This window comes from Canis lupus, chromosome 8 (assembly GCF_003254725.2).
Source record: "Canis lupus dingo isolate Sandy chromosome 8, ASM325472v2, whole genome shotgun sequence".
NCBI classification, from domain to species: domain Eukaryota; kingdom Metazoa; phylum Chordata; class Mammalia; order Carnivora; family Canidae; genus Canis; species Canis lupus.
The window spans coordinates 19,392,784-19,674,943 of record NC_064250.1 but is presented as its reverse complement, the minus strand read 5'-3'; the positions used below and the strand labels follow the sequence as shown (position 1 = coordinate 19,674,943).

The following is a 282,160-nucleotide window of genomic DNA, read 5'->3' as shown; positions in this document are numbered from 1 at the left end:
AAGGAAAGCACTCATGTTACACAGCCCTACATATGGCAAGGAAGGCAAAACAACAAAGGATAGGAATCCATCTTTTTTACGACCTCCATTGGAAAACCAAAGTAACATCATATGGTACAAGACTAAGTGACCCACCTTGGGAGAATGCAATTGTACCAATTCTTTGAAGCTTGAAAGCAGCTCTGTGGATCTTTGGTTGAATGATACATGGCTCCTAAGTACACTGTTGGGAGAAAAGTGTCTTACCCGCGTGAAATGTTTTGCACCATTATTTTCTAGGTTGGGTTGTAGAAACAAGACTGTTCTAATTTATTCTCTCTTGTTTTCAGTTTAAAGGTAATATATGCTGCTTTCCTAATGTTTGATATTCAGTTGATAATATGTCAGTATTCTTTCCAAAAGATACTGTCTTCATTTGAGAAATTCCATTTTCATAAAGGGATTGAGTGTATCTAATACTAAGCATTGAGTGAGCTTAGCTGAGGAATCGTTCATCTAAAATTCATCTTCTTATAGAGAATGACTGTTTCAAATGCACAGTATTAAGCAGGCGTGTATCCAGTCAAAGAATCAAACAAGTAAAAAATGAGTAAGATGAAAATGAATTTTATCTGAAATTGGTCCCAATTATTACATTTTGGATTTCATAACTACATTCTTTTTAAAAATAATAAATTCTCCTGTAATTGCATTAAAATCATTGCAACATGAAAACATGGGAGGGAAGCTGAAAGCCCAATAAAATCAGCAGAAAGATGATTTATCTCTCTTCCACTCAAAGCCATGATTGAGCCAAAAAGAATGTTAAAAAACTGTTCCATCCACTGAATCAGAGAGCTCTATATAGAATCCCAGGGAATTGAAGGGGCCAAGGCTCTTGGATAAGCAAAGTGCACTCCAACAACTTAACACAAAGCTTAGGACAGTAAATGGAGAATAGAAAGGGTAAGAATGATAGACATAATTTTCAGAGTAGTAGAAATATCTTCTGTACAAACATCTCTGGTATTTCAGGTCAATAAGTAACACAGTACTATTTTCTCAATTGTAACACATTATAATGACAAAGTGAATAACCATTAGGATAAAATCACAAAAGTATCTCATTTCTCTGCTGGGTGGGGTATTTCTACATTGTTGATAAAGAGGTAAGTTAAAGGAAGGGCTGATTTTATGGGTGTTCTTCAATTATTTTACAAAAACTTGGGGCAGCTTGATCTTTAAGAATAATACAGTCATTGCTACTAGATTTTCTGGCCTTGGAGACAGCTCTACTTAAGGAAGCTAAATTAGTAGCCTCTTGATTTACAACTCAGGTAAAATACTTCAGAGGGGATCCCAAACCCAGGATCATTCTTTTTTTTCTGAGCTTTACAACCAGACTTTATGTAATTCCATTTAAATTATTCAAAAATCAGCAATAAAATTCCAGTAAGGCAGCAAGCAGGTACTATATACTTCTCTTAAATACTAGAACATTAGACCTCAGGTTAATCTATGTGGTTTCAGAATAATGGAGTAGTCTGTTCCTGGTAACAATCCAATCAAAGATAATCTTAGTGTGCATAAAACTAAGAAGGTTAATACATCCTCTCCATCCACAGTCATAAGAAATATGTAACTATATAATATATATCATACATGTCATACATAGTATATGTATCAGGTGCCTCCATTTTGACCTCAAACTTTCCAGTTGGTTGAAAGCTTGTCTCTTGGCTAAGGTAAAAGACCCTAAGGGGAAAGCATCCCATGATGGAAACTGAAACTACCCCCTCAAGCAATAAGGACCACCCTGAGCCAACAAGACTCCATCCATAAGTGGCGGCAAGATGATGATCTCCTTAACTTTCATTGCCTATCTGCGTTTACCCACTCACTTTTGCCCCCACATTTTCCTGTGTAAAACTGGACGGATTTTTAGCATTTTGGAGATAATCTTTGAGATGCTAGTTCCTGGACTTCCTGGTGTCAGTCTCACTGAAATAAATTCCTTTCTTGTTTGACCACCACTCATTTATCTGCCTTTGCATTTTGTCATCAGCAAGTGGCTGAACCTGGTCTGTTTGAGATGACCAGAGCCAGGAGCTCTTGTATTCTTGTGCCCTGCCTATAGTAAGTGGATTCCATAGAAATATTTCAGAATCATTTTGAGGCATTGGAATCAGAAAAACATGCATGAGCTTAACTGTATTGGAATTAGTTTCACAGCTAGCATTTTGGTATCCACCCAGAGTTGAACAGTAACAAAAATTAGATCAGAAATATCAATTACAATATCTCTGAAGTACTTTAAAGGCTAAACATTCAGTCCCAGGGGGAAACCAAACCCTTTAGGATACATCTTCTTTGGATGGCAAAAGGAGAATGAGGAGCAGCAGGAGGGAGATAGGTAATGATATAACACTGATGTAATAATTATTAGCATTTATTTATTACTTATAATAATCCAGGTACTATTTTAATCACATCACATGTATTAACTCATTTTTAAATTTTTTATAAGATTTTATTTATTTATTTGAGAGAATGTGAGCACGAGCCAGGGTAGGGGCACAGCAAGAGGGAGAAGCAGACTCCCTGCCAAGCAGGGAACCTGATGCTTAGTTGCACTTAATCCCAGGACTCGATCCCAAGACCCTGGGATCAGAACCTGAGCCAAAGGCAGACACTTAACTGACTGAGCCACCCAGGCGCCCCTGTATTAGCTTCTTTAATTCTCTGTCTGGACTGTAGGAACTACTATTGCATTTTCCAAATAAAAAAAACTTGGGCAATGAGAATAAGTAACTTGCTCAATATGACACAGTCATGTAGTATCAGAATTGGAATCTGAACACTAGCATTCTGATAACAGTGCCTACATGAAAATGAATAATCTGACTCAGATGTGTCTAGATGAACATAGAATGAGGATTTCAAGGGAAGTAGAGATAGATCCCAAGATTTTGCATAACTGGCTGATAACCCAGTTATTAACAACAGTAAAGATAAACTAAAAGTTAACAGTAGATTCTTCTATAGTGATAGTTGTCAATGACTTCATGTTGCCACAAATAAGATGCCTATTTCTAAACTCTATAAACAGTTTATAGTTCACCCTTTGCTTAATCAAACCATGTTTTTCCTGCCATAACATTTAAAAATTTAAAAACCACATCGGGCAACAGATTAGATGATGTATGTGAATTTTTTTTGTTTAAGCCACATCTGTAATTTCTATTTTTATAATCAAAATTAGAAGTCAGAAAAGACACTTTTACACAATGATTTTGACCATGGCTTCTTAGTATAACCTGTATATACCTACCATTGTATTTGTTTACTATTCATTGCCACCATTCGCTCAACTTCTGAGCTTAAAAAAAAAAAAAACTAAAGGTTTACCAGATGTGATGTCACATGATGCTTTCATTTATATTATCACAAAAGGCTTATTGTACCCACTTAAAATATACTCTGTAAAGTATACTTTTAAACCATATTCTGAAATTCCAGCATTATAAATTTCATTGTCACTAATGGAAACTGCCCTGCTGAAACCCTACATGAAAGCTGCATAATGTACGCTGTAGTCTCCAGTGACTAATACGGCCTGTAACATATTGATTCACTCAGAAACAACTAATGCACTATTTTACCTAGTTTTATTATTATACTCCTTCAAAGTAAAAATATTTCTTCTGTTAAAATTAAAACTTATAGCTTAGGAAATAAAAATAAAAGCAGTTGCATTCCAACTAGTGTTTAAAGCCAATGTTGAATTTTTAAAAATAAATTATAATTTTATTTGTTAATTATACCTCAATAAATCTGGAGAAAATTATTTGAGACATATAAAGAAAAAAATGTAATAGCTATAGATTACCATCCAAGGTAATTTTTCAAGATATGGAGAACTCTGCTCTGGTTTATGGGATGTCTTATGTAGTATTCCTCAAATAGCTTCTAGATTAGAAGACATTATATTTTGTTTGACACAGAACAGTCCAGGCTATACCTGATATCCCACCATTTATAGTAATCCTTTACCTACTCAAAGGTGCCCTTGTGTGGACCAAAACTATGTGGTTACTTAAAAACAAGTAAATATCCACTCACCTTCCTGTTCATCAAGTTAGCGAATATTGAATTTGATCTTATTGAACAAAGTGCTGCAGCAACAAGGTTGAGGGTACCATGTATTAGCCACAATTCCATGGACATAGAGTAAATATTGTATTACTGCAGAAGAGAATTCTGAAATATAAAGCTACTGACTTGAAATGTTTCTTTGCAGGAGTACAGATCTAAGAAGCATTCCTTAAGTAATTCTACCTTGCTGAATAATTGCTCAGATTTCTGCACTGTTTTTTTTTTCTGTTTTTAATATTTGTAAAGTTGTATTCAATATAACACAAAATGACTTGCAATATGTGAACAATAATTCAAGAAATATATTTTACTGTGTTTTCTAGTCTATTCCACTTTTTAAAAAGTGATGTAATTAATTCTCTCTGAGGAATGTTAAATCAAATCTAAATACATATATGCAATTATCAAGAAACTCCTATTGCTGGTCTGGAACACCAACAAGCGTGTAAGTAAAATTTCTTAATTGAGAGAATTAAATGTGTTGGAGAGAGTTGGGTTAGGCATTTCATTAAATATAGTTCTAGAGAGAAAATTATTTTAATGTAAATACAATCTATATGAACCTTTAGGAGTTCTGTGAATATTAAGGGTGCTCAATCTATCTTGAGAAGAGATGCACAGAAGATACAAGAAGAGATGGAATTCAAACTGAGATGGATTCAAAATGCCAAACTTGAAAACACTAATTATTATATAATTTTAAATAATAAATCCAATAGTTGCCCATTGCATTGTTTTCAGAAATTCATTTACTTGTATTTGCATTAACCAAAAGATTCTTAGATGTACCCCCAAAAGAGGGAGTTTTCTAATGTTTTGGGGCTGGGACCATGGTGTTAAAAATGTATACTCTTATTCAATGAAAGATTTCAACCCTAAGGTAGCCCTGTTGTAGATCTGAAATGATTGGCTGAACTGACACATCATTCTGCTAATTGGATATGATTTGGATATCCACATAATGCAAAGAAGAAGGTAAAAGAGAAGGTAATATTTGCATAGTTCTTCCGTGGAGAGTCATAACTCCATAAGATTTGTTACCTCCTCCCATGTTTCTAGGAACTACTGCTAGTCTCAAAGGAAAAAAAAAAAAAGCGTCTTCTCTCTGGAACACAAAGTATCACAGACAAATCCAAATCACATCCAATTAAGAGAATGATGTGTCAGTTTTGACCAATTATTTCACTGTCTGTTTATTCCTCAGGTTAGCAAACCTGGTACCTGAATCTCTTTCCTTCCTAACTCTACTTCTATGCCTCTTTAGCTGTGTCTCTGTGCTCATTGGTTCATATATCATATTAAATTATTTTCTCATGTGTAGTAGAGCAATAATTACTTTTAAATAAAAGAAAACAAATGTTATGGATATAAACAGCTGCACAAAATTAATTTCTTAATCTTTAGGCTCTAAGTTATATTGTCTGAGAGTAATACCATCACATTTGGCTCCCAGAGTGGATCAATTTAATCAATTTACAATAACTATTTGAAGATATTTGGTGCATAGTAAGTGATTTTAGTAAGATAAGAAAAATGCCATAGAGTACCCAATCAGTGGTGTATGTCTGTAATCAGAGGGAAGATTGAGAGGGTTTGGGAAATAGGTAACACCTGGAAAGGAGAAGTTGCCTTAACTTTAATATTGTTAGGTCAAATACAGATGTTTCCTGGGTCATATGCAAACACTTGTCTTCCTTAACAGGGTTTTGCAAACATTTGACTTGGAGGAAGAATAGAGATTATTGGAAGTTAAAAGAAAACGCGTATTAAGTAAATTTGTGCGTCATGCTATATGGTGACTGAAATATACAATGCACTCTCATTTTAATCCAGTGAACTAATGAGGCAAATACTACTCACAATTGAAAATCTGATTTCTGGAAACTTTAATTGGCAGTCCTACACTCCTTTGCCAACCTCTCACTACTTAGAGGTCAGATCCCCCCCGCCCAACTCTTCAATTCAACGTTTAAAAAATAAAGTGATTTCTGAGTTTTCAACACAAAAGGTTCAAATGAAAGACATTTTATGATCCTGATGAGAGTGACCTAAGACTGAGGGAAGCTGATTTTCCCTGCGAATCACAGAAGTTCTTTTGGTACATAATAGCCACATTTGACAGTCTCAACATTTATTAATGATCTTTCACTCACAACTAAGAAATCATATATTTTCTAGCCCTTGTTTCTGGGATGCTCTTTTAACTAAAAATAAATAAATAAATAATAAAAGTACTGTTTCCACCTTTATAGTTTTTATGCTAAAAATCCTCTAAATCTTGTGGTTGAGGCTATTGCTTATTGGGTTTGAAAGGGAGGGATACTTTACCCAGTCCCCAAATTACGAGTTTGCAACCTTTCCTCAGTAGGCTCAAGTGGAAGTCACCATGTGAGTATAAGCTAAAGAATCTGGAGGCTTCCATGAGTTATAATCAGGAAACAACAAGTTGCTCTGCACTGATACAGTAGGAATTTGATGAAACTTCAAGCTTTCTCACAGAGAATTTCAGAGAGGTAAGATTCTGGAGTTGATAAACATAAAAGCTAGAGAATAACATAAAAGAAAAGAATGTGTCTTTCTGTTATCATAGTTTTCTAAATAGGAAACAAATGATGATAAATAAAATGTAAGGCAATCAATAGCAGGTTTATCCTGAAATATATTTTTTGACTGCTATACTTGGTTCTCCTATTACCCAGCACCACTATCACTCAAGAATCTCCTGGAGTTTACCATTCCCAACATGGAATTCACATTCAGGTTCATGAATCACTCATACTTTACTCTTTGTGACCATTCTGGCCTGGGAATCTCACCACCAAGAAGACCTTACTTTTGCATCTACTTAATCATCGCTTCAGGCAAATACTCAGCATCAACCAGAATAAAGGAAAATAGAAAAAAGTACAGAAAAAAGATGTACAGACTTATTTTTAAAGCATTTAATTTCATCTACAACACCTCAAAAGAATTTCCCTTTGAAGAGTCATGATTGGGACACCTGGGTGGCTCAGTGGTTGGACACCTGCCTTCAGCTCAGGTTGTGATCCTGGGATGCGGGATGGAGTCCTAAATCGGGTTCCCTGCGAGGAGCCTGCTTCTCCCTCTGCCTGTCTCTGCCTCTCTCTCTCTCTCTCAGTCTATGTCTCTCATGAATAAATAAACAAATCTTAAAAAAAAGAAGAGTCATGATTTACATCCCAAAGTATAAATTACCTAAAGCTTTAAACACTGCTTATAATATATGTTCTATTCGTGGGTCTTATTATTATGTTATTATTCTGAGACCTATAGTTGAAGTAACAAAATTAGTATGCTTCACTGTGCACCTTGTGGCTCAGTAAGTTAAGCATCCAATTCTTGATTTTGGTACAGGCACTATCTTATGGGTCATGTGATAGAGCCTGGCATCACCCAACACCTATGCTGGAATCCGGACAGAGCTGGAATCCAGAGTCTGTTTAAAGATTCTTTCCCTTTGCCCCTCCCCCAACTCTCTCTCTTTCTAGAATAAATAAACAAATCTTTTTAAAAAAATGCTTCTCTTTCTGATGATGAAAGATACTTGTGAAAAGATATAATCTGTATATGACATCTTCAACTTCACAGTTTGAATTATTAACATAATTGATTTTGTTATAATAATAAACTAGGAAGGTTGTTCAGCAAAATGAAAAAAAAAACTTAAATGTTCTGCTTATATACTTGAGGATGTATAGATCTAGAGATTTCTTAGATATATGTGCATTCACATGTATGAATGCAAATAGAAAGTCTCATAGAAAGAAAATATTTGTTTGAAAGCCTAAAAGGCAATAATCATGGAATTTCTATCATTATCACAAAAAGGAGCTGTAGGTAAGTTATGATTACCATAAGAAGCAACATTTTTGCATTTCTTGACTATAATGGTATTCCAATCTCCATCTGCCACACTGTAGACAACCTCAGCCCCTGTTGCCTTCCACAGTAAATCATGCCTGATTGCTCAGCACCAAGCTTTATAATTTGAATCTCTGGTCCAAAATATTTACTAATGATCACTGTTCCAAACAGGACTAATCAATAGAGCCTAAAATTGCAGCACTGGTCTTTCTGTTTAAAAAAAAAAAAAAAAAAATACTGCTTTTCTGCAGCTAATTATGTTCCACTGTAAGCAAATACAATATTTTCCTTTAAAAATTAATTTGTGCCCCTATTACGCAGTCACAATTAATTTATTTTTTAGAAAGACATGTTCCTGAAAGATACAAAGTGAACTGAAATACCACAGACAAGATGTTAATACTAAAAAGCTCAAAAGTAAAATCTTGAATACCACAAAAAGACAGGAGACTAGATTCTTTTGTGTATTGTTTCCATTCAATTAAATAATTTTCATCCTTTTATGTTTTCTCACTTTTTTGCTATTTTCTTGTATAAATTTTATCATATTTTCTTTAATAAAAATATCAGCTTTTTTGTATATACAATAAAACACCATCTAAAAGACTCTAAGATATATCTAAATTGAGGATTCTGTTCTATTTTAAAAGTCTTTTTATTTTATATTCAGTTAACTAAAATATAGTGTATTATTAGTTTCAGAGGTAGAGTTTAGTGATTCATCAGTTGCATATAACATTCAATGCTCATTACATCACATACCTATCTTAGTGCCCATCACCCAGTTACCCTATCCCTCCACCCCTTCCCCTCCAGCAACCTTCAGTTTGTTCCCTAGAGTTAAGTCTCTTATGGTTTGTCTCCCTCTCTGCTTTAGTCTTGTTTTATTGATTCTGTCCTATTTTTAAGGGTCCATTCAATTAAAAGATACCTGCTATCACTAAAATGATTTAAAGCTTGTCAAATGCGTGTTGATCTTGAAAAGATCAAAGTAGTTATGTCCTTCCTCTTTGTTCCCTGACTTGACCAAGGCTGCCACTAAATGTGCCTGTTGATTAGGGACTTGTCATTATAGGGACAATATACTAATCAGCTGATTGTTAATGGACATCATTAGATAATTCACTGACACATTTAACAGGAAAGTTCTATTCTCATCATTTCCTCTGGAAATTTACTTAATTCACCTCTATTTTTATGTGCTTTACAGCCTGAATATTGCCATACAAATACTAATTTGCTCACTTATGCCAATTTTCTTTCAATAAGAAATTTCAAAGGCATGAAGAGAGCAGTTAATGCTGTAGGCAACATTTTTGAGAAGCATACCATACCAGAATACCACTTAAAGGTAAATAAATCCATTTCAAACCAAAATGTGGTCCCATCTTCCAAAAAAAAAATTGGAGTGAAGATATGAAACCATGAAAATTTCTTTTTCTCAGGGAATTTCTGGTTTTCAAATTATAACTTGCCATTTAATTCACAAGAAGAACTATACTAGAACAATTAAAAGAAAAAAAAATTAAAAGACATTTTATACAATCATACAATTTTTTTCTCTAACCATGTATTTCCATCACAATCCCCTATTTTGTTCTCAAACCATTTCTACATTAATATTATAGATAATTCACAGTGAGATGTAAAAGTACAAATGAGTTAATGTACAAACAGACATCGTTTATACACATGAGATGCTTATATTTGAGCTGTTTAAAAGTTAGAACTAGTGGAAGGTTTTTCTCTTTTCTTTTTTTTTTTCTTTTCCTTTCTTTTCTTTATTAGTGAGTGAAAGAGAGAGAGCATAAGGGCTGGGGGCAGATGGAGAGGGAGAGAATCTTAAGTAGACTCCCTGTTGAGCAGAGCCTCACAGGAAGCTGGATCAGATGATCTGAGCTGAAATCAAGAGTAGGCTGCTTAACTGACCAAGCCACCCAGGCACCCCAAGAAAGGTTTATTTTAATTAGAGATTATCTCTCCCAACTATTAACTTGGTTTGTCTAATTTTTGGTGAGTGTAACAAGAATCATGCTTGAAAACTAAGATATTACATCTATGAATATTTTATATAACTAAGATAAAGGGAATATGCATTCTATTTTACATCCTTCTGAATGTTTCTCTCAGTCTACTTTGGAGACCAAGTAGTGAACAGTTTGGATTTCGTACAAGCATTCCCCCCACTTCAAAAATACATGTTAGCTTTACACATTGTCTTAGTTAATCCATATAATAATCTTTGAAATTAGTCATTCTTATGCACAGTTTACTTAATAAAAATAGGGTTCAGAGTTTAAATTACCTGTCAAAAGACACAGAATCAAAATACCAAATACTAGTCTTAAAGTTTGAACCCAGTGCTCTCCACAGTCCAGTATCTGCTCATTTCTAGGCCAGGCAGCATTTCCAATGTGAATAGTTGGACTGCATGGTATATGAAGTGATTACCCATTATAATAGCAAAGAGCAACCCAGTGAGAGGAGATAATAGCACTACATAAGCACATTTCCACCATCTACTACCTTCACCACAAACTAGCTCAGCAGGGCCCAGGTACGAAGGTTAGTTTAATCAGCTTAGTGATGGTAGAGGGAAGTGCATTGCTTTCATCCTCAGTGTTAGAATTACCTGCAAGAACTAGTGTAGCACCACTTGCCACTCTTCCTGCAGGTCTGAGTTGACTAGAGCTGTCTTAAAAATATCAAAATTCAGAGACTATTTTAGATTTTGTTTTTCATATCTGTAAGTACATGTATCTGTAGCCAAAAGGACAAAGACTTTTTAGAATCGCCTAGAATAGAGGGTTTGGAAAGGATTTTATATGACAAACAATATAAGGAAGGCTTGTTTTTGCAGACTATCATAGTCACTCTTACAGCAACAAATAAACATCAAACAGCCTGGCCAGAAAAATTCTAATACTTATTTTTAGGTTTTACTGCTGATGTAAAAGTGTAAATATTAATATAAACCTATATTTGGAAGACAAACAATATTCTCCCTAACCTAACATTATATCATTATATTTTGTAACTTGTACATTTGATACAACCTTATTTCTGAGGTAATATTTTTCATTTTTATTTATTGATGACATGATATGATATATTTCTTTATGTAGAGTTGTTGAGTCTATGAATATATTTAGATGAGATATTTTAAATAATATGTTATTCACATATATAATTTGCTGTTTGCCCATTTCACTGGAAAAAATGTAATCAAAGTAGTCTTCAAATCTAATGGAGGAGACTTTTTTTTTTAATGACATAAGCAAAGAAACATATTCAAAGAGGAACAGTAAGATGATTTCAGGATAGTCATAAATATATAAGCTTAATGAAGAAAAAAATAGACTCTAAGACTATAAAACTGATGAGATTTCATTACAAACAATGTGCCTGTAGTTAATACTACTCTTCTGTAGATAAGAAGATAAATTTTATATTATGTGGGGTTTTTTTTTCACTTTAAAGAAACTGATGAGATTTTAATGTTTTCAATTTATTTTAATGATGGAAAGAATGTAAGAATTTAAGGTTAACCCAGTTAAGAAATAAATGTTAGCTGAAGATTATTGGCATGCTTAATAAACAAAATTGTGACATTATCATGGAAAAATTTACAAGTATAAATATATTTGATAAAGAATCAATAACAAATGCTGCCAGTTTTCATGGTTTACTTAAAAAAATATACACTCTAGAGGGGTGGGGCAAGATGGTGGAGGAGTAGGGACCCAAGTCACCTGTCCCTACCTACTTACCTAGATAACTTTCAAATTATCCTGAAAACCTATGAATTCAGCCTGAGATTTAAAGAGAGAACAGCTGGAAAGCTACAGAGAGAAGAGCTTGCACTTCTAACAAGGTAGGAAGATGGGAGAAAGAAAGAAAGAAAGAGAGAGAGAGAGAGAGAGAGAGAGAGAGAGAAAGGAAGGAAGGAAGGAAGGAAGGAAGGAAGGAAGGAAGGAAGGAAGGAAGGAAGGAAGGAAGGAAGGAAGAAGGAAGGAAGGAAGGAAGGAAGGAAGGAAGGAAGGAAGGAAGAAAGAAAGAAAGAAAGAAAGAAAGAAAGAAAGAAAGAGAGAGAAAGGAAGGAAGGAAGGAAGGAAAGAAGGAAAAGAGAGAAAGAAAAGAAGAAAAAAAGAAAGAAAGAAAGAAAGAAAGAAAGAAAGAAAGAAAGAAAGAAAGAAAGAAAGAAAGAAAGAATCAAGTAGGGGAGGGGCCCCCGCAAGAAGATGGGCTAAGGCCAGTCAGTGAAAGCCTCCAGGACAGGAAAGCCTAGCTCTGAAGAAGCAGAAACTCTAAAAATCTGCACCAGATTCTTCCCAGATGGAAAGGCACTCAGCAGGGAACTCGGGCAGAACCGCAGGAGGGACAGGTTCCCAGGGTCACTAATAGAAGAGGTGTGCCCCGGGGAGATGGCACCGCACACCATGGCCAGGCACAGTAAAGGGCTGGAGCATGCCGGATGGGGCCCCGAGAGCAGCTCAGGCGGTGGCTCAGGCAGCGGCTCCCTGCAGAGGGGGCTGCCTGGCCCCGGGAGAGCGATTCCAGCAGCGCAGGCCCCAGATCCAAGGGCACCTGAGGACACAGCCCAGGATCCTGTGCTCCCCCTGAGACAGAAGGAGGCAAGGGAGGGCACAGGACGGCGAGGACTCTCCTGCCACTGGGTGCCCCTGAACTGTGCAGATCAGCACCTCCCACCCCAGAGCATCCAGGCCAGTGTGGACTGGGAGCTGCCGTAGTTACTGTGGGAGCTGACTACAGAGCTGTAGAGCTGGCCGCCGCCAGTGGGGTTGTTCCTCCTGGTGTCACCCTGTGCCTGGGACAGAGCAGCCGCCAGGGAACAGGGGCCTCACTGGGTATACAGCTCCCGCTGAGCCGTGCACCTAGCAGGAGGTGGGGCAGCTCTCCCAAGTACACACCCTGAGAATCAGCAAAGCAGGCCCCTTCCCCAGAAGACCAGCTGAAAGGACAGGGGAAGAGCAAGTCCTTGACCAGCACTGGAAAGCTCCAGGGGAAGTCAAGGGATTTATAGTATATAGAAACAGAGGATACCCCTCCTTGTTTGTTTTGTTGTTGTTGTCCGTTTTTTTCCTTTTTTTTTTCTTCCTTTTCTTTCCTTTATCCAGTACAATCGTTTTTAGCCACTCTGCACTGAGCAAAGTGACTAGAAAAAAGAACTTACCACAAAAAAATCAGAAACTACTCTCACAGAGTTACAGAATTTGGAATACAATTCGATGTCAGAAAGCCAATTCAGAAGCACAAGTATAAAGCTACGCGTGGCTCTGGAAAAAAAAGCATAAAGGATTCAAGAGACCTCATGACTGCAGAATTTAGATCTAATCAGGCCGAAGTTAAAAATCAATTACTTGAGATGCAATCCAAACTGGAGGTCTAACGACGAGGGTTAATGAGGTAGAAGAAAGAGTGAGTGACATAGAAGACAAGTTGATGGCAAGGAAGGAAGCTGAGGAAAAAAGAGAAAAATAATTAAAAGCTCATGAGGATAGGTTAAAGGAAATAAATGACAGCCTCAGAAGGAAAAATCTACATTTCATTGGGGTTCTAGAGGGCACAGAAATGGACAGAGGACCAGAAAGCATATTCGAACAAATCATAGCTGAGAACTTCCCTAACTTGGGGAGGGAAACAGGCATTCAGATCCAGGAGATAGAGAGAGCCCCCACCCCCCTAAAATCAATAAAAACCATTCAGCACCTTGACATTTAATAGTGAAACTTGCAAATTCCAAAGATAAAGAGAAAATCCTGAAAGCAGCAAGAGACAAGAGATCCCTAACTTATATGGGGAGAAATATTAGATTAACAGCAAACCTCTCCACAGAGATCTGGCAGGCCAGAAAGGGCTGGCAGGATATATTCAGGGTCCTAAATGAGAAGAACCTGAAGCCAAGAATACTTTACCCAGCAAGGCTCTCATTCAGAAGAGGAGAGAGAAAGACCTTCCAAGATAGGCAGATCCTGAAAGAATATGTGACCACCAAACCGGCTCTGCAAGAAATATTAAGGGGGACTCTGCAAAAGAAAGAGGAAGTCCAAAGAAATAACCCACAAAAACAGGGACTGAATAGGTATTATGATGACACTAAGTTCATATCTTTCAATAGTAACTCTGAACATGAATGGGCTTAATGATCCCATCAAAAGGTGCAGAGTTTCAGACTGGATAAAAAAGCAAGACCCATCTATTTGCTGTCTACAAGAGACTCATTTTATTTTATTTTATTTTTTAAGAGACTCATTTTAGATGTAAGGACACCTACAGCCTGAAAATAAAAGGTTGGAGAACAATTTACCATTCAGATGGTCCTCCAAAGAAAGCAGGGGTAGCTATCCTTATATCAGATAAATTAACGTTTATCCAAAAGACTGTAGTAAGAGATGAAGAGAGACACTATATCATATTTAAAGGATCTATCCAACAAGAGGACCTAACGATCATGAATATTTATGCCTCTAATGTGGGAGCTGCCAAGTATATCAATCAATTAATAACCAAAGTTAAGACATACTTAGATAATAATACACCTATACTGGGAGATTTCAACATGGCACTTTCTGAAAATGACAGGTATTTTAAGCACAACATCTCCAAAGAAACAAGAGCTTTAAATGATACACTGGACCAGATGGACTTCACTGATACTTGGAGAAGTTAAAAATCCGAACGCAACTGAATACACACTCTTCTCAAGTGCACATGGAACTTTCTCCAGAACAGACCACATACTTGGTCACAAATCAGGTCTTAACTGATACCAAGAGATTGGGATTGTCTCTTGCATATTTTCAGACCACAATGCTTTGAAACTAGAACCAATCACGAGAAGAGATTTGGAAGAAATTCAAACACGTGGAGGTTAAAGACTATCCTGCTAAAAGATGAAAGGGTCAACCAGGAAATTAGAGAAGAATTAAAGAGATTCATGGAAACTAGTAGAATGAAGATACAACCATTCAAAATCTTTGGCATACAGCAAAAGCAACCCTGAGAGGGAAATACATCCCAATACAAGCATCCCTCAAAAAACTGGAAAAAACTCAAATACACAAACTAACCTTGCACCTAAAGGAACTGGAGAAAGAACAGCAAATAAAATCTACACCCAGCAGAAGAAGAGAGTTAATAAAGATTCGAGCAGAACTCAATGAAATAGATGCCAGAAGAACTGTAAACATATCAACAAAACCAAGAGTTTGTTCTTCAAAAGAATTAATAAGATAGATAAACTATCAGCCAGCCTCTTAAAAAGAAAAAAAAAGATTCAAATTAATAAAATCACGTATGAAAAAGGAGAGATCACCACCAATACCGAGGAAATACAAACGATTTTAAAAACATATTATGAGCAGCTATACACCAATAAATTAGGCAATCTAGAAGAAATGGACACATTTCTGGAAAACCACAAACTACCATAACTGGAACTGGAAGAAATAGAAAACCTGAATAGGCCGATAACCAGGGAGGAAATGGAAGCAGTCATAAAAAACCTCCCAAGACACAAAAGTCCAAGGCCAGATGGCTTCCCTGGGAAATTCTATCAAACATTTAAGAAGAAACAATACCTATTCTACTAAAGGTGTTCAGAAAGATAGAAAGAGATGGAATACTTCCAAACTCGTTTTATGAGGCCAGCATCACCTAATTCCAAAACCAGACAAAGACCTAACCAAAAAGGAGAATTATAGACCAATATCCCTGATGAATACAGATACAAAAATTCTCAACAAGATACTAGCCAATAGGATCCAACAGTACATTAAGAAGATTATTCATCATGATCACGTGAAATTTATCCCCAGGATGCAAGGCCGGTTCAATGCTCATAAAGCAATCAACGTAAAAGATCATATCAACAAGAGAAAAAATGGAACCCTATGATCCTCTCAATAGATGCAGAGAAAGCATTTGACAAAATACAGCATTCATTCCTGATCAAAACTCTTCAGAGTGTAGGGATAGAGAGAACATTCCTGAGCATCTTAAAAGTCGTTTACGAAAAGCCCACAGCAAATATAATTCTCAATGGGGAAATACTAGGAGCCTTTCCCTAAGTTCAGGAGCACGACAGGGATGTCCACTCTCACCACTGCTATTCAATGTAGTACTGGAAGTCCTAGCCTCAGCTATCAGGCAACTAAGAGAAATAAAATTTATTCAAATTGGCAAAGAAGAAGCCAAACTCTCCCTCTTTGCAGATGGCATGATACTGTACATAGAAAACCCAAAAGACTCCACCCCAAGATTGCTAGAACTCATACAGCAGTTCAGCAATGTGGCAGGGTACAAAATCAATGCCCATAAATTAGTGGCATTTCTATACACTAACAATGAGACTAAAGAAACGGAAATTAAGGAATCAACCCTTTACAATTGCACCCAACAGCAAAAGATACCTAGGAATAAACCTAACCAAAGAGGTAAAGGATGTATCCCCTAAAAACTACAGAACACTTCTGAAAGAAATTGAGGAAGACACAAAGAGATGGAAAAATATTCCATGCTCATGGCTTGGAATAATTAATATTGTGAAATGTTAGTGCTACCCAGGGCAATTTACACATCTAATGCAATCCTTATTAGAATACCACGGACTTTCTTCAGAGAGTTGGAACAAATCATCTTAAGACTTGTGTGTAATCAGAAAAGACCCCGAATAGCCAGGGGAATATTAAAAAAGAAAACTGGAGCTGGGGGCATCACAATGCCAGATTTCAGGTTGTACTACAAAGCTGTGGTCATCAAGACAGTGTGATACTGGCACAAAAACAGACACATAGATCAATGGAACAGAATAGAGAACCCAGAAATGGAGCCTCAACTTTATGGTCAAGTAATATTTGACGAAGCAGGAAAGACTATCCAGTGGAAAAAGGACAGTCTCTTCAATAAATGGTGCTGGGAAAATTGGACATCCACATGCAGAAGAATGAAACTAGACCATTCTCTTACACCATACACAAAGATAAACCCAAAATGGATGAAAGATCTAAATGTGAGACAAGAATCCATCAAAATCCTAAAGGAGAACACAGGCAACACCCTTTTTGAACTTGGCCACAGCAACTTCTTGCAAGATACATCCATGAAGGCAAGAGAAACCAAAGCAAAAATGAACTATTGGGACTTCATCAAGATAAGAAGCTTCTGCACAGCTAAAGAAACAGTCAACAAAACTAAAAGACAATCTAAGAATGGGAGAAGATATTTGCAAATGACCTATTAGATAAAGGGCTAGTTTCCAAGATCTATAAAGAACTTATTAAACTCAACACCCAAGAAACAATCCAATCATGAAATGGGCAAAAGACATGAACAGAGATCTCACAGAGGAAGACATAGACATGGCCAATAAGGACATGAGAAAATGCTCCACATCACTTGCCATCAGGGAAATACAAATCAAAACTACCATGAGATACCACCTCACACAGTGAGGATGGTTAAAATTAACAAGGCAGGAAACCACAAACGTTGGAGAGGATGTGGAGAAAGGGGAACCCTCTTGCACTGTTGGTGGGAATGTCAACTGGTGCAGCCACTTGGAAAACTGTGTGGAATTTCCTCAAAGAGTTAAAAATAGACCTGCCCTACGACCCAGCAATTGCACTACTGAGGATTTACCCCAAAGATACAGATGCAGTGAAACACCAGGACACCTACACCCCGATGTTTATAGCAGCAATGTCCACAATAGCCAAACTGTGGAAGGAGCCTCGGTGTCCATCGAAAGATGAATGGGAAAGAAGATGTAGTCTATGTATACAATGGAATATTACTCAGCCATTAGAAACGACTAATACCCACCATTTGCTACCCACCATTTGCTTCAACGTGGATGGAACTGGAGGGTATTATGCTGAGTGAAATAAGTCAATCAGAGAAGGACAAACATTATATGGTCTCATTAATTTGGGGAATATAAAAAATAGTGAAAGGAATAAAGGGAAAAGGAGAGAAAATGAGTGGGAAATAATCAGTGAGGGTGACAGAACATGAGAGACCCCTAATTCTAGAAATGGAACAAGGCGTAGTAGAAGGGGAGGTGGGTTGGGGGTGGGGATGGGGTGAGTGGGTGACGGGCACTGAGGGGGACACTTGACAGGATGAGCACTGGGTGTTATGGTATATGTTGGTAAATTGCATTCCAATAAAAAAATACACACTTTAAGTTTTATTTTTCATGGCATTAAACAGAATATTTTGTTCGAAAAATGAGTGCATTACAATCTAAACAGAACAAGTAATGTCATAAATATTAATATGAAAATATAAAGAAAGATATTAACATAAATCACTGTTTACTTAACAACAACAGAATCCTTTCTTGGGATTTCCTTGCGACCCAATTACAGCATGGAACTTACCTTTTGAATGTATTTGATCACTTTCGCTTTGTTCAATTGTTCTTATAAGCAACAAACTTCCTGAGCATTATTATTAGTTGAAATACTGTGCCTATAGAATATGTTGAGTTTTCTAGATGGACATGTATGTTCATAAGTGTTTTTTTAATCGCTTTATTTTCCTTGACTTGGTGCTACTGACTGCCATGTCCAGCATATTGTTTAATACAAAAGGTAGGGCTGGGCAACTGTGTGTTTGCGTATGAGGTTTTATTTTAAGATGACATCTGTTTAGGTTTTTGTGATATTCATAGTTGAAATTGGCCTATAGTTTTCTTCCTGTACAGTTTTATTTTCCTTGTCTTTGTTATTAATATTATTCTTAACATAAAAGAAATGAATGAATTCCTTCTTGTCCTACCATTTGGAACTATTTGTATTGTATGGATTATCTGTTTCTGAGAAGTTTGGCAGAATTCTTGTAAAACATCATGTGTAGTTCATGTGTGTGAATACTTACTGGTCTGTTTTGTTTTTCTTTTGTTATCAAGTCAATTTAGTTAAATGCCTCTTTTTTGTAACAATTGTCTTTCCTTTAGGATTTTAACTTTCTTTTCTTTTTTTAAATGAGATATAAGTGACATATAACATATTATGTAACTAACATAACATGTAACTTAATATCTTACAATTGGCTTATAATATTACTTCATATTTTAAATTTCTAATATTCTATGTACTATTTGTAACTTCCTTTATCTTTCTTAATTAATCATCCCAGATGAGATTTTTCTAGTTAATTCCACTTATGAAGAAATGGTTTTGGCTTTCTTGTCACCTACATTTTCTTTAATTTTTACTTTAAGTTCAACAATCATATATATTAAATTGCCTCCATATCTATCAATTTATTATACTTTGCAGCTTTTTGAGTTGCTATACATTAGTATTTAATCTTTCTCCTTTTCTAATGTATGAATCTATATTTATAAGTTACCTTCTAAATGCCATTTTAGCTACATCCTAGAAGTACTGTGATGCTATGTTCATGTACTTATGTCTAATTTTTCATATGAATTTTTTCTTCATAAATTATTCTGGGATATGTTTTTAAATTCCTTAAGTAAGATATTAAGTCCTACCTCTTCGTTATTGATTTTTAATAATCCATTGAGAGAGATATCCTATGTAGTGTAAACTCATTTAGTCTGTGATGAGATTTCTTTTACAGTTCAATACAAGGCCAGTGTTTATGAATATTTCATGCATGATTAAAGTGTTTGCTTGATTTTTTAAACCAAAATTCTATACTGTACTTTAGATCAGATTTTTAAATTATATTATTAAAATATCTTGTATTTGGGCTCTTGGGTGGTTCAGGTGGTTAAGCACCCACCACTTGATGTTGGCTCAGGTCATGATCTCAGAGTTGTGAGATTGTGCCCCACACCAGGCTCTGTGCTCAGTGGGGAGTCTGCTCTGCTCTACTCTCCCTCTGCCTCTCCCCCTGCTTTCTATCTCTCTCTCAAAATTAATGTACATAATTCTTTTTTAAAAAGTACACAGGACGCCTGGGTGGCTTAGTGGTTGATCATGCCCAGGGAGTGGCATGATCCCTGGGTCCCAGGATGGAGTCCTGCATCGAGCTCCCTTAGGAGAGCCTGCTTCTCCCTCTGCCTATGTCTCTGCCTCTCTCTCTGTGTCCCTCATGAATAAATAAAATCTTTAAAAAAATTTTTTTTACATCATTGTTTAATTTTTGTCTATTTTATCCATTGTTGTAGACAGTTTCTATTATTTGTTTATTTATTTTTTAAGTAAGCTCCTTAGGCAGCATGGAGCCCAACACAAGGCTTGAACTCACAACCCTTAGATCAAGACCTGAGCTGAGATCAAGAGTCAGATGCTTAACTGACTGAGCCACCTAGGCACAATGTAGATAGTTTCTATCAAAATTTCCAAATCTGACTTTCAATTTCCATTTGTCAATGCTGAAAGCTTTGCTTTACGACATCAACATTTTATTTGTAGGGATATACAGTTTCAGTATAGTTTTTCTATGAAATCACAGAAATAATCTAAGTAATTTTCTTTGTCACCAATTTGCACACATATAAATATATACTGGTTTGTGTATACATGCACAAATTCACACACATAAATATAATTTTATGCATTGGTATTTTTGTTCTCTGTTCTATCCTTTATTTCTGAATATATGAACAATATACACTGCTATATATTATGATTATGTAAGTAATGTGTATTACTATATGTATTTATTTGCCTGTTATTTTATTTATTATATTTGCTTTATTTTTTTTATTATTTCCTCTCCTGCTTTGGCAATTTAACTTTGTGTTTATATTTGTAACAATATGTTTACATTTTCACAATTATTTTTTATTTTGGAAATTTCATAATTTAATTACTATCTCTTCTATTCTCTTTCCGAATAATGTAGAGTTTGAATGCTTTAATTTTAATCAACGCAATCCTATCTTATCTGTTACTATATTTATTTACTCCCAAATAGGAATTATTATCTTTAGTGTTTCCCACACTTTGTGTTTGCTCAGATTTACTCATAGATTTAGAAATTTATTCGGGCAATATCATTTCAAGCATTTCTCTTAATCATCTGGATTCAATCTCACTTTTCTATGGACATACAACTGTCAAAATTTTTTTCCTGAATAAAAGGTTTTTACTCTTATATTGCGTTTACAATGTTAACTCAATGAGATGTAGAAATATCGTTAGACATTTATTTTTACTGACTTTTTATTTTATTGCTATTTGATTCAACAAGTTTAGGCATTTTTCACTGAAAATTTATAAATTTTCTTACTCTATTATTTTCCCAAAATCAGGAATGATTATTTGTATCATTAATTTATGAATAAAATAATAAGTACCAGTTCACTTACTTTGAAGTTTAGCTGTTTGGTCACTATTCAAAAAATATTTCAATAGAATAAGATCTATGAAGGTAATTTAAAACACTGGTTATACTAAATTGATGTATTACCAAGAACTCATATAATTTGCATTAAATAATAACATAGAATAGTCAGAGTCATTATAATATTAATGAACAAACTTTTTTACCTGTACTAAAGTAATTGTAGCTAGAATTTGTGCTCCTTCATCTGTCATAGATCCTGGAAATCCAGGATTACAGATGTCTCCAGAATTAAATGACGCTCTTGCTTGTTTTGACAGGAGTGATACACTTCTGGATGGCTCATTGTATTTGATGTCTAGATGATTCAATTAATTAACTTGACTCAGCACATTGACAGCTTCTTTTTTTCATCATACTAATTTGCCAATCATATCAATATCCTCATTATATTTTAGTGGTAAAATATAATATTACAAATATTATCTAACATCTTAAACTTGAGTACTAAAAAAAGAGAGAGATCTGTAATTGAGTACTTCCAATTACTTGGCACTGTTATAAGTATCCTATTGTTATTAATTTATTTATATTTCACAAGAAGCCTAAAGAAATTTTTCTAATAAATATATGTGATAAGTAAGAAAACAGAAGTAAAAAGAGCTTAAGTGTCTTGCTCAAGGCCACACAGATAACAAGTGATAAAATGTGCTTACAAACATGCTGGATTTCTGAGATATCTGAAAAGCTCTGTGATACTGCTACACCATTCAGTGTCATGCAACTGAAAGGGACACTTGCAGAAATTACCTTGCAATTCAGATTGAGCTATCAAATTACAGAGAATACAGAAAAAAGAACAAAAATAATATCCTCTTCACTTTTGAAGGTTACTCTTAAATTCAATAAGAAATGTACAGAAACACAGGCCAAAAATTATAAATCTAACTCAAGGACAGAAGAGAAGACTTGAAAAAATCACATTATATTCTTGGTTTGGAAGGCTCACATGTATAAAAATGTTATTTCTCCCTTAATTTTTTTTGATTCATTAAGAAAAATTCAAGATACTTTTAGCAAATAAATGCATAAAGTAGAGTTCTAGAAAAACTTGCATTTAAACAAGTTAAAGTTAAATAATTTGCCCCCAAATAGGAAAATGGGCATGACAGTCAAATTGATACAACAGAATTAAATGTGTAAAAACACAGTGTGTGTGTGTGTGTGTCAGTGTGTATATACAGTATTTGGTTTCTGAAACCTAATGGGAAAAAAAAAGCACTAAAGAATGGAGGAAATACTAAACAAATGGTGCAAATGAGAAAAATTTAAAATTTGAAAAATTAAAAATACACTTCTCTAGCATATACCATACAACAAATACATATTTCAGACAGAAGTGAAAGTTGAAAAGTAAATTTCTAAAAATACAGCAATTTAAAAGAAATATTGATGAATATTTATTATCAAGATAGTGAAGAACTAAACATAAAAACAAAGAACTACCTAGAAATTAATTAATATATATAACTACATATAAATTTAAATTCTAATATTTGCAAATTATCATATGAAAGTATAAGGCAAATGATAAGCTCAAGAAATACATCAATATACATGATAAGGAACTACTATGTTTAAAGCCCTTAAAATCAATGCAAAAAATATCATCCCAGTAAAATTGTGGGAGTGTATATAGACTAATAAACATGTAAAAATAACCAAATTCATTATAACTTAAGGATTTGCCCAAATAATTACAATATTTTTTTCAAGGCTAGAATTCAAAGATTTTCTTTTCTTAAACCGTAATTCCTCATTTTAATGAGGGTTTAGTAAGAAACACGATTCCAGGCACTATTGGTGGATTAATAACTTAGTCCAACTCTTCTCAATGCCATTTTGTCATATGCATAAAGAATCTTCAAAGTAGCAATAACCTCTGACTGCTAGAAGTATTTGTAAGAATTTCTTACAGTTGTATTTATACTATACAAAAAAAGAAAGCACCTTAATACAAAAGATAAGGGTATAGTGTAATTAATTATGATCCATTTATTTTTAAAAGATAATTCTGCAGTATTTTATATCATTTTTTGAAGAGCATTCTAACAGAGAAAACAAAGAAATATCTGTGATTCACTGATCTATGAAGTAAAGTGAACAGGGTTTTACATTATATACAATAAAAGGAAAATGTGCTTTGTTGATATATATTAGTAGTAGTACATATAATATACATATGTATTATAGATATAGGTTTATCAAGGTGATAAAAATTATTTATGCTTCTCACAGCACCAGGAAAGGAGGAGATAATACTGAAGAGTGGGCCTGGTTTGGAACTATAGGAGCTGACATGAACTTCTTTCCAGTGGTGGAAAGGGTACTTGGTGGTGCTTAGGCTACTACCCTGCAGGTTCTGAAGGGTGAAAGTGGCTCTCAGGTGCAATATGTTAGCAAGGGCCCCAGAGAGACAGGTAGGATAGGATGCTTCCTTCATCCAGAATATTAATACTGTCTTATTTGGATAATATAGTGTTCACCTTTGGATACCTTTTTTCCCCTGCTGTAGGTTACTTTTTATTTTTCAGAGTAATTCTGGTTTTCTCATGTAGAATAGTGTTAATATAAGAATAAAATTGCAGGAAGAAAGAATGCTGGTGCTCGGAAAACAGATTTGATACATTCTTCTGTTTGCACTTGGTTTTAATATAAGAATGTGAAATTATAACCAAGTATATGGGTTCACATTTATAAATACAATGATGAAGATTTTCATTGCATAGATTAACTAATTCCACCAAGAATCTGATCAATTTACTTAAATAAAATCAGATTATCCCATTATATCCTGTAAGTTATAAAAAGCAACCCAGTAGTTGATTTGTTTTTCAAATTGTCCTTTAGGTAAACATCCAGTTAAGGTAAATTAGGTATTTAGGGAGAAAAATTATTTTAATGGTTAAAAAAACTACTGCAAACAAATGATATTATTCTAAAAAATGATATTATTCTCATATGATTTTGATGGTTTACATTAGAATATTGGAAAAATATTTTTCTGAATATTATTTTATTTATTCATTCAACAAATTTTTGTTGACTTTCTACTTCACGCCATCCACACAATTATATGGATTCTTATTCACATTTAATATAGTAAATCATCTGCACTCTTTTGAAAATGTAGTGATCACAAGCCCTCCAGATGGGAGAAAATACATGCTTTTTTTTAAAGAGAGTAAATTAATTAATTAAGCATTAAGATTTTCCTTTCCTCTTAGCTTTTAACTTAGCAACTTTGAACTTTCAAACACTTTCAGATACCTTTGCAATGTGATTTTCGGTTTGGATTTTTATTTGAAGTTTATTCAGTCTGAAAAATATTCTCTTAGAGGGTCCAGTAAGAGTACTGTACATGGGGGTCTACTTACCTCCATGTATTCTATATGTGGCTAATTAGTAGTTTAATACTTCTAAATTCACATAACAGTAGTTTACCTGAGCTGACTGCTTAATATTTGGAGACTAATGAATATGTTCAGCTCAGTTCAGCCTACCACTGAGATCTAATCTATATACAAGTTGCGTTAGAGCTAATTGAAAGCAATTTCTATAATGCCATGGAAGTTTACCTTTTACTGAATTTGCCAGGGATTTTCATATCTCAAAGGCAAAATTCATTCTTGTTGGTACATGCACTATCTCCAATTCCTGAGTGGATTTAGTCTTCAGCAGTGGTGAGAAAAGATGGCTTGATCTCCATTAGATCCATCTCCATTCTTGGAGATAGACAAAACAGTCTCAATCTCAGGTAAAGTGTTATGAAAAACACAGCTTCAATCTGTGCAGTTCCAACTGCATACTTTAAATAGAGTGTGACCATACTTTAAAGAATTTTTTGAGCTGCCACCAAGTATTGGCAAGAACCTTACAGATGTGCCACCTAGTCACATTGGAGGGATTATCCAAAGATGATGAAAAGACATTTAAAATAAACTTGCTTTCTCACCATTCCTATCAAGACCTGTGAGTACCAATGAGAATAAGGCTCACCACACTGTATCAGAAAGTATATAAATATATTATTGTGCCACATGAAGCAAATAAAGTATTAAAAAATTATGGCTGTAAGACTTTAAATATTTGTCCTCTAAAAAATGTTAGCTTCCTCATGCTAAATAAAGTTTTACAGCCAAACTAGGAAAAATAATGCTGTGTCAACTTCTCATTATGAACCTAGGCTTCCATCTTCTATACAATGATACATTCTATTTTTGAAGACAAAGGTTTCAACTGTAATTTAGTACTGAATACATTTATAAGTGATGCTTAAATAATTTAAGCTAAGTGAATTAGACCACACTTTAAACTAAAATCAATTTATATTTGTTGGATGAAATAGCTACCTCTCTAATATACTTGCATCCTGGCTCTAAAACCCAAATACTAGACTATGGTTTTTAAAACTTTATAAATTATTTCTATGGAGCCATTAAAAGGTCATCAGCATGTGCTCTAGTGGTTGCATTCAAGAGCCATAAGTCTTGAGTTATATTCTCACTATGTAAGTGATTTTTTTTAATACTCTGGAAAAAATCAATCAAATAACCAGTAGTTAAATATAATTAATTTTGAATAGATCCTGATGATACTACACTGGGGCTTCTAAATTAGGGGAATTTGATGCAGCCTAACTTTAATCTTCCTTATTCTAGGGCACCAGGCTTTGGCAGGTTAAGAAAGGAAATGTGAGTAAGATTTAACAAAATTAAAAAAAAAAAAAAGATTTAACAAAATTTGCAAGTAGAAAACATCTATTGTAATTGACTAAGCATGAGAAAAAACTCTAGAAGACACAAAGTTGCATGTAAAGTCCATGGCTATTTCAATTTTAGCATGTTCTCTGCTTATTGTCTCCACATCAAGGTATCCTGTACTATTATTTTGTTCCACTTTGGAAATTAAACCTATTTCTTTGTGTTCTTTCATACCTGATTTAGTCTCTAAACAATTCAAAAAGTGATTATGCTAAATACTCATGCACTGTTGATGGGAGTGCAAACTGGTGCAGCCACCATGGAAAACAGTAGGGAGGTTCCTTGAAAAGTTGAAAATGGAACTAGCTTATGATCCAGCAATTATAGCACTGGGTACCCAAAGAATGAGAAAGTACACTAATTCAAAGGGATACTTGCACTCCTCTGTTTATAGCAGCATTATTTACAATTGTCAAGATATGGAAGCAGCCTAAGTCTCCATGAATTGATGGATGAATAAAGATGTGGTATATATATATATACACACACCACACACACATACACACACACACACACACACACACACACACACATATATATATACTCAGTCATAAAAAGGAATGAAATCTTGCCATTTGCAACAACGTGGATGGAGCTAGAGAGTATAATGTTAAGCAAAACAAGTCAGAGAAAGACAAATATCATGATTTCACTCAGATGTGGAATTTAAGAAAAACAAACAAGCAAAGGGGAAAAAATGAGAGAGAGAGAGAGAGAGAGAAAGAGAGAGAGAGAGAGAGAGAAATCAAGAACAGACTCTTAATTATGAAGAATAAATTGATGGTTCCCAGAGGGGAAGGGATGTGGGGATAGATTGAATGGGTGATGAGGATTAAGATTAAGAGTGCGCTTGTTATTAGCACAGGGGGATGTATGGAAGTTCAAAGTCACTGTGTTGTACACCTGAAACTAATGTAGCACTGTATGTTGACTAACAGAAATTGAAGTAAAAACTTTAAAAAAAAAATAAAAAGAAACAAAAAACTGACTGTCTTATGGAAACTTAAGTGTATGTGTCTCATTTATTGAATGTGTCTTGGGTCTAGGAGAACTTTCCTAAGTTTATTATCATGCTCTTTTTCTTATTCGCTAATTTCCCCATTAAGAACTTTTGACAGTTTTCTACTCCACACCTGCCCTTAGATTCCATATAAGATCAGCAAATTCAGGACACCTGGGTGGTTCCGCGGTTGAGTGTCTGCCTTCGGCTCGGCTGTGATCCCGGGGTCCGGGATTGAGTCCCACATCAGGCTTCTTGTGGGGAGCCTGCTTCTCTCTCTGACTGTGTCTCTGCCTCCCTCTGTGTGGCTCTCTTGAATGAATGAATGAATGAATGAATGAATGAATGAATGAATGAATGAAATCTTTAAAAAAAATCAGCAAATCCATCCTATAGACCCAATCTTCTATTATTTTAATTTACCCCCTCTTCCTGTCCATACCTACTTCCTTGGTCTCTATATTTATATATTGTGCTTAACTTCATAGATCCAATTCCCTACCTGTTATCCCCACCTAGGGCTTCTCTTCTAATCCTATAAATAAGAAATTCTACTTTCATTTGCTATTTCTACATGACTTTTGCATATCTTTGTAAATAGTATTTTTTCATATACTATATATAATTTATGTTATCTTTCTCTTATGCATACAGTTTGTTTATTCTTAAATTGAATTATTATTACCAATAGTAAAATAATTTTAAAGACTGTAACAATTACAGAGTTATAGTCAACACCAAGAAAGAATCATGTAGCCAACTAAGAGAAGAAACAATCATGCGACTAGGTCATTGTAAAATATTTTGAGGTAAAAATGTAAGAATTAGTTGGATATGTAAATTATAACTCACAAATGAAGTAAATAGTAAAATTTAAAGATAATTTCATAGACTTTAGGGTAAAAACTTAATATGCTGAATATCACATTAAAATCTATACACTATAGAAAAGAGGCAGAAAATAAGTAAAAACAATGAAAAAACAAAAAATAATGATGGTAGAAATAAAATATTACTTAGAATTTAAATATCCAGAACTCTAGGGAAAGATAAAAATTTATCTTATTTACTTACCTGAAACAACTAGACATTGATTAATTATCCAGTATTTTATCTTGCTTCTAACTTTAAAGACTGTCTAGAGAGAACTCTCTTGTGTAGATTTCCCTGGATACTAATTAAATATATAAATACAATATACTGAGTGATTTAACATCTAGATGTTTCTTTTCAAACACAAGCATCTGGGACAGCTTTTATGGTTGTAAAAATAAAGAGCATTAAATGTTACATAATAAATAGAATTACTATTGATAATAGAGGCATCATATATCTTCACTGATTTGAAAGAAACTGAGAATAATTTGACCACTTTAATGAAGTAAATGTCATTATCGTCATTGAAATATCTTCTGAATTACTAATGTTGATTTGTTCTCTTCCTTTGTGTCAAAGACTCACATTTATCACCATTTTGACCACATTTTGAGAGCTGAGGAAATTTGAAATTCTGAGTGCAATAATGGTGACTAACTTGGTATTTTTTTCCTTTGGAAAATTTTAATGCTACCTACCTCCATATTCCTCTCTTGTGAGCCTATGCTCAAAATAATGCTGGAGGCGTTGCAATGAACATCTTTAGAGATAAAATAATTTATTTTTTTTGCATTTGGATTTTGTTTAGTCTATTAAAATATGACCTTTATATAATTAAAATTGCAACCAAATATTCAATAATTTACCATGAAAGAGTAAACTGTGGTGTAAGTGATGGGTAGACAATACAAACTATTGATATATATCTTCCCATTTCCTAAAGCAGGAGTAAAATCTCAAAATAGATTTATTTCTGATATAATTCTGATTTCCACTAAGCTTGAGAAATGTTGTAGAGACCAGTGTCATTTAAAAAAATGTTGAAAATACTCTTGAAAATAGGATTTATTTACACTGTGTTATTCATTCTTAAATAAAAGAGAGTAGGCAAAGTAATGGGGCAATTGGACCATAGAACCAGAATTTAGAATGATCAAATTGTACTGTTTCAAATAACCTGCCCAAAGCAAGAATACAGTGTTGGTATTTAGTTATTATGGATTTCATTTATCATGTAAACAAGTAAAATAGTTTTTGGATCACAATATCAGAGATCTAAATGATAGATCTATTTGCATCCAAATAAGAATCATTGCAAATTTTTAATTTCCCATATTTAAAAATAAAAATAAACAAAATAAAATTATCATTCTAGTTCTTGACTGCTATTTATTCAAGCATTTGTCAGTGAGTTAATAGAAAAAAACAGCGGAGCACTGAAAGGACACCAGCATAAAAATATTGGCAAAAATTTCTATTCTTGAGGCATTTAACGTAAAAGGATTTTAGATTTATTTACCTTTTACAATGGCAATTTATTTATTTCCTAATTTAATAAGGTGAAACACAAATTAATACTAACAAAAGCAATAAGTAAAAAGCATGATGAAAAAAACCCACAAAACATTGAAATATATAGAAATTATATACAGACAATTTTATCTATTCACAACTGCGAAGGATGCATGGTTTAATTTACTTGACTCAAACCATTTAGTTCAGTCAGGGTAGCCACCATTGAGAAGGGAGCATTAAGCAGTTTTTGAAAGGAGGATCTAGGAAGTAATTTGAGCAAATTAATCATAGAAAGGATAACAGAAATATTGTGTGAAGACTGCAGTGACTTTGGGAGAGAAAATAAGTTTCTTTTCCTAGAGAAGAGCAAGAGAAGGGTAATTTAGCACCCTAGAATGTGAGTTTAAATTTTATTTTATATTGTTTAGTTACATACATATCTTCAGTATCAAAACTAAATTTGTATTGCTACTATTATCAATCAAAATTTTACATGCTAAAATAGTTTCCAGTTACCAATTCCAATGCGGGTAGTTTCCCATACCAACAAGCAATTCTCTGGACACCCACTCTATATCACTACAACTCGACTCAATCTTAAACCAATCTACTTGAAGATAGCATCAGATTTCACGGGTTAAAGGTTCAGTCCTAGAAGACTGCCTCTCCCTGTGGACGTCAGGCACAATCCCTGAATGTCCCCTGTGTTTCTGACCTATAAATTGGAGGTTCCAAAAATTCCCTCAAACTCAAGATGCCAATCCCAAACCCAGGTTATAATCTGTACTTCTGGCCAAATTGCTATAGATCAAAGGTTTCCATCATCTCCTCCTTGGGTTTTATTAATTTGCTAGAGGAGCTCACAGAACTGAGGAAATCATTTTACTCATTAGACTACTGGTTTACAATGAAAGGATAGAACTCAACAACAGCCCGATAGAAGAGATGCGTAGGGCAAGATGGAGAAAGGACAAAGTTTCCATGCCTTTCTCAGCATATCACTCTCCCCCAAATCTTCATGTGTTCATCAACCTAGACATTCTCTGAATCCAATCCTTTTGGGTTTTTTATGAAGGCTTTATCACAGAGGCATGATTGATTAAATCATTGTTCATTGGCAATTGATTAACCTCCAGCCCCACTTCACTGCCCAAAGGTTGGGGAGCAAGGGGTGAGATGGGTAGGTGAGATCAAAAATTCCAACCCTCTAAATCACATGGTTTGTTCTCCTAGCAATCAGCCACCTATGTCAGGTATTGAGGGGAAGTCACCTCATTAACATAACAAAAACACCTTGATAACTCTCATCATGTAGGAAATGCCAAAAATTTTAGGAGCTGTGTACCAGAAATAAGACAAAGGACAAATAGATTTTTCTTATTATAGATCACAATATCATGCATGTCTAGAAAGTGGAAAAAAACATTTTATATCACTCTTTTCCATCATTCTCAGTGTTAATCATACTATACTTTGAGATACCAAATTCAGGAACACATAGTCTTTGTAATCATGTATTCCCTTTGTTTTTCACAGTGTGTCTATTACGCTTATAGTGCATACAGTATGTCTTGTTTTACAACTTGCTGTTGCTGCATCTGTCAACTATAAAAATGAACCATCTTAGCCCAGGAACAAATTTTGCTATATTTATTAAATTGATTTGATATAAGCACATAGATGTTCAAAGGTCACTTATTCTCCATCTTGATCACTTAAATAAGCACAAATTCTAACAGAAATGTGTTAAATAAAAGTAAATATGCTTATTTAATAAATAAGTGCAGATTCTATTGGTAATTTTTGTATCTTGTTTCAATTATTCTTTGTTAGGTATTATCCTAATCTCATCACAGACTTTTCCTCAGCCTCATAACTGACTCCAAATTTGCCATTTCTGTAGATAGCTACTATTGGAATATATTTATACAGAAAATATAAAGTACTTGACTTTTGTATTCAAAACACTATTTTGAGCATCATAGAAGATTCAAAAATGAATAGGGCATAGTACTTGAACTCAAGAGAATTTCAAGTCTAAAGAGGAAGGTACACATTTCAAGGAGACATTAAGCTGAAGGCTTGGTGAAGGTGGTTTAAGTTGATGTGGCAAACAAAGTACTGAAGGTAGTTTCAAAATAGGATAATAAAATCTTGTGGTTCCATAAGTAGAGTTATGATTTGGGGACATGATTCAATCCTCTTTATTTTAGGGTCATGAATTCTTTAGTTTTTGTTCATCTGGGAAACTTTATCTCTGTTTCTATTCGGAATGATAGCCTTGCTGGATAGAGTATTCTTGGCTACAGATTTTTCCCATTCAGCACTTTGAATATATAATGCCACTGTCTCCTGACCTGCAAAGCTTCTTTGAGAATAGTTTTACTAATTTTAAGTAGCATCATTGTGATGAACTACTTTTTTATTTTTTTACTTCTCTTTCTCAGGTGGTCATTGGGCTGCTTCTACTGTGCTTCTATACCACTGTGGATCTAAATCTAATGATGTGATTTCTTATGTAAACATATGTGTGCTATGGTCTTACATTTTGTGTTTATCCTCATATCCAATTAATATGTTGCAATCTCAATACTCAAGATAATACTATTAGGAATTGGTGGGCCTTTGGGTAGTTCTTAGATCATGTGGATGGAGACCTCTTGAATTGGATTAGTGCCTTATAAAAGAGGCTCTGGAGATATCTCTAATCCCTTCCACCATGTGGGAGTGGAGTGACAAGGCACCAGCTATGAATCAGGAAGAAGGCCTTCACCTGAATGCAACTGTATTCAAGACTTTGAACAATAAATTTCTGTTATATATAAGCTACCCAGTTTGTGGTATTTTGTTAGAGCAGCTTAAACAGACTAACACAAGATGTCTTCACATTTACCTAACACCTAACTATGAACATTTGTATCATTTGTTTTTTATACCTAGTGGATAGTATTAGACCAAGGACAAACTAAATGTTTAGCAAACTCTTGTGCAATTGAACAAGTTTGCTAAAGGTGGTTGGAGATTTTGAAATCTTCCCTTTGAAATAAAAGTGTTTCTAAGGATTGGAGATTCCCTATTAACATTGTCTAAGTCACTCCCCTCAGAAATTTTTTCAAATAGTTTCCAATCACATTCAACTAAATTTTCATATCTAAATTGTTAAATATGGTAACATATGACTCAAAGGACCAATTTTATTTTCTTAATTCAAGTTGGAAATTTGGGCCCACTTTATTGTTTTCTTATTCTAGATATTTGCACATCTCATACTTCCTAGGGGTCATGCAATGATATCTTATGCCCTATCATAATAGGCATTTCTGATTTCCTTTTCCTTATAAAGACACAACAACAAAAAGAAAGCTTAAAACCACTCTTTCAAAAAGACTTCATGAACTTCAATTGATTGGCATTTATACTACAATCATATACTTAGCGTACTTATTGTTGACCTTTATAGGTAGGTATTCACAAGTTATGCTACTAAAGATTGTAAATGATTTATGCACAGAGATAAACTATGCATTCTTTTGGAAAGCGTTATAGTGTTTTTGCCATCTCTTTTAATTTTTATGTCAGTATTCAAATAATAAGGGCAAATAAAATTGTTTAGGACCCACTTTACTAATGTATATATATAGAAAAAAAAACTTTGCTGGTGATTTGATGAGGTAGCATTTGAGAATGCTGCTTTTTGAGAGCAGTTTCCAAGAGGTTGGTAGATGTTATTGACAAAGAGACTAGCATATTGGTTAGTTGATAAGACTCAAGTCTTATCAATTTGAGTATTAAGCCTTAAAACTGAATTTCAATTAGGAGGACAGAGATGAAAGACTAGGGTTAGTATATGATATAAGAAAGAAACCAATGGTTATAAGCCAGTGAAATAAATGTGATAATGAACCTAGTGAACTCAAAATAAATTCATTCAGTTAATAATTAGGATAATCATATTTGTGACATTGAAAAAATTCTAAAACCAATCATATCATCAAGAGACTATTACAACTTTAACTTATATATACTAGCAAATTGTGGCCCAAAACATATGAAACAATACTGGATAGGACTGAAAAGATAGACAGTACTACAGTAACACTAGGAGACTTCAATAAGCCACTTTCAAAAATGGATAATAGTGACCTTACATAAAGAAAAAGAATTATAGGAGAATATGAAGCACAATTGTACATCAACAAATTAGATAGCTTAGATGAAATTGACAAGCTCCTAGAAACACATAAGTTACCTAGCCTGACTCAAGAGTAAAGAGAAAATCTCAACAGATCCATAAAAATAAAAAAAATTAAATCAATAATTCAAAATCTCCCAACAAAGATACTCCAGGACCAGATGGCTTCGCTAGCAAATTCTATCAAACACTGAAAGAATTCACACCAATTCTTCTCAAACTCTTCCAAAAAATAGAAGAGGAGGAAACACTTCCTAACTCATTCTGAAGGGCCAGCATTATCTGATACCAACATCAGATAAAGACTTCACAAAAAAGAATAAAAGTGCACAAAATATCCATTGTGTATAGAGATGCAAAAATCCTTAACAAAATACTAGCAAAACAAATACAATAGCATATTAAAAGGTTTATATACCTTGACCATGTGCAGTTTATCCTAGAGATGTTAGTTATTAAAAATAAGAAAATCAATATAATATATAACATTAACAGAATGAAGTTAATAAAACAAGGCACAAAATAATCTCAATGATACCAAAATCACTTGAAAAAAATTTAACACACTTTTATAATAAAAACACCAGAAACTAGGAATAGAAGGGTACACAATAAATTCAGTTTTAAAAAATCCACCACCTACATCATACTCATCTTGAAAGACTGAAAGCTTTCCTTTAAGCTAAAAAATAAGACAAGGATGTCTATTTTCCCCACTGCCCTTCAATATTGTACTGTATTTCTAGCAAGAGCAATTAGACAAGAAAATAAAAAGCACCGAAAATAGGAAAGGAAGAAGTAAATTATCTCTATTCACATATGGTATGATTCTATATGTAGATATCCCTAAAAAGTCATAAGAAAGCTACTAGAGCTAATAAATAAATTCAAACAAGTTTCAGGGTACAAGATTAACACTCAGAAATGATTTGTTTTTTAATACTTGCAATGAAGAATCCACAAAGGAAATTAAGAAAGTAATTCCATTTGTAAGAGCATCAAAGGAATCAAGTACCTAGGAATAAATTTATTTAAGGTGGTGAAAGATTTATGCATTGGACACTACAAAACATTGTTAAAGGAAATTAAAAAAGACACAAACAAAAGAAAAGACATTTCGTGGTCATGGATTGAAAGACTTAATATTGTTATGATCAGTACTACCCAATAGATCTATAGGTTCAATGCAATTCCTATCAAAATTCCAATTGCTGTTTTGCAAAAGTGGAAAAGCCAATCTCACAATTCATTTGGAATTAGAAGGAGCCCAGAGTAGCCAAACCATCTCAAAAAAGAACAAAAAGAACTCATACTTCTGGTTTCAAAACTTACAAAGAAAGCTACAGTGATCAAAACATTGTGGGTACTGACATAAAGATATACATATAGACCAATAGAATAGAAATAAACACATCTTTTTTCAATTGATTATTGACAAGGTTGTCAAATCCATTCAACAGGGAAAAAATAGTTTTTCTATAGATGGTGCGGGGACAAATGGATTTCTACATCTGTAGGAATAAAGTTGCAGTTTTACCTCAAAAAACATACAAAAATTTACTCAAAATGGATGAATACCCTAAATGTAAGAGGTAAAGCCATAAAGCTCTTAGGGAAATACATAGAGATAAATTTTGGTGACCTTGGATTGGGCAACGAATTCTTAGATAGGACACTAAAAGCACACACATAGAAAAATACATAATAGGACTTCATAAATATTAAATATTTTTGTTCATCAAAGGATATAAGATCAAGAAACTGGAAAGACCTACAGAATGGAAGACATTAATAGCAATATTGTATATCTGAGAAGGGTTTAATATCCAGAGATATTAAGAATGTCTTCAACTCAATATCAACAGGCAATCCAGTTTAAAAATGTGCAAAGAAGGGGGGCCTGGGTGGCTCAATCAGTTAATCATCTGACTATTTCAGTTCAGGTCACAAACCAGGGTACTGGAATCAAGTTCACAATGGGCTCCATACTCAGCAGGAAGTCCACTTAAGGATTCTTTCTCTTTCTCTCCCTCTGCCCCTCCCTCTACTCTCTCTCTAAGGGAAAAAAAAAAAAAAAAAAGGACAAAAAACTTGAGTTGATATTTCTCCAAAGAGGATATGCAAAAGGCTGATAAGCACATGAAAAGCTCTAGGGAAATGTAAATCAATATCAATGAGATAATCCACTCCTACTAAAATGACTCTTAAAAATTTGAGAATTATAAATATGGAGAAATTGGGACCCTTGCACACTTGTGCATTACTGGAATAAATGTAAACTGTCATGGCCACAATAGAAAATAGTCTGCAGTTCTTCAAAAGATTCAACATAAAATTACCCTATGACCCGCCTAGCAATTCCACTCCTAAGAATATAGTTTAAAGAATTGAAAACTGGGAACACCTGAGGGGCTTAGTGGTTGAGCAACTGCCTTTGGCTCAAGGCATGATTCCATGGTCCCAAGGATCGAGTCCCACATCAGGCTCCCTCCATGGAGCCTGCTTCTCCTTCTGCCTCTGTCTCTGCCTCTCTCTCTCTCTCTCTCTCTCTCTCTGTGTGTGTCTCTCATGAATAAGTAATAAAATCTTAAAAAAAAAAGAAAAGAATTGAAGACTGAAACTCAAATATTTACTTAAATACAATGTTCATTGTCGCAGTAATCACAGTGCCCAAAAGGTGGAAACAACACAAGTGTCTATCAAAAAATGAATTGATAAACAAAATGTGCTACATAAATTCCTGGAATATTATTCAGCCATAAAAATTTCTGATATACGCTTCAACATTGATAAACCTTGGAAACATGACAGTAAATGGAATAAGTCAGACACAAAAGGACAAATATTGTATGATCCCACTGGTATGAAATATCTAGAAAAAGCAAATTCATAGAGAAAGTTGATTATAGTTTACCAGGGACTGAGAGAAAGGAAATGGGTATTATTGCTTAATAGCTACAGATCCTGTATATGGGTAATAAGAATGTTTTTTAAATAGTGGGGATGATTACACGTAATTAATGTCATTGAATTCTACACTTAAAATGGTTAAAACGTCAAATTTCATGTCATATATATTTTCCACAATTAAAAAATGCTTTTATAAAAAATCTAACATGGTTAGTTTCCTTATATATTATATTTGTATGTTAAATAAAACAATCATGTGCTAGGGCCTTTTACTTTGGTTGTACATACTACATTCTGCATCACTTGCATTTTTAAGTAATTAAAAATTATGTACATATGCCTTGATAGACACATGTACACACACACGCACACACACTATTCATAAACAGATCTATGAGATGTCAGTATAAGTACATTTTGGAAATAAAAAAGGAATAAGTTTTAATGTATGGAAAGCAGAATAAAAGTAGAAATAATCTGAATATATTTTGGACAAAACCAAGAATTTGTTAGAAAATATTCTATAAATATGAAATGGGGAATTATACAATTGAGCAAAAAACAAAAACTTGTAATACTAATCTTAGAGCTATTAAATTATAAAGAGGAAAATTTAAATTATTTGAGTTTTCCTTTTCATGTGTAAGTTACTCTTTTCAAAACCAACAATAGTGCTTTATTACTAATCTTATGTTCTACAGATCATGGGTTTCAAAAATCATGACTGTAGATTTTCAAAATATAAACTACCGTTTTCAAGCCATTTTCATGTCTCACAAACTATCTGTGCTGCATTCAAACCTCTTTTGGTTTTCTTGTGTGTTTGATGTAATTTATATCCTGTATAATTTACATCACAAGTTGAACTGTAAATATTCATACTTATTACAATACATATTTTTAGCAGCTGGGTTACTTCTGATATTACTCAAGATAGTAGAATAACCGGAAAATGGAAGTGGTTTCCAGTTCATATTAATAACTTTATATTTGAGACATTTTACATCCATTAAATCACTGTACTGTGACAACATAAGCTCAGCTCAAGAAATCATTCTTATCTTCAAAATATTTCATTGCTTTTTTTGCAAAACTTATTTTATGATAAGCATTCCTATTTAGTTATAGGCACACACTTGTGTTCTTTCAATCTCATAGTATAAGAAATACAGATATTTATCTGTTCATAAACAACTGAGTAGTGCACACTTACAGAATCAGAGACTGCGCCTCAGTCTTCCTGATGAACAACATTTCAACAAGAGAAACTATGTACACTGTGAGTGCCTGATTAATGTTGTTTGAATGTGTGTATAAAGGGAAGTTTTAGATTTAGGGGATGCACAGTGAAGATTTGAATGATTAGGAGTGAAGATTTGAAATGATTAGGTGTAATCTTAATTCTAACACACTAGAATTACATGAAAAATTATGCTCCTTGTAACACAATAGTGTGAACATCCTAAAGAGGTGAAGATGTCAGGCCACATTATCATCAAGAAAAATTTCAAAACAGAAAAGAATCAGGCCCAAGGGAGTGGAAGAAATAAAACAGGAGAATGTTCTTAATGAAAAGTTAGCAGGTTTTCCCAAGACCTTAAAAAGTTACACTCTGCACTGAGATCCAGGAAAGTCGTTTGTGCTCCTGACACTTTATATTTGAGGAGAAAAGTTGTATACAACAAGAATAGATCTGCAGATGCACTGCTTAAGTTGTATCTTTGTCACCATAAACATTTATCCATGCATACATACATGTACACACACACACACACACACACACACACACACAGATTGCTCTAGGACATTAGAGTTGTCAGGAAACAGAGAATGAAGCCATTTGCTCATAGTCACAAATTAACTACATTTCAACTCAAAATTGTTTCTTCTGTTTCAAGCATGCATTGTGTGATTGTGTGTCTGGAAGTTGAGTGTGTGTGTGTGTGATACTCTTTAAATTGTTGTTTAGTTAGGCTCTGAGCAGATTCCAAGTGCTATCTAAAGGCTTAACATTCTATAAACTCTCTTTAGGATGGTTGGATATTTATAATAGTCTAAAAGACATGGAATGGCTAACATATAAGCTGAATTTCTTAAAAGACAGTTTCCTAGCTTTAAAAAAAATTAAACTACATACTGCTTTTAACGATCTAACAGAATTGTAAAGGAACAGAAATAAAATCTCTAATGTTTTACAGAATCTGAATTCAATTGCCAATGGCAATGCTGATACTATTTTTAACTTAAACTTATTGTTTACACCAAGTACAGAGGTAAGTTTACATACATTTTCAAATTGTATAATATTTCTCCTGTGAAAATATGGAAGAGTGGGTAACTGGCCAAATATGTTCAGATCTAGAACTCAGGCCTGCTTGTTACCAGGGCCAGCCTTAAATGTGAAGCTTGGATACTGTCTAACTATGGTTGTATTAACATTTATTAGCCACAAAAGATTTCTTACTCCTATTTATGCTGGTATTAAATCAGATGTCTGTTCTTCCTTATTTATCCTGGAATTGTGCAAAATTAGTAAAATGGGCACTTACAATAAAATAGAAGGCCTAAAATTATTAAAACCTCTTCATTCTGGCTCTCCAGAAAAGCAATGGATTTGGACTAATTACCATATATACCTACTTTGATGCTTTCTGAAGTTCTGAAGTGATGAGATCCCTCATCACTTTCTGTCTTACACTGAGCCACAAAATTGCTATAAAGCTTTTAAAATAGCTGCACTGCTGTCCCACAGATGTGGGTGCACTTCGGTAATGGCAGAAATAGTTCCAGCATTATAAAGCAAAGTTGATTCTTTAAGGTTTTGCATTACATAAATGTAAAATAGTATTATTAGTTCTTATAGTCATTATTTCACCATTCATACTTGAAGTAATTGATATTTCCACAAATCAGGCACTGTACAAATTCTGTCATAGTAAAACATTTATTTGTTAAAGTGATATAGATTATTCAAGATTCTACAGTCTTAAATCATGGATGGCAATGTAACATGGATTGATACAGAACTCGATGCCAATGTCGGCTTTTCTGTTTCCTTCTTTAAAAACAAACAAACAAACAAACAAAAAAAACCAAAAAACTTGTAGGCCAGACGGAAAAAAAAATTTTGGCTTTAAAAGGAGATGAACCATGGTCTGGTCTGAAAGAGCCAGTTCCACCAGCATCAGAGACTTCTGCTTCAGCTCCAGTGGACAATTTCTTCTAGGACACCAGTTCAACAATTAGCCTTTGTGAATTGAAACATTTTTTAAATTTTATCCAGTAAAAATATCAGTGGCAACTTTTTTCAGGAGAGAAAGTAGTGCTCTTCAGATTAACTCCAGCCTCTGAAATGGAAGGAAAAAAAAAAAAAAAGAAAGAAAGAAAGAAAAAGAAAAAGAAAAAGAAAAAAAGAAACAAAGAGAAAATACATAGGCAATAAGATCATTGTGCTAGTAATTTAGAGTCACTGAACTATAAGCACCCAGGCAGAGGTTTATTGCTATAAAATACAAAATACACACCTAAAAACTATCTAGACATGCACATAGGCTTTTAAAATATTGCTTAGTAATTTCAAATTGTGAATGTATGAAAGGATTTCATTTTAAAAAGGAATCTAAGTGCATTAAGCCTAAATAGTTATGTGCGTCAAAGCCAAATTGTGGAATGGCATTTTCCCTTGCTTTGTTTTTCACATTTATATTCTCAAGTTAAGAAAAAAGTAATGATTTTATTCATTAATGCATGCCATTTAAATTTTAACAAATAATCATAGTGGTTTTTAAAACTTTGAACATATTAGACTAAATTTGCTCATCATATCTAAAATCTAAGTGATCTCTAACTTCTAAATATAGTCTGTTGGGAATTCGGTATCATAATGAAATTTTTAAAAATTAATTATACATTAAACATCAGTAAGACTATTATTCCTCTTCATAAATTAGCTCCTCACCCACAGAACAAATAAATGTGTAAACCGACAATAACTCACAAGAAAGGTATTCCATAGTTAATGTGATTTTGAATTAAATGATATAAAAACCATTTAAAATTTTTAAATATCAAACAGTAAAAATACTCTTCTTCTAATGTGGATTCTCAGCATCATAGACTTAAGATATGTCTATAAATTCTATCTTGAATAGAGATGAAAAATAATTTTTGACAAATATATGATTTCATAAATTTGAAGAAATCATTTTTGTCTCTTCCCATTAAAAAGGAACTGTATTTACGAGTTGGCTGGCACAGTAAGTAGACTGTGTGACACTTGATCTCAGATTCTGGGTTTGAGCCCCACATTGGGTGTAGAGGTTACCTAAAAATAAAATATTTTAAAAAGCTGAGGGGGAATATTTCATCTGAATAGTTGAAGTTATTTTTGGTACAAACAATAGTTTTTAAAAATTATTGAACAAAAGGTTTATACAATGTTTGAAAACTGTTAATAGATAATAGATGTGTAACCTATTTATAAAAAAATAATTACCTTGGAAATGACTGAACTACAGATCTCACTATCATTCTTTACCTGGAGTGTTCTAAGAAAAAGTCACAAAATCACCTTAAATGACAATGAGGTATATCTAAATTCCTATCTACTGGGTTCAAAGCATAGCTGATCTTGGTGAAATTGGATTATAATGGTTTATTTCTGTTTGCATTTCCAATAATATGTTCCTTTTGATAAAAAAAAAAAGATAGTGTATTACACCAAACTTCAAGTTTCAGGAAACAATAATATATTGAAAAGATTAAATACACATAGAAGAAAAATATAGTGGACAGTATAACTAGTTTGATTTTAGAAATAATAAAATTTTCCTGAATAAAAAGCTATTTTAATATCGTTAACGAGGGGCACCTAGGTGGCTCAGTCAGCTGAGCATCTGCCTTCAGCTCAGGTCGGGCTCCCTCCTCAGCAGGAATCTGTTCCCTTTGCCCCTCTCTCTCTGCTCATGCTTTTTCTAGCTCTCTCATAAATTAAAAAAAAAAAATCAAGTTAATGATTGCATAAGCTTACATATTTTAAAGAGTTTTTGATTCATTTCCACATTACATAAAAAATCATTAACAAACTATGGGATTATGGCTTTTTTTTTGTATGGCTTTTATAAAAGCTGCTAATTTCAAAGATTAGACAATTAGCAATCAGCTTTAGAAATTACGGTTTGAATTTGCCTGCCCTGAAGATACTATTATTGAAATGATGACGTAATATGAAGCTGAATAAAAACTTAGAATGTAGGATACTGAAAATAACAAATTTACTTTACTTATCAAAGGACAAACTCTTACAATGATTCCATAAAGATCTAAATATGAACACAAAATTATAAGAGCATCACAAAGGAAAAAAAAGACTATAATAATTATGCTAAAATGTTTCAAGAACTAAAAATAATGAATTTGAGATAGGCTCAGGATGTTTTGATAATGGTCCTTACTTAAAAGTGAAAGGGTATCATGCAAAATACTGTGGGCAGACAGTCTTATTAACAGTACTACAAAGAAAAGAGGAAATTAAAACTACCCCAATATTAAAAGAAGAAAAAATGTCCCGATGTTGAATGGATTGTGGGAAAATGTTAGTGCCCTACTCTGAATGCAATTAAGAACTATGAATGTTTTTTATCTTGTATAATTAGGATATCTAAAAAAGAAGAAAATGATTCTGAAAGTCATTGCTGATACTAGGATGCTAGTTTTTTAATTTACTGTGATGGTCAAATAAATGTCAAAAATGAGCTTTAGTTATTATAAAAAGAGTTAAAAGTTTTCTACATATGTGCATATGTGCCTATTCTATCACTCTTAGTTTTAACAATTTCACTTGAAGGGAATATCATAGAAAAAAAAACCACTAAAGCTCTAGAACCAAATATTTTATGGTCATTTTTACTAGGAAATAATGTAAGAAAGATAATATTAGAAAGACACATTTGCTTTACTGTTTAGCTCTTATTTCATGTTTTTTTCCTAACCCTGTGTTAAATGCTGTTTCTTTCTAATCAGCTTACTTTTATTCATTTATACCTTAATTGTTTCTCTAAAAGAAGTTCTCTTTTTATGGTTATTGCACCTGTAGCAGAGATTTTATGACGAAGTTTAAATTTGTTAAATACCTTAATTGATACTAAACAGATATAATCGGAAGTCAGTTTATTAGAGTCAGGAAGCTACTATCTTAAAGGCTAGTGCAAGCAATTGCAGAATAAGGGATATTTCTTGAGCATACTTACGCACACACAGTACATATATTTTGTTGGTCTGAATATAAAAAATACTTTTTAAGAAACTTTACTTGAGGCATTTTTGGTATAAATGCAACTAGTCAGGGGCAGCTAGGTGGCTCTGTTGGTTAAGTGTCGAACTCTTAATTTTGGTTTAGATCATATTCTTAGGGTTGTGAGATTGAGGTCCTGTCAGGCTCTGTGCTCATCGTGGAGTCTGCTTAAGATTCTCTCCCTGTTCCTTTGCCCTTCTCTAATAAATAAAAAAATTCAACTAGTCAATTGTTCGTATTTTAACTTGTAAACATGGCATGTCAATTATTTTACCGGGTTTATTTTAAGTATAACAATCTTTTTGAACTTAAGATTTGCACTTATTTGTAAGTGCCCGTTTACATGTAATTACCACCAGTTTTATCAATGATTCCTCTTCTCTTTGCTCTGAATTCATCTGAGATTAGGATTTTATAATTTTATTATAAAAGGATCATATATGATATATTAAATATTTTAAGTTCACTCTATTCACATTTACGAAAGATCTTAAGGAAAAAATTGCCATATGGCATATTCTAGCTAATGGAAAATAAATAAATGTATTAATTCTTCATCCTTAGGAAAAAAATAATCTTAGTAGATACATCAATATGAGGAACACCTACGCCACTGATCGAAGGAAACCCTCTGTCTTCTGTGTATCTTCCTATTAGAGTTTGATGTTATATTAAGGACTATGGCACAATTAATTTAATAATGTTGCCATGGAAACATTTTTTATATTAAAAACAAAAATGTGTCGTAAGGTGTTCTGTGTTTTCTGCTTACTTTTTAAAAATTGTTTTATTTATTTATTTATTTATTTATTTATTTATTTATTTATTTATTTATTTAAGAGAGAGAGAGAGAGAGCAGGGGAAGGGCCAGAGAGGAATGGAGAGGGACAGGCAAATTCCCTGTGAGGCGGGGCTCCATCCAAAGACCCTGAGATCATGACCAGAGCCAAAACCAGGAGTAGGATGCTTAACTGACTGAGCCACCCCAGTGCCACGGTTTTTTCCTTACTTTTACTGTATGTATGCATAGGTAGCATTTTAATTTCAATTTAATGCAATGGGCAGTGTTCAAAATTTTGGAAAATATGTTTTGCCTTTGGGTAATAAACAACATTTGTTACCATCGTGCAGGAAATATAAACTTAAAATAAGGGGCGCCTGGGTGGCTCAATCCGTGGAGCGTCTGCCTTCGGCTCAGGTCAGGATCCTGGGCTCCTGAGATCAAGCCCCACATAGGAACTGAGCAGGGAGCCTGCTTCTCCCTCTCCCTCTGCATCCCACTCCTCCTGCTTGTGCTCGCTCTCTGTCAAATAAATAAATATAATCTTTAAAAAAGTAAACTTAGGATAAAAAATGTATATTCCTTCTTCCTCCTAAAATAGAGCCAGGAATTTGTGAGCACAAGAAATCTCTGCCAGCTCTTCCTCACTCCATTCTCTCGCAGGCAAAGTACTAGGACCGTGGGAGCGGCCACAAGACTAGGGGGCTTCCTCTCTTGGAAGGGGCTTCACTGGTTGCATTGACAGCTGTGGAAATGACAGGCCTATGAAGGCAGAAATCATTTACCAAGCACCAATAGTAGCTACACTGAAGTCTCAGGATACTTTAATTAATAATTGAAAAATGCCTTAGATTGACTCTCCTGCTTCTAATTCTTGATAAAACATTTAGCACAGTTCTGAACTGTGCTTCTTATAGATTAACCATTTACTTTCTAATGCCTTTCTAAAGCTACTCACTTTCAGAAGAACTAGAGGCCCAGAGTTACACGATAAATGAACTTTTAGAAATTAGAGAGAGAGGGAGAGAGGAAAGAAGGCAGAAGGAGAGAGAAGGAAACAGAGAGAGAGAAGTTCAGAGTGAGAAAGGGAATCACTGGGTGGTGATGAAACAATGCAGCCTCATGCAGGTCAGTTCTGCACACAAAACAGAACACAAAGTATGTGCCAGACACTGGGCTATTGATTGTTTCTAGTGAGCCATCTGTTCATTTTTTTGCAACGTGGGATTGAGATCCTGAAGTCAAAGATATGATGCATGAAAAACTCTAGGTTTAATTTGGGAGTGGAATTCATTAGGGGAAACCCTGAATGATTGTTCAAGTTATTATCTTTTAAATACAAAATGTTAAAAAAAAAAGAGACCTTATTTTTACCACTAAAAAATAAATCAGTGGCCTTTTTTAGAACTTTTAAAAGCAGAATATTTTTCTGTGCCAAACCTTAAGCAAATGGCTGATGCTTCCAGCTGTTTGAACAGATTGCTAAAGTGCTATTCTGCTCTGGAAACACACTTTCTGATCCAATTAAAATGCAGGAATCAAATACTCATTTGAAACTTCCAGAAAGGAAAAAAAAAAAAAAAGAGTAATCAGTTGCTGACAAAAGGAATAACATGAATATTTCATGTGTAGTCTTTTGCTTCATTTTATAATGGCTTCATTCATTTTGGATAACACTGAAACACTTCTGTTCCTTTACTTCCAGGGAGGTATAATGTATCATTTCAGCTCCTATTAGGATGTGGAGGTCAAGGATAGGAGTGAATACATTATTAACAAGCTACTGTCTTCACGTTGGGAAATACTTGGAAAAATGCACATTATATTGTGCATGGGTATGAGTGACTCCAAAGTCACATTAGTATTCCCCTTATTCTTATAGTATGAGTCAGAAATGTTCAGTTAACCAGAAACATGTCTAAATTTAGTAACTGGAATGTCATTTAACTAAACTGAACTACAGTTTGTATCCCTGAGCACTGAATAAGCTTTAACAGAAAATTTTGGCAAGTTACAGAAGCTTGCAAAAAATCTAAAAATTTATTATAAAAAAAATAGCCACTTAAGTGCTGAATTATGAGACATGTAACAAAAATCTCACCTGTGTTTCCTGGACAATCTGGTCAACATTAGTCAGCAAAGCATCTGGGAATAAAATTCTCAGTGTCACAAACAAATACACAAATTCCATTTTTAAAAGAAACAGACCCTAAAACACTTCTCAGTGAAATCTTGATAAGATTTCTCTTAACAAAGAATTATCTAGACTTTTTTTTTTTTAACTTACCTGTTCTTGGGCTAATTGCAATTGACTTTCGTAAATATTTTGTAGTTGTCTATGGCTACTTCCTGATATATGATATTATAATGGTATAAAATCTTAGTTGCTAAAAGAGTAATCATTATTATTGAATGCACTTTTCCTGAAAGAGTTCGAGAAGAGAATCAGGCTTCTACTCATTTCCCCCAATTGACTATCAATGTTAATATTTCAACTACAGAGTTGTATATGATTAACATGGAACCATGGACAAGAGAATCCAAAATAGGAAATAGCTTCACCATGTTCAACAGGCAGAGTATTCAATCATCATTTACAACGATCATTATTCAATAGCCCTCCAAATAACAGCATGTTTTATGAAGTACCCATTTATCCTCATTAAAACACTAATGTTCTATATGCAACCATTTTGCCTTTAAATGTCCTTATGTATGTTCCAGTGGGCTATAAATGTTTAAAACCATTATATAACCCTGCATAGCACACATTCTATTTCTTTCTGATACATCCTCTTAAGCAAATACTCCTAGTCCTTCAGAAGTGACACGATAAGAAAAAAAATAGAAAAAAGTTATTCTCTGGTTTGCAGGTAAGTGTGATGAGAAAAGTACAAAATACTTTTTTATAGAACCTCCTGCATAAATATTCGTAAAAATTTGTAATGGCCTCTGGAGATCAGGTTTTACATGAAAGCAATAATAATACATGTTCATATTATACAGAAAAAATGTTTAGGAAATTACATTATGGTAGAGCCAACATAGTATATTTCATAAGCCCTTCATATTATTTCAATAATTTATTGGACATACTCTGAGCAGAATCTCAATATCTATCTAGTTCATGTTTCAACCAAGATCAAATGTATATCCACTTCCAAACACAAAATGAAAAGGACTTCATGACTTTCCCTGAATGTATTTGAAAAAAATAATTTTTAGTTTTTAAAATTCATGAACATAACAGTCATCTATTTGAAAAGGGTGTATGAAATTAGACAAGTTGTAGAGATCACTATCATTAGGAAGTTCAGAAAAATAAATTTCTACTGGAGAGTTAATATCCCACTGTAATCTTACAAATAAGAGGTATAGTTTGTACAGTTGTTCTGGGAGAAGTTCCCTAGTAACCAGCCCATTTAAATATGATTTTGTTACATTAATTACAATCTATGTTGCAGGATACCAAATTCTAATTTTAACTGATTAATTTGATAAGCATATATATTAGTATATCTATATATTACATATATGGGTACATAAGAATATACTGTGTATGTATTTTATCAATGGTAACTTTAGATCCTAAATTTCACCTTTGAGAAATAGCTGACAAAATCAGAAGACAGTGATACACTATTTGTTACATTGACTACTTGTAATATTTGATAAAATTGCAAATGCGTTGACATTATTTAACATGGTGATTTCATACTTAAATAGAGTCCTAGGTAAAAACTGCTACTTTCTGTGCCCCACACTTCAACAATATCACATTTTTTGGATGACTCTGATCACAGAAATACTTTTACCATTCTTTCTATATTAAGTGATCTTCTGTATTACTACAAGAATTATTGTTTTTGTTGTGGAAACCAAACAATCTCCTCCCCCAAACTTGACAAAACTAAGTGTATTTGTTTATAGCATGCATTTATCTAGCATGGGAGGAAAGGAACTGAACAATCTGGAAAGACAGAGCTCTGAAACTATTACAAAATTCCAATTATTCCTTCTGGTTATTTTTCTCTTTTCTCTATGAAACTTTAAAACAAGGTATTTCTTATCCATACATTTCACCCCCAAAACACTTTACTCACAAACATTATAAGGTAAATAATGACTATATAATGATGATAATGATGATGATGATGATGATGATGATGTTAATTATCATCATAACTGAGGAGGATAAGAGAAATCTCCATTTCCCATCCAGCCCACCTCTGTACTGAAGTCTTTTCTCCAAACACCACCAACACTCAGACAGAAGCATCCACATTCAGTGTTAAGGAAGAAGACTGGATGCTTCCTGAAACACAAGCGTTGACTGAGCAAGGAAAAGAGAATAGACAGTCTTCATTCTATCTAGTATAAATGAACACTGCTTTCTTAGCATCATAAAATAGAAGTGGAATTTTGTCATACCAATAAGAAAATGCATTCAAATCTGCAGTCCTTGAAAAAAAATGCATTTACCTTTGCAATTCTATGTACAAGATACTCTATGTTTTCAGCATTTTTTAAACCATTGACATTTAAAGATTGTTGTTAAGTTCTTATTGTGAATAACAGGAAAATAGGAAAATTTCAGAACTAAGACACAATTGTTGTGGATCTTGTGATAATTGCTCTAGTTTGTTACCTTTAAGAATGAAGTATTTAGTTATTTAGTTTCCATTCAATAATACAAGCAAATAAAAGAGTTAAAATTTAGTTTGGAAGTAAGTACTTTCTGAGTGCTTTAAAGTGAAGTAGAAAATACTTCTCAAGGAAAGATAAAAAGAGATCCCTGTAGATAAATGGAACACATTTAATTTTCTTTTAATTTCTCAAATTCTTATGGAAAAGTATGAATCACTCAGATAATAAACTTGTTATGTCTATAAATGGTTTATAATAGTTCTATAACCTATATTCTAAAACATTTTTTAGTAAAATATATCTATAGAACAGCTAAAATCAACAGTCTGAAAGCTTAAAATAGCTTACCCCAACCTAACTACATTTAATGGTTTTTAAAAAAATTTAGGAAATAAATTAGCCACAGTGAGGGCGTTATGTATTTAATTTAAATTATTTACTTAATGTGACTCTGCTTCATTCTATTTGTAGAGTAAAAATAAATAGTATTTATCAAACCAAACTTTGTTTCCTCTTAGGATTCTAAGGCAGCTTTGGATGCTTCATTATCCCTTTATGATATTCAGATACTACATACATTAAATAAAAACTATTATTACTTTAATAATAGTTGGAACATTTTCGAATCGGGGGACAATTATCCAAAAGCAACAAAAAGTAACACAGGAAGACATATAATTAAAAAAATGTTTGGACCAAATATCTGTAAATATATTATTTGTTAGTTGTCCTATTTAATAATTGAAACCATAGTGTAGAATGACTAAAAATAAAGAAAAAGTAATTTAAGACATGGAAGCAAAAAACAATATATATATATATATATATATATATATATATATATATAACCTATACATAATCAGCAACTGCAAACCATATACTTTGGATCACATGTACATAGCTGGTTAAATGAGAAATGCAAGAAAAAAAACAGAAAGAAAAACAATAAAAGAATTTCTTGCTGATAGTAATAAAACAGCTGGATCACAAATCAGCTTCATATAATCAAAATACTTATTACTGTACCTTCCTCCCTGGCCCCATTCATTTATTTATTTATCAATCCATTCATTCATTGATTTGAGTAATTGCTGTGTTTCAGATTTTATGTTTTAGGTTTTATGTTTTATACCGGGTATCTGTAATAACCCTCAGCTTCCCCACAGATTTACTTTTCAGTCACTTCACATTGAAACTGCCCTGAGCAAAAAGTTTCTCATATAGTTGTAAACAAAAACAAAAACATTTGATCCTCTCTATAGGACAATCTTTTGTTGATCTCTCTAAATATAAACTTTTTAAAGACAGAAACATAAGCCTTATCACTTCTAAAAACAAGTGTTCATGCATTTGGTTAATATACCCTGAAAACAGCCTTATAAAACTAATACAAATGTAAATGGGTTTAATGACTTTAGTCAAACAGAATAAATTACAATTATTAGATATTATAGAGTTCTAAATGTTTATAAAAATAAAAGATATTCAATTAAAATTTCATTTGAAACAAGCAGAAAATTGATTTTTAAAAATACAGGCACGTGGAAAACATTAAATAAGCTGATCAGTGCAGCTTGGTGCAGATGTGCTAAATTTGTCCTTTATGCATGATTTCAGAGCCCCCTTGACCACAATCTTCATAAGGCCAGAGGTTTTTTCTCTGGGGATTCATCTATTTAAATCTCAAAAGCAGTTATACGTTTGGGACTTTTTAATACTATATAGGTAAAAACTAGGAAAGGGAAAAGCAACATGCTTTTGCCAATCAACACCTTTTGAAGAATTAAGTAATTGATGTTAACTAGAAATGTTTAATCGGGACTAGAGCATTATCACAGAAAATGTTGAAGATACACTTTACTCTGTGTAATGCGTTTGATTTAACAAAACATGACCCCACACGTGTAATTGCATTTATTCCTCAAGAGAACTATACATTTGACCTGTGAAAAGTAAACTTCAGAAAAGGAACCAGGGCAGAGAAGGCATTTATGAATCTAAGATAACATTAGCCCATTAGATCATTTGTTTCAAGATTGGCATGGAAAATAATCTTTAACTGCTTTAATTTTACCTGCTTCTGAATGTCATCATAAAAGTGTATATAAGATGTGTCTCTGTAAAGTTAAAATTAACTGAAATGTTTATATATGCCTCTAGTAGAAAAAAATTAAACTAATGACTACCATTCCTTATCTGTGTTTTAATGATATTTCAAGTGATCTTTAAGATAATAATAAACTTACTATGTGTTTAACTTACTCCCATGTGCTCACTTTGGCAGCATATATACTAAAACTTACTCCCATGGAGTATGTTATATATATAAAGTACATACCTTATTGTATTATGGCTAATTTTTTTGTGTGTACAAGACTCTCACTGGAAGCTTATTTTCAACATCCCTCCCCAAACACCAAAGAATGCCCTAATGTTAACCCCCATTTACCAGTCTTTAATAAAATACCATCAAGTTGCCATATAATATAAGATTTTCAATGAGTAGATAGGAACATTTATCTATATACCTTGATTTCAGTGGATGTCCAAGAATGCCATATATCAAAGAGCAATATTATTGTCTGACTAAATTAAAAAAAAATAATAGATTATCACTAAGCTGAATGATTTCTAATTAAATTTCATCACAGGTTTTGGTTAAAATAAACGCATTCAGTCTAACAAAGAAACATTCCAACTGAGAATTATGGAAAGGAAAGAAGGGAAAAATGAAATCACTACCTGGTTAATGAGCGATGACTTTATATTGCTTATAAACGTAGTAAGAATCCCACTAGAAGTAATCTTTTCATTTTACTTAGTGATAAAAATAAACATCCCTTTGATAATGTCTTGTATTTCTGTCTCCCTTTTTAATTTCCATAAAGAAAAATATAACATTCATTCATTCTGCAAATGTATACTGAATGAATGAAAACACCCTCACATGCCCAGGGTAGCAGGTAGCAGCTTATAATAACTAGATTTTTTTTTTGATAAATGCAAAATCACTTGAATATTCTTTTGCTTCCCATCAAAGAAGCTAAGTCATGGATGAGAAATACCATAAATCCATTAAGGCACCTGAACCAAGAATGTTCTTTAGAAGGGTACTTATTTTAACACTGTCTGGATATACTTACTGAATATTTCATTTTAAATACCATAAGAACACAAAGTTGTCCTTTTTGATATCTGCCTGAAAACAAACACTACTGTCCTTGAAAGAAAATATGCAATATACTCACTGAAAAATACTCATCAGTTTAGGTGGTCCTTTTTAAGACTGGAGGAAATAGCATGATTTATGCAAGACATTTTTACCTGGTGACAACCTTTATTTTGCATTTTGCTATTGTAGAACCTGGAAGCCAGCCCTAGAATGGGAAGAGGCACTGCTGCTATGTCATGCTTTTATCCCCAGACCATTTTATATATGTCACCTTCATATATTAAACTATACCTAGAAGGTTTATACACCTTGGCTCTATGAGGCATGTATCAGAGAAACAAAACTGGAATTTCAAATTCCAATTTCTTATATGAGTTTTCAAAGTAATTTCTTCATTAAAAAGAAATAATAGGTTACACAGTGCTTTCCAATATCCACTCAGAATCGGAAAGAGTTGCTTTTCCACTATGCCCATCAGAACTGTTGGATTGAATTAACATCGCATTCATAGACATGCTTCTTTTAGACCGTCCACATATGTTCAGTGAGTTAATATAACAATAGTATTCCTTTAATTCTCCATTCAGGGAGTACCTGTGCCTCGCTCTGGATCTCTCAGCAGGCAAAGTGAGAAACTTACTTGGCTTTGAGTGTGCTCTTTTAGATGTGGGCCCCTCTGTGACAGAATCAGGAGGTCGACTAGCTAACTGCAATGCAGTGGAGTTGTTCCTGTTAGTGTTTTGGGACTCAATATTTGTGACCGCTTCATTCTGTGGTTCAGCACTTGGCTTTGTGCCAGGCTTTCTTTTCTGCTTTTGGGACACAGAAGCATTTGAAGTCCAGGTAGGAGGCAAAGCAGAGGTAGTGGTAGAGGAGTCCTGACTTGAACAAGTTTCTGAAGATTGTATCACATTGTCATTGGCAACTTTACAACACTGGGCATTCTCTTCATGTCCCACAGCTTGTTTGGACATGGACTGGGGCAGCGTCACACTGCAGCCTTGTATCTGAGCCCCATTAGTTTGAGAGTAGACATTGCTGACCTTGGTGACCTTGTGTTGCCCATTATTGTTACAAACCTTATACCGGATCATTAGAATGATGATGAAAACGAGCACAGATGCTACAATTATTCCACCAATAATAATGATCATGGTGCCTCCCAAAAACTGGGACTGCATGAAATGGCATCGCACATAATCCTGTTCCGTCGTAAACTGGATGCAACCCACGACTCTGGTGGCAGTGAGGGAAGTGATGCCATCATCATATATTGCCAAGACACACAAGTCATACATAGTTCCAGCAGCCAGGTTATTGACAAGAAAAGTTTTGCTCGTAGGAGGTATCATTCTGAGGGACAATGGAGTTTGTGTTAATATTAAAAATAAGACATATATATACACACAGAGCCATTATGACTTCAGTTCTGTTTCATTTCAGTACTCATTAAGATAAGCACATTTATAACAGATACAAAATACGAGAAAATGATCTAATCTTATATTTACCTATGTAAAATGGCTAAAAGTCATTGTTGGATTCTACATTGTATTAATGGTGCCTGCACCAGGCCTTGACAAGCTTACTAATTACATTGCCTGGCAAAGCAGACCTCCTGATAAAAGCCATGGCTAAAAAATCATTTATGACAAATTGCTTTTGAAAGGTGTGACTGTGACATTATCTGACTACTAAACAAATCCATTTAGCACTTACAACACCTCTGTGACTAAAAGCCAATTTGAAGGAAGGGAAAACACTGACAATCACATTAGAAACCAGAATGGAAAGGCATCAGAGTATTTGTTTTCCAAGTCAGTTTTAAGCTGCTATGGAATGGTACCAGTTAACCTATCTTTAATAACTCCACTAATTACTACGATTAAAGTACTTTATTTACAGATCTCAGCCTTCTCTAATGTCTTCAACATGTGGCTTTCAGTATGTTACTATCTAAAAATGAGGTTGATGAAAATGCATGAGGAATATTATCCTAAAAACATGAACAGGGCAAGGCTGTTGACCAGAGCATAAATCCATCATCCTACCCATTGTGGGCTGATGAAATTACCTTCAGAATAGTTGCTAAAGTTTGATAAAAGTTTATAGATAACTCAGTCCATTATATCACAAAACTCTTCCACGGATGCTTTTTTTTCCATTTTTTTTTAAGTAGCAATCAAATATGACCTAAACTAAAATTTCATTTAGAAAAATAATTCTTGAAACTATATGCTTTCCCTGAAAGAATTTTTTAGGAAATTTTAAAATTTGGCAATGCTAATCCATTATACAACCTAGATGTGTTCTAAATAAACTAGGAAACAGGCTAGAGTATGTATTTGTGATTAAAATCACTATCATTTAGTGCATGATAAACAGCAGGCATTACTAAGCACATTATATATACTATAATTTTATCCTTTTTTTTGGAACACTATAATTTTATTCTTACAGTTACTGTAGGCATTACTATTTTATTGATGACAAACACTGAAGTCAGGAAATTCAAGCAATTTTCTGAAGGTCACATAGAATTTACTTATCATGGCAAGATGAGAATCGTATAATTTGGAAAGTAAAAGCTGACCTATTTACACATATATATAAAATAAAATAAAATAAAATAATAAAATAAAATAAAATAAAATAAAATAAAATAAAATAAAATAAATAAAATGTTAGTAGCTACGTGAAGGTGAGGGGTAGAAGCACATATTCTTCTTTGACAAAAGGTTAAATAATGGATAGCCCAGATAAAGAGCTGAGTATGAGAAGGACAAACTACTTTATGCTAATATGCATGCATCATAGTCTACATGATCATATGTTTAGTGATGAGAGGGATATTAGAAATAATTTACTTTAATCGCTTGCTTTTAAAGGGGAGGAAATTAAAACCCAGTCAGGTAGAACTTTGCCCAGGATGGATCATATGGCTAGCTGGGCCAGTTTTGTCTTTTCCACCAGCCCATGCTCATTTTTAAACAGTTCTCTCATTTCCATACATGAGTGAAAATCAAATTATCTTCAAGAATTCACCTGGGTATATAAAATTGAGTTAATCTTATTTCAGAAAAGCTTCAAGACAAAAAATATATATGTATATTTCAAAACCATGAGTTTGCATCATTTCCTAGGAGTAATAATAGTCTATCATGAGTGAAATTATATGGAGAGGTAAAAATGTATATTTCCAATTGAAAATTGGACAAGATGTGACTATAAATCAATGAGGCTGAACTTTAGAAAAACATACCAGAAAATCTATAATCAGAATGAAATTCTCCATCAAAGTCCTTATGAGAAGATTATGTACTTAACTCCAGTGATACTTTCACTGCTCAAAATATTTATCAACTTTCTCTTTGGAACTGTCTTAAGAACCAGTATATATGAAACAATACACATGCATATAACTCAATCACTCAAAAAAATCAGTCTCATTATTTTATAGTTACATCCTATTTTTGACCAAAAATGGCAATACCCATCTTGATCACCCACCTTATTCATAAGACTTGGCTCCATATGGCTTTTGCTTGTTTCCAAAATTCAAATTCACCCTCAAAAGACGAAGATTTGCCACCACTGAGGATATTCAAAATAGTATGACGAAGATTCTAAAGATAATTCCAAAAGTGCTTTGAGCAATGCCAGCATCATTGGGATAATGGAATAGCCTCCCAACGTGACTTCCTTGAAGGAAAGAACACTCATGTGGATGTGTAAATTCTGGTATGTTTTTGAGTTTTTAAAATAAATCAATCTTATTCTCTGATAGTCACATCTCTTAGATGAAGGGGAAAAAGGTAAGTAAGCATAATATTAAATATAAATTTGAACTCTCTAAAAATTCAAAATATTTCCCCACAGGTATTCACCTTTCACAAACCTTACATTGTACACTTTAACAAAAATGGAGTGCTGTAATTAGAACACAGAGTAGCACTGCCAATTAAAAAAAACAAGTCAGTAGTACATGAAGAAACCCTACATTAATATGCATGGTAAATATAAACATTTGGTTAATTTCTCTTACCTGTAAACAAGAGTGTCATCATAAGTACCATTGTACTGGATTTGGAACATACGTATCCCAGGAATATTCCTTTGAAAATTAAATTTAAGTAGTGCAGTAGATGATGTTGCTTCTGCTACTACAATTTTATCTTGGCTCATTTTAGTATCACCATTACTACTGCTTGCATTAGAACCTGACTTAGTAGAAGTTGAGATATCTGAAGAACCAGGATCAGGCTCATGGATATGGTTTGTACTGTTTAGTAAGTGAGGGAGCTTAATTATATGAAGATCCACTGTTTGTGTTGCTTCCCCAGCAGGATTGGAAGCAATGCAGGTAAAAGCACCTGTATCCTTTACAGTTGTTATAAGAATATCAAGTGTCCCGTTGTCATACACCAGAGATCTTGTTGCATTTGAAATCAGCTTTCCTTCCGGAGAAATCCAGTGAATTGCAGGTTCAGGGTCTCCCCTGGCTTTGCACCTCAGAGTTGCCCTTTGACCTTCCAGGACTCTCATTTCATGTGTATGACGAGTAATGAGAGGAGGCTCACATAAAAACTCTTCCTCAGGAATTGACCAAAAATAGCGGCCAGTTAAAAGTGCTGGAGAAGCGCAAGTCTCTAGGTCATCTTCTCTGGACAGACGCCTCAACCACAACAATTCACAATTGCAATGCAAAGGGTTTCCACCAAAACTTAATGCAAAAGTTGATGGGCTGATTATTCCTGAGGTTGCTAGTACCTGAGCTCGCTGAAAGAGAGGATCAGGTGGTAGCTTCTGCAATTTATTGGATGTTACATCTAGCCGAGTCATTTTGTGCAAGTGGGAGAATGTCCCCTTAGGAATGTTATCAATCATATTGTGATCCAAACTAAGGGTGTGCAAGCTAACCATCTTCTCAACAGCATCCCAGGGAATCGTTTCTAAATTATTGTAGGACAGATCCAGCTCCTCAAGGGCAAAGACATCATCAAATGCTGTAGAAGAAATTAAAGTCAGTTGATTGTTGTTCAGTATCAAATGATGGAGATTGGAAAGCCCACTGAACATATCATTTGTAATTTTAGTCAATCTGTTGCTATTCAAATGCAATGCCCTCAAATTTCGTAAGTCAGCAAAAGCATGAGGTGTAATAAAACTTATCGTATTCCTGGATAGCGTCAGGTCCACCAAGCTGGTCATATTTGCAAAATCTTTTCTTTTAATATTCGTAACAAAATTGTCTGCCAACCGCAGTTCCACAGTTCTTCTGTCAATGTTTGGTGGAACAAATAAAAGCCCTTTCTTGGCACAAAGGGTTGCGAGATTAGGAGACAAAATCTGACAGACACAACGCTTTGGACAGATCTGAGCTCTCACTGCTATGCCAATGAAAAACAGATAAAAAAGAAATTTTTCCATTGTAGATCAGATTTAAGAGCCTGTAAGAAAAGATACAAAATGTAGTGTTAGCATCCAGTCATTTCTCTAAAGTTCATATTCCTGCTGGAACAATCCTTTTTATTTTTTTATTTTATTTTTTTAATGATAAATTTATTTTTTATTGGTGTTCAATTTGCCAACATACAACTGCAATACAGAAATGATTTACTCATTTGTTTACTTAACAAACAAGTATAAAATATCCACTCTGTATTATAGGCTATAATTGACACTAGGATGAAAAATGTACCATTCATTGCCTCATGGGATTTTAAATCAAATGGAGAAAACAAAGAAGCCAATAGATTATTACAATTCTGTAAATTATGTGCTATTTTTGAAATATATCCAGGGTATTCCTTGATGTACAACAAAGTGACATTCAGCTCAGACTGGAGGGTAGGAGTTAAGAAACTTCCCCATAACCCTGAAAAACCATCTTATAAGTTTCAAAGATATATTTAAGGATTTGAAAAAAAAAAAAAAAAGGATTTGTAAGCATTTCAATTTACAGAATAGAAACAATAAAAGACAGCATTTGTTATTGTTAACTTTGTAACATATTTGAAAGTAATTAATCATTAATTAAACTTTACTCATCTTTACAAACCATCTTGAACATAGTATAACCTTCACAATCTAACTGCAAATAAAGGTTCTCAAAAATAAAAGGGCTAAAAATTTACCACAAATACTCTGAGCTCCTTAAATATTAGAATAGTTTATTCAATATAAAATTGGATTTTTGAAGATAATTTCTGAAAAGTAGTCATCAAAATTCTTGACAGTGAGTCCCAAAAGATGCTATAATTCCACTTTTTCTTTTAAAATCTTAATGTACGTAAATTTACCCAAATATAATTTTTAAAATATCTTGATACTCTCATTTCCCAGTTTGATCTGAAATATTTATTCTTGAAATTAATCATCAAAAATTAAAATACTGGGATCCCTGGGTGGCACAGCGGTTTGGCGCCTGCCTTTGGCCCAGGGCGCGATCCTGGAGACCCGGGATCGAATCCCACGTAGGGCTCCCAGTGCGTGGAGCCTGCTTCTCCCTCTGCCTATGTCTCTGCCTCTCTCTCTCTCTCTGTGACTATCATAAATAAATAAAAATTTAAAAAAAGAAAAATTAAAATACTAATACATATGCAATTAAAAGTTCTTATAAGTTACATGCGGTTTTAAATGCCAAGGAAAATAGCTAGAAAAAAATCAAATTTTTAACTGATGAAGACATAAAATATGGAATTATTCTGGAAATAATGTACCAACTTTTCTAAATAAAACATATTCATATAGGTTTGATTTATCTTATGCCTATTTTATGTCACATTCAATGTGGTTGTAATGTATAAGAACTGTCAAGCTCAACAAATGAAGTAGTCTTACTCTTCTCTTTATGATGGAATAACTGGCACTGAACTAGCCTGTCCGCAATAAGCAGCAATGTTAAGTACAAATATATATATATATATATATATATATATATATATATATATTTAGACATATATGTATTTAGACATATATATATATATATGAAAGAACTATATATATAGTTTTCACATACTGGAAAAAAAAAGAAGCGCAGAATGGTGATCTTTGAGAAAAGCAAATAAAAAAATTAATGAACCCTATCATTGCTCCTGGAGACCCTTTTCAAAGCATAGCACAGGAAGGAAGACAAGGAGACTTGTGGGTGGGCAAGAGGATGGGCAAGTGCAGAGAGTCTTCAGTGGCTTGAATTTATGAGACAGAACAGCAGAAAGAAGAGCGTTATCTGAAGAAAGAACTTCAGTAATCCTATAGGTAGAAACAGGGCAATACTGAAACACTGGGGAGGTAGGGGGAAGATGGAGGGATAAAATGAACAAAAACTCGGTGATCTGTGAAAGAATATTAAGAAGTCAAAAATATTAATAAGCATATAATTGGAACATCAGAAGAAGGCTTTAAAGTAGACATAAAGGCAAATATTTTTCACATTTCTAATAAAAAGCAATCAATAAATCCAAGTTCAAAACAAGGAAAATCATACCAGGACACATTATAATCAAATTGCAGATAACCAAAGAAAAAAGCAATGATCTTAAAAGCAGCACAGAAATAAGGCACATTACAAGAAAATAAACTGAACAAAATAAAAATAATGGCTGACTCTTCATTGATTTCTTTTTGGAAATTGCAAGCACTTCAAGAAAAGAGTCAGTCTGGGTGGGAACTTACATATTCACAAGAAACGAAGGTAAAATAAAAACATTTTGAGACAAACAAACTGAAAATTCCATTACCATAAGAACTGCACTATAAGAAAATATAAAGGAAATCTCTTCAGGTTGATGGAAAATCGTATCAGTTGGAAACTTGAATCTTTACAAAACGATGAAAAACAACAGAAATGGTATATCTGTGGGTAGATATTTTTATAAAACATTTCTGTTGTGTTTTAATCTGTTTATAAATAGTGCTTCTGGTATGGATACTAAAAGCTACAAAAGAATCAAACAAAAACCAACCCTACATCATTTGCACCCTAGCAATCAAATAAGCTAGATGAGCTGGACACTCACTACTTGCTTTTTTTTTTTTTAATAACAACATCAAAATGAGGATATAAACTTTCAGTAACTATATTCCAGAAAGTAATAGTCTTTGATGAAAGGGAAGAGCTCCATAGATGTCCTCTAACGTCCCCACCCAAACAGAAAAGTAAATAAGAGGACCTATCTGGCATAAATTGGGGTAGAGAGAAACCAGTCTATCTTTGAAAAGTTTAACAAACTTTTCAGTGCTTCATTTTTTAGAACTGTTTCAGGTTTACAACAAAAATGAGAGGGAAGTAAAGAGATTTCCTCTAAACCAAATCCTCCCACACATACACAGGCTTCTCCATTAACAACATTCCCACAAGAATGGAACATTTGCTGCAATCAGTGCATCAACTTTGACACATCATAATCGCCCAAAGTTCATAGTCTACATCGGGTTCACTCTTGGTGTCGTACATTCATTCTACAGGTTTGGACAAACGTACAATGACAAATGTCCACAATTGCAGTATATACAGAGCATTTTCACTGCCCTGAAAGGCGTCTGCACTCTGGCTATTCATCTTCCCCTGGCTCATCCCTGGCAGCCACTGACTTTCTTTTTTCTTTTTTTTACTGTCTCCATAATTCTGCCTTTTCTTGAATTCATATAGTTGGAATTATATAGTATGTAGCTTTTTCAGATTGACTTCTTTCACTTAATAATAAGCTTCAGTAATACGTTCCTCCATATCTTTTCATGGCTTACTAGTTCACTTAATTTTAGCAGTGAATATTATACCATTTTCTGTATGTACTAAAGTTCATTTATCCATCCATCTACTAAAGGACACCTGGTTGCTTCCAAGTTTTGGTAATTCTGAATTAAGCTGCTCTTCAAAACTGTGTATAGCCTCTCGTGTGGATATATGTTTTTAACTCCTTTGGGTAAATACCAGAGAGTATGGTTGCTGCACTGTATGGTAAGAATATATTTGGTTTTGTAAGGAAGTGCCAAACTGTCTTCCAAAGTGGCTCCACCATAATTCCCAGCAGCAATGTGAGACTTTCTGTTGCACCATAGCCTTCCCAGCACGTGATGTCAGTGTTCCAGATTTTGGTCATTCTAATAGGTGTGTACTAGCATCTCTTTTAATTTGCATTTCCTGAATGACTTACAATGTAGGGTATCTTTCAATATTTGATTTGCCCTCTGTATATCTTCTTTGTTGAAGTGTCTATCAAGGTCTTTAGCCTGTTTTTAAATTATGTTTTTTTTTTTTTATCATTGAGTTTTAAGACTTCTTTGTATATTTTGGATAACAGTCTTTTATCAGATGTGTCTTGTGCAAATACTTTTCCCTGTCTCTGGCTTGTCTTTGCATTCACTTGACATTGTCCTTTGTGGAGGTGAAGTTTTGAATATCAATGAAATCCAGCTTATCAATCATTTCTTTCATGGATCATATCTTAGATGTTGTATATTAAAAAAGCACCACCATACCTGAGATCATTTAGGGTTTCTCTTATGTTATCTTTTCAGAGTTTTACAGTCTTGCTTTCTATGCTGTGCAGTTAACTCTGTCATTTGTTATGGTATTATCATAATTCAGTTCACTACAGTCTCAACTGTTTTGAGACCAAGCTTGGGAATTTGCTATTCAAGAAGACATGGGATCTTAGTACTAGGATGGTTTTGGAGATCTGTTCTATAGATGGACTATGTGATTTCCAAATATTTGGAGACCTCAGCCAAGTTTACATCTCTGCTTCCAGCTTTTTTTTTTTTTTTTTTGGTGGCCAATGAGAGCTCTTTGATCTTTGATCTCATCCCTGCATTTCATTGTTTTTGGCTGCAGTTGAACTGCCTTAGATTCTATGAAGGTAGAGGTTTCATCTAAGAAGTTTCTTGTATCCTACCAATTCAACCCTAGACACTCTGTGGTTTAAAATCAAACACACCTGTCTAGGAAGAAAAGGACTGAGCTCTCCATCCCCTCTCTAAGTCCTTTTATAGCTGAAACCCCTAAGCGACTTATTTTTCCTTGTGCTCTTCTACTTCTTACCCATCATTCTTCTAAAACTGAAAGTCTGGATTTCCTGGAAGATTCATTTCAATTTTCTTTTCCTCCCCAATTCTTCCCCATTCTTATCTGAAAATACAGAGTACCTAAGGAAATTATCTCAAAGACAAAATGTACAATGGTAGTAACCAGGGGGCTGGGAGGTTGGGGCATTGGGGAGATGTCGAATAAAGGTACATACATACTTACAACCAATAGATAAATGAGTCCTGGAAATCTAGTGCATGGTGTAGTAATTACAGAAAACAACATTGCATTATAGACATCAAAGTTGCTAAGAGACTAGATCTTCAATGTTCCCACCACACAAAAAGAAATACGTATGTGACATGATAAGGGTGTTAGCTAATGCTACAGCAGAAGTCTTATTGCAATATATAAATGTATCAAATCAACATGTTTTAAACATTGAATTTATACAATGTTATATCCCAGTTATATCTCCATTAAAAAGAAAAAGCTGCAGTCCTAATCTCCAGTACCATTGAATGTGAGTCTAATTGGAAATAGGGTCTTTGCAGATTATCAAGTTAAGGTGAGGTGATTAGTGCAAGCCCTAATCCAATATAATTGATTGTGTGCTTATAAACAAAGGAAATCTGGACGCAAAGGTAGACATGTGTAAAGGGAAGACAGCATGAAGCACAATAAGAATAATATCTATAAGCCAAGGAATGCCTAAGGCTACCAGAATCTAGAGGGTAGGAAGAGAATAGATTCTTTTTCACTGCTTTCAATAGGAACCAGGTATGCCAGACACCTTGATTTTGGACTTCTGGCTTTCAGAACTGTGGGACAATAAACTTCAGTGTAAACTGCCCTATTTGTGGTACTTTGTTATGACCGCCTGATCAATTCAAGTTTCAAAAAGATTTTCTCTAACAGAAGAATTTCAGAAGTAAAACAATACATGTTGTACGCTTCCAAGTATATGTGCATTTAGAACAGGCAAAACTAGCCTACAAAGAAATCAAACCAGTGGTTGCCTAGTTGGAGGGTGGTTGATTGGAAAAGAACACAAGGAAATATTGGGGTGGTGGTGGGGAGGTCCCGGAAACAGCCTGTATCTTATTTGCAAGAGTGGGATACATACTGGTGTATACATCACAATTCACTGACTCTACACCTAATGTCGGTGCATTCTATGTCAAGTGTGCTTCAATATAGTTGATTAAGTTTAAAAAAAGGCAACCTGGGTCTCTATTTTGTTTCCAAATTCCAGTTCCAAAGGAAGAACTTATAAAGTGACACATTATTGGTAGCTGAGTAGAACTTAGTCATATTTTAGAAATGCGTATTTTCTTAATTCTGCCATATATCTTCAAAGATGTGATTCCTTTCCAACTCAAATTATACATCCTGTTTCATAATCTGATTTACTTCACCAATATATACACTGCTTGATATGATTTCACTGCCCATATGGTGATTTAGAAAGTAAGATTAAGTTTGGAATAAAATGTGGATCACTTTCTTAATCCTATGTTTATTTTTTGCTTAGGTGAGACCTGTTTAATGAAAGACTCACGATTGTGATTAATGACCTATCCCATGTTATCTTAGGTCAGAGTAGAGATTTCAAAATTTGTAGAAGATGGAAGATAGGGATCATGTAAAGGAACATTTTTTACTTCCCACAAACTCACAAACTAATCATTGACATATTTATTTATTGAAGTAATATATTATCACTTGAAGAAAATGAGTGTGAATGGAGGAGAAGAGTAGTTGTTGTGTTTTGTTGGAATTCATGATTTAAAAATATGAAGATCATCAAACACACTAACCCCATTCTCATCTAGTTAAGTTAAACTCTTTTAAAACATTTGTCTATTGCCTTCTGTAACCAGTTAAATGCAAACAACACAGATCTGTTTTTAATAATAACATTTGAGTGGGGATAAAACTCAGTAAATAGTCATACAGCTGTAGCTCTCTAGATAATATTTACACATCTCTACATTATATGTTCTTTCAAGCTAATTCTTTTCAGACACAAAGTGACACATTTATAAACAAAGAAGAGTCTATCACACAAAACTGGAAAATGATTTTCCAGTACTGCATCCCTCTTTCAGCCCATGGTTATTACACAACATATGCTCAAGAGAATCAGTATTTATTTGGCAACTAGAACAGGATATACAAGCAAATTTAGATTTTACAACCAACTGAGAGTATAATCTATTCTCTGCAGAAACCACTATGGTACCAATTTATATGTTGAGTTAAAGAAAAGCTATTGGACTCCTCAGAAGCCACCTCACCATCATTCGACAGAACTCTATCAATTCAATTAGTGTCCCTTTGCCCAGGCTAATACCTGGGAACAGATGCTGATGCCTATTGATGTTGATGAATTGCTTTAGGAGGTGTCAAAATGGTTATAGTACTGTAAAGGATATTTTGTAATACAGTTTAGATAATGAAACACATTTGATAATCATTTCTAATATTTTAGGTTTTCTGTTTATTTTTTCCAAGTACTATAAATGGACATTATCCCTCTATTCTCTACTAAACCATATACAGAGAATATTACTATTGAACCTGCTAAATTCGAATGTCAAAACAAGGCAACTATAACCTTGAACAAGTATTCTTTGATCTTTGATTTTAAAAATCTCTAGCAAAATTCCCAAGTACACTGAAAATTAAATCTTTAAAAAATTCACTTGTGCATCAATTCACTCATTCTTTTACTAATTTCTTCAGCAATATTTATTTAGCATCTGCAGTACATGCAAGGTGCTTTCCTAGAACCTACCAAGTTTAGAAGGCTGAAATTGGATGAGGATAAGCACATTCACAATAATAATAGGAGGCAGACTGTGAAAAGCATTTTGATATTTAAATTTATACAAATAAAATGAGTCTTTGAGGAATGTGTAATTTTTGTTATCCCTGTGTGTATACATATATATATTTTTACTCAACATGGCATAAGTATACCTAAATCCATATTACTTACACTAAAATAGTACAGATAAGAGCTCAGTTACTAAAATAAGCAATTATTTTAAAAATTAATACTTACCATTGAGCATAGGTAACGTGAAGGAAGTATTGATCTCTTTATTTTATACATGAGGAAATGAGACTGAGAAACTGATAACACAAACAAGTTTAATAAATAGAATATTTGTCATGTTCTATCTACCTCATAGATGTATAGTATTTTGGTACTTCTTTGTTTTTTAGAATTAAAGTGAAAGCTATACAAAGAGATATCATTTCTTTTAAAAAAAAGTTTTTTTTTTTTTAAGATTTTATTTATTTATTCATAAGAGACACAGAGAGAGAGGCAGAGACACAGGCAGAGAGAGAAGCAGGCTCCACGTAGGGAGCCCAATGTGGGACTCGATCCTTGGACCCTGGGATCACGCCCTGGCCTGAAGGCAGGTGCTCAACTGCTGAGCCACCCAGGCATCACTAAAAAATGTTTTTTTTTTTAAGATTTTATTTATTTATTCATGAGAGACACAGAGAGAGAGAGGCAAAGACACAGGCAGAGAGAGAAGCAGGCTCCATGCAGGGAGCCCAACATGGGACTCGATTCGGGGTCTCCAGGATCATCCTCTGGGCAAAGGTGGCGCTAAACCACTGAGCCACCCGGGCAGCCCCAAAAATGTTTTTAATATTAATTTTTTTAGCTTAGATCAGAAAACTAAGATTGACCTGTTATACAATGTACTTATCGTACCAAATCCTATTTAATCTTTATAGAACTCCATATAAAATGGTTCTTTTTTTCTCATTTTATATACTGAAATAAAATTTAAGAAATATTAAGGAATCCCCTCAAGGCCACCAGAAAGAAAAGAAAAAAATGTAAGTCTAAGATGGAGATCTATTTCCAAACCCAAGCTTTTCCTAAGATAAGATGATGCCATATATATATATATATGGGATATTATATATATATATATATATATATGTAATTTGTGTTTTTTCTGATTATGTAGCACTCAGACATAAGGTGTTTATTCTAACAATAATGATTCCTTTAGTTCATCAAGTGTTTTCCTCATTTATGTTCCTGATCTCTGTTTGTAAAAAAACTACATTTAAAAAGTGCTAGTAGATTACTACAGTGAAGACATACACAGTAGAGATATAAAAGCAGCTTGACAGAGACTTAATGACAACCCAAATGACACACTTAACTACCATCATTCATTTATTTTTGTTATGTCAAGACATGACTGAAGTTACCCAAAAACTTAAGGCCATAATAATAACTATTCTTTTAAGAATATAGTTTCCACTTCATAAAAGGGAGAGTGATTTCTGTGTATGAAGAGGTCTCAGTATTTTCCCACTGATATGGGCCCCCTTTTCTGGCCCACTTGGAAGTCTGCCTGCAGAAACTCTATAATGTCATTGAGGGTCCATGGATTCTGAGAATAAATACTACTAGCAACTCTGAAAGAGAATGTATTCTCTCCTGCAGAAAATAGCTTGGGGAGAGAAAGCAGCCTAAAACAGCCTAGTGCTAAGAGGCTGTGAAGATTCCCAACAGTGAGAACAGCAGTAGTTTGAAGCTGGGTCAACTGGCACAGGTGGCAAGTGGCTTGCTAAAATGAATTTCTGTTGATTGTAAGCACTCCTTGCGGATGTTCAGATACAAGTGGGAAATATGTGGGAAGTGGGAGGGGTGAAATGTGTATAAAAGTGTAAGATAATTTATATTTAGAACTTCAACTAATTAAGAGAGTAGTGCCTCTAAGGAATAGGTATAATTTATCTGGGGAGTAGATGGTTATTTCTTTAGCATAATCATTTGACAATACATTTTGTATGGGAATAGTGAGTAGTCTGCAGCATGGATTTTAAAGGGGGCAATGAAACAAGGGTGAGCCAAATTCCAATTTGAAAAATTAAAATGAAAGGTCATTGTGTGGAAAAGGAGGCTGAAGGAAATACACCCTGGGAGAGAAGAGCCTGGGGCCTTTACATAGTCAGTCACAGCAAAGGAAACTCTGAGATACAGAGATATTTTCCAAGATACACTGTGGCTTTCCATCAACTTTAAAACTGAAGTGTGTTCCCATCGCCCCATAGCATGCCGGTGGGAAACATCAGGGTAGAAAGAGCTTGTGTTCCACTCTTGGGTTGGTATTGAATGATGAGGAAACTGAATCTCAGGCAAAGTCTGAAGACGTTATTAGTCGTCTAACACTCCAACCTTGACTTCATTCACCCGTATCTCTTTATATCACATCTCTTTGCAGGCTAATCAGTTTGCAAGTTTCAACAGACATGGAGGAGAAGAAAGGTCCAGGATAGGGAACATCATCACAGATGTGAAATGCCATGAAACCACTATCGTGCCATTGCAAAGTAGCAGATGACCCTGTTTTCTTCTAATTTCCAAGAATACAGCAGCTCCTGCCTCAGAATTCACCTTGATTTTATGACATTTTGAAAGGGTATAAGATGGGATATAACACAAATTTAAATGCCATTAATCAGTGTTTCAAATCCAGTAAATGATTTACCCTTTTTCTTTAGAATTCTGAAAGGTGAGTCTCTGAGCCTTTGAGATGTCATGCTATCCATTATGTTTTAGTTTTCTTTTTTTTTTAATTTTTATTCATTTATGATAGTCACACAGAGAGAGAGAGAGGCAGAGACATAGGCAGAGGGAGAAGTAGGCTCCATGCACCGGGAGCCCGACGTGGGATTCGATCCCGAGTCTCCAGGATCACGCCCTGGGCCAAAGGCAGGCGTCAAACCGCTGCGCCACCCAGGGATCCCTGTTTCAGTTTTCTTAATGGTGTTTAACATTTCATGTAAGGAGTCTCCAGTCTCAGAGGTTATATTGGCTCTATTGTGCTGTTGCCATAGCAATTAAACAGGCACAGTTATGGAGCAATGCAGACAGGATCATCAGCACAGAGATGTTGTTTGACACAATTCAGGCATCTTCAGAAACTTGGATAATCTTTCAGGAAAAAAAAATGTGGTTTACACTTTCTCTTGATATTATTGTGGGCATTGAGGCAGCCAAGTTATCAACAATGGAAAATCTAACTGAAAATAGAAAGAATGGAGAGGAAAGAAGGACACACACACATACAGAGGAAGTGTAGTGAATTTACTGAGGATTTAAACACTAAATATGTGTGTGGGTGGAAAGTTCCGGCAGTACTCCTACAGAATGTTTTGACAAACTAAGACCATATGGAAGTTTTATATCACTGAAAGCAATGTGTGTGTGTGTGTGTGTGTGTTTCTTTTTCCACTCTCTCTTCCTGTTCCTCTCTTTTTCCCCCTGTTCCTTTCTCCCTTCCTCCTTCCCTTCCATCTCTCTCAAACACACCCACCCTACCAGTCTTATTAGATTCCCCTATTTTTTTGTCAGCATTGTTTTGCTTTTTATAACAGAATGATCATTTTAATTTGATATTAAGCATATTTCACCAAGTAACATAATAGTATTATTACATGAAAAGCCCATGCCCGATTGTATAAAAAACTGTAAACTTAAGATAAACTGAATAAAGGATACAGACAGATAATTCTTAGAAGCTTGGACATTCTATTTCACTTTGATTTCTAATACTCTCAAAATTAACATGTCTGCAACTGAGTTCCTAATTTTCTCTCTCAAATCTGCTTTACTCCTACTATAGTAATTCTCTGTGATTATTTAAAACCTATTTCTTGTTTTTCAGATTTTATTTTTTAAGTAATCACAACCAACATGTGGCTTGAACTCATGACCTCAAAATCAAGAGTCACATGCTGTATCCACTGAGCTAGCCAGATGCCTCTGAAACCTGGTCCTTTTAAAAGTCCAGACCCAGAATTCTGGAATTATTCATTACTTCTCTCCCTTTGTCATATACCAAATCCAGTTCATTAATAATCCTCTACACTGTACGGGAAGAATATATACATGATGGGATCATGCCTACTGCTATGACCTTTCATAATCTTCCCCTTAGACCATAGTAGTAGCCTCCTAACTAGTTAACACTTCAGCCATTATCCTTCTTCAATCTATTTTCCACAAACCAGTCAGAGTGATCTTGTTAAAACTTAAAGCAGATCAAAAACTTTTTAATGGCTTCTTGTCTTACTTATATTTTATTCACCACCGCATCCTTGACGCCTAGAGGAAGAAATGGCACAAAATAGATTTTAAGTAGGTATTTGTTAAATGAGTGAAGATGGATCCAACTACTTAGCAAATGTCCTAGAAAGTGTTAAAAGCTTTAGTAATTAAAATGTGAATAAAAACATTATTTTGGTAAAACAATTATAATTTTAAAATTACAATGTCAGTGCTAGTGAAAATACAATTGAAAGATATTCTTACACATTGCTCAAATTAGTAGACATTTAGAATTTTATGACCTCTAAAATTTAAAAAAAAAAGGTACTAGAGGCTGGAGAAAAGCATAAAGTATAGAATGAGAGAATAAGAGGGAAAAAGAGAGAAAGAGAGGCAAACCATAAGAGATTCTTAACTTTAGAGACTTAGATGGAAGGAGTTGGGTGGGGATGGGCTAGATGGGTGATGAGTATTAAGGAGGGCACTTATGATGAGCACTGTTATACGCAAATAATGAATCACTAAATTCTACTCTTGAAACCAATATTACACTATATGTTAACTAACCAGAATTTGAATAAAAACAAACGAATAGAAAGAAAAAAGCCCAATATTTGCAGGTTCTTGACAAGGGAGATAGCTGATTGATTCAACTGCCTTGAGTTGTGTAAGAAGGAGAAATTAGGAGCATTATAAGATGTTTTTTGTATCCTGGGTAGTACATTTTCCTCTTATACTCCCTAAGAGAATCTTAAGTGAAAGTTGTATGATTTGTCAATGCCTCTGGTTTGGGGTTTGTGTGAAGCTTTTACAGCACTATGCTAACCCATGCCTACAGATAGGTGTAAAACAAAATGATCAACTCATGATAAATGCTTCCTCACTGGAAGCAGCAGCAAAGCAGATATTTAGGGAAAAATGAAACAAAACAAAACAGGATAACAATCATATATATATATATATATATATATAATTTATATGATGTTTTATGATATAAAATATCATATCATATATATGTATGTTCATATATATCCCAGGCTCTTTGTGTATCTGTATGTGTGCATATGTACATGAGTGTGTGTAAGTACTGGTTGCCTTTTCAATATCCATTCTTCCCTTCTTTAGTAACAGAAATCTAATTTTTACCTATTGTATCACTTCCCAGAATGAAGAGTTTATTTTCTAGCTTCTTTTGCAGGGAGATATAATCATGTGAGTCATTTTCTTACAATGAGGTGTAAGTGAAAATGGTGACAAGAACTTCAGAAGCAGCTGCTTAAAGGGAGGTGACATACCCTTCCTGTCCTTTTGTCCCTCTACCTTCTTCTCAACTATAATTTGGACATGACGTCTGGAACTCTAGCAGCCAACTTAGAAATTGAAGTGACCTTGAAGATGGGGATCAGGAGTCAGGATAATGGAGGCCTTCCTGACTATTGTGGAGTTGCTCTATCAGCCCTGGATTACCTTCCATCATGTTTAAACTACCATTCAGAAAAGTCTCTGCTACTCATGGCCAAACTAATCTCAACTGGTTCCAGTATGATGTTAAGAACAGTAAAGCACCAAACATGAATACAACGAAAATGACTAGGACAAAACATACCATGCATTGAACTATATGACTGTATTTCAAATATTTTTTTAAAGATTTTATTTATTTATTCATGAGAGACCACACAGAGAGAGAGAAAGAGGCAGAGACACAGGCTAAAGGAGAAGCAGGCTCCATGCAGGGAGCCTGATGTGGGACTCGATCCCGGGACTCCAGGATCACACCCTAGGCCGAAGGCAGGCGCCAAACCACTGAGCCACCCAGGGATCCCTTATTTCAAACATTTTTAAAACATTATATGTAGTGAGCACATATTTCCTGTAAAATAAAAAGAAGTTTAAACTGGATTCCTTTATTTTATTTTATTTTTTTAAACTGGATTCCATTAATACTAATTTATATGTGTTAAGCAATGAGTCATAGGACTATAAAAATTGTGTACTAATTGAGAGATTTTTGATAGGTATTGCCCTGGGCTATAACAAATCCTACAACATTGTTAAAAAAAATTATGGTGATCTAAATGAGTAAACATGTTTAACATGCATTTATCATATATCAGTAGTCAATCCCTGGGACATTTGTTGATAGTAAATTAGTTCAAAAAGTTCATTAATTATTTCAAGCTAACCAAGGACAATTTTATAAAATTCAGACATTGAGTCAACTACAAATAATGTCTGTTATGTGAATGAAATGTAAAAATATTTGACTTAGATATTGATTAAATGTGTAGGTAAGTGCAAGTGTTGGCTTACTATCTCAACTTTGGCTTGGGTGGATCAGGTTACATTGAGCCTATAGCTAATATAGAGCCTATATAGGAAAGAAAAAGTTTGGAATATATATAGGGGGGAAAGGAGTTTGAATGTGATGAGAGATAAGGAGTTTGGTTTGAGATACTCCCTTTTTTGACGCTGGATAAACTTTGAAATAAACATGATACTGGTATTAAAATCTATAAGCAAAAAATTAAAAAAAATCTATAAGCATGCAATCCCTGAAGTATATGATGAATATAGCTGGTTTGCAGACAACTGAAATACATTATTTTAAATGTACTGATAGCATTCTATTGTCTAGGTTTGGGGATATTTTTCATTGTTATTTATTCACTTACAAAATTATTATTTTTTTATTTATGAATATTTTTCAAATTTCATCCGTCAAAGCTCATGGCACAAATATTTATTAAATAAGATGAATCCAGGGACACATGGGTGGCTCAGCGGTTTAGCGGCTCCCTTCGGCCCAGGGTGTAATCCTGGAGTCCCGGAATCGAGTCCCATATGCGGCTCCCTGCATGGAGCCTGCTTCTCCCTCTGCCAGTGTCTCTGCCTCTCTCTCTGAGTCTCTCATGAATAAATAAATAGAATCTTTAAAAAAATTAAGATGAATCTAGCAGCTAGTATTTGCTTTTAGGATTTTGAAAACAGAGCTAGCTAGACATTAAGTAGTATTTTTATAATGCTGCTACTCCTCATTTTCCACAATTTTTAAGGACCACTGATCTATAGCTGAGAAAACTAAGGCTCACATATTTTTTCAGATATGACTAGAGCTTTCCAAACCTTAAAATCTAGGCACAATAGAGACATATAGATGGCCAACAGACACATGAAAAGATGCTCAATATCACTCAGCATCAGGGCAGTGCAAATCAAAACCACAATATCACCTCATACCTTTCAGATTGGCAAAAAATAAAACAGGCCAAAAAACAAGTGTTGGTGAGGGGGTGGTGAAAAAGGAACCCTTATATACTGTGGGTGGGAATGTATATTGGTGCAGCCACTGTGGAAAAAAAATATGGAGGTTCTCAAAAAATTAAAAATCGAATTACCATATGATCTAGTAATTCCACCATTAAGTATTCATCCCAAGAAAATGAAAAAACTAACTCAAAAAGATATATACACCCCTATGTTTATCGCAGCATTATTTATGACAGTTAAGAAATGGAAGCAATTCAAACTTCCTTTTATAGATGAACAGATAAAGAAGATGTGGTATATACAGAGTGGAATATTATTCAGCCATAAAAAGGACAAGATTGTGCCTTTGCGACAACATAGATGGACCTGGAGGTTATGATGCTAAGTGAAAGAAAACAGAGAAAGACAAATACCATATGATTTCACTTAAATGTGGAATCTGAAAAACAAAATGAATAATGAATACGAACAAAGAAACATAAAGCAGAATGAGACCTATAAATAATGAGAATAAACTGATGGTTGCCAGAGGGGAGGAGAGTGGGTGAATGGACAAAATGGATGAAGGGGAGTGGGAGATATAGGCTTCCAGTCATGAAATGAATAAGGCACAGAAATAAAAGGTACAATAGGAGATACCATAATGATATTATAATAGCATTGCATGGTGACAGATGGTAGCTACACTGTGGTGCACACAGCATAAGGTAAAAACTTATTGAATCACTATGTTGTTCACGAAACTAATGTAACATTCCATGTCAACTATACTCAAATTGAAGATTTTTTAAAAACTAGGCATAATATTTTATATCTATTAAAACAAAAATATATCCTGATAATTTAGTGTTTAAATGAATTATATCATACTTCATGTTTGAATGCAATACAGTCATGAAAAATCTTTGATAGTTAAAAATAATAGGAAAATACATAATGCAATGTATGGTAGGCAGAATTCTAAGATGTCCTTATTATTCCCATTTCATCATGGATACATTTTCTGCTTTAATCTTCCTCTTTAGTACAGCAAAAACTTGCAACTTGTTTTTTTTTTAACTAAGAGAATATGGTAAAAGTAAAGACATGTTGCATACATTATTAAGATGATTAATTATTTGACTTTGAGTTAATAAAAATAATGATTATTTTGAGGGCAGAGACTTTCTCTCTTCATTGCGGCTTTGAAGAAGTAAATTGTAAGGATTGAACAGCAGGGAGGACGTGTATTTTACCAACAACTTGAGGAAGTTTGGAAGTGGTTCTTCCCTAGTTAAGCATCCAGGTGAAAACTCAACATAGCCAATAATTTTATTGTATCTTTATGAGACCTTGAATACAAGAACTAGTTAAGATATGCCCAGATTAATCCATGAAAACTCTGAGATCATAAATGTGTATTGTTCTAACCTGACATTTATTGTAACACCACGGCAATAGAAAATTATTACAAAATATTTAGATGAAAAGTGAGATGTAAAATTGGATGTGCACTTGATTACAATTTAAAAAAATAAACTAAAACTAAAATGCTTGATAGTATTCTTTTTCTTATAATGTGGGGGAAATAATATGGTTCCTTTCACTAACTCTAAAAAAGCTGAATGAAATATTAATGTAAAACATAAAAAAAATCTCCATAAAATTAACAAGGCAGTAAAGTATACTAGATTGAATTTTAGGAAACATAAAATCACATAGAAATAAGCCTACTTCTCAGAAACAGTTCTGTCCTGAGAGCTTTTTCTGATCATAAAAACAGAGATATCCTCAAGGACCTGTGGTGTTGCACATGTGCTCAGAAGATATGCAAAGAAATGTTTTCAGTAGTATTATTTGTAATAGCCCCAAACAACTCATTTGTCCATCCATAGTAAAATGGAAATATAAACTGGAGTATATTTAAACAAAGGAATACTATAAAGCAATAAAAATGATTGACTCCAGCTACAGGGAGCATCATGTTATTTATAAACATAATGTTGACAAAAAAAGAAAGACATGAATAAACACAATGGACTCTTTATTGATATAAATTTGAAAAACTTAGGGATATATTCAAAAAGTGATGCAGCCATAAAGAAAAGCAAGTAAGTGAATAACATAAAAATCTGGATTATGCTTATTTGTGAGGCATGGAGGGGTTGGATATGGTCTCCACGTGACATAAAAGGCATCTGGAGGTACTGGCACATTCAATTTAACTGAGAAGGAAGCTCTTTGGACATTCATGTTACAATTACTCATCATACTGCACAAGTTTGTTTTATATGCTTTTCAGTATGAATGATATATTTCACAAAAAATGTTTCAAAATGCTTAGGATATTAAAATGTAGTTAAAGCGTCCTGTGATTAGTAATAGTCTTTATTGAAGTATCTTTTCTCTTTTAAGGCCAAGAAGATATCACTAAGGCAAAAGAAGTATCATAGGAGTGGGATGGGATATGCTCCAAAGATACATTCCATGCATGGCATTTTTCATTCATACTATGCTTCATTAGTTAGTGAGTCCCTGGAAAGCAGGAACTCATTTTCTGCGACCTTTGGAGAAGTCAGGGATGAAGAATTTTTTTAGGTTTTGTTACATGAATGAATGACGATTACTACTACTATCACTGCTAAAATTAGAACTATTAATACAGTAGTTACCATTTCTGCTTGCTTTCTTTATACAGGGAATGGTGCTAAGCTTGGGGAAGTATGAGGGTTTAAAATACTAGCCGATGATGCATTTGTTTTTTGTGTTGTTGTGTTTTGTCTTGCAATGGCCCAATCCCTTTGTACATTTCATTGTCAATTGTTTCCGCTGGTCACTTATTTAGAAACTTGTCCTTCACTAATTAAGGGGTAACAGAAAATAAAGAAAATACAAATAACTATAAAGAAAAGTTAAATCCTACCTTACAAGTTTTCAAAGGCCTATGTCTTGAAAAAAAACTTTTCGTAATGTACCCTAGCGTGTACTTAGTTTGGTGTTGCCTTTTTTCTTGTTTTAAAGTCATAGCGGAGGATTTTTTTTTTTAAGATTTATTTATTTTAGAGAGAGAACCAGAGCAGGACAAGGGGAAGAGAAAGAGGGAGACAGAATCCTCAAGCAGGTTCTCCACTAAGCATAGAACCCAATGTCAGTCTCAATACCAGGACTCTGGGATCATGACTGGAGTCAAAATCCAGAGTTAGCCACTTAACCGACTGAGCCACCCAAGCACCCCCATAGTGGAAGATTTTAAGAATATTCTGGCCTAGAGAAAGAGTATAAAGGCAAATGTGTATACAAGGTGAATATAAAGAGAAGATTATAGTTAAAACATTCACAGTGTCTCACACTTACTGTTTGGATTCCTGGAAGACATTATTTCCTCAAAAAAGTTGTCTTAGCAATCATGGCATGAGATGTATAAAAAGGCTATATATCAAAGACAAAAGAAATATCAAGTAATATATCCTAATAGCATAAGAGAGAACCATCAAAAAGGTTGGGGTAGGTGGGATGGACGGAAAGAAAAAGGGAGGAAAAGAGGCAGGTAAAGTGAGGAATGATAAGTATAAAGAGTCTGTATGAGAGGATTCATAAGTCAACTCATCATCAAACAAAATGGCAGAGATCAGATTGAGGATACAACATCTAAGCAAATGTTAGTATAGAGGCTTGTTATTATCTGAGATTTAGCTGAGATGATATATACAGTAAGCACCAATACCAGTGTAGACTCTTATTAAGACGTGATGCTCGTTCTGAAAAATTTAGTTGGCACTCTGAAGAAAAAAGTGGAAAGGAGTAAAAAATAATATGGAATTAGATTAAAAATAGGTTGAAATATAGAGATTTTAATTTATGTAAATGATAAATTAACTTTTCTCTTAAAGTCACAGTACCTGGAATAAAACATTTCATTGTGCACATATTCACAGGTTTGTTTATGTGTGTAATATATCAAATGCCATTCACAATGACACTATGCTGTAGGTATTGTTATAATCACTTTAAAACTAAGAAACGAAAGGTTTAAGTGAATTATCAAGAACCATAATGCTATGAAAAAGTATAGCTACAATTCTACCTACAATTGCAACAACATACACAGAAGCACTTGGCTCATATAATAAGAAGATCTAATATTGTTTATCTAATATTATGAACTAGGTAGTATTCTGGATTTATTAATTGTGATTGCTCTTTTGAGAGACAACATGGACAGTTGTCTATCTTCTATAATAATAATAAGAAGAAACTCTGCATGGGGTTATCAGGATGGGTTGAAGATGAGGCAGCCACTCAATAAGAACAAAGGAATCTGACCAACATGCTCATGCAGTTTATTGGTATCTTTTGGAAATTCTTAGGCTACAGTCAGATATACTATGACTTGGGTAAAATGTCTTTCCCACCAGACAGCAAAGAGTAGAGCATTTAATAGTGGCAGTAATTGCAATTTTACAATGATAACCTGCACTTAGTCCTCATCCATATCTCCTCTGAGTTTGCAAAGACGAGGACCTCCTTCCAAGGTATTATCCTTCTGGTCTGCTAGCATATAAGAAAGCCTATTAATGCAATCTGTAATCATCAGACTTCCCATGAAGAGAGAAAGATAAAAGATTGAGAATGAATCCAGTTCCTTACACTATAAACAAAAATGAACTCATTGACCTAAATGTAAGCTCTAAAACTATCAAACTTTTATTTTTTTTAAAGATTTTTATTTATGTATTCATGAGAGACACACAGAGAGAGAGGCAGAGACATAGGCAGAGAGAGAAGCAGGCTCCACTTAGGGAGCCTGATGTGGGACTCGATCCCGGGACCCCAGGACCACGCCCTGGGCCGAAGGCAGGCACTAAACTGCTGAGCCATCCAAGGATCCCCAAAATTTTAGATAAAAACATGACAGTAAACTTTTGTGACCTTCAATTAGAGAGAACATTTGAGATGGGTAAATTATATGACATGTGAATCTCAATAAAACTGTTCCAAAATTATGGTAAAAACTTTGAAACTCAGTAAATGGAAAAGTAAAATTCTGTCAAAACAAAGAAAATAATTTTTAAATGTTGAGTGGTTTGTTGCTTGAAAAGCGGCAAAATAACTGATTTAGATTTCTTATAATAAATTAAGAATATATGCTGTAGGGATACCTGGGAGGCTCAGTGGTTGAGCATCTGCCTTTGGCTCAGAGTGTGATCCTGGGGTTCAGGGATCGAGTCTTGCATGGGGCTCCCTGCCAGAAGCCGGCTTCTCCCTCTGCCTGTGTCTCTGTCTCTCTCTCTCTGTGTCCCTCATGAATAAACAAAAATCTTACAGAAAATATATGTTGTACAATAAAATAAGATACAATAGAAAAGTTAATAGAGAAGAAAAAATCATAAATTTAAATATCAGCACATTCAATCATATAAATAATGCAAATATTAATCTAATCATAAAATATATATTTTAATTATATAAAATCATATAAATATTTAGTATATTTAAACCAAAATCTATCAGTATTTACCTAAAGTTTAAATGGGGTATATGCTTTGTTATGCATTAAATTGTGTTGCTTATAATTCATATATTGAAATCCTAATTCTGGGCAGCCCAGGTGGCTCAGCAGTTTACCGCCACCTTCAGCCCAGGGCCTGATCCTGGAGACCCAGGATCAACTCCCATGTCAGGCTCCCTGTGTGGAGCCTGCTTCTCCCTCTGTCTGTGTCTCTGCCTCTCTCTCTCTCTCTCTGTGTCTCTCATGAATAAATAAATAAAATCTTAAAAAAAAAAAAGAAATCCAATCCCTGTATTTCAGAATATGATTTTATTTGGAAATAGGGTTATTGCAGATATATTTAAAATGAGGTCACAGGATGGAGTAGGATGGACTTCTAATTCAATATGACTGGTATGCATATAGAATGGGGAAATTTGGAAATAGACACATAGAGACACCACCAAGTGAAGATGAAGAAGATGAAAACGGAGGTCAGGGTGATGCTTTTACAAGCCATGGAACATCAAAGATTGCCAGCAAACCACTAGAAGGTCTCAGAAAGAAACAGCTCTGCCAACACCTTGATCTCAGACTTGTAATCTTCAGAATTGAGACCATAATTTCTCTTAAACTACCCAGTATGTGGTACATTTTGGTTGCAGAAGCCTTAGCAAACTAATGCAATTTCTAATTAAAAGAATAAGTTCATCTTGACTGAATTTAAAAGTTAAACTTTATGCTATTGACAGGAGATACACATACAATGTGAAAATATATAAATGCTGGTGCGCCTGGGTGGCTCAGTCGGTTAAGCATCGGACTCTTGATTTTGGCTCGGGTCATGATCTCAGAGTCATGGGATGGAGCCCTGTATTGGGCTCCACACTCAGGACAGAGTCAGTTTGTCCCTCTCCCTTGACTCCCTCCCCACCAAAAATTAAATAAATAATCATTAAAAAAAAAAAAGTTAGTGCGGAAAAGATAAAAAAAAAATCCTTCCATTTGAAAAAGCTAAAAGAAGAAAGTATAGCTATAGTCCTACCAGAAAATGTAAATTTTTAGTTAAAAGACATTACTAGGGAAAAGATACACTTCAATAGAAAGATATATAAATGATCAAATTACATGATTTTTTAACAAAACCACCTCAAAATGTATAAAGCAACATAAAGTCATAATCATTAGGTATAGGTTAATACTCTACCATCTTTTGTATGAATATACAGAGAAAATAGTGAGGATACATAGTTGAATACACAGTTAGCTAGTTGCTCTAATAAACATTTCACACACACACATACACGACACTGGGTGCATCAACTGAAAAATACACATTTCTTAAACACAAAATATTTTTAAAAATCAAAATTTTTTTGACTTAAGTATACAAAAATTTCAAAGGGTTAGAATTATTGGAATAATATTTTTAGGTCACAATGCAATTAAACAAGAAATTAATAAGAAAAACATATATAACATATATGCATGTATAGAAATGAATCTACGCACTCTAAATACTCATGGACCAAAAGACAACTAAGAATGCAAATGAAAAATATTTTGAATTAAATGATAATGAGAATCTACATATTGAATCTTGGAGGACACATCTAAAAATCATAAAGAGGTAAATGTATAGCCTTAAAGACATACTTGGAAGAAAAGACATGACTGGTCATCATCACTCTTAGGATGTTATAGAAGAAACTGCAAATTAAGCCCAATGAAAGTAAAACAAAGAAAATAGTGAAGGCAAGGGCAGAAATTACTGAATTGAAAATACATATACAATTAAAAAGATCACTAAATCTATGACATTTAAAATACTATTAAAAGTGATTACTTACTACCAAGACTGACTAAGGCAATGAAGTTGGAAATGAGATTATTTTTTAATGATTTTATTTTTTACATATTTAAGAGACACAGAAAGCAAGTGGGGGTTGAAGCAGAGGATGAGGGATAACCAGACTCTGTGCTGAGTACACAGCCTGACAATCTCACAACCCTGAGCCAAAACGAAAAGTCAGACATTTAACTGACTGAACCATCCAGGTGCCCTAATAAAGTTATTTTTTAAAAATATATCAAGCATTTAGAATAACTAGGGCCATTTATTTGAAAATTTACATGACATGGACAGAGTTTTATAAAAATATAATTACCAAGTTTGGCATGAGAAAAATAATAAAATTTGAATATTCCTATAATTATTAATGAAGTAGAATTCATAATTAAAATCCTCCTAACAGGGGCGCCCGAGTGGCTCAGTGGTTGAGCGTCTGCCTTCAGCTCAGGTCATGACTCCGGGGTCCCAGGATCAAGTCCCACATCGGGCTCCCCATAGGGAGCCTGCTTCTCCCTCTGCCTATGTCTCTGCCTCTCTCTCTCTGTGTGTCTCTCATGAATAAATAAGTAAAATCTTTTTTAAAAAAAATAATCCTCCTAACAGAAACCTTTAGGCATGGATGGTGTCATTGATGAACACTTCCAAACAAGTAAAAAAAAAAAAAAAAAAAAAGCAATTTTAAGCAGTCTTTCAGAGAATAAAAACAAATAAAACACTCTCGATTTATATCATGAAGTCATAGCATTATTTCTAAATACTGGTGAGGATATTATTAAAAGAAAATTATGAACCCATCTCACTAAGTAACATAGGCACAAATATTCTTAACACATTATTATTAAAATACAACTATATAGAATGAAAATGTGGAATGATGAGTTTGGATTGACTTCAGGATTTTTTTCAACATTTCAAAATCATTCTAATTCTTCAATGCAGAAAAAGAGAAGAATATGATGATTTCAATAGATAACATAAGATTTTTAATAAAATTCAACATCCAATTTGTTTTAAAAAATCTTTCTAGACTAGGAATATATGGAAAGTACTTAACCTGAAAAATGGTATCCTAAAAATATTATTCTTCATGATGAAACATTGAATTACTTCTGTTTGAGAAAGTAACAAGAAGAAGGTGTGTCCATTATCACCACTTCTGTTTAAAAATGTAATGGACACTTGATGGGATGAGCACTGGGTATTATTCTGTATGTTGGTAAATTGAACACCAATAAAAAATTAATTTATTAAAAAAACAAAAAACAACAACAACAACAAAAAAACAAAATCCTAGAGGAGAACACAGGCAACACCCTTTTTGAACTCGGCCACAGTAACTTCTTGCAAGATACATCCACGAAGGCAAAAGAAACAAGAGCAAAAATGAACTATTGGGACTTCATCAAGATAAGAAGCTTTTGCACAGCAAAGGATACAGTCAACAAAACTAAAAGACAACCTACAGAACGGGAGAAGATATTTGCAAATGACATATCAGATAAAGGGCTAGTTTCCAAGATCTATAAAGAACTTATTAAACTCAACAGCAAAGAAACAAACAATCCAATCATGAAATGGGCAAAAGACATGAAGAGAAATCTCACAGAGGAAGACATAGACATGGCCAACAAGCACATGAGAAAATGCTCTGCATCACTTGCCATCAGGGAAATACAAATCAAAACCACAATGAGATACCACCTCACACCAGTGAGAATGGGGAAAATTAACAAGGCAGGAAGCCACAAATGTTGGAGAGGATGCGGAGAAAAGGGAACCCTCTTACACTGTTGGTGGGAATGTGAACTGGTGCAGCCACTCTGGAAAACTGTGTGGAGGTTCCTCAAAGAGTTAAAAATAGACCTGCCCTACGACCCAGCAATTGCACTGTTGGGGATTTACCCCAAAGATACAGATGCAATGAAACGCCGGGACACCTGCACCCCGATGTTTATAGCAGCAATGTCCACAATAGCCAAACTGTAGAAGGAGCCCCGGTGTCCATCGAAAGATGAATGGATAAAGAAGATGTGGTTTATGTATACAATGGAATATTACTCAGCCATTAGAAACGACAAATACCCACCATTTGCTTTCAACGTGGATGGAACTGGAGGGTATTATGCTGAGTGAAGTAAGTCAATCGGAGAAGGACAAACAGTGTATGTTCTCATTCATTTGGGGAATATAAATAATAGTGAAAGGGAATATAAGTGAAGGGAGAAGAAATGTGTGGGAAATATCAGAAAGGGAGACAGAACATAAAGACTCCTAATTCTGGGAAATGAACTAGGGGTGGTAGAAGGGGAGGAGGGCGGGGGGTGGGGGTGAGTGGATGACGGGCACTGAGGGGGACACTTGATGGGATGAGCACTGGGTGTTATTCTGTATGTTGGTAAATTGAACACCAATAAAAAATTATTTTATTAAAAAAATAAAAAATAAATAATAAAATGTAATCAAAGGCAAAAAAAAAAGAAAAAAATGTAATGGATGTTCTAGACAGTGAGAGAAACAAGAATACAAATAAAAGCTATAAGTAATGGAAAGAAAGAAATAAAACTATTATTATTTGAAAACTGATAATGTAGAAAGAAAAGCTAAACCTGTATATAAAAATATACTATTTGCAATAGGAGGGAAAAAGTCAAATACTTAAAATTGCATTTAGTGAGAATGATATAACACAAACACAAACAAAAATAAATAAAATATTGAAAAAATAAATTAATAAAAACACTAGAGGATTCAATATTCCAAAAAGTACCATTGATTAAAACTATAACCACAATCACAAAATGTGTGGATATGTCCTATTACATAGCATAACTTATTGTAAAGCTGTGATAATTAAAGTAGTATGATATTGGACCCCATGAAAACGTCGAAGCACATATCTGTCTAGAAGATATTTGCTACACATATAATAATAAATAATTCATACCCAAATTATGTAAATAATCCCTATAAATCTCTATAAGAAAAATAAAAACCAATAAAAAGATTTTAAAAAAGCACTTTACTAAAAGTAGCTCATTAAAGGCCAATATACATATGAACAGATAGTATACCATATTAGCCATCAAGGAAACAGAATAAAATTGCAAGGATCATGACTGCACATATACATATCTACCATCACCAACAAAAAAGTAATGCTAATTCTAAGCATGGTGAGAATACGGAGCAATAGGCACTCTTGGACCCTGTTGGCAAATTGCATAATCATGGCCTGGCACATTTTACTTAATGTGGAACATACATATGTATACTATGTCCCAGCCTTTACACACATGGCACATATCTAACACCAATGTATGCTCATAGGCACTAAGAGACATGTACTAGAATGTTCTTATCAGTATTACAAACAATAGTGAAAAAAATAGAAGGAATTCCAATGTCCATAGATAATGAGTATTCATATATTTCAACATTATACAAATGGTACAATGAATTGGACCACTTTAACATGCAAAAATGTGGATAAATCTCACAAGCATAATAATGGACAATTAAAGATTACACACAAAAAGTATAGATAATTCTTCCACATAGAATACAAAATCAGGCAAAAATAACTCATGGTGTAGAAGTCAAGATACAGGATACTTTTGAAGAGGAAGCATAGATTACTGACTGGACAGGACATGAGGGAGATTCTGGAGTGTTGGCAACAATCTTTTTCTTAAAAGGCAGTGTTTACAGAGATTTTCATTTTATAATAATTGAGCTGTATATTTACTTTTTTGCACTCCTCTGGTTGTACTTCAATAAACATTTAAAATAAAAGTATTTCACATGAGGGTTGTTGCGGCCCTTTATCTACCTGCCCAGCAAGAGTTTGTTAACCACTACTATAATTCAAGTTTTCTGTCAGACACTGGAAATACGGAGATGAATAAAACAAGTTAACTCTCCTCAGAAAGCCCCAGTAAAGATTAAAAAACATACAAATATTCATTAAAAATGCCGTATAGTATTTGTTTATTGGCTAGAATCTCACTGCTCAAAATATGTTTGAACATCAAATTATATGATAGCAACGGATTATAGTCAGTTGGATAAAATAGGAATCTAAGAATCAATGCTGCTAAGACTAATAGAAATGAATAAAGGTATGAACAAGTGGAGGAGAAGGAAATGGTATTTTTTACGGTAGTAGATCGCCACTTGATAAATGCAGCAAAAATAATAGAGCTAAAATCACCACTAAGCAAACATCATGGTAATAATTGATTCAGGCATAATCATTAACAGATGTTAAAATAGTCAATGAAAGTTTGATGAAAAATAGAAAAAATAATTTAAAAGAGACTAGAGACCTGAAATCTCAGTGCAGTGTGTATTGGGCCCTGGAATAGAATTTTTTTCTATAATGGACAATATTGGGATACTTGGTTTTAAAACACTCCTTAAAAGTGCATTATTTATCTTTAAATGTATTTCAATATGTATTAACAGAGATTTCACTTTGTAGTAGATGTATGTTGCTTTTGTTTGCCAAGCATTCCTTCCTTCATATCTATAAAGAACTGCTTTTATCTCCTGGAGAACCACCTCTGTCCACACCAAATGGTCCTGGGGAAATAACTAGTCACAGTACTCTGCCTGCCTGTACTAGACATAGGGGGCAAGCATGTGAGGTTGCAGTGGTTCCTGCAACATGGTTAAATATAACATGGATCTATGAATGAGTAAAATGGTTGGGTAAAAAATGTTGTAAATTTTGGTGTATACTATAGAAAAATGTCCATAATAAAATGTTAATGAAAAATGATTAGTTTCAGAATAATCTCCTTTGTGGAATCCTTTAAATTAAAAGTGTTCTCTATGTGGGTATATTAATTTGTATTTGTATAGAAACATCTAAAATATAAAAGTACAATCATATGGTTTCATTCATGAGGGAATACAAAAAATAGTGAAAGGGATTATAGGGGAAAGGAGAGAAAATGAGTGGGAAAAATCAGAGAAGGTGACAAAACATGAGAGACTCCTAACTCTGGGAAACAAACAAGGGGTAGTGGAAGGGGTGGTGGGCGGGGGGTTGGGGTGACTGGGAGACAGGCACTGAGGGGGGCACTTGACGGGATGAGCACTGGGTGTTATACTATATGCTGGCAAATAAAAATATAAAAGTAGAAAACAAAACTGCTAAGATTGGAAAAGAAAAAAAATTATATCCTTTTCTAAAGCCCTTGTAGTGCTTGAAATATTATTACTTTGAAAATAAGGCAAACACAATTAAAGCAAGATTTCTGTTGGTGTTCATTACTGTATGAAGCATGCAAGAATTTTTTTTTTTTAATGCTAGGTGTCTTATTATCCTTTTAAATTTCCTATTTTGTTTTGTTTTCTGGGTCATAGTAGAAATTCTACGCTTCATTCTTTTTAGACAGCTGGCATTATGCTAAAGTGATGCTATCAGTAAGAACTATCTGGAGCCATAGTCGCGGAGTCAATTCTGGACTACTTGGACAAAAATCAGGCAGAAGAATGTATGATGGTTATATTATCCCCATGTGCAACTCATGTTACTTTCTGGGTCTGTAAACCACACCCATTGTAGAAAGTACAATAGAGTGACTGATGTGATAACTGTTTAGTTATAATGTAAAAGAGACCTAACATAAATAAGAGGAAAGAAGAAATCAAGATTCAGATGCTTAACTGACTGAGCCACCCAAGTGCCTTTTAATATGGTGAAATCAGTGAGGAAGTGTTAAAGTATACCAGCAATAAAATGGCATAATATTTATTAAAATATTATTGGATAGGGCACCTGGATGGCTCAGGTCATGATCCCGGGGTCCTGGGATTGAGCCTCACTTTGGGCTCCTCGCTCAGTGGGGAGCCTGCTTCTCCCTCTCCCTCTGCCTGCCATTCTCTCTGTCTCTCTCTCAAACGAGTAAATAAAATCTTCAAAAAATATATTATTAGAGATAAACTCAGACAGAAATGTCAAAACTGCTACTTTTCTCCTAAATAATTTCTGCCAGGAGGGCCTTGAATTTCTATTCAATCTCCTACTCCAATCACATGCTAGAAATAGACAGCTCTCACTGATTTGTGAGAGATCCTTGTTAAATTTTCAGGAATTTTGTGAGCTAATTCGCCTTACCATGGTAGCTTGAACTTGGCCCCTGTAAGAATAATTACATTATAGAAATTCAGAAATGCTACAAATCAGGCTTTCTCCCCTGCTGGCCAACTATTTATTATACACTTGCCAAAACACTATTATTGAATAGCCCATCAGTTAAATAGTCTTTGTCTTAATTTATATCATCACTAGGACCACATGGACCATGATTCTAGGACAGATGTGTACAGGAAATTGAAGTGCAACAAAACACAGGAAAAACAATGTTAGGAGAGAGCAGCAGAAAGCATTGAGAGGAGTAAATGGTGTGAAATACATAGAAAGCCCAAATGAGACTGTGATTGAGATATATCCACTGAAGTTTACAGTTAACAGTTCATTAATTTTTGTGTACTGGTGGAGAGAAAAGTTTGCAGTGAACTGAGAACCTAGCAGTACAGGAAGGATAAAAGTGAGTTTCTTTGGGATACTGAAAAGTCTGGCTTTGAAGAGGATGGAGAAAGAACAAGGCTTAGAGAAGCATGTAGATCAAAAGGGTTTTTACTTTGTTGTTTTGTTTCATTTTGTTTTTAGCATAGTTCAAGCCCATACTAGGCTGAGGAAATGAGCCAAAAGAGACAGAACAAACCTATGACAGAAAGAGTACTTGTTAGAGCAAGGCTGCTGTGAGGCCAAGAGGTGATTAAGTGGAGAACAAAATCTGATCAAGAGACAGGAAATAAAGACTGAGCTATATGTAGAATCAGATAAAGTTTGTTAGGAAGCAGGAAGTTGAGAGAGAGTGTGTGTGATGGCTTCTGTCAAAGACAAAGAGGTGACACATTCTGCTGATCATGTCCAAAGGTGGCATGGGCTGGATGATGCTAGAGAGGAAAAGCTTTGGAATAGGCCTTGAGGTTGGTGAGCAAGGACACTGCCTAGAGACCAGCTAAAGTAATGAGAAGATAGTGTTCCTGTTCTTGTCTTTACCTTTAGTTGCTTCTCTAGTTTATGCTTTAGCTGGCTCAAACAGATGATGTTTGAAATGGAAAACCCAAAATGTCATCCCCCGACATAAAAATATTTGCAAATACTATATATTTACATGATAAAGTTAAACTTTCTTCAAGTATAGCTCTAACCTGTTTTGCTGCTTTCGTCCTCTATCCTGCTTCCCCAAGCCTCCACCACTCCTTACTCTAATCACCCTGGCCAGTTTGTTCTTGGACCACTCATTCAGGTTTTTTCATTTCATTTCCAATGGAAACACACCTTTTCCTTTCTTATCTAGTGTAGTTAATTCTCAGCCTTCAGGTTTCAGATTAAATATCCTCATCTCCACAAGATCTTTACTGATACTCCTGCTGAGCATAAATTGCTCTCTCTTTTATCTTCTAATAACATTTTTAAAAGACCTTTTGTCAAGAACTTACAAGACTGAATCGTGATTTGTTTCAGTATTTGTGTTTTCCTTCTCAATTGTGAGCTGAACAGGTATGTATAGGAGATGTGTTTTATGCTTCTTTTAATTTTATTTTTATTTCTAAGGATTTTATGTATGTATGTATGTATTCAATCATGAGGGACACACAGAAAAAGGCAGAGACACAGGCAGAGGGAGCAGCAATCTCCCTATGGGGAGCCTGATGTGGGACTCAATCCTCGGACTCTGTGATCATAACCTGAGCGGAAGGCAGACACTCAACCACTGAGCCACCCAGGCGTCCCTCTTTTTTTTTTTTTTTTTAAATCATAGTACTGAGTATAGAATCTACAGTGGTGTTTTACCATATGGAATGTATGAAATAAACACATTCAATAAATTTAAAGATGAATGAATAAATGAAAAGATTTGTTGTAACCAATAGACAGTAGGAGAATCAGAATTATAAATAGCAATACCATTAACTATAATAACATGTTATCTGATGGTGGAAAAATGAATAGTAAATATACTGCAAAAGCAAAAATATACTGCAAAAAAACTATAGAAAAATAGTTTCTGGGAGTTGTATAAATATTCCACCACTTATGTCCTCAGTGTTTTACTGCATAGCTAACAGAATTAATGACTTATTTTCTGTTCCAGGGAAATAGTGTAATTAAATTAAAAGTGTGGGCTAAATTTATTGGGCCCTTTCAAAACATGACTCTGTCACTGAACACCTATAGGGCTTTGAGCATATCACTAAAACCTCTGGTATCTTGGATTTTATGAATTAAATGAGACTAATAATGATATTACTTAATTAACTGTGAAAATAAACAGATGACGTTACTTAGATATGGGCTTTTTCACAGGTGTTCATTAAATGTACACTATTATTATTAGCTAAAAAATTGAAAAGCATTCAAGTATACCTAGAAGATTCATCAATGGAGGTGGAAAATTCAGTGCCACACACACACACACACACACACACGTGTGAATGTGTGTTCAAAATGTGTTCAATACATGGTTCAGAAACAAAAGTTTGAAATGTAAGAGAAGCATGTAAGAGAAGCACACTTCCCAACATTCCTTGTCCTATTATTGCTCCCATTGGGACATTAGCTCCTTGAAGAATAGTGCAATGTATTATTTAAATTTCTATTTCCAGGGACACCTGGGTGGCTCAACAGTTGAGCATCTGCCTTCGAACCCAGAGCGTGATCCTGGAGTCCTGGGATCAAGTCCCACATCGAGTTCCCTGCATGGAGCCTGCTTCTCCCTCTGACTGTGTCTCTGCCTCTCTCTCTTTCTCTCTCATGCATAAATATATAAAATCTTTAAAAACATAATAAATTAAAAAAAATTAATTTTTATTTCCAGTACCAAGTACAATATCTAATGGGTAATATATAATTAAGGACCACCTGTTAAATACATGAATTAATAGGTTAAAATCATATATTCAGTATATGAATTTTGGTCATGTGTTTATAGAATATGATTCTGTTTATTAACTGGGCCCCTAACTATAGTCAGTAATTTCACAAAGACAGCCTTTTTGCTATGTTGTTAAAAGAACAAGATTACTGAGTGCATTAATGCATGCATGTCACATTCTTTTCCCGAAAAATACTGAGATTTGAATCTTCATTGGTGATAAATAAAAATTTCACTTTGTGTTTTAATATAACAATCTCAAATACATTCATGGAGGGTAACTCCTCTTATGGTGCAAAATTATACGAGATTAACTGTCTCCAAATGCCTGATTATCAGGATAGTGAAGCAGGAGACAAAAGGGTAACCTGTTGATTTTTGAAGTACTTCAAAAAGAAAATGATTACTGAGGATTTTTTAAGTTGTATGATGGGGTTTCCAAATATGAAGAAAAAAACTACAACGACACATAATTTCATAAAATAAATTTTTTTTTATTATATCCTAAGAGGTAGAATAGTTTTTTGGGGAAAACATCTGTTTTACTGAACTCTTTGGGTTATTTCAGGTAAATCAAAAATTTATTTTAGCCAGTAGGTCTGATTAAACATTTATAGAAATGTTCATTTGGCTTGCTTACAGTAATCATCAAGAGCTTTCTTAGTCGACAAGGATCCCTTTGGAATTACATTTTTCAAAATGAAAATTTGCCTGGGATGCTAAGTGGTTAAAATATTTAGCTTTATTTTAACAGACAAAAATTCATTCCTATATCTAGGACATCCTTGACAACTGTAAAAAAGAGTATTGTCCTCAAGTGTTGCCCTAGGCTTAGAATAGAAAGGATAATATTAAGGAAAATTATACCAACCGAAAGTGTAGCTAGATAAGTTCAGTGGTATTAAAATATCATACATTCCAAATTACCAAACAGTAAAGCTCATTATCATACTTCCAAAAATATTGTCTCATCACTCTACGGTTTGAAAACCTCCCAAGTCTCCTGGTTTATTACAAAATAAATCTATACTCAGCATGATATTCAAGGCCCTTCACAATCTGTCCTTAACATTGTATATGAATTATACCCTACTGTATAACTTTATTCATCCTACCTTTAAGCCAAATCAGCTTTACTATTTCTGGTCACGCCTTTGTTCACCCTCGTATTTCCATCTGGAATACCTTTTCTTCAAAATTTTACCCATCAAAATTCCATTCATTCTAAGAGTGTTAGCTGAAATGTGTTTTTCTCCATGAACCTTTCAAGATCATTGGGTTTAAATGCACCCTCTTTTGAGCTTTGACAGAATTTTATTTATCTTTTACTTGGAGCATTTAATTAATTCATGTCTCGAGTCAAGGATCTTTGGAGACAGAAATTCATGCCACAGATACTTGATGAGTCTATGTTACTTGTAAAATATTATTTTATTGAATGGAGATGTGAAGATTCTCAGAGCACTGAATGGAAAGTCTACATGATGATCAGGCTCCTCTCCATAAACCTATCCTCTTTTATTATTTCCATTAAAGAACAACAAAAAGAAGCAATCAAAATGGAATTCCTTCCCATATAAAAACTGTATGCCAATAATATGGTTTTATTGTACATTTATTCTTTGTTTCTTCCCTCCAATTATACTGATTTCTTCAAAGACCGACCTCTTCTCTTGAGTTCTGGATTTTCTTCCTTTTTACCTTCTCAAGAACATGATTTTAATAGCTATATCTTTTTCTCACATTAGCAATTTTTCTGTCTACTAGGTCATAGCACACACTGTGTTCTAGTGTCTCCTTATTAAAAAACGAACAAACAAGATCTCACTTCATCCTGGAAAGCTCAATTTACTCCTCTGTGTGTTAGCTGTCCCTTATGCAAAGTGAAGATGATAATGGTGCACACACCATTTGGTTGCCATGAGGATTAAATAGGTGTTCTAGAATAGTGCAAAATGTTTAGGATACTGACAGGCTCAGAGTAAGGACACAATAAATCATAGGTCGTATTGTTAGTCTTGTCCCTACTCCCATGCTGTCTGGCCTCCTCTCTAAATTATATCTAAACATTAATGTTCTGCCAGGATTCAGAAGTTTCTCTGAGCTTCTATTCTTTATCTATTTGTTACCTAAAGTAATTTCATCATTCTCGATGGTTTTAAATGATTTCTGTAACCTTATTCCTCCCTCCCAATATATCTCTAGTCTGACTTCCATTCTGAGTCTTTGACACTTATGTCTAATTGCTTCTTGACATCTACATTTAGATGTTGAAGAAGTATCTCACATTTATCACATCCAAATGGAAGATTTAATTCAATAATCCTACTCCTCACAACATCATTTTCCCATCTTAGGTGCTAAAAAAAAAAGTTATTTTAAGAGTTATTATATTATTACCTTTCCGATGTACCAATATCCAAGTTATTGGTAAATCCTAACAATATACAGCCAAATACATTCTAAAGCCATATGCTTATCTTTGTTGTCACTTTCCTAGATCAAGTAGCCATTATTTTTTGCATAAAATGATGAAATTTTCTACTAACTAGTCTTTTTTGCTATCTAAATTGGTAATCCACTTTTGTATCTAGAATAGATCTGAGCACAATTAGCTCTAAAGTAGTATTTGTTATATGAACTAATGAATAAAAGCATGCCTTCCTCCCATACACATAAAAGGTAATTTAATTGAAACCTTTCAATTGATTCTAATTTAAAAAACTATTTACTTAAAATCCTCTCCATTCTCAAATTGGGAGAATAAATTCAAGGATGCTATGACACTGGTTTTAAAAATAAATCAGTTTCTTTATCCATGTTAACTCCAGATCATTTTTCTAAGATTAGTGCTTTTTTTGCATTAAGGTACTTGCTATGGAGACATATTAATATTCCTTAATTATTCCATAAGGGGTAGCCTGGTAAAAAGGGAATGCAATAATGATTTCAGTAAAAAAAATAAAAACAGAGGGGGAGGAGCAAGACGGCGGAAGAGTAGGGTCGCCAAATCACCTGTCTCCACCAAATTACCTAGAAAACCTTCAAATTATCCTGAAAATCTATCAATTCGGCCTGAGATTTAAAGAGAGACCAGCTGGAATGCTACAGTGAGAAGAGTTCGCGCTTCTATCCAGGTAGGAAGACGGGGAAAAAGAAATAAAGGAACAAAGGCCTCCAAGGGGGAGGGGCCCGCGAGGAGCCGGGCTGAGGCCGGGGCGAGTGTCCCCAGGACAGGAGAGCCCCGTCCCGGAGGAGCAGGAGCTGCACCGACCTTCCCGGGCGGAAAGGGGCTCGCAGGGAGGTGGAGCAGGACCCAGGAGGGCGGGGATGCCCTCGGGCTCCCTGGGACAGTAACAGACACCTGCGCCCGGGAGAGTGCGCCGAGCTCCCTAAGGGCTGCAGCGCGCACGGGGGGACCCGGAGCAGCTCGGGGGGGGGCTCGGGCGGCGGCTCCGCGGAGGGGGCTGCGGGGCGGGAGCAGCTGGGGGGGCTCGGGGGCGGCTCCGCGGAGGGGGCTGCGGGGCGGGAGCAGCTCGGGGGGCTCGCGCAGAGGAAGAGGCTCCGTGCGGAGGGGGCTGCGCGGTTCCAGGAGCAGCTCCGGGGGGCTCGGGGGCGGCTCCGCGGAGGGGGCTGCGGGGCGGGAGCGCGAATCCAACAGCGCAGGCTCCGGAGCACAGGGCGCCGGGACACAGCCCAGGATCCGGCCTCCCCCGGGACAGGCAGAGGCCGGGAGGGCCCAGGACAGCAAGGACGCTCCTGCCCCAGCTGAGCAGATCAGCGGCCCCGCCCCGGAGCCTCCAGGCCCTGCAGACGGAGTTCCTGCCGGAGCTGAATCCAGGTTTCCAGAGCTGCCCCGCCACTGGGGCTGTTCCTCCTGCGGCCTCACGGGGTAAACAACCCCCACTGAGCCCTGCACCAGGCAGGGGCACAGCAGCTCCCCCAACTGCTAACACCTGAAAATCAGCACAACAGGCCCCTCCCCGAGAAGACCAGCTAGACTGATTGACAACTTCCAGAGGAAGCCAAGGGACTTAAAGTACACAGAATCAGAAGATACTCCCCCGTGGTTCTTTTTGTTTTGTTTTGTTTTGCTTTTTGATTTGTTTCCTTCCCCCACCCCCTTTTTTTCTCCTTTCTTTTTCTTTCTCTTTTTCTTCTTTTTTTTTTTTCGTTTTTTTTTTTTCTTCCCTTTTTTTTCTCTTTCTCTTTTCTTTCCTTCTTTCTCTCCTCTCTTTTTCTCTTTTTCCCAGTACAACTTGCTTTTGGCCACTCTGCACTGAGCAAAATGACTAGAAGGAAAACCTCACCTCAAAAGAAAGAATCAGAAACAGTCCTCTCTCCCACAGAGTTACAAAATCTGGATTACAATTCAATGTCAGAAAGCCAATTCAGAAGTACTATTATACAGCTACTGGTGGCTCTAGAAAAAAGTATAAAGGACTCAAGAGACTTCATGACTGCAGAATTTAGAGCTAATCAGGCAGAAATTAAAAATCAATTGAATGAGATGCAATCCAAACTAGAAGTCCTAAAGACGAGGGTTAACGAGGTGGAAGAACGAGTGAGTGACATAGAAGACAAGTTGATAGCAAAGAGGGAAACTGAGGAAAAAAGAGACAAACGATTAAAAGACCATGAAGATAGATTAAGGGAAATAAACGACAGCCTGAGAAAGAAAAACCTACGTTTAATTGGGGTTCCCGAGGGCGCCGAAAGGGACAGAGGGCCAGAATATGTATTTGAACAAATTCTAGCTGAAAACTTTCCTAATCTGGGAAGGGAAACAGGCATTCAGATCCAGGAAATAGAGAGATCCCCCCTAAAATCAATAAAAACCGTTCAACACCTCGACATTTAATAGTGAAGCTTGCAAATTCCAAAGATAAAGAGAAGATCCTTAAAGCAGCAAGAGACAAGAAATCCCTGACTTTTATGGGGAGGAGTATTAGGGTAACAGCAGACCTCTCCACAGAGACCTGGCAGGCCAGAAAGGGCTGGCAGGATATATTCAGGGTCCTAAATGAGAAGAACATGCAACCAAGAATACTTTATCCAGCAAGGCTCTCATTCAAAATGGAAGGAGAGATAAAGAGCTTCCAAGACAGGCAGCAACTAAAAGAATATGTGAATATGTGACCTCCAAACCAGCTCTGCAAGAAATTTTAAGGGGGACTCTTAAAATTCCCCTTTAAGAAGAAGTTCAGTGGAACAGTCCACAAACACAAGGACTGAATAGATACCATGATGACACTAAACTCATATCTCTCAATAGTAACTCTGAATGTGAACGGGCTTAATGACCCCATCAAAAGGCGCAGGGTTTCAGACTGGATAAAAAAGCAGGACCCATCTATTTGCTGTCTACAAGAGACTCATTTTAGACAGAAGGACACCTACAGCCTGAAAATAAAAGGTTGGAGAACCATTTACCATTCGAATGGTCCTCAAAAGAAAGCAGGGGTAGCCATCCTTATATCAGATAAACTAAAATTTACCCCAAAGACTGTAGTGAGAGATGAAGAGGGACACTATATCATACTTAAAGGATCTATTCAACAAGAGGACTTAACAATCCTCAATATATATGCCCCGAATGTGGGAGCTGCCAAATATATCAATCAATTATTAACCAAAGTGAAGAAATACTTAGATAATAATACACTTATACTTGGTGACTTCAATCTAGCTCTTTCTATACTTGATAGGTCTTCTAAGCACAACATCTCCAAAGAAACGAGAGCGTTAAATGATACACTGGACCAGATGGATTTCACAGATATCTACAGAATTTTACATCCAAACTCAACTGAATACACATTCTTCTCAAGCGCACATGGAACTTTCTCCAGAATAGACCACATATTGGGTCACAAATCGGGTCTGAACCGGTACCAAAAGATTGGGATCGTCCCCTGCATATTCTCAGACCATAATGCCTTGAAATTAGAACTAAATCACAACAAGAAGTTTGGAAGGACCTCAAACACGTGGAGGTTAAGGACCATCCTGCTAAAAGATGAAAGGGTCAACCAGGAAATTAAGGAAGAATTAAAAAGATTAAAAGAATTAAAAAGAATTAAAAAGATTCATGGAAACTAATGAGAATGAAGATACAACCGTTCAAAATCTTTGGGATGCAGCAAAAGCAGTCCTAAGGGGGAAATACATCGCAATACAAGCATCCATTCAAAAACTGGAAAGAACTCAAATACAAAAGCTAACCTTACACATAAAGGAGCTAGAGAAAAAACAGCAAATAGATCCTACACCCAAGAGAAGAAGGGAGTTAATAAAGATTCGAGCAGAACTGAACGAAATCGAGACCAGAAGAACTGTGGAACAGATCAACAGAACCAGGAGTTGGTTCTTTGAAAGAATTAATAAGATAGATAAACCATTAGCCAGCCTTATTAAAAAGAAGAGAGAGAAGACTCAAATTAATAAAATCATGAATGAGAAAGGAGAGATCACTACCAACACCAAGGAAATACAAACGATTTTAAAAACATATTATGAACAGCTATACGCCAATAAATTAGGCAATCTAGAAGAAATGGACGCATTCCTGGAAAGCCACAAACTACCAAAACTGGAACAGGAAGAAATAGAAAACCTGAACAGGCCAATAACCAGGGAGGAAATTGAAGCAGTCATCAAAAACCTCCCAAGACACAAGAGTCCAGGGCCAGATGGCTTCCCAGGAGAATTTTATCAAACGTTTAAAGAAGAAATCATACCTATTCTCCTAAAGCTGTTTGGAAAGATAGAAAGAGATGGAGTACTTCCAAATTCGTTCTATGAAGCCAGCATCACCTTAATTCCAAAGCCAGACAAAGACCCCGCCAAAAAGGAGAATTACAGACCAATATCCCTGATGAACATGGATGCAAAAATTCTCAACAAGATACTGGCCAATAGGATCCAACAGTACATTAAGAAAATTATTCACCATGACCAAGTAGGATTTATCCCTGGGACACAAGGCTGGTTCAACACCCGTAAAACAATCAATGTGATTCATCATATCAGCAAGAGAAAAACCAAGAACCATATGATCCTCTCATTGGATTCAGAGAAAGCATTTGACAAAATACAGCATCCATTCCTGATCAAAACTCTTCAGAGTGTAGGGATAGAGGGAACATTCCTCGACATCTTAAAAGCCATCTATGAAAAGCCCACAGCAAATATCATTCTCAATGGGGAAGCACTGGGAGCCTTTCCCCTAAGATCAGGAACAAGACAGGGATGTCCACTCTCACCACTGCTATTCAACATAGTACTGGAAGTCCTAGCCTCAGCAATCAGACAACAAAAAGACATTAAAGGCATTCAAATTGGCAAAGAAGAAGTCAAACTCTCCCTCTTCGCCGATGACATGATACTCTACATAGAAAACCCAAAAGTCTCCACCCCAAGATTGCTAGAACTCATACAGCAATTCGGTAGCGTGGCAGGATACAAAATCAATGCCCAGAAGTCAGTGGCATTTCTATACACAAACAATGAGACTGAAGAAAGAGAAATTAAGGAGTCAATCCCATTTACAATTGCACCCAAAAGCATAAGATACCTAGGAATAAACCTAACCAAAGATGTAAAGGATCTATACCCTCAAAACTATAGAACACTTCTGAAAGAAATTGAGGAAGACACAAAGAGATGGAAAAATATTCCATGCTCATGGATTGGCAGAATTAATATTGTGAAAATGTCAATGTTACCCAGGGCAATATACACGTTTAATGCAATCCCTATCAAAATACCATGGACTCTTCAGAGAGTTAGAACAAATTATTTTAAGATTTGTGTGGAATCAGAAAAGACCCCGAATAGCCAGAGGAATTTTAAAAAAGAAAACCATATCTGGGGGCATCACAATGCCAGATTTCAGGTTGTACTACAAAGCGGTGGTCATCAAGGCAGTGTGGTACTGGCACAAAAACAGACACATAGATCAGTGGAACAGAATAGAGAATCCAGAAGTGGACCCTGAACTTTATGGGCAACTAATATTCGATAAAGGAGGAAAGACTATCCATTGGAAGAAAGACAGTCTCTTCAATAAATGGTGCTGGGAAAATTGGACATCCACATGCAGAAGAATGAAACTAGACCACTCTCCTCTTGCACCATACGCAAAGATAAACTCAAAATGGATGAAAGATCTAAATGTGAGAGAAGATTCCATCAAAATCCTAGAGAAGAACACAGGCAACACCCTTTTTGAACCCGGCCATAGTAACTTCTTGCAAGATACATCCACGAAGGCAAAAGAAACAAAAGCAAAAATGAACTATTGGGACTTCATCAAGATAAGAAGCTTTTGCACAGCAAAGGATACAGTCAACAAAACTCAAAGACAACCTACAGAATGGGAGAAGATATTTGCAAATGACATATCAGATAAAGGGCTAGTTTCCAAGATCTATAAAGAACTTCTTAAACTCAACACCAAAGAAACAAACAATCCAATCATGAAATGGGCAAAAGACATGAACAGAAATCTCACAGAGGAAGACATAGACATGGCCAACATGCATATGAGAAAATGCTCTGCATCACTTGCCATCAGGGAAATACAAATCAAAACCACAATGAGATACCACCTCACACCAGTGAGAATGGGGAAAATTAACAAGGTAGGAAACAACAAATGTTGGAGAGGATGCGGAGAAAAGGGAACCCTCTTACACTGTTGGTGGGAATGTGATCTGGTGCAGCCACTCTGGAAAACTGTGTGGAGGTTCCTCAAACAGTTAAAAATAGACCTGCCCTACGACCCAGCAATTGCACTGTTGGGGATTTACCCCAAAGATACAAATGCAATGAAACGCCGGGACACCTGCACCCCGATGTTTATAGCAGCAATGGCCATGATAGCCAAACTGTGGAAGGAGCCTCGGTGTCCAACGAAAGATGAATGGATAAAGAAGATGTGGTTTATGTATACAATGGAATATTACTCAGCTATTAGAAATGACAAATACCCACCATTTGCTTCAACGTGGATGGAACTGGAGGGTATTATGCTGAGTGAAGTAAGCCAGTCGGAGAAGGACAAACATTATATGTTCTCATTCATTTGGGGAATATAAATAATAGTGAAAGGGAATATAAGGGAAGGGGGAAGAAATGTGTGGGAAATATCAGAAAGGGAGACAGAACGTAAAGACTGCTAACTCTGGGAAACGAACTAGGGGTGGTAGAAGGGGAGGAGGGCGGGGGGTGGGAGTGAATGGGTGACGGGCACTGGGGGTTATTCTGTATGTTAGTAAATTGAACACCAATAAAAAATAAATTTAAAAAAAATAAAAATAAAAAAAATAAAAACAATTCTCTTTTGAAGCATCTTGCTAGAAGATGACCAGAGTAAAAGAAAAGGCAGGAGTCATGGCATTTATCCCAATATGAGAAGTTACTGGTGACAGTAAAAATATGAGATAGTTTCATGATGTGATCATCCAGAACTGTCAAAGAAGCAATAATTTCTAAAAGAATGTTAGCATAGAGGTTTCTTGAAACCTGTGAGCTTAGAAGAGTAACATTTTGTCAAGGGGCTTGGAACTTAATAGGGAAAGTTAAAGCTAAAGCTTTGTCCTTTTTGAAAGGACAAAGTATTAACTATTCAACTGAGGTAAAAGTATAGCAAAAGAAAGAGAGGTAGGGGAAATGGGAGAAACAAATTCTACATCACTGTGTAGTATCTAAAAGCGTGGATGGATGCCTTTCAACGTTCACTGCACTTATTTTTAAGTTGTTTGGGTTAAGGTGAGGATACAAATTTAATTATGAACTACCTAGGAGCTAATGAAAAAAAAAACAATATATTAAAAATTTACATGAGATGCTGAAAATTCATATGTCATAGATTATTAATAATTTCGTATTAATGCTGGTGGCAGTGATGGATTAGAATGTTGTCTTCCTTTAAATATGTATCTGTGATTCAGAATGTAAAAACATTGAAGAATATATTCATTTGATAATGTTATCATTGGAAAGCTTTTGGGAGTGAACTAACATAATTTAATCTTGCTCATAGAGAGGGGTACTTTCAAAGAGGATGTTTTAACAATAATAAGTAAGGGGAAGGTTGAAAATTGTGTTTTGATCATTATTATTCACAGCAAATGACAATTTAGGGAGTTTAGATATAGCCACAACCAGCACTAGAAAAGAGAATGTAATGTGAACAAAACAGAAAAGAAATGATGTCATGGTTTTCAGGTTCTCTTCCTTTCCCTGCATTAAGTTACAGCAGTGCTGACAAGAATTATTGCTGCCAGAGAATGGAGATCAAGTTAGGCATTGGGTTTTATGTTTGAACTGAATCATTAATAAAACATCCCAATTTCTAACTTTTCTCAAGTGCAACAGACCCATCAATTTTGGTTTATTAAGTATGTGGAAGGACTGAAACTGTCAAATGCTTGGACTTACATTTGCAATTCTAATAAACTGTCCATGTAATGTAAATTGATGTTTTTTAATCAGCTTTGCTATGGCATTTGGTACTTTAAGCCACCCAATCTGTTTAGGAAAATTAAACTAAAAATTACATGTACAGTATTTTTATTCAATAATCCTTGTTGTGAACAGCTTCAGAAAATGAAACAACTGCCATAAGATTCCATGTTAAACAGATGTACCTGTTTAATTTAAATTCACTTATGTAAAAAAGTACCTTTATACATATTTTTAATTTTTCACAAAATTATGTTTCCATATTGGGGAATCTTTGCATAAGTGTTTTATGCAAAAATTCAAACACCATATGTAACAAAATTTTAAAAATCAGCTTTTTACTCTTTGGCTCTTATATTTCAAGAGAGATTTGGCTTTAAAATCAGGATATTTATGATATATCTGTAATCATATTTAAAATCCTTTCCATATAAACTGGAGAATGGATTTTCCAGAATGTAGCTCATATGCTAGGATTCTAAACCTGCTTTGAAAAAAGTCTCTAATAAGAATTGTTCTCTAGTTTTGTTGTTTTACACAATTTATATAGCATGTGTAATCCAGTGCCATTTTCAGAGTTTAATCATAAGCAATAGATGCACCCTGCAACTCTTTTGAATGCATTTCTTAGTTCTAATAGTTTATAGTGGTGTCTTTAAGGGTCTTCTATATATAGCATCATGTCATCTGCAAATACTGACAGTTTTAATTCTTCTTTTATTTATTTATTTATTTATTTATTTATTTATTTATTTATTTATTTATTTATGATAGCCACAGAGAGAGAGAGAGAGAGAGAGAGAGAGGCAGAGACATAGGCAGAGGGAGAAGCAGGCTCCATGCACCAGGAGCCCGACGTGGGACTCGATCCCGAGTCTCCAGGATCGCGTCCCGGGCCAAAGGCAGGCGCCAAACCGCTGCGCCACCCAGGGATCCCCTAATTCTTCTTTTCCTTTCTTTTTTTTAAGATTTTATTAATTTATTATTCATGAGAGACATACGCAGAGAGGCAGAGACATAGGCAGAGGGAGAAGTGGGCTCCCAATGGGGAGCCCAATGTGGGACTCAATCCCAGGACCCTAGGATAACCACTTGAGCCAAAAGCAGACGCTCAACCACAGAGCCATCCAGGCATCCCTAATTATTCTTTTCCTATCTGTATGACTTTGATTTCTTTTTCTTGCCTAATTGCTCTGGCTATGATTTCCAATCGTCTATTGAATAAAAGTGGGGGAAATGAGAATCTTTGTCTTGTTCCTAATCTTAGAGGACAAGCTTTCAGCTTTTCACCATTGAGTATGATGTAAGCTGTAGTTTCCTCATATATGGCCATTATTATATTGGGATATATTCTCTCTATAACCACTTTGTTGAAGTTTTTTTTTTTTTTATCATAAGTAGATGTCAAATTTTGTCAAATGTTTTTTCTGCATCTTTTAAGATAATTATATGATTTTTAACTTTCCTTTTGTTAATATGGTGCATCGTGTTGATTAATTTGTGAATGCTGAACTATCTTTGGATCCCTGGAGTATATCCTACTTGATCATGATCTATGACCTTTATAATGTTTGCTGAATTTAGCTTGCTAATATTTTGTTGAAGATTTTACATTTATGCTCATTGGGATATTGGTCTGTAATTTTCTTTTTTTGTGGTGTCTTTGTCTGGTTTTGGTATCCAGGTAATGCTATCCTCATAAAATGAGTTTGAAGGCTTCCCCTTCTTTTGGAAGGGTTTTAAATCTTTGAACATTTGGTAGACCTCACCAGTGAGACCATCTGGTCCTGGACTTTTGCTTACTGAAAAGTTTTTGATTACTGGATTCAATCTCCTTACCAGTGATTGATCTATACAGATTTCCTATTTCTTCATGATTCAGTCTTGGAGGATACTACATTTTTAGGACTTTATTCATTTTTCTAGTTAGTCCTAATTGTTGGTATATGATTGTTCATAGTAGTCTCTTTTTATCCTTTGTATTTCTGTGGTATCAGTTGTAATTTCTCCTCTTTCATTTCTGATTTTATTTATTTGAGTCCCTCTTTTTATTTCTGGGTGAATTTAGATAAAGGATCATCTCTTTTGTTTATTTTTTCAAAGTATCAACTTTTAGTTTCATTGGTCTTTTCTATTGTCTTTTTAGGCTCTATTCTATTTATTTCCACTCTGGTCTTTATTATTTCCTTCCTTCCAGTAATTTTGGGCTGCATTTGCTCCTTTTCTAGTTCCTTTAGTTGTGAAGATAAATTATTTATCTGAGATTCCATTTGTGTTTTGTAGTCCTGTGTCACTATAAATTTCCCTGAGAACAGTCTGCTGCATCACATAGATTTTGGAGTGTTGTATTTCTGTTCATTTGCATTTGTTGATTTCTTTGATTTCTTCTATGACCTGATAATTGTTCAGTAACATGTTGTTTAATCTCCATGGCTTTTTTTAGTTTTTTTTTTTTCCAGGTTTCTTCTTGTAACTGATTTCTAGTTTCACACCATAGTGTTCAGAAAAGATGCTTAATATGATTTCCATCTTTTATAATTTGTTAAGACTTGTTTTGTGGCTTAACATGTCACCTATCCTGGAAAATATACCATGTGCACTTGAGAAGGATACATATTCTGCTGCTTTTGGATGAAATATTGTGCATATATCTCTTAAACCCATCTGGTCTAATATGTCAGTTAAAACTAATGTTTTCTTATTGATTTTCTGTCTAGATAATCTACCCCTTGATGTCAGTGGGGTACTGAAGTCCACTACCATTATTATGTTGCTATCAACTCCTCCCTTTAGCTTTGCTAATATTTTCCTTATGTATTCTGGTGCTTCTATATTAGGTACATATATATTTATAAAAGTTATATCTTCTTGCAAGATTGACTCTTTTCTCATTATATAGTGTCCCCCTTTGTCTTTTATTACAGTTTTTGTTTTAAAGTCTACTTTGTCTGATAGGTATATAGATATTCCATCTTTCTTTTTGTTTCCATCTGTATGAAATATCTTTTTCCATCCCCTCACTTTTAGTCCATGTGTGTTCTTAGTTTTGAAGTGAGTTTCCTGAATTTCTTATAGACGTGTCTTGTGTTTCCAATCCGATCAGCCACTCTCTGTCTTTTGATTGGAGAATATACTCCATATATCTTTAAAGTAATTAGTAATGATATGTATTTATTGCCATTTTGTTATTTCTGGCTGCTTTTATATTTCTTCTGTTTCTTTCTTATTCTCTTTCTCTTTCTTTGTGGCTTGAGGTCTTCCTCTAGTGTTACGATTAGATTTCTTTCTCCTGGTCTTTTACAGATTTACTATGTTTTTGCTTTGTGATTACCATTAGGTTCACATATATCATCCTAGGTATATGACCATCTATTTTGAGTTGATAGCAATTTAAAATATGAACATATCCCAAAACTACATTTTTGCTCCCCCCTCAAGTTTTATATTGATATCACATTTTATATTTTTTTGTATCTCCTAAATAATTAATGTAGTTTTAGTTGATTTTTTTTATTTTTTTATTTTTTTTTTTTTAGTTTTAGTTGATTTTTACTACTTCTATCTTTTAACCTTCTTCGTAGTTTTGCAAAGTTTCTGCTGAGGAATCTGCTGATAGCCTTATGGGCTTTTCCCTTGTATGTAGCAAGTTTCCTCTTAGGGATTTTAAGGTTCTCTCTTTAACTTTTGACATTTTAATTATACTGTGTCTTGGTGTGGCTCTCATTTTACAGGGTTCATTTTACTTGAAAATCTCTTGGCTTCCTGGACCTGCATGTCTGTTTCTTTTCCTAGGTTAGGAAAATTTTTGGCTATTAGCTCTTCAAATAAATGTTCTGCCCCTTTCTCTCTTCTCATCTGGGACCCTTATAATGCAAATGTTATTCTACTTGATGTTGCTCCAGAGGTTCTTTTATTTTCAGTTTACCAATTGACACTTCTACTTCATCTAGTCTGCTGTTCAACATTTCTAGTGCATGTTTCTGTTTAGTTATCGTAGTCTTCTGCTTGGTGACTTGCTTAATTCTTTCTGTCTTTGCTTTGTTGAAGTTCTCACTTGTTTATCCATTCATCTCCTGAGTTTGGTTGGGAATCTTCATGACCATTACTTTGAATTCTTTATCAGGTACATTATTCATCACTGTATCACTAAGGTCTTTTTCTGAGGTTTTTGTTTTGCTCTTTCACATGTAACCTGTTTCTCTTTTACTTCATTTTACCTGACTCTGTTTCTACGTATTAGGCAAAACAGCTACCTCTCTGTCCTGAAGTGCCCTTGGAAAAGTGCTGGCCCCTTCTTTTCACTCCTGCCCTCACTCTTAGTTGTCTCTTGAACCTTTGTGACAGTCTAAACTATCTGATTATTTTTGATATGCTCCTGTTATTGAGGGTATGCTAAGACCTGTCAGTGGCCCAATGGAAGAATTTCATTTAGTGCCTAGCTTCAGGTTGATTTGAAACAAAAATCTCAGACAGCAGTTTTTTAAAGTATGCAAGTACAGTCCTATCAGTTTGCAATTGTAATATCTGCTGGTCTCCAAACCAGGAGATCTGGAGGTTCCCTCTGGACAACCATTGCAATAACTGCAGCTCTAGATAAATGTATAAGCTCCTTTCTGGAAAGTCTTGCTGAGTTGTAGTGAAGCTTCAGGGCACAAGGATGGTGTTACCTTGCTTATATTTTTTGGGAGCACCTCCTTTGCTTCTAGATGTGTGGGAAACCTGAAGGCTGTTCCTTAGGCTGAATCCTCAGGCTAAGTAAATAGAGTTTTTTCACAGGAAGACAGGTTGTATTTCAGTCTGTCGTCTATGCAGTGCCCTGGAGGAGGTTGCCTGACAGGGACTGTCATTCTGATTTTTAATGTCCAGTGGTACTACTGAACACCAGCCCTCTTGGCTACAAGGACCAGATAATCAAGAGGTGTCACCTGAGTGGGTTGAACATACCTGCTAGCATAAGCAAGGCAACTGGAGAATGTTGTGGGTGGTACATGCTTGCCAGCTTCAGCAATGCAGCAGGAGTGATTTGTCTGTGCACAAGTAGGGTGTTCAGGCTGGGGATAGAGAATGCCCTGACTGCTCAGACTTGCAGGCTTTAGCTAGGCAGTAGGGTAATTCCATGACCATTCACACTCAGGCACCCCAGCCAGCGATCAGAGGAATGCTATAAACAACTATCCTTCAGAGCTGCCACCACTCCCCTCCCCAATCTGTTTCAGCAAGGTAGTGTGAAGGTGCCACACCTGAGTTCACCTGCCTGTTCTAGTAGGCTGTGTGGAGAGTGGAATAATGTTGTCCACTAGCACAAGCATCTCAACTGCCCCCCCTCCCTCCAGCCAATGTCCCCAGATCAGCAAATGAATCTCCATTGCATATAATCTAGGTACTTTTCAAACTAATATATATTTTTTCTTTATTTTTTCTGGATCTCAGGGTGAACAAGATCATATACATCACCTCCAAGAGAGATAGCTCAGTTTCTTACAGCACTTTGGAACCCCCAGACTTTAGCTCCATTGGTTTTCTGAGTCACATGTTCTGGGGACTCGTATTTCTGGTCCTGATCCCAAGGGCCAGAATGCTGAATGTGGGGCACCAACCCCTTGCTTCTCCGGAAGAAGTGCCTGTCTGGTGAGAACCCTCCCTTTTATGTGTTGGTGTGGTGGGGATAGAGTTATTTGTGACAGTTTCTACCTCTTCTATCTATGAAGATATGAACCTTTTATTCTTTGTGGTGAGGAAGAGTTAAATTAGTCTTCAGATCTTTTTCAGAGGGGAATGTTCCATATGTAGGTATAATTTGGTGTGTCCATATTCAGGATTTTGCTCTGCCACCATCTTGGACCCCCATATCCAATGAGCACATATTATTTATGGGTCATAAACAGTACATGAAAAGTCAAGAACTGAAGACCAAAATATAACTAAGTCATTGTTTCTGCCCTCATCCTTGAGAAGCTCATTGTCTAATTTGGGAAAGTGGTGGAGGTATCAGTTACATAACAAATAACTTCAAATTCAGTATGAGAAAGTATTTTTTAATAAAGTCTTCTTTTAACAAAGTTGACTCCACCAATAAGAAAAAATCTCAAATCTCTTAATTAAGTAACTGATTATGGTATTCACTTCTCAGTGATAAATGAAAAAGTAATTTAGAATTTAAGAAGAGAGAGGATGGTCACAGAACTGTTTTATAAATTATTGGAGTATATATACTATGCCTCTTTGAGCCAACACACAAAGAAACAAAATAAATTCACATCAGCAAACACACACTAAACAACTGGGGAGAGTATATAATTCTATCTAGGAGAGAGGTCACAGAGATGGTGTTTATTTCAGGTGGTTCTAGAAAAATGAATAGGAGTTTATCACTTATCACTATAAAGAGTGTGGAAGAACATGAAGGAAAGACAGGGAAATGTGAAGGAGCAGGTGCACAAACCAATGTTCACAAGGAGAAACAGTGGTAGTTATAGTACAGCATCTGGAGAGGTTTAAGAAGGGCCTTCTTTACCACACTAAGCACATCTGACATTATCTTATAGCTAATAAGGACTTGTTAGAAATGTTTTAAGGAAAAAAAATTGAATCAGTATTTTAGAAGGAATCTTTCATCATAAAACAGAAGATGGTATGTGAAAAGGTATAAAATGGAGACCAGGAGATGTGTTAAGATACACTGGCACTAGCTTTGGGAATTTAGGGATATTATTTCACCTTGGTTTTCTCATCTGTGAAAGGGGGTTAATAATTCTGCAGAAATAGCACATGTAAAAATTAGAGTAAAAGCACAATCAATATTTTTAATAAAGTGAGAAAGTGAGGCAATAGTAGTGGTGATATAGTGAAAAATTTCAGAGATATTAAAGTGTCATGTTCAATATCAAGATCAAAGAAAATAACTTTTTATGAGTGATGTTAAGAGCTTTCACAGGGTACTTTTTTAAGTTTCATGTTCAAGTGTATTTGGGAACAATGGGTTAACACAACTAAGGAAATTTCTTTACCACATAATACCTCAGAATCTTTCTATATTAATGCATATTATGACTCCCTATGAGGCATATAGCAGTCAGAGTTTCCCAAGTTTATTTAAATATTTTTTAAAGAAGTGCTAGGTTCACTTTTAACATAAAATCTGGTATGCTCACAGGTAGCTTATGAATCTCAGGGAGTTTGGAGGGCAAACAGTATAGGCTCTGAGGAAGACTCTAGCTCAAAGGAAGAATAAATATTCTTGAATTACTCTTGTCAGGATATGCTTTTAAAAATATTTTTGTGAAAGGTTTTAATTTGAAATTTAATATTGTAGTAGGCAGAATAATGACAGTCACAAGGATACCTAAGCCCTAGGTCCTAGAACTCAAGAGTGTGTTACTTTACATGTCAGAAAGCACTTTGCAGATAAAAGTTACAGACCTTAAAATGGATAGATTATTGTTAATTATCTGTGTGACTGCAATATAATCTGGGATATTAAAAGCAGAAGAGAAAGGCAGAGAGGAAGATCAGAGAAAGCTGTGACTACATGAGAAAAGGGTAGGAAAGATTTGAAGTAAGAGAGACTTGACCCACTGTTGCTGGCTTTGTAAGAAGGAAGAAAGAGACTATAAGCCATAGAATGTGAGGGGCCTCTGTAGTTAGGAATGGCCCTCACTGACAGCCAGCAAGGAAATGGGGACCATGGTCCTAAAATTTCAAGAAATTGAATTTTGCCAAAAATCCAAATAAACAAGGAAATGAGCTCTCTAGTCCTCCAGAAGGCAGCACAGCATAGCTGACACCTTGATTTTACCCTGTCAATCTTCTGGCCTACCAAAACGTCCATATAGAAAGTACAGAGAATTTAGTGTCCCACTTGATAAATTTCCAAGTAATAAACTTTTGTGTAATCAGAATCCAGATGAAGAAATGGACCACTCCCTCCAGTTATACCACTATCCTGACTTCTTACATAACAGTTTTGTCTGTTTTAAATTTTATGTATTTGGAATGATACAGTATGTATTCTTTTGCATGTGACCTCTTTCAATATTCTTTGTGAGACTACCATGTTATTTCATTTCATTCTCATTGCTATACAGCATTACATTATATAAATATAATGCAATATACTTATGTATTCTATTGCTACACTGGGCATTTTTTTTCTAGATTTTGGTGATTTCAAGTATTGCTATTATGGATATTCTTATATTTATCTTTTTTGAATATATGTAAACTCTTATTGAGTTTATAATGAGGAATAAAATTTCTGGGTCATAAACTATATATGTGTATGTATACACTTATCCTTAGTAAATACTATAATTAGTCCTACCCTCTCCCCAAAGAATGAAAAGAAAAAAAGAAATTATAAACCTTACACATGAAGAATACTCTTGTTTGACTACAACATATAAAATACATAAAATATATATCTATGTATACAGTGGAGAAACAAAATATAATATATACATTGTATGTGCATATATTATACATACACACATAGTATAAATACGTGATAAATGCAGATGTAAGATAAACACATAAAAGGCTTTCTAACAAAGACTGTAGAAACTATTTTATAACATTTTTCTACTCTGTAGACTGCTAGTAATGGATGCTATTAATCAATCGCATAATTGGATCACAATACTTATTACTATGTATACAGAATTTCTCCAAGGACTTGCAAATAAATGAAATACTTCTTTATCTACTTTGATAGTAGATAAAATTTCTGCACATACATTTTCATTTTCTTAGAATAAATTCCTAGAAGTAGAATTTCTTGTGCTAAAAGTGTGAAAAGATGTATCTAGACTTGATGCTTATTTCCAACTTGGCCTCCAAAGTCTTTTAATTTCACATTTTAAATGTGAAAAATAAACCATACTCAGGCCCATTTCTTCTCAAGTGTAATTAATTTTATTTAAAGGAAGGTTGTTAATTTAAAGAACAAACTGAGGGTTGGCTGATGGTAGGAGGTGAGGGGAATGGGCTAAATAGGTGATGGGTATTAGGAGGCCACCTGCTGTGATGAGCACTGGGTGTTATATATAAATGAGGAATCACTACATTCTACACCTAAAACCAATATTACCATATATATTAACCAACTAGAATTTAAATAAAACTGAAATAAAAAATAAAAACAAAAGAAGATTAATTTTATTTTTTGTGTAATGATTTACTATTTAAAAATAAAAGTAAAAATTTATATGTAGTGGAATCCTTGTGCTGGCTTGTATTAGTTTGCAATAGACAGCTGTGAAATTTTGTGAATAGATTGTTAATCTATTAGTAGCTTAAAATCAGTCATGCTAAACCTACATCGAAAATATCAGCCAGTGTTACAAATCAGAGGTTTACTTTTTTCAGAATAAGATTATCAGTGTAGCATGATTTTATATAACCACTGGCAGGGCAGTTTAAGCGATGAAAAATTTGGTATTGGTATTCCTAAATTGTATTAAAAATGTTGGTAATGATTTTAATTTAATCAGGAACTTAAAAGAATGCCCATTTTATCACAAAATCAAAACCACTATAAATTAGATCTGTGAATCTTATAATATGGTGACTATAGTTGACAACTCTAGATAGTATAATTGAAATTTGTTAAAAGAGTAAAACTTAAACATTTCTCATCAAAACAAAAAAGAAAATATGAGAGCTAACAATTAAATACCTAGAGAAGGGGGCTCCCTTCACAACGTATACATATATCAAATCATCACACTGTACGCTTTAAATATCTTACAATTTATTTGTCAGTTATACCTCAATAAAGCTAAAATAATAATGTATTGAAGCATTTAGAACCATTTTTAATAAATCATCATATTGAAGACAACACAAAAATCTCCTCTAAATGGTGAAGTGAGCAAAATGAAAACACTCTCTGAATTAATAAATCTGTATGAATTCCATTGTACCATCAGGAAAGAACAGAAAAATCCATTATGAATTATATATTGTGAAAATGTTTATTAATTTGAGAGTTGAACTGTGACATTGTGATAGCTTGCATTTCTCTAATTATTAGCATAGCCAAAGCTTTTCATGACTTTGTCATCTATTTTCCCTCTGTTATATATGAGTTATCTGTTCATCTTCTTTGCTCTTTTATCTGTTGGCTCCCTCATGTTTTTTGTTATTTTGCATAAATTATTTGCTCAACAAAGATTATTAAGAATTCATCTTCCTTTAACCACTTGTTGCAAATATTTTTCCACATTTGATCTTCTAAGTTGCTAATTAATTTTTAATGAGATATAATTGATATGTTACATGGTATTAATTTTAGGTGTACAACATAATGACTTGATACATGCACATATTATAAACTGATTACTACAATAAGTTTAGTTAGAAGGGGCAGTAGGAAAAAAAAAAAAAAAAAAAAAGAAGGGGCAGTAGGAGAGGGAGAGAGGGAATTTGAGCAGATTGCACTGAGCACAGAACCTGACATGGGGCCTGATCCAACGACCAGGAGATCATGACTTGAGCTGAAATCAAGAGTCAGACCCCTAACTGACTGAGCTACCCAGGCACCGCTAGATGTGAGATGTCCTTAAAATTTAATCTGCATGAAGGGTGCCTGGGTGGCTCAGTCAGCTGAGCCTCTGACTCTTGCTTTCAGCTGAGGTCATGATCTTATACTTGTGAGATCGAGCCCCTTGTCAAATCCCACTTTGGGTCCCACATGGGACCCTCCATTCAGTGGGGAATTGACTTCTCTCCTTCTACCTTTGCTTTTGTCCCTACACCTGCTCATAATCTCTCCCAAAAATAAATAAATAAATGTTTAAAAAATTAATAAAATAAAATTTAATCTGCGTAACATTCTCTCCATAAGTTTAAGTCTAGACCAGCAAAAAGAGAACCAAACTGAATAGAAACAAAACAAAAAATCAAGCTCTGATATGTAATAGTTACCAAATTCTGTGGTCTAAATACTCCCACCAGATCTGATTTCATATTCACTGCGACATGACCAAATGTAGAGTTGGAGAAAAAGGCATAATAGTGCACCTTAATATTGTACATGGTATTTCTGCCATGTACATATGAAAGACATAAATAAACTCAACAGCACAGATATTCCATTAAAATATAGTAGCTGGAGTGTGATGTTTGAGAATTTATTCACTTTATTTTCAATATAAGTGTAAATTAGTATAATTTAATTTATTAAATTAATATAATTATAAAATATAGTAGCTGGAGTGTGATGTTTGAGAATTTATTCACTTTATTTTCAATATAAGTGTAAATTAGTATAATTTAATTTATCAATAATATAACTTAATTTAATCTGTATTTAACAGCCAGCTCTCTGAAAAATAAATGTATGCATATAATTACATACATATTTTATAGGCAGCACTGTATTTAACAAGCAGCACTCATGAGCCAATATAAGGTTGTAGTAGCATATACATCTAACACATGATGAGAAACAATATTTAAATAGATCAGAGACTTACTTAAGTGGATATGTCAATAAAAAGATTTGTAGAAGAATGTTCAGAAAAGCTTATTCACAACAGCCCTAAAGTGGGATAAAACTATTAGGACCATGAAAAAAATATTCATCAAGAAACTGTGATATATTCATATAATAGAATAATACACAGCCACACAAATATCAATTATTAATATATGAAAAACATGAATGAATTTCATTGGGTATAAGAAATCAAACACAAAATAATGCAAAACACCCGATGTCATAGGTGGATATGCACGCATACAACATTCCTCTCTGCACCCTACCACATACATATACATACAGATGTACATAAACCAGTGAGATTTATGAACTTCTTAGAAGGGAAAAAATAAAGCAATGCATCCTCAGCGCCCTAACTTTAGAACTGGCTGTCTGCATCCAGTAAAGCTATTTTTCTCTCCTTTGTTATAAAATATACTTCCAGGAATTCTCTTTTCATATTCAGATTTTCTAAGTAGGACAATAAGAGAGAACACCCTTATGTGTTTTCTATATGGGCTTATACAAAATATCTAAATATCACAAAGGAGTTATTGATTTGATTTTAGTTCCTATATTTATTTAGTCATATATATATACATATATATGTGTGTGTGTATATATATATATAATTTACTTGTATAGTAACTCACTGCCACTTGGAGGAAAAAAATTTCATTTTCATATTGCTACATATATATGCTATAATTGATTGGAGTTTCTGGAATATATACAGTCCTCTTGAATACTAACATTTTGGAAAAGAATTTGAATTCTAACTACTAAAATAAGTAATCCACATATTGATACTGTGTATTTGTATTACAAAAAATAACAATTTTCTTATCAACACTGAGTAGATTCTTATTTTGATTCAAAAAATAATTCTATCTCAGGCTTTGTATAATAAATGAATCACACATTATTAAAACATTAATATCAACAAGAGCTAATTATGTAAAATTAAATAACAATGTTGTTCACTTAGAATTATTTCAGTTGCCTTCCAACTCCTTGAAGGAGATGATGATGTGTTTGGCTCTTTCAGCTGGCCTATAAGATAATACAATGGCAGGGTTACAATTTTGCCTACTTAAGGGATGCAGGGAAAAAAAGGGTATTCATTATTGATGCATACAGAAGATGCTTATGCCTGAAAGTGCCATACCAGAGTTCTTTAAAGGCTATTTAAAATTGCACTTCAACACCAATAAAGATTTTACATTCTACATCTGTAATTCTGATATTTTCTGCATATTATTATACTGAAATATTTAATAGGTATGATTAAATAATAACAGAAGTTATTTCATGGCACTATTGCCAGTCTTTCTGGAATAGCTTGTTTGAAAATAACCACAAAAGAACTTTCACTAATAGTATTAATATTAATTTCCTTTACAAGAGAACAAAGACATTTAGAAATATTCTGCCGTTAACCTACATATATGTCGCTTAAATTCCTTAGTGTCATAAATACTCTTACATTGGTAAGAAAAAAGTCATATAAATATTTTGTAACTTCTTTAAAGCTATGCAATCAGCCTACCATATTGATCTATTTTTGTCTGTGTCTTTCAGGACATCGTGGATCATTTAATAGGTTACTGGATATTTCTCTCCAGCAAGAGTGATCTTTCATAATTAATGCATATTTCAGAGTTGTCTTTCAAAGTTAGTGCACATGTCCAAATTAGCTTTCCAAATATTCATGAAATTAAAATTACGGATTGGGATTATATGGATAAATGAAAGAGAGAAAGAATTAGGAAGAAACAGAATGCCTAGGATAATGTGACTATTTATAGCAAGAACAGCCTGCATATCTAGATTTGGTGATTCTTTGCTTATTCCCCTCTGTATTATCAAAGCTGGGAATACGTGCACACAGCACGCTTTAGCAATACCTGCTGTTTAGGAATTGAATTAGTTGAAGCCAGGGGAGTTCAATTGAAAGACTTCAGCAAAGGTATAGAAATAGGTTTACGATGCATTCAGATCAGGAAGAAAACAGCTGAACATCATTAATGTCCCTTCATGAAAATAGCTATGGTAACATTTATCATCTTTTTCCCATAAATTTAACAGCCATTGTTATTATAAAGTAAATCCTTTGGTTAATATTTAACCTTTATGCATATGCATAAAGACATTTATGCATATGTCTTGAGAAAATGGTTGGACCTTGCTTAAATGGAAAACATGGTATGGCACCATCAGAGAAAAAGTGAGAAGGCTGCCACCTGGGTTGCCAGGGCTAGTAATAAATATATGGATTAATGTAAAAAGAGAGAGAGACTAGATAGACAACACAGCCATTCTATTGAAATATCTGTTTTTGTATTATCTTAGAATTACACATTACACACACACACACACACACAAATTTAAAAGATTTCACTTTTCATGAAAAAGCCCCCTTAAAAAAAAAAAATCTATTCTTAAAGGAACTGAGCTAGGACATCTTATCTACTCAAATCCTTATTCACTTTTCTTCCTACTCTGAAAATTATTTTATTTATATATAAAAGAAGGGGAGAAAGTTGTTTGTAATAGAAAAGTTTGAGAAAACAGAAATCATGAAAATATGACTTTCTGACTAATTTATGAAACTGTAACTCTTTCCTATATACTACAGAACAGACTATTTGGAACAGCCAAAGACATTTAGAGGAGACTGACATAATTCGACATGGAAACCCAAAGCTACAGAAAATAAATATAAAATTAACAACAACAAATTATGTTTTCCAATAGCCTGTCTGCCCTCGGCGGGGGGAGGAGGACAATATTTTGACAACTGCTTTCCTTTTACTCTCTTTAACAAAAAAAAGGGGTTTCTGGTCATATGTTTAGTGGTAATAAGCCAAACAAAAACAAAAAACTCATACATTCACAGTCACCAATATTTTCAACATTAGATTTTAGAAGTCATCATTTCTCACATCAGTCTAACACAGCTAATTTTACTTTCTTTACAAACATATTAAATATTCATTCCTTTGTAAAGCACTCATTACTTAATGACTTTTAAAAAACAGTGCCATGTTATGCCTAGAAATAATCTGGCTTAATATTATTTCCTTATTTTTATGTCTTTACCTCCTCTACCCTACCCATCTTAGTTTCTTTTAAAACCCTAAGGAAGAGAACACAAAGACACAGGACATATCTGCCAGGAAAAGAATAAATGTTATTGGTTCTACTCTTCTTATTCTAGCTGACATTTTATTTTAAATTCTTTTGAATTTACTTCAATTCTTTATTTTAACTTTGTTCATACCTCTCAATGCATAAATTATGAACAAATTTGCAAGTTAAGTTATATAGTGCTGTATTATAACAGGGTCCTGGAGGAAGGAATAGAAAAAGGGCCTCTCTCCTTGTGTTTATAGCTCTCGTACAATATGGTGTCATTCCATCCCAGTTCTATTTTATTGAAACACATCTCTCTTGGGTAGGTGGTACCAGGTAATTACTTATATCATAATCTATACTTTACAAAATGAAATGCATAACATTAAAAAGTCACAATAGTTTATATATCATAGGAAGGGCCATCAAGGGAGAGAAAAGGAATGCCAGAGTCGTTTTCCTTTGATTTGGTCTTAGTAATAAATAACATAACATAGATTGACACAGTTCATATTACTGTTTTATGGAATTTTACAAAATGTATTCATACAAAGTGTGCTAATGATAAGCATACATCCACTTACTTCCCTTTTGCAACATTTTGGTGTGTTTTACAATGTAAGAAACCTTTTTACTGGATTAGTAAATAAGATGATGCATAATTTTTTTTTCAAATACTAGATGCAGTTCTCTGTACATCCATGCCTACACACACACACACACACAACACCCTACATTTTCAACATTGAGTATATTTGTGAAAAATTGGTCTGCAAGACAGAATTAAATTAGAATTATACCAGCATTTATTTTTCATTGGTCTGCATTACAACCTTCAATGCTGAGCATTTTATAAACTCCCTGATAAATTATTTTAGCTATTTTAAAGCGGCAACTCTTTAAACACATTAATTCATCTGTATGGCTGAGAGGTTGCACATGCCGGAAATAAATCTTTAAAACATGCCTCTGGTATAATTATTGTAAAAAAAAAAAAAAAAAAAAAGTCCTATTCTCTTTTTCTGGCTTCTCCCCTCCATTTTTTTCAGCAAATACCATTCACTGTTTCCCATCACAGGTAAATGTATCTGTAAAGCGGGTTGTTACTTTGGGCAGATTCTATCTATAGCTTTCAGGTAATAAAATTCAGTGCTTCCAGTGCAATACTTTAATCTCATTTTGGATTTAGCACTCGCCCGTCTACCATCTCAGGAGGTCAAGGGGACTAAAATTCAGATGGAAGTAGATTCTGTCTTTGCCTGTGTTCCACATTGTCCCCTTCTAAGCCATAGCATTTCACCCCTAGCCAGGCTAGTAGGCCAGAAAAAAAGTTCAGATTTATTTAACTGCAAGCTGTGGATGCTTCTCTAACATTAACTTTACTGCTGAGGCCACTGAGGCAACCAAAATTTTTTTTTCGCCCAAATGCTGGTCTTTTGGTGGAGTGTGTTTGAAAACCCTTCAAAGTCCTTTGAGGACTCCCCCCACTTCCCAGTTCCCTGATTTGGAAAGCCAACTGGAATTAACTGCTTTCATCTTGCAACTGCCCAGAGCTTCCTGCTGTGACTTCCTTTCTTCAGAATAATCCCCATGGGTGGGGAAGTGGCAAGATCAGTCAAGGTGAGGCAGCTTCCCAGTTAACTACTAATCTCAAAGGAAATTTGCCCACACTACCCCTGTCAAATAGGGAGCTACACATTGTTCCTCTGTCATTCCCCCTCTGTGCTTGGCTGCCTCTACCTTCCTCCTTCCCTAGGATGGCACAGGCTTAACAGGAAAAAAGCACCTCGCTATGCAGATAGCCAATAAGGAGGGAAAGGGCTGTTAAAAAGAAGGGGAAACTCGCCATCATATTGAAATATATAAATGTATCAAATCAGCATGCTGTATACTTTCAATTTACCCAATGTTACTTGTCAGTTATATCTCAACTAAAAACCACTCACTCCAAAAAAAAAAAAAAAAAAAAAAAAAGGTGGGGGTGGGAAGGATTATCTGTTTTGGAGACATTCCAATCTCTATGAGTGAGTCAGCTTGAGGTGCTGTATTTGCCTCATATAACTGCTTCACAAAACAAGCATTACGAATCCCTCAAGGCCAAAGATTTTTGTCTGTTAGCAGTCTGAGAAAGATAGAATCGATCATCTTGGGATGAGTATAATCAGTTTCTCTTTTTCTTCAGCTTTGGGCTTCACTCCACAATTGAAAGGCAACCAAAAGTTTCCTTTTAATATCCTATAACAAATATTCACAAGCATGCATTATAACAAATATATGCATGCATATACACAGACACATAAACACATGCAAATGTTGTTTATGTATATGAAATAGATATAAACAAATGCATAGAAACATGAATATGCATACATATGAGCTTCCTTTTACTTTAGGTATTCAAAATGTATTGCTTTCTTGATGGACATATATAAATTTTACTTGCTGAGATCTGCAAAGGAAAAAGTGTTTCTTTGCCAATATCATATATTAGAAAATCCTGTCTGTCAATTCTACCCTCTTTGCAGTAATAATAAAAGCACAGCAATTCACAACTGAAGCTAAAATTTGAGTTCACAGAAATGTATACTAGTCCCTTGTCCCCTACTCCAAGTAAACAGGTTTTATTCATAGGGGCCTTTTATATCTTTGGTGATTTTTTTTAAGATGGAAGGTTATATAATTCCTGAACTTACTTGAGATTTATATCTTTACAGAGTGGTCAGTCATATTATCATATTTGTAATACAATGAATTCAGAGGACAACTGAAAGCTAGTTTCAAAGCTTTTTTTAGCCAAGATTAAAATTATTTTTTTACATGCTGTTTATAGATGAACCATTACTTTCATCCAGAATCATTATTTTAATATGAACTCCAAAGATTCCCATCCATGTTTCCAAGTCTTTTTCTCTCCACCTCATTTATTCACCCATTAGTTTTTAATACTCCCTTGACTACTTTTACCTCTATTTAAAGTCATGAGGTCTATTTGACTTCAAAGCACTTGACAGGTGTTCTATATCCAAACATGAGCATCTGCTTAAATTATTCAGACCAGAGGTTCATTTGAAATCCTGTTCACTGCCCAAGTATGTGTCCTAGGCAGAAGAGGAAGTATTCCGTATTTTAGCCTGTAGGTGTTGCAGAGCAAACTGGCGAAATGCAGCAACAGGTATTCATTTACAACCACCACTTCTCTCAACATGTATAACAATCCTGGCTTCAACCCATTCCTCCTTCTTGACAGGGCATTTGCAGACTGAAACTGCCACATAAGTTCCCTCTTAAATATTCATTTTGTCTCATTTTTTAAAGCACATTCAAGACATTAACAATAAGTAATGATGAAATAATTGGCTTCCATGCCCCAAGTTTCTAAGATTTTCTCCTATTTAAGACTTCATTTCAAATTTCTTCTTTGAAGTACCTCAGAGACCTACATTCAGATATCATTCCCTTTATAGTATTTATCATGATTGTCAAGTAATTAGATGAAGATGGAGACTACGATTATTAAAGGTTAGAATGAAATAAAGGTATACAATGTGTTAGGTGATTAACATGCACAAGATCTTGGCAGACTACAAGGGTAGACTGAGGTTAATAGAATTAAATATCCCAACTTTAGTTGAGCTTGAAAAGTAAACAGATATTTCATTCAATATGGTGACTTGAGCCCTTCTGTTTAACTTCTTCAGCTCTTAAATACCCGATGGAATGACAAACAGAATGCAAATCAATACATACATAATTTGATATTCAAACAAACCAACAAATATAATTAAAAGAAAATGAATTTAGGAAATAACAGAAAACTTTGCAAGTGATATTTAAGATTTTTGGTTACCAAACTGAAGCCTAACTATACTGAAGCCCCATAAAAGCAAAATAGCTTTTAGGGATAAAGTGGAGCATCCCTCCATCGGAATCCCACTGACACTTTTAAGCTCACAGTGTGGATCTGGAAAGTACACACCACGCTGAGGCACAAATATAAATGTCCTCTTGAGCTCCCCCCTGCTTTCCCTGGACAGCAGAACACAACTGTGGCAAAGTAACATACAAACATAAACACACACAAAGTATCTCCTTGCATAATATCTAGGATCTAGTTTGTTGAATAAGAATCTACCTCAGCTTTGAGATTCCTAATAATCATAAATGCTGACACAACTTCACCTTGTTAAGGTTACTCAGTCAGGAATTCAAAAGAAAGAATCCAAACAACTGTAATCTCCAAAGAGATTTATGCCAAGGAAAGGGAGAAACTAGGAGATAGTGATCACATGAGAAAACTCTACAAAGTTAAGAAAGTAGCAGAAGTCAATGACAAATTAGATACTGCTGAAAAGCCAGTAGCAAAAGTGAATGATAAATTGGAATACTGCCCAAAAGCCAGTAATTGACTATACATGGCCAAGAAGTACATCAGATTTTCTTTACTCTTGACTGAAAATCACAAATATGGACAGCAGCTGCAGCTATAACATTAAAATACCACTCAAGGTGACCTTGAAGAACAGTGGTGGCGGAGGATACTTTCTCAGTGGGCAAGACTGAGCAGTGTACCTGGTTGCAAGTTTGCTTGGAAAGAGAGGTGGATAGAGGTATGAATTTTCTCTCACTCATGGGTAGTGTCTAATATTCTGGCTGGGCAATTAAGGATTTGGAAAAAAAAGATGATTGAAAAATTGGTAATAAGAGATTCTGTGGAAGTGGCTTATAGATAGACCTCTCTGGGTCCAGGGAACAAAGAAATTTGTGTCCTTTGTGAATACTCAGCACACAGCACCTCAAAAGCTTATCTTAATAATCTGGTGGATAAGATAATTTTTTCTATGGATATCAGCCTCTTTTTCCAGCTTCTTCCATCCACGGGTGTAAAAGAAAGTTGTCACAGGGGCTATAACGCTAAAATGTCTGAGCCTATCAAAGCGAATTTCTACTTACCAAGGATTGTCTAGCTAGAAAAACTACTAAATAATCAAAGTTTCAGCAGCAGAGATCAATAATGAGCCTTCTAATATGGCATGATCCCCTGAGATGGGACAGCCAACTGACTGCTAACAGGTTGATTATACTGGACCACTTCTAAAACAAAGTAGACAGCATGCTGCTCCCATGGACTAGATATTTATTCTGGACAGAGATTTGCCTTCCCTGCTTACAATGTTTCTGTTGAAACCAAACTTCACTTTATAGGAAATAATGTGGTAATGGGCTTATATTCTTGGGACTCACAGATATGACCATATCTACCATCACCCAAAAACAGCAGACTTGGTAGAAAAATGAGATGACATTCTGAAAACTTGGTTACAGTGCTCCAAGTGGTAACATTGCTAGGCAACTCTTTGAATAAGAGGGATATGGGGTATGCTTTGAATAAGTGACCTATATATTCTGCTGTTCCTCCAATATCTAAGATTAACAAGTTCAGGAGTCATGTTGTGCAAATGTAAATAGCTCTTTTCACTATTGCTGCTAATGATCCTCTAGTGAAAATTCTGCTGCTCATCACCGCAACTCTGCACTCTGCTAATTTAAGAATCTAAGTTCTAAAGGAAAGAATATTTCTCTCTAGGGTCACAACAATGGTTCCACTGAACTGGAAAATGAAAATGCCAGCCGGTCACTTTGGGCTCCTCATACCAGTGAATTAACATGCATGGAAGAGGCTGATTATCCTGGTCTTTAAGGTAAAATTGGATTGGTACTGTACAAAAGCAAGTAAAATGGAGCATATCTGGATGGAGCAAACACTATGGAGGACTTTTTTTTTTTTTTTTTTTTCAGTGCTTTCACATCCTTTGATAAGTCAATGGAAAAATGCAACAATCCAATATGGGCAGAACTGTCAATATCACAGATAATTCAGGAATGAAAGTTAAAATTCTGAGTCCCTAACTAGATTAGAATCTATTACTAGCTGATCATCACTTGATGAGGGCAGCTGTGGACTTAAATTGTGTCCCCCTGAAATTCAAATGTTGAAGCCCTAATTCCTAGTGTAGTGGCATTCAGATACAGGAACTAGGGGAAGTCATTAGGATTAGATGAGGTCATGAGAGTGGAGCCTTCATAATGGACTGGTGGCTTTATAAGAGGAGGAAGACAGAGAGACTGCAATCTTTCTCCACATTTAAGAAAGTAGTGGTCTGCGAGCCAGTAAAAGGGCCTCACCAGGAGCCAAACTGGCCAGCACCTTGATCCTGAACTTTCCATCCTCCAGAATGGTGAGAATAAATGTCCGTCATTTAAGCTACCCTGTGTATGGTATTTATCATGGCAGCCTGAACTGATGAAGACAAAGACAAGGGAGAAATAAAATCTATAGGGTTAGAAGGAAGACACAAATATTCCCTTGGACCATACGACTAGGTGCAGGAACAACAAATTGTTGTAGTTGTATTACATAAAATGTATGGGGAAAATATATGTATATACATTGTATACATGTATATTTATATGTTGTATACTGTGTGTGCATATATAGTATATGGATGATATATGTGTATATGCATGTATTTAGGTTCATATATACATACACACCTGCAATCGTTTTCCTTTGGTTATTGTCCCATTCATGAAATGTGTTAATAACAGTTAGCTTATTTCTCAGTATTTAAGTTATAAGCTATCAAAGGGTGAGCATGACTCAGCTAGAAAAGGAATGCACACTTCTCAGAGTTGGAAAAAGTGACTTGTATGGTCTTTGGGGGATGTTGGTATGTTCTTGGTTTATCTTGGGATAGTTGCATTTTTTTTTTTTTTAATCACTGAGTTACTCAGAAAGAGTAAGATTTAAAAAGTGAAATATAAATACCACGTTTTGAAAGGTGGTCCATGGTGGTGTTGAAATGTATAAATTTGTAAGCTGGAGCTACATTTCCCAGAATTCCTGTTACAGATAAATGGTAGAGGTTGTCTAAAGAGAAATTTGTGTGAGATGTGGAAAGAGGAAGTGAAGTAGCAGTTATTTGTCTCTGAAGATCTATCACTGTGGTGAGATGAGGGGAAAGACAAGCAGAGGTGCTGGTGGGTTCCATCTTCGTTCTGCCTTTTGATGTCTAGCACTTCTTTCCAACTGCTGACACTGCTGACCAATGGGCCCACACCAGAAGGAACATAAAGAGCCTTTCTACCCCCTTCCCTAATGGTTTCTCTCTGGCAGATTGGCATGCCCCAACTTTCCTAGAGCTCAGATTCATCTATCTCCTGCCAGTGCTGCAGGGGTGCTAATTGGTGACTTCCCAAGTGCCACTTCTGGATTTTACCTCCCAGAATCTATTCAATATCCAATGTGCTTATAGTAGTTCTATTTCTCTGACCAAATACTGACTGCTACAGAAGGTTACATATATGAGGTACCATAAAGATAAAACTTTCAAAATATTCTGTATATCAAGTAACAGTACTGAAAAAAATATAAAGCTGATGAGAAACATGAAAAAATCTTTTTAAAATCTTAAGATTCTTTCAGATTGTTAGCTTTGCTTTTTCAAGAACATGTTTATTCAAACTAAATTAGAAATGAAAGTGAATGGATAACATACACATTGATCACAGAATAGGCCTGAAAGAAAAATTTTGTCAAATCAAAACAAAATAAAAACTGTGTAGGTCACATACCTCCACTGCAATTCACAGGAGATAGATATAAATGCCAAAAATACAAATCAAATACTTGGAAGTTAATAATAACTCACTGATCTAAAAGGAAGCAAAATCCCTTTTTATAAAATATTTACCAGAAAAATATAATAAAATCATTAATCAAAAGCTAATTTATATAATCAGAGACATTATTAGCAATAAATCCAAAGCTTAACAGTTTCGTAAATAATAATGAATAAAATAAAGGTGAAGTAAGCACTGAAATATATTTTTAAATTATTCACAGAAAATAATTTCTAAAGAATTACTTTATAAATGTTAGAGGAGAAACTTAAAAAATTATTACCAAAAACTGTGGAATCAGAAAATTCAAGAAATATAAAAAAAAAAAAAGAAAATTCAAGAAATATTGTTTAGAAAAAAAAAAAAGAAAGTAACACCTCTCAAGCCCTAGTATAATCAATAAAAAATACCTAACATTTTAAATGAGCTAAGGAATATAATCACTTATAAGGAATTAAAAAAATTAATGATATATTTGAAATTGCTAATGAAATTTATTTTTCCTTAGCTAGAGAGTAATTTTCAGTTTGAGTCAGAAAAATGTAGGAAAAAATCAACAGGCAAATGATCATTAACATTAACATGATCATTTTGTTAAAAATATACTTCTTATTCTTGGTATTTTAAAAATAATTTACATACTTCTAAAAGGCAAAATTTGTAATGCCATTTAAATTGTTCTATAGAACACACAATAAAATATCCTGCAAAAATACGTTTGTTATTTACCCTGGACAAGTGGACTAAGTCAAGAAAAGAATCCCTGAGGAAGTAACTTCTAAATAACTAACAAAGTTAAGGAACCTATGTGAGTAATTCCCATGTGGCAAAAGAGAAATTAAAGGCTTGTGAGGCAGGCAGTGTTGGCGAAGGATTTGGAGTTTAACCTAAATGAAATGTCAATTAATTAAAAGGAGACTGAACAGAATAGAATCACAATTGCCTTTGAAAAAGATCACTCCAACTGCTATACAGAAAATGGACTGGAAGAGTTTAGAGTGGATGAGAAAAGATCAGTCAGGAAGGTACTGCAATCATCTATCAGAAAGATCAAAATGGCAACAGATGGAGAAAAACATTTGTACCAGAGAAATAGTTTTCAGGTAAGAATAACAAGATTTTATAGTATATTTGGTGTTACGGTGAGGAAGAAAGGTGTCAAGGTTGACCTTCTGATCTCTGATTTGTAAAAATGGATAGGAGAAGATGTGATAGATATCTCTGGGGTATAACTGAGAAATAATTCACTGAAATAGAGCACAATTGGAGAACCTCATTTGGTGGTTTGATGGTATAATAGGAATAAGGGCACCATTTAGCAGAGAGGGAAGGATAGTGAATGAATTCAATATAGGATATGAATTGGAGGGATCCCTGGGTGGCGCAGCGGTTTGGCGCCTGTCTTTGGCCCAGGGCGCGATCCTGGAGACCCGGGATCGAATCCCACGTTGGGCTCCAGCATGGAGCCTGCTTCTCCCTCTGCCTATGTCTCTGCCTCTCTCTCTCTCTCTCTGTGTGTGTGACTATCATAAATAAAAATAAAAAAATTAAAAGAATAAAAAATAGGATATGAATTGGAAATGCCTCTGAAATAGTCAAGTGAAAATATGAAGCAAGCATCTAGTAAAATGAAACTGAAACTCAGTAAATTCTAAGCCAGAGAAAATTATTTTTGAAATAACTGTCATATAGATAATTAAAATCCTGGAGGTAGAATAGACTAAAGGAAATTGCATAGATGAGTCTGAAAGCTAAGACCTGGGGCACCTGGATGGCTCAGTTGGTTAAGCATCTGTCTTCGGCTCAGGTCATGATCTCAGGGTCCTAAGATTAAGCTCCAAATTAGGCTCTCTGCTCAGCAGGAAGTCTGCTTCTCTCTCACCCTCTCTGCTCATGCTCTGTTTCAAATAAATAAATAAATACAATTTTTAAAAAGAAAAAGAAAAAAAGCTAAGACCTTTACCCAGAGGAATTTCAGTATTTAAAATCTTATCATATGAAAAGAAGGGAAAGGGACACAGGAGGGCAAGCAAGAGTCCCTGGCACCATAAACGCTGAGGTGGGGAAAGAGCTTTAAGAAGGAAGGGGTGCAAGACAATGCCAAATGTTGAAGGGCAGTTGAGAAATAAGAGAAGCAAAGTAGGTTCATTATAGAATTTCTCACAGAACTGCGGTTTCAGTAAAGTGATTAGAACACAAGCCAAATGTATTTTAGTGAGAATTGAAGAAATTAAGACAATTCTTTTAAGAATCTGAGCTATGAAAGAACAGGATAACGTGTAGGGAATAAAAAATGAAGAGGATTTTTTCTTTCAATTGTTTTTAAGTACAATATTTTGGCTACAGAAGTGTACATTTCAAAAGCATGCGTCTCTTTTAATTTAAAAATAAAAACTTTAAACTAAACCCTATGCCCAATGTAAGGCTGAACTCACAAACCTAGAGTTCAAGAATTGCATGCTCTACTGACTGAGCCAACCAGGCGCCCCTCATAAATGTATATCTTGATGAATATTTAGTCATCTAGTGAAACTAGACACATAGCCAGTACCTATATAAAGAAAGAAGAGATTAATGGTATTTTAGATGCCTCCTTCTCAACTTCTCTTAAACTTTAAAAGCATAGATTAGTTTTGCTTGTTTTTCTACTTTACAGAAATGTACTGCACAAAAGTACAGTAAATACTAGGTACTTTTTGGTGAATGTTGTGAAGAAAGCATTCTTTTTTTAAAAAAATGAGAAATATTTAATAGCTTTTAAGTCACTGTATTGAAGCAATTCTTTTGAAAAAAAGTTTTATGCACAAGAGGCAGAAGGAAAAGAATCAATCAAATTGTAGGCAAAAGGGCTGGTCCCACAAAGGGGGAAGCACTTCTCCTCTACTTCAAAGGGGGAAGGAGAAAGATCTATGCACATGTAGGCAGATTTTTATTTCTAAAAGTGGGAAGTTGAGGGAGTTCTCTTCTGGTGTTTTCTATTTTTTTCTTTTTTCCTTTTTTTTTTCTGTGAAGGAGAGAATATCTGCTAGATTTGGGGCAAGCTCAGTGGTGGGTTTGTTCTTCCACAGTTTAGAGAGAATAGAGGAGGTCTGAAATAATTTTGCTAACGAACTGGAGAGAATGTTAATCAGATAAAGATAGACCAATTTGTCAACTGTTCATCATGAATTTTACATAAAGAAAACGATAGCATTTTTATGAAATACATTTTTAAAATAAATCAATGGGAAAATACAATCTCTTCATGGAAATAAATATTCAATGATCTCAGTGGTTCTTTTGGTAATATTGAAATTTAATACAATTCTCCTTAAAAATTTATCTGTGGGTTTTGTTTTTATATTATCTTAAAAAGAATATATATGTCTGTGTGTGTGTGTATATGTATATGAATATGAATATATATGTCTGTGTGTGTATATGTATATGAATATATATATATTCACAGAATGAGTCTGTCTTATAGTGGTATAAAGTATAGTGTTGGTAGAGATGACAGGGAGTAAACATGTAATTATGAAAATGACTAATATAAAGGAAACTTGCAGAATGTTAGGATTATAAAACTGGGAATGACTATATCAACAGAGAAGTAAGAAGAAGCTTCTCTGAGGAAGTGAAACATAAGCTGAATTTTGGTAAATGAGTAATGGCTAAGTCATAAAACATGAAAGAGAGTCGAGTGAGGTGAAAGGAAATAATATTACAATAAAAGATTATGTGTAAGGCCCTGTATCAAGAAGTACGGAGCTATTGTACAACCAAAAAAGGGTCATGAATCTAATGATTGTTGTAAGTAAATTGCATGAAATGAGTTTAGATAGTTATAAAGAGATATGGATATGGGAAAACCATAAAATGAAGTCCATGGTAAGCATTTTCAACTTTAAGAAAAATGTTCCAGTATTAAATTTGGGATTGGAGAAAGGTATGACGTTATAATACTCAAGCTGAGAAATGCTAGTGTCCTTGACTATCACAGTCTTGACAGTGAAGTTTACATTAAGTGCACAGATGTGGGAACTAATTAAGAGGGAGAATCAATAGGACTTATAGACTTATTAGATTTGAATGGGTAAGGGAATGGAAGGTTGACATGGATAAATTCTAGGTTTCCAAGTTGAGAAACTGAATGAATATACTGAGAAAAGTGAGGGAAACAATAAGTTTCAGATAAAAGATCATGAATTCAATACTGGACATTTGATTTTGGGTGTCCCTATTTTATAAATAATTATTGGTTATGGAAAAAGAAGCTATATATATATATATATATATATATATATATATATATATATATCACCTGGAAAAGAGAGGTTGAATAGATTATTTTTATTCTCACTCTTTTACCATTCAGATAAATTTTGGTGAACATCATTTATGCCAAGCTCAAAAAAGAAATATCATGATGAAAAGACTCAATCATATGCCAAGGTATCATCATCTAAAGAAAAGGCAAAAAGAGGAGTTGAGGGTTGAAGTAAAAGAACATTTTGCTTTATTTGGTAAAGGATGACCTACGCATCCAGGGCCTAAATGTAACTTATCTTCATCCACTACCTGTTTGGTTTGCTTAGATTAGAGTTTGTGGAGAATGTAGGTAAACTGGATTCTGTTAGCACTGTTCTTAAGCTAATTTGATACCTATAAAATAGATGATCAATTCAAATTTCAAGACCTAAACTATGATAATTAAAACTATAAATTAATTAACATTATAGAACAGGAAAAAAAGGAACCAAAAGTTTTGTATTTAGGAAACATAATGGAAGAAACCATATTCTGAAATATTTTCTCCATATCTAAAATCTAAAATGTATATAGTTTGTTCTACTGACATAAAAGTTATGACTAGAAAAAGCTGACAAAATATTTCTCTTTGACTTACTTCAGTTTCATAATAAAACAATTTTCACTTATTTTTATTGTAAACTGATACAGTCCTCTTGTGACATGAACCAAATGCTCACTATGAAGCATAACCTTGAGGCAAGTGCAAGTGTGTCAGGAATAGTTGAAACTTCTGAGGGAAAAAAGCATATATTCAATAAAACTAGGAGTGAAGATCATGTCTGTTACATTTTACTGAGAAAGTAAAGTACAGTAGAGAGACATATAAACTAGAACTAGCTCCTAAACTCAGAAACAAGAAGCAATAAAACTTGTTGATACTTCAGAAAATTATCATATACAAATAAACCAGTGTCAAAACAAAGGTTCTAAATTTTAAGTTTTGGAATGATATTAAGATCTTAATCATAATCAGTGAAGTTTTATTTTGTAAAACACATAGTTGACCTGTGGTTTTGTTGTTGTCATTTTAGGAACTTAAAAATTTAAATTTCTCAAGTAAAACTTAAAATCATATGGTGCCTAGATTATCACGGAATGGCTAATGAATATGCCATTCATATTTTCATTTTTATTTCATTTTCCTTCAATATATTTTGCTCCTATATTTCTGCAATGTATCTAGTGTGATGTTTTCTCTAGGTCATGCACATATATGCTTTCCAAATATGTATGTTCCAGGTAACATAAGCAGTAATTTTTGAAGATGTTTCTATTTTTTTATGCATTTACATTCATTTTCTAGTATTGCCTACAATTTATTTCTTCATGAAAATTAGAAATAAATGCACAGATCTCTTTTTTGCACAACTGAGAAATTCAATTGCCATCATGAGTTTGTCTAAAAAGCTCTGCTTAAAAAATAAATAAATAAATAAATAAAATAAAATAAAATAAAATAAAATAAAATAAAATAAATAAAATAAAAAGCTCTGCTTTTATATGCTATGCAAAATGCTAGGATGCTAACATAAAAGAGAAAGCTTTAAAATGACACTAAGCTTCACAAGCCTGAGAGGAAACAGACTATGCATAATTCAAAATTAATAAATTCGATATTGAGCTTAATTAATTTCTATCTAGAAAGTAGAAGTAATTTTGCTTTGATTATATGTGTTTTAATTTTAGGTTGTGAATTAGGTAAAGCTAATTCATATTTCTGGAACTACTTAGTAAATTACCTTTGCTAAGTTGAATTTGATCTGTTTAACTTGGTGTTAGTCAGAACTAAGTTTTTAAAACAATACTAACAATACTTATGTAGCACATGCAACATGTCAAATATATGTACCTAATGTACATCATCTCATTTAATTCGTACAAACCCAAAGAGTTATATAGTATTATTTTCCCCATTTTATAGACAAGGAAATCAATGCACCTAGTTAAACAACATGCCCAAAGGCGTATAGCTAGTTACTAGCACAACTAAGACTTAAACCCATGTAGTCTGGCTCCCAATTTTATGTTTTCAATCATTATTCCATACTGCTTTGAAATTTATGTAACAAAAACCTACTGAAATGACATATCAAGTCAGTATCGAAACATGTCTGTCTTATCATTTGGTATATATTTCACAAAATGACAGAGTGGGCTGGGCATCCTCTATATTGTTAGGGTTGGGTGGTAAATTAAATAGACAGGACACTTACTGTGATAAGTAAGCAAGAAAAAGAAAATACTTCTTGGATAGAAGGATACTTAAATTTGGTATGGAGGAAGAAAAAGTGCATTTCTGTTTAAAAGTGAGTGGGAAAATACTTCAAACTAAAGGAACAGCATGCTAAAATGTCCCAAATGGAAAAGGCATGAATGGCATTTGAAGAATTAAAGGAAGTCCGCCAAGACTGGAACTTCACTGTAAGAGAAGTATGGTACAACATTGTTTAAAAGGCATGAGTGGCCTTTAAGGTATTTGCTTGATGTTTACAGTGCAATAAGAAGCTTTTTAAAAAAAGATTTTATTTATTTGAGAGAGAGAGAGAACGTGCACACAAGTTGGGGGGCGGGGGGGCAAAGGGAGAAGGAGAAGCAGACTCCTCACTGAGCAGGGAGCCCCATGCAGGGATCCATCCCAGGACCCTGGGATCAGGATCTGAGCTGAAGGTGGATGTTTGACTGAGCCACCCAGGCACCCAAACCTTTTTTTTTGTTTTTTTCTTTTTAAATATTTTATTTACTTATTAAGAGGAAGAGGGGAGTAGAGAGAAGGACAAGCAGACTCTGCAATGAATGCAAAGTCCCACATGGGGCTCGATCCCAGGACCCTCTGATCATGACCTGAGGCAAAGTCAGTAGGAGGTTAACTGACGAAGCCATGCAGGCGACCTTGCAGTGAGAAACTTCTTAGGGTTGCAAGCTAGGAGTTGGTTATAATTAATCTTCAAAACAATTCCTTGTCTGTATACCACCACCTCATGAACCCTTTGAAAATGATGGTAAAGGGATGAAATAAATTAATGCAAGAAGACAAGATAACTGGAGGAGCAACAATAGAAGTCAATATATTTTAGCACATTGGCAATGGTTGAAGACAAAAGAAATAGCCACAACAGATTTGAAAAATCAGAAGGAAATAGCTAATTTGCCCACACAAAACCAAAAATCTATTTAAGACTTGATAGTAAATTGGACTGGAAAGGAAGGAATGGGAGGTTAAAGAACCAAAAGGTTTGGTCAATAGTCTCCATATAAAATAGTAAGATTTCCCAATTCTTTACCCAAAGCCTACGTAATGAAGTGATGACACTTACCCACCTCCCAAAAAATGACAGCTTTGTTGTTTAAATTGATTCATAAGTCAGTATTTGAAATCTATATAAAAAATGAACCAGGGGTGCCTGGGTGGCTCAGGCAGTTGAGCACCTGACCCTTGGCTGGGCTCAGGTCATGATCTTATTGGTCATGGGATCTGCACAGCATGGGGCCTCCCTGCTCAGTGGGGAGTCTGCTTGAGGGTTCCCTCCTTCTATCCCTCCCACTGCTTGCATACACTCTCTCTCTCTCTAAAATGAATAAATTTAAAAAAAGTAAACTGGACACAAAAACAATTTTGTTAGAAATTAAAATTACAATAGATGAAATTAAAAGTCTTTAAAAAGCTGAATATACAGTTGTATATTGCATCCAGGAGTTAAAATGAAATATCATTAAATAATAATAGGAAGAGAAAGGTAAATATGCTTTTGTAAAGAACAGTGGAAACAGAGGGGAAGAAATAATTGTATACAAAACAATAAAACAGTCCCAGAACTAAAGAAAATAAACCAAATTCAAGTTAAGATCCCCAAGTGTACAGAAGACTATCAAGTCCTGCCAAAATGATTTAAGAGCAAAATGGCATTAGGTATCATAACATCAAAACTGGAAGCTAGAAAAAAACAAACCAATACATTTAAAATGCTTATGCGAAGTAGATTTTATCCTAGAAAATTTTTCTCTACCCAGCAAAATGAGCTGTCAAAAGTGAGAACAAAAGAAAACTTTTTTAGACATGCTAGTAGGATGCTAGCATGAAGTCAATAAATGCTGTAACTCAGAAAAACATGGAAATAAAACAAGGGAATAAAAGGTATGATATCCAGAAAAAATTAGTCCAACATAGGAAAACTACAAAAGGAAGTTCTAGCATCAAAATAAATGGAAGACAAAATTAGTAATAACATATTTAGGAGGCAAAGAACTGAAGGCATTGAAAGCAATATCTCTCATTCACAAATTAATTAATTTACTAAAATAAAGTAATTGCCAGAACATAGTTAAATCACTGATGCACATATACGTGTGGTAGATGTATTAGATCTTTTGGAAAAAATAAAGATGTAATCAAAGAAAACCAGGAAAAAGAATAAAAGTAAATATATTACTGCAGCCAGGAAAAAAGCATGATTATAGAGACAAGGAAGTATGGTCTTTGTGAAGAATGCTTACTTGCAAATTCAAAAGAATATTAATGATTATCACAGGTTTAATGATGATTTTAATATTTAAAAAGTAAGGACTAGATGGAAAAGAAGTGAGAAAAAATGTAGAAGAGCCAACCTATAATAAATTTTAGTGAGAAATTAATTTAAAATGGATAAATTTGAAATATAAAGTATAGTAATATAAAAATATCATTCACAAATGTGGAGAAATAACAGGTAAAACAGCACCTTTGGCTCAGTAGGACTATGGCTTATGAATGGTAAACTAGGGAAATGTTAGATTTCTCTTCTGTAACAATCTGCATTTTGAACTACTTACCTATATTACTTTTTTTTTAATTTTTATTTATTTATGATAGAGAGGGGGTGGGCAGAGACACAGGCAGAGGGAGAAGCAGGCTCCATGCACCGGGAGCGATGTGGGATTCGATCCTGGGTCTCCAGGATCGCTCCCTGGGCCAAAGGCAGGCGCTAAACCGCTGCGCCACCCAGGGATCCCCCTATATTACTTTAATAAAAATTAAATATTGACATGATTTCTCTGATTTCTATGTGAAGAATTAAACATAGAAAGAAAAAAAATAGTTATGATAATATTTATTGGGTCCTTATTATATACTTGAACAGGGTTTTGTATATATTAACTCATGTGATTCTCACAAAACACTGTTAATACCAGAAAGATTAATTAGGAGGTTATTGCAATTACCTATGTGACAGATAACAGATGTCTGAATTAATTAGGAGTGAAGAGGGAGATTAATTTTTGACATCTATATATCTTTTGGAGACATTTTATAATGTTTGGTAACAGATTAAACACAGTAACAAAAAAGAGGACGTATAAAAGATACCTCATAGTTTTAAAGTTTGACCAACAACTCAAACATCATGCTTCAATTCTTTAGCTTAGTTTTTCAGATTCTCTACAATCTGCTTCCTTAATAACTTGCAAATATCACCTGACAAACTTTCATATTTTCAAACTGAACTCCTATTCAATATAAGCATAAACATCCTGTCTCTTGTTAAGCTCTGAGAAGCTCTGTTACCAAGAGCAACACTTGTGAACTCAGACTTAGGTATATTTAGCTACCGAGTTGTGAAGACAGACCTAGGAGGAAAATAAATTTTCTCTGAAGATAACAAAGCCTGGACTAATACCCAAGGTACAGGGACAACAGTACATTAGCAGGATGAATCAATGTTCCCTTCTCTAAGTACAACTAGAATATGTAGGGCTTTTTTTTTTCTTTTAAGATTTATTTATTTATTTATTCATGAGAGACACAGACTGAGAGAGGCAGAGACAGGCAGAGGGAGAAGCAGGCTTTCTCATAAGGGAGCTTGATGCGGGACTCGATCCGGATCCCGGCATCACAACCTGAGCGGAAGGCAGGCACGCAACCACAGAGCCACCCAGGCAACCCAAGAGACTATATAGTTTTAAGAAGGAAATTAACTCTCCATTGCAAGAAATTAAAGAGAAAATTGGGTACTACCAACAATGTAGATAGGGTACACTGGAGTTAAAGCACCTGCCATATTTCTGCCCACTCAGAGGACCAGCGCTCACCATTCCATATGCCAGAATTGAGGAACCATATTCGATGGCTAAGAGTTAAGAGTTAGAATATAGTTTTAGGAGACAAGAAGTATTGCATAATGACTAAGAATTCTGTATCATTTTCTCATTTGAAAATGAGATAATAATAATAAATCTCCTTTTCTAGGGTTGTTTAAAGACAAAAATATAAATCAGGTTTTCCATAGTGTTTTACTTACTTTCCTCAAGCTCACCTAAGGCAACAGCCTTTGCAAGACACAACAAGGAACCTATGTCCTGTGCATTCAGGAGTGAGATGAATACCAGATGAGGCAATACCCACATGTGGGAGCCCTGGAAAGAGCACAGCAAAGGTGAAGTAGATTAGACTCAGGTCTTCCAACTCTATACTGTCCTGTTATGTATTTATTAAATAAAAGAACTGTTTGATCCACCGTTAGAATTTAATGTGACATGATATGTTGGACTGAAAGTGGTCCAACTTCTAATCTGGAGATGGAAAGTGAGATTCTCCTCTTTTTCCTGGATTATTTGGTAGAATAAATTATAGGCTAGATAAAACAATGAAGTTAAAAAAACAGAAACCCCCAAAACAAAGACAAAAAAAGCCTCCCCAAACCCCAGAGACCATAGCACTGATTGGTTTCTCTCTTGACAAACAGAAAGGTCTAGGATTCAGATAATCACTTTCAGGTTGTCTTAATTCCCTCTTGGTGCTTTTCCTCCACAAAAATCTCATTCTTACTGTACATGCTAGATAAAAAGCAAAACAAAACAAAAATACCAAAAACATTATCACCTTCAAATAGTTTTTAAGCTATGAAGAGTCTTAAAACACAGGCAATGCAAGGCAGCTTGGAATTTAGAATCAAAAAGTCTAGATTTTGGTTTTTCTGTTGCATAGTATTTGAGTAATATTGACAGAGCTAACGATTTCAAGTGTTAATTTCATCATCTGAGAAACATGAGTAATTAGGCTCCTGAGATTGTTGAGGAATTTCATGGTTCATGGAAGAATTGTATTTCCTGATCTACTTGGATCTCTACAGATTTTTTTCCCTACTGTTGACTTTATGCTTTTCATCTGCACACAAAATTTACCATTTATTTATTTTTTAAAGATTTTATTTATCTGAGAGAGAAGCAAGAGAGCAGAAGCAGGGGAGGGGGAAAGGAAGAGGGAGGAGAAGCAGACTCCCTGCTGAGTAGGGAGCCCTATGCTGGGCTCAATCCCAGGACCCTGAGATCATGACCTGAGCCAAAGGCAGACACTTAACTGACTGAGCCACCCAGGGACCCCTAACAAACTTTCCCATTCAGATGGGTTCTATAATTATGTCCATAGGGTTCCCCCTGTGCACTTATTATCTCCCCAACAGCATTACAAGCTATTTTCAGGCAAGGATTATGTTCTCCAATCTGCTGACCATTCCATTTAATTAAAATCTTGCTGTTGTTAAATTAATGCTAATTACCAGTGAGAAAAGATTATAAATACATATATAAAGGGTTGCCCTTTATGGACCAGGCTAAAGAGATTATAATAAGAAAGGATGAGAAAACATATTCTAAAGCATTGACCCTCTGAATCATGTCCATGATCAGAGGGGTGAAATTGTTAAAATAGCTGCAAATTGTTGTCAATAGTTGTTTCTGCTGTAGATTGAAAACAGATCTGGGTAAACTATTTGACCAATTTAACCCAGTATCTTGCTTGAAATCATATCTACCTAAGTGACTAGCTCTATGAATACAGTCATTTCTATAGATGAGAGACAACTTTCCCATCTTATTTCTCATCATCCTGAACACACACCTCTATTCAGTTAGCAGCCTCCACTTGGTTCCCTTAGGTCACAGGTTTCCACATAGGTCCTTCTCTAGTCTGCAGTGTGGTTCCTCTGTTTCTCCAATTCTTCATCCCTTTCTAGATTTAGGTCAATACAACTGCCTTCATGAAACTTTCCATCACCTGTCAACTTACACGTTCTCTTTTGAAAGTATACTAGTCTTTATTCAGTGGAATACTGTTCAGAACATAATAATTGAAAGATACAATCATTTAAAATACAATAGTACAGAATAGAGAGAGAGACATTCCTTTTCTTCCCCTTTGATACATATTCACCTAAAAAAATATACTCTGATAGTTCTGGAGGTCTCTCCAAGAGGTTCAAGAAGACCAATTAAACTGTGCAGCTTGAGAAATTTGCCTCATTGGTTCTTTAAGCCCAGACATATATATTCCTGGTTCTTGAAGCGAAGCCTAATGGCAATAGAAATTTCCTTTCACTGATTTTTCCCCCTCTCTCACTCCATTTTGTGTTTTTAAATTTTACTTCTTGTACTTAGCCAATTCTGCTGGTCTCATCTGTATCCTGCTTAACTTCTGGGTTGGGCTGTTTTCCGTGCCACAAACAGGTTCAAGAATTAATGTGTCCAGTACAAGACTAGTTTGCCTATTTGACAGAGCAGTCATTGTACACTTTGAGTCTGATTTGTACACATACAAAACATTATTCTGCATTGGTATTGGTAACGGCACTCTCCGAATTATGCTTGAATATGCTTGGTTTTCTCTGTCGGGATGATCAGATCTATTCTCTATCGAGTGTAAGAGGACAGAGACTGTAGTTTGATGTTCTTTTGGTTTGCCTATCCTTCTGAAGCACGCATCATTAAAAATATGCCTTGTAGCTATTAGAAAATAGAACAGATCCTTTTGGATTTCATCTGGCTATTTTATGTATGTATTTATGTCTACTTTTGGAATGTGGCTGAAGCTAAAGAAACAAAGCTGCAAGTTTTCTGTGTACCTGTATATACATAATTGGGAACAATCAGTGTATCACTGTTTGAATATAAAATATTTTCCTACCTTGAGAGGCTATTAAGAAATTAGAAGTAAATGTCTTAAAATATAAGACCTCTGTTTCAATTAGCTTATAGAAACTAATATTCTCATAATTCCCAAGAAATAGAGAAGTTAAAATTGTAATTTTAATGTACTAGTCTTTTCAGGAAAAAAACCTTTCTCACAGAAGTTCCTAATTAAAAAGCATTAAAAAAAAGCATTTTTATATAGTAATATAAATTCTTGTAATAGAGTCTTTTACAGGTCACACTGCTTTGATAATTTAGTTTTAAATTGGGTATATTCTTTTTCTCAGACCACTGGGGAATTTAACACAAGTGCACATATCTTTGTGTAAGAATTTGATTTTTATCTCTGTAAATGACAAGTGGGTTTTGGAATACCCAGTTAGCTCATAATAAGGGTACCATCTGTGTCATCTGTCCCAGATAGTAGATATTCCAGATTCATAGAATAATTTTTTGTACTCTCCTTGCCTCTTTCATTCACTCTCTCTCTTTCTTTTGACTTCTTAACATTTTAAGGTGCAGAATTATAAAAGTTAAAGATACAAATGTCTTAAGAGCTTTTAGGGAAAGCCCACATTTTTAGGGATAGTTGAATCTTTACTAAATGTCAGTTGAAAGAGTACAACAGGTCCATTTACTACACACACTGATGTTTTTAAACAAAGTGATTTCTATTATTTAATCTGTCCCCTAAATGATGTTAACAAAGCCACAGGGCTATTTTGAGCCCCCTCAAATTATTTAACTGACTGACAAATTTAATCAGGTCATATTTATTCAATAGGCAGAAGATCAGGTCTATAGACATGTTTTCATTTCTAGATTCTGCCTGAACTATCAGCAAATTATTCTCAAAGTTTGTATCACCACTCCTCTTATCTGACATCTTATTTCTTTTACTCTTATTAAATCTTTTTTGACCTATTAGTATGAATTCACCCAATTTAGACATTGAATCTTCTCTGGGCAGTGTTGGAGGAACAACTAGTGCAAGGTGGGAGAACAGTTGCTCCTTTAAAATAGCAAATTGGTTATCAGGCTTGGACCACCTGATTTAATAGTTTAGGGAAAAGCTCTAGATTCTTAGGCTTGTGCAGTTGTGACTATCAAGAGTCTGTCCATGAAAGAAGAACTGCTTAGGCTAACAGTCCATTGAGCATCTTCATTCATGAGATTAGTGGGCTTCTCCAGGTCTGTGTACAGCAAACAAGCAAGGGTACTTTCATTTCATATGCAAAGGGCATCTGCTTGGCTTAGGCAGACCGTGGTGGTCAAAGCTTAGTCTTTAACTCAAGCTTCTCTAGACATTAAATTTCCTAGAAATAAGTTTTGTATACGTCCATCTTCTTGAATCATCCTCAGAATTCAGCTTCTCTTAAATGACTCCTATCCTAATCCATAGCTAAGTCTCAATCATATGTGCTCCAATTCCACTTTTCACCAAGTATCTCGGTTCACTTTACAATAAAAAGATATAGCTTTGGCCATGGCTTATTACTTAAAGATACCTAGAATATTGGCCATTATCATATATCATCACTGCAAAGCTTTCAGTTGCTCAGAGTCCATCTAAAATTCTACATTTCTAGGAATATCTCTGTTTATGCTAGTGGTTAATAGTGCAATAAAACAGCAATTGACTACATGGTATATTTTTCCATGTCGTGTATTTGTGTTTTCTCTAGCAAAAGAGTTTATTACTCTTTTATAACTCTGGCTAGACAGGTGACACATATGTCTATATTCCCTGAATGCCGAACATAACAGAGGCAGTCAAGTCCAGAGGTGTTCAAGCTACTTATGTTGAGCTGGGTATATGCCTATCTTACTGTGTAAGGTTATCTTACAGCTCACCTGGGGTATCACTCTGCTTACCTCTGGGGCTCCTGTAACTCTAGTCTTGAACTCTGTTCACAGTAAGGCCAACATTAGTGCTTTGTATTGTGCTGTTTAAAGTTTGACACTCTCAACTTGGCACCTCGGATTAGCTTGTCTCTATTGTTTAGGTATATACAGACCAATCAATGGTTTTATACTTACTTTACACAGTCTGGCCTGGCTGCAAGGCTAATGGTCTATCAAGGACCCCACCTCACTTTTCCTGAGCTCCCTGAAGCCAAAATTCCTCATACATATCTTGATCGTTTGTAAACTGAAGAAGAAACATGTTACCATGCTGGGTAACAAAGAAAGTACCTGAGGAACTGCAGGAGAAAGCAACTCAGCCCCTATGAGCTGCCTGCACTTTTGTCCCAGGGTCCGCTCTATCCTATCCCTGAATAAAGCATGATAGGAGTACGTCCTGAGGAGATGTGTGAGAATCTTCCAGGATTGAAACCTGTGTAATTGGCGCAGTTTACCTTCTATATTTTACTCTGTGCTTTAAAGAATTAAAATTTAAAAATCTAATATTCCTGATATGTTTTCCACTTCCACAATTATCAATCTGCCCAACATTACTTCCCATATAAAAGGCTCAGATGTTTGTTGATATCCAAAGTCTTGCTTCAGGGACAAAGCAGGCACAGAATTGTGCTGTAATCCAATTTTTATTTAAATTGAAAATACAGATGCTATTTATTGCTTTTCTTCTGTAGCTAATCTTAGTAACGCTATCCTCCATCTGCTTCTTGATTCACATTGATCTCTCTCTCTCTCTTCATTTGCAATAAAACCACTACCACTATTAATAACCTAAAGATACTTTTAATACAAGTAATAGCTAATATAATGATTATTTCTAGAATTAATGAACTGACACTTCAAAAAAGGAAATGTACATTTCTATTCTTAATGTCTATTAGTTTCAGAACATTATAAGGCAATTAAAAATTAGAAAAGAAATTAAGAGAACAAGTCACTCATTCATTTAACAAATGTTTTTGAGAACTTGCCATATTCCAGGCACCGTTCTAAGCATATCATTTTACAAATGATATTATAAAATAACATAATTAAAATATATGCATACAAACCCTCTGTTCAGTGAGCTGAATTAGCTTTTGTAACCTGATCACATTATATACATAATGTAGTTTTGGAAAATATACACATATCTTAAAAACTGTATCTTCATTAGCTGTCAAAAAAATCAATGAACAATACTAAAAGATATCTGTTCTGGTGATAATTCATATGTGCTATAATTTATTAGTTAAATAAATAGGTTTTTACATACAAAGAATGGCATGCTATTTGGAAACTCTTAATTGCTTTCTGGAACTGGTTTTTGTTGTTGTTAGTTTTTTTGGTTCAGTTGAGGGAAGGTATATAACTTAAAAGCATCACTTTGTCTTCATACCTTTACTAAGGCACACATATTAAGTAGGAGATGAAATATTCTTTATTTTTTTATTTTAAATTAATTTATTTTTAAATAGGCTCCCTGCCTAACATAGGGATTGAACTCACAACCCTAAGACCAGGAATCACATGCTCCATGGACTAAATGAGCCAGGTACCTTTAGACATGAAATACTCTTACAAAATTTATTTTCTATACCCAGAACACAAACAAGAAGGGATGATGCCACCCTTTCCAAAATCAAGGGTTGTTAAAAGTTGTCTGTAATAATATCCAATTTCCTTCCCTTCTGTTTTCTGTCCCCATCTCAAGGCAGGCATTACCATTACCATAGAAGTGTCACTGACCTCGCAGGTAGGGCACTTCTCCACCTGCCCTTCCCGTGGCAAATGCTGCTTTTCTCCTGAAGGTTTTAGAGCATTCTCTCATTCTCAGCAGAGCGATTTATGCAGTCACTACCAGTCTTTCAAAGTTGGCACGGTAAGATAAAACCTATTTACCATCTCATACACGCTCCGTATGGTGCTTCAAGTGCCCCAACAGCCAGGATGCTGAGCACATGCTGTGAGTGTTAGGCTCCTCAAGGACCCATCGTGTAGAGGAGAAAACAGGTTTGGGAGAAAACTGGAAAAATGAGAGAACACTGATGGAGCACATAAAACCTTAACTCTGAAGTGACTGTCAATAGTAAGGGAAAAAGAACATTTTGAGTGTAAGAACAAGTGTTCTTGTCTTTTAAGATGTGTGTGGCTGTAGGTGCAGCTCTAGGTGGGTGTGATGACTGATGTTCAATGTTATCAATAAATATTAATTTTGGAACAAATGATGATGAAAAAGACATAAATGTTTTTGCAAGATTTTAACAGTCACTAATTGCATCCCTATCATTAAGGAAGTATCTATTAAGTGCTTTACAAATACACATGTACTTAAATCTCACAATGATTTTCTAAGGGATTGCTCTTGCATTTTTCACATGCAGAGTTATTGAGTAATTGAAGACTTTTGGTCAACATTTACAGCTAATGCCAGCGACCATATTTAAATTGTATTAGGTTCCAAAATCAGTTCATTTTTCCTGCTCCATTACCAGTCTTCCCACATGTGTATTATTTAATATTGATATCTGATACTGAAGTCGCTTGAATATTCTAATTGTTGAACATATTCAATTATAACTACATATTTACATTGAGGAATCATGACCAGAATGTACATTTTTTTTATCAAAAAAGGATAAAACTAGATAACATATACATAGCTGCAAAACTCCTCACTCTACTAATCTTAGGTTATTTAAATTTGAGGAAGTCAGCATTATGGGGCTAAAATACTAAATTATTAACTACTTTTCATCTAGGTACAGTTCCTGAGAATTTTTGGTTGTTGCTAAGCAATGATCAGTATTTCGAGAAACAACATTAATTGCACATAAATCCCGCCCTTTAGGACCTTCCAATTTGGTGGCAGCTGGTTGGGAAGAGATGGAAGGATGCAGAAAAATAATTACAGGATGTAATATAACTTCAAATTTTAAATGAGCCACATGGCACACCATTAAGGTGTTAGAATTTGGAAATGTCTTTTAGAAACTGTAGCTGGTTACAATAATACATGATCACAGGGTTGCTGTTAGTTAAATAAAATACTGTCCAGTATCTCACAAATAATTGAAAATGAATAAATGTTTCATTTGTTCCTTTCTTGTTCATTGACTCTAATTCATAGAGGTTCTCATTTCCTTCAATTTTGTTTTTTATTAAAAGAAAGATGTGTAGGCCACAAACACCACCCATCACTTAAAAACTGTAAAACACCAACAGGAAGAACAGCAAAAGGCACACTTTCCCAACTTCCAAATCCAGTAAGAGACTACCACTAATCATATGCATTTACCTCATCTGCCGCCCTGTCATAAAATTGATAGAAATTCAATTTTAAAAGAGGTGTATCCACAGTGATGAAGAAAACAGATTTGAAAGTCTGAAACCATCAGTAAAAAACATGTTTTAACAAATAGCAGGAAAATAAAGGTAGATGAAAGAGATGGAGCATCTATGAATCCAGGTATGATTCCAGAGAGGGGTTATAACTGAGGGCAGAAGCAAGCAGTCCTTCAGAACCACTCCAAAAGAAATTATACTTGGAAATGCTAAGTACACTGGAAAATGAAAGCTAGAGTAGATTGCAGACACTCAACACACACACTACTGTGCCTGGCAGCGATCTACTCTGCAACTCCCCAGGCAAGAAATCCTAAGAGTTTTCCTAAAACAAAGATAATAAACTCTGTAAGGATTAGAATAGGTTGTTTTTTTTTTTTTTTTTTTTTTTTTGGTTATTTGTACTGTACAGCAAAAACAGCAAAAATCTTCATATTCTGATAGTGGGCTCTTGACTCAGTCCAGCAGCCAGCAATCTATCAATCCACTCTCAAGCTAAGTTTGCTAGTCAATAAGTTTGGATCAGATCAATTCTCCCAATTTGATTTATACTTCATTTTAAAATTTGAACATATAATGAAGTTTTCCAGGTTATCCAAGGAAAATCAGACAGCAAGCTAAAATAAACACGAGAAAAAAAAAAGCAACAGATGGTAACTATAATGAAAAAAAGGCCACACCTCACAAAAATTCCTCAATTAGTAGCCTTCAGAAGATTAAAATAAATTTACTTGGGTAAAAATTAGTATGATACTATAATAATAAATGGTAAAAGACAAAAATGAATGTATACGATATTTTTAAATGAAAAAAACTCAAAAGGATTACATGATAAAATAAACAAGTTGACCCAAATGTTTGAACAAAACAAAAAAGTAGACAATATGACAACGGGTGCAAGAATCATAAAAAATTAATAAAGAAGCTTAATCTCTAACAACACCAAGTTTCAGTAAAGAAAAAAATAGTGAATGAAATACTTAAAAATTTATAGTAAGAGAATTCCTTTTGCTTAATGTTAAAACATTTCTAATTGAAGGGGCCTGCTGAATGCCAAACATGCTTATAAAAAGATATATTCCTAGAACTGTTCATTAGGAAATTGCTGGTCTTTCTCTCCTAGCTGTGTGGTAAAAACTATGTGAGAAAGGGATATTGTCTATTTTGCTCACTGTCCTGTCCTGAGAACACAAAATGAAACATAGTCAGCTCTGTCTGTTTGGTGAATATGTTTAAAGCAAGAAATAGGACAGTCAGATGGGCATAGGTGTTTCATTGCTTATGAAGTTGTTAACTAGGGCAATATAACCAGAGAGGGTCATGTGGAATTCTATGATATATAGTATTGTAGAATTAATATACAGTGATATAATAACACCTAATAAAATGGTCCCTAATAAAATGATCCCTAAAAACTTTCTAATTGGGAATCCCTGGGTGGCTCAGCAGTTTAGCGCCTGCCTTCGGCCCAGGGTGTGATCCTGGAGTCCCAGGATTGAGTTCCACATCAGGCTCCCTGCATGGAGCCTGCTTCTCCCTCTGTCTGTGTCTCTGCCTCTCTCTCTCTCTCTGTGTCTCTCATGAATAAATAAATAAAATCTTAAAAAAAAAACAACTTTCTAATTAAGTACAGATGCAAGCAAAAACTAAGGTGATATATTAAAATACTCATAAAATATAGCAAAGGTTAAATTTGCTAAGATAGGCACAAATAAAATATTACTTAGCCTTTTTAAAAACTTATTTTTGAAAACGATTAAATAATGTAGAGAGAATGCTCATGACAGGTTATGGTAAAAATTTGAAACTACATAAAATACAATTTCAATGAATTTACTTATTTATTCACATCTACAAACATAAAAACATAGAATATTGGATAGCCATTGTGGCAACATTGTAATAGTTGTAATATCTGAGTAAGGTTTATGAATTATTTATAATTTCTTCATATTTTGTGCATTTTGTACAATAATCACACTTGACTATTACAAATAGACAAAATTACATTCTTAGAAAATTCCAATATCAGTCTTTTATTGAAAAATCATATGGCAGGGATGATGAATGCTCTAGTATTTTTAAACAAGGCAAATATACATGAAATAGGAATGGTCAGAGGTAGGACATGGATGAAGTTATGAGTAAACTGCAGACCTTGGGATACAGTTTTAAATTTCCTGAAATCTTTAGGAAGTGATTATATTCTTTTCACATGGGTCATGACTTAAATAAATTGTCATGTTAAAAATAAAACTCTGGTAATGAGGTTACAGGGGTAGACCACAGAGAATACCATTCCGGGGGTAGGGGGCATATTTATAAAACATGAGACTTGATATGACAGAGTCAAAGCAGTGGAAATGAGAATGATAAGAATGAGTACAATTAATAAAGTTGGTGACAGATTAATAATAAAAGTAGATGACAAGAGGAGAGACCATAATAACTTTCTGTTTCTGGCTGTGGCAAAGGAATATAAAGGTAGTAGATTTCCAAAGATAAATTCATTCCCAGGTATAATGTACTTGAGGAGCATTTGGGACATTCAAGTGGATATTATCAATAAATGAATAAATAAATAAATACACATTTAACAGCAAAAACTCTGGCTAGAAAGTGATGAGTTACCAATCTTCTTTGTACTTGTCCACATTTTTCATTGGCAGGATGATCATTAGTTTTATTCTTTTCTTTGGAGTAGGGTGATTGCATATTATGGTTATGTTTGGATGAGTCCTAGTTGATGTTCACTGCCTCAGAATATTGGTTGGGTTAACATTTGTTCAGCTAAAAGTGTCCCAGTTTGTTCAATAAATTTTAACGTTACCCTATCAGAAGCCAGGGGTCCTGTGTCCAAACTAATAGATTTTTTGAATTAATATTCAAGCATTAGAGACAACAAAAAACATACCATTATGTGGGCAAATAGAAAATCTTTTCTAGGAAAATTATATTACAATATTTATAATGTTATGAGATTTTCTCAGAAGAAAACTATTTCAAGAATGAAATGTATATTCATTATTAAGCATGGGAATTTTGTATATCCTAGTACACAGAGAAAATTCTGACTCATCGAAACTTCTGTGCTTGTTATGCTTTACATATAATTTTGTAATGCATTTGCATTTATCGTATTTGCTGTAAACATATAATAATTTGTTGTTTCACCGTACTGGATAACCAAACTTAAGGAACTGTGTTCCTTTTTACAATGTCTCAAGTTCCAGGTACAGCATTCCAGGTACAGCAGTAATCACTCCTTAATTAAAAAGTGATATTCCGAAGGCTTATCTAGCACAAATTTTCAGGATAGCCTCACCTTTAAATAAAGAATGACCCACTCCATCATCTACTAAAGGATAGATACCTCATCTACTTTAGCAATATGACCTGAAAATTGAGACGAAATAAACCTTTTAATGGAAACACAGCATTGCCAAAGGCACTTTTATCAGTCATAAACCAGGACAGATATTCAACCACAGTGTTAACTGGAAATAGTTTTAAAATGAAATGATTGTGGCCAAAACTACCAATCTAAGTATCAATTAGTCTTGAAACCTTTACTTTCTATATCAGAACTGAGTAAATATACAGGGAAAAATTAAGTGAAACAAATGTTGATCTAAAGTGACAATTTACCATATGCAAAAAGTTCAATCATCATTACCTATTATATAACCTATTGATCTCACTTTATTATTAAAGATGACTGGTCAAAAAAAAAAAATAAAGATGACTGGTCACTCCTTATAGGCAAGTAAATCCATTATGCACGTAAGACAGGTAGATAACCACATCTGAACTCTTCTCCTGATGTTGACTAATCATCTATATTTCTAGAGAAAATGATCATGACAGACCTGCTATCATTTCAAATTATTCTTGAGGTATTTTATAAACAGTGGTCTACTGGACATCTAAACTATAATTTCAATAAAGTTAGAATGATTTCTAAAAGACACTTTAAAAAATAGGTAATCAAATTATTGCTTTAAGGCAAAAACATTATACAGATAATAAATTGGCTCATAAAGCTAAAAATTTCAATTCACATGGAGGCCAACACACTTTAAATCTATTTTCACCAAAAAGCATAGCCTCAAAATACAGAGTAAACCTTTGCCAGTTTATGTGAAGAAATAAGTAAATCCAAAATAATACCTGGAGATTTTAATATATCTTTCTCTGTTGATAGAATATAAAGGAAAATACAAAATGTGTATAATTACATAGTGAACAGGTAAATCCAGTGAATATGTAATGTACATAATACCCAACAATTGTAAAATACTTATGTCATGCATTAAAGATAATTTTAAAGTTTGATTATATAAGAGTCCATAGACAAAGTCTTAACACATTTTAATCTGGAAACAGAAAGACTATGCTTTCCTGATCAAAGTGAATGAAGTTTTAAATCAACCATAACTGTTATGAAATAAGAAACATTCCTAAATAATCAATTTACAAAAGAAAATATCAATAAGAAAATATATTGATATAGGGATGTATGTCAGCTAATTCTCAATAAAACTGGAGAATAAACAAAAATTTTATATTGTATTGAATGTTGATGAAAAAATAGTAAGAATTGCAACCAAATCAATACGTAAAACAAAAAAAAATGGTTAGGCTTATAACTACATATTACTTAGGAACCAATGTTGAAAATTAATTAGCAAAAATAAAGTAATCCAACTCCAGTAGTTAGTAAAAATACTTCAAAATAAATCATGGGGAATACCAGGAAGGAAATAATAGTGATGAAGGCTGAAATTAATTTAATGGAAAACAAACATGACAGAGAAAATAACAAGAAAACCAACGATTACACCTTTAAAAAGACAAAATACATCAACAGTTCACAAATCACAGGTAAAATTTACAAAGAAAAAAGTGCAAATAACTAAGATCAAGAGTGAAAAAGGAAATAATACTACTGAAGATGCAGACATTAAAATAACAAAAGTATACTTAGCTTAAAAGTATTAGCTCCCAGAAAAAGAAAAAAAAAACTATATATGTATCTTTCAAAACTCACTTAAATGGAATTGAAAACCTGAATAGACTTACAATCATTAAAGAAGTAGAATCCCAAATCTTCATATTGTGAGAATTCCAGGCTTAGACATTGTCATAGTTAAATTCTAAAAAGCTTTCAAAAAAGAAATAACTTCAATCCTACATCAACACTTTTAGAAAATATAAAAGGAAGGAATGTTGCCACAAAACATTTTATTTTTCCCCCAAAGCATTTGACTAAACAACATTACTGTTAAGAATATGAGAAAAGATGATTATAGGAAAAACTCATTCATAAACCCAGATGTTGATATCTTAAGAAAAATATTAACAAATCAGATTCAATAAAACATAAAAAGAATCACATATCATGGCCAACAGGGGTTTAATCCAGGAATGTAAAGTTACTTAGACACTGTAAAATCATACAGTGATCTCAGCAGATGTGGGAAAAAAGTGATAGATGATATGCCCTAGTCATTAACGTTGAATATTAAGATGATTGGCAAATCAAGATTAAGAAGAAAGCACATATAAGATTTATGGTGAAACATTTAATGTATTTTTTTTAAGATAAAGAATAATGATGCTTTCCATTATCAATTCTATTCAAAATTCTACTGGATGTTTATCAGAGTAAGACAAGAAAAAAATAATTAAGAATTGTAGAGGACAAGACAAAGCTATCATTGTTCATAAATTCTAGTATAATTGGGAATAGAAAGTACATAAAATCTACAGATACATTATTAAAATAAAGAGGAAAGTTCAAGGAATTTGTTAGATACAAAATCTAAACATAAAACTGTATTGTGAGTTCTCATTTTGGCAATGACTACTTTGATATGAACCAACCCTCCAGAAAAAAGTGGGTGTGTCTACATGTGTATCTGTTTAAACTATGTGTGTATCTGTTTAAATTTCACTCCTTTCAAGGTTGTGAAAGTTTGTGGCAAGATCCAGAAGAAATGGAAAATTCTTCACCGCACCCTCAAAGTGAGTCAGATATTTGGGTCACTATAAACCTAAAGGCAACCTCTGATTCTGTTGTGAATTAGAAGACAGTGACAGGCTAAGATGCTGAACACAGCTTTTGAGAGGTCCAGGATTTCAAGCCAAACAAACAAACAAAAGAAGGAGCTTAGGGGATCCCTGGATGGCGCAGTGGTTTAGCGCCTGCCTTTGGCCCAGGGCGCGATCCTGGAGACCCGGGATCGAGTCCCACGTCGGGCTCCCGGTGCATGGAGCCTGCTTCTCCCTCTGCCTGTGTCTCTGCCTCTCTCTCTCTCTCTGTGACTATCATAAATAAATAAAAAAATAAATAAATAAATAAAAAAAAAAGAAGGAGCTTAGGCTTTCTAAGTAGGAATAGCCTTAGTAAACATACAAGAATTTGGGCAGCCCGGATGGCTCAGCAGTTTAGCTCTGCCTTCAGCCCAGGGCATGATTCTGGAGACCCAGGATCAGTCCCATGTTGGGCTCCCTGCATGGAGCCTGCTTCTCCCTCTGCCTGTGTCTCTGCCTCTTTCTTTCTCTCTCTGTGTCGCTTGTGAATAAATAAATAAAATCTTAAAAAAAAAAAATACAAGAATTTTACATGGCCTCAAGAAGAGCTTCATCTGCAAACAAGTATTGGGCTTCATCTAAGAACAAGTCCGAACTACAAATATATCAGTCTTCAGAAGGAGTAAAGTCAAACTTTAGCTAGACTGAAGTGGAACATACCTTACTTGCATTTTCTTAGGAAAAGTATATCCTGAATGTAATTTTGTCTACTGAAATATCATCCATGTACTCAAATTATTTTCATAATTTTTCATATTTAGTATTTTAAACAAAATTTTTTAAAAAAGCAGCCAAATAGAAAGTCAATATTTGGCTGCATAGAAAAAGTATATCTTTTACAATTATAAAATATACAAAAGATATCAAACTTTCTGATTTATTAGTTGCCAGACACAAATCTTAAAATAAATTTAATTAATATGAGCTAGAAGTTAGATGACAAAATTTAGGATTTATGCAAGAAAACTAGAACTTATTAAAAATTTCAAACAGAAATTCCAGAAGAAAAATTCAGAACTCAATAGATGGACTGAGTAGGAGATGAAACATTTTTTAAAGAAAACTAGAAATGTGTAAAACTAGATTGGAAGATAATAGCTAGATTAAACATTAAGATGAATGATGACTGGGAATCCAGAAAAGAAAATTAAGAGTTATATAAAACAGGGCAGCCCAGCGGTTTAGTGCTGCCTTCAGCCCAGGGCGTGATCCTGGAGACCCAGGATTGAGTCTCATGTCAGGGTACCTGCATGGAGCCTGCTTCTCCCTCTGCCTGTGTCTCTCTGCCTCTCTCTGTCTCTCATGAATAAATAAATAAAATCTTAAAAAAAAAAGAGTTATATAAAACATGGTAACAGATATACCATACATGTAACTGGAGTCCCAGAAGAACGGACTTTCAGATAAGAGTGAAGAAGTAATATTCAAAGATACAATCAACAATATTTCTTAAAGCTGGTGAAAGGTATCAAGAGATTCAAGAAAACCTATGAACCCTACTCTTAGACCATAACATTCACTTAGTTGTAGCATAAAAAAAAAAAAAAAAACTGATATAAAACAAACACAAGGAGAACAGCTAAATAGCAGTAAAAGAAAACACATTATTCCTTCAGAGAAAAATAAAGTTAAAGGAATGATGGAAACTAGAAAATGATGAAATGAAATAAAATATCCACAAACTTAAAATACTATGCCCAGCAAATTTTACTTCAAAAATCAAGATGAAAATAGAGATTTCTGCTTCCGGCTATGATGAAGTAAATGGGATTGATACACCCTCTCACCTTTTAAACAACTAGAAAAAGTATATAAAATATGACACAATATTTTTACGATACATTGTATAATATTAGTATTGTATCATATTTTGTATATTGGACAACAGCACAGAAATGCAATTCCTCCTAGAAAAATAGCAATGAGATTGTCCCTAAAATTGTCTCTGCTTCCTGCCTGAAGAGTTTCCACATTGTACCACAGGGCGGAGTGATCCAAACAGAACCCAGTAATCTTCCTAATTAATGTAGATAGTGATCAGAGTTCATAGAGGTCAAGGGTCTATATGTATGCAGATATCAGAGAAAAGGAGTTTTAGAGAGAGCTTCAGAGATATGCATAGGAATCCCTTCAAATTCAGCAATCAACAATATAAATTTATTATGTCTGGTATCCATGTTTAAAAAATACTAGGAAACAAAGAAGCAAGAAAATATAACCCCAAACCAGAAACACTCAACTGATAGAAAAAATATATATATAGAAATGAAAAAGACGATGAAAATAGCAAAGCCATTACAGCAGTTATAAGACTACACAAGGTGATATTTATAGCAGATTAGACATTGTAGAAGTTTGTAACGATTTTGAAGACACAGCAATAAAAACTTCAAAATAGAGCCCATGGAAAAAATGCTAACAATAGAAACAATAAGACAATGACAAACTAAAATAAAAAGTATGGCTGACATATTTCCAAAGATTATTTTAAAAATCATAAATTAATAGATGGAAGATGCTCAGCAAACCCCAAGCAAAAGAAATCTGAAAAACTACACCATGGCACAATATAAACAATTTGTGGCAAAACATGACAAAATAACAGCTAAAAGATATGCATATTCCATAAGAATGAGAGTATACTTTTTCAGAAATTATGTAGAAGAGAGTGGAAAAAAAGAGAAGAGAGTGGAGAGACATCTTTAAAGCATTAAAAGAAAAAATTATGTAAAATTAAGGTTGTAAGAATAACTTTAAATACTTTTAGAACAAATAGAAGCTGACAAATTCATCACTTGTGGACTTAATACTAGAAATGTTAAAAAAATGTCTTTAGATAAAAGGAAAAATGATACTAGACAGAATGAAGTTATGTAAATGGTAAATATGTGGGTAATATGGAAGTATTTTTCTCATTTGTCTCTTTAAAATAAAATTGTTAATAACAATGTTGGTTTTATTTTACTTTACACGTGTAGAGTATATTACATATTTTACTTCTACATAGGAAGAGTTCTACAACATTGTTCTACATTTTAAACAATGACAAAAGTCATAGAAATATGGGCATAACCATTGTATATATGAAGTGGCATATGAGTAAAATGGTATAAAATAATATAAAGGTAAACTCATAAATCTTTTTAAAGGTTTTATTTATTTATTCATGAGAGACACAGAGAGAGAGAGGCAGAAACATAGGCAGAGGAAGAAGCAGGCTCCATGCAGGGAGCCTGATATGGGACTCGATTCCAGGATCCCAGAATCATGCCCTGAACCAAAGGCAGACGCTCAACCACTAAGCCACCCCAGGCGTCCCTCAAACTCTCATAAGTTTGATGCATGTTAAAAACCCTAGAACAAGCTCTGAAAAAATAAAACAAAGGGATAAAATTATATAATCTAATAAATAAAATCAAATAAAATAATAAAAATAATTATTCTAAAGGAAAGCAGGAAAAGAGGAACTTTGAGATCTCAGAGCTTTGAGATCCTGACCTGAGTCCAAATCAAGAGTCAGTCAACAGTCAGTTGCTCAACCAAATGCACCACCCCAACAACCCTAAAAGAAAGCTATTTCAAATTTGAAAACGCAAATAGATAATAGCAAAAAGCTGGAAAAGATAGACCATGTAAATACTAATCAAAGAAGAGGAGCACCTGGGTGGCTCAAGTAGGTTAATCATCTGCCTTGACTTCAGGTCATGATCCCAGGGTCCTGGGATGGAGCCCTGAATTGCATCAGGCTCCCTGCACAGCAGGGAATCTGCTTCTCCCTCTCTCTTTGCTTGTGCTCTCTCATTCTCTCTGTCAAATGGATAAAAAGATAAAATAAAATAAAGAAGCTAGGATGTCTATATTAATATCATTCTAAATAGATTTCAGAACAAATAACAGGAATTAAGAGTAATATATCACAATAATCATGATGTCAATTTCTTCCAGAGTACATAACCATACTAAATGTGCATTCAAATATTAACAGATCTTTAATAGGAAGAAAAATGAAGACATTTTCAGATAAACAAAAAGAGAAGATATATCAGCAGCCTACCCACAATAATGAAAATGCCAATGGGAGTCCTTTAGGGGAAGAAAATAAAAAATAGGATAGAAAAAATGGAGATAAAGGAAGGAATAAACAATAAGGTAAATGACTACTATGTTCACAATAAAACCTGGCTATGAAAAGCAAAGATTATTATGAAATACAATAATTTTGGAGGATTAGCACTATCAGATAACAAAACTTATGATAAAGCCTCACTAACTATGGCAGTATGGTATAAGTTGATATAACCAAATAGAGTGAGGAACATAATAAAGTATCCAGAACACTATCTACATTTCACTGCTTAGTCTGCCACATTTGCCTTAATCAACTATCCCTGCGTACATAAGTTTTAAGAAAAGTAGCAGAGCATAGCAGAGGGGTAAAGAAAAATTTACTAGTAAGTCAAACAGCTATTAATATAAGAAAATTAGGGATGCCTGGGTGGCTCAGCGGTTGAGCGTCTGCTGTCAGTTCAGGGTGTGATCCCAGAGTCCGGGGATCGAGTTCCACATCAGGCTCTTTGTGTGGAGCCTGCTTCTCCCTCTGCCTGTGTATCTGCCTCTCATTCTCTCTCTCTCTCTCTGTCTGTCATGAATAAATACATAAAATCTTTAAAAAAAAGAAAGTTAAATTTTAATCCTACCTTACACTATATATAAAAACCAATCCCAAACAGATGGTGCATGTGAATGTGAAAGGCAAAATAATTAAACTTCAAGAAAACAACATACGACAGTATATTCATGATTTGGAGACTAGAAGTTTCTTATATATAACAAAAGATCATTTAAAAAGGTTAAGAAAACACTGATAAATTATACTGAATTAAAAGTATATGTAAGGACTTCTCTTTATCAAAATCTACCCCATTACAAAATTAAAAGGGCAAAAACTCAGAATGAGACATGATATTTGTAACACATTTGATAAAGGACTTATTAAGAATACATAAGTCACTGAGAAAAGGACAAACTACTTAAAAAAAAAACAGAAAAGTCTTATACAGCAATGCATTCAAAAGAATATCTAAAAGGACAATAAGCATGAAAAAAAGTTGCTGAAGTTCATTAATCATCAGTGAAAATGCAAATTAATTCCTCTAAGCCACTAACCAGAAATGGCTACATTTCAAAAGACTGACAAAGAAAGAAAACTACTGAATGAGCTCACTAATATGTAGAACCTAAAAACACCAATTCACAGAAAACAATGGTGCCTGTCAGGGACTAACAGGTGAGGGAAATGGGGAGATTTGGGTCAAAGGGTACAAACTTTCAGTTAGAAGATATGTAAATTCTGGGAAACTAATGTACTGTACGGTGACTATAGTTAACCATAATATACTGCAAACTTGAAAATTGCTATGAAAGTAGAGCTTTAATGTTCTCATAGTAACAGCAGCAGCAGCAGCAGCAGCAGAAGCAGCAGCAAAATGGCAATTATGTGAGGTGAAGACTATATTAACTAACCTTATTGTGTGGTAAATATTTCACTATATATACGTGTATCAAATCATCACATCGTACACTTTAAATTTATACAATATGTCAATTATATCTCAATAAAGCTGGGAAAAAATAAAAAGAGTGAAAAGTTTCTTCTTTAACATGTAAAGAACTTGAAAGTTGTCATTCCAGTTCTTATAAAAGAAGCCAAACAGAAAACATCATTGACTTTTCTTGGGCCAGTTGGAGAACTGAAGTCACGAGAAAAACTGCCACCATGAAATCTAGAAAATCACGTACATCCAGAGAGACATAGCCAACATACATACACTTATCTGGAGCAGAAGTTGCTAGAACCATAAATTGTTATGACCAATTTAATAGTATTTTGATAAATTGCTGAAACATGAGAGCAAAAGTGAAGCCACTGTCTTAAGACCCTCCCCCAACATTGATGGGTTTACCACCATAAACCCACTATATAACTCAGAAGGAAAACAGAAGAATAATCTCCTTGTATTTCCAGCAGGGGGGAGGGGAAAGCATTCAGTTTTCCATACATTCAGATCATTCTCCATAACAAAGGCATACTCTTCAAAGGAAAAGATTTTACCAGAGGCTTGTTCTGCTTTTAGGCCTCTGGAAAAAGATTCCCAACTACTTCCCAATTTATCCCAATTATTCCCAATTATCCCAATTATTTCCCAATAATTGTTCATTCAGCCTTTTTGACTCATCTAATAAGATGAAAAAACTGTTAAGTTCATAGAAACATGTATTAAGATTGCAGCCAAAAGTCACCTAAAACTAATTTCCCTTTCCCCACTTATTACCACCAAAACAAAATTCCAATATATATTCAGAGTGGATTAGCTGCAAGGCAAAGACTCTTCCCAAGGAAGGGCAGAGTACTAAGAGAAGCACAAAGTTATGAGGAAAGACAAAAACAAAGACACTAGACGAATTTGAAGACCCTGGCACTTACTTATACTACAATAAATATTGAAGAAAGCCCATCGCTAGCCAGATAAATATAAATCATCAGATTGAAGACCTCTTTACTTCAATTCCTTTTATCAGTACAACATATCTGATGTTTAGTTAAAAAAAACACACACACACACACACGTAAGGTATGACAAAGGCAAGAAAAACACAGACAAGCCAAGCATCAGAACAAGACTTGAATATGACTCAGATATTGTACTTATCAGAGACAAAATTTTAAATAATTGTGATTAATTCATTAAGAGCTAGCTATAAAAGAAAAAGTAGACAACATGCAATAACAGATGGAAAATATAAGCAGAAGAATGGCAACTGTAAGAAAATAAAGAAATGGTAGAAATTAAAAGTATACTAACAAAAATAAAGAATACCTCTAATGCATTCATCAGTAGACTAGAGAAAGTCAAGGAAAAAATGAAAAAGCTCAAAAATATGTCAAAAGAAATTTTCCATACTAAAATACATGTGGGGGAAAAACGATACATCCAAGAATTGTGGGACAACTTCAAAGAGTGAAACACAAACAACTGGAATATCAAAGAGAGAAGAAACAGATAATAGGGAAGAAGAAATATTTGAAGTAATAATGGCCACAACTTTTCTAATATCAATAGCAAACAGTAAATTATAGATGTAGGAAGCTAAGAGAATATCACACAGAAAAAAAAAAAATCTGCACTTAGTCATATCATATTCAAACTGCAGTAAACCAAAAACAAAGGGGTAATCTTGCAAGAAACATTAAGGATTAGTGAAAGGGATTATAGGGGAAAGGAGAGAAAATGAGTGGGAAAAATCAGAGAAGGTGACAAAACATGAGAGACTCCTAACTCTGGGAAATGGACAAGGGGTAGTGGAAGGGAAGTGGGTGGGAGATGGGGTAACTGGGTGACAGGTACTGAGGGGGGCACTTGATGGGATGAGCACTGGGTGTTATACTATATGTTGGCAAATCGAACTCCCCAATAAAAAAATATATAAAAATTAAAAAAACAAAAAACAAAAAACAGAAGGATAAAATAACCTTACTTATTGAAGAATATGGGTGAGAATTGTATTGGGATTCTCATCAGAAACCATTAAATATGAAAGAAGATTAAAATATAAAAGTATTTAAAAAATAAAAATAAACCAGTGTATCTAGCAACATTTTTCTTCAAAAGTTAAGGAAAAATAAATATTTACTTAGACAAAATAAAACCTGATGCAATTCATCACAAACAGACTCTGCAATAAATGTTAAAAGAAGTTCTTAGGAAGAAAAAAATAACATACGTCAGGAACTTGAGTTAACATAAAGCAAAGAAAAGCATCAAAAAAGAAAAAAATGAAAGTAAAATACTTGTCTTCTTCTTAATTGATTTAAAAAATAGCTATTCATTTCAAAAGCATAATTATAATCATAACAATGTCTTATATGAATTTACCATATGGTTATGTAAAATGAATGACAACAATACTATAAGGGATAGAAAGAAGAAACTGGGAATGCTCTGTTATGTGCATACTTGTAAATGAGTATAGTGTTATTTAAAAGTGGACTTAAGAAGTAAATGTATTTCTCAAACGCTAGGGCAACCACTAAAAAAAATCTTTTTTTAAAAAAAGTGTAGTTAATACACTAAGAGAAGAAGAAAATGAAATCATATAAAATGATCAACTAAATCAGAAAATGCAGAAAAATAGAAGCAGTTAATAAGTTAAAAACAACAAATGGAATAAATAGAAAAAGTTAAAACATTGTTAAAATTAATCCAGCTATTTCAATAATTATTTTGAATATAAAAGGCATAAATATTCCAAGTAAAACACAGAGAATTGTCTGATTCAGTTTAAAAAATGCTTAACTATGTTTTCTACAAGAAACCTATTTTAAATATAAAGAAACATTGATTAAAAGGGATGAAGATAGATCACATTAACACAAATAAAAAAAACAGAAAGCTGATATAGATATATTAATTTCAGACAAAGTTGACTCAAGAACAGATTATTGTGAATAAAGAAGAATATTACATAATGACAAAAGAACAATCATTCAAGATGACATAACAGTCCTTAACATGCATGTACCTTACAACAGAGCATCAAAAGACGTGAGGCAAAAACTGCCAGAACTGCAAAGAGAAATGGAGGATCCCACTATTACAGTTCAACACTTCTATACCCCGTTTGTAGTAATTGACAGATCCAGCAGGCAGGAAATAAGAACTAAACAGAACCACCAACTAGCTTGAAATAATTGACATGTATAGAATACTTCACTTAACAGCAGAATACACAATCTTCTCAAGATCAGATGGAACAATCTCCAAGACAGAGCACAATCTGAGGCATAATATATACCTTAACAAATATGAGAAAATGGAAAACATATACATGTTGTTATTTGAATATGAAAATAAATGTTATTAAATCAATAACAAAGTTAGCTCAAAAATATAAAAATAAATGGAGATTAAGAAACACACTTCTAAGTAACTCACAGGTCAAAAGTCTCAAGAGAATTAGAAATATTTTGAACTAAATGGAAATAAAAATACTAATTATCAAAAATAGCAAAATACAGCAAAGCACTGCTTATTGAGAAATTTATACCAAGAAATCCATAAAGTAGAAAAAGAAGATATAAAATCAACAATCTAAGCTTCCACCCTGGGAGCATAGAGAAAGATGAGTAATATTTACCTAAAGTAAACAGAAGAAAACAAACGACATAAAAAAAAAAAAGAGAAAACAATTAAATGAAAAACAGAAAAATAATACTTCTTAATGATACTGAACCAACAATAAACAATTTTCTATAGGACAAAGAACTGTCTAAACAACTTTCTAAAAAGAAAGGTCTCATTGGTGAATTCTACCAAACATTTAAGGGGTAATGAATGATATTGATGCTATACAAATTCTCCCATAAAAAAAGCAGAAATAATACTTCTTAACCCATTCTATGTGACCAGCATTAGCCTAATACCAAAACCAGATAGGGAGATTGCAAGAAAAGAAAACCACAGGCCAAGAGTTCTCTTTAACATAAATGTCAAAATCTGTAAAACATTAGCATATTGAATCCAATGATACAAATAAGTTATAATAAACAAAAGGGTTATTCTGGGCATACAAGGCTATTTAAAAAACTGAAAATCAATGTTCCATAACATCAACAAGCTAATGAAGTATTAAAGTATATATCAAATTGATACATAAAAAAACATTTGGCAAGTCCAATATCCTTTCATGATAAAAATTCACAGCCAACTAGTAATAAAAGAGAACTACCTCAACTTAGTAAAAAAGTCTTAAAATGTTTACAGCTAATATCATACTTAATGATGTGAAAATTGATGTTTTCCCTCTAAGACCGGCTATAATGCAAGAGGTTTCCCTTTCACCGTTCCTATACAACAGCATACTGGAAATCCTAGCTAACACAATAAGACATGAAAAGGAAACAAGTTATACAGATTGGGAAGGAAGAAATAAAATTCTTTGCAAATGATACAATCCTTTACATAGAAAATTCCAGAGACCTGACCAAAAACACTGGGAATTAATACGTGAGTGCAAGGTAACTAAATATATATATAGGATATCTAGGTGAAAATTTATGTGCATGTGCAAAAATATTCTTTATTTGCATATCCTTACAACTTGAAATAACCTAAACATCCATCAAAAAGAGATATATAAATTGTAGTATGTTAATACAACAGATCACTAGAGAGTGATGAATATTTACAATTTGCAACTATATGCAACAACTGAAATACATTCTAACATATTAAAAGCAGAATTGTAAGCAAAATGGACAAGGTACACATGGCAAGTACAGTGTTACTCCATTCCTATAAAGTTCAAAATCTGACAAAACAATTTTGGTTGTAGAAGCATATATAGGAAGTGAAACTCTAAAAGGAAACAAAGAAATTATTATCACATAGATTACTATACAGTTGTTAGCTTAGTGGAAAAGGATAACATTTCAGATAGAAGCAGAGGACAATGTCAATGTTCTACTTCTTGAACTGAGTGGTAGTTTCAGTTATTTACAATGTGATTCATTAAAATGCACATATGTTTTATGAACCTTTCTATAAGTGTTAAAGGTTGCAATAAGAACAAATTTTCAAGTAAAATATTAAGCCATAATCATAATGATAATAATCATAATAACAATGACCACAAGCCAATGGGAGTAAATGGCAGCATAGAGAGCAATCATGATCAAAGAAATAAATGAGAACATGGAAAACCAAGAGATTTTATCTGTAAAACAGTCCCACAAGGTCTTTATTTTTTTTTTTTTCCACAAGGTCTTTAAATTGTTTAAGTTATACCCTAAAAGAAAATAAGCCAGTTTCTTCCATTAATTGTCTGCGGGAGCTCAAACAAATGAAAAATTTTTTCATAGTCCCTAATCTTTCAACTGTAAGTAAAGAAAGTCAAGCTGCTTTAAAATTCTATTCAATTATGTGAATATCTGCTTGTTTATTTAAAAAATGCATTACCTACTTTCTTCTAGATTCAGACTAGGAATTAAATTGATTCTTCTATTTCCAATTATCATAAATATGCCAAAATCAAGCTTTACAAAAGTAGAGAAGAATATTATTCTGGAGTGGAGGAAATTCTAATAAAACAAATATTATAAAATTTTGAGGGATTCAAAGCATAATTCTGCCCTTCCCTCACCCCAAAATTTTTAAAAGGTAGGGCATGAATTTCCTTAATGGTATTTTAATGCCGACCTCAGTGTAAATTGGGGAAAAAGAACACATTAAAAACTGTCAGAAACTGGGTTAGGGTTTGATGAGTTCTATCATCATAATCCATGAAAACTAAAACTAGGAGATCCCTGGGTGGCTCCGCGGTTTAGCGCAGCCTTCCGCCCAGGACGTGATCCGCGATCTTGGAGTCCCGGGATCCAGTCCCACATCAGGCTCCCTGCAAGGAGCCTGCTTCTCCCTCTGACTTTGTCTCTGCCTCTCTCTCTCTCTCTCTCTCAGTCTCTCTCTCTCTGTGTCTCTCATGAATAAATAAAATCTTTAAAAAGAAAACTAAAACTGATTACTGCAATAGAAACTCCATATAATGTTCTTTATGAAGAAAATGGTAAAAAGGGTAATTGTGCTTCTGGGTAGTTTGAAAAGTGTATATATCCCAAATTAGTACTTACCATAAAATGATCTAATGCAAAACATTGTACACTATGGCAAAACGTGAGAAATAGTTCCTCTAAAGTCAAGAAAAATTCAAGAATGGCCACACTCATCATTTGTATTCACCACTGTAAGAGACCTCCTAACCTGTTCAATTAGATAATAGAAATATAATACAAAGGAAATTATAATGATGCTATTTGTATAAATAAATTATATAATTATAAGAATAACTGCAAATAACTAAATCTATTAAGAGTTTATCAAAGTTGCTTAGAAGACATAATGATGAAAAGTAACATTACTATACAGAAACAATCATTTGAAAAAATATGACATTTTAAAAACTTATTCACAAAATCATAAAAGTTTGTGTAGAAAAGAAAAAAAATGTAGGATATATAAAGAGAAAGGTGTAAATCTTTATTATAGGACCTGAAAAAGTTCATTGATAAAAAAATATGAAACTTATCTAAGTAAACAATTTCTTCCCAAACCAAAATAAAAATTACTACAGTAAATGTGATGCCAGTAAAATTTAACACATGATTTTTTTCACAAAATTTGTCTATTCCCAAAATTGAAACAAGAATAAAAAAATAAAGAGCCAACATATTATCCAAGGAAATTCTGAAGGAGAAACAAAGGCAGTGGATTCATTCATTTTACAATCTACCAACATTTTGAAGTAGAATAATTAAATGACAGCATGGTTTTTGTGCAGGGATGATGAGGAGAACAATGGTATAAAATAGAAAAACCAGGAAATATATCTGTGCAAATATGAAAACTCTGTGTATGGCAGCATTATAGTTTCAATTCAATGGGGAAAGGATGGAATATTGGATGGAATAAACAATATCAGAACAACTGGCTACCAGTTTGAAAAAAATAAAATAGAACTAAACTTTACCCCAAATCCACTTTAATTTTCACACTATATAAAAAATGTGAAGAGACTTTTAAAATATTAAAAGAATACATAAGAAAATATCTTTATTTCTTTAATAGCAGAGAAGAGCTTAAATAATGTAGAAAAGAAAAGAGAAAAGAAAAAAAGAAAAGAAAAGAAAAGAAAAAAAGAAAAGAAAAGAAAATACACAAACCAAAAGAAACAACTGATACATTTTTCTTTTTTTCTTTTTTTTTTTTTTTTCTGATACATTTTTCAAATGAAAATTACATTTTATCTGGGTAAGGACTTCGTGGGACATTCTCTTTTCTGGAGCTTGGGATCCTTCTTGCAAATTCCTCTTTGTAAAAATGATTTACTTTCTTTGGTCACTGCACTGTCCCTTGAAATGAAGAACTGAAATTATTAAATATTTAAAAATGCTTATGAAAATTTGATGACAATAAATACAGTGAATTAAGGCATCTTTCCTATGTATGAAATGTTAAATATGTCAGTAGCTTTATATTTAAAAACTATCTCTGGGTTACAAGTAAAGTAAGCCCCAGATTGATCATAGAGCTATATACTAAATAAAACCTGGAGAAACTCTCAGCTGACACCGGAAAAGAGGGTGCTTAATGACCTTCTCTCCAGTATTCTGAGGCAACATAATCTTATCCATGTCACCACTATTGTATGTGCAGAATCCCTGGAGGTGCTGTTTCCCCAGACTGGATGAGAAAGGGTCAATTTCCTTGGGGATCCGCCAGCTGTAGAAACAGTGCCACAACCCCCACTCTACTTTTACTTCAATGTGTGTAAACAACTCCCAAAAGGGTAAAAAAAATAATCTATATATTACTCCCCACTCATACCCTTCTGAGTGTCAAGGGTCTGGTGCAGGCATTAAAACAAAGTTGTGTATTACCCATTATTTTAGGAGTTTGTGTCTCATTTGGGAAAAAAGAATGGAATTCCTACCTCAACTCCTATATATATAAGATCAGTCCTTTATGAATATGCTATAACATTATTAAAGTGAAAACAACTAGCCATAGATTAGGGGCAATTGTATATAACTCAAGAAATCCACAAAAGACTAAAATGTAAAGCACATTTAAAAAAAAAAAACTACTATAATCTGTTAAAAAAAACACAAGCTAATATAAAAATTAACAAAAGACTTCACTGAAAAGGAAATCTGAAAGGCCAAGTCATGCAAAGATTCTCAATCTTATTAGTAAATCAAGTAAATACAAGCTAATACAAGAATGAGAAACAATTTCATATCAAATATGGCCAACTCGTATACAGTAATATTTCACAATATATAAGGAATTTATTTAATATCTGAAACACAAGAAAGTTCAACAGTGAAACTATGAACATGTTTATACCAGTTTTTAAAATTAAGACAATTTTTTTAGAGCAATTTAAGATTCACAGAAAAACTGAAGGGAAGGCAAAGAAATTGCTCACATACTCCCTGGCTCTCACATGTAAATACACTCGGGTTATTAATAAAATCCACTATGGTAGGACATTGGCTAAAAATAATGAAAGTAAACTTGACACATCATAGTCACCCCAAAACTCATACACAGCCAATATTGCCATTTCCTCTTGGTGTTTCACATTCTATGGGTTTGGACAAATGTATAATGACATGTATTCATCATTATGGCATCAGACAGAGTATTTTCACTGCCCCAAATCCTCTGTGCTGTCTATTCATCCTTGTACCCTTAAACACTTGGCAACCACTAATCTTTTCTGTTGTTTTGGATAGCTTTGTCTTTTCCAGAATGTCATATAGTTGGAATCGTACAGGATTATAACCTTTACAAATTGGCTTCTTTTACTTTCTAACAGGCATTTAAGTTTCTTCCATGTCTTTTTGTGGCTTGAAAGCTCCTTTCTTTTTGGTGTTGAATAATTTCATTGTCTGGATGTAGTTTATTTATCCTCTCACCTACTGAAGGGCATCTTGGTTGCTTCCAAGTTTCGGAAATTATGAGTAAAGCTGCTGGACAAATCCGCGTGTATGTTTGTGTGTGGACTATGTTTTTAACTCTAGAGTAAATATCAAGAAGGATGACTGCTGGATTTTACAGTAAGAGTATAGTTTAGTTTGGTAAGGAACAGGGAAACTGGCTTCCAAAGTGCTGTACTCTTGCATTCCCACCAGCAATGTGTCAGTCCAGTCGTTCCCCATCCTCGACAACACCTGTGTTGTCAGTATTCCAGGTTTTGGCCATTCTAATAGGTGTAAAGTAGCAGCTCATTGTTATTTTACTTTACATTTCCCTGATGACACATGATATGGAGCATATTTCGTAAGGTTTTTGGGGGTTTTTTGTTTGTTTGTTTTACCATCTGTGTATCTTTGGTGAGGTATCTGTTAAGGTCCTTGGCTCATTTTTAAAACATGTTGTTTATGTTATCACTGTTGATATTTTGGATACCAGTCCTTTATCAGATATGCCTGTTGCCAACATTTTCTCCCAGGCTCTGGCTTGCCTTCTCATTCTCTTGACATTTTCTTTCATAGAGAAGTTTTTAACTTTAATGAAGTTCAGTTTATCAATTATTTTTTATTGTTTCCTAGGTGTTTTATGTAAAAAGTCATCACCATACCCAATGTCACCTAGGTTTTCTCCCATGTTATCTTCCAGGTATTTTATTGTATTATAATACACATAGGTCTCTGATCCATTTTGAGTTAACTTTTGTGAAGGTTTTAAGATTTATGTCTAGGTTCATTTTTTACGTATGTATATCCAGTTGTGAGCACCATTTGTTGAAGAGACTGTCTACTCCATTGTACGGCTTTTGTTCCTTTGTCAAAGATCAGTTAACTATATTTATGGGACTCTACTTCTGGGGTCTCTACTCTGATCTACTGATCTATTTGTCTATTCTATTGCTAATACCACATCTTTTTGATTACTGTAGTTTTATAGTAAGTAGCTTTATAGTTAAGTCTTGAAATTGGGGAGCATCAGTCCTCCGACTTTGTTATTCTTCAATATTATGTTGGATATTTTGTGTCTTTTGTCTCTCCATATGAACTTCAGAATCAATTTGTTGATTCCCACAAAATAACATTCTCGAATTTTGATTGGGATTGCATTGAATCTACATATCTAATTGGCAATTAATGATATCTCAACAATATTGGCTTCTCTCCATGAGCAAGGAATATCTCGATTTTTTTTTGCCATTTCCTCTTGGTGCATAAATGTACCTCTTGGTACATTTATGCTACTTTAATGTTTTACTTGCAATGCAATTCTTTTATAAGCCCAAGAATTAACAATCTGGGGATCATATTATATTACATATTTGGGTTTGTGATACAAGATAACTGCATAATGTTAATTAAAATTATTTTCATATTTATTCTTGTATTCAATAAGCTTCTGTTTATTAAGAATGATTATAGACTGCTGGTTAATATACAGTCAAGTGAAGTAAAAATTACTAAATAAATAAATAAATCTCTATAACTTACCATCCCTCATAAGGATTTCCAGTGCCTTGGATTTGCCATTCTTATTATTTTTAATACCTTTGATATATGTATTTTTAAAGTAAGTCCCTGATAGCTGCTGCTTCACATGAGCATTTTCTACAAAAGGTCATTGCAAAATGTGTAAATAAATGATCTTTTTAGCTTATTTGAAGTAGACTAATGAGACTTTTTCATATGATAGTATGTCTTATAGACTAAAGTTATTATTTTCTTAATGTCTGTACTTATTTCTGAGTAGGACTCAAGAAATATCCTGAGAAACAAAAGCATTAAAAAAAAAAAAAAAAAACTATTTGACCAAAACATATGTCTAGATGTAGAGGAAGGACTTGATAATTTCTGAGGTCTAAATACAGGAGAACAAAATATGTACTTGTTCACCTGGGAATCATGTGGCAAAAAAAAGATACTACTAAGCCTGGATAAAAATGAGCTGGACTTAGGCTTGATGATTGCTAGGTTCTTACTTGATGTATTCTTCAGTATCTTCCTTATTTAGCATTATGACTCATAATGGAGTATTATAGATCTTTATACATAAAAACCTTTGCACAAGAAGTCATATATATGGATTTTTGTCTTCAAATGAAATCAAGTAAACCACTGAGAAACTGCCCACAAACCACAGTAAAGCATTACCAAAGAATTTTTTAAAATCTCTCTATATCTTTAATAAAAGTTACTTTCATATTATTATGATTAGACAACAAACTCAAGAAGTGATTCAGATGTTGGATCTTTGCTGAACTCAGTATTACATGACTCATTCTTGGATACCAGTTTCCAGACTGGGGGACATTTGCATATAACTACATCAACAAAATCTATGAGTGCCACAGACCATCCTCATTATCATTATAATTGTTAAATGGAGTCATTCTTTAAATCTGACTTAAAATTTGGAGTTCCACCGTTTCATTTCAAGGCACATACAAAAAATATTGAAAAATGCTCCAAAATATAACCTTGATTAAATGAAAATACTACATAAAAATCACGTACAATTATATATAAGTTTACTTGTCAGCATTTCCTTTTCAATCCTCTCTTTTAAGTAGAGAATTCTTATTAGAAAAAGTTTACTCTACTTTTCTGTCTCTTTATAAATAATGAATGTATGTTTTCAATTGTGGATTATTTCCACATTGGAATCATTATTGTAGTAGGTATTGAAATAATCTAAAAGGCATTCATTTGCCTGTAATGGTACTCTATCTTCAAGACATAAATAAGTAAGCAGGTATTAAAAGGTTATTTGTTTTTCAGATATTAAACAGTATGTTAAAACCCCAGACTTTAGCACAGTAATCCATATCTGCACACAACTGATCAAAAAGAAAGCCAGATTCTTATTATGGATTTAGAATTGCCTTTGACTAAGAGGGCCAATCACCTTAGAAAAGTAGCTTTTACCTCACCAACAAAGCTTTCACCTCGGTTGCCAAATGTTTTGTGTTTGATTTTTTAAATAAATATATGGGGGTAAATTCATTTTTACGTTAAGTAAGTTATACCTTCACTATTCCTAATTATTGAAGGTAAGATTAATTAGACAAGAGACTGAGCTACTACCTGCCAAGTCACAGCCATCATCCAGCTTTACCTATGCAACTAAGGATGATGGAAGGGCTTGTCATTTCAGACTAACCCACACGTCACCACCTCTTGCCTGTCCCCATCCCCAAATGGTGTGTTTTACTTATCTCTCCTGGGTGATAAAATATCTTCAACATCACTGAGGCTGTCCAACATCCTAGATATTAAATACTTCTGTGTCAAAAACCATATAATCAAGTTAACTCTCTTAGATATATATCTAAGTTAGCATTTTTTGTAATCAAATTTCTAGGATTCCTAAATAGTTAATGTTTCCAGCTGGCATTGATATGGCTATAACGTCCCTGATTTTTTTTCACACAACTTTCCATGTAGTTCTATAATTTCACTGTATTGTTCCCTTCATATCATAAGTCATTAGTAATGTTAAATTAGTGTTTATGATCAATATAACCTAAGTTAATTCTTCTAGTCTGTTTCTTGCTATTGTAAACCACAGATTTTTCTCTAAATGAAATATTTGTACTCCTAATTGTTTTCCTTGCTATAAAGTCTCCCACATTATTTAATATCAATGAGAAGTGCTTCAATATACTCAGAGGATTCTAAATCTGGCATATGTTAATATACCCTCAGTGCAGCCCACAGTGATATAACGGAGGTTAACTGGACAGTGAAACAGGGTGCTCATCACAATAACTGGGATAGTTACTCAGGCTAATTCTGCATAAATCAGATTTTTTCTAAGCATTTCAGAGCTAATACTTCACAATTAAGATTGTTGTCACACATCTAATGTCAGTTGCCAGGAGTATTCTCTACATGACACCAGTCTTTCCTGGTCCTAAACAAATATAAAGTAATCATTATCTCCTAAAGCTAAAAATGTATTCAGACCTCATCTGAGGACACTTCACAGTAAGAACTATAGTATTAACAACCACAGAGCCAACACTAACAGTAGGCAGAGAGAACAGTGGCCTTTCTACATCAAGTATTGCCAGCTAAGACATTTTTAGCTTTGGTGTCAGTACTTAAGGGCTTTTGGGAGAACTATGCATAACCTCTCTAGCTTCTGGAATTTTTACCTAAGTGAGGCAACACATCAGCACATTAACAATTCTCCGATATTGAAATCTATCCCTGAGGTTCAAATTCTACTTATAATAAGTTGCATATTTGCATAATCTCAAATGGAAAAACTTATTTTCCATGTAATGACTATTTGTAGCTTTCCATCACTAGTTATCTTATGGTAGTTATTTCTGCATTGCAATACCCTTACCTTTCCTACTGATCTATAATTATTTTTAAACAAAAATTCCAATCGGATTCATTTGTACCTGCTTTATAACAGCAGGGACAGGATCTTGATCCATCACCTATCAGAAAATAAGACCCTGAGGAATATAGCCGAGACTAAGAAGGGGAGAAGGCAGCGGTATAAAGGCCCTGGAAAAATAAACACCCACTGAAAATGACAAGCCTGCAATAAAACTGGATCAAACTATGACAACAGGAAAACACAGAAAAAAAGAGGTTTCATAGTTGATGCTTAAAAATTATATTCCAGTTGATGTCCTTGAAACCCATATGATGGGGCTAGGGGCAGGGGGCAAGGGCAGAGAGGCTCTAGGCCCATGCTTATAGTGTCCAAGAAATAAAAACAGGTTTCTTTGATAAGCAAAATGCACATGGATCGTGACCTTATAGCGTTTACATTCTGAAAGGGAGGTCAACATTAAATTATTGCATAGAGAGACATTAACTTGTGATGAATTTCAGTTACACAGTGCTGTGGAACTACGTGCTGTGGAGATGATCTGGTCAGGCAGAACAAGAAAGGCTTCTTTCAGGAAGTGAGTATTTTGTTGAGATACTAGGCAAAAAGGAATTGAGAGTGATGATCTGCTGAGGGGAAAATAACCATGTGGTGGGACTTTGGTGGGAGGTCACATCATGTGGAAGAAGGGTGGAAAGGCCTCTGTGCTGGAATGTAGGAAAGAAAGGTGAGGAACACAGTGTGAAATAAGTTGGGGACATTTGGAAAAGTGCTAAACCATTCAAGCATAATAAGCTGTGATGTGGAATTTTATTCATATTCTACAAGTAACAGTCTTTAAAGAGGTATGTCACGTCAGTTCTGTACTTTATAATACTCTCTCAAGCAGCCCGGGTGGCTCAGCGGTTTAGTGCCGCCTTCAGCCCAGGGGGTGATCCTGGAGTCCCAGGATCGAGTCCCACATCAGGTTCCCTGCATGAAGCCTGCTTCTCCCCCTGCCTGTGTCTCTGCCTCTCTCTCTCTCTCTCTCTCTCTCTCTCTCATGAATAAACAAATAAAAATCTAAAAAACAAACAAACAAAAAAAACCTCTCTCTGCCTACCTATGGAGAATAAACAGAATCAGTGCATTGGTGGATGTGAGCAGATAATTTAAGAAGCCTCTGGGGTAGCCCAGGGGAGAAATTATGGTCTTTGGGACCAGGGTACTAATGGTCACAAACAGAGAAAAATGGATAAATTCAAGAAAATTTTTCTAAGTAAATTTGACCATATTAGGTGATGGAATCTGTAGAATGAAGGGAAAAGGTAAGAATATGGTTCCTATTTTTTCTGGCATATGGTGATGACATTTTGTGAGCTGCAGAATATCAAAAAGAGTATCTGGCAAGATGATCAAGAGCTTAGTTAGCAACATGTTAAATTTAAGGCAGTTAGGAAATTAGATACATTAATTTGGAATTGACTGGCACTGAATACATATATTTGTGGGGAGTTTTGGTTTTTTTTTTTTTTTAAGGATTTTATTTATCTATTCATGAGAGACAGAGAGAGAGAGAGAGAGAGAGAGAGAGGCAGAGACACACGCAGAGGGAGAAGCAGGCTACATGCAGGGAGCCCGATGTGGGACTTGATCCCGGGTCTCCAGGATCACACCCTGGGCTGAAGGGAGGCGCTCAACCACTGAGCCACCCAGGCATCCCTGAATACATATATTTATGAGAGTCATTACAAAGTTTGCTTCTTTTTTTTTTCTTTTTACAGTTTCCTTCTTTTGAGAATTTTATTCTCCCTTCTTTTTATAATGAGCACTACAAAAAAATAAAATAAATAAAATAAATAAAATGAAATGAGCACTACATGATATAACAGGTTTCCTCTTGGCTATACCTTTCAGGGCTATTGAACCTAATCCATTACCCATCTTATCATTCATAGTTAGCATATTATTTGTTCTATCAATAACTTTAATTTTCTATCTGTTTTTTTTTTTTTTTTCAAGTAGGATCCCCACACAGCATGGAGCCCAGTGTGGAACTTGAACTCATGACCCTGAGATCAAGACCTGAGCTGAGTTCAAAAGTTGGACACTTAACTGATTGAGCTCCTGGGGCACCCCTTCTATCAGTGTTCTTATAGCTCAAGTATCTAGGATAACTTCAAATGTATAAATATATATCTGAAGGTATTCAATGTAAAAATATATATATCTGGTTGAGAGCCTACATAATTTGTTAAACTTCCTCATAGAGGTAATATAAGAATCAAATAAGTTAATATTTATTAAAAAGTACTGGAAAGTGTCAAATGATAATATACTGATTATTATGACAAATGGTAAAACCACAGTAAATTAATATTATCAGAGTTGATAATTTATAAGTCTTAAACATAGGGAATTTTTTTTTCAGAAAAAATAAAAGTCTCTTAAATATGTATTTAATGTCAGTAGGAATACTTAATATTTACAAGGCATATTAGCTTTGTAGAGTGATTATCATTACTGCTATGTATATAGTAAATTATCTTTAGATGTTTATATACATATGTATATATTTAGACAGGCATGCCCATTTCCTGTTCAGATATTATTGTTTATTGTTTAAATTCATCACAGTGCTTTAGTTAAATAAGAAAGAACAGTAGAAACAGACAAAAGTACTATTTTACTGGCTAAGACTAATTCAAAATGCCACAGTGAGAAAAATTATCATCATAAAAACCACCACTACCTCAACTGTCCTACACTAGTAACAGATAGATATTCCATTGCTTCATTATTTTACTACTTCTCTATGGTTTACTTCCTCTCAGAAAGTTCCCAGTATTCCATTTATTTTTTAAAGGGATTTTAATGGATGTGCTATGAATTTTCAATGAGCTATTTGAAATTTGAGGAACCTAATTAGGAATGTATTTACTTTCTCTTTTTTCAGAGTGATTAATTCCATGCAAGACTTTCAGCCTAATGTTACTCCAAAGAAAAAATAGAAAGGGAAAAGGAGATTCTACTTCTACAGAGTAATGGACTGGTAATTTAAAAATTGAATTAAGCATTAACTCAGAAGAGTCCTTCTCAATATATAAATTATTTCTGTTTAGCCTTCTATTGCCAAGTTAATTAAGTAAATCCTTTGGCCTTGTTTATAGCCATTAGTAAATGAAAATGTATTTGAATTCACTAAGTCCTGTGACTTACACTAGAGAATCTATGTTAGTAAATGTATTTCCTATGCTAACAGCTTTCATAAAGTCAGATGTTTTACTTAGAAAAAGTCAGCTTTATCAGTGGAAAACAAAAATTTATTAATTATTTAATTTATTGTATGGACATATAAAAATCTCTGTAGGCTCTTGTGGGTTGCCTTTAAGAAATAAATCTTACATAGCTCCATATCTTCAAAATGTGTGAAATCAACTCAAACTCGTCAGGATCCTCCATTTCTTTACAAAAAGCAACACCTAGAAAATCTGAAATGTCTCCCTCAAGTTGCTTTATTTAATGAAAAGCTCAAGAACAAAAACAACAAAAGCAATTTTTAAGATAAATGAATAAATGATGTATGAAAAGAGTACAAGGTAATAAAATATGCATAGAAAAAAACCTACACTAAAATAATGATTTGTAATCTATCTTCTGCATACTCAGACTCATCATTTTATGCTACAGTTATAGTCATAATGAATTAACTTCAATATAAACTAATATATCCTTTTTATTTATGTCTTAAAAGAAGTCCTATATTACTCTGAGTACACCAGCAACAACATTTTGGATGCTCATTTAATCTATGTAATAGATAGCACCACAATTCAGAAATAAATTCTTAACAACAGTCCCCCTGTTCCCTTAAGGACATCACTGTTGCTGGCTCACTGAAGCTATACTATGTTGCAAAATAAAACTAATGTTATTAAACGTTTTCTACCCATTCTCTTCAAGGAAATTCTAATCGCTAAGCACTTTATTTTAAAAAATAATCTGGGCTAAATCAAACTTTTTTATCTTTAAAAATGCACTCATAATCTTTTTCTGTGTGGTGACATTTTGAAACAAATATATCCCTAAGAGAAGCGAGGGATGCCTACATCAAGTATTTGGGAGAAGGGGAAAAAATATGTTAAATTTAAACCAAGTAAACTAGGAAAGTGGCAAAACAATAGGATTATAAGTATGAACTAGGAAAGTCTGAACATTCCCCAAGATGTTGTATTTACTTTTCATATCTTACAAACAAACAATCATATAATTGATGTGTTTACCTGATATATCCAGTAATTAAGAAGCCCAAAGATCAATATGCAGCTGGAAATTTGTTTTGGGGTGGTGTATAATATATTACGCGTCTTGTACACTCTTCATATCCCCATTTCAATCCATTTCTCTACCTGTGATTTCCCTTTTATTTTTTCATAATGCATATTTATAATTTGCCATAAACTCTCCTTTAATGACACAGTGTCACTCAGTAAACCATCCAATCAAGAAAAATGCTGTTTCCTGCATCAGTCCCTTACCCTCCATGTATCACTGGAGATCAAAGTCATGGAAAGGGCTCTTGATATTTAAGAATCAAAAGACCAGAAATTTTGTCCCATCTTCATAATTCATTGGCCAAGCAACTTTTATAAAATATTTGGTCATTCTGAGTCCATCTGCTCATGCGTAAACTATTATTTGAATCTCTCCTCTCTCTATGCCTCAAAGCTGTGAATATAAATAAATCATGATAATCATGTGACACAATCCTGAAAAAAAATCTCAGAAAATATCATACAGGTTATCTACATAAAAGTAGTAACTATATCATCAGAAAGATAAAATCCAACAAAGAAGTGAAATAGTTACAGTGATGAATAATCCTGGTTTTAATTGTATATTAATTTGCAAGATTTCCAGCTAGCCTCTTCTAAGTATTTTTAAAACCACTGGAAATGATCAAACTGAATGTTGTCAACTTACTTCTGGAGCCAGAAGAGTTCCTCACTGCTGTGAAGGATTCAGCACTCTGCCTGGCTGCTGAAGAAGACGGACAAGGTGAAAGCATCTCCAAAGCTGATTCTGAGGAGTGTCAGAAGGGTGCTCAGCTACTACATAGCTTCCCGACACCTGGCTGAATGGTTACAGGGACTCTTCAAAGGAGACAAGCACAAAAAAAGTGTATCAAAATATGTTTATAAAGTATCTTGGAAGAATATAGTTGCTGTCAACTGTGTGATCAATCTCAAAATCTATCAGGAATATCACTAAACAGAATTTAAATAGATTTGCATAAAAAATAAATAAATAGATTTGCATAACGAAGCTTTCTAGTGGAATGTGCAATATGCTCGGATTCCAACAGACCGGTCAGCATTCCGTTTTTCATCTTTAAAAGTTCTCTTATCTCAAAATTGAACATAATTTAAACAATTTAAATATAGTTCAATTTTCTTTGTATTTCAATTAATTAAACTTGCAAGCTAATGTTAAAAAATTACAAAAGTTAACAAATGTTTAACCATCATCTGCTATGTACCAGGCACATGATTGTGGCAATTCAGTAGTGAATGAAGCTCATAAATCCTGCCCTCATAGCAGCTAATTGTCTTATGTTGTGATACCTGCATTTCCCTCAAGAGAAAATCTACTTATTTAAACACATACGTCTATGGAGAAAATAGTCAGATGTGCCACTTGTATCTTAACTTCACATCAGAAGATTGCTGATTTATACCTATTTCTGAGAGTCCCATGTTAACCTAAATAATAACTGACCTAGATCTGTGAGATACAGTATCTAACTTCCCCCAACATCTATACAATAGTGCCAATTAATATTCAACCATTATCACTTTTAATGCAGAAATCTGGATTTTTAAAAATGTTTTTGAAATGAACAAAGGAATTGTAATTTTACTTAAGCCATGACTTATTTTTTTTTGCCATGACTTATTTTATCTGCAGAAGCAAAGTGAGGAATAATATAATTTCAAAAGATATTATTAAGAATCACATAAGATGATACAAAGACAATTTGGGTTTAGCTTCTTTCTGCTGTCTCCATTTGAAAAAATGTGTGAATAATCTTATAAAGTCAAAATTTAAGAGTGATTATATTATCCTGAGATACCTGATAATTAGGTCTTTAAAAAAAAAGTAAAGCTACTGCTTAAAGTTTATACTGAAATTACTCAGAAATGCTAAAAAAACAGTGCATAGATTAATGGTAAAGTGGAATAAGAGTAAATTAGAGTTCATTTCAAATTATGAATCTGTCAACCAGTGCTATATTTTTAAAATTTATATTTATTACAAAAGAAAGATGTTTCTTATAGAATTAGAGAATAACTCAGATATATCACATACACACACACAGACATGAATGTATATCAATCATATGCCAACCACCTGAGACAGCTATTGTTTGCCTTGTTATTTATTTCCTTCCATTAATATTTTAAACTAATTTTTACATTTTATATGCATGAGTAAAGTACAAGAAATACAAAAACAAATCTCCTTCTTAAAAATTTTTTTTTTATTATTTATTTATGATAGTCATACAGAGAGATAGAGAGAGGCAGAGACATAGGCAGAGGGAGAAGCAGGCTCCATGCACCGGGAGCCTGATGTGGGACTCGATCCAGGGTCTCCAGGATCGCGCCCTGGGCCAAAGGCAGGTGCCAAACCGCTGCGCCACCCAGGGATCCCCCCCAAAAAAATCTCCTTCTAAAGCAAGACCCTTGCTTAGAAGAAACCAATTTCAAATTTCAGAACATTCTCCCGAAATACTTTATGCATACATGAAAGTGAGTCTGTGTATGTAGATTTTTTTTAAGATTTTTTAAAAAGATTTCATTTATTCATGAGAGACAGAGATAGAGAGAGAGAGAGAGAGAGAGGTAGAATCACAGGCAGAGGGAGAAGCAGGCTCCATGCAGAGAGCTGACGTGGGACTCGATCCCAGGCCTCCAGCATCACACCCTGGGCTGAAGGCAGCACTAAACCGCTGAGCCAAAGATTGTACCCTATTTTGCTCTATTCCTTTTATTTCATACATTGTGAAGATCACTCCTGTTTTCTATCATCAACCTTGTTCATTCCATCCAGAGTATCTACCATATGCATACAATATAATCTGCTCATAGTGTGTCACAATTGAAGATTAACAAATCTCTAGGATTTTACCGTAAGATGATATAATCAATGTCCACATACATCTATCTATGCACACATATTAGTGAATATCTCTATAATAAATTCCTAGAAGTAAAATGCTTAGGCTAAGAAGCCTGCTATTGTAACTCTGATTATGTTCCCTCTCTGCAGTAAAAAGGTAATATAAAGCAAGAGCAAAATATTAATATCTCTAATTATTATACTAGTAATAAGAAAGGACTGATCAACAGTATTTCCATGTCTTTATTTTAGCATGAAAAGCATAGTAACTGCTACAGTCCTTTCTAAATTCCAATAGCCCAAAATTCTTTTTATGTATGGTTATATCATTTTATAATGATAACATTTTTCCTTTTGTTGCAATACCTTTTATTAAGATCCTCTCCCAAGAATCAAATGAAATAAATGCATATTCTTATACACTGGTATGAACAGTAGGGATAGAGATTAAGTCCACTAGTGTTGGGTAAGGTCATATGTTAGTAACAGGCAAGGCTGAGACTATTCATCTAGGACTATCTCACTCCAAATCAATAGTCTCCTATCTCATAATATGAGGATTTCAGAAAACCACTACAGGATTCTATATTAAAGAAACACAAATAAGATGCTAGGTTTTTGTCTTGTTTTGTTTTGCTTTTTAAGCCCATATAGTTTGGTCAGTGCAATGCCAAAAATAGTAGATTTTAGACTGGTATTCTAATACTACAATTTTGTAGTACGATCTTATAAAGATGTCCTTTCCTACTTGATAATATCTTGAAATAAAACATCTTATAAGAAATTCTGATCAGTCCCTTATTTCCAAGTTGTTGCCATGTTGGCCTTCTTCCACAGTCTTAGGAAATTTGGCAACTGTTATTTTTTATGTACATGTATTCCCAAGAAATATGGTTCTTCCTCCAACAGTATCTTGGATGCCGACATTAAACTCTGAAAGAACTCAGGAAACATGGGCAAAACTCAGAAAGTTATTAGGTAATATTTTTTTTCAAAATGGAGAATCATGACCCCTTCCAGCTCCTAGTGGTATCCTCTTCCCCTCTACAATGTCTTTGCTAAGTTGTCTGAAGATACACTTTGATTCAAATCTCTCTACTGATAAAGGCAGGACTTTAAAAGTCTTATGAGCCTGGATTGGAATCATAGTGATAACCATGTTGCTCAGTTTTCTCCCTTAAAATGAAAAAAATAATATTACAAAAAGTTGTAATTATATCAAGGTATCATACATTACCAATCTGGAATAAAATTCATGGTAGGCATGTGATAATTTTGTTTCCCTCAGGAAATTCTTCCTAAGGTTGCTCTAAGTTTTACCACACTGACCACTAAAGACACCCTTGAATTATTTTAAGGTAGCAGTAATATAATCTTAAGTATGTCCTTCAAATTTAAAGATCAAAGCAATTATGAACCCACCAAATAGCACCATTCCTTGTATTTCTCCATTTTACCTCTAATAGAACAAAATAACATGAAGGAGGTGTTCTCATTGGTTTTTAATTATATTTACCATGTGTTGAAAATGATTAAAAAGTAAACATTTAGTCATCCAGATGTTTAATCCACATGATGCAGAAAAGCAGCTGTTTTGATATATATGATGAATAAACGAATTAGATGATTTCACTGTAAGTAAGTCAATCGCTTATTTGATAATCATGTAATGATATATTGTTTGGCATGATCTTGGTGGACGACTCCAAAAATGAGAGTAGAAGAAACGCTATTTTATAAAGACAAATAACTTAAAAAATTTTGGACCAGAAATATAGAATAAAATCAGAAATTATTCTACATTAATGGGTCTTTGAAATACATAAATATTCAGGAGAATTCATATAAATACTACATATTGCTAAAACATTCTTGCCTCATCACCAGTACTGTTAAACCTAATTTAAAAATTAAATTAGAGGCACTGATTGAATATGGGAATCCATTTGTGTCATTGAATAAAAGTGTACCATATACCTAGTAATAGGAAAATATTTACAAATTATTATACATATCCAGGATCATATGATAAATAAATTAATGTGCCACAAAAGTATTTGCTGTTTAATGTAAATGTCACATTGTAAATGAGAACGACTAATCATTCCTTTCCTCTAATAGCAAGAATTCAGCAGCTAAATAAAACATAAATCTTGGTGACCTAAAAATTTCATTACTGCATTTATTATTTCCTATTAACAACTCAAGAAAATAATTTTAAGTGATGCTGTATTTCAGTAAGATACAACCCAAGGTGGAGGCTCTTTGGGAGGGGCAGAGAGAAGGTAGAGGTGGAATTGGCTTTGCATCGTTTTTACGGGACTAATTTATTCATTAAATTTCATAATCGTAATTTAAAATAATGGATTTTTTTATCATAAAAACTCTAACTTAATATCCTATTTAGTGAAGAAAATCTGACTTTAGTTATAAAAATACTATTTACTAGATTGTGGTTACAAAATTCTTTTTTTTTTTAATTTTTATTTATTTATGATAGTCACAGAGAGAGAGAGAGAGAGAGAGGCAGAGACACAGGCAGAGGGAGAAGCAGGCTCCATGCACCGCGAGCCTGATGTGGGATTCAATCCCGGGTCTCCAGGATCACGCCCTGGGCCAAAGGCAGGCGCCAAACCACTGCGCCACCCAGGAATCCCAGGTTACAAAATTCTTATACAAAAATAATAAGTATAAAATAAGGGCCAACTGAAGTTTTTTGAGCTAGCAAAGTATTTTTCCTTGTATAACTAATATTTCCTTGAATGATGGAATCTGAATCGAAAATAATAACAAAAAATTTCAACACATAAATCTTTCACAAGATAAAGTCACCCTGCTAACATTTCTTGAAATTTCTTTGAATTTCAAAGTTCTGGGAACATTTTTTCTTCTTCCAAAAGTCAACTGAGTGGCACATCTTCAACCCTTTGTGAAGTGAGAGAATTGTACCTTCCTAGCTCATGGTTGGCTGAGAATATAAATGTCAATCTTGCTCCATTTCTTTGAATACATGGAAAAATAAAATGCAACATTCTAATTACACTTAGTGGTTTGGCAAAAGTCAGCAGACAGAGATCAAAGTCATACTAATGTGCATGTCAGTGTATGACTTTGGTAATAATTTTTTTCAACTAAAAGAAAATAACAAACTCTTATTGATATAATGTTTAACTATATGTATCTATATATACATATAGTTTCCTGTCTCCCTCTTTCATCTCTTCCTCTTTCCCTTCCTTCCATCAGTCTTCAGTGACTCTAAATGATTTAAACTTTATGTCTTTTGTTTTCAAAATGATTACAATAAAACCAACATCATAATGTAATTGTGAATGTTATCTGTCTATTACACATGTGCACACACCCGTGAATGTGAATAGTACAGGCACCCAAATACTGTAACTTGAAAAAAAAGTTTTATTATTTTAAGTAAACCAAAAATCTCTACATTTCTACCTATTTTTCAACTGATTTCCACCTAATGTTTTATTTCCTCCCACTCCTTTCTTCAAGTTTCACACCAGGACAAGGCATAAAGTCTTGAGTATTAGTCCAAACTGACATTAGTGCTTACTGTGAACATCATTGCAGCTAATTGTTACATAGTAGCAAACATACATATTAGTGTCTCCTTATCTCAATCAATATCTGACCATTTTGTTCCATGATCAATCATTTATTTAGACCCTTTATACCTGCCATCTCTGTTTCACCAATCCCTCTCGCCCTTCCTCCTGCCTCTTCTCTCTCTTCCCTGTCCCTTTTTCTTTGTCTCTCTCTTTCCTATTCTCCTCCACTCTCTCTTTCCTTTATTCTCTCCACCTCACCTCTTGCAGGTGAATTTAGAAATTATACCATAAGGAATCATAATATTATATGCTCCTTAAAAGTAAGAATTTTTCAAAACACATTTAGATAGAATTTCAGAACATGTACATTATATTAAGTACCATCTTCAGAATTCTGACTCATGCCTAAATTTGTAAAAGCCAGATCAATTTTAATCTGAAGATAATAAAATGTGTGTCCCATTTTTTATTACTATATATCATACACACAATACACGAATACACTTCTTCTTTTAACATTAAATATAATAGATTAGACTTAGAGGTGGGAAGGCCGGTGTTTGTGGGTATAAAGGGTTAACAAGAGGAATTGCCATGGTAGAACTGTTATATATTTTGACTGAGTTTATATATACCTACATATGTGATAAAATTTAGGGAACAAAATGTAAATACCCACAAATATATGTAAAACTGATAAACTGAATAACATAGGCAGATTGTCTCAATGTCAGTTCCCCGGTTGCAATATTAGGTATTGTACTACAGTTATACAAAAGGTTACCATAAGGAATAAAACTCTACAGAGGTTATATGGGATGTCTCTGAATTATTTATGCCAACTACATGTGGATCTACATAATGGTATATTATGTGCCTTAAAGTGACTCTTAAGGGCCAATAATTTCTGGCTGCAACCTCAGCATTCATTAATAGAAAAGAAATATCAAGTTTAACATTGTAATGGATTATTTGGTCCTTATCTTTTTTTTAAAAGATTTTATTTATTTATTCATGAGAAACAGAGAAAGAGGCAGAGACACAGGCAGAGGGAGAAACAAGCTCCATGCAGGGAGCCCGACATGGGATTCAATCCCCGGCCTCCAGAATCATGCCCTGGGCTGAAGGCAGCGCTAAACCCTAAACCACTGAGTCACCCAGGCTCTCCTATTTGGTCCTTATCAAATCACATCTGGGTTACAATGTGTCTCACAGAAAGACTAGAGAAAAACTAAAATCCATTAGTCAATGAAAAGGATTGGATTGCACCTTGCTTTGGGTACTAGAGTGCATGAACAGCATTACTACTCAGATGGAGATTAGACTTTATACCATGAATGTGTGGTATGGTAAATTATCTAACTGCTGAGTACTCTACTGGGTTGAGGTTGAATAAAGTCTCTACCTATTCTTAATTGATATTTTCCTTTTTTAGTTAATCATAAAAGAAAATGGAGATTCCTGGTGTTTGGGAAATGTGAGGTGGTTTAAGAATGGGAGAAAATGCTTAGTAGTGTGGACAAGAATTCTGCATTTTTCTGGTGGTGGTTGTTGTCTCTTCATTCTTAATCAATTTTAAGCCTTGATCAAAATGCTTTACAAATTATATTAAAAATACATCTGGTTAAAATGTATAAATCCAAACAAAGCTTTATGATATAAGTAAACTGAACTCATACATAGGCATACTATAGATATAGATAGATAGATGATAGATAGATAGATAGATAGATAGATAGATAGATAGATAGATGATATAGTAGAAAAAGCTATACAGTATATATATTAGAAATACATACTTTAAGCATATATGAATATATATTTTCATTAAGCACATCCACATAAGTGTATTTTAGAATACTATATAATTATATATAGTGAGATATTTTAATGTATATAAATATAAGTGGATAGAGAAAGAGGGAAAGAGACCATGCTTCATAATAATAAAAACCATAGAGTATATATATATTTCACTAGTCAGTGAGTTGAATATGAGGCTGTAAGTCTTGAGTAACTACTGAGAAGCTGTGAAGTAGATTCACAGTATACTTAAAAGATTTTGGAGCAAACTCAGACAATCCAAGGACCACACGAAGATTGGGATCTGAAAACACTGCAAATATGCTGAAAAGCAATATGGGTGTAGAAAATACCAAAAAGCACAAGCACTACGACTTTCTGGGGATGAGGACTGGCTTAAAATCAATCACACTTACAACTACAGAGAAGAACTAAGAGAATGAAAGTAAGGAAAAGCACATTTATAGTGTACAACTAATGGCATCTTATGTACCTGAGATCTCTTATTGGCCTATAAACTCTTTGAGTCCTGTAACATCATATGGATAATTGTATGCCTGATAGTGCCAACCATGCTCACCTACATACAACAGACACTCAAGAAATACAAATTAAAGAATTTTAACTGTAGACAAAGGAAATCATATACTAAAAAACAAGGAAGTTACCACTTAAGGAGAAAATTTCTAAGAAAAAAGATGACTCAAGTAGAGAAGAAAGTTCTGAAAGTAAAATTAGTATGATATGATACAACTAGAAATGATTTTTGATGACAAAGAGGTTATTGGAAAGAAAGTTAAATCACGAAGATTGCACAGGAGAAATTCTCCATAAGGTCAGATTATAAACTGGCATGTATAAAACAGAAGAAAGGACGCAGAACAAAGATGAATATAAAATAGTGTTTGCAAAGCACTTTCAGGTACATTATTTCATTAGGCAGTAACCCTGCTGTCCTTGGTCTTTCTTGTTCAGCATTTTAATACTGACTTGCAAGAGGACAGAAGAAACAGTGCTTATTAAATCTATGAATCTGTGACTGACACAAAACTGGGATTTAAAAATGTCTCCATAGGTTTAATGGATGGGCCAAGCCTGTCAAAATGAAATATAACAGAGCCAAAGGTAAAGATGCTTAGATTAAAAAACTAAACTATTATAGTGTAGGGTGAAGGATATGTCTTTAAAGGCAGTTTATATGAAATACACTTAGGGTATTAATTGTCTCCGTAGTCCTAAAGGTCAAGAGTTTGAGGGCTGCAATCTCAGCATTCATTAATAGAAAAGAAATATCTAGAACAACAAGTTTAATAGACACAGGGGATTATTTCATCCTTATCAGAGCACATCTGAAATACAGTTTATCACTCTTAATTTTTGTGAAACATGTCTGGAGACAGACTCCCAAAGAAAGCAAGGCCAATCCCAACCACTACAATGAAAAACAGTTGAAAACTAAAACTGGAAATATTATCTTGGGAAAAAGCTAAGAAACAGGGAAGATATCTTACTGTACCATTTGTAAGAGGTGGGAGGAGGTGGTGTTAAAGTCGAGAGGCTTGGAATGGAGAACAAGAACTGCACTGGGATTTTGTACATCAAAGAACATGTTATTTTCATGGTATCACATCAGTATGGTCTGCCTTAGAGCTCACTGTTTGCCAACACATTCATTCTGTATAATTATCAAAGAAGACATTCTTGAGTGGACTTAAGGTTGGAAGCGATAGCCATGAGAATATCTCCTAAAGTTATTATTTTATGAGATTGCCTCTAAAAAAAAAAAAAAAGAGAGACAGAGAGAGAGATTGCCTCTAATGAGCCAGCCAGGGGTAGGCTGGTCCTTCTTCAAAGGCAAACTGACTTGCCTGTACCCTGAGAGTGTGACTTTATGGTGTGGCCTCTTCCAAAGTGATGAGGAAAAGAGATACATGTCTAGTTCATCATTGAATTTATATTAGGATAAATATTTAAGATTATAAATGAGAAAAGTCACCTCAAAGCCTCAGACATATCTATAAGCAATACCTTCCTACTCCAACACATCTGTGTGTGGGAGGGGGGTTTAGTGTTAATTATTTTTTCAATATGTTCTAGTTTGTGATTTTGATGTCTAACCAAGGGGATTGTAACTTCCTTTACAACTAAAAATGCATGCATTTAAATTTTACTGTAAGTGCTATTAGCTCTGTGAACTTTAAGTCTCTAAGAGCACAATTTAATTTTCTTCTTTAGGGTGATTACATGCATTAGCTAAATGATTCTGCATCGGTGTAACTAACCTCAGAATAAAATAAAAGCCAGTTTCAATATTTTATGTGTGTACTTTACCATTTTCAAAGCTTTTTCACACATATTTAGAGTGATCTTCAAAATAGTCTTACAAGACAGGTAGCACTGTTATTTGATCTCATTTCCAAGGACCAAATAGAAAAAGACATTTGTACAGAGCCATACTGCTATTTGGTAAGAAGTCAAAGAAAAGACTACAGAAAGAATCTCTGATTCTTTTAAGTCTCTTTCCATTCAACTCCATTTTCTACAATTTTAGAAAAGTTATTCATGTACAGGAAACTTCAAGTAATGTCAAGAAAGAAGGAAATTGATAGCACTATAAAGGATGAGAGCAGTAAGAAATAAAATGGAAGTTTAATTCATAGGAACCAAATTGGTAAATCATTTATGCACACTTCTAATTTATTTTGGAGCTAAGGGTAATATATGTTGAAATTTATCTCAATATCTCAATATATCAGAAGTGATTAAATTGAATATAAAATGTATTTTAATATGGAACTAAAATTTAGAGACAGTTTCAAAATGTGCATGTAGGCCTAGGCCTATTGATGTTGGCTTGAAGTTACCACTTTTGAGATTACATTATTAAAATCTGTGGTTTCCTGGCCCACATCTGTAACTCCATTTTTTAATTACTGAAATAATTTAATGGTAATGACACTTAAAATTAGGATAAAATTTTCTCATCTAATCAATGAAGTTCTCTTGATTCAATGTCCTTAATTACTTAGTTCTGTTTGCACTTGTTCCTCATGACCATTATAATTGACTCTTTCACTATCTTTTACCTACATTAATACAATAGTATCATAAAGGTAATGTTTGTTTCTGTCTTATCACAAGACAACACGTCCTCCATATTTTCATTTTGCCACCACCATAATTATTTCTATACAATAATTGATAATTTCGTATCAAATTATATGTCATATATAAAATTCTAGTATCACATACAAGGCCCATAAGCATCTGGCTTCAACCATTCTTCATGCCTTTAGGCTCCAGGAATACTAACCCATTCCTTTTTAAAGGCAAATTTTAAAATCTCACACTATACTTGCAAATCTTCAAACCAACTTGCCTTTTGGATATATGAGGCCTCTGCACTGGCTGCTTCTTCAGCATGAAATATTCTTACCCTTCTTCTTTGCCAAGCTAACTCCTTATCTTCCAAAATTAGCTCCACTATTGAAGTGAAACAGAGAGGGAAAACAAACAAACAAAACCAAGAATGGGTCACATGACCAAATTTATATTAACCAATTTTTTTTTCTGGCTAATACTGGCCAATGTAGAAGAAGAGAAACAAGGTAGGAGAGGATTCCCATAGCTCAGGACATAGATAAAATTTTTAGAGTAGGATGGTGGCAAGAACACAAGTAGACCTTGGTACAGATCTGTCTGATGTTGGGCTACTGCAAACACCATGTTGCAAAGAGCACACCTGAAATCACCAACTAGCTTTATGATTATAAGCCCTTTTACCTAAGCACCCATGATCTCATCTAATATATTTTAAATAAAAAAAGCTTTAAATGAGATCATGTAAGTGAATAATTAACACATAAGCTTAAAATATAGCTGGTAGTCAAAGAGGAGGTTTACCTTTTTAAAAGTATCAAATAAAGTAAGTTTGAGACAAATTTAAAAAGTAGAGGAGCAGAACGTCTGGGTAGCTCAGTGGTTGAGTGTCTGCCTTTGGCTCAGGGCATGATCCCAGGTCCAGGGATCACTCCCATATCAGGCTCCCTTTGGGGAGCCTGCTTCTCCCTCTGACTTTGTCTCTGCCTCTCTGTGTTTATCATGAATAAAAAAATGAAATCTTAAAGAAAAATAGTAGAGAAGCATTGCAAATACCAGATGCACACTTACAGAAGAACACGACTCTCAAAATTCCTAGATCTAAAAAAGTAATGTCAACAATAACAACAAACCAACCAGAAAACCAAAAGGTTTCGATAATTTCAACAATAGGCAAAAGGAAAAGATAGAGTGAAAAAGACTTGTAGTCTCTGTGTCCTCAGATCTTAATCCTAACTCAAGGTACTCAACACTTTTTTTTTTTTTTGGTTGTTTTTGGGCAAATTAATTAATTTCTTGCATGATCAAATATTTTGACTATAAAGTAAGGCACTCGGAGTATAAAAAAAAACAAAACTTCTCACTTTTGAAACTAAACATCTAGATACCAAATGCTCATTTTATGCAGACTACTGAGCGAGCACTACCCATGTAATAACCTCACAAGGGCCTTTTATTCCATTTAAAACCAGAGTGCAAAAATAAAGAAAAAAATCATTTCAATTAAAAAAAAAAATAAACACCTCTCTCCCGGTGGTAGCTACACTTGTGGTAAGCATAGCATAACATACAGACATCAATTCACTGTGCCATATGCATGAAAATAATACATTGTGCGTCAACAATACTTCAATTAAAAAATAATCCCTTCCAAAATAGTACTGAAAACATCAAGAGCTGTTCAAGCATTATTTAACAAAGGTAAAACAATATTGAAAGTATAAAAGTATTTTCACTCAAACTAATAATCTCCTTGTAATTAAAAGGAATTAATGTAAGATAAATACATAAGGATAGGGAATAGTTTTTGATAGTCTGATTACTTGATAAATGGTGAAAAGTGAATCTGCTTTGGAAAACCTTCACTTTGGATTTTTAACTGCAACTCAGATTCATTTTTTAAAGATGCCATATGTAAATAAATACTTAATTCATGTGTTAAACTGAAGGGGAGTTTTTAAGCCAAAATGGACAAGTCTTTAGCATTATCAGTTAGTAAGTTCATTTTTCTTAAGAGGCCTCACAAAAACAACATAGTTGATCAATTTTTGATGGAGTCATTAAAATTAAAGTTGCCATTTTTGTCAAAGTGATAAAAATGTCTCCATCTTAAATGATCAGGTAAGTTAAGAACATTAGAACCAAGAGATTCATAAAATGTTTTGGCTTTAAGATAAAAGACAGCTATAAAATTGGAAACTTTCCCAATCTTATGCAGTAGATTTGATGGATTCCCTTAACGATGAGGAATTAAGAAAGTTAGAAGTCTAGAGAAAGACTCTTAGTCTTATTTGCAAAGGAAATCTGAGAGTTAATTAAAGGACTAAAAACATGTATAAGGATCATGCAATGTATTATTAAACCATGTCTTGTCTTATTAAAACACAGAGATATAGGATTTAATTTAATTTATTTCTATAGTTGATTTTTTTGACCAATTTTTGAAAGAGATGTGTTTTTCCCTCATTGAGAATCTTTGAGTTCATTAAAATGATCTATCTCTATGAGACTCAGACACTGTTAGATTTTTTTGCTGATTCTATCCAGTCTTTCATTTTCCTCTCAATTATGGATTGTTTTTTAAAAAATTGTTAGTCTGAACTCTCAAAGAGGTAGTTACAGCCATTTTATTTGTGTTTTCTTAAAAAAAAAAAAAAGCAGCATCAACTAATTTTGTCTGCATGTACTTTAATGATTGCTGATCCTGCAAGTTTATCCAATAAATGTGACTAATGGCAGACCGCCCAAAGTGAGGCACAGCCTCTTAAATTTTGTGAAAGCCACACACGGAACAGAAATATTGCCAATATCATCACTAGAATCTTTCTACTAAATTAAGACTGATCTGAAAATAAGGATGGACCATGTTATTGCAGTGTCATGAAAACAAAGCAGATACTACCTGAAATGAAAAAAGTAAAAGCTCCTTAGGGATGTTCTAATGTAATTTATGTGTGATTAAAGCTAGAAGAAATTCCTAAAGAAGAATTTAAGGAGAAACTAAAGTGGTTTTCTTAGGAAACAGATCATGAATGAAACTGCTTTAGGGGAAAATGAATTTAGAACCATTTAGATGGTTTTCCTCCAATAGACTTGTCATACTCTCAATAAATCCTCAATGTTAGAAGAAGTTTCTTCCAAAAAAACTTTGAAAAAAGGTCTAGGTTTTTCTTAATGTAGAGAGACTGAAAAGTAAAGCTTGTCTGGGTACTTCAAAAAAGCATTTAATAATCAACCCCTAAGCAAAATATAAGGAGGGTGATTTTTTTTTTTTCTCTGATCTTTTCCTTTTTGTCTATGTGTCCCTTTTCAGTATCCATTCCTGACATCACAGGACAGTAAACACCTCCATAGTATCCTGGAATACCAGTTTAGTCCTATCTGAAACTGGCCTTTCTAGAGTGAAAGTAATTGTATTTGAGATTACTGGCTACCTCATGCTCTCTGTCCCCTAACACACATACCTCTTAAAAGCAACACAACTTTCACAGTTGAAATATTTGAGTCATATAGACAGTAAAAGGACTTTGGCTCAAAGTCCTATATGCAGCCAAAAGCATTGACAGTATGAAGATCCATACTTTTCAGGCCTCGAATCTGAATATTTTGAAATTTTTATTATTGATAGTTTGATTTCATTTTATTTTTATTATTTTTACTATTTTTATTTTTTACTATACCATGCTGCTTGACTTTTGCTACTTCACCTCAATTGGTGACTTGAGATTTATAGAGCACTCACTTCAATATTAAATGTTATTAAGGTAAAGCATTACCAATAAACAGCTCACCATTTTAACTTAAAAATGGCTTTTAAATTAATTTCTAGTATTAAGATTATATTCCTCTAGGCATGTATAAAGTCATTAGCCTCAAATAAATGATTAATAAGAAGTCTTGTCACTGTGAAAGGCCAATGGATGTTCCAATTTCAACTGGAAGTGCCTTACTACATGCAAAGGCTTCATAAAATGCCAAGATATTATAATCCTGTCATAGAACAACATTCAAATTAAGAGTAAGATACGGTGAGACGCCTGGGTGGCTCAACAGTTGAGCCTCAGCCTTCAGCTCAGGACCTGATCCCGGAGTCCCAGGATCGAGTCCCACGTCAGGGTCCCTGCATGGAGCCTGCTTCTCCTGCCTGCGTCTCTGTCTCTCTCTCTCTCATGAATAAATAACTAAAATCTTAAAAAAAAAAAAAAAGACTAAGAAAGGAAAAAGAACTAGAAAACAATCTGAATAGATTTGAATAATCTGACAAAGGAGAAGATGGTGCATCAAAATCTAAAGAGGCTTTAAAAAGTAAGAGACTGATTCCTGTGATGGCCATTAAAAAGTCAAAAGAGTAGGAAAAAAAAAAAAACCTGAACCTTTAGACTGTAGAAAAAGTATGACTAAGTTCATATATATATATATATATATATATATATATATATATGATTTTATTTATTTGAGAGAGAGAGAGAGAGAGAGAGAATGAGCAGGGAGAGGGGAAAGGGAGAGGCAAACTCCCCACTGAGCAGAGAGCTTGATGTGGGGCTTGATCCCAGGACACTGAAATCATGACCTGAGCTGAAGACAGACGCTTAACCAATTGAGTCACCAGGGCTCCCCAAAGTTCATATGTATTTTCAGGGGCACATCAGGCTTTAATTTCAACATTCTAATGTCCTTATGGAAATTGATGAATTACAGATATTCTTCTACCTATTATTTCTAAAATGTTCCTGAAAGGATCCATCCATGTGTGTTACTTGCTCTCATGCACATTAGCAAGAATTACATTTCACATGGTATATTGCTTATCTAACAAAGATTGAGTCACACCAAACTATGACTTAAGAAAGAGGAACTTTGACTGATAGGAATTGGGAAGAAAAAAAATGAGGCAATTTATAGAAAAGGCAAGAAATAGTGAAAGCCCCATGGATTCCTTTGAATAATCAAATTTACAAAACAGGATAATTAGGAACACTGATGTTGAAAACAATAAATGAGCGAAGCAAAGTCTGTATTCTACTTCTGAGCTCCAAATAGGAACAGTCGCAAATAACAAGCCAAGCTATTTAAGGAACGTGTTCCCATTTTGCCTAATTAATCTATTATGATCATTGGTCACACTTGGTACTACCTGCTTGGGTCTGTAAAAGTAAGCTTAAAAAAAAAATAACTAGATAGAAGCATTATCAAGTAACTTATGAGAAATTTCAGCCAACTGCGTCATAATTTTCTTCTCGGGAGAGAAGAAGTTAATAATTTGAACAACGACTTTTTCCAACAATTTTTTAGCTCAACATGAGAGAAAGCAAAAAATACATAAAATTGTAGTTAAGAGTAAACAGTGATTCCTTTAGAGAAGAAGAGAGGATGTCTTTAGTATATGGGGACATAGAGATCCTATGAAGTAGATCTCTTTCTTGGGAGAGCTTCTAAGAGTTTAAAAAGTAAAGCAAGATGGTTCAGTGGAGACTGAAAAATATTAGTTGGCCAGCAACTCTCTAAAATAATTACATAGCTGGGGCAATTTATTGTTATCCTAGCAAATATTAACTAACTCCCGACAAATAGATTGGGCTGAGAGTAAGAAAGGTATGCCACAGCAACTGAGGAATTAAGGAGGACTTCTGGGTTTCCATTTTGAGCCAGTAGATATGTTTCCATGTATCAGGCAAGTGGAAAATATCTGGTAAGGGTTAGAAGAGACAGGAAGGTATCTTACTAGGCCTGACCTAACTGCCACATGTTATAAAGGAATGAAATCTGTGAAGATGTAGTCAAATGTTAACTGTTTCCAAATAATGGATGAAGCCATGTAAGCAAATGGGAAGCAGAAAGCATGAGGTAAAAATCAGGTTCCAAATCTGATAAACCCCAGCTTCTTAGGCTGACCCTACTTAATAACTATCACCTGGGATGATGTAAACGTCTTTATGCCTCCAATTTTTCACCCCTAAAATGTGAATGCTAATTCTAGGCACCTTGGTAATGTGGCCATAAAACTTAATGAGAGAATGAATGTAAGGCTCTATCCCTCAAAAATAAGTGCTCACTAAAATTTCTTAACTACCGGTAAACTTGATTAGTCATACTAAACTACTAAGAAATAAGAAAGGAAAAAAAGACAAAGCCCCAAGGTAAAATATCCTACTGGTTTTCCACATCAATATGATGAATAAAAGTAACAATTTGGGACCACTAAAAAAAACTAATCTGAGCGGATGCAGGAAAAAATAAGGTAATTTCATGTTAGAAAATCTACAGAGCCTTTGAAAAGTAGTAACTAATCACTGAGATATGAAATAAGAAGATCAAAGAGTAGGAAAAATGATGCTTTTACTGTATTTGTGGAGAAAAGATAAATTAAGAACTGACGTGATAATCATACAGTAGGTAAAAAAGATTATGTGTATAGGTGAAAATAATTATTGCAATACAATAAATTCCTAAGTTTAGTTCATTACATTATGTTCTATATTAATGATAACATGTTCCTAAAAATATGCTTACAATTTTAAATTTCTCTACCATGTTTACTCAGATTATATCTACCCTCAACAATACAAAGTACAACAATGTTCTATAAAAATGGAATATGAATATTTATTACATTACCCAAAGATAAAAAACTGACCATATTGGTCATATTTCTGCTTAAACCATACTGTGATATGTTTTTGTACTTTTAATTAGTAGAAGTCATTCATATGAGCTCATGAACATCATTTTTAAACCTCAGATGTATATTAGAATAAATTTTAGATAAAGGTGCTAGCTAATTGATAATGAAATATAAATGTCCTCATCTGCTTCAAAAACTTTTAGTTTGTAATGCTGGCCTCCAAGACGTGCTGAAAACTTGAAAGGTTATTTCAGTCTTGCTAAGTGTGACAAGTTAGGCATGGCTTTCAATGTTTTGAAATCATTTGAATAAGATATTTAAAGGAAATATTATTTTTTTTCTTTTAACAGAGACTGTCATTACATTTTCTTTTTCTTTTTTTTTTTTAATTGTATTGTGGTAAGAATACTTACCTGAGATCTGCCCTCTACACAGAATATTTTTTTAAAGATTTTATTCATTTATTCATGAGAGACACAGAGAGAAAGGCAGAGACATAGCCAGAGGGAGAAGCAGGCTTCCTGTGAGGAGCCTGATGCGGGACTCGATCTCAGGACCCCGGGATCACACCATGAGCCAAAAGCAGATACTCAACCACTGAGCCATCCAGCTGCCCCCTTCTACAAAGACTTTTAAGTTATAACAGAGCATTGTTATCTAGAGGGATAATGTTCTATAGCAGATCTCTAGAATTTATTCATCTAGAATAACCGAAATTTTATCCCCATTTCCTCCTACCGTAAGCCCCTGGCAACCACCATTCTACTCTTTGCTATTTTATAGACTCATATAAGTGAGATCACAAAGTCTTTCTTCTTCTGTGACTGGTCTATTTCACTTAGTATAATGTCTTCAGGCACAATCTGTCATTTCTTATGTTGAATTTTACTAAAAACTTTTAGCAAACATTTTTGTTTATATTTCTTTTTGGTCTGCTTTGGTTTGTCTCTTGCCTTCTCTTCCAATATTAAATTTATATACTCATTCTCTTCCAATATTATATATATATGATAAAATCTTAAAGGATGAAAAGAATAAAATTATTTAAACAATATTTGGTTTGTCAGAACAAAAGGTGTGATCAGAGAGAATGTAGGAGAATATAATGAAGTTGTATTAGGGGTAAACTGAAGGTTATGGATTACTAAGTGAGTTCTATGGTGCTATGATAAAAAACAATGGTGAAGATAAATGCTGTATGTGGGTGACCTGAAATAATAGGAAGCTCTTATAATAGGAAGATAATTTTAGCAGTGATTTCTTAAAATATGCATATGCATAATGGCTATAAAAATACTATGCAATATGACTACAAAAGAATGCTATAGTCGGGCTGTTTTCATATGTTAAAAACTCATACATTTTAAAAGCTATCAGCTTAAAAATAAAAAAGTACTCAAAATATATAAATTTGGCTGAAATGGAAAGGCTTTAGAACAAACAAGATGCTATATTTCAATAAATATGTACATAAATCCCTTTTAAATGATTTGAGTGCCCAAAGGCAGAATAAGAGTGAAACAACAAAAAGAACACAGTCCTGGATCCCTGGGTGGCGCAGTGGTTTGGCGCCTGCCTTTGGCCCAGGGCATGATCCTGGAGACCCGGGATCGAATCTCACATCGGGCTCCTGGTGCATGGAGCCTGCTTCTCCCTCAGCCTATGTCTCTGCCTCTCTCTCTCTCTCTCTGTGACTATCATAAATAAATAAAAATTAAAAAAAAAAAAAGAACACAGTCCTACTGTGTTCTTTTTGCTTTTCATTTGATGACTAAAGACAAAAGATTCTACTTGTTCATAATTCTGGAAGGTCAGAGGAGAAGCACTTCAGAGAAGTCACAGAAGACCTTGAATCTTTCTAATCTGACACTCTGCAGTCCAGCATTCAGCTTCATCTTAAGGCTACTCCTCTTTGTGGTTGTAGGACGGCTTCTAGTGGCACTTGCTTCTTCAATTCCCCCTGCTGCAAGGGAAGTGGCAAAAACCTAACTAATCATGAAAAGTATCTTTCTACCAGTTTTAAGGGCTTAACAGAGGTCACATGTCCACTCATAAAGTAGTGGAATGTCATTCACCAATGTGCTTAAGAGCTGGGTTTCTGAAACCAGTTGTTAAGAAGACAGGTAGGATTATTTTGACTGGCTTAAGTTAAGCAAGCCTAGGCTGTGGAGTTTTGGCCAATCACCTAAGTGGCTATGCAATCAGAAGTAAGATAGATTCGAGGAAATCAATCATAATGTCTATTGCACCTGAGAAGACCATCCTTTCCATATAGACATGACGTGATAAACAACTAATATAAATAATTTTAATTCTAGAAACAAAGTATTTTATGTTATGATTTTTAAATGTAATATAGGTAAGTATGTGTAAAATATAAGCTTAAGAATGGTTGCAATAACTGGTATTTTTGCCTGTTTTTAGCAAAAGACAATTTCTCTGCCCTTTCTAATCCTTGTCAAACAAATCAAAGGACAGGTACATAACTTGACATTTAATAATATGGTTGGCTAATTCAATAAGCTCAATGGTCACTTGTACTAGTGATACTTCAAACTGCAAGACAGAAAAGTACATATTCTAGAATTACATCCCATAACCACCTTATTGTGAACCTACTTGTCAGTGTTTAGCTTTCATAAAGTAGATATGGTATTTCCTTCTAACAGATGAGGAAGTAGAGGTATAAAATGGCTAAGTAACTTCTCCAAGGTCACTGAGTTAATAAGAGATCCAATACCATAGTCAGTTCTCTTAATACAATCCAATTATCTTTCACTACATGCACTGAAAGGTGTTTACATTTTATCTGTGCCTAATAAGATGTTAAAAGTGGTATGTTCTGTCTTAGTTTTGGGAGAGATCACAGAAATCAAGAGCACAAGAGTGACAAGTATGCTTATATTTCACAGTGAATGCATTTCCTTAGGTTGCCATGCATAATTCTTGCCTCAGCCATTTGTCTTTTTTTTTTTTAATTTTTTTTCTTTTTTTTTTTTTTTGCCATTTGTCTATTACCCATATTTGGGTAAACTAAAATAAATCTAGTCTTGTTTGCTAACATGAGTTTCACATCTGATCAGCTGGAAATAGGTACTTCTGATTCATCACTAATGGACATCATTGATGGAAATATAACCCTCTTTGCTTCCAACGTCCCTAGTCAAAATGGCAGCCATACAGCATATATACCAGGAAAGCAGGATCTAAAACCTGTTTAGTGACTTATGGCTCATTACCCTCTCATAGGATAAGTAAGAGATTTGTGGCTGAAGAAATGAGCAGGCTTCATCTTGGAGGAATTTGTAGAAATGCTGTGGCATTTTCCCTCCTTACACTTCATACAAGAAAGGAGGTATGTGATTCTCCCTCTCTCTTAAGTTCAATGAGGAACATCAGAGGGACTGTTCCTAGAGATTGACTTGTGCCCATTAGAGGTTAACAGAGAAAGTTGAGACTGATACTGGACCACAGCTTGGAAAATACTAAAGGTAAAGAGATAATATGGCATTCTAGCTTGAGTCATAGAAAGTAAAAAGAAATGGACACCTTAAAGCACTAATGTATAATCTCATGAAATACTACCACAGGGAAGTATAAGAAAATAATCACTAATATGAGATTTTTTGTCAATTGGCTTGACAAAAAAACAAAGGTTGAAAGAATGAGAGAAAAACTAGAACTCAGAAAAATAATTTCACTAGAACAAAGACTTCATTGAGAGCTAGGACTTGAAGAAAAGAAATAAGGCAGAGAGCCAGATAGGAAGCAGGGAGAATTAAAAACTCATTTGTTTCTGAAAGAACAGTCTCTATCTGCAAATTAAGACCAAATATGAGATATGATTTGAGGTCCTCTGCTAAAGGAAGAGGTTAATAAAAAACTGAAGATGCAGAGCTGGAACTTGGACCTGTGATATGGAGCCATAGAAAGCCATTCTGATTCCTACACTATAAAGCTATTTTAAAACATGAGATAAAGTCGATTAAACATTCCATATTACTGGATCAGAGGATAAAATGTTCTAATGACTCATTACAGAGGAAGAAGACAAAAAAATAAATGTCAAATATCTGGTCTTATTAGAATTCCTCTTTGATTTTTAAGTAAACAATTTTGGAATAGTAATGAGTCGTTTATTTGGGGAAGCACTAGATGTGAGGGATGTTTTCTCTCTCATTTATTTTTCATTCTTTCCATTTCATTATATTCTTTTAAAAAATATATAAAATTGCCTTCAATTCATGAGTATATTATGAATATGAGGATCCTGGAAATCCAACTGCAGCTATATGTCTTTCCCCACTAATATTTCATATAACCCATTAATAGTCTTTATTCTGGGAAGTTTGAGGAATATATGAGAATAGCATTGTTGAGATGAGAAGTTATGGAAAATCATGATGATTTAGTATATTTGGCCAAAAAAATCCATAATATCACTGTCCTCTGCATCTTAGAAAATAAGAAAAATCTGTCTGATCTAAATTGAATTCCTATTACAGTAGGAAAGTTCACCAATGGTTCACTATGGCAAGGGGAGAAATTTAATCAGAAACTGTTAAACAAGAATGGTTTCTAAATAATGAAGACTATTCAGCAACCATTCTCATATTGTAATTATGTGTTGCATATTAAGTATGTGGCTTTGCAGGTAACCCAACAGTTTGATGCTATCCTGGTAAAGCATATGACTTAATCTTAAGGAGATTCATTACCAAGTATGTGTGGATCACAAAAAGAAAAAGATACAAACACATGTACATGTTCATACTATGTCAAAAAAACGTTAATAATGACTCTCAAGTCCCTGTTCCTCTCCTATTTTATATATCATCCATATGCAGTAACCATGTTCTTGTATCTCATGTTTTCCATTTCTATTATATCATTAATTTTAGCTATTTATGCCATATAATGTTCCCCTGTAGGAGTCTACAACACTTTACATATTCAGTGCTCTGTCAGTGAACATTTGAATTATTTCTGACTTTTTGCTATTATAAGAAACAATAGCCACATCAAGAAGAGCTTCTCTGGAATTATATTCCTAAAATGAAATTATCAAGTTATAAGGCATGCACATACTCAAACTTACAAATTGTAATGACAAATTATTTCACAAATATTGTCCTAATTCACCTCTTACCAGAAGGCAAAACTACACAATTTGGTCTATATATTCTAATAACTTGATTTATGAATATTTTAGGGTTTGTCAATATGGTAGACTTGAAATGGTATATTATTTTGTTTTATATTTGTGTTTTTTTTTTTTACTAGTAACAGTGAATTCATTTTCATTGGTTTATTAACCATTTTTATTTCCTCTTCTGGAAAGTATCTTTATGCCTTTTGCCCATTTAACAAGGTGACTATAGAGATTTTACTTTGTGTATAGATTCTTCACACGTTCTTTCTTTCTCTTAGATTATATTTATTTATTCATGAAAGACTCAGAGAGAGAGGCACAGACATAGGCAGAAGGAGAAGCAGGCTTGCTGTGGGGAGCCTGATGCAGGACTTGATCCCAGAACCCCGGGATCACGACTTGAGCCAAAGGCAGACAGATTCTCAACCACTGAGCCACCCAGGCACCCCAACTTTTCACAAATTCTGATATTAATCCTTTGTCAGCTATATGTGTTACATAGATCTTCAAGTTTATATTAATAAAGAGAGTTTTATGGCTTATCTGTGTTTTATGAAACATTTAGATTTAAAAAATCTAATGGGAGTGACATTTCTTAATATTATTCTGTATGGTTTGCACATGTTTGCACATGTTTATTTACTATTTATTATTGATGCATTCCTTAAGTATTTTCTCTTATAGCATATTCTTCCATTATTCACTTTAAAATTTTTTAAAGATTCATTTTTGTACGTTAAATCTTCACTCCAGCTAAAATTGATCTGACAGTACCATAGCCACAAATTTCAAGTATTTTCACGTAAATAATAAATTGTTCCCAAAGCATGATTAATAATTAATTCTTCCACCCCCCACTTAATCTGCAAAGATCCTTCTGTTTTGTACATTTTTCATATTTGTGTGGATTTTTTTGTAGACTTTCATTTGACTCTTTCTTGAGTATCTCCATGCTAATCCCACATAACTCAAGTTACATGAAACTGTTGCTCTTTGGTTTGGTCAAAACATAAAGTTGCTTTTTGTTTTTAATGTTTCTTGGTTCTTCTTGATAATTTGCGTTCTTCATTAATTTTATTAATTGTCAAATTTCGTAACAAAACCTATTATAATTTTCTTTGGAATTACAGTTAATCTATGGATCAATTTTAGAAAAAGGTATCAATAAATAACATTAACTAACTAAAAATTCAAAATATTTTTCTGAAGAAAATCCTTGGAGAAATTTTTTAATCTTGTATTGAAAGACATTAAATGATACATACGCAAACAATAGAAAGATATATACAGTTTATAGATAAGAAGACTTTTGATGCATATTAAATTCTCTAAACTTCATTTCTCTTATTGTTTTGCATATCTCCCATTTCTACTTCCACTGTTTTTTGTGTAATTTCTTCAGTTCTCCCTTCAACTCATGAATTCTTCCTTTTATCTTCTTTAATCAGCTATTAATAATCTGCTGTTACTAATTTTAACATTTTTTTTCATTTGGTTCTTTTCACAGTCTCCTATTCTTTTCTATACATCTACTACTACTACTGCTACCACACACAACACACACACACACACACACACACACACACAGAGACACATTGGTTTTATATTTTGACATCATTCTAAAATCTGAACACTGAGTCTGATTTTGTTTTCTATTACTTCTGCTTGGTCTTATTGTCTCATTTATAGTGCTTTTTTCTGATGTTTTATAGTGTATTTATGTTAATAAAATCTTATCTATGAAATTATTTGAATCCTACATTTAAGGAGGGTTTCTTTTAGGGAGAAACTATGGTTGCATCTGCCAGTTGTTTGTTAGCCAAGACCAACCAGGAAATAATCTGAAAATAATTACAGCTTAAGAATGCCTGGAACCAAAAGTATGATAAATTCTCATCACAAGTCTATTCCATATATAATAGTTAGTTTGAGGTTTCGAGTTCTCAGAAGACTATTTACTTATGTCCCATAGCTCTAGTGCTAAAGTCAAGGCAGTAAAGTTTATTTTTTCCCCTCTGTGTAGAATATATTTTCTTACTTCTCTCATTCACTAAGCATGTCACTCCCCAAGATTTTGGCTGTAGAGAGGCCTCTCCTGAGTTACCTCATCTGATATATGTCCTGGCTTTTGTCTCCTGCCCAGGCACCATATGTACCCATCCAAAAAAATGGAAGTTCAAAATCTTCCTGAGAGCAACTAACAAGTTTATATGTTGCTCACCTCTCTAGGTTTCTATTTTCAACTTCATTTTTATGCTTCAGTCAGCATCCATTTATTGCTTTCAAGGTATATGTGTGTGTATATGTACGCATGTGTGTGTGTGTGTGTGTGTGTGTGAGAAAGACATATTTAACCACCATTTTTTTCTTATTGACACTCAGAAGGGAGGATGTGTGATCCACCCTTCTGAGAGAGAAACTCAAAATTTAAATATACATTTCCAAATGTTATTTTTTGAGTAATTTTTAGAATTAAACCATTAAATTATAATTAAATATGACAAATTTAAAAATGCATCTTATGTTATACTATTTTTCTTGATAGCTACATCAAAATGAATTCCTGTTACTTTCCTTTTTAACAGCTTGATGCTGTTACTGTAAACATATTTGCATTAATAGGAAATCCTCTATTGAGTACATATTTGGCACAATACAGCCACATTAGATATTTCAAAAAATATTAAGAAAATTCATGCTAAATGCTTTCTAAAACTTTGCCTTGAGGTAATTTTCATAACCCATGATGCAGAGGAATACGCCACAAATGAAACTTGATTAATCTTAGCTTTTTTCAAAATGACTGTGAACTAAAGAAGTCTCTTGGTCGGGATCTAGAATTACTTCATATTAATGTCAACACTAATGCATTGATACTTTCATGTAATTTCAAACTGAGGTGCAGAAATAAGTCATCTACTGTATTTCTATCATTACTTTAAAAATGTTTTGCCTCAAAACTATCTTGACTGAAAGCCCTTAAAAGTTGTGAATTATGCAATATATATTTTTTTAAATAACAACTATGTACTCTCTCGTTGTATTTGAGTTTAGAATAGATAATTTATATGTAACACTTCAGTTAATTTATCCCCAGAGAGAGAAATCTGAACTCAGACCCTGCATTTCAATATTATAGTTTGTTTCATCTTGCTTTTTGTTTCTTTGGTTGTTGTGTGTTTCTTTAGGCATCCTTACATCTAATGATAAAGTCATTTAGGACAGAATGCCATATTTTCCTCCACATCTTTATATTAGGTAATATATACTAAATTTAGGTAAAATTGAGACAAATCTTTTTTTAAAGATTTTATTCATTTATTTATTCATGAGAGACACAGAGAGAAAGGCAGAGACACAGGCAGAGGGAGAAGCAGGCTCCATGCAGGGAATCTGATGTGGAACTCGATCCCGGGACTCCAGGATCACGCCCCGGGCCAAAGGCAGGTACTAAACCACTGAGCCACCCAGGGATCCTAAAATTGAGACAAATCTACTTAATATTCCCAAAATAAGCTTATATTTTATTTTAACAATTTTATCAATATATATTCCTAAAATAATTAAATTTCAAGCCAAGTACAGACTAAATGAAGAGAGATGGCATACAGTGACATTTCCACATACAAAAGGAAAACCCAACACAATAGTTCATGCTATATAAAGACTAGAAGGTAAGTAAGATTTTTAGTAGGCATAAAATATTTCCTTCACATATTTGAGGAACTATTCAAAGCAAAATATAGTAAGTGGAACTCATAAATGGTAAAATCAATATATGAGTATCAGCCTATCATTATGTTTATGAAACAAAGTGAAAAGTAAGAAGTGATTTCAAGTTCTAGTCTTAAGAAACCCAATGGGATTCCGGATCTAGGTTCAAAAATATACAAGATACATGAGCCTATATCATCTAACAGATAAGCAAGGAAGATCACTGAGGTCTAATCAAAGTACTTAGGAAGCAACAAAAGGGAGTTTTACTAGACAAATTTGGGGTAATTTAAGCATAGTCCTAGTGAACAAGCAATCAATCTAACCAACTTAAAAACATACCGATTATGTTTAGAAGATGTCAGGAAACCAAAATTTTGAAAACGTGTAAATAATGTAAAAGAATCAAGCATCTATCCTGCTTTTCCTCTACATGAACTATATATACCTAAGTGTAACAGATAGTTGATGAGAGTAAGTTTTACTTTAGATTTTCAGCTAATAGAACAAATAATGAATTTCAATAGTGATCAACAAATCATTAGTAAACAGCTAATGGATAACTGTGTAATAGATATATCAAGTTCACAAAACTTGAGACCTCATACTTGAGAGAAACTCAGACATCATTACTTCCTGAGTAAAAAACAATTGGACGTACAAAGAACAATCAACAAAGAATACTAGCTCCTCCTCAGAAAAATAGTGATTTAAGTCTTATCCAGCCTCTATATCTAACTACCAGTCTACAGGAATATAGTCAAAAGAAAATATGTAAAAAATAGCAGTCAGCAAATCCATAAGGTAAGGATCTATAAAATACAAAGCAACTTAGTGTCTTCTATTAGTTCATTTTAAAAAAAGGAAAAAAAAAAGAATGTGAATTCATAGATTTGAAGATAGCTAAGAAACATCAACTAATTGTACTTTTGAAAACACCTTTTTATCTTGATTATAAGAAACCAATCATGAAAAGAATATTATGAAGCAAATATGGAAATCTGAATACTGATTGACTATTTGGTGATAATTATTGAAGGTGAGTAATGTGTACTTGGGGGTCTATTATACTGTTCAATTTTTTAAAAATGTAAGTTTGAAAAAAATGTAAGTTTGAAATTTCCTATAATAAAAATAACAAAATTATTTAAAATGTAATGCATTACAATGCTTATTAGAGATGTTTATCTCCAAAACAATGGCATGATCATATTCCAATAAAATTTGATATACAAAAACAAGCAGTGGAGTGGATTTGGCCGATGAACTGTAGTTCTCCAGCCTCTGAAAAGTCTGTATGATATTCACTATATTTCAAATCAGAATAGTGTTGACGAAAGAATAGGAAAAAGACAAGAGGCAGCCTAAAAGTAGATTTCAATATATACAAAAATTGAATAAACAGCAAGGGTGGAAATTTTAGTTCGGTAAGAAAAGATTATAAATTTCATCATTTTAATCAACAATGGTAACAAATCTAATATGTTAAGAAAAAAGGTCATTTAGACCCTTAACCACATTATTTATGAAAGTATGTCCAGATTGATTAAATATTTAAACATAGGGACGCCTGGGTGGCCCAGTGGTTTAGCATCTCCCTTTGGCTCACGGTGTGATCTTGGGAGTCCCAGGTTCACGGCCCACATCGGGCTCCCTGCGTGGAGCCTGCTTCTCCCTCTGACTGTCTCTGCTTCTGTGTGTGTGTGTGTGTGTGTGTGTGTGTGTGTGTTTCTCATGAATAAATAAATAAAATCTTTAAAAAAATATTTAAACTTGCAGAATAAACCAACAAAAGTCTTAGAAAAACTTTATATAATCATGTGCATTCAATGATTTGGGAAGTGTTCCAGAAAACTTAGAAGTAAAAGACATACCGGACTATATGAAAATTAGAACTTTTATGCAATACAGTATTTCATAAATAAAGTTAGGATACAAACGATATATTTTGGTTAATATTTGCAATATAGGTATCAGGGAATCACCTAAAATTTAATGGAAAAGACAATCCAAAGCAATATAGGGAACAATATCGTTGGCAGAGAGTGTCAATGGCTACCTAATGTATATGCTTGCCATCTTCTGTAGTAACAGAAACCTGCTTTTAAGCCAAGTATTCTGCCAAAATCATAGAATATTATATTTCACAAACTGTATTGTAACTACATGCAGCAATATCTACCTTCTAGCCAATGAAATATAGCCAGAAAAAGTAAATATGTACATTTAAGGAAGATTTATTTTAAATGAAGGGAGCAAGCCCTTATCCCTCTTCTTTCTCCCAAGTGTCTGGAATTTAACACCCAAGGTTCCAGCTTGTGATCGTGGACAAAGTGGAATATGCCAAGCAGGACAGCACAGAGTAGACTCAGAACCCATGTCACAACAGAAAGATACCAATGCTTGCACTGCCTAATTGTAAATCTCTTTTGTAACAAAGAAAATCAACTTTCTATATGGTTCAATGTACTACTATTTTGAGTGTTTCATTTAATGTAGCTGAATGTAGTTCTAACAATAAGAGCACAATTCATATAAAAGAAAAATGAACAGCCATCAAACACATGAAAAGATGTTCAAACTCAAATTAATAGTGAGATACTAGATAATATCCATCAGTTTGACAGAAATTTAGACAATTAATAATAACAACAGATGGCCTGGATGTGGGGGTATACTCACATATTGCTAGAGAACTGTGAATTTTGATAGCCTTTTTAAAAAATTAAATGGATAATACTAATCGAATATTTGACCCAAAAAGTTTTCTCCTGGAAATCTACCTCATTCAAAGGAAGGGAAAAAAAAAGAATTTAAGGATTTATGGATAAAGGTCTTGTATTTTATGTAGCGTGGTTATAGTGATAAAAATCAACAGAAACAATGTAAGTGATATCAATGAGTATATGAATGAACCAACTATTAATATATTTATTAGGAAAGAATTAAAATAAATAAATTGGAGGTATACAAGTTTGTGTGGCAGAATTTTTATCAAGTATGCTTGAATAATGAACATACAGAATAGGAGCCCATGCTTATGAAAGCTAACAGTGATAACACACATGTATAAGTGTGGAATTTGGGTATATCTGATAGAATCAAAAAATATTTGTATTGCAAATACAGAAAAATACACATAAACTGTGTAAAGATCATTTACTATAAATACAAAAACTCTATGCACATTGCATATATGATATACAAGCAAATGAGACATATCAAATTATAAGCTTATCACCAAGGACTACCTGGGGTAGGGATAGACTCTGATGGGGATAAAAAGCAGTAGAGCTAAGAAAAGAAAAAAAAAAAAAAAAGCTTTATCTCTCTTGAAAAGGATCTATACAATGGTTTATATGATACTATCATTGGGGTATGTGTGTGCATATGAGAGAGAGACGGGGGGGTGATATAGGAATAATCATCAAAACACTTATAGCCAATTTAGAATGATTACTGAAGTTATTTTATGATTTAAAGTAATATGACATAAGGTCTTTAACTTCAAATTGCATGAGGTTCATCTTTAAACAATTGAAAAAATTATCTTAGTTACCTCAAGAATTTTTACAAGCTAGACGAAGATACTTTGAGAATTGGAAGCTATAATGACATCATATTTACGTGCATTAGTATCTTTGCAGTCTCCAAGGAAGCAACTGAGGCCACAGCTCCTGCTTAGAGTAGTGTGTTATACCGGTTTGGGGATTTTTATTTATTTATTTTTACATTTTAACTGAATGGATTTTGAGGCTCATTTGCAATTATATTAGTAAATATGTAAGAAAAATTGCTACTTTCTCCTTTTGAAAAATGATACATTTTAGTACTTTAAAACGTTTCTAGAAGTAAGTGAACTAGTGAAGTCACATAATAATTTATCCCTATAATTAATGGATGATGCATTCAGCTGACTGCCCTGCATACATCTTTTCATATCACATAAGATATAACAGGGAATGTCTTATATTTATCCTTCATTAAGAGCATTTAAATCATGAGCAGATAGAAGCCAGAACCTAATTACTTACAATAAGCTTATTTCTCCAGAGATGTATCATATATTCCAGCTAACATAATAGGTATCTTTTTTACTTCCTCTTCTAAAATATTTTTAGAAAGACACTTATTCCATGTTGAATACAAACCAAGTAATTGATAGGAAAGTGACATGATCTTTCATTTTTGATGATGGCTACTAGATTTGGAAATCAGCCAAGAGAGTGAGTTGTTAGAAGGAAACTGTCTTAAATATTGATAATAGATAAAAATGGAAGGGCTATTTGCAAACCTAAGAAACAGGCTTTCAAACTAACAGTTTTTGTTTTGTTTTGTTTTTTAAGTGCAAAAGATAAAAGTGCCCTAGCAACTGATATAATAGGAGGCAATATATTTTGGACATGAAAATAAGGAAAAAGATTCAAGTAAATAATAAATCTAGAAAATGAAGGTTAAATTCTCATCAGATGCTATGCAAGCAATGTGGTACTGTTGTAAAGTACTAAGATGAGACATTGTGAGGGAAAAGGGGAGAAAGAGAAATTTTATGGCTACTCTAGAAGTTGGAAATAATTCCCCAAACTACAGCTGTGGTTACTGCCATCTAAAGATGGCCTCTGTATAGAGAATAAGAGAACACTCCAATTAAAAAAAAAAAAAAATGCAATCCTATAGCATTTGAAAAGGTCTATTTTGGCCACTGTTGGTCCACAGATTTTTTTAAAAAACATACTGTCCTTCATCCACTTCTTGTGGAGCGATTATCTCCTTGAATCTAGAAATATAAAGGTCATATTCACAGGGTAGAAAGTTGTGGGGTAAATAAAGCAGCTAACTAGATTGGAATGATAAGCCAATCAGAGATACATTTTTGAGAACCTCTCCTTCCTTATGCTCTGCTTCACATTACTAGCATTAAGTTCCATTAAAAAAATTCCTCAAAAAAGTTCTACTAAAAAAATAAAAAGTGATTTACCCAGGTAATATTTGACAGTAGGGATTTTAGGAAACACTTCAACCTTAAAATAAGATTTGGCCCATAACAGAAAGCACTAGCTAGGTGACACTACTCTGCAGGGCTGAGGCAATTTCTCCAGAAGACTGTATATGCCCTGGATCAGCACCCAAAAGGTCCAGGAATCAAAGGGTGGAAATGGAAGTGGTGTTACTCACTGTTACCTCTAATGACTCACTAGCAAGATTTGTGATTCCTGTTCCCATGACTTTATGCTCTGCTAGCTTAGAGATCTTAGATTCAAAGAGAAATGTTTCCACACGGAGACACAAAAATAATTCCATTGAACTAGAAATTGAGACATCACCTATCCATTTTGGGCTCCTCATGCTCCAGAATCAAAGCAAGAAAGCAAGTTACAGTGTTGGTTGGGGTGACTGATCCTGAATATAAGGTGAATTTGGACTACTCTACAGTGGAGGTAAGGAACAGTATATATGGAATATAGGAGTTATTTTCAGCAAATAGGATATGCCTTAGGGTATCTCTTAGTATTGCCAAGACCTGTGATTAAGGTCAATGAAAAACTGTAACAACCACATCGAGGTAGGACTACTAATGGCCCAGACCCTTCAAAAATGAATCACCCCACCAGTGAAATACCATAACCAACTGAGGTGCTTGCTGAAGGCAAAGGGGATATAGAATGAGAAGTATAAGAAAGCAGTTACCAAAACAAGCTTAAACCATGTGACTCGTTACAAAAAAGGGATTGCAAGTATTTTCCCTTTATTTTGTTATTAATGTTTATGTGTATATATATATGTGTGTGTATATACATACATATATTAAGCAAATATATGTATTTTTGTTTTTTTTTTCTTTCTTGGTTCTTTCTTTCCTTGCTTATTCCCCTTTCATGTGACAAAAGTTGTATTGACTTTACATCAGTATTTAAGTATTGGTAATTTTAAATTGTAGCATGAGTTACAAGATATCATGAGAAGGGTAAACATTGATGAACTTCACACTCTCATCTGGAGAAGGGATTAGGGTTTTAATTTGCATACAATATTGTTGTATAATCTTAGGTGAAATTATGACCCTGTTGTTTTTACTTGGAGATTAACTATGGTTTAAGGACATGTGTATAGGTGTCAAATTGGTAAGTGGTGGACTTGTGATGGTTAATTTTATGTTGACTAAGTTAAGGAATGCCCAGACAGTTGATACAGCATTATTTCTGAATATGTCTGTAAGGCTGTTTCTAGAAGTCATTAGCATTTGAATTGGTAAACTGAGTAAAGCCAATGGCCCTCCCCACTGTGATTAGACATCATCCAATCCATTGAGAACACACACACACACACACAAACAAAAATGTAGAATGAAAGCAAATTCCAAATCTCTGTTTGAACACATCCACCTTCTCCTGCTCTCAGACATTTGTGCTCCTGACTCTTGCTTGAGGTTTTAGACTGTAATCAGGACTTACATCATCAGCCCCTTAATTCTTAGGTCTTCGGATTCACTCTAAATTATACCAGCAGTTTTCCTGGTTCCACAGCTTGCAGTCAGCAGATTGTGGGATATCTTGGGTTCCTTAACTACATGAACCAATATCTATAATAAATCTTCTCATACATATTTCTCTCTATATATCCTATTGATTCTTTTTCTCTGGAGAACGCTGACCAACACACAATTGGACCTTAAAATAATTGGTCCATGACAGAATAAAATTCAGAACCTTAATGGTTTGATGTACTATGACATTCAGTAGATTGGAAATTGTTACTAATCATGAACAAGTAAGTACTTCTGAGGACTAATTTAAGAAGCACAAAAATTACCTCAGATTTAAACAGAATTTCAACAAGACTATCTAAAACACTTGGAGGCTGGCTTCCAAGAAGATTCTCCTACTGGGAAAAGGTGCTAGACCTTACATATGCCTGGATTGGAAAGGTAGAGGATTAAAAATACTTTCCATGGAGAGGAATCTTTTCATTCATAGCATTAAGGTGAAAATAAAGCCTCCTCCAACTCAGGTGATACTAATCTAGCTCTGAAGACCAGATTTCTATTACAATCTCAACCAGAAACACATTTCCTTGTGGGCCAACTTGATACCAAAATACTATCTAAAATATGTCTTTTCAGGGGCGCCTCAGTGTCTCAGTCAATTAAGCACCTGGCTTCACCTGGCTGCACCTGGCTTCAGCTCAGGTCATTGATCTCAGGGTCCTGGTTGAGCCCCGCCTTGGGCTCCCTGCTCAGTGGAGATGCTTCTCCCTCCCTCCTCTCATCTTCTGTTCTCTCTCTGTCTCAAATAAATAAGTAAAATCCTTAAAATAAAAATATCTCAGGATCCCTGGGTGGCGCAGCGGTTTGGCGCCTGCCTTTGGCCCAGGGCGCGATCCTGGAGACCCGGGATCGAGTCCCATGTCGGGCTCCCAGTGCATGGAGCCTGCTTCTCCCTCTGCCTGTGTCTCTGCCTCTCTCTCTCTCTCTCTCTCTCTCTCTCTCTCTCTCTCTGTGACTATCATAAATAAATAAAAATTTAAAAAAATAAAATAAAAATATCTCTTTTCAATGTGATGAATGCACCTCAGAACCCTGTGCTACAGAATCATTTATATGTTATGTAGCTTTAGAGCTGAACATGTCTGATGTTCCATTTTCACACAACTATCTGAATCATCTACTGCCCATAATTAGGGCTCCACTTAGTTCCGGGGAGAAAAGGAGAATTAAATATTAAGGCTGGTTCCTAGGAGAGTTAAACTTGCAAATACTGCACTTCCCACACATAATGAAAGATAGAAAAAGATATTAAATTCTTTACAACCCCAAAGAAGGAAGCAATGCCATCATCAACATTTAGGCTAATTCAAAGCATAGACAAAGAAGGGAGTAAAAATGAAAGTTTGTCCCTAGGAGAATCAAATTTGAAAATGCCACCAATTCTTATACTTTAAATATTATAAAACGTGGATTCCTTTCTGACCCCAGGGAATGGAACAGCATCAATCATCCACACTTAAGTAATTCAGGGGTAGGCAAAAGAAAGTTAAGTGTCTTAATTCAGGTGTCTTTCTTTTTTCCTACTTCAGAGAAAAGACCTGAAACTGAGCAGAGGAGAAAGTATTTTGATGTGAAGGACACTCCACACTGATACACCAAGTTTTAATTCAGGTAAGATTTGAGTATTCTGGAAAGTCAAAGAGGGACTTATATTTTGCTTGCAGTGTTTTTTGAAAGGTAGAGAATATGTTCTTCCCATTTTAATTAAGAAACCAAAATACATGAAGGTCAAAGGGTCCTCCAAAGAAAAAAAGCCTACACTATGAGGGTGTGATAAACAAACAAACAAAAAACAGACATAATAATGCTGATAAAACACTTTGACATCTATTGTACCACCTGGCAGTACCATTTTAGAGAAGGAAGTGTGTTGATTTCCAAGGGCTTTTACAAGGAAATGATCATCAAATCTGGGGCATTTACTCTGGGAAATGTGCACAGTATTCTAGACAAGTATTTATAAATAGTCATTCTCCCAAAGGAAGGATGACAAGGAGCAAAAACTGAAGCCCTTTTAGAAAAGACGACACTTTAGCCGAGAAAGAACACTGTCTTACTGTCATTGCTCTGAAGGCCGTTCTGTTTAATGGAAAAAAAATGTACTCAAAAATAAAACTGAGAAAACTGGTCAAGTAGAATGCAATTAATGCTATTTTTTTAAAGTAGAAAATGTGTTTATTTCATGAACCTGGAAAATAATTTTTCAGGAAAAAAGGAAAAGTTTCTTCTAAGGAGCCATTTTTGAGACATTAATTATATTAAATTTATCATCATAAGATAATCACATGATACATAAGTCAGACTCATCATCAAATATCCCTCCCCATCATCTACATTAAAAAGATTAGAAGAAATTAATTTAAGTAATTAAAATAATTGAATTATTTAATTGCTAATTAAATAACTATACTCCATTTGTGGATAAATATAGACATCATCATCAGCCTTTGATGGCTATACTGCAATCTTAAAATAGTCCTTATTTTTAAATTTGGATTTTCATTTCTTTCTTCTTGACGTCTTACAAGGAGATCCAACAGGATCTTCCAAGAATTAAATCAGACACTGGAATTTGTCAGTGGAACAAGAGTACCATGGTTTGAAGAGTTAGCTGGCTTACTTAGTCTATAAAAATATACTTTGAACTATTTCAGCTTGAAAGAAGGAGGCCGTTTCACCAAGTTCTTTCTGTGTCCCAATTGAGAGACAGAAAACGTACACATTTAAGTAGTACTGTATATCCACGGGTCTCCAGGGAGTACGGTGGAAATTAATGTGATGAGGCTTATAAAACACATTGAGCCCTTAGACAGAAGCTGGCCTTTTTATAATCAGGATTTTAGTTAAGTATTGTGCCAGTGTGTTCACATTGACTTAATTTAGATGTGTAGGCTGTCTACAAGATGTTGAATTTACTGTTAAACCATTCTCCTGCCAGCCCCCTGAACCATCTATCTTCATTTTTGTAAGTCACTTTGCCACCTTCACTTCTGGGGCCTCCAATATCTCCTCTGACTTTTTGTTATCATTCTTATGGACTATACCTGGAACTCTTACCATGTAACTCTCATTTGAATCAACTTAGTCTCTTTGATACATTTCAAACCAAAGAGTCCTTTTACCACCAAATTTTTATCACCTTCCTTTTCTGCTTTTTTGCTTTAGCAGAAACTTGGCATTTCCTATGCAGCAACGGCCACCTTGCCCAAGTACTCATTACGAAAAGGCCATATTGTCTCTCCTGGCTCCTGATTATGTGTGAGACTGTAGTGAGGGCATGCTTCTGGCTAGCCAGGTCACTTCTCATTTAAAATACTGGCAGTAGAGCAAAAAGAACAGACTCTGCATCTGAGAAGGGAGGTTATCTTCTCTGAGCTGTGATGTCTTCATTTGTAAAGTAGACAAAAACCTCAATTTTCCTAGGCATCACCGACTGTGTTTACAGATGGAGCCATGTTAATAATCATTACCAAGATTTCATTTAAATTATCCTTCATCTGTCTCGATAACATCTTTACCCATCTACCAAATCAGTATGGAATTTCCTAAGTCTCACTTCTTTCTATTCCTGGCAACTCTGCTCTTCCTGACATTGCCACTCTGCCTGGTTCTGTTTCAATGAACTGCATGGCCAAGGATCACCTACATGAAGGTGGAAAGCTTGTTAAAATGCCATTTCTGGGGGATCCCTAGGTGGCTCAGCAGTTTAACGCCTGCCTTCGGCCTAGGGTGTGATCCTGGAGTCTCGGGATCAAGTCTCACATCAGGCTCCCTGCATGGAGCCTGCTTCTCCCTCTGCCTGTGTCTCTACCTCTCTCTCTCTCCCTATGTCTCTCATGAATAAATAAATAAAATCTTTAAAATAAAATAAAATGCCATTTTTGAATCAGTAGATCTGGGGTGGAGCTTGAGGTTCTGCTTTTCTATAATGCTCCCAGATGATGGTGATGCAGCTGGTCCAGGGAATAAATCTGAGAGGTCATGGACTTTCCGATTAATGTGCTAAAATCAACTTTTCCTACTGGTGTCTTTGATGCTATACCATCGCCCTGAACCTTCTCAACAATGAACTGTCTATGTCAAAAGAGTTGAAGGACTTTTTCTCTCCATCACATTACTCATTTTCCTAAGTATTACACCATTTATTGCAGCAGCTTTTCTTCCTGCAAGTAGGACACACATGGTAACACACAGCTAAACTGGGGGAAAGGTTCCATCTACCACATCAGAAACTCCCATTTGATAACTAACGGTTTTTGATGAACCCACTTCGGCTGGGCACCTTCTTTGATATAGGAGACATTTTTTCCCAAGAAAATCCTTAATCCTCCTTATAAATTATCTTCAGTATGTTTTACCCAGAGTTCACCATACATTACTGGCCTGAACTTTAGTAGTAGGAAATAGTTTAAATACATTAGGTCTCTCATATTATAACTATGACTTTCAAGAGTTACATGGATTAAAAAAATGTGCATCCTATGGTTCATAATGTGTGTTCAATAAGTGTTATCTAGTTTTACTGTCCATCAATATTTAATAAGCACTTGAAGTGATTAGAATCCAATAAACATTTCTCTTAGCAGAGTTAGAGTTCTACAGTAGCAGCTAACTGATTAGCAAATCCTAAATTTAAAAATGTGTTAACTCATATATCCAGCAGATAAACATGGAATACCAAATATCTATTAGGGATATACGAGGAATAAACCAGATAAAAATCACTTCACTCATGGAAGGAACATTTTGAAGGGGGGAATTAGAATAAAAAAAAAGTCATTTTAGTTTTTTGTTCGCATTAGTTATGAGCAAAGTTTGCACCTATAGTAAGCCCTTGGTAGGTATACATATACCTAAGTCCCTATTGTCAAAAGTGCTGCCATCATCTTCACTAGTACAAAGAACAAGAGAGGACAATCATCTTATATCCTAATTCCAACTCTTTTTCTAAAAGACTCATGTTTTTGGTAATTTACTTTCTTGATTATGAGCTTCCTTGTCTATAAATTATAAGCATTGGACTGTATTAGCTCTGAATTCCTTCCTAAACATATTAATCTATAAATATTATTATTTACCCTTTATAAAAGTTTAGAACTGAAATTCGTTTTCTCCCTCCTTGACAAGTTCAAGAATTGGCTTATATGTTTTTTCTATCCCACATTTTCAGACATCTGTATTAACTTTAATAAACACATTGGGGAGCCTCACACCATGATCATTTTAAAGAAACTTCTCTCCCTCAAGCCATTCATGTTAATATTCACTCCAAATCAGCCATCTATGCCTTGTGCAACCATGTTTTGTAATTTATCATTTCATATCATATTCTAATCCCAAGGTTTCAAATATTTTTTCACCCCCAAATCTCACAAAGTAACACATTTCCCTTTTTATATTCATCAGAAACTTCACATGAAAGGGCCTTCTAATTCAATCAACACATTGGTTCATTTCTAGCTACTTGTACTTCTCCTGAAGTGTACGGTCAGCCATTTCCATGCAATCCTTACCCCTCTCCACAATTAGGTCTGTGATACTATCAACAGTAGTCACCAGTCCTCCCTGCACACACTCAGCTACTTCTCCAGAGCCTCCCCTGGGCTGCAGAAGATAGACAGAGAAAGCATTAACAACAGGCATCTATTTTGCCAAAAATGCATATGTCTCATAACAAGTACACTTTTAATACTGCTTTAAAAGTGCCTTACTCATGTCTTGCTGATTATTTTTTTTCTGATTTGTAAATCTTCTCCTTATTTCATTGTTAACAGATATCCTTTCCTCTTATTCCCCCAATGTGAACAGCCCACCAATACACTTTCCCTCTTGAGTCTGCTTTTTATTGTTTAAACAGACAAAAATGGGTCTTTTTCCTTTCCCATGGTTACTCTCAACTTTAATGTTCTTATTTTATTTCTTTCATTGCTCTTTGCGATATTCGTCCTTTCAATTTTACAATTTACCATATCTCCATATACAGTGCATGTTGTAGTGCCTGGGTGGCTCAGCTGGTTAAGCATCCAACTGTTGATCTCAGCTCAGATCTTGATCTCACAGTTGGGAGTTTAAGCCCCATGTTGGGCTCCACATACAGCTGGAGCCCACTTATTAATTAATTAATTAATGTCATTTTCTGATTAGTATCTGGTATTGACTCAATAACCCTGCTCTCTGTAAGGCTTTCATCAGTGCAATATTAGTGTCACATAAAAAGGTAAGGACATCCATTACGAATTCATGCATTATGAATTCTGTGGATTTTACACTATGCCCAAAAGTCAGCTGGAAATAAAACAGTCCAGTTGTACCCTAGAAGTTCTTAACCTCAGAAGTCCTATTTACTCTTATAAAGATGAACCAACTTCTGGGGCACCTGGGTGGCTCAGTTGGTTCAGCGTCTAACTCTTGGTTTCAGCTCAGTTCATGATCTCAGGGTTATGGGATCCCCTCATAGGGCTCTGTGCTTAGTGCAGAGTCTGCTGGAGACCCTCTCTCCCTCTCTGCTCCTCCCTCTAATTCATGCTCTCTCTCTCAAATAAATAAATAAAAAATTAAAAAATAATAAGATGAACCAAGTTCTTCCTGAAATAACATCACCTTTGAAAACTGCAGAATCTCTTTCTCCAAACTACTCCTTCATATTATTTTGACATGTTGCTCTATCTCTCACTGGAGTTTATATCATTTTCGTGTGTATTTTTTAAAGTGGTGCCCTTGCTTGTCAGGGGTGGGGGAGTAGTTACCAAGGAAACTAAGAAACAGGCTTGGGCAGATCAGCTTTTAGCAAGATCCTTGCTCTGCACGTATCATGTAGTAAAGCTTCCACTCCTTACTGCTGTAGGTGTGGTCCCCGTAGCAGAAGTGTTTCATCATCTAGAAGCTTATTTGAAAAGCAGAACTGCAGGCCCTACCTCTGAGACTTACTAGGTCAGAATCCTCATTTTAACAAAATCTCCCCGGTGATTCCTGTGTACATTAATATTTGAGATACACTGATCTAGTTCTTCTCACTACTCTGGTGGTAAAAATGGGAAAAAAAATCTGCAAGTCTGTCATCTACTTTTTCTCCATTTTTGTCTTTTCTCAAACTGTAGAAAATACACATACTCACATACCCCAAATTCTACAATTTCAGAAGCTTTTCTGTCCTTCTGAAGCCCATTCACAAATTGAAATCAAGAAATATCCAATAAGTATCATGTAATCAAGAAATATCCAATAAGTATCATGTAAAAATAGACATGTACTTTGCCAATATGATGAAAGGATTGAAGGTTATAACTTTTTTTCCAAGATATATACATAACATACAAGAAATTTGTTATTTTATTGATTCTGTATCTTTGTGAAAGAAGTCTGAGCATCTAGACACTAGATGGAATCAAATAATTAAAACATGATCTCTATTAAGAGATCTGATTAAGAGCTAAGTGAAATTAGCAGTCTAGTGCTGTTGCGTGTCTGGCTGAAATGCACAGAAATATCTGTATCAGAAAGAAGTCACTTAAACTGTGATCTCAAGGAAGGGTAGAATTTGAATAAATAGAAATGAGGAGTAGTAGGATCTTACACAGAGACACAGATGTACCTAAGAGAGAAGTCAAATACAACACTGACTCTTCAAGGAGGAAGAGAATAAAAATAGCTATTATTTGTGGAGCGATTACTATACGTCAAACATATTTCTAAAGCGTCTTACAGGGGATCCCTGGGTGGCTCTGCAGTTTAGCGCCTGCCTTTGGCCCAGGGTGTGATCCTGGAGTCCCAGGATCGAGTCCCACATCGGGCTCCCGGCATGGAGCCTGCTTCTCTCTCTGCCTGTGTCTCTGCCTCTCTCTCTCTCTATGTCTATCATGAATAAACAAATAAAATCTTAAAAAAAAATAATAAAGCATCTTACATGCATCAACCTCATTTAATCCTAACAGTATCTAGTAATTTAAGTATACTTTATCATCCCAATTTCACAAATAAGGAAACTTGGCATCTAGAAAAAGAGTACTTGCCCTTGCTTACTTACCAAAGCCAGTACTTGAAAATAAATTAAACCTCTGGATTCCAGAAAGATTAGTTATTAAGAGGAGAAGAAATAAGTCTCTGTAGACCTTGCAATGTGGCCAGATGCTGAATAAATAGATTTCGATTCAAGATTTGACTCTGAGGTATTTTATCTCTCCTGAACAGTATGGTGAGGTATTAGAGTTTCTTGGGCTTGGAAGTGATACAATAAGGTGATGTTTTAGAAAGATTTATTTAACAATCTTGTTTGAAGAGAGCTAGATTGTTGAAAGAGGTACTGGAGAGAAAGAAACAAGGATGAATTTCCTCAAGAGAGGGGAAAATGAACAAATACAGATAATGAGTTAAAGTATCTGGTGTCTAAGATGTAGGAGCAGCAAGCAAGATGTTATAAGTGGGAGAAAAATACTTTAAAGAGGAAAATGCTACTTAGTTGCCCTTCATTTTTAGGATAAAATACTTATTAGTTTCCCTTTAAGAAAATTTTTATTTTATTATTTTTTAAGATTTTATTTATCCATAAGAGACAGAGAGAGAGAGAAGCACAAACACAGGCAGCAGGAGAAGCAGGCTCCATGCGGGGAGCCTGACATGGGACTCGATCCCGGGTCTCCTGGGCTGAAGGTGGCACTAAACCGCTGAGCCACCTGGGCTGCCCCTTTAAGATAATTTTTAGACTTCAGGAAAGAAAGCCCAAATTCTCATCGTAGGCTATTATCATATTAAGAATTTGATTTCTTTTAATATTTTTTTTTATTTATTTATGACAGTCACAGAGAGAGAGAGAGAGAGAGAGAGAGAGGCAGAGACACAGGCAGAGGGAGAAGCAGGCTCCATGCACCGGGAGCCCAACGTGGGATTCGATCCCGGGTCTCCAGGATCGCGCCCTGGGCCAAAGGCAGGCGCCAAACCGCTGCGCCACCCAGGGATCCCTGATTTCTTTTAAAATTACAAATTTTATTGATAATAGAGATCTCTTTACATAATTTTGTCAAATATTAGAGACATATTTTCAAAGTATTCTTATATTAGAAAATTAATTCCCTTTGTAGCAAAGGATGACCTTTACAGACTAATAATAAATTAAAAGAAAAATAGATATTAATATTTTTAGTTCGAAATTCTTATGTTCCATTTTCCTAACATTTTGTCCTTGCAGAGGCAGTTCAAGGTTTTTACAAAATAATAAAATAGAAGCTTTTAAAACTAAAATAGAACATATAACAAATGATAGTGCAATGTAATAGAATTCATCATCATTGAAGGAATACTAGCTAAAAGTTAGAAGATAGAAAATTTAGTCCATTTCTCCCACTACCATGCTTTCTGACACTGTGCAAATGTAATCTTCCTGGGTCTTATTTTGCTATTGGCTGAAATAAAAATGATACAAATTTCGGGACTATTCCAGTAAGGAATTAGGACTTTATAACCTAACAAAATTTAACCAAAGATGAAATTTAAAACAGTGATCTTCAGAGGCCCAAAGATCCACTGTGCCAAAATAATGAAATTAATATTGTTATAGATGGCTTGAAACATGTTACAGAAATATAAATTATTTTGAGTCTCTCAAAGGGATACTTCCCATAATTAACATTTTTTATTAAATTTGGATGTATTTTTGAATAGGTAATGCATCTATGCTATTCATAAATCAAAAACATATACAGAATTATATAGTAAAAAGTTTCTAATCCCTATGTTCATACATCCAGTTCCCATATGACACCTCCAATAATACGCATTTCCTAGAGGTTTATATATATATATGAATACAGAAATACATATTTTTATTGGACTGCATTTTTGCTTTATGCTATTTACTTCCCTTACCATATAGGAACCTGATTCTTTGTTGTTGTTGTTGTTGTTGTTGTTGTTGTTGTTGTTGTTAAGTTCTGGCCAGTTTTATTAAAGAAATTTTGCTTGATTTACTTTTTACCAGTCTTCTGGCATGGCTTCTGAAGATCATTATCATTATCACCTGGATCAATGATAGTCAGTGTGCATACTCTATAGTATTTCCCATACTGTGCCCAACTCAATATTATTGCCACTGTAGTGATGCCAGTTTTGGCCAACATGGTGTTGTATTCCATTTCGGATTTCCACAAGGCTGGGCTGTTGTTGGTGAGGATGATCAGTTTTGCTTTGCGATGTCTGATCATTTGCAGAGTCTGCTTGTACCTCAGCACATTCCTTCCACTTTTCATAACGAGTTGGAGTCTAGAACTGATTAACTCGAGACTTTTTCATCTTCTTTCCAGCAGCCATCTTCCTGCCTTAAGTATGGAATGGCCCCAACCAAGAGCAGCAACCAAAATGGCGATGAGAGAGAAAGGAAAGAGCTCCCACAAAGCCTTGATTCTCTACCAATGTAGCTTGGTTGTCTTTCACAACTATGTATAGAAAATTTCTTAATTAATTTTTTAATTATTATAATTGAAGAGCTTTCCGGTGTCTGGACATACCTTGATTCATTTAATCATCAAACACTATGGAAATTTAATTCTGCTATTGCAACAATACTACAGTATAATTTTTTTAATGCTTTCTCTTGTGTGTGTTGGGGGGTTGTGTTTTAAGTAAACTCTACCCTCAATGTAGGGCTCAAATTCATGACTCAGAGATCAAGAGTTGAATGCTCTACCAAATGAGCCAGCCAGGCGGCCAACAATATTAAGTTCTATACAAATTTTATTTCATGAATATGGAACCATACAACTAGTAATAAATTCCTGGGAGAAAAAAATGTCTGGGTCAAAATGTGCATAGTTTTAATATTTATAGATCTTGTAAAATTGTCTAACATGTGAGATGTGCTAAATATGCTCTCACAAGCAACATGTGAGGGTGTTATTTTGTTACTAGCAATTATACCAGTACTATGGGTTTAAGAAGTATACAGATGTGGGGCACCTGGGTAGCTCAGTGGTGGAGCATCTGCTTTTGGCTCAGGTCCTGATTCCAGGATCCTGGGATGGAGTCCTGCACCAGGCTCCCTGCAGGGAGCCTGCTTCTCCCTTTGCCTATGTCTCTGCCTCTCTATGTATCTCTCATGAATAAATAAATAAAAATAAAAATAAAAAGTTTACAGATGTTAATTCAAGAGATTAAATTCTATCAGTGTTGTTTTCATGTGGATTTCTATTAGGATTCTGATGGACATTAGGGTTAGGATTATGACATCATTCCCTATGTATAAGAACCATTTTATCATCTTTTTTTTTTAAGATTTTATTTATTCATTCATGCAAGAGACAGACAGAGAGAGAGAGAGAGGCAGAGACACAGGCAGAGGGAGAAGCAGACTCCCCACAAGGAGCCTGATATGGGACTCGATCCCGGACCCCAGGATCACACCCTGAGCCAAAGGCAGACTCTCAACCACTGAGCCACCCAGGTGTCCTCCATTTCATCAACTCATTTTATTAAATATCTCTCCTTTTTTGCAGTTTTATTTTTGTCTTATTCTTGATTTCTAGAACATCTTAGCAATATTAGCACATTTCTGTATTATAAATTGCAAATGGTCTTCCCTATGTTTGTATTTGGTTGTTGTACCTTTGTGATACAGATTTTATTCTAATGTAACTGATTTTTGTAATGTGATTGTGTTTCCTTCCATGGGTTCCAGATTTGGAGTTATGGCTATGAAGCACTGCACTCCATTGTACGATTATACATTTTCTCAGGTTTTCTTCTTCTATTATTAAGAGTTCATATTTTACATATAAATGTTTTATCTATTCATCTTGGAATATGGTTTTTTGTTTTTTAGTTTGTCTTGTTTTTTGCTAGTTTGCTAGCCATTTCTCACAACACCACTTACAAACTAGTCATTTGTCTCAGTAAACAAAATTACATATTTCTACTACATAGCTGCCAAAATTATTCATCGTGATTTTCCACTTTTTTCTTCTCTTCTATAGGGCACGGTTGCTTAAAAAAATAAGCAATTACCAACATATACATGCACATATACATATATATTTATATATAAATAGAATATTTAGAAGAATAAGAGCCAGAGCTAAAGTCAACAAAGTCAGTGGTACTGAATGAAGATAATAAGTTCAGAGTGTCCTTGGCTTGGTTATTCTTCAGGAAATCAGATTCTCCTATAAACTCTGACTAGTATCTGATATAAAGACACCAATTACAAAAAAAAAAAAAAAATTGAAACCTAAGGACACTAATCCTAATAATAAGTATAATTATAGGAAAAAAAATATTCTTGGTGCTCCTGGGTGGCACAGTCAGTTAAGCATCTGACTCTCAGTTTTGGCTCTGGTCATGATCTCAGGATTATGAGATGAAGCCCTGACTCCAGCTCCGTGCTCAGTTCAGAGTCTGTTTGAGATTCTCTCTCTCTCTCTCTCTCTCTCCACCTTTCCCTCTGCCCCTCCTGCTTGTGTGTGTACTCCCACTCCCCCCCAAAAAAAGATAAATCCTTTAAGAAATCATTCTCTTACAATTATTTAAAAAGCTGTCTTGAGTTTGGGGAGGGTATTCTGCATGGAAAACATCCTACAGTTTTCTGGGGCATTGGTAAAACCCAAAATGGCATATTTAATTAATAACTAACAACTTACAAACTACTTTTTTAAAAGAATTTTACCCATCTACTTCAGAGAGGAAGTAACTGAGAGAGAGAGCAGAAGCCAGGGGAGAGGCAGAGAGAGGGAGAAGGAGACTCCCCACTGAGCAGGGAGCTCAATGCAGGGCTCAATCCCAGGACCCTAGGATCTTGACCTGAGCCCAAGGCAGATGCTTAACCAAATGAGCCACCCAGATGCCCCTTAAAGCTACCCTCTAAGAATTTCTAGTTGTTATTAAATTAGGCAATAATGGGAGATGGGAGAGAAAAAGAAAACACACACATAGTTATTGGCCCAAGGTCACATATTAGAGAACTTGGGATGAAAACTGAATGTTGGATACAAATTTCAAGTTTTTGAAGTTGAATATGTAATACAGTCTCTTTCTTAAGTCTTCTTTACAAAATTTTCAAATTACAAAAAAAAAATTAAAAGAATCTATTTTGTGATACTCTGATGTTTAATAAAAATGAAGAGCTAAATGAAAATAGTTTTAATCAGAGCATCTGATATAAACTACTGAAATACTGTTACTACTGGTAATTTATATGGCAATCATTATATCCAAATACCATTCAAAGCCCCTCTCATAGTAAGTCATTTATTCCTCAAGGAACCAAATGAGCTAGATACAAGTATTGCCCATTTTTATAAATAAGGAAGCTAGAGCAAAGGATTAAATAACTTGCACAAGGTTCTACAGCCAGAAATGATTCAGCTGTGCAGCAACAAAATGAAAAATGACAGCTTCGTCACCAGATCTGGCATGCAGGGATCCAAGACAGCTGCAAAAACTAGCTGTAGAGCCCTAATGAGCGCGGCCAAGATGTCCACTGTATACCACTGAAAGGAACTTGTATGTTCAAGAATCGAAAATCACCAACTGCGAGAGGCTGTTACTGCCAAAAGTCACACTCAGTCAGTAGTTGTCAGCATAAGTCAGAATTGGAAGGAACAGGATCCAGTCCCAATTTAAAAAGACCCAGAGAAAGCAAACAGGCCACCAGTGCTCCAAAGCTAGATGACTAGGAGATGTTAGCTAACCAAAGACTTTTATAGATAGAGACCTAGCTCTTCTTCGAGCTGGACCCACATTAGGGAAAAAGGAATGCTCAGATTTTAAATGATATAGGAGTCAATGAGCCCTAAGAAAGAATCAGCACTCCGTATAATATTCAGGACAGGAACAAGGGTATGTACATCTAGCAGCCATTTCTGGGCTTTAGAACTACACACACTGTCCAGTGTGGTAATCCCTAGCCACATGGGGCTATTTAAGTTAACTAAAATTAAACAGAATTGAAAATTCAGTTCCTCCATCACGCTTGCCACCTTTCAAATGTCAAATAGTACAAATGGCTACAATTCTCACATTGAACAGTAGTGCTAGAGGACAACAACTTTACCAAATACCCCCCTTGCTAAATATAGGGTGATTTTGTTCTTTACTATTGTTTTACATTAAATTTTAGAATGAATTGTCTCCAGTCCTAATGTGGACAGTATGTACATACAACCATGAAATTTAGGAATATAGAATCAGAAGAAAACAAAGCAAGGAGCAGTGACAATTGCATATTGAAACCATTATTCTTGTCTAAACTAACACTCAGTCATGTTTTGTTTACCTCAATCTCTACTACTTACAAGCTCCAGGAGTAAGGGCTGAAAACTCTTCCAAAGAAACTCCCACCCCACAGAAAGGTATTAACAGGAGCTAGAATTTTTCCTGGCTTTTTTGTTTCCCTTAGCTGGACACTTCCTAAGCCACAAAATTGAAATTTTATGAGAATGAAATCCAACTATAAAAACAACACTTCCATCAATTGAAAATTAATTCCTTTAGCTTGCATTTTTCCCTCACAAACATGCATGTTCCCTACTTAAAAAGAACCTTAAGAAACAATGTGAGGGGAGGAATGCAAAATCGATTGCATGATTCATTTTTCCATTCGGCAGAGGTAGTGATAATAATTTGAAATATTCATTAAGGAAACTAACTATTAAAATATATATCTTTGTTGATTAGTGTCACTGAGCACAGGATACTTTAAACAACACTCTACACATCAGTTTGCAATTTTGAAAAATGGGGATAAGATTAATATCTTCTTCTACACTTAGGGTTTTGATATTTTTAAAAATGTAGAATTCTTCTAAATGAATTTCAATGCCTTGTAACCATAATTACTACTCAGGGCTTCAACAAAATGAGAAAAAGGAGCAGCACAGATTAAACGTATCCCTGGTCAATTTTCTTTCAAAGGCATCTAGAGACATCCAGATAAATAATTTAAAAACTCTTGGAATATGAAACTTCTATGATTTCTTACCATCTTTCAATTACTGTTAATAATATGGATTTTCCTTATGTGAGCAAAACAGAATGCTGGTTAAGTTTGCAGAAATGGTCTCTGAAAAAATCTTCCTGATTAAAAGAAAATATCCATAAATATACAATCAGACATGTTTAATACTGATGCAAAATATACCTTGATAACAAAGTTGGTAACTTCAATTTTATGAAATAGTCACAATGTAATATAAAAGAGGAGTAAAAACATATTTTTTAAAGATTTTATGTATTCATTTGAGAGAGACAGACAGAGAGAGCACAAGCAGGGAGAGAGGCAGAGGAAGAGGAAGAAGCAGAGTCCCCAGTGAGCTGGGAGCCTGATGTAGGGCTCGATTCCAGAACCAGGGATTATGACCTGAGCTGAAGACAGTTGTTTAACCATCTGAGCCACCCATGCACCCCAGTAAAAGTAAATTTAACATGGCATTATAATTGGATTCATGTTTCTAACTAGAAATGGACATATATCAGTAAAGAAATGTATTTTGTAATTTAACTGAATAGTATATATTAGTTCTAGACATTAAATCTGCAGTCAGAATTTTTTAAAGAACAATTATTCTCTTGCATGAAAGGAGCTTCAGATTAATCTCATTCCTAGTTTCTAAAAAAAGAAATTGCACATTTATAATAAAAATTTCAGAGCTAAAAAAGTTAAGAAACTAAGCAGTATCCTATGATAATAAAGTTTAGCTGCCTTTGGACTGATAATCCTAAATAGATCTTCCTTGTGTGATGCTTTTCTTGCACTCTGATGTTTATCATTTTTTATCTATGTAAATGTGTTTCACTGACTGATAACTAACACTATCAAGCCAAGAACTGAGTAAGTGGTGGGAGAAAATGTCCAGGTAGTTTCCCTGCACTGGATAGAGGATAGATTAGAGACTTCTATGTCCCAGCCAATGACATGGTTTTCCAAATGGTACCTCTTACGCCTCCTTTGTTAGTCCCTTATAGAAATTCCTAACATAATTTGCTGCTCTACTTCTGTTGGTTTTCTTTAGCTTGGTATACAAAAGCATCCCTACAAAACATTTCAGTAGCGGCAGTAGCATATCATTGTCTTATGCCAGGTCACAAGCACCCTCCTGCAGATAACAATACTGGACACCAGACAGCATGAGGATTCTGAGACCACCCCTTCTCTGAAAAGTCAGAAAAGGAAGTCGAATTTAAGAATGTGCATTTTCAAGCCTTCTGATCATGCTATCTAATATATATGTATTACATATATAACATAATAATATTGATATAGTAAGCAAAATGTATATTTTGAGGAAAATAAGTATGATTTTGTAAACCAAAGAAAGGAAAATGGCTTCCTGACAAATTATCATGTGCTGACCAGCCAGCTGAAGTACAATCATCAGTACCTAGACATTTGGCAGTTACCCTGCAGATAGAATTACTGTCATCACACACAACTTGTCTTTTCATGTATTGATTTGTGTGGACCATATCTCAGTTCAATCAATACCAACACGTTAGGAGAAAGTCTTTTAAAAATTCTTTCTGATTGGATTCTGTCTCAAGGAAGAAAAACAATTCTTCTGTGATTGAAGGTACATTGTATAATTATTCCTAAGTAGTTTTGGGGTGTTTTTTGTTTTGTTTTGTTTTGTTTTGTTTTTTTGTATCATTGAAGTAAAGAAGAAATTCTAGAATGTTTGAGTGGTAAGATACCCTGAGTAAATTAAGAACTTATTTACTTAGCTCTTAAGCTAGTAAAAGTCAAACTCATTAATCTTAGTAGTAAATACCACCAAGGAAAATTGCCACTAGGAAAAAGACCATATAGGCATAAACAACTGAAAATTGCTTTAAGCAATGTTCTGGTATGCTTTTACCTTTTAAAGTTAGAGAAATGGCATACATTTTGCATTTTTGAGTACAATTTATTAGCTATTTTTGATACCATTTAAAATTAAGCTAGGTATAATGTATAAACTTGTGGAATCCCTATGCTGCACACTTGAAACTAATATAATATTGTGTGTCAACTATACTTCAGTAAAAACAAATAAATAGGGGCACTTGCCTGACTCAGATGGTTAAGCATCTTCCTTCAGCTCAGGTCAAGATCTCAGAGTCATGGGATCAAGCCCCATGTGAGGCTCCCTGCTCAGGCGGGTGTCTCTGCTTCTCTATCTCCCTCTGCTCCTCCCCCCACTCATTCTTTCTCTCTCTCTCTCTCTCTCTCTCTCTCTCTCATAAACAAATAAAATCTTAAACAAATAAATAAAAACTAAAGGTATAATAGCACTCATATAAAATTTAGCAACTGCCTGTGGGAGAGAATCTTACTGTAATTTTAATTCCCCACGTCTCCCTTACAAATGATTTACAAACACTTGTAAGGAGAGCTTAATTTTGCAGTTATGTTTCTGGGAATGATGGAAGGTGAGATGAATGTGGATATTTTTTCCAGTGTTATAACACTCAGGACTACTATGTGAGAAAAAAAGGGGAGGGAAGAAGAAACAAAACTTTTTATCATGATTGCTACTGTGAACACATTAATAATTCCAATCCAAGCCAAACCTATTTTTGGTGCTTAATGTGTATTGATCCAGTTGTATCCCTCCCGTGAGATTTTTTTTTTTCATTTTTAAAGAATAACATATTTGATTTTTATACTAGTTCATCCTACTCTTTAAATATAATCCCTGGGACACCTGGGTGGCTCAGCGGTGGAGCACCTACCTTCTGCCCAGGGTGTGATCCTAGAGTCATGGGATCAAGTCCCACACTGGGCTCCCTGCATGGAGTCTGCTTCTCTCTCTCTGCCTATGTCTGCCTCTCTCTCTCTCTCTCTCTCTCTCTCTCTCTCTCTGATTTTATTTATTTATTCTCATGTATAAATAAAATCTTTAACAAATAAACAAATAAATAAATAAATACAATCCCTGTATAAACTAGACTGGACAGCTATTATTTACCCTTTTCCCCCTCTGAAATTAGCAATTTTTCCCACATTCTTGAACTCCGAGTTCATGACTCCAGGTCCTGCTTTGTGCACATGCAGAGCAGCTTAAGAGCATATAAGAACAAATTCTCTGCTGGATTCTAGACAATCAATACACAACCTGGATGGACAGCCAGGCTATGACAGAAAATGGAGATCGGACTACTCCTCTGAGTAGTTGCTTTACATATGAGTAATGTTTTCCAAAAGGAAAATTAGACTCCATTCAGTTTATCCTTCCTTATTTTTATTTTTTCCTCATAGCTAGATCTTTCTAGGTATTCTTCCCTTTTCATCCCTACACAATGTGTTCAAAGTAGGTAAGAAACTAGGAGGCTTTCCCTTATTAATACCAATGCAAACAATTGACCTCCTACTGGTTCTTTCGCCAGGACTCTGCACTCCTAGTCTTCTTTGCCTTGGAGAGCTGTGGCCTTCTGGTTGGCCTTTCTCAAACCCTGACCTCATCACATCAAGGGATGCAAATGAGTCCTATATGAGAAGGAAGAAGTGTAAAGACCTACCAGAATGTAGGACATTCTTCTTCCCATTATTCGAACTAATAATGAAATCCTGGTTTTTCTCTCAGTGGCATAGTGGTTTTACTATACTCCTTAGTCTAACAAACTACGAGTAATTTTTTTTAAGTAGAAAGACCTTATAATTTTGGCAAATTCCTTAACACCTATCAACCTCAGCTCTCTCATTTGTTGGGAGAGAATGATAAGGGAACTTACCTCTCACACCTCTAAGAAGATAAAATTAGATTAAGCTCTGTGCAAACAATTTTCACAGTTCTTGCAGATCATAAATAGTCAATAAATGCCATCTCTTTATAGTAATAAGAGAAGGAAGAATAGGAGCAATAACAGTAAACTACCTTCTGATTCACATGGCAACCATTATGTTCTTAACAAGGCACAACTTCATAACATACATGGAACCACTACAACTCCTAAATGCAAAGTAAAGAAGGCAGTTGGCAACATAAGTTACAGGGTGATTATGTCCTGGCAACTTGGTTAAGCTGGGAACTATTTTCCTGATTCTCTCCTTTGAATTGCCCAGGTTAGAGTTAACCAAAAGTTGAATTTCTATAAGGTTTATTTATTTTTTTAAGACTTATTTATTCATTTTAGAGAGAGAGGGAGAGAGAACATGTGAGTGGGGGGAGGGGCAAAGGGACTGGATCCTCAAGTAGACTTCCCGCTGAATGTGGAGCCCAGTGGAGGGCTTGGACCCAGGACCCATAAGATCATACCTGAGCAGAAACCAAGAGTCGCTTGCTCAACTGACTGAACCACCCAGCTACTGCAAATTTCCACAAGATTTAGAAAGCAGAAGTGAGGCACCTGGGTGGCTCAGTCAGTTAAGTTTCTGCCTTCAACTCAGATATGATCCCAGGGTCCTGGGATGGAACCCCACATTGGGCTCCCTGCTCAGTGGGGAGCCTGCTTCTCCTCTGCTTCTGCCCTCCCCTGCTCATTCTCTCTCTCTCTCTCTCTCAAATAAATAAATAAAATCTTTAAAGAAAGAAGGAAAGAGGGAAGGAAGGAAAGAAAAAAAAAAGAGAAGAAAAAAGAAAAGAAAAAAAATTAAGAAGTGAAGCAACTGTCATAACTTCCTAATGGTCTTTTTGCAAACAGCTGTGGTGACAAACAGATACAGAGATGCCTTGTGGGTTCCATGCAGTTCCTCTGCACCATGTACAGCTCTTTTTCCTAATTGACTGTGTGACCAAATGCAGCTCAGGCCCACAGATGCTTATCTGTGAACTCACAGAGAGGAGAAGCTACACAGAGATCTCCCCATGAGAGATCTCATCTTTCTGGTCACATTTAGGCAGCTTAATGTGTTTGGCTTCTTGGATTTTCTAGTTAGCTACTTCTCCAACTCTCTATACAGAATTTTACTACCCAACTCCTCCACAACTGTAAGGTAAGGTCTCATTCCTACAGCTCCATTATTCCATAATACATACTCATAGTATTAAGTGTGAATTGTAGGCCAGAATATCTGTTAAAATTACTTCTCCTAAAAAATAAAAAAATAAAAATAAAATAACTTCTCCTTACGTGCCTATGGCTGCTATAATGGTCATTATTTGGTATTTAGCATAGAATATAGTTAAAAAGTATAGTATTATCTGACATATTAGTATTAGAAATATAAAGCATGGGATTAAAGCTTAAGAATGACATGTGAAGGGACACCTGGCTGACTCAGTCAGAAGAACATGCTACTCTTCATCTTGGGATCATGAGTTCAACCCCCACATTGGATGTAGAGATTATTTAAATAAATAAAATGAACTAAAAAAAAAAAAAAGAAGAAGAAAAGAATGATATGTTAAACTACCTTTCAATGAGAATCTAAAAGCTTTTCCTTAAAATGCATGATAAAACATAGTGTAAAATGTGATTCTGGGGCACCTTGGTGGCTCAGCGGTCAGGCATCTGCCTTCGGCTCAGGGCGTGATCTCGGAGTTACCGGATTGGGTCCCATACTGGGCTCCCTGCGTGGAGCCTGCTTCTCCCTCTACCTGTGTCTTAGGAATAAATAAATAACATTTTTTAAAAATGTGATTCTGCCCCTCACATCCTAGCCCTTCAATGTTCAACAAACCACTTAACCACTTTAAGATCATTTTTCTTCATCTCTTGCTTAGAAATAATACTCATCTTCAATAATAATACTTGTTTGTAAAAGTACATAGTTTATAGAAAGCATCAAGTTTGTATCAGGTCAATAATATGCTAGAGTTTAATGAATTAAGTTTTACTTCTAAATAAGCAGTTCAAAAATTCTTTTTTCAAAGTTTTTTTTGGGGGGGAATATGCTTCAAATATTGAAGATTCCTAAATATTTAACTTTTAGATAAATTAGATCACTATATTAACAAATTAATAAAACCTGCAACCTCAGAATTCAAATAAAACTTACTTGGTAAATAAGCATATGATCCAGAGTATCTTCTGAATTTTCTAATCAGAATATAACGAACTTAAGTACTCCCATGTTTCTTGTTAATTCAAACAAAATATAAAAAACAAAATCCTCCCTTGACCTAAATATGTTCCTATTTCCTGCCTTGCTTTCATAACAAATCTTGTCTATACTTGCTTTATCTCCACTTTCTCTCCTCTGTATCCTGCTTGAAGCTTTGCAGTTGGTTGTGCACCTACCACATACTGAAATATATTTCTCTACTTCACTGGTTCTCAAACTCCAGTGTGCAGAATAGTTTCCTGGATATTTTTTTAATTAAGATTCTTAAGCCACATACCCCAGATACTCTAATTTAGGAGTCCCAAATTGGAAGGCAGGGATCCCAATATTTATCAGCATTCCTAAATGATTCTGATATAGATGGTGAGGAATAATGTCATGAATAGCTAAGAGCCAGATCTGTTGGAGACTCCTCAGCTCTTACTCACATTTGACCTTTCTGCAATATTTGATACTCTTTATGATATCTCCTTGAAATTTCATCTTCCCAGATGCTCAAAGCCCAGGTCCTTGAAAACTGCTGGCTCTCCCATAAATAATTTATCAGTGAATTTGTAGGACTGAGTTATAGACATATCATCCACCCTAAGTATCTGCTTGCTGCTTCATGTAAAACTTCAGTTCCCCCAGGCTTTCCCATATGTCTTTCATGGGATTCTCTTTCCCAATCCATATAGTTTTAGCCCATTGCTAAATACAAATAATGACAAGTGTTTCCTGAATATTATGATGGGTGCTAAGCACACACCCACTTCCTGTAAAAATCCTATACGTCATGCTTTCCCTCATCACAAATTTTTGTTGTTCATGGTTCTCCCCCTACCCAAGCTACATTCCTTGCCTGACAGCCCTAGGCCATATTCTACTCCCCTCACTGGGGTCACTCTGTGTGTTTTTCCTGAGGGCCTTACTGACACTCCTTTCCCTATGCTCCATATCATCTAACATGCTGTAACTGGTTCATTTGCCTGTCACTACCACCTCTAACCAGTGGGCTTCCTGAATGGTAAGGACTATATCTATTAGCCCAGGGCCTGTTGTAGAACCTAGCTGAATGGCTTTTTTCTTAACTAATTAAAGCTGGTTATCAAGTCTTATTTAACTCTTCAACCCTTCTAGCCGGATATTGTACTTCACATAATGTGGTCCTTGGACCACTTACACTCATATCTCACTGGATGATGGTTAAAAAGATAGTTTCCTGTTGATCCCTGTTTCCCAAGATTTCTGAGGTTGAGCCCAGGAATACTTATTTTGATAAGTACTTAGATGATTCTCATAAATAATAAAATTTTTAAAATATTGCTTCAGTGGGAAGAGTTCCTACTGCGACTAAAGAGACCTATCTTCTACTAGTGACAATACCAATAACTAGCTTATGTTTAATTTAGAAAATCTTTAAAAAGACTACATTCCATTTCATTTAGAAAGAGGGGATTAGAATAAATTATCTACAATGTATCTTCTGTCTCTGAAACCTTTTAATAAGTTGGAAGAAGTAGTGATATACTTGCAAATAAAATTTCTTCTAAGCCATCTGAAATTGGAGTCTATCTTTTGTACCTCACAGAAATGAGTGCATAATAATTTCAAATCATATAAGGTTGTAAGAGACAGAAGTGCAATGAATCCAAGATTGGAGCCAGAGCTATTCTTCTTGTTGCAATTAGGCAGGAAAGAGAAATGGATGCTTAGACTTAGCCAAACCTTAGACTTAGTTTCTTATTCTAAGTAGCTCATAGATGGAGAAATTTTACTTTTTTTTTTTTTTTTTTAAGAGTATCCTCCTTAGGGATCCCTGGGTGGCGCAGCGGTTTGGCGCCTGCCTTTAGCCCAGGGCGCGATCCTGGAGACCCGGGATCGAATCCCACGTCGGGCTCCCGGTGCATGGAGCCTGCTTCTCCCTCTGCCTATGTCTCTGCCTCTCTCTCTCTCTCTCTCTGTGACTATCATAAATAAATAAAAAATAAAAAAAAAATATTTAACAAAGAGTATCCTCCTTAGACCACATGTACCAGAATTACTTAGGTTTCTGCTAACACTGTAGTATCCCAGGTAACACCTACTACCTACTGAATCAGAATGTTTGACCAACAAATAAATATCTTTACAAGCACTCCAGGTGACTTACTCCCCTACTATTTGAGTACCACCAATACGCATAATCTAAGTAGTTGCATTGAGGTATACATGACAAATAAACAAATTGTTCCAATCTCTAGAACAAAAGGATAAATAAATCCTCTAAGGTCTTATGCAAGCCATCTTCTGAACATGCACAGAAAATACTTGCACAGTCATGTGGACTAAAACAGCATGTTTTCTGACTTTAGTAAGAGTGGGAGAATCAAGGCTGTGGGCCAGGATACAATTATAATCCAGCATATAACTAGTGCCTTGCAAATGTTCAAACATTTTGATCCAGCATACTTCTGGGTAGAAACAGAGACGATGAACAGAGTTTAAGACATGACCCAACAGCACCTGGGTGGCACAGTTGGTTAAGCAACCTACTCTTGGTTTCCTCTCAGGTCATGATCTCACAGTAATGGGATGGAGCCCTGTGTCTGGCTTGGTATTCAGTGCGGAGTCTGCTTGAGATTCTCTCTCCCTTTCCCTCTGCCCCCTCCTGATAGATACTAAGCTTTCTCTCATTGTCCCTCTCAAATAAATAAATAAATCTTTTAAAAAATATAGAGAGGTGACCAAAGAATGGAAAGCAGCTCAAAGGTCTGAGAAAGTAAGAAACAACTACAGTACACAGAGAGGCAGAAGTAAAAATTAAGGAACAGGATAATGAGTTAAGTAAGTGCAATCAGTTTTAGTTTTGCTGAAATAGATAAATTGGCATTGACCCTAAAATCTGTGATTAGAAATCATCTGATTGAATAAAAATTATATGCTTTAAAATGTAGTGACTATTGATATATCATATCCAAGGGCATAGGTATATTAAACTAATAGTAAATACAGATCTTCTTTTCTAAAGGGAGAAATGAACAAGGAGAAAAATTTTACATGGCATTAAGGTATTTGGGAAAATTATGCTAAAATCTCAAAATTATACATGTAATTCAATATATAATAGGATAAATACAGGCCATTGGATACATATGCAAAACTTTCATGAAGTTCATTATGTTATTTACATTTACATATGAGAAAATTTTATGTATTAGAAATGAATTCCATAACACATATTGAAAGAAAAATGGTTTGAAAGATACATTACAAGATTTTAGAGGTTATTCTCAGACAGCAAAAAGTGAATAATTACAGCAACAATGATTATTCACCACTTTTCCTGAACAAAGTTGTATGTATTAATTAAATTGTGATTAAAGGAAGATGCTACAAGTGCCAATCACACATTTATCAGAAGTGTATTAAGTAAAATTATAGGTTCTTTTTTTCCCTTTATAATTCTATGAACAAAAACACCTGTCTGTTCATTGGAAAATTACTCTGGTATTTTCTCAAGGTCAAACTTCTCTGACAAATATGTTTCCAATAATTTGTTCAAATATAAAATACTAAGAGCTATTGTCTGCATTGGGTCTAAAATGATTTATAGATGATCTCTGTGACATTACTTACCCTTTCAGCACAGAACACAAAAAATAATGATATATGTATCATATATATACACACACACATATATTTATTTAGATACAGAATTCAAGAAAAACTTTTCTTGTTCCTTTAATTATTTGGTTGAGTAATATTAAGTTGCTGTTTATTTAAACCTTTGTAAATAATTAGACTATAGATGAATTTGATAATTAAGGCCTGCGGGAGCCTAGTGAAGCCACCTTCCCTTCCAGGTCCAATTCAGTGGGAGCCCCACAGCATTGGTGGAATAGCTCCAGCTGGAGGCTGGCATGGGGAGGACCAAGGTCTCCCAGTCGCTGCAGAGTTTCAACAGTACTACATCCAGAAAGCCTGCAAGGATGCTCAGCTGGTAGGTGTCCCAGCTGGAAGCAACCTCTTCCAGGAGCCCAGATCCTATGCTTTATTCTAAAGACTGTAGGGAAGAAGTTTGCTGAGGAATGCTTTTTTTTTTTTTTTTTTTTTTTGAGGAATGCTTTTAAGTGCAAAGTGAGGAATGATTGCCTCCAAGTCTCAAGAAAACACTTTTCTCCAGCCAAATGACTTAGATATTTCAGACCTTTCCTGTGATCCATTCCTATAGCCAAAATTCTACAGAAATGAATGAGTTTCTACTCAGATAAGGAAAGTGGGTAAAGGAGGAAATGTTAAATAATATTGGCCTGATTTTTTTTTTTTGGTAAACTGCTTTTATATTCAAGACAAACAAAAATGTTACCACCAAATATTCCAAAATACACCTCCTTCATGAGTTATGTATTAACTTTTCCAAATGAGAAGATTGTTTTATTTGTAACACTAAATATGGAAGCTGTTTCTTAGCAAACTTACTTGGAAAGATTGATATTGTGTTGTGTATTAAATTGCCCCATCCTGTGTATCAAACAGATTTGGTCTTTGTCTTAAGTTCCTCTACTTCATAGCTATGGTTGTACTTAAAACAAACTACATTATTTCATTTTTTTAGAAAAAAGTTTAAATGTGATATTCAGAATACTGCAAATGATTAAAAACAAAATAATGTGAAAACACTACAATGTAAATGAATCCTTAAGGGCACAAGTGTTTTACTTTGATGTAAAAAAGGCATACTTACTTTCGTAAGTGTACCTTTGGTTAAATGTGGGATACTTTATCTGTGTTTGTAACAATCTCTGATGAGCTTAGCAATAAAATTTCTGCTTAATTCATTAAAAAAGTAAGGAATGAAGATTGTAGATATAGGTTACAGTTTTGTTTTGTTTTTTTCAAATCTAGTTTTCAAAAGCCTCTTTCACTTTACTAAACAATTCCTATTCCTATTTGATATGGGGAACAAAGGCAAAAGAAACAGATAAAATTAGATTTCCTTATAATTTGCAGTCCCTTGACAAATACTTGAGACAGGCAGAGAATGACATTCCTCCAGGAATTCCCAACTCTCTCAACATTAATGTTTTGCTAGAGGGAAAAACAACCTTAGCTTGACAAAAGCTAGGCCTGCAGGATACTATGAGTCTTGTGTAGCATTATGAAAATTCTTTTGGAAACTTCCCGTCTTACCTCCCCCGATTCCATTGTATATAGTCAGTTGCTCCTCACAATCCTGGGGCAGCCTTTTATGCTTACTGGTCCTGCCTGTCCCCTTGCTGTCATTAAACCACCTTCTTGCACCAAAGACATCTCAAGAATCTTTTTGTGATCACTGGTTCTGAATCCCAGCATTTCCATATCACTATTCTCTATGTGAAAGAAAACGGGAATATTCATGATGACAAACAGACTTACAATTCATCAATTCCACAGGGTGCTTTTGACAGATAGTGTGGGGGGAGGGTGCCTATTAAGTTATTTCATACTTATTCAAGCCCTTTATAACGAGGCTTTCAAATTGACTATGGATATATGTGCAAATATGGCTTCATCATGAATCACAATATTGCCTAAAATGTTATAAGTACTTAAATATTTTAAATGACTCTAAGACTTATCCCATATTTTGAAGGTGCTCATAAATATCAAAGGGTTTTAAAAGCCATTTGTATCTTAGTTACAAAAGAATTTTCAAGTTACCTTATGAGCTTCCTCCCAAATGCTGTAACTATTTTTATAGAGTTATTTTATAATTTTAACTCTAAAATGCTGCATTTCTGATATGGGTCAGACAAGAAAACTAATTCCAGTGACAACCACCTGCTTACAACATTTAGGGTAAAAGTAAAACGCATAATACACATGCTTGCTGAACAGGTTGCACAGGTATCCCCAAACCTTTCCTGGAAATAGGACTGTGAAATTATTTTGTATATATCTGTCGTGTGCTTAAAATTTAATGAAACTATAAACTCACTTCTCCATAAAACTTTTATAAAGAAATGCAAAAGCTCCAATATCACTTTCTTCTGGTACTTAGGACAGTTCCAATACCTAAATGACCAAGATTTCGTAATTCATCTGTAGGTCGAGAATGTCGATGGGTGATACAGATGAGCCACTTGAAAGCAAGGTTGCATTTCCCTCCCTTAGTAAGCAAATAACCCCGTGATTTGGTTTCTCTTGGCTTCAATTCCCTTTTCTACTAATTAGGCAGAAGTATATTAGCCTAAGAAGCATAACTCAGTGGGTGAGAGAATGAGGATTTTTGGTTTAAAATAAGTCTACGAAGTCTATGAAGAAATATCTGCAAGCAGCAAATTAATATAAAATAATGAACAACGGCGGTGCCATGTATGCCTACCTAGTTTAAGAAAAATACACAGGGTTCTTTTTCATCCATCTTCAGTCTCAGTAGGCACCTAACAACTGAAATAAGGTGAACAAAAGCCACACTCAGTCCCTTGGTGTTCTTTCCTTAGTTTTTGCATAAGTAATCAAGGCTTTACAACTTCCTCCCCTTAAAGTTGTTGAAGTTCCAGTAATTATTGCACACTAGATTTGCTGAGCACTGAAAATCCTAACAGTTGTGTTCAATAGTTGTACCTTGGCAGTATCTAATATGCACAAAGGTATGGAGCCCTCTTAAGTTGAATGACTTAGACATACATATGTTCTAAACTGCCTTCTGCCTCACTCCCTTCCCAAGTCCAATATTCATCCTGAGTGAAAGATTTGGGTTCATTAAAATTTTTTAAAAGTGGTTCAATAGAGCTGCTCAGGTCTCAATAAATCCCATACTGCGAAATATAAAAAACAAATCTCACCAATAAAAACATTCAAATATTACCAAACAAGAATAAAACTCAGTGTGAATGACTAATGCATTCAAATTCATTTCTTTCATGGCTCTAAGTGGCTAGGATTAGCATAAAGAGCCTTCTCAGAGTGTAGGCAACAATAAAAACTGCAATCACTCATACTTTGTAGTGACTTTCATTTTTGAATCTGGATATTCTTTAATTTTCATAATAGCCTTGGGAGGTAAATATCATTATCCTCATTTCATAGGAGATGAAATTGAGAGATTAGTAATTTGCCCATAGCTACACAGTAAGTGAACTATATGCTGATTTCAGTGCTAGGCTGTGGCACTAAGATTACTGTATTACTAAAATTTATAGAGCTAGATGGTTAGCACTTGAGAGGAATACTGTTAAGGTGACAGCCAAGTTAAAATCCAGAAATCAAAAACATGAAAACAAACATAAAGGCATAAAGAAGAGAGTGGAAAATAACTAACAGGCATTAAATTTTTTTTTAAAAAAGCGAATACTTATTGATTGCTTATCACATCCTAGGCACTGTTTGAAAATACTATATATGAATTAACCATGTAGTCCTTATCACAGCCCAAGAAATCAATGGCCAAAATTGTGAAGCCATCTTTAATTTCTTTCATTCCCCCACATTCTACATCTAACTTATCAACAAATCCTGTGGTCTTCAGCTTCAAAATATATCTAGAATCTGACCATGTCCCACCATCTGTCTGTCCCACACTATCTTCTGGATGAGGCAGGATTCTGGCTATAGCCTCCTAACTACTCTTCCTTTTCCTAATCAAGCCCTCTTCAGTCTGTTCTCTAACCCAATGGCCAGAATAATCTCTAAACCATAACTGGATGCTATCATTGTTATTCTCAAAACATTCTAATGGTTACTCAAACCCCAGGCAGAATACAAGTCTGTACAAAGCTCTAAAAGCCTCATCCACTCAACTCTCCCTCCCACGGCTCCAGGCCCACTAATGTGGCTGCTTGTCCTAGATCTTTCTAGATATTACTCACCTTTCTAAGAGGCTCTGTGTTTGCAGTTTCTTGTCTAAAAAACTCTCCTAGGTATTAGAATGATTTAGTCCTCAACTTTCCTCAAGTCTCTGTTCAAATATTAGCAGTGAGCACTTAAGCCCCAACCAGTCTGTATAAAAGGCTTCCCCCAAAGCTCCCTCTGGGAACTTGATGCAGGACTTGATCCCAGGACCCTGAAATCGTGACCTAAGCCAAAAGTGTTCAACCACTGAGCCACCCAGGTGCCCCTAGACCTTGGTTTCTAAACATAGATCCTCTTAAGAAGAATGAGAGCTCCTAGAGACACAACTGATACCAAGACTGGTAGAAAGAGAATAAAGCAAAGTGACTTTCTTATGGCAGAAAGTAAGGAAATCCTGGAAAACTGATTAGCTATGTTGAAAGCATATATATATATAGATAGATATGTAGAAAGGGGGAGAGGAGAGAAAGAGAGAGTAACTACCATGTTTAGGGCATCATTCTCCCCAAATCAACTCTGCATATGGGATACAAGGATGCCTAGAATGCAGCAATGTATCTCATAGAGGCAACAATGTATGAAATGCAATAATTGCCACCATGCAGTCCTTGCCTAGTACAATTACAGAAAAGAAAACAGATCATAGTAGCTGTAAAGCATTGAATTTATGAGTCTGCAGTGAAAATCATAGAAGAAAAGAAACAGAAGAAGGAAGCAAGAAAGTGAAGGATGAAATAACAGACAGGTAGTGTGGAGGGAAGGAGTAACACAGGAACAACCAAAATAGAAAATAATCACTTTGCTAAAGCTTTTAATACTTCGTTCAAAGTTCATCAATTGGATGAAAGTTGTTGGAGAATGGGATTTTCACACATTTTTAAAATATCACCTCTCTGATTACTAATGAATGACAAAGGGGAAGGGGTAGCTTTCCAACAGAAGTCAGCACCACTAGTAACTATGTAGACATAACAACACCAATGATGAGGGAAACTAATATCACAGGTGTCCTACTGCAATACTCTCTGACAAATGTTCAACTTGAATCTTCATGAGAAAGTGATCAGACAAATCAAAACTCAGAAATATTCTGCAAAACACCTGCTTTGACTCTTTAAAAATGTCAACACTATTAAAATATTTCTTTTAAGGCAGAGAAAGTAATCCCGACAACTACATGCAGTGCATGATCCCTGTTTGCATCTCAGATTAGGCTAAAAACTAGCTATGAATGCCATTACTACACAACTGGAGAACTTTTAATATGCTATATTTTAGATAAGACTATCAACTTTGTGTTACATTTCTTGTATCACACTCTGTATTATTTTCATATAAGAGAATGTCCTGGTTCTTAGAGGAGGGACAGGTTCAAGTATTTAGAGGTCTTGCATCATGATGTCTTCAATAGCTCATCCAGATCAGCAAAAAAACGTATACCTATAGTAGCTAGATATCCATTTATCTGAGAAACAGGGAGAACAGGCTAATGTGACAAAATATTAACAACCACTAATCTAGGTAAAAAAAATTATTGGGAATTTACTGTATTTTTTTTTTTTTTTTAGCATTGGTGGCAATTCTTTTCTCCCTTTCTTTCTTTCTTTTTTTTTTTTTTTTAATCGCAAATAGTTGGAGAGAAAACTATTATCTCATAGGATCCTGTACCCAGTTCTAACATGCGTGTGTGGATGCCTCCCTATACCAATCAGCAATTCTCAATCAGGAATTCTCTCAGCCGGGTGTCCTACAATTCAACTCAATTCTGATACTTTCTACCCAGGGATAGCATCAGTCCTACAAGACTATCCCCTGACCCCTCCCACTTTCCATGCCAGGCATAAGCTCAGGTTGTTACCACTGCTTCTGACCTACCTGCTATAAATCAGAGGTTCCAATGACCTTCTCTTTGGGTTCAATTAATTTGTTAGAGCAGCTCATAGAAGTCAGAGAAACATTTTACTTATTAGATTGCCAGTTTATGATAAGGATATAACTCAGCAACAGCCAGATGGGAGAAATACAAAGGGCGGGAAAGGGAAAGTAGATTGCACACCTTCCCCAGCCGTGCCACTCATCCAACAGACTGGGAAGCTCCCTGAATCCCCGCCCTTTTGGGTTTTTATGGAGGCTTCATTACTTAGTCAAGATTGATTAAATCATTAGCCACTGGCAATTGATTCAACCTCCAGTCCGTCCCCTCCACCGAGCTCAGGGGTGGGATTTAAAGTTCCAACCTTCAAATCACAGAGTTGGTTCTCTTGGCAACCAGCTGCCACCCTCAGCTGGAGTCTAACAGGCACGTCATTAACATAACAAGAGACACCTTAGCTGCTCTCTGCTGGAAATTTTAAGGCTTTTAGGAACTCAGTACCAGAAATGGGAATGAAGACTAAATATATATATGTAATATTATATATATAAGAATATATATATTCTTATTATAATTTATAAATCACACTATCACAGGCTGCTTTCTAAAACATTAAAAACATTGAAACATTTTAAAGACTTTAAAAAGTGAAACAAATTTGTTGTCCCAGGTCAATTTGTGTTATGCCCTGAGTTTTTTGGCCCCCTGCAATTCTTCCATAACAATTCAAATTCTATAGCTTTCTCCATTATTTACATTGATTTTCACATATTAGAATTTAATACAAAAAAAATCAATAACAATGGTTAAATTCGAAGATTACTCAATAACTGAAAGTAGAACCTGTGTCAAATTCACTTTTTCTCCTACCATCGGGATTCTCCTAAATATTTCAAGTTTGTAAATGGGGTCACAGGTTAAATTCTAGAAGATTACTTCCATAGAACACTAGCATGAGCTCCCAGAGCACACCATACCTAATGTTCACATTAATCTCTGACCCAGATTTAAAGGGTTAGATTTTCTATGTGCTGTATGAAAATATCTATTTAAGCCCAGCATTCCCTCAAAGGGTACTAAAGTTAATTATAGTAAGAGTTCAATTTGTAGTCATATAGTTCTCCAAGTCAGCTTTTTATGAGGCTAGTTATTGCTCAAAAATGCAAGTGTGTCTGTTCGTGCTCCTGTGGCAGAGACAACTAGCTACTAAACTAGTAAATGCTTCCTTCTTTTGCTAAGTGTCATATCAAGAGTCACTTTACAGCATTCTTAAGATACTCAGCAGTATTTTAGATACTTCTGCCAACATGCAAGCACACACACACACACACACACACACACACACTACACATTAGTTCAAGATTATCTCTCTTCCCAATTATCCACTGAACGAAGCTGAACTTATAAAAGTAACAACCATTATCTCTCATAATTGACTTACTTATTTCTAAAACACACACACACGAGAAAATTTGATGGTCCTAATTAATAATTTTTAACTCTCCAAACCCATATATTACTAAATCAGGTGCCCAACCTCAGGCAAATTATCTACATTTGGGAGGGGTAGTTTTAGAAAAGGAAAGAATCCATCCCAGTAGTATAAGCAAAAATAAAATTTATTATAGGATATAAAATGGCCCTAATTACTAAGAGGGGTGCTTGGCTGGCTCAGTCACTAGAGCATACAATTCTTGATCTTAGGATTGTGAGCTTGAGCCCCATGATGGTTGTAGAGATTACTTTAAAAAATAAATAATCATTGAGAGGGCCCAAGAGGCAGACTCTAGAAGGCTAGGCTTCCAAAAAAAAAAAAAAAAAAAAAAAAAAAAACCTCTTCCTTGGGTACCAAAGCAACTGATACTCCTTCTACTATCAAGAAACCAGATGTTGGGGCTGGGAACTGCCAAATCCAGAACCATTTTGTCTCTGTCACCATCTGTAACAGCAGAATGGTGATGGCCTTCTCTGTGCCTTCCTCCCCTTAACTCAGTTCCAAATTCAAGTCTCACCCAAACCCATTTGATTGACAGAACTTAAAGCACATATAGAAACTCTACTGAAATTTGCCTGGGTCATGTAGCCTTTAGTATTCCAGCTTTTGTTGATTAGGAAGGTCCACTAGATGGTAGTTGGCATAGATACTGATTTCAGCAATTCAGAATATGATAGATACCTTGACTGACCTATATCTTACAATGCTTAAAAATCTCCAGTCACAGGAAAATCCAGAGCCTTCCTCCTCCCAGTTTCTTATCCTAGAGTCCAAACCTTCTTCAATTACCTACTTTTCCATGTATTCATTCTCTCAAGACCAACTTCCCTGAATGAAGTTGCAACTTCTTGCAAGTTTTCTTTCTTGACAAAATTTCATCAGTTCCAAGTGGTAAATTCCCTGATATCTTAAATACCATCTAGCCCTGGGATGCCTGGGTGGCTCAGTGGCTGAACATCTGCCTTTAGCTTAGGTCGTGACCTTGGGGTCCTGGGATTGAGTCCCACATTAGGTACCCCAGATGGATCCTGATTCTTCATCTGCCTCTATCTGCATCTCTCATGAGTAAATAAATAAAATCTTAAAATACCATCCAGCCCTAAAGAGTAGACATATTACCATAATGCATTACAACTATTCTCATTCATCATTAAAACATTACTTGCTGTAATTATTGTATTTAAGAACCACCCCTCTACAAGACTTATTATTCCCTTTAAAACTTCCTCTCTGATACTTTGTTTTCTCTGAAACTCACTTCAACTTAATACTCTGATACAGCGCTCTTCTTGAAGATAGGTTTCCCTTCTCCTTCTTAATAAGAGGCTTTTTTCCCCCTTCCAATACTCAGAAAAAGAAGAAGCAAATAAGTAGAGTAAGAAAGGCAAGTAAGCTCAGTAAGTCTCCTCTTTGCTTCTCCTTGATATTTTTTAACTGATTCTTCCCTTTCTCAAAACCACAGCTCCTTTGAAATGCATGTCGTCGGACTCTCCCACTCCATGTCCTTCCTACTTGCCCCCACCTTCTGACCTTCTACTTGTGATATTCCTCATTCAGTGAGATTTTTGGTTCCTGGTTTACTGTCTTCCTATCCACAAATGATATTCTCACCATGCTTAGCTACATTAAAAGTCAGGATATGCTCCATCTACCACAATGGCCTTTTATTTCTTTGCTTCCTTTGTCTCACTGGTCTTTTCTTCCACCTTACTTCAGGTACCGAAGCACACGGTTGTACAAAAGACCTGCTCTGAAAACAGCACCTCCTATCTGACTATCACATCTAAACTTTCCAAGTCACTTATTCTAAAATTATCAGTTCAACAATTTTCTGATCACCGAGGCTTCTTCTCTACCACATCAGATTTTTCACAATGCACAATCTTCTTATATCCACATCCTTCTTGCTCAGACAACATTCATTTCATTTTCTCCCATTCTGTCAGTTGCACAGCAAAGGAAACCATCAAGAAATGAAAAGGCAAGCTATAGAATGGGAGAAAACATTTGCAAGCCACATATCTGATAGCAAAACCAAACATGATGAAAAAAAAATGGGCAGAGGATCTGAATGGACATTTCTTCAAAGATGGCACACAAATGGCCAACAGGTACATGAAAAGGTGTTCAATATCACTAATCACTAGGGAAATGCAGATAAAAACCATAATGAGATAGCACTTCGCATCTGTCAGAATGGCTAGTATCAAAAGATAAAAAAAAATAACTGCTGGCAAGGAAGTAGAGACAAAGGAAACTCTGTGCATGTTTAATGGAAATATAAATTGGTGCAGCCACTATGAAAACAATATCAAGATTAGTCAAAAAAATAAAAACAGAAATACTACCGTATGATCCAGCAATTCCACTTCTGGGTATTTGTCAGAAGGAAATAAAATTAGTATCTCAAAAGGATTATGTGCACATCCATGTTCATTGCAGCATTATTTACAATAATTAAGATGTGGAAGCAATATAAGTGTTCAAGTGATAAATGGATTAAGAAAATGTAAAAAAAAAAAAAGAAAATGCGGTGTATGTATACAATGGGATATTATTCAGCCATAAAAAAGGGTAAAATCTTGCCATTGGCAAAAACATGGATAAACCTTGATGATATTATGCTAAGTGAAATAAGTTGGACAGAAACAGATAAATACTGCAAGACCTCACTTATATGTGGAATCTAAAATAAAAATTTGGAAAAAAAAAAAAAAGAAAGCAAAAAACTGAGTTCATGGATATAGATAACAGATTGGTGGTTATTACCTTAGCCAGAGATCAGGAGGTAGGTGAAATGAGTGAAAGGGATAAAAGAGTACAAATTCCAGTTGTAAAAGAATTCAGCCATGGGAAAGTAATGTACAGTATAGTGACTGTAGTTAATAATACTGTATTGCATATTTAAAACTAGTAGGAAAAAAATAAAAAATAAAAAAATAAAAGTAGTAGGAAAGTAGATCTTGAAAGTTTACATACTAAGAAAAAAAAACTGTAACTATGTATGGTGATGAGTGTTAGCCAGACTTATTGTGTTGATCATTTTATGATATATGCGAATATTCAATCATTATGTTGTATACCTGAAATTAACATAATGTTATGTCAACTATAAATCTATTTTTAAAAAAATTTAAAAAACTCAACTTTGTAGTTGAACAACACTGGTTCATTCAGCAGGACCTGCCAGTTATATTTCCAAAATATATATGAAATTGGGTAACTCCTGTAATCCTTATAAAGTCCATCTTTACCTCTTTCCTAAACCAATGCAGCAATAATTCTTTTGGCCTCTGCTCCTCTTCCTGCTTCCCTCCTGATCAAGAGTGACCTTTCTTCGGGGTTTAGGGCTATCACATTACTTTTCTGCCTCAAATCTTAAATGGAATACACTTATACTTAAAGCCCAAACGTTTTGGTACAACTCCCAAATTGTTCTTTGTATAATCTGAAGGTCTCTCTCTGAACACAATCCCTCCCTCCACTTTCTTTGTCACAATCACCTTACTTCTGCCCTTTAAATACTAGAAGATCATTCCATTTGAAGGGTCTTTTTTATAATGTTATACTTCTATTTATATCTTGAATATGTTAAATTTTTGCCTCTCATCTATACTGCAAATATCTTTTACCAACATATCATTTTTTATTAACTTTGTTTTTCTTTTCATCAAATGGAAAAATACAATGGTTACATAATGAAATCTCAGTATTTCTTAACGATAACTTGTCTTTGAGCACTGCAAAAGTCCAATGTTATTTGCCTCAATTTATTCTAGTATTTGATAGCTAAATATTTAATATTTGGGTATTTATTTTGATCTATGATGATAAGTAAATATCTTACTGTATTTTCCAATTGAAAATGATCTCAACATAATTTACTAGAGTCAGCTAAGTGATGCTGCATTATTATAGCATAACTTGAACATTTATTAAAAATTTCTATTAAAGAAGTTCAAATTGACTATGATTGTTGAGGATTCCTGACAGTGCTGTGATAGCAAATAATTTGCACAATTTGCTCCCTTTTCATGAGCTGAACATTATATTATACATGTAGCCCATAATTGTTACTTAAGAGCATGTCCTGGACATGTCAATTTAAGTATTTGATGGCCACATCATATTCTAATGTGTGTGCGTGTATGTATACAGCAACGTACACTCACTTGACGATAATTTAAGATGTTTTCCTTTTTTTAATTTATAATATTGTTTTGTAAATCCATATTTTTTCCAATTATTTCCTTTTTTAGAAAAGATTTTATTTATTTATTTGAGAAAGAGAGATTGACAGCATTAGTGGGAGGGGGTGGGAGGGAGAAAGAATCTCAAACTCCACACTGAGTGTGGAGCCTGACTTGGGGCTCGATCCCAGGACCCTAGGATCATGACCTGAGCTCAAAACAAGATTTGGAAGCTTTACCCAACTGTGCCACCCAGGCGCCCCTTCAATTATTTTAACAGATATTTCTCAGTGTGGATTTTCTGAAATAAAAGGCTTGCTACTCTTCAAATTGTATATATACTGTCAGGTGACCCTTCAGAAAGTCCCATCAATTTATCCTGCAACAAAGAGTTCATGTAAATTTTCATTTGCTCACAGACCATTCTGTAGGGAGTGAGTGGTAGGGGGATTCTAATAAATCCATAAAAATATTTTGAGAGAAATGACCTCTTTACAATATTAAGATATCTCATGAAAAGGAGTTGTTAATGCCATTTATTTACATCTTTTTAAGTTTCCCTCATGAAGTATTATATTATTATATTATAAATAGTATTATCTATTTAACAAAGTTCTTGTATATGTCTAGTAGAGCTTATTCTTGGGCATATTATGCTTCTTTAATATTTGATAACAAGATTATTTTATTTCCATCTGGTTATTGCTAAATTTTAAAAGTAAGCTCCTGAATCATACATATTTATAATCTGACCAGGTATATGAATCAACTGTTAGTATTTCTAATATCTCTATTGATTTGGGGAGATTTTTGGATTGAAATAATAATTTGCAAATAATAATAAACATAACTCTTTATTTCCAACATCTATTTTTTCCAGTATACTTCAAGAACAATGTTAAACAATAATGACAATTTCCATTCCAGAACCTTATTAATTTTATTTTTTAAAAATTTTTAAGTAATCTCTGTGCCCAACATGGAGCTCAAACTCACCTCATCAAGATCAAAAGTTGCATGCTCTCTACTAACTGAGTCAGCTAGGCACATTCCAGAAACTTGTAAATAGTATTGGTAATAATAACCACTATATTGTTTGATTGTAATAGTAATGGATTTTATGATTCCCCACTAAGCATAATGCAAATATATACTGTATATTAGCTTCAAAAGTGGACTCCAATTAAAAAAAGTGATAAAACTGTATAGAAAGCTAGAGAAAGATACAGATACAGAGAAGTTAATATAAGTTTACATAGAGATATATTTCAAATTACTTAACTGAACAGTTCTTCTTGGTCATTATTCTTATTAGCTATGATTGTATTCACTTCTATTTGCCTATGTAATTTTTACTCTTCTTGAAATTCCCTAGCTTCAGAATTTATCATTACTCTTCCCACAATCTTGGTACACTTCTCTCAAGTTGTTCCTAATTGACAGGCTCATCTATCTAATCACTTCAAAATTTCTCTGATTGACCCCAGATCTCTTGATCTAGCTTTGGTATCTCTTCTTACTTCTATTTTATATTTTGAGTCCCTGATTTTATCCTACTTCCAACTAAAAACCAACTTAAAATCAGCACACCCAAACCTGGACTTACTCTCTTCCTTATAACCCAGAGCCTCCAGCCTTTCACTCTTCTTAAAGTCATAATTGTCCCATTAATTAATAAGACAAAAACCTATAGTATTTCCTTCAACTAATCCTTTCCTCATTTTCTCCCCACTCCTCATTTGCCAGTGTTTGTGGACTGTGCTTCTCCATGGCCTCTCCATCTTCTTCTCATACCTACTACACATCTGATGAACTTGCATCTTGTCTCCTACGTATTGCTATCCATGTGAAATTCTGCTTGACTCTACTTGACTCTGCTGTCCAATCTGCTAGGAGAATTGCACTGAATTTCTAGAGAAACATTAACACATGCTCAATACCCAGAGCAGAATAGTCCTAATGATAAATCATGACATATAAAAAGATCAAATAACTTAGAATTTTTAGATTTCAAAAGAGTTAGAGAAACGTTACCTATGCTTAAATGCTTAAACGGTTCTCATTTGAAAAAGACAGTCCTTTTGAATAGCTTCCAAAAGGCATAAACTCCTCTAACCTGTAAAAGTGCCAGGCTTGTTGTTTGGAACTTAAAATATGGGGGGGAAAAAAACCTTTTTAATGAGCCTTCCAACAATAATCATATGAGAACAACTGCTAATAGGCATTAAGAGTTTTCCTCCAGACACTATGCTATACTTTAAGTACATCATCTCTTTTAATCTCCTTAACCATTCTGAAGTAAGTATTATTACTAAAAAAAAAGTATTATTACTAACTCTGTATTACAAAGAAACTGAAGCATAGAAAAAGCTCTCTGAGCTAGCAAAGGTAGAAGAGACAGACCCAGTTGGTCTGATCCATAGCAATAGCTATTAACCATTACTTTGCTGTGGTTGTTTTAAAGGAACCAGACAGCTGCTTTTAGAAGACTATAAAAAAGAAGCCATGCTTTAATATGAAATGGTAAAGATGATCCTTGAAATTTCTTCTCGTTTTTTTAAAGATTTTACTTATTCACGAGAGACACAGAGAAAGAAAGAGGCAGAGACACAGGCAGAGGGAGAAGCAGGCTCATGCAGGGAGCCCAATGTGGGACTCGATCCCAGTTCTCCAGGATCAGGCCCTGGGCCGAAGTCAGTGCTAAATCGCTGAGCCACCCGGGCTGCCCTCATCTCAACTTTAACACTCTCTACTCCTGTGTTCTTTGGGAAAGATAAACCCATGTCTTTAGCCAACATTCTCCCAGGATTCCAACTTCCATCTGTTCTGGTCCTCAGTGTCTGAGAAGTAAAGTATCAAATAATAGAGTCTGAAAGTTGGAGGAAGCAGGGGAAGGACATAAAGGCATGCTGACAGAAATATACACTTTGCTTAGGATGATCATTGTTTCCCCTTTCAACATGGGGTTCAAAAACTATTCTCCACTTTAACCTCTAACTCTCTCTCTCTCTCTCTCTCCCTTTCTCTCTCTCTGCTTATCTCAGTCTGCCGTAGTCTGTGCTTTATCTGTACAGTTCATGATATGTAATGAAACTGATGGCATACTGTGTATAGTAGGTTATGTATTATTTTATAGATTATGCATTATATAGTTATCTATTATAAAACATAATTTATACTTTATAGATCATTATACTACATAACCATTAAAAAGCCTAGTCAAAGAAACTATATTTCTGGTTACATGATAGTATTAAAGTATGTTGAAAACAACATAAATGATTTTCATCCTTTCTATATGCTCTAAGAAAAAGCTATGTTATTTATTTATTTTTATTTATTTATTTATTTATTTATTTATTTTTTAAAGCTATGTTATTTAAAAAAAGACTCAATGACCAATTGATAACACTTGGAATCTTCCTGCATGCTGGAAAATCTGAAATTCACACATGGAGTATGTGAAATAACAAAACTGGCTACAATAATTTTATAGGACTGTTAGGACCTTAGAATATCTGTTAGCTCTAATGCTCTCTGAGGTTTGCAAAAATAAAGCAATGAATAGAATAAAAAATGAAACATCACTTTCATTTTCAACAGTGACTTCAAGCAGGAAAAATATCCTAATTATTTCTAATTTTAATTTTCTACATTAGGAATTTATTTTTATATCACCACCTGTTATATGGGGCAATGTGCCAAAATGTGCATTGGCTATAGTGGTTCTGAGGAGTAAAAGATTAGTTTTGGAATAGGCAAGAATTCACATTGAAACTTTGACAGGCAGAGGTTAGAAGGGAAAGTGTGCCATGCCCAGGAAAAATCTGAGCACAGGCACAGAGAGAGAAATAATAGTTTCCTGTGTATGAAAAGATGAAAATACTGAAGCATCTAAAGCAGAGTGTTAAAGAATATATGGAATTAACAGTAAATAAGCTTAAGCAGGAAGTGTGTGTGTGTGTGTGTGTGTATGTTCCAGTGGGGAGGGAGAGAGTGTACCCAGGAATAATTTATAGAGGAATGTGAAACAACATTACTAAATTTACCTTTTTTTAGGGCATCCTAAGGAGCTACTGAAGATAGAACCAGGATCTTGAATCAACCCAATCATGCAAAAACAGTTGATTTTCAAATATACCAGAACACTTAGAAACTAATATGCATAATTTGTCAGTGGCTTTGGGGAAGTATTTTAGTCTCGAAAATACCCATAAAAGGAAATATTCTATAAAATATTTTCAACCTCACTGTTTTCAAAGGATATCACATAAATCAAAATATATATCTTTAATTGCAATAATACATACTCAATATTCCATTGGTTACAATTGTTTAGTTTCTGTTTGGTCATTATTTACTCACAATGTCCTGAAAAATGTAATAAGATTAAGAATGCTTTTAAATTCAGATTGGTATATTTTCCTCTTGCTTTATTTTATGGAGATATTAAAAAATTCATACTTGTGTAACCCTAAATTAGTTTACCAATAAAACATCTAGATAGTCAAAAGTATATATGATTTCCCTAAGCACTAGACTTTGCTCCTCGACTATAAATCAGTTAAAATGTGTTTTAATACTACATTTAGTGTGACTGTCTTATACCAATTACGTAAGGCTTTTAATCCATTTTCATTACTTTTTCTAAAATATATGATATAAGCTTTGACAAATAAGTATGAAGTAACAGCATACAGGCATAACAAATTATTTGTGTTAAAATGACTAGTGATTTAATCCAGCTAATTATGTTTTTCTAATCTTTACCTAGCATTCAAAAACACCTATGTCATATTATTTACAATTTTATATAAGATATCTTCCTCAGCCTTTCTCCTCAGAGTGCAAGATGCTAAGAAAAAAAAAAGGAAAAACAAAAGATAGTTAATAAGTAGCAAGGAGAGCAGTCTATGAATCACAGAACAAGTTGTCTATCAATTCATATTGGCAATCACCATTTAATCCAAGTCACCAGGAATGGAGAAGCGCAAAACAGGGATAAAGTCCTGGAATCTATTCCACTTCTTCATGATATTCCATGTCTCTTGGCAGACAGCCTGTTTTGACCCTACAATGGGAGAAACTAAATATCAATGAGGAAGCACCTGCCTTAGCCAGTAGCTTTGACCTACATATTGCCTCAATTTGTGCAGCAACTTTCTTTCAAAGCTCTGTGAACTATTCACATATGCTGTCTCATCTATTTCTGTAACACCCATTGAGCTAGATGAAGACTAATGTTATCACTATTTTCCAAATGGAAAATGTGAAGTGCAAAGGGATGATATGGTAAATCAGAAAAACTAGTATTCAGGTTATAACACAAGCAGCCTTTTGGTATTGAATCTATCTTCTTTGTAATGTTTACTAGACAGGGGTTCTTTGTAGTAACATAGATGATTCATCACACATACATATTTCAACACCTTGTTGGAGGACAAAAGTGTTATAAGAGTTATGATGGATAATCTGATAAGTCTTACATTGAGCATGATGCTTGTGATGTTTACCAAATGCTACAAAAAAATTCAAATAGTAAGACAGATCTTACATGGGTTTTTTAGACCAAAAATGTATTTTTGCATAAAACAATAAATATCAATACATGAAAGGAACCTATTGTCAGAAATAAAACATGGTTTAGGGTCAATTTCAATAACTTCAAGGTATTATAGAGATGCACTTACAGTGATCAATATACATTTTTCTTGCTCAAGAGGCTTTTATGCTGATGCACTTATTTTCAACAAGGGAAAAATATGTTCTACTATAAAAACAAAGGGAAATTGGTTGATTTATGTGACTACAGTAATGTTTCACATTTTAACTTCTGATGTTTCAGGGCAGTAGAATTATCCTTCACCTTTCACAATCTTTTAAATGTAAATCATAAAGCCATTATCAAACCACAAAGAACTACATGAATATCTGATATAGGACATTACAGACCTGATAATTATCACTTTGGTGGCATATCTGTGGAGTTTAAGAAGCAATTTGGTGTTAAATTCGGTGTTATCTTCCCAAGAAAATGAAAAATATCCATTTAAAAATGCATAGAAAAGACATGCCATGCTCAGAGTATTGATGTGTACATGAAGTGAGAAAAAAATAGTAATCTTTTTACTACAGCATGGTGTTTTGGAACATTGAAAAATATATTACCATAAAATAGCTAAAATTTGCAATTTACATTAACCAAAATATTATCCTTTCCAACCTATAGGAATGTAATAAAAAATAGTACAGGTCGTATTTTCTCAGTGATGGTGAAAAAGAGTCATTAATTTATTTCACTCATCCTTTTTTTTTTTTTTTAATTCACAATCAAATACATTCCCAATTTTCTGGAGTTCTCTAATACAATACTTGAATGCATAGCTAGTATTTCATATGACCCTTCCAATGTCCTTTTCAGACCTTCAGAATAGCATTTTCAAATGCCCACCAAAGAGATCATCCTGTATTCAGGAATGATAAAATATGTCTCAAGTTACTGTGGTGTGGTTTTACATTAGGAGAATATCAGCTGACAGTTTATATAATTTGCACTTGAGAGAGAGTGAATTTTTTTATTCTTTGTCTATTCAGCCATCCTATATCTTTGAAAAACATAAAGTTTTTTGTGCCATTTCTTCAAATACTAATCCTTGAAATTCTAACACTAGGGGATTCAGATACAGTTCTATATAGACCTGAGATCTTTCATCTTTTGCTGATATAAGCTACGAAAGATAAAAATAGGTCATTTAGATAGAGAATCCTAGAAGTATGCAAGGCAGAGGTGTAAAATCATGAAATATGAGACAAGGGGCAGAGAAATTTGAGGAAGGAACTTCCTGTATAATCTTTTAACTTGATATTGTCTGTTATACACGGTAAATGCTTTGACAATAAAGCAAGTTCAGACTTAATCTAATTACAATACCCAAATACAGGTTAATCAGTGACTGTGATATATAAATTTAATAAAGAATGAAATGACCTACTTCTGTGTGTGCTGAGGGCATTTAATTTTTCATGAGTGCTCCACATGACTCTATCTTCACAGTGTCCTAGTCTTTCCTATCTGTTGCTCCTTCAAAGATATAAACGCAAGTAAAATGTGATGTAATAAAGGTCAAGATGGAAACAGTTAGGGGGTGGAAACCTATCTTCAATTGGCTTATCCAAAAGCTGAAAAAGCTTCTCTTTGCTCACCTAGTAACATTGTAGGAAAAAAATATATATAATACTGCATGATGTCATTGGTTAAGGGAACAAAAGACAAATTATTCCCTGTGTCTGTGATTTGCATATTAGGCTATGATGTGGTCTATAAAAAATATTTAGTGGACCATCCATCCTTTGAGGGCCAAGGTAGTCTTATTTACTTTGCAATCCCAGTACCTAGCAAAATACTAATCTTAAGAGGAACATAATGATTTCCTGCTACTGAAGAACAGTTCATGAGCTCTGTCTTTAGGAAAAATATATATATATTATTTCAGCATTTCAATAGAGGCCACATAATACTAGGAGTCAGAAGAATACTAAAGTAGTAGAATATTAGGAGCCCATTTCTGTCACTTTTCAAGCATGGTTTATTGAACAAATTTCCTATCTGTACTGTAAAGACAATGTTACCAACCTTTTTTACCTCATGGCATTTCTGTCAGGTTTAAAAAATATAACATGAGAAAAATGCTTTCTAAGAGATGCAAAGAGATATACAAATATAAATTAATGTTATCTGTCCATATCTAAAATACCATATCTAGTGTATTTCCAGAAGCGTAATTCAAAGGCACTGATAAAGTATTTAATGCATTTTAATATATTTAATTGTCATGACTTTTAAGCTTTATAAAATTTGAATTTGCTTACATATTATATAATTTAGCTTATGTTATAAAAATTATATCTTATATAATTACATTAATTTTAAAACTGACTTTCAAAAAGTAACATTTCTTGTAATTATTTTTTGAGAACTAGAATCTTTATCTCAAAAATATAAATTTTAGTGAGTACTGATACACAACACTAGGAGAACTACAAACTAGAGGTTTGTTAAGTCAGATATTTTTAATGTCTTTTTTCATTTAGCTAGAGAAAGAAATTAGAATATCATACGAAATGTTCAAAGTTTATTTTTTCTTCACTAAATGGGTCTCATCATTCAACCCATCAAAAATATATTTATCCCTAAGCAATTCTATGTATATCTAAAAACTCTAAATGAAGTGTAAAAAACTCTAAATAAATAAATAAATAAACAAATAAATAAATAAATAAAATGGAGTTATCCACACAGGCCTGGCTCTTGACTGAGATAAACCCCAAACTTGGGTAAATAGAATAATCCCAGTCCCGACGATTGTGCTGGGATAGCAGGTGGAGGGTAGCATGTGCAAATCTGGACTGGAGTTCTTTAAGAATTACACATTATTAAGGACAGATTCTGTATCTAATCAGAACACCTTGGTTTATACCTAGAAATAAAGAAATGAGATTCAGAAAAAGAAAAATCCTGTCCTCTTCTTTACCTCAATGCTGGTAGTTTTAAAGTGTCATATGATTAAATGAAAACAAAACAACATATCTGAACAAGACATGCTGAAAACCATGTAGTTCCACCATCATAAGATGATAGATGTACATGAAGAGAGAGTAACTCTCCCCAACTACAATTATAGACTTAAGGAGCCTGACTAGTGAGGGGCACCTCCTACTTAAGACACTGAGCACCTTTTATCCATCTGGCCTAAACAATGGAACTGGTTCTGAGGGGACCAAAGGCCATAGCAAATGCCCATAGTGAGGATGATTGTGGGAGATCAATGAAATAAGCCCCTTTCAGACTAAGAGTTTGGGATGAAAAGAGAGCATATTGTTAACTCTTGTGATTTTACAGCAGAGAATGTATTAAAACAAAATTCCTAAATTCTAATGAAAGTAAACTGGAGTTCCTTGAAGTCACTGAGCCAGATGCTTTTTTCCATTTTTAATACAAACTCCACAATCAAGTCCTTATTGCTTCCCATCCAGAATGCTTGCTCTTTCAACCAGTTTCTTTGTTTCCAATATTTCTCTAACTCATCAGATAAACCATTTTTTTTATAATATTCACAAAGGAAGTTCCAACGTAATTCTCCAACTCATTAAACTACAATGGCTCCCAATTTTCATCAAAATTTCATATGAATTCCCTACCTCTAAAATATTTTCGGACATTTTTTCCATTACTATCCTATTTATATCTTAAACTCCAGCAATATTTAGACTATTCACTCCTAAATATGATTTGCTCAGCCTCTTTTTGTTGTTTTCTTCATATCGTCCTTTTATTCTAAAATGTCTACTCTTGGGACACCTGGCTGGCTCAATCAGTAGAGTGAGTGACTCTTGATTTTGGAGTTCAAGCCCTATGTTGGATGTAGAGATTACTTAAAAATAAAAAGTAAAATAAAATGCCTACTTTCTTACTTTAAACCATTCAAATCCTACCAATTCTTCAAGAACTGTCTCAGGTGCATTCTTCTTTCTGATGTTTTTTGGATTCTTAACTAGATCTTATCTTTCTCTCATTAACCCTATGGTCTCCTGTTGCACCATCCACAATCTGCTTTGATGAATTCATTTGTGAGGTTGTCATAGTTCCCAAAAATATAAGTATTTTCTTTAAACAAAAATTATGTTATCTTTTAATCACAGTACAGTACATAGTATATTATAATACTCAGGAAAATCTCCTTAAATCATTAAAGTTACTTAAAGAATTAGATTTACTTACTTAAAGAATTTCAACTTAAATTTCTACAGCATTTGTTAATTTCTAATACCGGACTCAAAATCTTGACATCTGAGTAACTGCATTTTTTGGCTTATACAGTTTCAGATATATTATGTATACTAGCCAATAGATAATGCAGCGAACATACAAGTTTTGTCTGTCCTTTAAAATAATTCATAACAATGGAGATATTTTAAGGAAATATCATGGTACATCTAAATGTTCATGGTACATCTCAATGTTCAGAAGCCAATATGGCTTGCTGACCTTAACAAAATACAATTACTAGAAAGTAATGGGTTCCATTTTCATCACAAAACAAAATAATGCTTTTCTGAGTCCTAAAATCATAAAAACATTAACATGCTACCCTTTTTTACTTGCCATTTGGGAGCAATTTTTAACTATTGATGAATTGTTTCCTAAAGGAACTGCAATAATGCAATTCCTAGATTATATGCAATATTAAGAATAACCCAAAGGAGTCTTAATTCAGTATACGTTGAAAACTGAATGAAAAGATCTCACTTTCAATATATCAAAACTGAAAATGACAAAAATAAAAATGGACCAAAAAATAAAAAATAAAAATGAACCCAAATCCTACAGCTTGAAAGAAATCAGATCACTTTGGTATAATTACTCAATAGGTCTTTAATTATATACTGGGACATACAGTTCTTAGAGTCAGTCCACAAAATATATTATAGTTAATTGTGCCCTAGAAGAAGTTTCATATTTCAGTGTCTCAGGAATCATATCTATAAAGCTAATGTTTCATGAAGGATTACAAAATTCTCCTTTGGCTCCCAAATTATATTATTATACTATTTTATTTCCCCTCTTCAAGTACAGATCTCATACCTGATCAACAGCACAGTCTGTCCTTTCTCTGTATTAAGCTATTTGCCTTTATGGCTTCTAGAGCAACAGGAGACTCCATGGGGAGAAAGTGCATTAGACACAGGGATATATCTCTGGATGAGCCCATCACTGGAAGAACAATCACAATATAGTGACAATTTTTTGGTACTTTTAAAAAATGAGTATAACCTTTAGAAGAATTCTTAAAACATTTAATTTCAGAGAAGTTGGCATCACTGGCGATTCATACAGGTCTACCATTGAGTGAATGCAATGAAGCTCATTATAATGAATGTCCTGAATCCAGTTTTGCTTAGTTTTATTAAAAACCATTACACAGTAATCCTGAATTAATTTTATAACAATCACCATAATATTTTTAAAAATCTAGTAACATTTAAGAAGAGTGAAAGCCATTGGAAATAACTGAACTTAGAGGCATGGCAAACCAAGATAATGTGAAACATCTCTCAACAATAATTTAGTAGGATTGATAATTTTGAAATAAGACTGCAGAAGATGGCATTAGTTTTTATTTCTTCACATTCCCATCTCTAGGAAAAAAAGTGTAATTCAGTCACTTTAAATGATATCTAAGAGCTGTTCATTCCAATTGCTAGGTATAATAAGACATGGAAAAAATTATACAGACATATTAGAAAGAAGGAGTTTCTGGGCACCTGGGTGGCTCGGTGGGTTAAGCGCCTGCCTTCGGCTCAGGTCATGATGCCAGGGTTCTGGGAATGAGCCTCTGTCAGGCTGCCTGCTGCCCTCTGCCCCCCGCCACTTGTGCTTTCTCTCTCAAATAAATAGATGAGATTCTTAAAAAAGAAAAAACAACGTGGTCTGTATCATTATTTTATGGATGCACATACCTAATTCATCTAAATATTTTTCACCTTATAATTTTAAAAAATGTCTTAACTATAGAGGGCAACATTTACAAAAACTTCAGAGAACATTTTGGCTGCTGTTTTTAAACATCTATGTGTTAACTTACACTCATGACATTGCCACACATAACGTCATAACTGCAATGTTCTTGTGGAATTGGACCTGACCCTAAAAATTGGATTTATAGTGAACTAACACTGACGTCAAGTCTGTTTGCAACAAACGTCAATGGAATTTTTCACAAAACAGCACTGGCCCGCACTAAACGAGTATCTTAATTATTTACAATTAAGTCCTTAATTATTTACAATTATCCACATCTATTTAAAAGTACTCACTAAAGCATTTTATTTATTTTTTAAAGCATTTTAAAATAAGGAAAATCAATATATGTTAAATATTTTTAAAGACTTAAAGAGAATATAAATTCCATCCTCCAAAGTAGTAGAAGGGCCTATAAATAAGACAGGACACTGGAATATTTTTTTTAATTATAAAATTAATCAAAGTTCTTAGTCGAAATTCACTTTCATAGCAATTTATTAGATATAGATTTTAGCTGTATAATTTATATATATTATACTATTGTATCTTTTCTCTTACTTATTAAGTAATTAAATCTGAAAATCTACGTAATATCAACATAGTAATAGTGACCATTTCGTTGTACTCTATTGTTTCAGGCATCGTGCCTAACCTAGTTATTTTGTTATCCACTCCAATCCTGAAAACAAGCCTGAAACCTTGGAATTATTAGCTTCAGTGTACACATAAGACACAGAAGTCCAGAAAGACTCTGTTATTTGACCAAGGTGATAGAATTTGAAAGCAAATGTGAGTAAAAATCATGATTTTTCACTTTTAACATTTATTAGATTATGAAAGCAATATCCTTATTCATCTAAATATAGGCATTTTAAAATAAGTAAAGGAAAATCAATACCCATTCTTAAAAGGGATGCAGATAAATATAAAGAAAAAAAATTATGTATTTTTTTACCACTATGAACAATGTGATGTATTTATCTCTAGCCATTTTATTTTGCCTTCCCTAAGAATACATATAATATGTTCTTAGACTTCAACTTCTCTATTCCCCAAGAACTCCTATATAAAAATGTAACCATAATATTTAATACCTACAGTTCATAGAGTTGTTGTGAGGATTAAATATAAATAATGCAAGTAAATAGTTTATTAAAGAAACTTGCACAAGATATTACTGTTAAAAATTAAAAAAAGTAATGGTAGCTTTGAAGATGAAGAGTCTACAAAACATGCTAATTTTTTGTGTGTGATTTCTTACCTCCTCTCAAACATACTTCTTTATTTCAAAAAACTAACTCTTAATCTCGTCACTTCCTACACCAAAATCCAGGTTCAATCCACCATTAAATCTTGATCGACATAGCTTTTTGTGCTCCCTCCTTTTCCCTCTGTGACCTTGCAGTCTGTTCAAAGGCTGTGACCAGGGTGATCCTTTATAATAATAAGCCAGTTCTGCTCAAAATCCTCCTTGGATTACTATGTTTCACAAGGAAAGTTAAAATCCTTGAGCTGGCCCACAGGGCTTCTCTCTAACCTCTTTGCTCACTCACTCCTTTTTAGCCACCTGTCCCTGATGGCTATTTTGTAAACACAGCAAGCTTGCTGGTGTCCCAGAGGTCTTGAACTCACACTTGCTTCAGCCTCATGTCCTCTGGATATCTCCATGACTTACTGTCCTACTCATTTTGGTGTCTCTGAAAATGCCCCCTCAAAAGACAGAACATATGACTGATCGCCCTTACTAATACACCTACCCTCCACCTTTGATTACAGACTCCTATGGCCCTTGGAATATTTTCCTTCATTGCACTTATCATCACCTGATATTTTATATATTTTTAAATATTTTATTTATTTATTTGAGAGAGAGAGCAGAGAAAGAGAGAGAGAGCACAAGTCGGGGCAGAGACAGAGGGAGAGAGAAAATTTGCTAAGCAGGTTTCCCACTGAGCAGGGAGCCCCAAGTGGGGCTCCATCCCAGAACCCTAGGATCATGCCCTGAGTGGAAGGCATACTGAGTCACCCAAGTGCCCCCAATATTTTATATTTTTATTTGGCCTAATAAATGAACTCATTATAAGAAAGATTTTAATTCTTTCACTCATTGTACCCTTTACAATGCCGTTTGGATAAATATGTATTGAATAAATAAATCAGGGGAAGCTTCTTAAAGATACAGATTTCTGAAATTCTTTCTGAGGAATAACAGTTGAATTTGAACAGCCCAAAATGATACAAAACAAGTATTCCAAGAAACAGCCCAAAGAAATATACACAGTGGCTAAAAAGATAGTAGAGTCTGTGCAAAGCAAATAATTCAGTTTTATTGCTATATGTAGTGTGAACAGAGAAGAGTAGTCATAGTTGAGACTAGAAGCTGGATCTTATTGGGGTTTGGAGGGTCATGAATGTCAGAGAACAAGTTTGAATTTAATTTAATAACCAATGGGGAACCTCTGGAGGTTTTTGACCAGGGAAATCACATAACTGAAGCACTTTAGGAAAATTTATCTTGCAGGACTATAAGTATAGATTTAAAGAGGGAAGACTATAGGTAGAGAGTCCAGAATTTTACATAAGCTCTTGCAAGCTTATTCACCTTAATATTTAATAAGTCGGAAGAGACAGTTTTTAATTTGTTCTTCCATTTAAACTCAGCAAGTTAAAAATAAAGAGAATAGAGACACATGACATCTTTACATAGAAGATGGAAACAAAAATGGTAAAGAATTAACAAAAGTATCAAAGGAAAAATCCCAAGAAAATAAAATATATCTACTTGATATAAACAACTTTTTTAAATGACCAAGAAAACCTGAGTAGACAAATTTATGTCCAATGATTAAATAAATCATAGATCATATATACTAAGATATTCTACTGTAAAAGAAAATTATTTTTTCCACTTATGTCCTCTCAAAGGGATATGATGCAAATAGCAATGCTGTCAAAGAAATGAGAATCTTCTATTTTATTATCGTACAATTGAATTAGCAGCAAGTAAATGACAAACTATATTGTATGTACTATAGTGTATATTATTATACATTATACATATAGTATATAGTGTATATACTGTTCTAGTACACTAGCATACATACTATAGTGTACATTATTATACATATATCACTCTGCATTATAATGTACAACATGGAATTAGAATTTCTGGGTTCTGAGAAAATAATATAAACTCAAAAAAAGGGAAGAATGTAAAGATCTGCTCCCAAGTCATGTATTTCTCAAAAGCAGCCTTCAGAAATCCCTTAAAAGGGTCAATAATTCAAATTATAACTTTGAAACGATAAATGTTTATAGTATTTGCTAAATTTGCATAATCTAACAACCAATTCAGAATGATAATTATGTATCTGAAAGAAGTCATTGCTTTAAACTGATTCAACGCAGAGGAAATATTTTCTTTAATTTTACTTGAGATGTATGTATAGATCCTTCTTAGTTTTTCTCCAGTATTTCTTTATTGAGTAAAGGTCTTCAAATATTACTATATAGGAAATCTTTAGCTTGATATCAATGAACTTGGGAAAATTTTTGAGAAAACTATTGCCCATGTTTCGTGTCACCATTATGTCCTTACTCATAAAAGAGTGATTCGTTTCAATAATTCAACTAATTTCAAACATGATTCTAGGCATTTGGATAAAAAGAAAATTTTAAATATGTTAAATATATCATGCCCTTAAAGACATCAGTGTCTGTCTAGTGTATATGGAGAGGAAAATTTTTTAAATGACTTAAGTAGATTCTGTAAGTGCTGTGATTAAAAAAAAAAAAAAAAAAAAAAAAAGGAGCCATGATACTGAATGGCCCTTTATATGACATTTGCATGGAAACACTGAAAACCACCAGAAGCCTCTCCAGAATATATGATACAAGGGAAGTATAGAAACAAAGACGTGTGACAACAACCTCCACATCAAGGCAGCAGAGAAGACTTCCCCAAAAGGACATTTTGGAAATTTTGTTGAACAAATAATCTAAGAATAATGAGAAAATAATACTTTGGGGAAAAGAAAAAGTAGAATCAAAGACAAAACCATGAAATAGCTAAGTATGTTTAGAAAACTGCAAATAGTTTAGTAATACTTGGACAAGATTTCATACCAGCTGCACTGACCACACAATTAGAAAATTCCATCCAGAGAAATAAAAAGGTATTTGTCTAATCTTAAGAGTGTACAGGAACCTTTGAATATGTGGTTATGTTGTAAACAATGAGTTGAAGTCAAACAATGGAATTATTTTACAAATAGGTAATAGAGAAGTCTTTCAAGGCTATAAAACAGGTTGGAAGAGAAACACACAAATAAGTGAGCCCAAAGTTGATTGAACAGCAGATTTCAGGCTCCTGTTGTTGGATAATTTATCTGACGGTGTAATACAAGAAATAACTGTAGGGCAATATGCTTTTGATTAGCAGGAAATGCTCCTCAAACAAATTTTTAAGCCAGCACTTGAGCCAGAGCAGTCTATATTATCTGAAGTAAATGAAAAGCAGGAAAATCTTCATACCTGATAAGTAACTACAGAAATATTTTTTTCTTTTTTTGCGAATACAGAGACACATTGGATCATATATACACATATGCATGTATGCATATATAATCTGCAATTCTGTTTTTAAAAAAAAACAGCTGATGATGCCATCTAACCTAATATTTGAATTTTAATAGTTTACAGATTAAATGAGATTTTGCAGGGCATAGAACAGCAGCCCAGATAGAACAAGTTATCTCAGCATGCACTATCATTCATCCACAAAGAACATGGGCTGACAGGAGACCCAGCAGAAGGGGAGTCTGACAAATGGGATCCCACCTTGCATATTCTCAAAGCACCCTGGACTTTCTGTGTCATAACAGTCTCCAAACATGCAAACCAATTCTATTTCTTTAATGCCAACACCTAACCAGACATATAACACCTAACTGGTGCTCAACAAATTGAATCCATGAATTCCAAAGTATCTTTCTCCCTGCCATTCTGTACATTCAACAAGAACAACAATCACATCAACAAGGGCAGCAATCATCTCTCTCTCTTATTTTGTTTACTGTTGGATCTTTAGATCTAACCATGATTTCTGGAACATGTAGAATGTTCTCAATAAATACTTACTGAATAAACAAGTCAGTAACTTAAAGTTACAGCACCCAAACACAGAAAAAGAGGACCAGTTTAGAACTGTTTCGTTTTATCTACTCTGATAAATGACTTCAGGGGCACGTTAGTGAGAAAGAAGTAAATATTCTTAAGGAGAAATGAGGGATAAAAGGAACTTAAAATTATAGTCAAGATTCAAGAACTCAGAATGGAGAGACAAGATAAGCTTCACTTTTGACAGAACAATCTCTGCACAGTGCTTAGACATTCTGTGCAACAAAATATCAAGTCAGCAGTGTTGAAATAAGTTATCAGTCAAATGTAACTAAAACCTAGGATGCTAAATACTGAGAAAATATTAATTTTCTTATCTAAACAGAATCAGCTCCTAATATACAACACGCACAATCATCAATTGCATAAATGGAAACTTTAAGTATATTTCATTGTTTCTCTTTTAAAAAGGGGGAAAATACATACAATTTCAACTGATACACAAAGGGGCTTTTAACCTAGTATTCTTTACTCCAGTCACTGAAATTACAAGACTGTTTATTGCAGCAAAAAGCATCACCATAACGCAATATTCACTAATGAACCATTCACTTATAGAATTAACCCCATTCAAATATTTCTTTCCACTTCACACCAGTATAGATAGATGGTCAGATAGATCAATAGGGAGAAACCTAGATCTTTGACCATGTTGTCAACTTATTTATTATTACTTTCCCATTACAAACATATCACATATCTATAGTAAAACTGCAATTTCATTTATAAAAATTAGGATTTCATGATTCTATGAATGATGTGGAATAACTGCTAGAATTAAATGCATAGACAAAGGAGGATCTCACAGAATAAACCTTGATAAATAAAAAAATATATATATCTATAAGAATGTTCTAAAAGAACAAAGATTAGGAAAGGCCTTGGGAAGATTAACTCTTTTAAAAAACCCTAGTTTGTTTTTGGTGTACTGTTTTTCTTTTCCTTTATTTTCTGCATCGCCATTCCCTACCGAGACACTCCTCCCCATCACTGCCTCTCCTCCCACCAAAAAAAACAAAACAAAACAACCAAAAAACGTAATCTCCTGGGAGGGGGAAATAGGTAGTGATTGCTAATAAATGCAGAGTTTCTTTAGGGAGATTTTTTTTTAAAGTTCTGGAATTAGAGATGGCTGTACAACCTTGTCATTATATTAAAAAATCACTAAAATTGTACACTTCAAAAGGGTGACATACAATATTTGAATCACATCTCAATAAAAAAGGGAAAATAAATTTTAAGAATTTAACTTCCTTAAAATTCTGCTGTGAAAGTTAAATGGAAAGTAAAAACTACCCTAAAGCTACTGATCACTACTATTTGAAAAGTGTACCTAGGAATAAGATTTGAGTGTTTTTCTTACTCTACGATTATGGATAGTTGCAGTTATTTTTTTTTATTAAATATGAGATAAAAATACCCTTCAAAAGTTTAGCTTCATAGTCCTGTACAAAATTTAAATAATATTTTTATCTCTGTTACTGTGGAATTCAGTAGTATTTTTTTTTCCCATTACCAATTTTCTAGACTGGTCTAAGCAGGACCTCTTATATACTTCTGTTTCATTTTGTTTTATTTAGTTTGTTAATAAATTGGAGTAAATTAGAAAACATTTTATCTGCAAGTTATATATTAAGATTCTAGGAAAAAAGTTAATTCCTTTTTTATTTAAAGATCAAATCTTTCATCTATATGGCAAATATTGTGCTGGGGCCCAATGCAAACACAAAACACTCAAAATTCCTATCTCCAGAAACTTAAGGCTGTGAACTTAAATAAAATCCAGAATGAAACATCCTTTATCGTGGAAGTGAGGTTTTCCTAATACTTTAGATTAAATTAGGTATTTAAGTTTTATATATACTTTCCCTTTTAAAAGTTGCAAAATAAAGCAGAGCAGAAACTCTAAAACCACCAAGCACTTTTTCATATCTTCTACTGTTAAGGAAATTCCCCTTAAGAGGCAGACATTTAGTTTGTTTTAAACAGTGCAAATAGTATTCTATATGAGCTTGGTTGCTAAATTTCTATAATTCATTTATAAAAAATAAATTTGTAAATATCATTGATATTTTTGTTGACTTATTTAATAGCATAATATCTAGCATACAGTATCCTTTCATTATTTAGAATATTCATTTTTAATTTTATTTGATCGATAACAATAATAGCTATTTAAACTTTATATTTGTTTTTATTATTATTGAATTATTACATGTACAAAGCAAAAAAGTTTCAAACTCTATAAAAGGATAAATTAAAAATCACTTGACATCCCTAACCAGCGGAAATCACCACCTACTTTTTTGCGTGTATGTATATTTCCAAGGAATAATTCATAAATACACATTTATGTGTATATATATACGTGTAAGTTTATATTTTATGCAAAGAGGATAATATTACAGCCACCACAACTTCTATTCTTATGTAATCATATATATTGGACAGCTTTCTTTATCAACAAATATAGATCTATGTTAGTTATTTAAAGAGAAGCACAATATTTCGTTAGGAAACCTGCCCATTACAAACCTGCCCGTTACTGATAAATACTTCGACTGTACAGAGTTTTATAAAATACGTTTTTGCTATTACAAATCACATTGCAATAACTTTCTTGTAATGAACATTTGACCTGCATAACTGACCCGTGAGATAAATTTCAAAGCCATACTTTGATTCTATCCTTTAACAATGCTGAAGTACTCTGTAATGAAAAGCACTCTGCATTAGTACTCTCCTCTGTGATTCATTAATGTAACTCCAAATATCCATCACTTAATCACGAAGACGATAATACAGCAACCTATATCTTAGGAAAATTTGAGTGCAAATACTAGCAAAAAGTATATCCTTAGAACTTGCTTCTTTAAAAATTAAACTAGCAACTGATTAAACTGTAATTAGAATCTTTTATCTGGAATTAGTCAATTTTTAGAACTAAGACAAAGAAAAAAAGGAAAAGAGAATCAGGAGGGACATTCTTCACTGATTCAAACAAAAGAACAAAAGAATGGAATGAAGAAAATTGTGTCTCTGTGTATGTGTGAACTGTGAGAGAACCAATATAAGAAGGTAACATGATTTCATTATTGGTGCTTTGTTTTTGCTTTGTTGTTGTACCTCTAGTTAGACTCTATACTCCAATTAAGCTTGCCAGCAGTGATGCAGGATAACAGTATTTCACAATTGAGCCACTGCTTAATCAAAATGTCACTTTAGTCTGTCGCTGGTTATACTTCAAAAAGCTCAGGGTTACCTCAATTAAAAGCGAGTCTCACAGCACTTTGCAGATTGCATGCAGAATCATACAATGAGAGCTCCACTCAGATTGAAAAAGACAGGGAAGGGAGTGCTATTTTTATATCTCTTGCTATATTCTATTTTTGCTGATAACCTTCCAGCTCAATGTTTTTCCCTCTGCAGAATCATCTGAAGAGGTTGCAAATGATATATTACATTACATCCTCCTTGCTCACAATTATGAACAATCTATTGTTGATTTTAATTAAAATAATACCAATGATACTTCCACAAAAAGATTAACTGTAGGAAAACTAACCAGTCATTCAAATTTCAGTGCACACTGACTGATTAAAGTGTAATGTCTTGGGCTATACTTAAAAGATTTACAAAATTTTTTTTGAGGTCTCCTCAAAATATGCCACTTCAGCATGTGGATTATTTTGAGCTGACATAGACTTTGAGGGCTCAAGAGAAAATTTTGTCCCTTGCTTAACTGCACAGAAGAATCTAAACTGTCTTTGCCAGAATACAGGTTATTGCCAAGGATCATTTTTATCTGAATGACCTACCTATATGGCAGGGAAAACATCTAATAACCAAATACCTGCTCTTCTTATATAGTGCTAATGTGAATCGCATTCTTTTCCTCTGGGTTCCAGACCCCTATTTCTTCTCCTTAATTCAGAATGACATATATACCTCATTTTACTCGGCTGTCTTTGGAATTTCCATATCTGTGTGCATTCCTGGTACATGCAACATTAAATCTGATTTTCTCCTGTTAATCTTGTCTTGTGCCAATTTGATTCTCAGTCCAGCTGGAAGAACCTAGAAGAGGACAGGAAATTCTTGCTCCCCAACAAAATGATTTCAAACTTGAATAGATAAAGCTAGAGGTATTTGATACTAAAATATCTCATATGTAGTGGCCAAGAGCCATTTCCTTTTTGGTAATTCAGGAACTTATTGCTGCATATGTAATTGATTAAACTAGTTACATTCCCCTAGAGGAAACAGGAACATTGGCTAACCACACTACATTATTTTCTTCACAGGCTGCCACCAACTTCTTCTCAACGAAGAATGTAGAGTTGTGATTTCACTATAATTAGTTAGTAAATTTTAGGGTACGCTAGCCAAAACTGACTATGAAAAGGATGTTTCCATCTCCACTATATTGAAATAAACTAAAATGAAGGCAAATATCCAACTTTTAAAGAATGAATTTTATCTTAAGAAGTCTGCCCAGTGCAATGAAACTGTAATAGAAATGTGAGTAGATACTGGGGTACCTGGCTGGCTGAGTGTGTGAAGCACGTGATTCTTGATCTCAGGGTTGTGAGTTTGAGCCCCATGTTGGGCATAGTTTACTTAAAACTAAAATCTTAAAAAAAAAAAAAGGAAATATGAGTACATATTGCCCACCATTACCAATAAGGCTAGTCAGAGCTAAATTTTTTCTTCATGAATTTTGTAACAGAGACACTGAAAATTGATTATTAAAACCATTTAATAGAGGGTCCACATACCCATAACTGCATTATGTTGGAGTTCCCTGAAAAACACAGGTATGTTTGATTACTTCTCTGATATACCACTTAATAGGAACTCAAACACATGGACATTTTTTCAAAATCCCCACAGGTATTAATTTTAGCCATTTTATTTGTCAAATGGAAGTTTCTTTATTTAATGACCATAAGAACACTGAGGTCCTGAGGGTACAGCAATGAGCCTTTAAGGAGATGGAAGGCTGAGTTTTAACAACTGAGCTGACCCTGTGCCAAAGCAGTGGCTGTCAAACTGACCCAGGTCGCCCCATGCCAGGGGTTTACTACTTCCTTCTCTCAGCTGAACGCCTACCAAAGAATTAGTACAAAATGATGGCCTGTCCCAGTTAAAACTCTGTTCATTATTATTCCCTATAACATTTGAGTTAAATTATAGTGGAAAATTAGAAAGGAAGTTGATCAGAAAATACAGACTTATTCCTATCAAAAAAGAGTATGATTTTAAGAAACGAGTAAATCATAATGAAGAATGCTACACTTCAGAGGCTGAAAACCAGACCATGAAAACAAATGCAAAGCTACAATTAATCAGGATTTGTATGATTCCTGTTTTGCAGAGAGGAAAAAGAAAAAGAAGCTACCTGAGACTTTTTAAAAATTATATTTAAATTTAGTCATTGTCATTTTCTTTCTTACAATTTTACTATACATTATTTGACAACGAATAAAAGATTATTATTTTTCCACAACCATTTATCCAAGGATTTATTCTCAATCTTCTTTTAAAGTGTGATAATTGCTAACAGTACAATACATAGCATGCATATTAATAATGATTTAGTATTTGATAAAATAAACAAGCTGTGTGTGTATACAAATAGTCTCTGTTTTATTATAGTAAAATGAAATCTGCCTTATGTATATACTACAGATGTTATTTAACTTCTCCATGATTAATAGACAAATGCAATTTTCTTTGTAGCTAAATTCTATTAGATCCATTCATTTTATTAATTTTTTTCCTTTTTATTTTTTTACAAGATCTTATTTTTAAGTAATCTCTATACCCAACTTGGGGTTGGACTTTGTACTCTCCATTGACTGAGCCAACTAGATGCCTTTAGAGCCATTAATTTTAAAGATTTTATAGTCAGACTATGGCTTGACTACTTTCAATTTGTTGCCCCAAAATAACAAAACTTGCTAAGAAATCTGAAAGCAGGGAAGGGGAGAACTTGCCATCCCAAAATATGCCTCTTTGGCATAAGAATTAATTTAGGTTGATTACTTTTAAGAAATAGCAGATACCAGAAAGGCTCTAAAATCCACATTGAAGTTACCTTTTCGTAACAGACATTCACATTTATAAGAGAAGTCTCCATTTGTAAGGGTGTCCTCTTTTCTGAACCGAGGAGAGGAGAATTAACTAAATCTCTAAAAATTCTTCAACAGCAGAAGAGGCACAATCTGTATAACAACCATTACTGTGTTTTGTCTGATAATCTCCCACAACTGGCTTCCTCTTCTCCCCAAACCCTTTTTTTTTTTAATTGGTCATTAGCTGGAGATGGTATTTAAGGTGATACCTTGGGCCATTTAGAGGAGTTACTCAGTTTTCCTGGGTATCTTCTATGTATACAGGAGGTATACATGTTGTTAAATTTCTGTTTTTCTCCTGTAATCTGTATTTTTATTGGGGGCGGGGGCTGGTGGCTTTAGCCAAGAACCTAGAAGGGTAGACAGAAAATTATTTTTCTTCCCCTGCAAGTTTGATGACCACCAAACGGACATGGTGAAACAAAACACTCACTCTGGAGTCTGCAGAAATTGGGATCTTGGAAATTGATACATATCATGCTAAGAAAATAAATTCTTATGTACATTGCAACATGCAGCAGATGGAATATGTACTTGATTATCTTAGAGTTCATTAGTAGAAATTTCAAATGATTAGTACAACATACATTACCTATCTTATATTAAATCCTAAAATCACAGAAAGATATAGCAATTAGAAAATGTAAATAAAATAACTCATATTTGGTATTTTCCAGGGAGACTTTCAAATTCATTGGACAACATCTCTATAGAAAATATTTAAGGGAACTTGACATGCATTCCCTTGCATCCCTTCACAAATGTATCTCTCTTACTAAAAGTAAAAACACTGAATTTAACTGTATTCATTTTGTAGCTATGCATTCTTTACAAATAATCATACAGTTATTAAGCCATTATAATTATACTGCCCCATGGTCTATACCCTGCACCTTATTATACCTGTAACAGTATGTCAAATGCCTACAGAATAATTTGGTATATAAATGAGAACATCATGAAATAAAATGAAGGTGTATAAAGTCCCAGGATAAAGTAATTGTGCAATCTAGATTCAATTTACAGAAGAAATGAATAGTAAACATGAGTCACTGAAACATAATTAGAAGGTAAAATCTTGGAGAAATAACAAAATGTCATTCTGAACCAAACCAAGCCCAAAATACAACACCGAGAAACAAAGACAAATTCTCCTTTGGGCTTTAGGTGAATGGCATGATCTCTAGGATAAGAGGACAGCCCTTTCAGAGAAGCTTCTCTAATGCAGTGATAAGTGGGTACAGCAGTAAATAGGTAAATCAAAATTAATTTCATGTACATTTAGCCATGTTAGGAAACATCTTAGGAAAAGGAGTTTTGAGGAAATCTGAGGCATTTGAGGAACCAGCAAATACTTCCAAAAGTTTAAGAAAAGAATATATTCTTCAATGAATCCATAGATTCACTGACCCCCCCATACATAGGGGTCAGTATGCCTAGATCTAGTAGCTATTTAACAAATATTTGTTGGAAGTGTAAGAAAGGGAGTGGGGAAGGGTGCCTGAGTGGTACAGTCAGTTAAACATTTGACTCTTGATGTTGGCTGAGGTCATGATCTCAGGGTCCTTTCAGCAGGAAGTCAGCTTCTCTCCCTCTTCGTTTCTCCTTACCCCTCCCCCACTCGTGTGCCATACTCTTTTTCTCTCTCTCTCTCTTTCAAGTAAATAAACAAATCTTAAAAAGGAAAGGGAGGTGAGACAGTTGTCTTCCAAAATAGGCATGATGGCTGGTTATATCCCATTACCCAAAGGTGTGTCTCAGTTATCTATTCCTACCCCATAACTTAGTGGCTTAAAGTAACAACCATTTTATTTGTTCATGATTTGTAGGTCATAAATTTGGGCTAGTTCTTCTGCTGGTCTCATTTATGGTCACTCATGTGACTGTAATTACCTGGAAGCTCAATTGTATCTGGGTACTGTAAGGAGGCCTCATTACATGTCTTGCCACTGGTGTTAGCTGTCAGCTGGGCCACTTGTTTCCAGCAGGGAAACCCAAGCTTCTTATATGCTGTTAATGTTTTTTTTTTCTAGGAGGGCAACAGTGATGGCTGTATGATCTCTCTTGAAAGTCATATCGTATTACTTGTCCCACATCTATTGCTCAAAGCAAGTTGCAAGGCCAGTCCAGATTCAAGGGGAAGGCAAACAGACATCTACTCTTGATGGGAATACCTGTAATGAATTTGTGTCCATACTGAATTCACCAGAGGAAGTAAGAAAGTAAATCACAGGTGAGAACACACCACAGGTCCTAATCTAGAAATGGTCTGTTCTGCCAACAAATGTATCTATACTTAAGCATCAGATTTTGGCTGACTGTCAGGCCTCTCTCTGCCACTGAAATAACAGCATAGAAATCTGGATTCAGATGACAAAATGAGTTTGTTATCTGACTTTTTTTTTTCTAGCCCTGTCTCAAAGAAAGAGGTAACTGGGGGTAAAGACTGAAGTGCTCATTAATGACAGCAACAGAACAAATAGCATAGTAACAGGAAAAAGAGGTAAGTGGAATGCAGAGCACAATTAGACAAATGCAAACATTTTAATGATAAATGATCATTAATGATCTCCAAGTTCCATCTGATTCTAATATTTACAGAATTCTCTGATTCTTCTGTACTAGGAAAAATGCTACAGGGAACATTTATTAATTACTTAAGACATACCAGCTAGTTTACCCTGGCTTGTAATACCGTTTTGTAGACAGAAATGGCAAACTAAGAAGAATAAATCACCTCAAATCACAGAGTCTATTTTGGCAAAAAAAATTTCAGGATATACTTATATCCCAGATCCGGGATCAAACATTTCTCCATACAAATAGCTTCCAAATCCCCTAATCGATAGTAACCATAAAGTCTTTTAAATACTTCCAGATAAAAAATACGATAATTCATTGAGTACTGTTAAGGAAAAGAAATTAAGAATAAGGTACATATTCAGAGGATGGTCTTCATCTTTGAAGGTCACATTTATGTAACAATCAACAGAAAACAGCTTTAAGAGGCAGATGAAAATGAAAATCACCTAGGTATAGCAGATGTAGCATCTTCTTTACAATCAGAAATATTTGTCATCTATCATCTATTAGTCATATAATCATGGACAAGTAAATTAACTGCCCTCAGCCTCAACTTGCTCCTCCAAAGAAAGGAATACAATCACACCTAAGTTGTAGGGTCATTGCATGGCTTAGAAGAGAGTAAAAACCAACAGTGCCTGGCAAAGAGAATATTCTCAGAAAATGTACTTATGATGGGTGATGATCATCATCTATTGTATTTATTATCCAAGATATATTAGCATTTTTCAGGACTTTCCACATAAAGTATGTGAAGGAAAACTCATGTGCTTTCCTTAGCAGTGGAGGTCTTAGAATATTATTCATCCTCAGGCTCTTAGTTCACAAAGATATCTAACAATCTTATCATTTTGTTAATAAGTTCCTATTAGTGAGTTAAAAAAGAAAAAAACATCCACTGAAAAAGTTTGTTTTATGAGAGCACGGAAAAAATAATCAATGAAAAATCATACATAGGAAAGAAAAGAAGTTGAGGAAAATTTCATACCAGTACAAACTGTCTTAAGTATGCCATGGATCGGTCTGTAAGGGCTTTCTGCAATCACTAACAACAAAGACCTGAAGTCTTTAAGAAAAAGGTTAGCTGTATTTAGAATTGGTGTGTCAATTTTAATAACTATTAGCATTCACATTAAAAATAAAACTTTTAAAATACACATATACTAAACATGGTGCCTAGTGGAATAAAACATTTGAAGGTTGAAGGTTTTGAAGAATGTTGATAGCCAAGACCTATCCTGTGAGGGTACCAGACAGAGAGAGTTTTACTGTCATTTCCTTTTGTTTTCAGATTATTTCCCCCTTATTAGAAATCAGGTGACCTCATAAGGAGGCTGGAGAAACAGCTGGAAACCTAATTTCGATTTTATTCAATAGTGGCGGAGGTAACCCAAACGGACATAGTAAATATTCTAGAAATCAGTATCATCTAAGTTTAAGAGTAAATTAAGAGGCAAAGATATATGAGTATCATCAGGAGTGACTTAAGACTAGGGCTGTCTAAGAGAATATTTGTTTCTTACTCTACATAGCAATTTCCACAGAGTGGCTTCAATCCATTTTGACTTTTGTGTCTCAAAGGAGAAATAGTTACTTAGCAGAATAGGGAAGCATGCATTAAATGATGAATAAATGGTTTTAAAAGAATCAAAGAATGAGCGTTGAGTCATTCCTTTCTAGATCAGAGAGCCCATGATGTAGCCAGATCCTTCCGTCACTTTAGGATAAGATAAAATCTAGTCTTCTTATCTTGCTCCATTTAATTGTTTCTCACATACATTATGAATATCACTGTAATACTTATAAGTTACTTTTTCTCTCAATATTTAGTGGAAAAGAATTAATTTGACCATGATAAGCAAATCATATGATGTGAATGATTACAAGTTGAGGTATATGATATGATTATGAAAGTGATCTCAGATGTCTGCACTAGGGTCTAGACTCATAATGGCAAATAATTCTAGTCTCATGACAATTTGGATCAATGAAGCTGTAGCATCTGAGAGGTATATGTTAAAGACTCCAATGCCTTGTTCAGGATCAAAAGGAGAGAAGGCGTTGATCAAATAGTAAATATGACATGAGTGCTGGATGGATGGTTCCAGCATAGCATGGACCTGCTTCCTTTGTTCCAAAAGCAAGGAAATAATGCTTCTGCTCAATGCTACACTAATCAACCCTTGTGGTTTGCTGGAGCTGGTATCACACTTGCATGTAAAGTGACACAAACAAACTGGAGGTGGAGATAAAGACGAATGATGGATAACATTTATTGAGTACAAAAAGTAAAGGGCTTGAAATCATGACACATAGAAAACTGTCCCAAATCAGTTTAGGTATGGTTATGTTTAGTCATAAGCAGAGCAATCACGGTTTGGTGATCTCAAGTAATTCAGTTTAAATATTTGTGGTACTTGGAATTAGATTTGTTGTGTGCCCCTCCTCCCATATTAAAACTAATTAGAAGCCAAAGATGTCAGATGTTTGGCTCAACTTCAAAAATAAATTTGAGGGACCCCTGTGTGGCTCAGGGGTTGAACGTCTGCCTTTGGCTCAGGGTGTGATCTCGGATTTTTGGTATCTAGTCCCACATCAGGTTCCTTGCATGGAAACTGTTTCTCCTTCCTCTGCCTGTGTCTCTGTCTCTCTTTCTGTGTCTCTCATGAATAAATAAATAAAATCTTTAAATATATATATATATATTTATATATATATAAATTTGATAATATGCCTATACAAAATGGAATAATCCAGTTTAGGTGGAGTGATTTTTAGAGTCACTGAAGGTACTCAGGCTTAGTCAAGATGACCACTTGGCAGGGATGCTTTAGAGAAAATTTAAATTTGAATAGATATCAGAATAACTCAGACATTTTATAATACCAGACCCATCAGGAAGTAAAATGAATTTAAATATGAATGTCTTGGGAAAACCATGCACTCACTAGTGTACCAGAGATGCTTCAACCTATAATTTCGTAAACCCAGCCAGATTTCCTGGGTTTAAGATTCACATATGCTTGGTTTCTGAAGACAGTGGACTGTGCGGTCCTTGGTTTGGCTGAGCTTTAGCATTCCCTGGGGTCCTGAGGGTCTACAATCCCAAGCATAGGCTTTGATATCATCCAATTACTATCCTTTTTTTTTCTCCTTTACGCTCAGGATAGCTAATGATGAAATGATAATGATGATGGCAATGATGATGGTAATGATAGCAGCTAAGTGTTTTTTATTATTAGCTTCATCTTATAGGTGAAGACATTAAAGCTCAGAGAGGTTTCAAGACTTGCTCAAGGTTACATAAGCATGAGACATAGGTTTGTGAAATCCCAAAGTTCATGCTTCTAACCACTGCACAGTATCAACCTCCACAAAGTATAGTAACAGTTTCCAAATTTCCTCTTCTTACTACAAAGCAAAAAAAAAAAATCAAAATAGGATTTTAAAAATATCAATTACTTTCAAACTTACGTATTTGTTTACATCCTTCCTGTTACTAGGAAAATAAGTTCCTTGAGGTCAGGATCCAATGTCTAGTTATAGGTTGTTAAAGTGCTTGACATTTGAACAATCAATACATGGCAAATATGCTACATAATTCCTATAAATAACCCCTAAAATTTCAATGCAAAGGTAGACACATTTCTATTAAATGAGGCACTTTATATTTAAATATCTGTGAATAGTACTGATAGAATAGTATCTATCCGTCTAGAAAAAAGTACAAGTACTACTCTATAGTGTTCAATATCACCGTGTAAATCATATGCATTTTAATGTTGCTATACAAATACCTTAACACTAATAAATCCACATAAGTCATTTAATAACCTCATGTTTATACCATGGAAAACATAACAAAGAGGTAATCACTAAGAAAATACCAGCCTGTATTTCCAAAGAAGAAAAAGTTTTCATAACAGAGTTGATATATTCCCACTAATAAATTACTGTAATGCAAATATTCTATAACTTCGGAAGCACCACCACTAAGACTCAGGAAAAACCTACTTGAAGACAAAAAATGCAAAGTTAACACGGGGAATGAAATGCAGGAATGAAATGCAGGAAGCAACTGACATGAATCCTTCAGTTTCTTTAGTATTTCCTCAAAAGAGCTGCACAGGGCATAGTAAAAAGAGTAATATAAGCGACACTGTTGTGGCTTCTATCCCTGATCAAATACACTAGTTCTAATTGACTATATATTGAACTAATTAGCATTTTCATTTAGTCTTTTTTTCTAAGAATTCAGAAACAGCTTCCAGATTTGGTGTGGGGGGGGGGGGGGAGGGAGGGGAGGAGAATGTACAACTTTATATGTTTATCTTATTACTTCTTTTCCAGATCCTTTCTGCTATAAAATCTAAAGTATTCAATATCCAATGGTAATTCTGCAATTGTTCTTCATCATGCCAAATTCAAAATATTTCTGTGGAAGGTTTTTTAAAGCAATAAATTGCATATATGCCCCCACAAAGAAAAGAATAGCATGAGGTCTGTGGTTAGACAGATTTCTTTTATAAAAAGATATATATTATCTAGGAAGACTCAAATCGATCAGTTTGCATTTTCTTCCCAATGTGCCCAAGTTTTGTAACTTAATAAACATAGGCCATCAAAGCCAGTTTCTGAGAAATCTTACTGATATAGCTTGTAGTTTAATAACAAAGCCCATTCATGTGGTTTACTTGGTATCAGCAAAATGATAGTGCATTTATATAACCATGTCATCTCATTATAATTTTCTATCACTTGTTAACCATCTTCATAATTACTATTAAATTATGTCATAGTTCAGTAAAAAGCATTGTCAGAACACTATCAGAATACTATGATGGAAAAGCTTTAAGATGGTATTAACTATCTCTGAATTAATTCTTATATTTATATCTCTTGTTATATAAAACTGGAGTTTTCATAAAAACATACAATTTATGTTATATTGATAGGGCATAACAAAAATGGTTCACTTCTAACCAGAAAAGCTTCAATACTGATAAACATAATTCTTCTTAATTTCACCATGCATACACCATGTAATGGATAAATTATTACTGCCTCAGGTTTTAAATAGTCCTCACTGATTGAAGGATGCCACAGGAATAAAAATGTGGGCAGTTGAAATATAGTAAGTAGTCTCACTTTCAGAGTTTATTAACGAGGCAGAGCTATACACATATGTGTCAGTAGAATGATTTAGCAAAATTGCCTGTTAGTCATGTATATTATTTATTTAAAAGCCTAAACTCATATATTTTATTCTTCAATAAAATATAAAAGTTAGAACTTTGAAAGTAATGCCAATGTTACTTTTCTAAGTAAATGAAAAATAGCAATTACTGGGATAAGTGAAATAGATTACCCAGTCAAGCCACTAGAAAGTTTTAAGTAGTCTTCTTCCTCCAACCTCAAAATTGGCATCTATTTATTAGCAATCTTGTTAATTGTAATTTTTTCTTAAAATAACTAAATACAGAGTTTGATACAGAGTTTATTACATGGTAGTTTTATGTAGAGGCAGGGACATTGTTAGATATCTGCAAGCATCTCATCCCAACCACAGAACAACACAGCAATAGTATCAGCAGAAAGCAAGATCCTAATTTCACCAGCTAGAAAACTCAGCAAAACTACCAAGCTTAAAGTGCTTCAAGCAGCAAGAGGAAACAGAACACTGGTTTAAATGAACAAAAGGGAACCAATGGTCATTCAGGAAAAGATGAAGAGCAGACATAACATATGAGGGTCACTTAAACACCAATGACATAACCAGACACTCCTTTAACACCAAGAATGCATTTAATGATGTAGGAGCCAAAAATGATGAAGAGGGGGAAAAGGTGGGACAATTTTCCTTCATGTGACCACAGCTCTTGCCATTCCCCTCATGAGAAAAAAGGAAAAAAAAAAATCACCTCTGGCTGGTAGTAGTCAAAGATTTTTCTTAATGAACCCCTCTCAAATCCAGGAATATCATATTTCAAAACCAAAGTAGATAAGCATGTGTATTCTATATTGATACATACATCACATGTTTGAAGAGGAAAAGAGGTATGTGAAGCACAGGAGACTGGTGTTGCTCAAGGTCATTCTCTTCTTGAAAAGAGAAAAGACAAAAATGACTAAAAGAAATGGTCTGGGGGACAGGAGTCAAGTGGCAAGTTCTTCCTACCTGCCTATATGCTCAAGTCGGTTCCCATGGGTGTCCCTCCGGCCCTATTGTTCTGCCCCTCTTGATGGTAAGCATAAGGGAGCCTAAAAGAAAGGAACATTTTGCTGGGAAATTTCCTAACAACACCTGACAATCTTAACCCATGAGTGAGATGAGCCAGCTCCATCTAAGTACAAGGTCAGTGGACTCAGATCCTCAAGCTAACTGGTGTGTACCTCCCTGTTCCTCCAAACAAGGGAGAAGGGGAGGGAGGCAAAAATCTCCATTTTTCAGGAACTTCTATATACAAAACTCTGTGCAAGGAGGCCTATTTGGCTTTGACATTTCACCTAACTCCAATCTGCACAAATGAATGGCGTTTTAAAACATGAATCACACCATAATCTATGTTTAGTCTTTTAAGCACTCTAAAGTCAGCAAATGCATTTGTTTTGCCTTCCCTCAGTATGAGGCTACAAAGGCAAGACCTAACCTGCAGAATGGTGAAAAGGCCAGAGAGAAGTGAAATGAAGATGGAGATGGAGAAAACCCATTATTTTCCCAGGTACTTCTATTCTGCACCAGCATTTCTTCTTTCTTGGGTACCCTCGAAAGAAGTACGCCTTATTTGCTAACAAATATTATGAGTATGATATAGTTTCTGTTGTAATAATACTCTGGAGAATTTGGGGGGACAAAGAAGTGTCTTTGTGAGATTTGTTAGTACACACAAATCAGTTTTCTGACCAGGATTTTCTGAGTGATGAGGGAAATCCAAAAAAAAAAAAAAAAAAAAAAAGAAAATTAACTTGAAAAGAAAAGAAAAAAGAAAGGAACAGCTCTCATCTAATTCCTCCCAAATCCCTACTTAGTTTTAGTTTTTCTTCAGGCAGTACCCTTTTTTTTTTTTTTTTTTTTTGAGTCTTCAGAGAATATAATGTGGACCTGCTTTTCTGTTAAAAGTCAAGTTATCCTTTCTTGTTTCTCCCTACCTTACAGAGCGAATCTATCTGAAGAGTGGCCCTCGTTGCCTTGACGTTTATTGGGCACGGTGGGGGGTGGGGGTGTCTTTTCAGTGGTATTCCAACTGGAGATAAAACAGGAGTAAAAATGACCTAATTAAATCCAGGAGAGCAAAAGAGGAGAAAAGAGAGAGGGGGAAAAATGGAAATCTAGGAAAAACACACTTAGTTTCAGGTTTTGAAACCTGAGAAACCATGCAATATTTGAGTATCAAGGCATTTTTGCAGCCAGCTTTCTTCTATGTTCTTGAATATTCATTTACAAGGGGGTGGAGGGCTGCAGGCGCAGGAAGTCAAGCAGGACCTCACTGCCCTCCCCGCGTCTCTCTCCACCTCCTTCCTCTCACATCCAGGCCGCCACCCCAGCGGTGATGCGCCTCCTGTCTGCCAGGGGGCCTGCTGAGCTCTCCCGCCCCTCCCCAAAAAGTGTCGACGAGGGCCTGGCAGCTGCAGTGGCGGAGCCCAGCCCCCAAGCCGGCTGCATATACGGCCTTGTAGCACCACCAGCCTGCGAGGGCTGCAGCAGCAGCCGAGCCCAGACTCCAGAGGAGTCAGGGACAGCGAGAGCAGCTAGCTAGTGGCCAGCTTGTAGTCTGCAAATGCCATCATATGGATATCTATAGAAACGCAGCAAGCGGAGAAAAAGAGGCAGCGCCCCGACACTTTCTAAGCTGCCTTAGCAAAGACAAGCCTTCGGCGCATCTCCACTCGCTGCCTCCAGAGCAGGGCGCCTCGCGCTGGGCCGGGCCAAACCCTCTGCTGGGTGCACCCAGCAGGCAGCTACGGAAGGCAGGACGCAAACGAGCACTCCTCGGCTGAATTATTCAGACCGCCTTCACTACGGAATAAAACAGTGATGAGACTACTTTGCAAGTGCTTTATCCTGTTAATCCGAATGCTCTCGAGAAAGGAGTGAAATTTCTGCAGAGGGGACGCAGATGTGGTGGAAAAAGGAAATGAGAGAAATAAGGTGCAAGGGTAAGGGGCTTTTGGAAGTTCGCTAAATTTGTTCTGACTCAGCCAGCCAGCCATGGGAACCTCCGTTTTAACGTATCAGATCCAATATGTTAATTAGGCAGTCGCAAATCCACCCTGTTCCTTGTAAATCAATGCACTGGCAAGAATTTTCAAAATACATATTATACAGAAACGAGCAAACCAAAACCAACCAAACCAACCAGGCGCACACAAGCTCCACCACCGAGACCTTATAGCTGGGGATGGTACCGGAGTGGTGGTTATGGTTTTAGCCTTGCTCCTCTCGATATAAAAATGACTTCTTTCACGGATCTATTTTGCTATATAGAAGCAAACGCTCCCAGTTAAATACCATGTCTCAGCACACACGCCGGTGACAATGAATTCCCTCTCATGCAAAGCAAGTTCCAAGAAAACTCCGTTTCAGATTAAAGTCTCCAGATGCGTAATTTACAACTACTAAAGGATCTAGCAAGCTCGTCCACAATGAGGAAAGGAAAACAACCTGGCACCAGAGGTAGAGAAGGGTCAGAAGGATCCTTGCCTGAAATGATGGGTGGAAACCAAACACCCTCTCGCACTCCACAGTCTGGGGAGGGTTGGATACCAAATGGTCCGTGGCAACCATAGCCTGAAGGAAACATGGAATGTTAATCTCTGGCATCTTCAGGCAGGTTCAGCATAGCATGCCCGGCTTTCCAATATCAGCACTTAGGGTGGAGCGTATCCATATTCCCTTAGCTTTCTTTCACCGCTAGATTAAGTGCTCAGGTATAGATTTATATACCACCTCCTAGAAATGTTATTACAACATCACAGAGCGCCCTTGGATACCCAGCCCTTCCTAATGATTTTCGAAACATTAATAAGTAAAGTAGCCTGCAATGCAGATAAAACACTAGAAACAAGATCAGAAGGAAACTGGGTGAGGCGGGTAGTCGTTTGCTTGTTACCTGGTGCCTCTAGAGGAAAAGACGGTCGTAGGAGGACTTTCTGCCCGCAGGTACAATCCCGGCAAGGTGGCTCCAGGTGGCTTTCACAGTCGTACGCGGGTCTCGCTTGTCACTTTGCTGCCCTTTGCCATAGCTCAGCACCCGCATCCTAGGGAGTCCGAAAGGCGGCTCCTGCCACTGCCGCCGCTGCCCGCAGGTCGCGCTGGGTGGGGGATCCGCGGCGATCGCCCCATGAAACCCGCGTTTCTGCGCCCGGGGAGCGGGCAGAGGCAGGGCGGCCGCGCACGCACACACAGACACACTCAAACACACACACACACTCGCACACAGGCGCGCGCGCACTCGCATTCACTCTTGCACACGCACATCCAGCACAGCACGGGGAGGGAGAAATAAGGAGGGGACTGGTCCTTCTCACGATCGGCTTTGATGCCCACCGGACCACAGGCAGAAAAGAGAGTGGTTTGGCATCGCCTTTTGATCACGTTTTCTTCAAGTTCTCCTCCAACCCAAATCCACGTAATTCAAGAGCTGGTGACATTTTAGTGGGGAGGAGAGAGCCGGGAAAGGGCTGAGGAAGAGTCGGGGATTTTGTTAAGCAGTTTGAAAAGCAATCCTTGTTACCTTGTTTGTACAGAAACCAGCTGGAAGGGCTGAACTTTTGCCTCCAGATGATGTGGATCGAAACATAAATATCCTTCTGGCCAAGAAGGGAAGGTCTAAGATGCACGGAAACAAGACGGCTACAAGACCCTCTGGTGACCTTGTGATGTACCTGGAAGCGAGTTAATACCGGAGCTTTCTAAGCCTCTGGGTAAACTGATCCACACATGGGTCCACAGCCAGGCAGCGGTTCCGAATCCAGCCGGCAAAATGGGTCTGGGCGTCCTCCCTGTTCTTCGAGAACCTGGGCATCGAGGGGGCACCGACGAGTTAACAACATTTGCTTCTGGGCAGTTGGATAAAAGACAGTCAAATGCATCAGAGAGGCGCGCGCGCGCGCGCATACACACACACACACACACACACACACACACAGCTAGCTGGAGAGCGGCTTACACACAAAAAAAAAAAAAAAAAAAAAAAAAATTCCAAGATGACTTCAAAAGGTAGCAAAGATCCAGAGTCTTTTTGGAAAACAGAAGGGTCAGCAAGAAGGTTATGAAAATCTCATGTCTTTCATTCTTCCTCTCTCTTGTGAATGTGTGTGTATATTTCCAGAAGGTTTCGTTGGTCGGCCCCACCCCCGTCCAGTTGCGCTTTTTTTCTCCCGATCTAAACCGACCGTGCAAAATGGATTATATGGGTGGGTTGTGCTCACAGCCCAGAGCTCCACACTCAGGAATCCTAAGGGAGCAGCCAGCTGCGAAGACATTCACATCCTCTAGGGAAAAGGAAAAAACACGCGCAAACACACGCGCGCACAGACACACACACACACACACGCGCGCGCGCGCGAGCGCTCAGTTCGGGCCGCTCTACACACGCGGGCCGACTCCCTGCGCGCCGCTGCACACCGCGCCCCGCCCGCTGCCCGCTGCCCGCTGCCCGCGGCGAGTGCGCAGCTCAGGCGTGCGGCTGGCGGCCCAGGTGGCCCAGGTCCCAGGCTGCGACCCGTGCGGGCCCCGCGCCCAGGCTCCCCGCGGCAGCGGGTTCGGGCGACGGCAGCCGCCCCGCGGGGAAGGACTGCGTCCGGCGCTGCAGCATGGAGGCGGCCGCGGCGGCGGTGGCGGCGGGCGCGCGGCCGTGGGCCCGGCCCTCGCCGCAATGACGGGAGCTACCGCGCCTCCCAGACTCCGGAGTCAGGCGAGACCCCCGCCGGGGCCGCCGCGCCTCCCTCTGCCGCCCCCACCCCCCGCCCGCGAGCCGCGAGCCGCGAGCCGCGAGCCGCGCGCCGGGGGCCGATTTACCCCGGGCCAGAGGAGAGGGTCCGCGAGGCGCCGCCGAATCCCCAGGCAGGGGAGGCGCGGGGAGGCGCGGGGAGGCGCGGGGGCGTTGCGGGAGGGGGAGGGGGAAGGCGGCCAGGCTGAAGATGAAGGCGAACTTCTAGGGGCGTCCCCAGCCTCCCGTAAGAGAGAAACTTGCGGACCACCCACTGCCCCCACGGTGACGGGACAAAGGAGTATCACCGGGTCAAGCGGCGACGACCAACAGCGGTGGGGAAAGTCATGAGCTATAATGACCTCCAGGAGAATCTAAGACGGAGGGCAGCTGGCTTGAGGTCTCTGTCGCCTGCGGCCGGCCTCATCGGGGTCCCTTTAGTAGTAGGTAGTGGTTCTCTTACTAATCAGCTTTGGAAAAGAAGCTTAAAAAGCATTATATCTGAGAATCACCCCCGCTCAGCCTTAGACATCACCAGGGCTGCCGCCCGTCACATTTTGGTCTGTCAAGGGCAGAAAGCAAGCCCAAGAGGTGACCTCTCCGGGCCTGACCACTGAGGTCGGCTGCAAAGAGCTCAGAGTGGCGGGGATAAAGCCAGGCTGGGCTCTGCGGAGAGGGGCCGAGGGATGGGCGTTTCTGATTCTGCCACAACTCGGGGGACCTTCTCTCCGAGACCCCAACCCTCGCTCCCTCCAGTCTGCAAAAGGCTTCCTTTCGGGAATCCCCCGGTGCAATCACGCTGTTTCTTTCTGCTGGAACCAGGAAACCCTTTCACGTCTCCAGCGTTTGATTTTCGGCCTTGGGGCGGGGACGGGGGTGGGACGTGGAGGGGGGGGCCTTCTCCCTCTTAGCTGGGATCTCGGGCCGGCCCCGACACCAGTCAGAACCCGCAGAGAAGGGAAGAATAATCGCAGGTTGCGGAGGGAAGCTGGCGAGTAAGGGCGTCTTCCTGGCCTAGTCGGCAAGGCCACGTGCTACTGGCCCCTCGGATGGGCGCTCTCCGATGTGCTGCCGGCATTGCTCTTGCCAGGCTTGAGCGTTGCCCTGCGGAGGCACAAACGCACTCACACTGGGGCACACCCACTGAGCTCACCCAGGCGCGTACACGTGCACCCACGCAGAAGCGGGACCACACAGCCGCCTCTTTGGGGAAGGAAGCCGAGGGGCGGAGGGGGCTTGCGGTGGAAACCGCTCTCATCTCCTCCTTCTGCTCAGTTCTCCCTTTACGCGCCCCCCCGCCCCCCCACCCCGGGCTGTCCAACTCCAATCCAGGGTGTTCGAGTCCGCGCGCCCCTGGCCGCTGCTCTGCTGCGAAGGCGCGCACGGCGGGGCTGCGGTTCCTGCGGCGCCTCCCGGGTGTCGCCGCCGCGGCGCGGGGGTCCGGGGTCCGGGGTCGGGGGTCCGGGGTCGGGGGTCCGGGGTCCGGAGCTGTGGCGGGGCGCGCAGTACCACCCCGGCCGCGCGGCGCCGCCCCGTCGGAGTTCCCGAGCCCGGGAGCAGCGCGGAGAGACCTCCCAGCACACACCGAAGGGGCGCCGCTGCCGTCCAGGCGAGTCTCCCCGAAAACCGTCCGGGCCTCCCTGTGGCTTTGTGTCCTCCGAAGTACAGGACTCGAGTTTCCGCAAAGTGTACGGCAAGAACCGGCGGCGAACCCAGGCCAGAGACCCCCTCCCGGAGGAGCGGGGCGAGAGCGCGGCCGTCTCCGTTCCACTTTGCACTTGGCCTCTTCTGGGACTTGGCGGAGGGCGGCGGCGCTGCACCGGGACGAGGTCGGAGCCGCCGAGGGCGAGCACTTCCAAATACTTTAGGACGCGGGGGTGACTCCTTCTTCCTTCAGGATGGTCTCGCTTGCTACCCTTTCCTGCTGAGCTGATAGGAGCCGCCCAAGTCCGAGAAGTAAAGGTTTGCAGTTCCTCGCGGGGACCAAAGTATAGGGAGATGTCGACTGAGAAATCCAAAGACCGTGCATCGCTGAACTAAATCACTTTTTTTTCTTTTTCTTTCTTCTTTCTAGTGCCTGGACGGAGGTGAGGAGGGGGTATATTTAACCAGCTGTAAGGAGTCTAGCAATGAGAACAGGGCAAAGTTCAAATAGATGACTGGGTGCTTTTAAGAAAAGCTGGTGTGAGTGTGTGTGTGTGTGTGTGTGTGTGTGTGCGCGCGCACGAGAAAGATGAGAGCAACGTTTCCTTAATGTGGAGGAGTAATAATGTGTAACTTCTCGTGTTCTCTTATGTTGCAAGCCCTACCAAGCTCATAAATACATCCTCTCTTCAGTTAGTCTAGCCTTACCGCACCGTGATGCGTTATATTGGAAAGTGCTTTCCTCTACTTTCCCAGTTTTAACTGATTTCAAGAAAGCACTCACTGGAAAAGCCTTGAACTCTCCCTCTCCACATACCCTGTTCCTTCCTCCCCAGGGGAAGCTGATCACACAGTCTGCCAATAATAGAGAAGAAGAGCTTTGCTTTACCTGGTCATCAGTAGATGATGGCACGACTTTCAAGGAGAGGCTAGGATACTCTTTCCCAAAGGATCTCAAAGTTAACAAAGGGTACTTTTTATTTTTAGTTCCTTCAAAGGAAAAAAGGGGGCCTCTGAAAGGAAGAGAGCAATCTCTGGTTTGCCTGTACGCTGGTTGTTGGCGCTAACCAACTACGTAATTGGAAAAGTTTTTAAGAGTCCAAGCAGATTCTTTCTAGAACAGAGTCCATTTGTACATCAGTGTCTAAAAAGAAGTAAAGATGTATTTCAATAGATAATTTAAGTTTTACTTTTCTCAATATATCTGCCTGACTTTCTTAATTTATCCCCAAACCCAATGTTTATGCCAAATCACTTTAAAAACTATGTCAAGTTTCTCTCTCCCAGATTGTTTTTCTAATGATCATGGTTATAAATGTTGGACTGTTGTCCCAGAATAATCCAGAATTTGGAAAAGTTGTATTTTGCTAATTTCAGACAACAAATAGAAATGTGAATTTTGTCAGCGAAGTGATAATAACTAAAAGGTAACCTACGTTTCTGATGTATTATTGTTTGGCATTTGAGTTTCTTCCAAGGCAATGAGAAAGGCATGATTTATTCTTCCTCCATGAATTTTCTTACTTTTGCGGATTGACGTGTGTGATAAATTGTCTTTTCAATCCATTTTTTGTTGATGTACACTTTTAAAATGTTATTTTTTTAATGTTATTTAAGGTGAAATTATCTCCAGATTTTCTGGGTGATAAATCACTATTGTGAAGAGCTTTTGATTCGTTTATTAATATAAGGCTCTCTGTTAATTAAAGACTGGAAAATGATATGAAGAAACAACAGGAAAAGACAAGTTTCTGAACTGAAGTGATAACATTAAAAAAGTTAAGTAAAAACCAAACATAAAGATTAAAAAAAAAAACTGTCATAGTTGTGCCATGCATGGTTTTGAAATATAAAAAGAGATTTAATTATCTTAGAAATAGGTTTCTGATGTTGCTCCTGCCTATAAAGTTCTAAGGTACAAATTGTGGTGGTAAATAGACCTTACCTCCCAAAAAAAGGATTCAACTGAACTCTAACCAGACTTGAAGATCTAGCATATTTCTTTTATAAGTGAACAGAGTTCTCATTTATCCACTTTAGAGCTTCCAAAAAAATCAAATATATTTACTACTTATTCTTACTAGAGACAGAAGATATTTTCCCTTTATTTTTAAATAATTTTTTATTGTCTTTTGATATTTATTTTTACTTGTGTAAAACATACATTTACTTTTTTTTTCCTGTTTTCTTTGTTATCTCTTTAACCTCGATAGATGATGGTAATGGTGCATTATGTGATTAAGGTCTACCTCATGATAGCTGGAACTAGCAATAAGACCCCAATAAATTATTAGATGAGAGTGGCCATTTCTTTTACTAAGAGTCTTTATTGAAGCTTAATTATTAAAACACAAGTGTAATATTTTTAAGGATTGTGTCATAGGCAAGAACTTTTTGAGAAAATTCAAAGAGAAGTTATTTCAGAGATAAACATCGCAGGAGGGGTAAAGCAATTCTTAGGCATTATTGCAAGCAAGACGTAGATACTGTCTTTAATATCCATCCATCTATTTTTCTTCCTTATTTGGTTATGTCCTGGTATCAATTCCTTATTGTCTGGCACTTCCATATAGTTACCCAGAAACCCCAAAGCACAACATCCTACCTAGAAATATCTAATCCAGAGAAGAATGGTACAATACTGTGAATTATTTTCCTTTTCTTGTCAAATAATCTTGTCAATAAGTTAGCCATATTATTAGATGGATCTAATTAAATTCTTTTTTTTTTTTTTTTTTAAATTTTTTTTTAATTTTTATTTATTTATGATAGTCACACCACAGAGAGAGAGAGAGAGGCAGAGACACAGGCAGAGGGAGAAGCAGGCTCCATGCACCGGGAGCCTGACGTGGGATTCGATCCCGGATCTCCAGGATCGCGCCCTGGGCCAAAGGCAGGCACCGAACCACTGCGCCACCCAGGGATCCCGGATCTAATTAAATTCTTAAGAAAACAAATTTAATTTGCTAATTCAAAGCTAATTCAAACTAAAGTGTCAGTGACTAGTTGTTTACCCACTTTAGAAATATGAACATGATTTCTAAAAAGTAGAATTTCTGTAAAGTATGTTATTTATCCAGGAAGCTAAGACACTACAGTCATTCTTAAATTTGCATACAGGATTGAATGCTAAGTATGGTACTATATTCTCTATTTTATCTTTTACGTATTTTTGAAAATGCTGAGCGCCTAGTTTTTAACCTTGGAAAAACATTTAGAAAGTTTTATATTTATATATTCAGGAACATTTTGACTTGATTCTTTTTTTTTTTTTTTTTTTAAGTAAGCTCTAGGGTACCTGAGTGGCTCAGTCGTTGAGGGTCTGCCTTTGGCTCAGGTTGTGATCCCAGGGTCTTGGGACTGAGTCCCACATCAGGCTCGCTGTGGGAAGTCTGCTTCTCTCTCTGCCTATGCCTCTGCTCTCTCTGTCTCTCATGAATAAATAAATAAAATCTTGAAAAAAAAAAAAAAAAAACTAAAGTTCATTCTATGCCCAATGTGGAGCTTGAACTCATGATCACGGAGATCAAGAATTATATGTTCTACCCATTGAGTCAACCAGGTGCCCCTTACTTAACACTCTATTTTTAAAAGAAGCCAGTCTGTATATAATTATCTTAAAAACATATTGTCTTAAAAAGTTTCATTGTTGCTCTTACGACTTGACTTATGAGTATTAGTAGAAATGTCAAGTCATATTAGATGGAAGTGATAGTTGTTGAAAGTCTATGGACTTAACTTCTTCAAACTGTGTATATTACTTTTAGTTCTAAAATACCTGATAATAAACTGCATAAGAAAGCTCTTGCTTGCTTTTACGCTGTAGTTTTTTAGTCTGTTTTCTAATGTTTATTTTTCTCCAAAACGTGCCCCTGAATTTCAATCAGGTGGCCACAAGTCGGCAGTAATGTGACACATTCATCTGGTTGAAACCACAGGGTTTGGCTTTCTTTCAAGCTACCACAGATACAGAATTAAGAACTATTTTCTACTTACTTTCTGAAAGATGCATTTTCATTAAGATAAGTATGTTGGATAAGTTTTATCTACATGAAAAGAGATAAATTTTTTAAAACAATTATTTGTTAACATAAATTCCTAAAGCTTGATTAGGTAATCTCCTCCTAATGTCTTCACCAGTTCGCTTCTTTAATAATGGTCTCTTTAGGAGAAACAGAGTTGCTTCTCATTGCTCTACTTATGTTTTACCGCCTAGTCATTCAGATCCCTTCATTGACTCCACATTCTTAGCTAGATTGGTGGTAAACTTCCCTTGGATTTATTTCTCAATAGTAGTGCCAGTGATTTCTGTAATGAAACAAATCCTTTTGTGATTGTTTGCCATCAAACTTTTTTTCCATATAATGGCCTCTCTGCTTGCAGTGTATTCCTTTCATTGTTTTAGAGAGTGTCCAGCACTAGACATTGGGGAGAGAAGAATCACAATTCTCTTGGTCTTCATTCCCACAGTAGTGCTTACCATCTAATGCAGATTTTAGACCAACGAGAGGTCATTATAACATGACCTTGCTTTATTTCACAACCACAATTTGCTATTAAGCCCAAATCTTCTTTTGGTTAGACCTCTGGAAGCCATCTCCATTGACTCTAATAATAGTCTATTGCTATTAGTTTCTAGTTTGTTTTTTCCACATTTACTCGAACTGTCTTGGGAGGTAGCTTATGAAATACCCGGACACAATCTTTTAATGAAGTACAAGGTACAACACAGCAAAATCAAAAAATTATTGGAATATAACACATCTGGATTAGACTCTTGGTTCTGAAATTTACTGCATTATTTGTGGAAACCATTTAACTCTAGCCTGAACCTCTACTGTGTGTAAGATAAAAATTATAATCCTCATGTTTGGGGTTGGTTAGGAGATTGTAATGATTTTGCTGGTGTAAATTACATAGTACAAGCAAGTACTCCATACATAGCACTTCTGTTCTCAATCAGTGTACTTTAAATTATGTAATGAATAACCAATTTTACTGAAATACTATAAACTATCTAGTTTCTCAAAATAACCTTTTTAATCAATACATATTTTCATAGAAGTGAGATAAAAAACCTCAGGAAGATGCCTAAAAATTCTACTAATATTTTTATTTACCTTCATATTAAATATTCTGCAATTTTTGTGACATATTGTTGAGCAAAATCTTGAATACTCAAGTTGCTCTCTTCAGACACTATTTATCCTCAAAATGTATTTTAAAAGTTTAGAACTAGTTCCTTAAATATCTTCCCCTTAGAGGTATTCTTGCTAGAGAATAAACAAAGAAGCTTTCTTCATATTTATGTAGCTTAACCGTGGTTCTCAGATTAGTCTTTACTTCGCCATTTCTCATGTTGTTATAAAAATTAAGAAATATGATAATATAAAAGTTAGGCAATATGAAAATAAAAGCAAACATTATTAAATACATATTTAAGTTATTTGGATTCTGATTTATTAACATCCTTAATATTTATAGAAAATATTATTTTTAAACACTTTGTTTTATTGTATTATATTGGTATGTGATGGTATTTTCCCAGTTTCTCTGAAACTAATTTGTATATAGACAATGTTAATTTAACTATTATCTACCTGTTGTATCTTTTGTTTCTGCTTGGATATGCCAAAAACATAAAATATTCTTATTTGGGGTTACACTGGCCTGTTT

At 34.8% G+C, this 282,160-nt stretch overlaps 1 protein-coding gene across 5 annotated transcripts; it reads right to left on the bottom strand.

Annotated features, from left to right (window-relative positions):
* Positions 1 to 39,547: 39,547 nt before the first annotated feature.
* Positions 39,548 to 275,032, bottom strand: LRFN5 (leucine rich repeat and fibronectin type III domain containing 5). 5 transcript variants are annotated; one of them, XM_025443130.3, is made up of 7 exons: positions 274,930 to 275,032; positions 273,020 to 273,926; positions 169,418 to 169,587; positions 55,560 to 56,964; positions 52,155 to 52,867; positions 45,797 to 45,840; positions 39,548 to 39,969 (listed from the first exon to the last, which is right to left on the bottom strand). In XM_025443130.3, the coding sequence occupies exons 4-7, from the start codon at positions 56,942 to 56,944 to the stop codon at positions 39,952 to 39,954; spliced, it is 2,160 nt and encodes a 719-aa protein (XP_025298915.1). In that variant the 5' UTR covers positions 56,945 to 56,964; positions 169,418 to 169,587; positions 273,020 to 273,926; positions 274,930 to 275,032; the 3' UTR covers positions 39,548 to 39,951. The 5 variants fall into 5 exon arrangements, 4 of the variants coding, with proteins under 4 accessions (XP_025298915.1, XP_025298916.1, XP_025298917.1 ...); XM_025443131.3 differs by lacking the exon at positions 274,930 to 275,032 and having other exon boundaries at positions 273,020 to 273,167; positions 273,644 to 274,534; XM_025443132.3 differs by lacking the exon at positions 274,930 to 275,032 and having other exon boundaries at positions 273,644 to 274,534.
* Positions 275,033 to 282,160: the final 7,128 nt, after the last annotated feature.

Bases quoted from the DNA above. Each gene is read 5' to 3' on its own strand.
- LRFN5 (XM_025443130.3), bottom strand. From the start codon at position 56,944: ATGGAAAAATTTCTTTTTTATCTGTTTTTCATTGGCATAGCAGTGAGA. The intron at 52,868-55,559 runs GTAAGAGAAATT...ATTGTCCCTCAG, and splicing joins GATGACACTCTTGTTTACAG to AATGATACCTCCTACGAGCA. The intron at 45,841-52,154 runs GTAAGTTTCTCA...TTTTATTCCCAG, and splicing joins AAGAGCACACTCAAAGCCAA to ATGCTTTGCTGACTAATGTT.